Raw genomic sequence first — 257,546 nt, 5'->3', positions numbered from 1 at the left:
CTGCCCATGAGCTCTGAAGACGAATGAGGAATGCTGTCATTAAAATGCTATAGAGTCATAGAGGCCTACTGCACCAAAAAAGGCCCATTGGCCCATCGAGTCTGTGCTGGTCAAACATAAGCACCCAACTATTCTAATCTCATTTTCCAGCACTTGGCACATAGCCTTATATTCCATGGCATTTCAAGGGCACACCTAAACATTTATTAAATGCTATGACAGCTTCTGCCTCTACCATCCTTCCAGGCAAGGAGCTCCAGATACACACCAACATTTGGGTGAAAAAGATTTTCCTCTTTAGTCTCAATTTATTTTGTTATTCCACACATGCAGGTACAGGCAAACAAGTTTCAGCTTATATCCAGTGAAGGGCAGCCCTTGTTCATCCAATTAGATCACGTTCCTTGGTACTTTTTCTGGGAAAGTATTGAATCAAAAGACTATTGAGGGAAAAAAAATCAAAGAAACAACTTGTGTGTAAAAGGCATATTTCATGGCATCAAGGATGTTCCAAAAATACACCACAGCCTATTAAACGTTTCTGAAGTGGAGGAAATGCAACAGAGGATTTGCACACAGCAAGCTCCCATAAAAACCAATATCCTGCCAAAGGATTTGTTGGTGAGGTATGAGTATCTGACAAACGAATTTAAGGGAGTAGATGCTGTTTACCTTGGTTAAAAAGCCAGGACCTAGAGAGTTTAGTCTCAGGATCTGGTGTCAGCCACTTTGGATTGAAAGTGGTTCTGATTCTTTGGATTTCTCTACATCAGGCAATGGGAACTGTTGGGTAAATTCGAGACTGGCATTGATAGTTTTTGGACACTGAAGGAATTGAGGGACATGGTGGGAGAGCGGAGTTGGTGTGAAAAAGTGTCAGCCATGATCCCATTAAGTGGCAGAACATCAAACGGCTGATTCCAGGTCTTGTTTCTTAAAGAAAGATCAACACTGTCTTAGTTAAAAGCTCTGATCTTTTTTTTCTAACCAAGAAGATCACATTCAGAATAAGCAATGTAGTGTCAGCTGTGGCTCAGATGGTAATACTTTTACTCCTGAGAAAGAAGGTTAGAGCTTCAAGTCCCACTCTACCGACATGAACGTTTCCAAATTGTCAAACTGGATTAAGAGCAAGTTATAACTTTGCTTAGTAACTGCTGAGTCAAAAGGTTATGAGTTCACTCAATACTCCAAGCACCAGCGTGCAATATCCAGGCTGCAGTCACAGTGTGGTGCTGAGGAAATGAAATGGTCTGCTAGTGTGTAAAGTAGGGAAAAAAAGAACTTTCAAGCTCCAAAGACATCCTAGAAGCCTATACACCTCTACCCTTTTCCCTCTATCCCAGAAAAACATACTGGGCAATCTGAGGAGGGGGGCCACCTGACTGAAAACGCTAACTCTTGGTTAACAACTCGTTAAACTTGGATGTGCTAACCTTGAAATGGTTTGTGTGTTTCCACAGGTTTCCATTTGTGGGGAATTCTGTTTTTAAGACATGCACCTGTCAAAAATATTGGAAGCCTGAACTGTGAAATGGCCTGGATGTAAAGAAATGTTACTGAATAGTCACATTTATCTAGCACTTTTACTGTAGCAAAACAACTTCATGACATCAGCCTCAGTTTTGATGGGAGCATGAAATAAACAGAATTTGATCCCATATGCCACAGAAAGAGGTATTAGAAGGAGCTTGCTTAATGATGTCCTGATCAGACCAGACAATCAGCCATTGATGCAGTGAAAGTTTATTTTCTACAGGGCATTGGTACCTAATGAAGCAATAGCTCTATTAGCTTCTGTAACATAAGAACTAAGTGTGAAGTAATAAAAATGTAAACTTGCCAGGATCCCACACAGTCTTTAGAAATAGGGATGATTGGTGCTGGTTTGCCTGAGGATCAGCATTGCCACAGGTGAGGGGTGATGTTGAGAAGGTGTAACCTTTAACATAATCATAGTCAGTTTGGAATTGAGTCCGTGCTGTTGGCATCACTTTGCATTGCAACCCAGCCATCTCAGCGAACCAACACCCTCTGGTGTTCACCCTTTCCCCTCAGCTGGAACATGGTCTCCTTTAGGTTAATCAGCAATCAGTTGTCTCTTTCTAATGAGGAAAAGCAGCCCCCTGACCCCAGTAAAATAGTACTGAAGGATTCTAAAGATATTTGTTCCAGTTTCTGTTATCTACGTACATTACAATCCCAGGCTGTGCTTGATTATAAAGTGTAGCTTGCTTGCTTCAGCATGTCATTCTCCAAGTGGCTCTGGTAAGATGGAGACTGAGATCTTGATACCATCAGGACTCACACATAGTGATGATATCATAAGCGTGTCACTTAAATGTGTACGATATACATAACACAATAAATGACGTTGCTTTTAAGTACAAGGAAGGAATAAGAAATAACAAAGAACAATGCAAAGGGCCCTTCAGCCCCTCCAAACCTGTGCTGACACATTTTGCCCTTCCATACTAAAACTGGCTTCACTTACAGGATCTTTGTCCCTCTATTCCTTTCCTGTTCATGTATTCATCCAGGTGTTTCTTTAATGTTGCTATTGGGTCTGCTTCCACCACCTCCCACTGGCAGTGCATTCCAGGCACTCACCACCCTTTGTGTGAAAAACCTGCCTCACACATCTCTTTTAAACATCCCCCCCCTTGCACCTTGAACCTGTGTCCCCTAGTAATTGACTCCTCCACCCAGGGGAAACAAAGCTTCCACTCTATCCATGCCATTGACAATCTTACAAACTTCTATCAGGTCACTCCTCAACTTCCTGTGTTTCAGTGAAAACAAGCCCAATCTATCCAAAACAAAAGCAGAAATTGCTGGAAAATCTCAGTAGGTCTGGAGCAAAGTTAATGTTTTTGGTCCAGTGACTCTGCCTCAGTCCACCCAACCTTTCTTCATAACTAAAATTCCCCTTACCAGGCAACGTCCTGGTAAACCTTTTCTGTACCCGCTCCAAAACGTCCACATCTACATGAAGTAGTACTTTGAAGGAGGGAAGAGAAGCAGAGAGATTTCGACAGCGATTTCAAGAGATTACAATCCTTGCGGCTGAAGGCACTGACTGTGGAATGATTAAAAATCAGAATTGAGCTGGAGGCCAGAATGAGATGAGCGCAGAGGTTTCATAAGTTTAGTTGTGACGGATGAAGTTATAGAGATAGGGAAGGGGTGAGGCTATGGAGGGACTTGAATGCAAGGGGGAGAATTTCAAAATCAAGTTGTTGTCAGACAAGGATCCAGTGCAGGTCAGTGAGCAGTGAGCAGTCCACGGGGAGATTGGAACTTTGTATCAGAGATAATGGGAACTGCAGATGCTGGAGAATCCAAGATAACAAAGTGTGGAGCTAAATGAACACAGCAGGCCAAGCAGCATCTTAGGAGCACAAAAGCTGTTGTTTCGGGCCTAGACCCTTCATCAGAAAATCATCATCTCCTAAGATGCTGCTTGGCCTGCTGTGTTCATCCAACTCCACACTTTGTTATCCTGGAACTTTGTATGAATCGCATGGTATGCAACATTCCCTCTAAACTGCAGAGTTGTTTGGTGACATAGCTATTTAGGTTCTATGCATGCTGACACATCTACTTCTGCTTCAAAAGCATCTGCTGCAAATGGAGCTTGGAAGTCTGCAGAGTGGATAATTGGAGGAAATATTGGATACAGGCAGCAGAGCTTTGGAAGAGCTTGTGTTTACAGAAAGGGGATGACAAGAGGTAACTGCGAGGTAAGGAACACAGGAGGAGTGATTGCCACTTTCTTAAAAGTCTGAATCTCCATTACATGAAATATAAATTTAACCCACCTAACAAGATTTCATTTAAAAAAAACTGCAGATGCTGGAAATCAGAAACAAAAACTGAACTTGCTGAAGAAACTCAGCAGGTTTGGCAGTACCTGTAGAGAGAAAGCAGAGTTAATGTTTCAGGTCCAGTGACCTTTATTGGATCTGAAGTGTTAACTCTGCTTTTTCTCCACCAATGTTGCTAGAGCCTCTGAGTTTTCCCAACAATTTCTGTTTTTGTATCAAGATTTCATGTTCATTTTTCATGTTAATGAAAGAATTCAAATAATTCAGTGGCTGGAATTCTTTTGTGAATAGGATTTTTAAAAAAAACTCTCGGAGTAAATTGTATCAAGACCAAGGGATCCAGTCTTCTAATCACAGAGCAACATGAAATTCAATTACCATTAGACCATAGGTAAAGGAGCGAAGGTAGGCCATTCAGCCCATTGAGTCTTCCCTGCCATTCAATGAGATCGCAATGATAACCCTAAACTCCACTTTCCTGCCTTTTTCACGTGACTCTTTAATCCTTTACAGATGAAAGATTTCAATCTTGAATATTCTTAATGACCCAACCTTGTCAGCCCTATGGTAAACAATACCACAAATTCACTATGATCTGACAGAAGAAATTCCTCTTCACCTCTATCTTAAATGTGTGAAACTCCAATTGGTGTTTACACGGTGTACATATGCCACATGTGGTCCTGGGTGGCTTTTATTAGCGGATCCTGCTTTGTAAGGCACTGGGTCTGAGTTTAGTTCAGTACTCAAATCTGGAAATTAGTGCCAAATATCATGTCTAGTTTCAGCTGCCCTGATTTTGGGAATGTGGTTTGGGAAAGCTTCCTGAAATGAGATCAGGCAGGAGAGGCACCTCTTATTGAGAAGGAAAATAAGTGATTTTCTTTACATTGGGGCAGAAGAGATTGCAGATGACTAAGTCTTAATAGCAGTTGAGTTCAAAGAAGAGTCATACTGGACTCAACATTAACTCTTTCTTTCTCTCCATAGGTGCTATCAGACCTGCAGTGTTTCTCTTGCCTTCTCTGTGTTTGTTTCAGATTTCCAGCATCTGTTGCATTTTGCCTTTATTACAGCAGTTGTTGGAGATTGTGCATCTGCTGAGGCTGTAAGAGCTGGTCAGAGGCTTGGAGTTTCGCAGTGAGTAACTCACATCTTGGTTCCATACATCTGTCCACCATCTATAAGCGCAAATCAGGAGAGTGATGGGAAAGTCTCACTTACCAGATGACTGAAGTTCCAATAACGTCGGGGGCATTGGCCTACCCAGCAACACCAACAGTTCAAAAAAAAATCACAGTCTGAAGTGGTGCCCATCCTACTGGAATAGCTTATGGACATCCCATTACTCTAGCCTTGATAATTTGTTCTTCCCATGAAATATTTGAGTGCATTTTTGTTCAGTGACAGACACCAATAAATCCAGATATAGTACTGATAGTATTCTTTATTGAATATATTACTGATATACAATCCTGCATAGCATGCATAGATAATTTAAAATGCATGTAAATTCACTTGCAAGTATTAGGGTGGCTTTATTCTGAATATTATTATTTATTCTGAATATTCATGTATTCCTATGGTGTTCCAATCAAGAAGGAAACTACTAAATGCCAATGAGTGATATTCCCAACGTATCTGTGAGTTGCATTAGCCTCACTTTTTTTTTAACATTTTTGGTTTGTTCTCACAGCTTAATTTATTTCAATAGCTTTTGCTTTTAATTCAATCTTTAATTAATATGAATACTTCCAACTCTTGGGAAGGTTTGATCACTCTCCTGCTTTCATCTGCTGTTTCTCAAGGGTCAGGGACCATACCGCTGAGGTCACTCTCCTGTTCAGAAGGCCCCACGAGTGAACACTAGCTGTCTCAAAGTTCATCACCGGTTCCTAGAGATGGGCAATAAATTCTGGCTTCACCAGCAACGCGCAAATTCCACAGGAAGCAAACTTGTCATTTTGAACCTGATTTCCTTGACCCCTGTCCCTTGTTCATCTTCATCAGATGAGAGCTGATAAAAGAAAATGTATTTATGCTATAGTTGTATAAAGCTCTGGTTAGGTCTATCTCAATTAATGTGTGCAGGCTAGAAACTGCATCTCTGGAAAGAAATATTGGCCTAAGGGGGTGTACAGCAAAGATACATTAGAGCGACAACCAGAGTTAAATTCTGAGGTTGCATAGACTAGGCTTGTATTCCCTTGAGTTTGGAAGTTTAGGGCAGATCTGAGTGAGATATTTAAGATGATTAAAGGATTTGACAAGGTGGATAGAGAGAAACTATTTCCTACGTTTTATGTTGCAGCACACAGTGCTCAAACTGTGGAATTAGAGTCAGGCCATTCAATGCAAGCATTTCTTCACAGGAAGCCAATTGAAATTTCAAAACTGACATTGACAGATTTCAGGCAGGAGGGTGAAGTGACACAAATGTATAGAATGAACGTGCAGATCAGCTATGATCTAAAACAATGGTGGAACATCTCAAAGGGCTGAATGACCTCTTACTGTTCCCATGTGACTCACCAAGTAATGTGTTAAGAGGAAAGCTCCACAGACTTCAAAGACAAAGGGTAAGAATCCTGAAGATCCAACTGTGTCCTGTACTACACTGTCTCCCTTCAGGTCAGCATCGTAACACAAGCCATGCTGTTCAACAAAGAGTACTTGATGTTTGAAGTTTAAGTGCTTCATATCAGGTGTGGCTGTGTTGTTTTATGTACCTGTTCCCGAAGACTGTTTGTTTAGTTCTGCTCCACCAACCCTGAATGTAACAAATGTATCCTGTTATTTCAGTGCATTGCTGACCGAGCTCTACACTGTCAGAGGGGTAAGTTTTGTGTGGGGCTTCAAACTATGGCCATGTCTGGCCTCCTGTAGCGCTACTCAAACAAGAGCAGGTGATGTCTGCTTGGTGCCTGGGCCAATGGGGAGGTGATGGCCTAATGGTATTATTGTTGGACTGTTAATCCAGAGACCCAGGTAACGTTCTGAGGGCCTGTGTCCAGAACCTGCCATGGCCAAATTCAATTGTTAAAACTGAATTCAATTAAAATCTCGAATTAAGAGTCTAATGGTGACCATGAATCCATTGTCAATTGTCAATAAAAATAACAACTTAGTTCACTAATGTCCTTTACGGAAGGAAACTGCCATCCTTACCTGGTCTGGACTACAGCCAAAGTGGTTGACTCTTAGCCCTCTGGGCAATCAGGGATACGCAATAAATGCTGATCTAGCCAGTGACACCCTCCTCCCATGAATAAATAAAAAGAAAATCCTTTAAGCAACATCACTGGGAGTGATGATATACAATCATTCTCCTGTTGCTGTCTGTGGGAGCCGCTGTGAGCAAATTGATTGCCACTTATTCTATATTGCGACAGTGTCTACATGTCAAAAAGTGGTAACTTGTGGTTACAAGAAGGTGCTGAAGAAATCCAAATCTTTACTGTATTCTTGAAAATGTTTTGGGTTTTTTTTTCAATATGGTGTAAACTGATAATGTAGGCAGCAAATGTTGGCCTTGCCAGCAACTCTCACTTCCCCAGGAAAGAATAAGGAAAAGTGACACATTCCTAAAGCATTGGGTGGAAAATCGTTGCTCTGACCAGTGTTACCGACAAGAGCTCTGGGGTCGGGCATGGTACAGTCACGTCCTCAGGTAAATGTTCCCTAATTGTCAACCACAACAGTAGGAGTAGGATTTCTCCAATTGCTACGTAAGGTTTAATGGCTCTTTCATCAGAAAACTTTCTGGGTTTCTGTCCACATCCAAGACCAAAAGGAAATCTTCACCTCAGCTCCAACCTTACCAGAATGTTTAGGGGCACGTCCTAAGTGACACTTATTAATTGGAGTCACACAGAGACAGTTTTGTTCTGTTTGTCCAGGCACCACCAGAGCCCAAAGGACAATGCCCCCAGACTCATTTCCTCGAAACTAACAACTATCAATAATCTGATAAAGACGCAATTGTTCCCTGTAGCATTGTCCTTATTGGCTCCATTTCCAACATCTATGTGTGTATGTGTTTCTGTGCTTGTGTATGGCGTGGTCAGGATTGGGGAGGGATCTCTCCAATGAGGCAAGACAGTTGAAAGGAGATTTGATAGAAGCATTCAAAATCGTGAGGAGCCCAGACTGAGTGGGTAGGGAGAAACTGTTCCCACTAATGGAAGGATCAAGAAGCAAGACGACACCAACTGAAGCTGATGGACAAAACAAATGATAGGGACACAAAGTACCTTTTATATGCCAACAGAACCTACAATCTAGAATGGGCTGCCTAAGAGGGCATCAGAGGCAAATTCAATTGCGATTTCAAAAGAAATTAGACAAACACCTGAAGAGGAAAACAAACCTTGCCAGGAAAAGGTTAAGGGAATGGGACCAGTTAAATGCTCTTGCAGAGAACTAGCATAGACTCAAAGGACAGAATGGCTTCCTTCTGCACTGTAACCATTCTATGATGCTATCTCCTATACATATAAATATGCATATTGGTATATTGGAGGAATTAAATAGCCAGTAACTTGGATTACATTCACATATATTAATGGCTAAATATAATAACATTGTTATATTGTAGTACATTGTTTTCAAGAAGGGAGTATATATGGTACTCTTGGCAAAAGAGATCATGGGAGATGGGGGGAGGGTAGGATTAGGGTGTTGAGCTCAGTGATCAGCCATGATCATATTGAATAGCCAAACAGACCTGAAAGGTTGAATTCTATCTTTTATGTCATTTTATTTTGGAATGCCACAATCCAAAGGGAGGTCTTGAGCACAGTCTGTTGGTGATCCTGTCTTTAAATCAGAGACTCCAGGATGTAATGGTCACAGAAGGTTGATAATTAGCTAATTGTCATCCTAGAAATCCATCCAACACACACCAAAGGCAGCCAGTAATATCAGTAAAGCCGTGTCATGGAGAGAAAATTGGTGACTCTACCATCACTGTCCATGTGACAATGTACATTCCTCAGGAACTCAGCTTAACCTAGGGGATAGGGCGGGTCTGTTGGCTGGGAGGCTACCGAGAGTATGGGGTGCAATGCCCATTCCAGCTGGGGTGCATTCAGGATCAGCCTCCTTGTCTCCAGGGTGGAGATCGTGATGGTTTGGATAGGACTATCAGTCAGACAGAGAACAGGAGAGGATGACAGACCAATACATTTTGATGCACTCAGTCAGTTCAGTAATGAAGTGCATTCTCTGACAAAAATAACGTGGATATTGGGGAGGGATAGAATCAACTGTGTCATATCAATAGCCATCAGCAACTTTAAACTCATTATTATTTCAAGACTTACAGCTATTCTACTCACGATGGTTTTAAATCATTTCCATTGATCTGACAGTTTGCAATAACTTTTACAAAGGAAAGAGAAACACCAAAAGTCATTGTGGTAATTGGATGACTTTATATCTTATGACACTGAAAGCTGGCTACTTGCAAGTTTGGCATCGAATCAGAAAATTGGATTTTTCTCTGGTATTGATAACTTGATGGAAAGGTTTAATTTTTCACACCAGATGGCTAAGCGTGTCTTGCTGAGAGAGAAGGTTTCGCATATGCATATCGCATTCATGTACTGGCTGCCAAAATATGAATCATAGAGCAATATAGAACACAACAGAGCCATTTGGCCCATCGAGTCTGTAACAACATGTTGAAAGAGCTAACCACTTAGCCTTTATTGAAAATATGTCACCATTCCTTCGATGTTACTAGGTCAAAATCCTGGAACTCCCACCCTGACAGCATAGTGGGTATCCCTTCAATCAAGTCAACAATGGTTCAAAAAAGCAGCTCACTATCGCCCTCCCCAGGGCAACTCAGGATAGGGACAATATTAGCCCGAAATGTTAGACAATAGACAATAGCTGCTGGAGTAGGCCATTCTGATGAATAAATTTTAAAAATTCCTGATCTTTCTGTTCAAACTTTGTCCATCTCCCAGATCCACAAGCTTCTGAGATCCCTGAGCTGCGATGTGATTAGGGTTAGAGTTTCTCCAATCCTGGCTTTTAATACATCATGCTGCCATTGGCTGCCAGTCATGGAGCTGCCAACATCCACAAGCATCCGCTCCCTCCACCTCTGACACTCATAGCAGCAGTGGGTAGAAATTCACCAAGGATCCTCAGACCTCTCAAATCAATAAACACATCCATCTAGAAGGACAAGGGCAGCAGAACTGAAGACAGTTAAGGTTAGTAACTGAAAATGATCTGCAATCTGACTAACAGTCTGGCTGGTGTGATGGTAATGTGTTACACTTCGCTCAGTGAATCCCAGTGGAAGTGATAACATGCAATTGTGTGTTCTATTCTGGAGCTGTTGGCAGCAGCTCAGTCTTCACTCAGTCTTCTTAGACAGTACCTTCCAAATCCACGACCGCTTCCATCCAGAAGGATAAGGGTAGAACACACATGGGAACTCTACCATCTGCAAGCTCCCCTCTAAGTTGCTCACCACCCTGATTTGGGAATATATCACCATTCCTTCAGTGTCACTGTGTCAAAATCCTGGAATTGCCTCCCTAATGGCATTGTGGGTCAACACACAGCACATGGACTGGAGATGTTCAAGAAGGCAGCTCACCGCCAACCTCTCAGGGGCACCTAGGGACAGGCAATAGATGACTCCAATATCCCACAAATGAATAAAGAAAAATCCCAAGTTCTCAAATCACTCCATCACTCCACCCTGCTCCTCATTTAAGATCCTCCTTAAAATGTAGACTCACGAGAAAACAATGTCCTCATCTCCCAGTTTATGTGGCTCAGTGTAAATTCACAGAACCACAGAAGTATTCAGGGCAGAATGAGGCCACTTGGCCCATCTTACCTGTAGTGGCCTCATTAAAAACAACCTCAAGTGCCCTACATAGTTTAACTAGGTTAAAAGCACCATTTAAAGACAAATTTCTGTTGCTATTATTGGGGGGGGGGGGGGGGGGTGGCATTTAGATTTTAGACTGTAAGCGACAATCAAGTTCTCCAAACTAACTGCAACTTGGGGGCTATTGTCAGCAGAACTTCTGTAACCTTCTGTATAAACAGAAGTCAATGTTAATGAAGATATTCCAGGCGGATATTGAGGAAGAGATAGTGTAAGATAGACGCTGGTTAAGAAGGAGGCAGCAACAATGAGGGTGAGATTGATTAATCACACTTTGATTGGGTAAAGCACATGTTAACCTGTGACACCAAAAGGGCATTTGTTTTATTTGTTGTGTCTGAAAGAAGATTGGAATGTGGATAATGAGATGCTAACTTGATAAAGACAAACAATTTTTATGAATGTTCCAGAGCATTGCTTCAGTCGAGTAACCCAGGCGGCTCTCTCCTTGTGTCACTTGAATCAAATGACCATGAGCTCAGTCCCCAGCAGTTAATCACTGAAAATTCAAGATGACACAAATTGTGTAGGATCAGTCAGCTCCGAATCCAAGTAATTGAAATGAGGATTTCCAGATAGCCTCGTGACTACTCACTCAGACCGCCCTGTTGAAAACTATTGTGGAGGGGCTGCAGTTTATATGTTGCAACGTGCAGTTGGTCATGGACAATAAATATCTCACCGCTACATTTGATATTGTGACTGTGTTCAGGGTAAGGGTTTAGCATCTTGGCGTCGGGTTGACCCAAGGTAATGCCGAACAGCAAGAATCAGATGGTTGTTTCATTTATTGCACTAGGCCCTCTAGAGTGTCGCTGACTTGGTGTCACATATACAGTTTCCTCTGGATAGTTTGAGGGCTGTTGTTGAGGCGAGCGTGTATATAATAGTTATAAGAATTTCTTTTTTGACAACAGTCCTTATTCATTCAGAATCCTCCTTAGTAAAGCCCTGCAATCTAATATAGATTCTATAAAACTTTTACCCTGTCCTTTGGACAGTCTTACTTTGTAGTTGGTGTTTCATTCTCCAGTCTGTCGGAATCTCATGATCCCTGCTTGTGTGCCCGATCCTGATCCCCCTCCACCTCCGACAGATTCCCCTCTCCCCCTCCATCGTCCTCCGACTCATTTCCCTTCAGGCGGCTGCTCCTCACTGCCTCCTCTAGCGCCTTCTGCTGTCGGTAGAAGTGGGAGAATTTGTTGAAGATGATGGTGATGGGCAGTGCCACCACTAAGATGCCCCCGAGGATACAGCCTGAGGCAGCCAGCTTGCCCGCCACGGTGATGGGCACCACATCCCCGTAGCCCACTGTAGTCATACTAACTGTACCCCACCACCAGCAGGCTGGAATAGTGTCCAGTCCAACATCCTCGTCCTTTTCAGCTGTATATGCCATCCCAGAGAAGACACAGACTCCTACGCCCAGGTACAGCAGGAGGATCCCTACCTCTCGGTAGCTGTGCTTTAAAGGAGAAACAATGAACAATCAGTACCATAGAATCATCATAACAAGCTAGAAATCCTGCCTGCTGTTGGGTGTGGGGCTAGGGTAAGGTGGTATGAAGGATGTTACATACAAGGTTTAAATACAGCTTTTAAATTCTCATCTTTGTGTTCAAATGCCTCCAGCACCTCTTCTACCCCTACCTCTGTCACCTTATAGAACCCTTCAAGATCTCTCTGTTCCTCTACTTCTGGTAATCCCTGAGTTTAATTGCTCCAGCATTGGCAGCCATGCCTTCAGCACCAAGCCTCCTTAGTATCTGAGTGCACTCCCACTCTAAAATTTCTGGATATTCGCTTCTCTCTCCTCCTTTAGAACCTACATCTCGGGCTAGCCCTTCTCAGTGCCTCCTGGCCTGGATTCATGTCATACTTTGATAACACTCCTGTGAAGGGCCTTGCAATGGTTTACTGTCTTGAAGGCGCTACATGAATGCAAGCGGTTGTTAATGCTTTTAGAAAAGTTCTGACTTGCAAAGAGGGGTGTGTAGGGCAAAGTTCATCATCAGACCAGTCATAAATCCAGGCTGATAATCCAGTATGGGATTTGGAAGCGATTGTAATGAGTGATGTGGTATACTGTACATAGCTACTTGGTGACAGTACATGATGTTACTTGCATCTGCAGATTGTCCTGTGTGACTGCACAAGCCCAGTGGTGTCTCATTATGTATCACTTGGTGTATATCATTACACAATGTATTGCTGCACTCCTGAGGGGAACAGCAGTGGGCCATTCGGCCCCTCAGATTTATATTTTGTAAGATTATGGCTAATCTTACTGTAGTCTCAACACTACTTTCCTGACGGCTACCTATAAGTTTTGACACCCTTGTTAGTCAAGAATCTATCAACTTCTGCCAATAACAATGATGGTGCCTCCACCACACTCCAATGAAGCAAAGTCCACAGACTAATGGTGGAGTCATAGAGTCGTAGAGCATGGAAACAGACCCTTCAGCCCAGCTCATCCACACCGACCATGTTCCCAAACTAAACTAGTCCCACCGGCCTGTATATGGTCTATATCCCTCCCAACCTTTCCTATTCATGTACTTACCCAATTGTCTTTTACATGTTGTTACTGTATCTACATCCACCACTTTCTCTGGAAGTTCATTCCACACACGAACCACTCTCTGTTTAAAAACATTTCCCTTCGAGTCTTTTTTGAATCTTTTTCCTCTCATCTTGAAAATATTCCCCCCAGTCCTGAAATCCCCCAGCCTAGGGAAAAGACACCTGCCGTTCAACTCGTCTATACTCTTCATGATTTTATGAACCTCTATAACGTCACCCCTTCTGCTCCAGTGAGAAAAGTCCCAGCCTATCCAGCCTCTCCTTATAACGTAGATCCTCCATTTCCGGCAGTATCCTGGTAAATCTCTTCTGAACCTCTGCAGCTTAATAATATCCTTCCTATAATCGGATGACCAGAACTGGACACTATATTCCAGAAGAGGCCTCACCAAAGTCCTTACAACCTCAACACTATACTCCTAACTCCTTTACTCAAATGAAATGCAATGAAAGCAAATGTGCTAAATGCCTCCTTCACCACCCTGTCCATAGGTGATGCAAACTTCAAAGAATTATGCATTTGAACCCCTAGGTCTTTTTGTTCTACAACACTGCTCAATGCCCTACTTTTAAACATTTAAGTCTGCTTTTGTTTGTTTTGCCAAAATGCAATTCCTCACATGTATTCAAATTAAATATGGTCTCCCACTCCTCAGCCCATTGATCAAGATTTCTTTGTAATCTTGGAAACCTTCTTCATGTCCTTTATACCACAAATTTTGTTATCATCCACCAACTTATTAATCATTGATCCTATATTTTCAACCAAATTATTTACATAAATAATAAACAAAAGTGGAGGCAACACCGAACCCTGTGGAACTCAGTGGGTCACGGGCCTCCAGTCTGACAAACAACCCTATACCACCACACTCTGTCTCCTGCCGTTAAACCAATATTGTATTTTTTTTTAAATGAATGCAAAATATTTCTCCCTATCTCCATGTGAAATGTGAAATCTCTTGATTTTAAACTGTGCCCCACAGTTCTGGTCTCTCGCACAAGAGGAATGTCCTCTCAGCATTCATTCTGTTAAGTTCCCCTCAATGTTTTATATGTTTAAATAACACATAAAACTCCAGCAGATAAAGGACCGGCTTGTCCAACCATTCCTCATAAGATAACCCGTTCACCCCAGGAATCAGTCAATGCATCTTCCCTGAACTGCTTGTAATGTAATTATGTCCTTAGTTAAGTATAGAGACTAAAATTATACAGAATGCTCCAGGTGTGGTTTCACTAAAGCCCTATACAACTGTAATTCCCTACAATTGTCTTCTTTTCTCCTTGTAATGAATGCCAACATTCAGTTTGCCTTCCTAGTCACTAGCTGTACCTATCTGCTTGCCTTTCTTAATTCACACAGCAGGAATCTCAAATCCCACTGCTTTCAGAATTCTGCAATATCTTTCGGTTTAAGTAATACACTGCTTTTCCATTCTTCTTGCCAAAGGTTAGCATTTTTCTACATGGTACTCCAGCCACCATTTTATTTTCCCATTCACTTAAACTCACAATGTCTCTTTGTATCAGATATAATGGGAACTGCAAATGCAGGAGAATCCGAGATAACAAGGTATGGAGCTGGATGAACACAGCAGGCCAAGCGGCATCTTAGGAGCACAAAAGCTGACGTTTAGTAGCCTCCTCATAACCTCTTCACAATTTGCTTTCCTAACTATCTTTGTGTCATCAGCAAATTTAGAACCGCAGATTTGGTCTCATCATCCAAGTCATTGTTATAAATTGTAAATGGTTGATGTCGCAGCTTTGATCCCTATGGCTCCCTGCTCGTCACACCTTGCCAACCCAAAAATGACCTGCTTTTGCCTACTCTAAGTTATTAATTAACTAATACGAGATATGAGATCGGCCACGTAGGACTGACATCAGGAGAAATATTTTCACCTTGAGAGTGATGAGCCTGTGCAATTTGCTGCCACAGAAAGCAGCTGATGCCAAAACATTGAATGTTTTCAGGAGGGAGTTATTTATAACACTGAGGGCTAAAGGGATCAAAGAATATGAGGAGAAAGTGGGAACAGAGTACTAAGTTGGATGGATATTATTAAGCTGGAGAAGTTCAGAAGAGATTCACCAGGATGTTGCCAGGAATGGAGATTTTAAGTTATACAGACAGATTGGATAGGGCTGGGAATTTTTTTCACTGGAGTGTAAGAGGTTGAGAGGTACCCTAATAGAGGCTTATAAAATAATGAAGGGTATAGATGAGATGAATGGCAGGGGATTTCAAGATTAGGGGAAATATTTTCAAGGTGAGAGGAGAAAGACTTAAAAAAAAGATATGGGGGCAATTGTTTTACACAGGGAGCGGCTCTTGTCTGGAATGAGTTTCCAGAGAAAGTGGTGGGTGCAGGTACAGTTACATTGTTTAAAAGACATTTGGGTAAGTACATGAATGAGAAGGGTTTGGATGGATATGGGCCAAATGCAGCCGGGTGGGACTAGTTTAGTTTGGGATTATGGCTGGCATGAATTAGTCGGACCGAAGGGTCTGTTTCCGTGCTGTATGACTTTATGACTGTGAGATAACAAAGTGTGGAGCTGGATGAACACAGCAGGCCAAGCAGCATCTTAGGAGCACAAAAGCTGACATTTTGGGCCTAGACCCTTCATCAGAAAAGGCTTTTCTGAAGAAGGGTCTAGGCCTAAAACGTCGGCCGCCCTGCTCCTCTGATACAGCTTGGCCTGCTGTGTTCATCCAGCTCCAGACCTTGTTATCTCGGATTCTCCAGCTTTTACAGTTCCCATTATCTCTGACTTTATGACTGTATCAGCTATGATCATACTGAGTGGTGGAGCAGGCTCAAAGAGCTGAATGGCCTAGACTTGCTCGCATTTTATGTTTCAATGACAGGAGGAGGACAAGTTTACCTTTGTCACAGTCATCAGTGACTTTGATAAAAGCTATCGTGTTAAAGTGAGTAGGGCAGAAATCTGATTGGAGACATTTAAGCATGGAGTTTCAGAAAAGGTGGAGTAGCATTTAAAATGTAAAACTTTAATATTATCGATAATGACTGTTGTCAAGCATTTTCTCTCCAAACAACTTTATCTGTTTGGTTATATTCCAGCAAGTAATGGACTCCTGAGTATATTAATCAGGATTGTATGCATCAATCCTCAATTAAGTTTCTGAAATTCATTCTCATTATCCTGCAGTGAGGAGTCTTACAAGCTCAATGTAATTGGTGCTATTTTGCTAGAATGCCTTTAGCCACAGTAACAAAGTTAAATTGGGTTGATGATACTAATGCAAATATCTTCAAATGGAAAATACACAAATTAATAACTTTGTGATTTCTAACGTGATGTCTTTATCCTGAGTATATCTATGTTTACATCAGGGCTTTCCAAAGAGGGGTTGAAAGCTGCTATTTTGCTGTTGCGAGTTCTGAGGCAGCAATGGGCTTCATGGAGATCTGACTGAACTCTGATAGCTCAGCACTGACTCTAACTAATCCCATTCTCTCACAGATTACCCCCTCCTCTACAGGCCCCTATTCTCACTCAGGGGTTGCAACAATTTTCAACCCTCGAGTTGGGATCACTGAAGAAAAGAGTTTGATGAATGTTATTTGGATTCCCATCATTTCTTGATGGTGTTACATGGTTCAATAAAACAGTCTCCATACAAACAAGCAGAGATAATAGAGCAGAAATATAGGGCAGCTGGTGGCTCAGAGGTTAGCACTGCTGCCTCACAGCACCAGGAGCCTGGGTTCAATCCCACCCTTGGGCAACAGTCTCTGTGTAGTTTGCATATTCTCCCCTGGTCTGTATGGATCCCCTCCGGGTGCTCTTGTTTCCTCCCACAATCCAAAGATGTTCAGGCCAGGTGGTTTGGCCGTGCTAAATTGCCTGTAGTGATGTGTGGGTTAGAGGGGAATGGGTCTAGGTGGGATTCTCTAAGGGTCAGTGTGAACTTGTTGGGCTGAAGGGCCTGTTTCTAGACTGTACAGATTCTATGGGATGGGAGATGTGTATTTTTTTGAATTCATTCATGTGTGAATCTTTGGCTAAGGCAGCATTTATGGTCCATCCCTAATTGCCTGGAGGCAGTATGTCATGGAAACAAACCCTTCAGTCCAACTTGCCCATTGCTAACCAGATATCCTAAATAAATCTAGTCCCATTTTCCAGCAGTTGGCCAGTATCCCTCTAATCCCTTCCTATTCATATACCCATCCAGATGCTTTTCCTTATATAGTATGGCCCACATTGATGCCAGACCCACAACAATGTAGTTGACTCTTAACTGACCTCTGGGCAATTAGGGATGGCCAGTAAATGCCTGCCTACGCCACTACCACCCCACCCCCAAAATTCTGCATATGAAGGAAAAAAATGTTAAATCAACCACATTCCTGTGGGTCTGGAGTCACATGTAAGGATGGCAGATTTCCTTTGCTAAGGTCCAAGTGAACAAGTTGGGTTCTTACAACAATCAACAGCATTAGATTAGCTTTTTATTCCAGACTTTTCTGGAATTCAAACTTCACTATCTGCCATGGTGGGATTCAAATCGAGTCCTCAGGACATTCCCCTGGGATTCGGGATTACTAGCCCAGTAATGTTACCACTACACCAAAATCTGCCCTGAACATAATTGACCAGAGGGGAGAATTCAACAAGGAAAACCAACTTTGCAGTCAGCAGTGAAAATTATTTTAAAATGTCAAACAATTAGGAAACAGAAAAATAAATTGCTGGAGAAACACAGCAAGTCTGGAAGCATCTGTGGAGTGCATAATAGGGATAGGCGGTGGCTCAGTGGTTAGCACTGCTGCCTTGTGCATCAGGGACCCAGGTTTGAGTCCACCCTTGGGTGGCTGTCTGTGTGGAGTTTGCACATTCCCCCTGTGTCTACGTGGGTTTCGTCTGTGTGCTCTGGTTTCCTCCCACAGTCCAAAGATGTGCAGGTCAGGTGGAATGGCCTTGATAAATATAGGGTGGGGCTCTGGGTAGGCTGCTCTTTGCGAGAGCTGAATGGTCACTTTCTCTATGAAACAGAGTCTTCGGGTCCTGGGCTTGAAACATTAACTCTGCTTCTCCCGCCACAGATGCTGCCAGACCTGTTGAGATTCTCCAGCTGTTTCTGTTTGAGATTTCTAGCACCTGCAGTGCTTTGTTTTGTTAATGACGAGGAGAGCTCCAATCTAACCTTTAAGGTTGCTCCCAGAGATCGGAGTCCTGTCGAGTGGCGTGCTAGCTTGAGCACCCTAAAGATCCTCATCAACCTCAGGACTTGGACCACCTTCCCCAGATTTTCCAGATCTGTCGTATGTCCGAAGATCAGGTGAACCAGCAGGGTGAAGTAAAACGGTAAGATGGAAATTATGTCGATAATATTGAGTGGGTGGCAACAAAATTTCTTAATGTTGGGGCTCAGGAGCAGGCGGGAACAGACCTCCATGGTGAACCAGGCAATGCAGAACTGCTCCACAATCTGTAACCTGGGATCATCCATCTCGTTGTTGTATTGGTCTAGAATCTGATACTCGGGCATGCTGTGAATGCACATGGTGGCAATGGAGCCCAGAACCACACTGATGGAGAGGAAGCTAAAAAGTCTACTTGGGATAGAGTAGCCTGGGTTCTCCAGGGTCAGCCAGAGCTGCTTCCTGCAGTTCCCATACTTCAAGCCACGGAATAATAGCAAGTCTCGGTTGAAGTCCAAGATCTCATCCGGAGAGGTCTCGATACTGCTCACATCACTGTCGTCGTCCCAGTTTCTGCGCCTGCTCTCGGTTTTGCGCTCGTGGTAGCGGTACCTGCAGCAGGAATCGAGGAAGAATTCATTGATGCCCCAGTATTCAATCTCCTGCGAAAAGGAGAAAACGCAAAGCTCATCCATCATGTGCAGCTTCCCGGTCTGGTAAAAGTTCAACACATATGGGAAAAGCCCAGGGTGTCTGTCAAAATAGAATTCCTTCTTCGACACATCGTAATCATCACATATCCGGAGAATGGACTCTTCTGAGTCACAGGTCAACAGCTGCCCAAGTCTGGTGTTGGGGAATCGGGAGAGGGTGCTGGATCTGAGTTTTCTCTTTAGGCCTCCAACGTTCACATTAATTGCCTGATCCTCAAACTTAGGATCCCAGGAGCAGAATGTCTCATTAACCATGGTAACCACTTGGGCGGATCTGTATTGCAATGGGAATGAGGGGGATAAAAAGATACTGTGTTATTTTAAACAGTACAGTGGTTTGGAAAGGCCATATAATGGCTCAGAATTAACAGCACAGAATGAGGCCTTTTGGCCCCGTGAATTCCTACTGGTATTCCTACTATTCATTTGTGGGGTGTGGGCATATCTGCTGGACCAGCATTTATTGCCTATCTCTGGTTGCCCTTAGGAAGGTGGTGGTGAGCTGCCTTCTTGAACCTCTGTATAATCTTCTTCCCATGCCTTTACATCACACAGCATTAGTATTTATCTGTTGATTCATGATGTACATTGCAAAGTAGATTGGCTTTTATATTAAAGCTTGCAATTAAAGTGCATCAGTTTACGGACAGGCAATGAATGCTGGCCAGCCAGTGACGGCCACTTCCCACAAATGAATAATTAAAAAGTTTAATTGTTCCAAGGAAATACTTCATAGCTGCACCTGTTTAACAGAACCAGTGGAAGTTGCTGAAGTGTGGACAGTCATTCCTGGGCCATTCAGCCTGAGTTCAAATCCTACTTGCTCTAGACCTTTGTCATAAAACATCTGAACAGATTTGTTGTCTTTTTTTAAAGTGTCAAAACCAGGCTGGGGAAATCTGAACAGGGGCTGAGGGTGCTTTTCTTTTCAATTTCCTACTAATGTTGAGCAGCATCTCATCGCTTGACACTTGAATGATATTCATTCAAAACTAACAGAACATGTATCGAGAGATAAAAAGGTGTGGAGCTGGATGAACACAGCAGACCAGGCATCTGTAGTTCCTACTATCCCCAGAAAATGTATCAATGTACCTCTTCAGTTCTATGTTATCTATTGCTTCTTAAACACATGAATGCTACTCATCTAGTCCACACCCTATAATCGTGAGTTCCACATTCTCACAACACTCTGAGTATAGAAGTTTCCTTGAATTCCCTTCAGAGATAATGGGAACTGCAGATGCTGGAGAATCAAGATAACAAAGTGTGGAGCTGGATGATCACAGCAGGCCAAGTAGCATCTCAGGAGCACAAAAGCTCCTAAGATGCAGCTTGGCCTGGTGTGTTCATCCAGCTCCACACTTTGTTATCCTTGAATTCCCTAATAGGTTAATTACTGACTGTTTTGTATTTATAGCCCCTAGTTAGGTGGTACAGTGACTCAGTGAGTGGCACTGCTGCCAAATGGCACCAGGGACCGGGGTTTGATCCTGCCCTCAGGTGACTGTCTGTGTGGAGTTTGCACACTCTCCCCATTTCTGTTGGGTTTCCCCCCCAACGTCTAAAGAGGTACAGGTTAGGGTGGATCGGCCGTACTAAATTGCCCCATAATGTCCAGGGACTTGCAGGCCAGCTGGGTTAGCCATGGCGAATGCAAGGTGATAGGATAGGGGGTCTGAGTCTGGGTGGGATGCTCATTGTGGTGGTGGTTGGCGTGGACTTGATGGGCCAAATGACCTGATTCTGGTCTCCCTGCACAATTGGAAGCAACTTACCTGTGTCCACACCAGAGAATAATCCGTGGAAAGGATCTGCAATACCTGAGATTTTAGTGGACAAGTACTAATAATGCTAACATACTGAATTGTTGCTGAGGTGAAACATTATTGTTTGGTATGCAATGTAGAAATGATTTACCTCACTTTTGCAACTTCCCAATCAGTGCTCTGCTGGTTGATAGCACCTCGCGCGTTCAAACGTTAGAAAACAGAGGGATGAATGAAAAAGGGTGTGAATGAGAAATGTGAAGAGACATTTATTTTCAGTCTATCTTTGAGAGGCAGGAGCAAAATCTTTCCTCAAAAGATTTGACAGATGGGGGTCGAGTTAGCTCATAAATCCTTCTTTTGGGCATCGTTAGCTCCGTTGGCTGGATGGCTGGTTTGTGATGTAGAGGGACGCCAACAATGTGGGCCCAATTCCCCTTTTGGTTGAAGTCACCATGAAGGCTCTGCCTTCTCAACTTCACCCTTTGCCTGAGGTGTGGTGGCTCCCAGTTACACTCATTTTAATGAGAGTGCGTCCAGTGGGATTGTTCTTCACTCATGGGGTGTGGGCAATGCACTCGTTGCCCTTCTGAGAAGGTAGTAAGACCCATAAGAAATGCAAACAGGAGTAGGCTGTTCAGCTCCTCAAGTATGCTCTGCCAGTCATTAGGACCATGGCTGATCCAACATTCTCGTGCTCGCTTTCCTGCCCTTTCCCCGTAACCCTTGATTCTTATATTGAACGAGAATCTATCTATCTCAGCCTTAAATCTACACAACAGCCCCTACAACTCTCAGTGTTAAGGCGTTCCAAAGACTCTCAAACCCCTGAGAGAAGAAATTCCTCCTCACCTCTGTCTTAAATTGGCACATCTTTAGTCTGAGATGATGCCCTATGGTTCCAGGCTCTCCTATGAGGGTAAACATCTTCTCAGCATTTACCCTGTCAGCCCCCTTAAGAATCCTATATGTTTCAATGAGATCACCTCTCATTCTTCTAAACTCCAGTGAGCAGAGTCCAACACTGTTTAACCTTTGCATATAAGATAATCCGTCCACACCAGTGATCATACTAGTGAGCTTTCTCTGAACTGCCTCCAACAAAAGATCTTTTCTTAAAGTAAGGGAACCAAAACTGCTCACAATACTGTGGTCTCACGAGCACCTTGTACAGCTCCAGTGAGAATTGCCTACTGTTATACCCCAAATTCCTTGAAATAAGGGCCAACATTCAATTTGCATTCCTGATTAGCAGCTGCCTGTGTGTGCTGGCTTTCTATACATGCACAAGTATCTCCAAGTCCCTTTGTGTTGCAGCTTTCTGCAGTTTTCTCCTTTTAAATAATATTCTGTTCTTTTGTTCTCCCTTCCAAAATGAACAACTTCACATTTTCTCATCTGAAACACCAAACACCAGCACTTTTCCCCACTACTTTATTGATCGACATCTCTCTGTAAACTGTTTGCATCCCTCTCACAACTTGCCTTTCCACCTATTTTTGTGTTGTCTGCAAATTTGGCTGCAGTGCGTTCGCTTCCTTCTTCCGAGTCATTAATATATGGTGATGTTCTGCCTTCTTGAACTGCTGCAATGAATTCTGTGTAGGTGGATGCACAGTGCTGTTAGGGATGGAGTTCCAGGCTTTGACCCAGCGACAGTGAAAGAACAGTGATATATTTTATTAGTGACTTTAACTTTCTCTTTTGATTAGCAAGGGAGAGTGCAAAGTTATCAGGACCTTGGGGTAGCAGTACAGTAGAGAATGTGGAGCAGTCAGGTCACTCATGATCTTACTGCTTGGTGGATAGGTTCGAGGGGCCTAGTAGCCTTCTTCTACACTTAATTTGTGTGTTCATATTAATCGGAGATAACATTAATGCCAATCTTCAGAAACTAAAGGCTTGAGAACCTGAGTGAATCCCTACTGTCTGTTTCCTGATGAATTTTTGACTTTTGTCGGGTGGGGATGAAGCATGGTGGAACAGTTTCTTAGCTGCTGGAAGAGAACAACTGGGAGACCCTTTGAAATCAGATTTCCCGAATATGGTGACCCCAGCAATAAAAAATAACGCAGGGGAGACACAGGCCAGAGGACTGCAGATCAAGGAAAAAACTTTATATGCAATAAAATTGAACTGCATGCTTACTGCTGAGCAAGATTGTGGGTTTTTCAGGGATTAGGGATGTCTTTACACTCTGATTCAACAGAAGACTTACACTCTGCACACTTTCTGTAAGTAAAGTAAAGATTTGCATTTACAAAGCACCTTCCATGATCACAGAGCATTCCAAAACACTTCACAGCCAATTAAAGCATAATGTAAAGCATGGCCCTTATTGTAATGTAGGAAGCATGGCAGCCATTTTGTGAAGATCAAGGTTCCACTAACAGCAATGTTGTAATGGAGAGCTGAGAGACAGACATTAGCTAAGAGAAGTAGGTGGTGGGTATTAATTGTCAGGACTCACACCAAACCAGGTTATAGTCCAACAGGTTCATTTGAAATCACACGAGCTTTCAGAGCACCGCTCCCTTTGTCAGATAAGGAGCACTGCTCCGAAAGCTTGTGATTTCACATATAATCTGATGATGTGTAATTCCAGATCTGGTCCACCCCAGTCCAACACCGTTACCTCCACACCATGATGCTAATTGCCTTTGAACATATGCTGTGATGCTGTGTTGGTGAATTGAAAGCTGTGAGGCTGAAGAAATCAATAAACTCTCTCCACACAAAAAGGCTGTCTGTCTTAGTTTCTAACCCACCAGCAACTTTCAATTCTGTTAATGTGTTAATGTTTCTAACAGTGCCTCACGCCCTCAGCACTGCTGTTCAGTGACTTAGTCACTTAGTGAACTAAGCCAGTCTATCACCGTGGTGGCCAGTTCATAAGGACGGTAGAGTACATGTTTCCTAGAAGCTCAAGGGATGCAGTATGTTTGAACTCAGCACTAATGTATTGTTTTAATTCAACTATCAATGATCTGGATGAAACAATTATTGCACCGAATTAACCTGACTCAAAACACTCCTCCTTTTATGCTGAAGTATTTACCTTCTGCTCTTTATTTTAAATGCAAACAACACAAAAACACAATTTAAATATCCTGACATCCCACCATAGTATTGCGCTGCAGTTGTGTTTTATGAAGAAGTGCAAGGTGTGGAATCCTGGGGAGAAACTCCCGCTCTACCTGCTCCTAACTCACCATTTCCAGAGCCAATACTTCAGCATGCTTAAGACAGGCTTCCCTGCAGAACCCCACCTACCCCAGGGATTTCAATTTAGAAAAAATATGTGTTGCAAGAATGCACAAGGCTTTCTCTTAAAAGAAAATATTACTCACTGATGGCATCGTTGGAAAATGGGATTTATATTTTATAACCTTCTTCTGGCATGTGACTGCACTGAAGGGCAAAAATCATAGAGCCATAGAGATCTACAACATAGAAAAAGACCCTTTGGCCCATTTGGCCCCTAAAGCCTATTCGACCATTTGATAAAATCAGAGCTGATCTGCTTTGTTTCAATCACTCTACTCCATCCATTAAAACCCAAATCCGCAACCGGATATATTTACGTGCTGCAGTCAACAGTTTTGGGAAATTGGACATGGGGTGAAAATTAAGATTACAAATTGAGCTTCGATGGTCCACGTTGTCGGGGGGAATGTGTTACAAAGAGATGAGTTGCTTCCCACATGAGATTGAAATCAAATTGATGAGACGCAGCCTGCATTTCTCAATCACTTAAACTGTGGCTTGTGGTTTCATTGTTAGCTCTTTTGCTTCTGGGCCAGGGAGGTTATGGATTCAAGTCTCATCCACAGACTTGAGTGTGATATCAAGGCTGCTCTGCACAGTGGCTCAGTGGTTAGCACTGCTGCCTCACAGGACCAGAGACCTGGGTTTGATTCCGGCCTCGGGTGACTGTCTGTGCGGAGTTTGCACATTCTCCCCGTGTCTGTGTGAGTTTCCTCTGGGTGCTCTGGTTTCCTCCCACAGTTCAGAGATGTGCAGGTTAGGTGGATCGGCCATGCTAAATTTCCCATTGTGACTAGGGCTTGTAGACTAGGTGGATTAGCCATCAGAAATGCAGGGTTACAGTGATAGGAGGTGGTGAAACTGGGTGGGATATTTATTGGAGATAACGAAGTGTGGAGCTGCATGAACACAGCAGGCCAAGCAGCATCTAAGATTCATCCAGCTCACACTTTGTTATCTTGGATTCTCCAGCATCTGGAGGGATATTATCTTTGGGATATTTATTGGAGGTTTGTTATGGACTCAATGGGCCAAATGGCCTGCTTCCACACTGTACGGATTCTATGATTCACTTACAGAAAATACAATGGGATTGAAAGAGCTGTTGCCTCCTGAATGAAAAGTAAAGCTGAGGCTGCATCAGGTCGGTACAAAGGTTCTCCAAGTTTATAGGAAGGGATGGGGATGTTCCTGTCTGGTGCCTAGGACAATATTTATCTCTCTGCCAAATTTGTGCTGATAAATTTGGTCACCATCTCACTTCCTATTAAGAGATCTTCCTGAGAGTAGATTGGCTGCTAAACTTCCCACATTATAAGGGCAATAAAACTACAAAAGATTCTGATCTCAGATATAGCTCCTCCCACCTCATTGACCAATCCTCACCACTGCCTACCTGCGCTCACCTATCACCATCCCACTTACCTTCCCCAGCCCCAACCGTCCTCTCTCTACTTATTTCAGAGCCCCCTTCTCCCTCCCCCATTTCTGAAGAAGGGTCCTGACCCGAAATGTCAGCTTTCCTGCTCCTCTCATGCTGCCCGGCCTGCTGTGTTCCTCTAGCTTCACACTGCGTTATCAAAGATTCTGATCTACTTCATTGGCTGTAAGGTGCTCCCGAGTTTGTGAAATATGCTTTTCTTAACAGTGGGACAGATTAGAAGATGGACATTCAGCTCATTATGCCCATACTGGTTCCTGAAAAGAAATGCCCAGTTTGTCCACATTCTTGCTTGATAACATGAAAAGTTAGTCCGTGAAGAATGTGCACATTTACCCATTGAGTTAAAGCTACTAAAAAATGTACTTTGACTACACTTTCAGGCAATGTGTGCTGGTCACTGCAACTGAGGCAATGTCCTAGTGGTATTCGTGCTGGTCCATTAATCCAAAGACCCAAGTAATGGAACCTGGGTTCAAGTCCTACCATGGCAGATGTTGGAATCTGAATTCAATGACGATCTGGAAATAAGACTCAAATGGTGACTACAAAACCATTGCCGATTGTCAGGGGAAAACCCCATCTGGTTCACTAATGTTCTTTAGCGAAGGAAATCTGCCATCCTCACCTGGTCTGGCCCACATGTGACTCCTGACCCACAGCAATTTGGTTGACTCTTGACAGCCCCCTGAACAATTAGGGATTGGCAATAAATGTTGGCCCAAACAGTGAAGCCCTTATTCCATGCATGAATTAAAATAAGTGTGCAAAACAGTTCCTCTTATTGCTTCTACTTCTCTTGGCAATCACCTTAACTCTGTGTCTGCTGGTCACTGATCCTCCTGCTCTGGAAGCGCACTCTCCTTATTGACTCTTTTTTCAGCATTCATAATTTTTGAACATTTCCATAAGTTGAGCTTTCTCTGGTCTAGGGAGAATTATCCAATACAAATAAATACAAGACTATTTTTATTATTGTAGGTAGCACCTTTGCAATTGGCACAAAAGGATGGTCAACAAGAGGGATGTCAGTTCATGTTTCTTGTCACTTGCTCGGGCAATACAAAACAGCAGATCCAGGAAACCACTTCAAGTGGAATGTATGTCAGTAGGCATTCAGGCCTGAATGTGTTCTGCCCGTCAAAGAGGTTCAGACCAGTGCTAAAGCTACAATGCTAACATAGGTGCGTCAGTGAGCAGGGAACAGGAATATGGGCCCCTTTCCCCCACCCTATACTTCACCCCCACCTGAGCACAGAGAGGTTACTTTGGATTACATAGAATTTTAAACAAATTGACCATAACAAAACAGGCCATTCAACCCATCTATTTCTTGCCCTTCAGCTCCTTATGTTCCTGACTCCCTTATGTACAAATTGAGCTTTCCTGTACAAATTTTCACCTCAACCATTTAATGTGGCATTTTCACCACTTTCTGTGCAAAGACATTTTTCCAGAATTCCTCCTTGGATCAGTTAGTGACTAACCTTCTTTTATAACCTTCTGTTTTCAGCCCAAAAAGTGAAAACTGTTTCTCTACATCCACTCATAGAATTACAAAAGCATACAGTACAGAAGAGGCCCTTTCGCCCACTGAGTCTGCAACAGCTAAAAGCTACTCTAGCCTTAAATCTACATCCATCCTGCTTTCCAACATTTGACCCACAGCTTGAATGTTATGACATTTCAAGTCCATCAAAGCCTTTCACGATTAACAGGCTAGGGCTATTTTCCCTGGAGCGTCGGAGGCTGAGCAGTGACCGTATAGAGGTTTATAAAATCATGAGGGTAAGAGAGTCTCAAACTAGAGGGCACAGGTGTAAGGCCAGAGGAGAAAGATATAAAAGGGACCTCAGGAGCAACTTTTTCACAGAAGATAGTGCATTATGGAATGAGCTGTCAGAGGAAGTGGAGGAGGCTGGTACAATTACAACATTTAAAAGGCATTTGGGTAGTTACATGACTAGGAAGGGTTTAGAGACATATGCACCAAATGCTGGCAAATGGGACTAGATCAGGTCAGGATATCTGGTCAGCATGGATGAGGTGGACCGAAGGGTCTGTTTCCATGTACCAATTAGTCATCTCTTTTCCCGAGAAATCCTTCCTAATAATTCTAAACCTCTGAGCTTTGTTATCATCCCCATTAATCTATGCACAATAACAGAAGATAATTACAGAATACGAAGGTTATTTAATGCATTTTAGCGCGGCAACTGGAACTGCTCTGAAAATAACTTAATGAAGATACTTTATTCCTCTTACCCCCTTGGTTCTGATTACAGACAAGATATCCTTAGAGCATTACGATTAGGAGGATTGAGATGTTCAAAATCATGGAGGGTTTTGCTAAGAGTAAACAAGGAGCGAGTGCTTCAGTTGTCAGAATCTCAGCCACATGAGGATGCAGATTTAGGCTGATTGGAAAAAGAAGCAGAGACAACTTAGGGAAACAGCTTTTTTTTCTAACACAGTGGTTATGATCTGGAACATGCTGCTTGAAAAAGTGCAGGCTTCAGATTCAATAGTTAACTTTCAAAACAAAGTAGGTATCTGGTTTAGTTTCAGAATGTGTTCGGTGTGGACTGGTTGGACTGAAGAGTCCATTTCCATGCTGTACGAATCTATGACTCTATCTGGGCACGAGGAGCTAACATTTGCGGTATAGGAGGAAAGCACAGGGATATGGGACTTTTGGATGGTTTTGTCAAAGAGATGACACAGGTATGATGGGCTGAATGGCTTCCTTCTGTTCTGTGTTATTCCATTAGCAATCATCCATTTGCCAACAGTCCAACAGATGACCTTTCCTAATTCACAATATTGCAACAGCTCGCATTATTGTCTGTTTCTGATCAAACAAAACATAGGCACTAACATTCATGATGGCCTTTCAGTCTTATTGAGATACCTGGCAAGACCTCACCTCGTAAGACATTACCAAATTGAAGGTACATACGGAAAATTATGCAACTCAAAAGGAGGTCAATTTGACTGATCACAGCTGCACTGGTTCCATGAAGCAGCCAGCAATTGATATCACTTATTCTTAATCAAACAACATTATTCCTGTTCAAGAATTTATCCAATTTCCTTTAGAAAGTTACTGTTGAATCTGCTTTTACCATCTTTTTGGCAGTGCTTTCCAAATCACAACAACTTACTGTGTTAATAACTTCTCTCCATCTCTCCTCTTGCCAATTATTTTAAATTTACATCCTCTGTTTAGTCGCCACCCTACCATTGGAAGCAACATCTTCCCAGTTAGCCCATAACAATTGGTTAAATCAATTAGGTTGCTTCAAAGCTTATTGAATGCCAATATCAGTGTTTTACTTCATTTGTAGGCTACAATATTGTGACTTGTTATAAATCACAGAAGCACAGAAGTATTACAAAACAGAAGGAGGCCATTTGGCCCATCATGTCTACACTGGGTCTCCAAATAAGTGTCTCTTTTAGTGGATTAGCCATGGGAAATGCAGGGTTACAGGGATGGGGTACAGGGTGGTGTGAGCGGGATGCTCAGGTTGGTGTGGACGTGATGGGCTGAATGGCCTGCTTCCACAATATAGGAATTTTATGATTCTACATGGTGCCATTTTCCTGTTTTCACCCCATGATCCTGCACTTTCTTGTTTTTCAAGTAACTGTCTAACTCTTTTCTTAAAGTCTTGATTGCACCTACCTCAATCATAACTCTTTGGCAATACTTCTTAAACACAGCCGCTTGCCCTATGAAAATGTTATTCCTTGTGTTACTTTTGCAAAATCTTTTATCAATTACCTTAAATCTATGCCCTATCATGCTACCTATTTTTCATGAGTAGGAACATTTTTTCAAGATCTACTTTGCTGATGTACCTCATGATTTGGTATACCCCCATCGGATCACCCCTCAGCCTTCTCTTCTCCAGGAAAACTCTCCAATCTTACTTCATAACTCATCCCTGCCATAGCTCCATTGCAAGGGGTGGCAATGGTCTAGTGATTTTATCACTAGAGCATTAATCCAGAGACCCAGGTAACACTCTAGGGACCCCCAAATCTGGTTCGATTCCCACCAGGCAGAAGTCAACACAAAATCTGGAATTCAGAGCCTAATGATGACCTTGGAACCATTACGATTGGCCAGAAAACACCATCTGGTTCACTGATACCCTTTGGGAAAATAACCTTACCTGGTTGGTCCCCATATGAATCCAGACCCACGGCAATATAATTGTTCCTTAATTGCCCCTTGGGCAAGAAATGCTGGCTAACCAGTGACACCCATGCTCACATCCCATGGATGAATTAAAAAAAAATTCTCATCAACCCATTCTGACTTCGGTCCAATGAATTCATAACCTTCTTCAGGTGTCATGCCCAGAGCACTACACACTACTCCAGCTGAGGCTGAACAGAATATGAATATGTTGCCTTATTAAAAGTTTCAGCATAATCCCTTTACTGTTGTACTCTATGCATTATTAGTTAAAACTAGGATATTCTATGATTTATTAACTGCTCCCTCAACTTGTTCCATTGGCTTTAATGACTATTTTTAGATTCACTCAGGAGACATGGTCATTGCCGAGCCAGCATTAATTGCCCAGGCCATAAGACCACAAGATATAGGAGCAGATTTAGGCCATTCAGCCCATCAATTCTGCTCCACCATTCAATCATGGCTGGTATGTTTCTCAACCCCATTCTCCCGTCTTCTCCCAGTAATCTTCAAACGCCTTATCAATAAGAACCTATGTATCTCTGACTTAAATACACTCAATGACTTAGTCTCCACAGCCTTCTGTAACAATGAGGTTTACAGATTCACTACCTCTAACTGAAGAAATTTCTATTCATCTCAGTTCGAGAGGATTCTCCCTTCATTCTGAGGCTGTACCCTTGGGTTCTAGTCTCTCCTACTCGTGGAACCGTCTTCTCCAATGTCCACTCTATCCAGGCTTCTTAGTATTTTGTACGTTTCAATCAGACCCTGCCTCATCTTCTAAACTCCAGACTCTTCGCCCACTCCTCATTCAACAAGCACTTTATCCCCAGGATTGTAAACCTCCTCTGGACACCCTCCTATGCCAGCATATCCTTCCTTGGACATGGGACCCAAAACTACTCACAATATCTCCAATGCAGTCTGACCAGAGCCTTACACAACCTCAGCAGAACATCTCTGCTCTTGTATTCCAGCTGTCTTGAAATTAACATTAACATTGCATTTGCCTTCCTGGCTGTTAACTGAACCTGAATGTTAAGCTTAAGAGAATCCTGAACTTGGGCTCTCAAATCCCTTTGTGCTTCAGATTTCTCCACTTAGAAAGAAGTCTATGCCTCCATTTCTTCTTTAAAAAGTGCATAATCTCTTCCCAGATAACAAAGTGTGGAGCTGGATGAACACAGCAGGCCAAGCAGCATCTTAGGAGCACAAAAGCTGACGTTTCGGGCCTAGACCCCTCATCAGAAAATGCTGCTTGGCCTGCTGTGTTCATCCAGCTCCACACTTTGTTATCTCGGATTCTCCAGCATCTGCAGTTCCCAGTATCTCTGATCATAACCTCTTCCCACGTTGCTTTCCATCCCTTGTGCCCATATGCATCAAATCCCTCTCTCCCTCCATATCCTTTGGAGTTGTAGCCTTTATTTCAGATTGTCTCTCCATATTCTTACAACTAAAATGAATTACCCCACATTTCTTGGCACTGAATATCATCCTATCCACCCACTCCACCATCTTGTCCATGTCCCTTCTGAAGTCCTACGCTACTCACCTCACAGTTGACAATATTTCCAAGTTTTGTGTCATCCCTAAATGTTGACATTGTGTCCTGTACACCTAGGCTTACATCATTAATATACATTCGGAAAGCAATACTGACCCCTGAGGAATTCCAGTATGAACCTTCCTCCAGCTTGAAGATCATTGATTAACCATGACATTTTGTTTCCTAATACTCAGGCAATGTCATACTCATGGTGATTTTGCCCCTTTTATTGATGTCCTCTAACTTTACTATCAAGTCTGTTCTGCGGTATGAGATCAAATGCCTTCTGAAAATCCATCTACACATCAACAATATTTTCCTCATCATCCTTTTGTATTGATAACATTGGGCTGCAGGGTTCCCAAGCGGAATATGAGTTGCTGTTCCTGCAACCTTCGGGTGGCATCATTGTGGCACTGTAGGAGGCCCACGATGGACATGTCATCTAAAGAATGGGAGGGGGAGTGGAAATGGTTCGCGACTAGGAGGTGCAGTTGTTTATTGCGAACCGAGCGGAGGTGTTCCGCAAAGCGGTCCCCAAGCCTCCGCTTGGTTTCCCCAATGTAGAGGAAGCCACACCGGGTACAGTGGATGCAGTATACCACATTGGCAGATGTGCAGGTGAACCTCTGCTTAATGTGGAATGTCATCTTGGGGCCTGGGATAGGGGTGAGGGAGGAGGTGTGGGCCCAATGGTATCAATGTGGACTTCACCAGCTTCAAAATCTCCCCTTCCCCCACCGCATCCCAAAGCCAGCCCAGTTCGTCCCCTCCCCCCACTGCACCACACAACCAACCCAGCTCTTCCCCTACCCCCACTGCATCCTAAAACCAGCCCAGCCTGTCTCTGCCTCCCTAAACTGTTCTTCCTCTCACCCATCCCTTCCTCCCACCCCAAGCTGCACGTCCATTTCCTTCCTACTAACCTCATCCCACCTCCTTGACCTGTCCGTCTTCCCTGGACTGACCTATCCCCTCCCTACCTCCCCACCTATACTCTCCTCTCCACCTATCTTCTTTTCTCTCCATCTTCGGTCCGCATCCCCCTCTCTCCCTATTTATTCCGGAACCCTCACCCCATCCCCCTCTCTGATGAAGGGTCTAGGCCCGAAACATCAGCTTTTCTGCTCCTGAGATGCTGCTTGGCCTGCTGTGTTCATCCAGCTTCACACTTTATTATCTTGGATACTCCAGCATCTGCAGTTCCCATTATCACAGGCCAAGCAGTATCTTAGGAGCACAAAAGCTGACGTTTCGGGCCTAGATCCTTTATTAGAAAAGGAGAGTGGAGGGTGGACCCTGATGAAGGGCCTAGGCCTGAAACGTCAGCTTGTGTGCTCCTAAGATGCTGCTTGGCCTGCTGTGTTCATCCAGCTCCACACTTTGTTACCTATAACCCTTCTAGTGTCTCAGTTTCCTCCTCTTCCACTGTGACCAAAGCAGAAATTTAGCAAAGAAGTAAATATTATAAAACTGAAGAGGATTCAGAAGAGATTTAGCAGAATGTTGCTGGGAATGGATAGTTTGAGTTATAAAGAAAGGCTGGATAGGCTGGGACTTTTAACACTGGAGCATAGGAGGCTCAGAGGTACTCTTATAGAAATTTATAAAATCGAAATGGTTGTAAACAGGGTTAATGGTAGATGTAGAGAGATAATAGGAACTGCAGATGCTGGAGAATCCAAGATAACAAGGTGTAGAGCTGGTTGAACACAGCAGGCCAAGCAGCATCACAGGAGCAGGAAAGCTGACAGTTTGGGCCTAGACCGTTCATCAGAAATGGGGGAGGGGAAGGGGGTTCTGAAATAAATGGGAAGAGGGGAATGGGGATCGAAGATGGATAGAGGAGAGGGTAGGTGGAGAGGAGACAGGTAAGCCAAAGAGGTGGGGATGGATCCAGTAAAGGTGAGTGTAGGTGGGAAGGTAGGGAGGAGGTCAGTCCAGGGAGGACGGACAGGTCAAGGAGGCGGGATGAGGTTAGTAGGTAGGAAATGGGGTGCGGCTTGAGGTGGGAGGAGGGAATAGGCAAGAGGAAGAACAGGTTGGAGAGGCAGGGACGAGTTGGGCTGGTTTTGGGATGCAGTAGGGGGAGGGGAGATTTTGAAGATTTCTTCAAGCAGATGTTCACCTGCACATCTGCTAATGTGGTATTCTGCATCTGCTGTACCCGTTGCGGCCTCCTCTACATCGGGGAAACCAAGCGGAGGCTTGGGGATGCTTTGCAGAACACCTAAGCTTGGTTCGCAATAAACAACTGCACCTCCCAGTCGTGAACCATTTCAACGCCCCCTCCCAGTCCTCAGACGACATGTCCATCCTGGGCCTCCTGCAGTACCATAATGATGCCACCCAAAGGTTGCAGGAACAGCAACTCATATTCTGCTTGGGACGCCTGCAGCCCAGTGGTATCAATATGGATTTCACAAACTTCAAAATCTTCTCTCCCCCTATAGCATCCCAAAACCAGTTCAGCTCGTCCCTACCTCCCTAACCTGTTCTTCCTCTCATGTATCCTCTCCTCCCACCTCAAGTTGCACCCCCCATTTCCTACCTACTAACCTCATCCCACCCTCTTGACCTGTCCGTCCTCTCTGGACTGACCTATCCCCTCCCTACCTCCTCATCTACAACCACCTTTACTGGATCCACCCCCACCCCTCTGACTTGTCTGTGTCCTCTCCACCTATCTTCTCCTCGATCCATCTTCGATCCGCCTTACCCTCTCTCCCTATTTATTTCAGAACCCCCTTTCTCTCCCCCATTTCTGATGAAGGGTCTAGGCCCGAAATGAAAGCTTTCCTGCTCCTATAATGCTGCATGGTCTGCTGTGTTCATCCAGCTCTACACCTTGTTATCTCTATTAATGGTAGATCCTTTTTCCTAGGATGGAGGAATTTCAAGACTGGGGGATACATTTTTAAGGTGAGAGGAGAGACATTTAAAAAAGACATGAGGGACAATTTTTTTTTACACAGAGGGTGGTGTGCATGTGGAATGAACTTCCTGAGGAAGTGGTGGATGTGGGCACAATTGCAATGTTTAAAAGACATTTGGGTAAGTACATCAACAGGAAAGATTTGGAGGGGTATGGACCAGAAGTAGGTGAGACTAGTTTAGTTTGGGATCATGTTTGGCATGGACAGGTTGATTGAAAGGTCTGTTTCTGTGCTATATGACGGCATGACTATTAATTTAGTACCTTAGCTATGCCCCCTCTTCCAAGCGCAGTTTCCCTTTTTGGTCATGAATCAGCCATACTCTTCCTTTTACAACCATTTTATTATTTATACCATAATAGATTTTGGGATTCCCTTTAACGTTAGCTGCCAGTCTTTTCTCATAATCCCTCCACACTTCTTTTATTTGCTTTCTCTCCTCCATGGGGCCATGCATTAATGAAGGTTTATGCTGTACTGCTGCAAATCAGATGAATATACTCAACAGGAGACCATTCAGCCCATCATGTCTGTGAATGACTTCAGAAGAGCAATCCTTGCCCCCCTGCTCTTTCCTCATAGCCCTGTAAGTTTTATCGTTTCATTGCTGTTACCTCAATTCATTTTGAATGTTAACTATTGAATCGGCTGCCTCCACCTTCCACAGCGCATTCAGATTGTAACAACTCAATGTTTAAAGCAAAATCACAGGAGAGGGCATTGGAGCCAGAAAGATATTTCATGGTTTTCTTGTTTTGGAATCAAGTAAGCAAAACATAGCCACAAATGGTCAGACTATGGTAGAGACATCAGTTGGATCTGTTATGTTCTCATCCAATGTTCAGACATGAATCCAGCAAGACCTGATCATGAACGGTAATTCTAGCTGATGCTTTTTTTCACCCACAGCATGCAAAGAGTCTGGATTCACAAACATGAAGCATGGAGAATCACTGCGGTTCACTCTTTATTGACAACCATCAGAGGGACTGAGTCATTACCTATATATCACTTTAAAAGCTTAAATGAGAAATGGCAGCTTGTCATAATTCCAACCAATAGAACTTTGCTGTTAATTATTGGTGGCCAATTATGTTGTTTATGGGATTGATGGGAAGAAATTTTTGGGACAATAGCATGACTGAACTGATTTAGCACCAGAGCTGATATGATTAGTTGGTTGAATTATTTATTCATTGTTTTCAATTGTGTAAATCTTAGCTCACCCCTTTGGCGCAGTTGTTTTTGTTTAGCAAAATAAATGCCCGAAGCCATTCTCGACATTCAAACAGTAGTAGCCAGAAAAATAAGGAGCTTCAATCAATTGCCATTATTTTGGCTGCTGTCTCCCGTTCCTATTGCTTCCCTCACAATCACCCACAATGCTCCACCCAGCCCCTCCCAGTTTGCCAAAGTCAAACTCAAAACATCAAGTGATTGACTGAAGGGGGTAAGAGGTGGAAAGGGGAATGAGGACAGGAGATGGAAGGAGAGTGGGGAGAGTGGAGAAGGGGCTAAAGAGGGGAGGGGAAGAGAAGGTGGGGAACGAGAGAATGAAGGAAGGAGGAAGAAGGGAAAGGGAGGAGGCTAAAAGGGAGGAGGAAGACAGGAAAGGAATGGAGGAGGAAAGGAGAAAGGAAAGAGAGGGGGAAGAGGGACAGGTGGGACAAGAGGGGTAGGGACGAGGGGGAGACAGAGGGCAGTGCGATAGGGAAAGATGTGGTAAATGGTTGGTGAAGGAGGGTGGGGAAAAGAACATGAGAGGAAGGGTGGGGGAATGATGGAAAGGGTGAGGGAGAAATGAAGAGGAAGAAAGTAAAGGGGGCAAGAGAGAAAGGGGAAGAGGAGTGCAAGGAGAGGCCTCTCCCCTCAGATTATTCAATCAGATCTGGTGAATGAATTCAGCTGTGCCTGGAAGTGCAGAATGTAGTCCTCGCAGTCTGGAAGCAATCTTCACCGCATTGAGATCCCACAAAGACAGGGACTGAGATCCCACAAAGTTAGTGAAATAATTTCACAGTATGCTAATGCCAAACCACTCTTTAGTTACACCTGGAGAGTCCTTGGCACTGACCCAGCTTCTTCAAAATGAGGTCCCAAAGTGACCAGAACCTCTGACATTCCTGCTTATATCTGTCAGTCAAGGCTCCTTGATTGGACCAGATTAACAGCCCCAGTCAGGGAACTCATATTCTGTGAAGTCCACCTGGCTGACTTTGTTGGACTCAGCGCAGATAGAGACTGAGGTGTCCTCCATTAGTTTACGTCAAAGCTAATCTGAAATCTTTCCCCAATTTACACCTCTAACCTGTCAGCTCAGAAACTTCCAATTCTTTTTCTCCACTTACTACCCATCGAGGCCGCCAAACAGTGAACTTTCTAAATTAAACGGAGAGAATGTAGGAATTGTGCAGGTTGGGTAGGACAGGGGAGTAAGTGCGGTGGGGAGTAGTTTATGTTGACACCCACATGCTATTATCTCAATACTCAGCTCCCCCCACCCCTTCCCCTCATCCCTGATCCCGCCCCAGTCTAGGTCACAGCACAGTGTAATTCTCATAGAAACGAAGGACGCCTGCCAATGGAAACTGTCAGTTCGGACCCGAGTTTAAGTGAGACACGCTCAAGTCACTCACTCCCAGTTTATATAAATCCTACTAACTCCTTACCGTGGGAGCATTCTCCCTTAACTTTGGCACTACCTCGCCCACCCACTCTCTCTTTTTCTCCCCTCGACCTTTCCCACATTCCCGTTTGTTTCAAGATCCTCCTCCGACCCTGTTCCGTTTGTTCTGTTTTGGTGCGTGGGTGGCAAAAGACAGTGAAAAGTCTCGCACTCGCCGTTTGCAATAGGGGAAACAAAGTGTTTCGGAAACGAAAGGCGACGAAATGGAAGCAAAGTTAAGATTAAACCGTTTCCAAGAAAACAAAGTTATTTTTTAAGCAATAAAAGGATGGTAAAATTTCCCCTTGTGACTAGCAATCACTAGCAACGCATATAAAAATGAACAAAGTCAAAATGTGTAAGACATTGTCAATTCTAATGCAAGGGGAAAGTTTATATTTCCTTACCATTAACAGACGCTGATTATCAGTCTCGCTTTCTTTATCTCCAAATTAGCTGAATATCCTGCTCAACATTTGCAAAGAATGTGAAGGTCTTTCTCTCCCTTGGGCTTTCTGGTACCGTGCAATCTTCCCTGTGTCCCTCAGGAATGTTTAATCCTGGTTTGGTCTCCTTTATCCCACACCGGACCCGCGCGCTCCCGGCTGCATTGTAACAATCCAATTGCAATAAGTTTCTCGTTGGTCGTAGGGAGCAGCGAATGTTGGTCTTCACACGCTGGAAATCTCTGTTCTGTTTATTTCCCCCTATCTGTCAGCAGGTTGAGGATTTCCCTTTTATGTTATGTTTAGTCCTGGTTTGAGGAATTTTCTTGCCGAGGTTAGACTCTTCCCAGTCCGGATTTCCAGCCTCTAGGCTGGGCTTGTGTATGTGTGTAATTCCTGAGTCTCAGGTCCTGCTCACAGCTCCAGCTGCCGCAGCTGCTGAATGTAGGATCTCACTTGTGGCTGGGGAACTGGGAATCTTCACTCCCAGGAGTTGGACATCTGGGAATTTCCCATAAGTCATCGCGATCACAGGACCACACAATCAGAGATATCTAAAACAAAAGGCCCGGATCAAAATATAGAAACCTCAAATTCAGCTCTAATCTTTATTGCTCACGTTTACACACGAGTATACAATAACTTATAAGTTGCACCTTAAATATCATACCCAGATATTGTCCAAAATAGATAAAGCATGAACCCATACACACATAAATTTAAATCTGTATATAATGAAACCATGTATATTCAAAAACATATCGAATGAATGTTTTCAAATCCACGTGTAATGAGTTCACATATATTGAAAACAACATATATTTAAACCATATGTACTTGAAACCAAATGAAATGGAATTACTTACCTCAAATCTATATAATGTATGTACAGTTAAATGTATTCAAATCTTTATATATTTATCATACATTTTCAAAACGATTTATATTCAAATCCACGCATTAAATGATTTATATATATATATTTAAATCCATACATATTAAATTGATTTATATTCAAATCCGTATTTATTGAACCCATAAGTAATGATCCATATATATTCAAACCTATGCACATTCAAATCATTCATACTGAATCCATGTATAATTTAAATCTATATATGTAGACTACATATGTATTTAAATCCAATTCTACAACATATCCATACATATTCAAGTCCACATATATAACCAAAACTACATATTTAAATTTATGTTTACAGATGAATGTATGTTATTATAGTAATTACCTGGTTTATTATTATGTCTATATTGAATACATCTACAGACCATTGAAACAACTGCCGGTTGGGTCAAACCGATTTGGAGTGGAGTGTAGAACCGAGCTATGTGAATGCAGTAGATTTCTGATTGAGCTCTAATCCCAGGGCAGTCCTTGCAGTGACAATAGACTTTTACCTGGGGCACAGGCAGAGGTGGAGAGATGTCTGGTCCTAGAACGGGAATAGCACCAATTGATCCTTTGGGGAGGGGAAGGAGAGAGCGGCTCCCTTTGGACAGAGAGCCCGGGAGAAGGGCTTCTGTGGCGCAGTGGTGGTGCCCCTACTTCTGAGCCGGGAGGTCTGAGTTCAAATCCCGCCTGTTGCAGAGATGTGTAATAACACCTCTGAACAGGTTGGTTAGGAAACATCAGAAGCTTAGATAAAGCCAGCAACAGAGCGGAAGCTCTCCTCCCTACTCTGCGCTGCATTTAGATAAAATAATCCGCCGTAGTTTAGATGGAACGAGCGAGATCCCAGAAACTTGTAAAGATTGCGAGGAATTCAAGTGAATTCATCTCTCTCTCTCTCTCTCACACACACACACACACACACACACAACGGTGACACTCTGGGGGGGGGGGGGCGTCAGAGAGAGGGCGGGGTGGAATCAGAGAGAAAGAAGTGGAAATTCTCACCTCATCCCAGGAAATTCGGGTTGCTTATGGGTCCGGGTTGGATGGGAAAGCGAGTGGCGTGCGGTCAAAGTTTATTCAACCAACAGCCAGGGGCACGGGTCGCTAACTAACAGCTCGTTTAACAATCTGCTTCAGATGCCAACGGGATCAGGAGCAAACTGATGGAAGGCGAGAGGGAATCTCCCAGAGTCGCGCTCAGCTGTTTAAATAGCGCTGCAGAAAAGATCAGGAGGAACCGTGACTGTCGGATTGAGGCTACATACGGTTACTTCACTGAGCTCCTGGGTCGGGTCACTGAGCGGGGCAAGGGTTTGAAGGGGGCTACATTGTGCAGGATAATCTCATTCCCTCCCCCCAAAAAAACGGAACTCCTGAAATCTGCCTTGATTCCAGATAGCACCCGCAACTAAGTAGCTACCTCGCCATCCTCATCAGTTCAATGACAGTGTTGAAAAGCAAGTCTCGCTCAATTGTTTCGATTCGTATCTCGGGTTTTATTTTAATTGTGTTTTCTTATATATCAACCACTTAACAGAATTGGAGAGAGAGAGAAAGGCAGACGTAAAGAGAAACAGACCATGATGCAGGTACATACAGGCAGGGGAAAAAAACAGAGACAGAAAGACAAAGAAATAGGGAGAGGGGCAGAGCGGTAGAGATACATAGAGACTGCGAGAAATATACACAAACAGAAATAGAGAAGGCAAAGAGAATTAAACACACAGAGAGGCAGAGGTGCACAGAGACTGACAGAAATACACACACACAAATAGACAGACAGATTTAGAGATTGAGGCAAAGTACATAGAAACGGAGACAAATATAGAAATAAAGAGAGAGAGAAATAGAGACAGGAACATATACAAAGACAGAAATAAAGACAGAAATAGAGGCAGAAACGCATAGAAACAGAGAAACAATTTAGAGGAGTAGAGACAGAGACAATGGGACAGAAATAGGGAGAGAAAGGGACGGGGGAGAGAGAGACGGGAGCAGAGCAGGTAAAAAGAGACAGAAATGCGGAAAGACAGAGGGAAAGGGGCACAAGGGCACACAGGCAGCGTAAGATAGCTGGAGGGTGAAAGAGTCATGGCGAGGAATAGAGGGAGACCCGCAAACAGAGACACACAGCTACAGACAGATGGTGCATTAACTGCAGGAGTGAGCTACAGAAAAATCCATTTAAAGGGATCATCAACAAAATCACTTCTGCTAATGAAAGACAGAACAGAATAAGATGTTTGTCATCCATCACCCTGTATTTCTCCTGCGAAGCTGTGTGAAGGTGAGGGCGTTTTCCTTCTCTCCTTCTCCCCATTCCCTTTATCTTTGTTCTCGCTTTTTTTTTGTTCTGTTCTTTGGGGCTTGGGAAATCTCTCCTGACGTCACATGGAATCTTGCGCTGGTCACGTGACGGCGGGGAATCCCCGGCAGGGAAACCACCCCCCCAACCCCCTCCCCACCCCCCCACACCCTCTTCCCTCTCTGTGTGTATCCAGGCTGCAACTACTACGCCCTCAACTCGCTTTGTCTCTGCGATGGAGCATCAACTCAAGGCATCATTTCCCAGCTGATAGGCTCAATTCAATGTCAGTATGCCAAGCGCGCTTCTAAAACAAAATGAAAATGTGGCAGGACCTACTGATCAGTAAAGTCATTTTTGCAGAATTATATTTTATTCATCAATATCTCTAAAAAGGTATCGAAGGTCCAAAACAGTTCCGTACAGATTTTGCTGAAAAGACAGTGGCACCTCGACATTCCCCATAAGAGCTTCAATCCAGTTGCAACAAAAAGGCATTTTCTGATCATGAAAAGAAATCATTTACACCCCCATCCAGGACACCTGGGAACTTAATAAATCCTTGTCACATTTGGCAGAAGGACCTCAGACTGCGGCCTTTTCTCACCAGTAATGGTGCTCTTCACACATCCATACTGACACCCAGCGGGTCCGTATGTGTTTGTGTGTGCCGGAAGTCACGATTTCTCATTCGTTTTAAAGATGCGTTAAAGCATTCCCACACACAGTGAACCAGAGAGGACAGGCAGCTCAGTCAGAGGGCTGTGAGTAACAGAGACTCAGCACGTAGAAACAGGGTAGGCCATTCAGCCCTTCCAGCCTGTTCCACCATTCCATGAGAAACTGGGTGATCTGTGTCCTCACTCCATATATACGCCTTTGGCCCATATTCTTTAATACTTTGGCTTCTCAAGAATATATCTATCTCAGATTTACAACTAACATCCACTGCCATTTGTGGATTAGAGTTTCAAAGTCTCTTTGCGTGTCAAAGTGTTTCCCAACAACGCTCCTGAATGTTCTGGGTCTAATTCTCAAACTATGCTCCCTAGTTCTGCCATAGTCAACCAGTGGAAATAGTCTGTCTTTATTTACCCTGTTAATATCATGAACACTTTGATCAGGCCATCCCTTAACCTTAAAAGCTTCTAAATTTGAGTGATGCAATCAAGGATTCCAGTCTGATATTCCAGAGCCAGGTTTGGGAAGGTGCTGAGCAAATCATGGAATGAAGAAAGGGAACCCTTTATGCGTCAATGAACTTTCAAACAATGTGTTAATGTTAATCTTGTTGTTCTGTACACAGATGTTGTTGGGTTTGCTGAGCATTGCCAAAATTTTAAATCCCCAGCCTTAGCGACATGTTGCTGTGGCACTAAGTGGGTGCTGTGAGGGGGAGTTTAAACCCCTTCCCTTTTGTGTGAGGGTGGAGTTGGTACTTTATTCAAAGGAACAGGGGCATTACCCCGGATGCCCTGACCAATACTTATCCTCAAATCACAGAATGAGGGACATTTTCACAGAGCCATTTGCACAATGAGCATCATGATGTATAGCCATTCTCTCTGCACATTGTTACTGTTTGAGTAATTACCTGACACTCTACTGAATATTTCAATTGAACCTGCCTCCACCAGGCTTCCATTGAAGCCCCAAACCATTCGTTATGTGAAAAGGTTTTCTCTCAGTACTGTACTGGAGTGCCAACCTTGATTATTCTGCTTATATGTTGCAGTGAATCCATTTTACCAGAAGGTGACAGTGCTACCAGCCGAATAGGTCATGGCTTGGTTTATTGAGTTTTACATAAAATGCAGAAAATTACATAATTATATTTATATAGTGCCAGATGATTCCAAGAGTTTAGCAATCAATGGGGACACAGTAGCATGGTGTTATCTACCTGTCCAGATATGCTATGAACAATTCTGAGGAAAGTAAACTTCAACTCAGGATCTTCTGGCTCAGAGGTAGAGGCATGACAACTGTGCCAGAAGAACCCTATTGCCCTTTCTATGCTGAGTCTATTATCAGTGGTAGAGGATTGGCCACTCCTAGATCTTGACAAGTAAAGGGACTTGTTTTACATTACAATGTGTAATTTATTGCACCCTTGATGATTGGTACAATTAACTCTAACTCGTGATAATAGAGTTAGTGACTTAGAGTTGTGAGCGCATGGAATAGTTTACCAGTGGTAGTCGTGGAAGCAGAGTCATTTGTGACATTTAAGCGACTGCTGGACATGCACATGGACAGCAGTGAATTCAGGGGAATGTAGGTTAGGTTATTTTATTTTTGGATTAGGATTATTCCACGGCACAACATCGTGGGCCGAAGGGCCTGTACTGTGCTGTACTTTTCTATTATAATATCACTGGCTTGTTGATCTTGAGACCCAGGCTAATGCTCTGTGAATCTGAACATCTGGTGGAATTGGAATTAAACTAATAAATCCAGAATAAACAATGAAGGTGGCCATGAAACTATCATTGGTTGTTACAAAAGTCCATTCAGTTCACTAATGTCTTTTTGGGAAGGGAATCTGGCATCCTAACCTGGTCCAACGTACATGTGACTCAGCCCAACCTTAATGTGGCTGACTCTTAACTGCTCTCTGAAGTGGTGAAGGCATGGGCAACACAGCCTGGCCTTGCTAGCTAAGCCCACAACCCACGAAAGAATGAGAAAATAGGTTGCATCTGATTCTCATTATATAGATAGACACAGCAACTCAGAAACATCAAAGAGTGACTAGCAAATTGTTTTTTGTTGCTGGGTTTTGAGTGAACACCGGAAAGGGCACGATGGAGTCCCTTCTGCTCATATGAGCTCTGTTTATAGTCACAACCAAAAAATAACATCTCCAACAGAGCTGCATTCCCGCAATGCGACACTAACGCATTAGCTTTGCTTATGTTTATGGGTATTGTAATTTAACACAAAATCTTAGTGAAAGGAATTACCAATGGAAGTTTGTGCAATGGACCCAAAGGGCTGGATACTTTGGAATTATGAAGGGTGAAAATGGACATGAAAGGGCTTCGTACATTGGAATGCTCTACAATGGAGTGAATGGATAAATCATTTTTCTGGGCTGTGGATATCAATGGCAAGGCCAGCATTTGTTGCCTATTTATTATTGCTCTTAAACTGTTGGTTTGCTTGGCCAGTTTAGATTTCTTTTCCCTCTCATTTTCCCTACTGCTATGCAAACCCGTGAGATCTTCTGGAACCCAAAGTCAATGTGTTCACGTGGCAATCAGCATGTATGAACCTTCAAGCTTAAAGGGAACATTGGTTAAGAGACAACCACATTGTGTGGGTCTGGAGTCACATGACCAGGTAAAGGTGATGAATTTTCTACCTTAAATGTGGTGAATGAGACTTTTTTTAGAGCAGTTGATGGTAACTGACGTAACTGTTATCACTGAGACAAACTTCTAATTCCAGATACATTAATTCCACCAAATGCCAGGGTGAGTTTGAACCCCCCTGAGCTTCTGGATTGCTATTTCAGTGGCACTGCTTTGGCCCACTATCTCTCACGGCACATGGGAATGCCAGGTCATGGGACGGAACCAGGTGCATCAGGATTGTGTGGAGTCAAAGTAGCTGGAAAGCCATTTTCTGCATTAGAATTCTATGCACAAATGGGAACAAATGTAATGAAATTTGTACTCTACTGCAATTCTGTCTTTTTGGGGCACCTGCATTTTTGTGGAGTTAAATGGTTAAAAGCTGCAGGCTGATGGGAAATAGATATACTAGAATGGATCATTTCATTTCAATTTCCTTTGAATGTGCATCAGTGGCACACAAATGATTCTATTTCATCTCAGTTCCAATTGATCTATTTTAGTATTAATAGCTCATTGTTATCGTCCATATATAATCACTTGCAATTTCTCTGTGCCTGCAGTTATCTGGACAACATACAATGGAAAGAACATTCATACAGCCATAAAATTTTTATAGCATGGAAAGAAGCCCTTTGGCCCCTGGTGCCTGCACCAAACTTACATCTATTCTAATCCCGTTTCTACCACTTGGCCCATAGGCTCGCATGCTATGACATTTCATCTAAATAATCTTGAAATGAAAACCAAAGTGGACAATATAGGTAATGATCCCACAACATGTTGCTTTAGGAAGGAAGATTTCTTTAGTAATAGTGGAATTTTAACATCTCTGAAACGATCCTCAGATACATGCAGGAGCAAATTACTAAAGGTGCCGGAGTCTGTACTGAAAACAAAAAAATGCTGGAAAAAACAACAGGTCAGGCAGCATCTGTGGAGAGAGAGCAAGATAACGTTTTGAGTCTAAATGACTTTTCACCAGAGCCTTCCTGAGATACATGTATGTCCTTGTGTAAGGAATTGGTGTCAAGGATTTTTTCAAGTTTGATGTGAATTATATCATTTACTTTGAAAGACAAGAGATTATGTTAAAAACAATCTTATTCCACACTTCATAAAACAAGATAATGGATGTACATAAGGAAGACACTTATTCCTTTTAGTCTGGGCTGTGCAGAAAGTACAGGGTGTCCCCTCAGTGCAGTTTGGTGAGATTGCAATGAGTCAAATTTCAAGGGATCTGTGCATAGATTTGTATTAAGTGGAGCTTCCAGCTAGCCAATGAGTCCCTTATGTACCTGCTCGTTCTATGAATGCCAAAAGAATCCCAAATGAGAACACAATAAAGCAGAAAATACATGAAAAACGTTGTTCTCAATCTGTTCACAAATTTCAATGGCCTGCCTTGTCCATAACAGACAGAAAACAATGCTGGAAGTTAGCTCTGGAAAAGTTCAGTAATCCTTTCTCTGCTTGGTGTGATTGAATTTAAATATCACCAGCTTCCATGGAGAGAGTTGAACCCTTGGCCTCAGAGCATAGCCTAGGCCTCCAGATCACAGCAACCAATGACACTACCGCTTGCCCCATTAAGGATGGGGCAAAGAATAGTGACCAGCCATTGATGCTTGCATCCCAAGAAATAATATTGTAAAAAGAAAGGCAGCAAATAAAAGGACTCAGGACAGAGAAGAACTGCAAGAGTGACAGCCGAAGATTGTGTTTAATTTTTAATGTTTTATATTTTGATCACTTCCACAAAGAGGCACTTTATGTTACTTTTCTCAGTTCTAACAAAGCATCTTAACTCAAAAAGTGAATCCATCATTCTTCTATTTATACCTTGGCCTCACATATTCTATTAAGTGATGGTGCGGTTGCGAAGTTGCTATGAAAAATGTATTAAAAAATGGTGCTTCTAGTGCATTCCCAAAGAGACTGCAGTCAGTTCAGATCAGCATAATGCAAGTTCTTGCAATTCCTCTGGAGGCTGCCCAGCTACAGTTCATGTGGTTGCTAGCATTCAATTAAGAGCATTGTTGCACTGGAGTATTTCACTGTCCTGTAGATGTTGCTATCACCTGGTACAATGCTCCCAATCTTCTATAAAGATGATTCCCATATCAGAAGAAAAGATTTGTACTTATTTAGAACTTTTCACAATATCTACAGTGCTTTACAACCAATCAGGCACTTTTGTTATGTTATAACTATTGAAATTTAGGAAACAGCTGTCAATTTGCGCACAGTAAATTTCCACAAACATCATGTCAATGATCTGTTTTTTGTGATGGTGATTGTTGGATACATAGAACATAGAACATCACAGCACAGTACAGGCCCTTCGGCCCTCGATGTTGTGCCGACCTGTCACACCGATCTCAAGCCCATCTAACCTACACTATTCCATGTACGTCCATATGCTTATCCAATGACGACTTAAATGTACCTAAAGTTGGTGAATCTACTACCTTTGCAGGCAAAGTGTTCCATTCCCTTACTACTCTCTGAATAAAGAAACTACCTCTGACATCTGTCCTATATCTTTCACCCCTCAATTTAAAGCTATGCCGCCTCATGCTCGCCGTCACCATCCTATGAAAAAGGCTCTCCCTATCCAACCTATCTAACCCTCTGATTATTTTATATGTTTCAATTAAGTCACCTCTCAACGTTCTTCTCTCTAACGAAAACAGCCTCAAGTCCCTCAGCCTTTCCTCGTAAGACCTTCCCTCCATACCAGGCAACATCCTAGTAAATCTCCTCTGCACCCTTTCCAAAGCTTCCATATCCTTCTTATAATACAGTGACCAGAACTGTACACAATACTCCAAGTGCGGCCGCACCAGAGTTTTGTACAGCTTCACCATAACCTCTTGGTTCCGGAACTCGATCCCTCTATTAATACATATTGGCTTAGGTGCCATTTATTGCTCCCCTGCTTTTCTTTGAATAGTCCAATGGAATCTTTTACAATGCACTCGACCGAAGCTCAATTTGACATCTCATCTGAAAGACCTCACTTTCAACAATGCAGTATGGCACTCAAGTGTCAGCCTGCATTTCTCTGGGGTTGCATTTTCATTCTGGGGATGGGATCCTGATGTGCACAGTAGCTTTGAGGTTTAATTTCACATGGCATTTCCAGACATACATGTGAACATATGAATTAAGAACAGAAGTTGGCCATTTGGCCCTTTGCGCCAGCTCTGCCATTTAATAAGACTATGGCTGAGCTGATCATTCCACATTCCTGCCTACAGTTAGCAGTGATCGCAATGAGGGCAGCCAGGTGGACCTCAGAATACAAGTTCCCTGACTAGGGCTGTTAATCTGGTAAACAGATATAAACAGGAGGGTTCTTATCCTGTTCACTCTAAGATACCTGGATCAGTGTTAAAGACTCTCCACATGTAAATAAAGGATGACCTGGTAATGGGATACTGGTCTCTGTAAGCTATTTCAGTAGATTTGAGAGTGAGGTTAATGATGTGATGATGCAAAATGCCTACTATCTGAAGCCCAACTGGACTTCAAACAAGCACCACAACTGGCTTTATTGTTGGCAAGAGGAGAATATGAGTTGCAGGTTAAGCCGATGGAAGTGGACATTCTCACCAGTCCGGCTGAGCTTGGGGAGCACCACTTGAGGGAAGGCAATTGAATAGCCTCACTCAGGACATGTCCTGAACACAGGAACTCTGGGTCAGCCCACAGCAAAACCCCAAAACAAAGCCAAGCCAATTTTCTTCAGGATCTGAGCCGTCAAGCCATTGTAGTTGCTGCCAGCATGCGGACTCGAGACACCAGAAGAGTCCCACTGGACCTAAACAGAGTAAGAGAGCTCATAGGCTGGCATCCAGAACAGTGTACGTCCTGGAAAGTCCACCCACATCTGGTTTGGAACGTTACATCACTTAGCAACATCCAAATTCGAACCAATCAAATTAAATGCAACCGCAGGAAGAGCGACACTTGCCCCAACACCTCCTCCCTCACCCCCATCCCAGGCCCCAAGATGACTTTCCATATTAAGCAGATGTTCACCTGCACTTCTGCTAATGTGGTATACTGTATCCATTGTACCCGGTGTGGCTTCCTCTACATTGGGGAAGCCAAGTGGAGGCTTGGGGACCGCTTTGCAGAATACCTCTGCTCGGTTCGCAATAAACAACTGCACCTCTAGTCACGAACCATTTTAACTCCCCCTCCCATTCTTTAGATGACATGTCCATCATGGGCCTCCTGCAGTGCCACAATGATGCCACCTGAAGGTTGCAGGAACAGCAACTCATATTCTGCTTGGGAACCCTGCAGCCCAGTGGTATCAATGTAGACTTCACAAGCTTCAAAATCTCCCCTCCCCCCACTGCATCCCAAAACCAGCCCAGTTCTTCCCCTCCCCCCACTGCATCACAAAACCAGCCCAGCTCGTCCCCTCCCCCCACTGCATCCCAAAGCTAGCCCGGCCTGTCTCCGCTTTCCTAACCTGTTCTTCCTCTCACCCATCCCTTCCTCCCACCTCAAGCCGCATCTCCATTTCCTACCTACTACCTCATCCCACCTCCTTGACCTGTCCGTCTTCCCTGGGCTGACCTATCCCCTCCCTACCTCCCCGCCTATATTCTCCTCTCCACCTATTTTCTTTTCTCTCCATCTTCGGTCTGCCTCCCCCTCTCTCCCTATTTATTCCAGAACTCTCTCCCCATCCCCCTCTCTGATGAAGGGTCTAGGCCCGAAACATCAGCTTAGCTTTTGTGCTCCTGAGATACTGCTTGGCCTGCTGTGTTCATCCAGCTTCACACTTTATTATCTTGGATTCTCCAGCATCTGCAGTGCCCATTGTCACAACTTAAATGGTCACCTGGTTCTAATGGAGGGCAATACTGACACAGCCATTTCAGTGATCGCAGGTCCAGTCTTTTAACAAAATTCACTCAGGACTCCAGTCCTCAAGTTTGTGCAAGATCTTGGCTAGACTGAGAACCTACACTGGGGAATCTTTACAGATGAACGGTACAACTTCAGTTCTGGTTTCCAATGAGAAGCAGCTAGTTCATTTCGAACTGACTGTAGTGAAAGGTTTGGGCCCAAACTTGATGGGACAAAATTTGATTGAGAGAAATTCACCTCAACTGGCTCAACAGAGAAGACTAATAAAGAACACTTAAATAACTTGGACATGGTCCTTAGATGTTTCTCCCAGTTGGACGTATGCTGTAGAAGGGACAAAGTATGTTCCAGGCACCCCAAGTGATCTACTTGGCTGACAGAATTGACAAGAATGGGTTATACGCATTGGAAAATCAAGTGAGGGTGATCCAAAGCTTCTCTAGCTCCCTTGTCAATACTGGAGCTTAGGTCTTTCCTTGGGCTGAAGCACTATAATGGAAAGTTCATATCTAACCTGGTCTCCATCCTGGCACCTTTGCATCAACTCTTAAAAAAGGGTCAGCCTTTGAAATGTTCACATAGCCAAGCCATTGCTTTCAGGGGAGTGAAGAAACAGCTATCATCCTCTAAGGTGTCAGCACACTATGGTCCCAAGCAAGACGTCCCTTGACATGCAATGCCGCACCATATGGTGTGGGGGTAGTATTCACCCATAGGCGGCCCAATGGAGAGGAACGCCCATTAATGTATGCATCCAGGTCTTTGACTAACATATGGTATGAACAGTCCCAGATAGAGAAGGAAGGTTTGACGATCATATTTGGAGTCAGGAAGTCCCACCAACATCTTTACTGATGTAAATTTGTAATACTAACGGAGCTTAAGCCCCTGCTGGATCTACTTAAAGAGGGCAAGGCAGTGCCACCCCATTGCTTTAGGCCAAATTCAGTAGTGGGCCCTAATATTAAGTGATTATAATTACAAGTTGGAACACCGTCCAAAAGGTCAAGTAGCAAATGTGGATAGCAAATACACCACCAGTGATACCACCACTGGAAGAGTCCATGATGGTTTTAAATTTTCAGGAAACCCCTCCAGTCACAGCTGACAATATCTGACTTTGGGTGTAGAAAGATCCGGTCCTAGCAAAACTGAAACAGCTGGTGGTGATAGGGGATACCAAAGGGCCATCATAACAAGAACTGAAACCTTTTTGGGACCTGCAGAGGCTGGGTCACCTAGAGAATGGCATATTATTATGGGGAGCAAGAGTGACTGTTCCGAGCAGAGGGAACATCTGAAACTCCACCAGGGTCATCCAGGGGTTTCCGAAATGAAGATGTTGGTGAGAAGTTATGTCCGTAGCCAGGATTGGAAGCAGACATAGCTGTGTTGGTGGGGCAGCACCCAAGATGCCAATAAGGACAAAAATTACCGCCAGCAGCTCTCCCACTTTTGTGACAAATTTTTTTTTCTTTATTCGCTCAGGGGATGAGGGCGTTACCGGCTAGGCCAGCATTTATTGCCCATCCCTAATTACCCAGAAGGCAGTTATGTGTCAACCACATCGCTGTGGGTCTGGAGTCACATGTAAGCCAGACCAGGTAAAGATGGTAGTTTCCTTCCCCTAAAGGAAATGGCCTGATAAGCCCTGGACTCGGTTACATGTCATCTGTGCAGGTCATTTCATGGGCTCAATGGTCTTAGTCATTGTGGACGGCCGCTCAAAGTGACTGGACATGCATAGAGTTCATTTGTCAAACGTGGGGAGATGACAGAAAAGTCTGCCTGCATCTTTTGTAGGCACTTGGACTGCCGGAACTGTTGGTCACAGATAATGGGCCATCATTTACTAGCAGGGAATTCGAGTATTTCCTAAAGTTAAAGGGTATTGATCATATAAGGACAGCTCCATACCATCCTTCATCCAATGGTCTGGCAGAAACAGCAGTCCAAACTTTGAAGGCAGGCTTTAAGAGACAACCAACAGTTTCACTCGATACCAAACTGACCCAGTTCCTATTTGATTATAGGCCCACACCTCACGCAACTACAGGGATAGCTCCAGCACCGATGCTAATGGGGAGAGGACGCCACACCAGGTTAAACCTGACTTTCTCATGATCTGGCAGGAGGAAGGTGAGATGGTATCAGGAGCATCATTGCTGGATGGCAGAATCATTACGAGACAGAGACAGTTTACTTCAGGGGACAAAGTTTGGTATAGGAACTACGGGAATGGCCCTGCATGGGTAAGAGGCATGGTTGAAGTGAGGTCAGGTCCAGATACATTTGGGTAGGTGCAATGGTCCTAAACAATGGGACATGGACCATGTGAAAGCTGCAAACTTGCAAATGGTGCAGGAGCAAAAGTTGACCAGCTCCTGGACTGGCTTTCCAACAGTCCTGAAACCTGTAGATTCTCCCTCTGGAATCTGAGACGGACGTGGCAGATACTGCTGCCTTGATGCCTTGGCTGCCTGAAGAGGAGAATGCATTTTTTCTGAGACGCCTCCAGGAGCATGAGCTGAGCTACTCTGCATTACACACCCCCTGTATCAGAGGCAGAGTTGGAGGAACGTGACCCTGTGCTAAAACGCCCCAGGAGGAGCTACAAAAAAAAAGAACAGGCCTATGTCCTTGGGCTCAGAAGGGGAGGGATGCACTGATTTTAACAAGGTCGGCGAGGTGGGTTTAATAGACTATGAGCTTCCTGATTGGGTCTGTTAAACTGGTCTAATCAGGGAACCCAGACTGACAGATAAGCGGAGTATCAGACATCCAGATCACTCTGAGGGAGCTGGGTTAGTGTCAAGATCTCTCCACATGCAAATGAAAGGGTGACTTGGTGATAGGATTCCAGCCTCTGTGGAGTTATTTCACGGTTGATAACCTTTCACCACCTCGCTCCCCCCACCCCGCCCACCCCCCATATTTATCACCACTATCTCCACGTCCACCTTAAAAATATACAAGGTCTCGGCTTTCGAGGAAGAGATTTTCAAAAACTCATGACTCTCTGAGAAAGAGCTTGTCCTCATCTTTGTCCTAAATAGACAACACCTTATTTTCAAACAGTGAAGCAATCTCAGAATGTGAGGACTAAGAGAAGGAAGGATTTCCTCACTCAGTGGGTGGTGAACCTTTAGAACTCTCTGCTCCAGAGGGCTGTGGAAATGCAATCATTGACTGTATTCAAGACAGCCCTCTTGGGCATTTCTCACTGTCAATGACATCAAGGGAAATGAGGATAGCATGGGAAAATGGGGCAGATGTAGATGATCAGCATGAAGCATACTGTTACCAGTATAAATAAAAGGCTGTGGAGAAGGCCAAGCATTAGTTAGGGGTAGGTGCAAAGCTGGAGAGCCAGTGGAATGTTCTCAAACACTCTCAGATCGACCAAGGAGGGAGCTACTGACCTGAAGATGGTCAGAGAGAGCTAGAGGGATGTGACTTGGGTCACTGTTGCCTAGCTCTGATCCCGGAAGGTATCACAATGAAGATGACCAGCGGCCACAGCTGTGGCCTGGTGATGACTACAGCTGTTGGAGAGTCCTGTACATGCGCCTCCCCGTCTGGACTTGGGATAGTCATGTTGACATGGACCCAATCCAGACTGATGTGGGCTGTCCGTACACCATGAGGAAATCACAGTTCATTTGGGATCTATGATCACTAACCCTAGAAGGATAAGGGAAGCAGATAGGCTGGGGTATCACCACTTCCAAGTTCAACTCAAAGAGACACACCAACTCCCTCCCTACCAGCTCTATGGGTGTAAGTGCACCCGTACGGACTGCAGCGGCTCTAGAGTGGAGCTGAATACCACCATCTCAAGGGCAGTTGGGGATAGGTATTAGATGGCGGCCCACCCGGTGAAGTCCCATATACATTAAGTTGGTGTAAATTTTCTCAATGTCAGTGCAGAACCCAGGCTCTTGGGGAACGGCTCAGGATGGGGATAGTGGTGTGCCATTGACCCGACAGATGTTGGTACAAAATTGCCAAATCCAGACCTTGACTTTCTTTAATGATTTAACCTTCTGTCTTCAGAGTTGAACTTGAACCCATCAGGTTCTGACTTTGAGGCAAAACAGCTACTAACTGAGCCAGTGCTGACACTGAGGATGTTGGCGATTTGATGTATTTTAACATACAAGGGGCACCCAAATTATAAATATCTGATTTACAAACAGCCCAGTTACAAACATCTGACTTACAGACTCTCATACTTATGAATGTAATCTCATACAGGGGTGTAATTTTAAATATCCATATGAACATTTCCTGTACTTACAAACAACTCATTTACATGATCCTGCTTTGTGTTTCGACTTGCGATATAATTCACTTGTGAAGAGCCTCCAGAATGGAAGCCATTCACAACCTGAGAATTGCTAGGTCTTAACTGAGGGCAGAATGGCCTTTAGTTTGCCATCCCATCTGAAAGATGGCACTCCTGACAATGCCGCAGTCCTGCAACATTGCACTGAAAAGGTTAGCTCAGATTGCACGCTCAAAACTCTGAAGTGGGCATTCCACCTTCCGTCTGAGATGAGAGTGCCACTCGCTGAGCCAGGGCTGGTAAAAGCTGCCTAACCTTTCCTCATTTGAAGAAGCACCGAAGAGCAAACTAGTGATCTCTTGCTATAGGCGGGGGCTATTTCTCTCTGTCTCCAAGCCTTGGCAGGTGTTTGAAGCCCTGCTATAAATGAGCTTCATAACTCACAGCAGAAAGATCATCACTCACTGCTGCTGTGAGAGTCCTTAGATTAACTGCGACAATTTAATGGTTTTGATACAGAGCCAAAGTAAGGAGGATGCCTCCTTCACACCTGCCTATCAGCATAACTTTAGGAAGAATGACAACTGAAACTGATGGCAAAGCTTTGAAACCCCATGATAGATGTAAGTTGTCAAAGAAATTTGAGCTGGGATTTAAATATTCAGGATCTTTTTCTTGAGGATATATGTTGAATGTATTTTGGTTTTCACCTGAGGCTAGCAACTCCTCTTCAATCCACTCTCCTACTCAAATAATAAGGAAGATTAAGTACTTGTTCCCAGGAAGCTGCCCACACTGTTCCTGTAATCTGTAGAAGGGTGTTTGAATGTGGGTCCTGAGTACTGTTTCCCATTCAGCCAGTGTCATGTTCTACACATCATTACAATGCTGCTTTAAGAATGCCTTGGAGAGTTGCCCCCTGCCTGGCAGTTGGATTAGAGCTTTGATTAATTACACAAGCAGAGAGTGGGCTCAAATCAATTTCAGTGAAGGTAAATGATCTGCATTCCTTGTGTGGTTCAAAACCCTCTATATCCTAGATGTTCTGTACCTCTGTGACCTTGTTTAATGAGATAAGCTTCTAGAAACTGGTCATTGCACTGTCTCTTAGCGCTTTTTTTTTACTGAGTACCACTCTCACGTTTAAGTCAGAACATTCTGAGGTTAAGTCTAAGGGGCGAGGCTTGAGCAAACACCCTGACTGTCGCAAAAAAAAACAGAAGAACTACAGATGCTGTAAATCAGAAACACAAACAGAAGTTGCTGGAAAAGCTCAGCAGGTCTGACAGCATCTGTGCAGAGAAAGCACAGTTAATGTTTCGGGTCTAGTGACCCTTCCTCAGAACTGTCACTATTTTCTAATCATTACACATCTCCGAAGCAAGTGTGACAATGAACCCAGGCCTCCTGGCTCAGAGGTAGGAATACTATCACCTCACCACAAGAGCTCGCCTGATTGTCATTCTATCATCTCAAGGGTGCAGTCATGAGTGTGTTATTAGCTGGGGCATGGTTAGTTTGATAATAAAATGTGAGGCTGGATGAACACAGCAGGCCCAGCAGCATCTTAGGAGCACAAAAGCTGACGTTTCGGGCCTAGACCCTTAGTTTGATGGCTGGTTTGAATGGCTGCAGTTCAGCATATGCAAACAGCATGGGTTCAATTCCTGAACCAGCTGAAGTTAACCTGAAGGACTGTCCTTCTCAACCTCTCCCGTTGCCTGAAGTGTGGTGACCCTCAGGTTAAATGAACACTTGTTTTCTCTCTCTCCTGTTGTAATAGGACAACCACCCCGTGGTCTATTAGAGCTCCGGCAATTTTACCGATCCTTTATTAGCTGGTGAGAATGGATAGACGCTGTAATAAACAGGATGTGACGGTGACATCTTAGAAAAGTCTCAACTGTTCAGCATATTTCAATTTAAAGGTTTACATATTTAACAATCAAATTGCCAAATTGAGGCAAACTTTGCTACCATCCGTTCCAAACTAAATACAAGAACACCAAAAGTAGCAGTTTAAAGTCTTTCCATTCACAAGGTTCAATGTCTCACATTGTAACAATTATTAGAATTTCTCCATTGTGTAGCTGATATATGGCATTGGACTATTTTTAAATCTTGTCATTTTATGTCTTAAGTTTTGCTTTCTTTATTCGTAATGGGATTAGGGCGCGCAGACTAGGCATCATTTATTGCCCATCCCTAATTGCCCAGAGAGCAGTTCCGAGTCAACCATATTGCTGTGGGTCTGGAGTCACATGTAGGCCAGACCAGGTAAGGATGGCAGTTCCCTCCCCTAAAGGACATTAGTCAATTAGTTCCTGTGAATTGTGTATATGGGAGACACGTTGTGACCAGTGTACTGGTAGTGAGTAAAGTCTGGAGACAGGAAGCACTTTCACAAACAAAACAATACAGTTGAATTAACAAAGTGTGGAGCTCGATGAACACAGCAGGCCAAGCAGCATCTGAGGAGCACAAAAGCTGACGTTTTGGGCCTAGACCCTTCATACTAACCTTGACTATTCTGCTTATATGTTATAGTGAATCCACGTTACCAGAAGGTGACAGTGCTAGCAGCTGAATAGGTCATGGCTTGGTTTTCTGATGAAGGGTCTAGGCCCGAAACGTCAGCTTTTGTGCTCCTGAGATGCTGCTGGCCTGCTGTGTTCATCCAGCTCCACATTTTGTTATCTCGGATTCTCCAGCATCTGCAGTTCCCATTATCTCTGATACAGTTGAATTTATTTGTTCTTCAGTGCCTCCAGTGTAATTGTGTAAGATGTCTGAGTGACCAGAGTAACTAAGGGCAAAAATGACTTTGCAAGCCCTTTCATATCATCTACAATGGCTGCTTTTTGATTCCTCTTGACATACCAGTGTCCTGTATTGCAAAGTAGGGAGAATAAAAGATGTAAAAATGCTTATGAGATCATGTTTGAGAGGGAATGCTGTTTCAGCTCCAGCAGCAAGTACAGACAGCTGTTAGCTCACCTAACAATACATCTGTCATATATATCCCAATTTAGACTTGAATGCACAAAGATACCCAGCAGCTTTGATGGAGTTACAAGAGAATAATAAATTCTAGTCAGTTGGTAATAGGACTTGAAAAATATTGCTGACAAAAGGCACATTTTGTTCAAGCTTTGCATCTAATACTCGTCAGGATAATTAGCAAGAATACCAATGTAGCGGGAAACAACATTTATACTTCATATATTTACTTTTTATTTGTTTATATACCATATATTATATTTTAGGAGAGAGTGTTAATTGCTTGGCAAGTGGACTCCAAATGCTAGTGGTGTTGCCCTGGAGAACGGTGTTCTTGCAAATATCCTGATAGGAAATTATGATGTTGGATTGCAACATCATTCAGTAGAGATCTAGATGATAGGACAAAAAGCTAATGTACAAGATTATATAATGGCAATCACCAATCACTCACTAATGAGAGTATGATTGTCTACCTAGGAAATTCCCTGTCACTGTTCATGGGTTCTGTGGGTGGTTGCATGCCTGATTGGGCTGATCCCAGAACCACATCTCTGAACACATTTGTTTCTGGGAGGTGAAAGCAGTTCTCGGCATTCTTTGCCGACAACGATACAGTGACGAAAGGAAAGATGTACATTTATATGATCCCTTTCACAGTCTTAGGGTCTCCTAAATCACTTTTACAGCCAACGAGGTACTTTCGAAATGTAGCCACTGCAATTAAATAGGCACTTGCTAATGTTCATTGAGTTTACTAAGAGTAACTCTTAAAGCCTTCTTTGGAATAGTGCCATCTCACCATTTCCATTGACCTGAGAGGTCAGGTGGGACTTTAGTATTTCAACGCCTCATCCAAAAAATCACCTTTCTGACAGTGCAGCCCTTTTTCATTGCCAGTGTAATAGGGAACAAAAGCCTACGGATATGTGGAATTAGGTCACAGATCAGCAATTATTGTGTTGAATAGTGGGGAAAGACTTGTTGGGTTCAATGGTCCACTCATGTTCCCATGTTCCTACAAGAAGACAATGAAAAGGAGGTGTAAGGTGGCACAATGCTTAAGTGGTGCACCATATGCAGTCATGCAGTCAAATACAATCCATGAGTGCTTGACCTGCTGTGTCCATCCAGCTACACACTTTGTTATCCATGAGTGAAGGTATAAGATGATGAAAATGATCAGTTGTGTCATTGGGTGTTATAATCCATCACTCATGAGTGGTGATAATAAATAGTACATCCTGAATCTGGTGATGTGAAGATATGGGAACAATGTCTTCAACAGTATTTTTAAACTGATTGTTCATGGGATATGGGCATCATAGGTTAAACCCACATTTATTGCCCATCTTTAATTGCTCTGGAGAAGGTGGTGGTGAGCTGCCTCCTTGAACCATTGTAATCCCTTCAGGGCATAGGGACTCCACAGAGCTGTTAGGAAGAGAGTTGCAGGATTGTGACACCGTGACTGAGTGAAAGATGGTGTGTAGCTCAGAGATGAACTTGCAGGTGGCGTTCCCATGCATCTGTTGCCCTTCTGGGTGGTGAGGTCATGGGTTTAGGTGGCACTTTCAGAGGAGCCCATTGTGAAAGATGAGATTTCTGAATACTTGGAAGTGCATGGTAAAATAGGACAAAGTCAGTATGGCTTCATCAAGGGAGGGTCATGCCTGTCATATCTGTTAGAATTCTTTGAGGCAATAACAAGCAGGTTAGACAAAGGAGAGCCAATGGGTGTTAGCAAGTTGCAATTCCAGAGGGCATTCGAGAAGGTGCCGCACAGGAGGCTGCTGAGTAAGATAAGGGCTCATGGTGTTAGAGGCAAGGTACTATGGAAGATTGGCTCTCTGGCTGAAAGCAGAGAGTGGGGATAAAAGGGTCTTTCTCAGGATGGTGACAAGGGGTGTTCCGCAAGTGTTAGTGTTGGGACCACAACTTTTTACTTCATATATTAATGATCTAGATGAAGGAACTGAGGGCGTACTGGCTAGGTTTGCAGGTGATACAAAGATAGGTGGAGGGACAGGTTGTATTGAGGAGGCGAGGAGGCTGCAGAAGGATTCAGGCCAGGAGAGTGGGAAAAGAAGTGGCAGATGGAGTACAACGTGGGAAAGTGTGAGGTCATGCGCTTTGGTAGGGAGAATAGAGGTATGGACTATTTTCTAAATGGGAAGAAAGTTCAGAAATCTGAAGTGCAAAGAGACTTGGGAGTCCAAGACCAGGATTCTCTTAAGGTAAACTTGCAGGTTGTGTCCTTAGTTAAGAAGGAAAATACAATGTTGGCATTTATTTTGAGAACTAGAATATAAAAGCAGGATGTACATCTGAGGCTTTATAAGACTCTAGTCAGACCATATTTAGAATACTATGAGCAATTTTGGGTCCCATATCACAGGAAGGATGTACTGGCCCTGCAGTGCGTTCAAAGGAGGTTCATGAGAATGATTCCAGGAATGAAAGTCTTAACATATGAGGAAGATTTGAGGACCATGGATCTATACTCAAAAGAGTTTAGAAGGATGAGGCGTCTAATTGAAACTTACAGAATACTGAAAGGCCTGGACAAAGAGGACATTGGGAAGATAGTTCCATCAGCAAGAGATACTAGGACCCAAGGGCATAGCCTTAAAGAGAAGACATTTTAGAACAGGGATAAGGGAAACTTCTTCAGCCAGAAAGTGGTGAATCTATGGAATTTACTGCCACAGAAGGCTGTGGAGGCCAGGTCATTGAGTACATTTAAGATAGCAATTGATAGGCTCTTGATTGTTAAAGGGATCAAAGGTTAAGGGGAGAAACAGGAGAATGGGGTTGAGAAACTTATCAGTCATGATTGAATGACAGCGCAGCCCATTAGGGTTGAATGGCCTAATTTTTGTTCCTATGTTTTATTGTTTTATGATCTTATGGAGTCTTGCTGAATTTCTGCAATGTTTCTTATAAATGGTACACACTGCTGCTACTGTGCCTTGGTTGTGAATGGAGTTGGTGGATGGGACATCAATCAAGTGGGCTGTTTTGCCCTGGTTTCAAGCTTCTTGAGTGTTGTTAGAGCTGCACCATTCCAGGCAAGGGGGGGGTATTCCATCACACTCCTGACTTGTGCTTTGTAGATGGTGGGACAGGCTTTGAGAAGACAAAAGTTGAGCTACTCGCTGCTGTATTCTTATTCTCTGACCTGCTCTTGAAGCCTCAGCATTTATATAACTGATGCAGTTCAGTTTCTGGACAACAATAACCCCCAGGAAATTGATAATGGAGTTTTCAAAGATTGTAATGTCATTCAAGGACAATGGGTGTTAGTTAGATTCTCTCTTGTTAAAAATGGTGATTGCCTGGGATTTGTGTGGTGTGAATGTTATTTGCCAAAGCCTTGATATTGTCTAGCTATTGCTACATTTGGACAAAGGTTACTGCAGGATCATGAATTGTGATGGACATTATGAAATCGTCAGTGATTATCCTCACTGCTGAAGCCAGAATCCGATCAGCTTACTGAATGTCTCAAAGGATGTCTCAAAGTGCTTTCCAGCCAGTCATGTCCCTTTGAACCATGGCAATATAGGGGAATTCAAGGGAGCGCAGCAATATCCCACCTTCAACCATGTAACAGCGACTCGATAATCTGCTTTGGTGGCATTAATTGAAGGAAAAATATTGGCCAGCAGTCCCCAACCCTCCCCAATGAAATAGTGTCATGGGATCCTTTACCTTCACCTGAGAGGGTGACGGGGCTTTGGTTTAATGCCTTATTGGAAAGACAGCACCTACAACATTGAAGCAATCCCTCAGTACTGTGCCATGACTGTCAGCCGAGGCTAGTGATTAAACCATGGTGCTAAGTCAAAGCTCCTGCTGCTACTGAGGTATTTGTGAGAGGTCCCACATACATTTCAACTGAGAACAAGGGAGGCTGTAGCAGTGTGGGCAGTATCCCAGTCAAAATTAATTCCTCAGCCAACATGAAGACAGGCATACACACACACACACACACACACACACACACACACACATATAAACACACGTGCGTGCACAAACACACATATACATATATAAACACACATGAGTGCGCATGCGGACACACATACACAGACACATACATATGAACACAGACACACACACACACGCTCACATACAAAGACACACAGATGCAGATACACACACAGACACACAAACATGCATCCAAACACGCAGGCAGACACACAAACACACATACAAAGACACACAGGCACAAACACACAGTAACAGATATACACAGACACACAAACACACACACACAGATACAAAGACACACAGACGCAGATACACACACAGACAAACACATACACATACAAACATGGGCAGACATACACAGACTCACAGACACAGACAGTAACAGATCTACAGACACACACACACACACATAGACACACACACACAAACACACACACATACAGACACACACACACATACAGACACACACACACACACACACAAACACACACACATACAGACACACACACACACACACACAGACACAGACACATAAACATAGACGAAGTGAGAGCAGGAGAAGGCTATTTAGTCCCTCAAGCCTCCCCTGCCATTCAATAAGCCAACAGCTGATCCGATTCTGGCTCAGCTGCACTCTCCTGCCTGCCCTTGATAATCTTCAACTCTCTTGTTCATCAAGATTTGACCTATCTCAGCCTTAAAATTATTCAATGACCCAGCCTCCACTCTGCTCTGGGTAAGAGAGCTCCACACATGCGTTATTCTCTGATTCAAAAGGTTTCTCCTGATCTCTGGCTTAAATGGCAGCCAGTTTATTTTTAAATGCTGTCTCTTAGTTTTAGTCTCATAAGGGGAAAGATCCTCTCTGCATCCCCCTGGCAAGTTCACTCAGGATCTTATTATGATCACCACCTATTCTCTTAAACTCTGCTGGATATGGGCCTAACCTACACCCAGCCCTTCCTCGTGAGATAACGCTTTCATCCAGAATGAGTGAAGCCTAGAGCAAGAGGTCATAGGGCATCGTTTGAGGTTGAGGGGCAGCAGACTTAAGATGGAGATGAGGAGGGATTGCTTCTGGCAATCTGTGGAAATCATTACCCCAGAGTTGAGTAGACAATGGGGCCACTAAAAAAATTTGAGGAAATAGATTTGTAATTAGTGATGGGTTGAGGGCCTGTGGAGAGTAGACAGGAAAGTGGAGTTGAAACCAAGATGAGATCAGCCATGATGGTATTACATGGTGAAGCAGGCTCGAGGGGCTGAATGGCCTACTCCTAGTTCTTATGTTTTTCATTCTTATGAAGTTTCTAATGAAACATCTCTAAATTGTTTCTACTATAGTTATGTCCTTTCTTAAAGACGGAGACCAAAATTGTACTCAATACTCCAAACTGTGGTCTCACCAAAGCCATACAACCATAGCAAGCGTCCCAAGGCGTATCTATTTCAATCTCCTTGCAACAAACAACAACAATCCATTCGCCTTGCTAAACACTTGCCACTCGAATCTGGTTGCATGGTCATGACCACATTGCTGTTTGTGGGATCTTGCCATGCACAAACCGCCTGCTTTGTTTCCCACATCACAATTGACTGCATTTCGTCATCGGCTGCGAGTGCTTTGTGGGCGCGGGGGGGGGGGAGGTGCCCCGAGGCAAGAGAAAGGCACTATATAAATGCAAGTGGCGAGACATCACTGCAATGCTCCACTAGGAGATGCTCTCCTGTGCTTTGAGGCAGGGCAAGTGAAGCTTTATCCTGGATGCATCGGTGTCACCGCTGACCCGGACTCGCTGTCTGGAATGGAAATGGTTCATAAACTCAATGCTAACCACACCCGCCTCATCCATCACAAAATCAACAAGAAATTAAAAAGCGAAAGAAAGAGTGAGAAAGAGAAAGAGAGAGAGAATCCTCGAGTACTTACTGATTGAGACAACCACAGACGCGGTGGATCGAGGTCTTGCTAATTACTGATTTCGATTCTGCTGTTGGGATCTGAATGGGGCATAAATTTTGAACAGGAAAGGGAGAATGTTAAAGCAACGTAGAATTAGTAAGAAAGCAGCCTGTGTTCTTTGCAGAGGCAGCTTCAATGCGCTCGCTCAGTACTGGGCTAGTTTGACTTTCTAAATATACACAGATATCAGCTTGAATTACAGGCTGCATCTCAGCTAATCTACAGGGAAGAGGGTTACGGGAAGCGGACCTAGTTATGCTTGAGAGGGGAAGGCAAATGGTGTCAGGCTTCTGAGCAGAGGCAACAGCAGCAGGAATATTGTGCAAAACTCGAAATACTGCGGGCTGTTGTCCCATCGACAACTTTCATTTCTCCAGCTCCTTTGTTGGGTTTTTTTGTTCTGCAAGGAACAGGTACGGGTGCACGAGGCAAAATCTGACAGCGTACTGCACAGAACGATATTAAGAAATGTGATCAAAAACTTAGCCAAACAGGTAGGTTCGAAGGACAGCATCATATGAGGCGTAAGGCAGGGGGATTCCGGAGTTTAGGACGCTGGAAATCTGAACTAAGGATAGAAAATGCTGGAAGCGTCTGTAAAACGCGAGAAGAAAGTGGGACTTAGCAACTTGTGAGCAGGTCCTGAACCAGGGAACAGGTTACAGGGTGGGGAGGACGGGGCTATTGTTGAAGAAAACAGTAGATACCTGACAAGGTTAGTAGCCATCAAGAGATAAAGCCCTGAGATAAAATCAGGATGCAAGGGACTGATAGGGGCACTCTCTTAGCACAGTGGTAATGTCCCAACCCCGAGGCGGGAGACCCAGGTTCAGGTCACACCTGGTCCAAATGTGTGTGTAGTTGATCAGAAAATTGCCACATAGTTTGCTTCTGGGAGGAGCTAACCAGTGCTAAGCTGTAAGAACTAGCAGTTTGGTAGCTAAACAGTAATGTGTACTCACTCCTAACTCAGCCTGGCATCTGACTGGAGACTCTTCGAACTCAGATGTAGTCTTACTAGCCATTAAGTATTATGTAATAAACTGAACTGTTCATCTGGACTGAGCCTTTCTTCTAACTAAGACTTCATGTGGGCAGCATTTGGTGTCAGTAATTTACACTGACAGCATGAGGAGGGCTTGGATGAAGTGACTCGATCCAAAGCAAGGTACCAGTGTGTACAACCACATCATGACCAGGGGAGGAGGGCAGATTTCTGGGGAGAGATTAGTGTGGGGGACAGGAGCAGTCAAACATCAAAAAGGATAGCCATTCATATTATGTGATCAAGGTGACCTTGCACCTAGTTCTGTTCAATTAATGCCCCAATGAAACGCAGAATCTTCTTGTAGGACTTGACAGGGTGGAGATAGGAGGGATGTGTCCCCTGAGTATGGGGGTGGGCTAGAAACCAGGGGCATGGTCTCAGAAACAAGGGTTGACCATTTAGGACTGGGGTAAGAAAACATTTCTTTATTCTACGGTTGGACCTCCTGTGGAATCTGCCTCCACAGAAAGTTGTGGAAGCTGGGCATTGAGTATATTTAAAAAGGAGATTGATTTCTTTTTTAGATATTGAAGGGATCAAGGAATTTTGTGCAAAAGTAGGAATATGGCGCTGAGGATAGAGGATCAGGCATGATCATAGTGGCAGAGAAGGTCTGATGGGCTGAATGGCCTAGTCCTGCTCTTGGTTTCTAAGTTTATGTGTTACCTCAGAGCAGGGAACAGTGTCTTGATTAAAGTCAGTCAGTTTCTGAGTAAGGGAATGGACATTGTGGAGAAGGGGTTAGTCTTTACTTGAGAGCCACCCCCCCCCCACCATCCTGGACCCCTCTCCCCCAACCTGAGAGATAACACCCCTTCCCCCACAACAGTCAAGAAAGCACACCAATGCCTCTACATCAGGAGGCTAAGGAAATTCAGCACGTCTGCAATCACTTTTTACTAATGTATATAAATGCACCAGAGAAAGCAACCTGTCTGGATGTATCACAGCATGTTATGACAAATGCTCTTCCCCAAACTACAAGAAATTAGAGAGAGTTGTGAATACAGTCCAGTACATCACACAAACAGCCTTCATTAACTCCATCTATACTTCCCACTGCCTCGGGAAAGCGGCCAACGTAATCAAAGGCCCCTCCCATCCTATTCTCTTCCACCTTCTTCCGTTGGGAGGAGACACAAAAATTTGAAAACATGTACCAACAGATTCAAGAACAGCTTCTTCCCTGCTGTTATCATAATGGGCGGCACGGTGGCTCAGTGGTTAGCATGGCAGCCTCACAGCGCCAGGGACCCGGGTTCGATTCCCACCTCAGGCGACTGTCTGTGGGGAGTTTGCACATCCTCCCCGTGTCTGCATGGGTTTCCTCCAGGTGCTCCGGTTTCCTCCCACAGTCCAAAGATGTGCAGGCTAGGTGGATCAGCCATTCTAAATTGCCCGTAGTGTTCAGGGGTGTGTGGGTTATAGGGGGATGGGTCTGGGTGGGATGCTTCAAGGGGCGGTGTGGACATGTTGGGCCAACGGGCCTATTTCCACACTGTAGGAAATCTAATCTAATCTAAAAACCCTCTCTCATATTGGAGCTGATCTTTCTCTGTACCTGTAAGACTACATTCTGCATTCTGTTCTATTACCCTGATGCACTTATGTAAGGTACGATTTGTTTGGTTGGCATGCAAAAGGATACTTTTCATTGTATCACGGGTCATGTGACAATAATAACGGGTTAGCACTGCTGCCTCACAGCGCCAGGGAGCCGGGTGCTATTCCACCCTTGGGTGACCGACTGTGTGGAGTTTGCACATTCTCCCTGTGTCTGTGCGGGTTTCCTCCAGGTATCCTGCCACAGTCCAAAGATGTGCCGGTTAGGATGGATTGGCCATGCTAAATTGCTTGAACTGTTCAGGGATGTGTAGATTAGGTGGGTTAATAGAGGTATGGGGTCTGAGGGTCAGTGAGGTCTTGTTGGGCCAAAGGGCTTGTTTCCACACTATATGGATTCTATGATTCAAATCAAAAACACTCTGGGATCTGTCATTATTCCCAACTGCCCTGGCCTCCTCTGGGTGCTGCTGGCCACTGATTGGTTGGGAACTCCAGCCCCCCTTTCCACTCCCCCTACTTCCCCACACCTTGGGTGGTTCAGTGTCCCTTTCCTGGAAAGGGCAGTGAGGGTCTCCCACCAGCTCACAAGCCAACAGGCAAGTCCCCTGTCATCACAACAAAATTCCCCTGGATTTCTCTTCTGCAGGCTTTGGGTTCTGGTGGAAAGGTCCCTTGACCCATCCCAATAACAAATAAAAAATGCTTGCCTTTACCTATCATATAAGTTACTTTCTAAGCCTCAAAAGCACTGAACTATACATTACCCTTGTTTACTTTAGGAAGTATAAGCCTAGTTTTCATCTGTGGCCGCGGGATTTGAACTCATGACCTTGGAGTATTACATTGGATCTCTGGATTATTCCTACAGTGACACTCCCAGCCAAGCTCCAATCTCCACTCTCCACATGCATGAGGAACTGTCATACCCTTGGTCTATGCTGGGTGGCACTCACCAGCTGGTTTCTGAATCACAGTGGCAGTCTGATAAGAGTTGCCAATCCTGATTGGATGCATTCCTGGAGGTTTTAACATGTGTTCGCTTGCATCCAGCAGCCCCACTCTCTTCTTGATCAGCCCCTTGGGATCCAAGTTTGATTTTCCTCAACTCAGGATGGTTGATCTAGACTGTGAATGAGGCTGGACAAAATAGATCAGCAGAAACTGTTCCTTGTTGTGAAAGCAAAGTTGAATTCTGAAGAAGGGTCCCAACCTGAAATGTTAGCTTTTCTGCTCCTCTGATGCTGCCTGGCCTGCTGCGTTCCTTCAGCTCCACACTGTGTCATCTCTAACTCCAGCATCTGCAGTTCTCACTGTATCTAAGAATGAGAGACAATGAGTCCTCTCAACTGAGAGCAAAATAAACTAGGTAAGATGATGAAATGTGGCGGCCTGTTAATCTTGGGACCCAGTTAATGTTCTGGGGACCTGGCTTCAAATCCTGCCATGCCAAACGGTGAAATTCAGTGCGAGAAATGTCAACTCTAATTTCTCTCCACAGATGCTGCCAGACCTGCTGAGCTTTTCCAGCAATTTCTGTTTGTGTTTCTGATTCCGCAGCTTTTGAAGTTTTTATTGCCATTAAATGATGACCATGAATCTGTTGTTGACTGTCAGAAAATCCCATCTGGACTGCTAATATCCTTTCGGGAAGGAAACTACCCTCTCTGATGAAGGGTCTAGGCCCGAAACGTCAGCTTTTGTGCTCCTGAGATGCTGCTTGGCCTGCTGTGTTCATCCAGCCTCACATTTCATCATCTTGGAATTCTCCAGCATCTGCAGTTCCCATTATCTCTGAAACTGCTATCCCTACCTGGTCTGGACTACATGTGACTCCAGACCCACAGCAATGTGGTTGACTCTTAACTGGCTTCTGGGAAATTAGGGATGGACAATAAAAGCTAGTCCAGCTAGTGATGCCCTCATCCTAAGAATGAATTAAAAAATGACACAGCTGTGAGGGTGGTATGTATGGAAAGTTGAGGACAGCCATCATAGTCTGAAGTTGTGGCATTCAATATTGAGTCTTTGAGGCTGTGCAGTGGGAAAACAGAGAATGAAGTTGCTCCTTGTGATGTGCCCAGCTGAGGCATTGCAGCAAGCCCACCAAAATTATTACAGAGTACTTCATTGGCTGGAACATATATATGAACTTACCTGAGGATGGGGACAGTGCTATACAAATGTAGGTGTATTCTCCCCTGCCCCAGAGTTTAATGTCAAGAGTTTAAACTTTGGGCATGTGGTCTGAATCTCTGCATTGATCCTCAGGGTAAGAATGCGGGATCGGAGAAAGGGGGCAGAAACAGGTGAATTCTTAATGTGGCAACTGATTGCCAGTAGCTGTGAAGGCTTTGGAATACAACAACAACTTGCTAGCGCCTTCAATGCGGCAAAAGGCTCCAAGGAGCGCCGCAACAATGTTGCCAGGCAGATTAGACCACAAACTGCATGAATAGGGTATACAAGGGGGTAAAGGAGAAGGAACCATTCCCCCTAGTGGAGGGATGAATGACTGGGGGCATAATTTTAAGGGATGCAGCTGGAGGTTTAGGAGTGATGTGAGGAAAAACCTTTTCACTCAGAAAGTGGTAGGAATCAGGAACTCACTGCCTATTAGGGTGGCAGAGGCAAAAATCCTCACAATATTCAAGTATTAGTTAGATATGCAGTTGCAATGCCAAGGCATATGAGGCAATGGGCAAAGTGTTAGAAATGGGATTAGAAAAGTTAGGTGGTTATTTTTTGACTGGCAGGGACTGAATGGGCCAAAGGGCCTTTATCTGTGCTGTAAACTTCTATGTTGCTGAGAGATATTCAAGGAGGAGATTGCAGGTTTTAAGCAGAGTATTAAAAGAGCGTGAAGTATAGGAACAGGAAGAGAATCCCACAGAATAATGGTAAAGTCGCTAATGTTTTACCAGACCATGGGGCTGTTCTCATTGCAGAGAGAAGACTGGTGGTTGCCTACCCTGAACGTCAGCACATCTCAGGAGAGTGAAGAAGTTGGAAAGGAGGGTCCTTGCCTTCAGACCTGAAGGAAATCCAACGCACTGTTATCTTTGTGTATTCAGCAGCATAAATCTTAAAGCAGTAACCTCAACTTCCACTGTTTCATTCTGGAAATTAGAAAGATCAGTGGACATTGCCCTCTGCTGGAGCCAGGCGGTATGGCAGGAGTCGATTCCTTTTAGAGTTAGTGTCAACGACAAGTAAACATGAGACGAGAGAAGTATAGAAGGGTGATGATAACATGTTGGAAACGTCATTGGACCAGCAATCCAGCTTCCCAAGCAATTGCTGTAGAGGGAGGGGTTCAAATCTCACCACAGCAGTTAAATTCAATTAATTAATAAATGTCAAATTGAAAGCTATTCTGAGTTAATGGTGCCATGAATCAATCCATCAATTGTTGTAAAAACCCATCTAATTAACTGAAATTGTTTAGGGAAGGAAATCTGCTGGTCTGGCCTACATATGACTCCAGATCCACAGCAATGTGGTTGACTTTTAAATGGCCTAGATAACCACGCAGTTCAAAGGCAATTAGGGCTGGCCAACAAATGCTGGTCTTCCCACATCCCATAAAATAATAAAGGTCAAATGATTGTGGGTTCATGCCCCTTTAGAAGATGAGAGGCATAACCTAGATTGAAACGCATTGCTGACAGAATGCTGCACTATCCTTCAGTGAATGGAAATGATACCATTAATCTATCATCAATAGCGTTGTGAAACTGTCGTGGTGCCTCAATTAATGATTGTCCTCAACGATATCAAAAACACAGATTATCCAAATCAGCACATTCAAGTGTGTGGGATTTGTCTTAAAACTGTATTCAGCTGCGGAACCGCAAAATCATTTCAGGATCAACACAGAAACACAGAAAGTAGGAGCAGGAGTAGGCCATTCAGCCCTTCGAGCCTGCTCCACCATTATGTATGATCATGGCTGATCATCCTGTTCAATATCCTATAGCTGCTTTCTCCTCATACTCTTTGATCCCTTTTAGGCCTAATAACTGTACGTAGTTCCTTCTTGAAAACATTTGATGAATTGGCCTAAATCGCTTTATGTGGCAGAGAATTCCACAGGCTTTGCAGTCATCAGGAACATCCTTTCTGTGTTTACAAAAGAACAAAAGAGAAGTACAGCACAGGAACAGGCCCTTTGGCCCTCCAAGCCTGTACCAATCACCATGCCCTGACTAAACTAACAAACAAACCTTCTGCTCCTATTCAGCCTGTATCCCTCTATTCTCTTCCTATTCATATGACCATCCAGGTACTTCTTAAATGTCACCAATGCACCTGCTTCAACCACCTCCTCTGGCAGTGCATTCCAGGCTTCTACCACTCTCTGCGCCGAAAACTTTCCTCTGCATGAAAAACTTTCCTCGCACATCTACCTTAAATATTCGCCCTCTCGCCTTGAGCCAATGCATAAATTTTGAACAGGAAAGGGAGAATGAACCAATGCCCACTTTTAATTGAAACTTCATCCCTGGGAAAAAGCTTCCGACTATCCACTCCATCTGTGCCTCTCATAATTTGGTAGACCTCTATCGTAGCTCCTTTCAGCTGCTGTCTTTGCAGTGAAAACAATCCCAATCTTTTTAACCTTTCCTCATAGCCAATGCCCTGGAGACCAGGCTGCATCTTGGTGAACCTTCTCTGCATTCTCTCCAAAGTTTCCACATCCTTCTGGTAATGTGGTGACCAAAACCGCATACAATACTCCAAATGTAGCCGAACAAGGGGTTAATAGCTGCAACATGTTTTGGCAATGCTTCTACTCCAAGGCCCGGCTGATGAAGGCAAGCATGCCATATTCCTTCTTAATCACTTAGGCCACTTGTGTTGTCACTTTTAGGGAATTGTGGACCTGCACGCCCAGATCTGTCTATATGTAAATGTTCCTAAGGGTTCTGCCATTTACGATATAATTCACACCTAAATTTAATCCTCCAAAATGCATCACTTCGCATTTGTATGGATTAAACTCCAGCTGCCATTTCTGTGCCCAAGTTGCCAATCTATCTATATCCTATCGTACCCTTTCACATTTGTAAACATTATTAGCACGGCCAGTCCACCCAACCTCCAATCTTTAGTCTGTGGGAGGAATCCGGAGCACCCGGAGGAGTAACACAGACAGACACTGGGAGAGTGGGCAAACTCCACACAGACAGTCTCCCAAGTGTGGGATGGAACCTGGGTCCCTGGCGCTGTGAGACAGCAGGGCTAATCGCTGAGCTGCTGAGCCATCCCAAAGCCACTGTGCTGCCCCAGCTCGATCGTGCTGGTTCGATCCTGGCCTCAACACTCCCTGGTCCTCACTCCCTTATCGCTCAACAATCTTATCTCCACCCTGAATATTTTCACTGCTTACTTTCTTTGGTGCCTCTATATCATTTTTCAGTAACAGGATGGGCAGAACCAATAGACATTACTCCAAGAATGGCCCAACCAAGGCTGTATGTATGCTGTGAAAAAAATATATGAAGGGAAGCCTAAAGATCCTGGTTTCTAATTCCTGTTAATACACGGTCTACTTACTGTTGACATGTTGTTGCTTGATACTTGTCAATTCTGGGTAATAACTCCTCTTCACCTGAGTAAACACCACTGTTAGAATATTTCAAACAGCCTGCATAGGCCCTTTGGATTCAATATTTGCAATGGGAATGTGTGTGGGGGAATGATTTCAGTCTTCATTCACTTGGAAGTTCGAAACAGGATGGGCCTCATTTATTTACAGCAATGAATACTTCACTTCTGAGGTTGGGTTTGCGAGAAAGAGAGGACTAATTCTCATCTTTCCCTGACTGTAGTCAATAAGAGCCTGGCCAAGACACACAGAAAAAAAACCTCTGAGTTATTTCAATAAAGTTTGACAGAGTTTGCTGAGGTTTTACCAAGAGGCAGAGTTTTTTTTGGACCTTTGAGATGTTGGCAGCTTTAACTGTTTTCAGTCAGTCCTTCAGACACCCTTGCTCTTTCCAACCCTCAGGAACAATCTGCAGATCATTTCCAAGGATACTGCAGTGAGCAATGCCTAGGGACAATAACTGAACGGTAGAATAAACTTGTGGGAAGGGCTGTTGCGGTGCTGTGGTAATGTCCTTACCTCTGGGCCAAGAGATCTAGATGTAAGTCCCACCAGCTCCAGAGGTGTGATATAAAATGAGGTTGTTGACTTGCTTGCCAGTCACTATTTAAATGGGCCAGGACACACTGCAACACCCCAGGACTATGCAGGAAAGAGGAGGAGCACCAATATAAAATTCTCGCTCTAAATGGATAACCCCACAACTTCATCCGCGGATACCTACTAAACAGACAACAACTGCAGGACACAGTACACCCTAACACACTGGCCACACTGCCCCATACTTCATGAACATATCGGAACTGACAACAAGATTCCTAATCCCACTAGGAATCATGGGACCCACGAGCCCACAGCCACTCTCAGACAAACACTCACAAGGATTAAAGACCCCATTCCCACAACATGCAGGACCAACGTGGTTTACAAAATACCAAGCAATGACTGCCACAAACATTACATCAGACAGACGGGCAGGAAACTAGCCATCAGAACACATGAACATCAACCAGCAACAAAATGGCACTGCGATCTCTCCTTAATATCAGGGCATTCAGACAATGAAGGCCATCAGTTCAGCTGGGACAAGGTAACCATAGCAGCCCAAGCCAAACATAGACACGCGTGGGAATTCTGAGAGGTGTGGTTCTCCACCTGTAATGCAATCAACAAACACATGGAATTGGACCCCATATACAAACCCATACAGATCAAAACTGGAAATGACACTACTCATCATAATGGACCAAAGAGTATAAATTCCAAGCAGAGCAGAACAACGTCATTAGATGTTCCACTGATGATGTCACCTAGCACGGTGATGAAGCATCTGAATAAGAACAGGCCAGCTCGGTGAGCAAGTTGACAACCTCACCCACAACCCGAGGAACAGATCTTTGCCAAAACTTTGTGAGTCATAACATCTCTGAACAGGTTGATCAGAAACTATAAACTCAAATGGGTAAATGTTATCTTCTTTCCTGGTGAATCACTGATCCACATGCTTCTTTCAATTTATTAAAAATAATGGTATAAGTTGATAAGAATGCAGTCTGCCCCTACACTGGGAGGATCAAATGTAGATTGCGCAACCACTTTATAGGAAACCTCTATTCAGCCCACCAGCCTGACACTGCATATCCCATGGTTTGCCATTTTATTTCTCTATCTTGCTTTCCCACTTATATCTCCATCGTTGACCTGTGGCAGTATTCCAAAGAAGCTCAGTGCAGACTTGGGCACATTACAACCTTCTGAACTTAACAGCTTCAGACCAGAATCTCTAGCCTCTTCATGGGCTATTGCCAGCACTGACTCGGTCAATATTTATTGCCCATCCCAAATTTCCAAGAAGTTGGTTAAGAGTCAGACACATTGCCGTGGGTCTGGTGTTACAGGCGAGACCGATAAAGACAGCAGGTGATACAAAAATAGGTGGAGGGACAGGTAGTATTGAGGAGGAGGGGAGGCCGCAGAAGGATTTTTACAGGTTCGGAGAGTGGGCGAAGAAGTGGCAGATGGAGTACGATGTGGGAAAGTGTGAGGCCATGTACTTTGGTAAGAAGAATAAAGCATGGACTATTTTCCAAGGGGAGCAAAATTCAGAAGTCTGAAGTGCAAACAGGCTTGGGAATTCTAGTCCAGGGTTCTCTCAAGGTAAACTTGCAGGTTGAGTCAGTAGTCAGGAAGGCAAATGCAACTTTGGCATTTATTTTGAGAGGACTTGAATATAAAAGCGGGAATTTACTACTGAGGATTTATAAGGCCCTGTTCAGGCCACATTTGGAGTACTGTGTGCAGCTTTGGGCCCCATATCTCAGGAAGGTTATACTGGCCCTGGAGCGGGTTCAGATGAGGTTCACAAGAATGGCCCCAGGAATGGAAAGGCTTAACATATGAGTCATGTTTGAGGACTCTGGGACTGTATTCGTTGGAGTTTAGAAGGATGAGGGAGGGGATCTAATTGAAACATACAGAATACTGAATGGCCTGGACAGAGTAGATGTTGGGAAGATGCTTCCATTGGTAGGAGTGTCTAGGGCCCTAGGGTGCAGCCTTAGAGTAAAGAGAAGACCTTTTAGAATAGAGATAATGAGAAACTTCTTCAGCCAGAGAGTCGTGAATCGATGGAATTCATTGCCACAGAAGGCTGTGGAGGCCAGGCCATTGAGCACATTTAAGACTGAGATAGATAGATTCTTGATTGTCAAGGGGATCAAGGGCTACGGGGAGAAAGCAGGGGAATGGGGTTGAGGAACTTATCAGCCATGATTGAATGACAGAGCAGGCTTCATGTGCTGAATGGCCTAATAGCTGCTCCTGTGTCTTATTTTCTTCCCTGAAGGGGAAGATAGATATTTACCACAGTCAACAGTTCCTTCATTGCTATTAGACTATTTTAATTTTCCAGATTTTATTCAATTAAAATTCCAGCATCTGCCATTGCAGGATATGAACCCATCTTCCCCAAACATTAGCCCAAGGTTTTAGACTAATAGCCCACTGACATTACCATTTCACCATCACCTCCCTGCTTAAATTGGTAAATGAGGCCTTGGTTAAACGTTACATATGAAAACCAGTCAAGTGCAGAGTTCCCACTGTGACATTAGTCCAGGTTTTGGTGCTCAGCTCTCAGGACTGGGACTTGGACACATGAACACAGGCCACTTAACCAGTCAAGCCAACTCTGCTAATTTATGAGATCATGGCAGATCAGCGACTAAACTCCCAGTTGCTAGGGGATGTTCGAAATGCCTTCCTCTGATGAGGTGTTTCATAATTGTACTCCTGAGGGGCCTAATTTGTAGACAATACCTCCCAGTCCTAGACTGGACAATTTCCAAAACTAATTTATTCTTTACTTTTAGGGCTTTCAGACCCTGGAGCAAATATGCAGCAATGTCACAAAGCTACTCCCCACTGGATTTAAATGGCATAGGGGTGGTGGTAAGTTAGAGTGAAAAGACACATACATGTAGAGAATGGTCTTTCATTATTGTAACAGTAAGAATAGAGCATGGAGTGAATAACTCAGATCATTACGTATCGTAAAGGTTCATGTTAATATGTAATAAATGGGATTCTAAAGAAGATTGAAGACAGTTCTTGACATTGTCTTATTCCAGACCCATTCTGTCCTGAACCCAAATTCTAAGACAAGGGTCTTAACATCTTGAAAGGTTTAATTGAATTGTTCCTTAATCTTATAAATTGCAGGAACAACAATGTTAATTTGTGTGATTTAACCTTTGGAGTTCAGCTACCAGTCTGGTAAAATAGTCTGCGCTCCCTGTGAAACCAATAACTCCTTCTGAAAGTGTGATGTTTACATTATGTCTTCTGTTCTTCCTATCAAAATATATCACCTCATAGTTCTCCTCCTTGAACTTCATCTGCCACTGATTTGCCTGCTCCAGAAATTAGCCAATGCCGTGTTGACGTTCTCAAATGTCCAGCTTACAACATACACCACTTCTAAGTTTCATATCTTAAACAAGTTGTGACAATAACACAAGGGAACTTTTTTTTTCATGTGGCAAGAAATTTGGACCTGGAAAGCACAGCCTTAGAAGGTGAGAGAGCCAAATTCCACTGTGGTTTTCAGAAAGGGATTGGATTGACAAAAGGCAAAGGGCAGGGAATTACTCTGTCAGAGACCAGGCACAGACATTGGGACAAATTACCTTCTTTTGTGCTGTAACCATCCTTTGATTCCATTCCATTTCTGTGATCTGGGCAACTATATTAACATCAACACTCATTTCCTATCTATAATTGCCCTTAAAAAGTTGATGGTGAGGTGCTTTCTTGAATACAATTAATTAGCTTGTTACGCCATTTCTTAGGGCAGGTGAGAGTCAACCACAAGGTTGTTGGTTCTGGAGTTGTGTTTAGATCTTTCTGACAGCAAAACACATTAAAATGGACAGTAAGAACTTATTTAAATCTGTTAAAATAAAGCGAGGCCAAAGTGAACATTGGCCCCTTGGAGAATTAGGCAGCGAAATAATTATGAAGTGCCAGCAAATGGCAAAGGAGTCAAATAAATACTTTGCATTAATCTTCACTGCAGGGGAGTCGCAAGATTTCACTGAATAGTTATTGGGAGAAAGTAGGGCAGGAGAGAAGGAAATAAATGCAATAGTTATCAGAGAAGAGAAAGTGCTAATGAAAATAAAGGACATCAGGTCTGCTGATCTGATAGGATTAGATTCCCTACAGTGTAGAAACAGGCCCTTCAGCCCAACAAGTCCACACTGACCCTTGGAGCATCCCACCCAGACCCATCCCCCTATAACGCACACACCCCTGAACACTACTGGCAATTTAGCATGCCCAATCCGCCTAGCCTGCACATCTTCGGACTGTGGGAGGAAACTGGAGCAAACCCACGCAGACACAGGGAGAATGTGCAAACTCCACACAGACGGTCACCCAAGGCTGGAATCAAACCTGGGTCCCTGGTGCTGTGAGGCTGCAGTGCTAACCATTGAGCCACCGTGCCGCCATGCAGCTTAGGAATATTAAAGAAAGTTGTTATGGAGATAATGAATGCACTGGTAACAACCTTTAAAGAATTCTTAGATTCTGGAGAAGTCAGATGTTTGGAAAATTGCCAGTGTAACATTTATCCAAAAAGGGAGGGAGGCAAAATGCAGCTAAGTATAGGCCACTTTGCTTAATCTCATTGGGGATATATTAAGACTCTGTTGCAAAGGATGCAGAACGTCTAGAAATACATAAGAGACAGTAAGAACTGATGATGCTGGAGTCAGAGATAACACAGTGTGGAGCTGGAGGGTCACATGAGGCCAGGCATCCTCAGAGGAGCAGGAAAGCTGACATTTCAGGTCAGGACACTTCTGTCAGGCAGATTTAGCTTTACTTCGTGAAGGGGGAGTCATGCCTGACAACTTTGTTAGAATATCTTGAGGAGGTCAGAAATCACACAATGCCAGGTTATACTCCAACAGGTTTACTCGCAATCACAAGCTTTCGGAGAGGACTTCACCTGACAAAGGGTCGCGCTCCAAAAGCTTGTGATTTCAAATAAACCTGTTGGACCATAACCTGTTGTCATGTGACTTCTGACCTTGTCCACCCCAGTCCAACACCAGCGCCTCCACTTCTTTGAGGAATTAACAAGCAGAGTAGATAAAGGAGAAGCAATAATATTTACTTGGATTTTGAAAAAGCTGTTCAATATGCTAGCGTGCATAAGGCTACTTAGTTAGTAAGATTGGCTAACTAATCAAAGAAAAAGAATGAGGATAAGGGGTCATTTTCAGGATGGCAACCTGTAACTAGTAGAGTGCTGCAGGGACCAGTGCTGTGGCTGCAGTTATTTACAATATATATTATGACCTGAATGAGGGAAGTGAATGTACTATCGCCAAGTTTGCGGATGACACAAAAATAGGTGGGAAGGCAAGTGGAGAGGATGACACAAGGAGTCTACAGAAGGATATAGATAAATGAAGTGAGTGGGCAAAAACTTGGCAGATAGCATGTAATGTGGGAAACTGTGAGATCATGCAGTTTGGCAGGAGGAATAGCAGAACTGAATGCTATTGAAGTGAAGAAAGGCTACAGTAAGCTGCAGCACAGAGGGACCTGGGAGCCCTCGTGAATAAATCACAAAAGGCTAGCCTACAAATTCAACAGGTATAGGAAAGGCAAATGGAATGTTGGCCTTTATTTCAAAGGGAATGGAGTGGGGAGGTTTCGCATAAACTATACAAAGCGTTCGTCAGACCACAGCTGGAATGCTGTGAACAGTTTTGGGCCCCTTATCTAAGGAAGGATATATTGGTATTGGAGGCAGTCCAGTCTGTTAGTGGATATGAAGGGATTTTCATATGAAGGATAGGTTAAGTAGATTGGGCCTGTATATGTGTTTCTAAGAATGAGAAGCGACCTTATTGAAACACTTAAGATTCTTAGGAGACTTGATGTGGTAGATGCAGAAAGGTTACAGAGTCATAGAAGTATACAGTATGGAAACAGATCCTTCGGTCCAACTTGTCCATGCAGACCAGCTATCCTAAATGAATCTAGTCCCATTTACCAGCATTTGGCCCATATCCCTCTAAAGCCTTTCTATTCATGTCTCCATCCAGATGCCTTTTTAAATGTAGCAATTGTACCAGTCTCCACCACTTCCTCTGGCAATACATTCCATACACACGGCCCCCTCTGTGTGAAAATGTTGCCCCTTAGGTCCCTTTTAGATCTTTTCCCTCTCACCTGAAACCTATACCATTTAGTTTTGGATTCCCCTACCCTGGGGAAAAGACTTTGGCTATTCAACCTACCCATGCCCCTCATGATTTTATAAACCTCTATAAAAGTCACCCCGCAGCCTCCAAAGCTCCAGAGAAAATAGCCCCAGCCTATTCAATCTTACCCTATAGCTCAAACCCTCCGGCCTTGGCAATGTCCCTGTAAATCTTTTCTGAACTCTTTCAAGTTTCATAACATCCTTCCTACAGTAGGGAGACCAGAACTGCATGCAGTATTCCAACAGTGGTCTAGCCAATATCCTGTACAGCCAGAACATGGCCTGCCAACTCCTGCACTCAATGCTCTGACCAAGGTTGTTTTTCCTTGTGGCAGAGTTTAATTACCAAGAGTCACAACCTCCAAATAAGGGCTTGCACGATTAAGAAAGAGATGTGGAGGAATTTCTTCTCTCAGAGGTTTATGTGTCTATGGAATTCTTCACCACAAAGAGGTGTCAAGGCTGGGTCATTCAGTATAATCAAAGCTGAGATACACAGATATTTAACTGGTAAGGGAATCAAGAATTATGGGGAAAAGGTAGGAAAGTGGAGCTGAGGATTATCAGATCAGCAGAGCAAACTCGACAGGCTGAATGATCTGCTACTGCAACTATGTCTTATCTTGTTATGATCAGAAGCTGCAACGCAGGACTACTTGCTCAGTAGCAGCAGTGTGTACTAATCTACAAGCTGCATGGCAGAAATTCGCTAAAGATCCTCAGACAGCACCTTCCAAGCCTTCCATCTAGAAGGATCAGGGCAGCAAATACATGGGAACACTACCACCTGTAAGTTCCACTCCAAGCTTCTCACCATCCTGAGTTGGACATATATTACAGTTCCTCCACAGTTGCTGGGTCTAAATTCTGGAATTCCCTCCCTAATGGGCACATGGACTGAAGCAGTCCAAGAAAGCAACTCACTGCCACCTACTCAAAGGCAACTAGGGATGAGCAGTAAATGCTGGCCAGCCAGCGATGCCCATATCTCACAAGAGAGTATCAAACAGCAGAAGCAGCTTACATTAAACAATGTTTAGGACCATTCGTGACTCCTCAGATATTGAAGCAAACTGCATATGCAGCAAAAACTGGACAATATTCAGGCTTGGCCTGAGAAGGGGCAAATAACAATTGCTATACATAACTGCCAGGTAATAACAATCTCCAACAAAAGAGAATCTAACCATGTTCTCCCGACATTCAAAGACATTACCATCATGGAATTCCTACTGTCAACACTGTGGGAGTTACCAATGATCAGAAACTGAACAAAGCGGCCATTTAAATGCAGTGGCTGTAAAAGGACATCATAATCATACAAATCCGCAGTGAGTAACTCACTTCCTGACTCCCCAGAGCCTTTCCACCACCTAAAACACACAGGGCAGGAGTGTGATGGAGTAGATTCCACTTCCTTGGAGAGGCAGCTCAAAATGTTGAACAGGATGCAAGAACAAGCAATCCACCAGATCGGTACCCCATCCATCACCTTCAACATTCACTCCTATCATCATTAATGCACAGAGGCAGCGGTGTTTTGCAGAAGATACACTGCAGCAACCCACCCATCTCCTTCAAGTGTTCCTGCATCTGTTGGATTGTAACGGTTTAAGAGAGTGGCTCAACACTACCAATACAAGATGAGATGACCCAGCGAGGGACACCCACATCAATGAAAAATAAACATAAAATTTAAAACTGACTATTGTATTGCGTAGTTAAGGTCAAAGCATAGTTACATTTTGCGAGAAGTTGATGGACCAGTGGTATTGCTGCTAGGCTATTAATCCAGAGACCCAGGTGATGCGTCTGTAACTTTGATTCAAATCCTGCAGATGTTGGAATTTGAATCGAATAAAAATTTGGAATTGAGTTTCTAATGGTGACCATGAAATTATTGCTGATTGTCAAGGGGAAATCCCATCTGGTTCACTAATGTCCTTTAGGGAAGGAAATCTGCCGTTCTTACCTGACCTGGGCACCCAGATCCACAGCAACGTGGTTGATTCTTAACTCCTGTTTAGACAATAAGGGCTGGGCAAGAAACGTTAGCCCAACAAATGACAGCCACATCCTTTGAATTAATTTAAAACAAACTTTAAGAAGAAGCAAGATTAAAAATGAAGGGTAAAACTCTGTACAAAACTCTGGTGCGGCTGCACTTGGAGTATTGTGTTCAGTTCTGGTCACCGCATGATAAGAAGGATGTGGAAGCTTTGGAAAGGGTGCAGAGGAGAATTACTAGGATGTTGCCTGGTATGGAAGGTCTAATGAGGAAAAGCTGAGGGACTTGAAGCTGTTTTCGATAGAGAGAAGAAGGTTGAGAGGTAACTTAATTGAGACATATAAGATAATCAGAAGGTTAGATAGGGTGGATAGGGAGAGCCTTTTTCCTAGGATGGTGACAATGAGCATGAGGGGGCATAGCTTTAAATCGAGGGGTGAAAGATATAGGACAGATGTCAGAGGTAGTTTCTTTACTCAGAGAGTAGTAAGGGAATGGAACGCTTTGCCTGCAATGGTAGTAGATTCGCCAACTTTAGGTACATTTAAGTCGTCATTGGACAAGCATATGGACGTACATGGAATAGTGCAGGTTAGATGGGCTTGAGATCGGTATGACAGGTCGGCACAACATCGAGGGCCGAAGGGCCTGTACTGTGCAGTAATGCTCTATGTTCTATGTTCTATGGTTAAAGGAATAACTGGAGTTAGATGAAATGGACTAGGATAAGGCTTGTATTAGAATTGAATATTTTGGTCAAATGGTCCGTATTTTACTTTTACTGCTGTCAGCTACATTTTTACAATTGACTCGGACGTGAGTTCATGGACATAGAGATAAAATCATTCCTGCCCACCATGGCTCTCCATAGAAATAAACTTTATTTTAAATATTTCCCCTTTGTCTGGTGTCTTCCAATGGCCATTTGCAGGATCCTCATCCCATAGATTCAGCTGTGGGAATCCAGTATTCCTAAATTCAGCAAGGCCTAATGCCTGCTCAGGACAAATCAATTTCTGACATAGACCCTGCAATGAGCGAATAGTTTCTTATTGATCAATTGCCAGCCTGCTGTGAGCTGGAATGTGAACTGAAAGACAGGTCCTATAAATTTAGTGCGTGTGTGGAATGCAGTACCAGAATCATAGAGACATACAGTACAGAAACAGACCCTTCAGCCAACCAGTCCAGGCTGACCCCAATCACAAACTCAACTCGTCCCACCAGCATGCACTTGGCCCATTTGTATTTATTCAAATGTATTTTAAACATTGTAACTGTAATCACATCAACCACTTCTTCTGGGAGTGAGGCAATGTCCTCCTGGTATTATCACTGGACCGTTAATCCAGAGACCCAGATGACATTCTGGGGACCCAGGTTCAAATCCCACCATGGCAGATGATGAAATTAAGAATATAATGATGACCATGAATCAATTGTCAGGAAAAGCCCATCTGTTCCATTAACACCCTTTAGGGAAGGAGACTGCCATCCTTACCTGGTCTGGCCTACATGAGACTGCAGGCCCACAGCAACATGGTTGACTCTGGGCAATTAGGGATGGACAATAAATGCTGCCTAGCGAGCAACACCCTCATCCCATTCATGAACAAAGGGAAAAAAAAGCTCATTCCATACACAAAACACCATTTAAAAAAAAACTCCCCTCATGTCTTTTATTGAAATCTGTCTCCTCTCATCTTAACAATATGCCCCTTAGTTTGAACTCCCCCACCCCAGGGAAATGTTATCCAGCAATCACCTTATCTATACCCCTCATGATTTTATAAACCCCTTTAAGGCCGTCCCTCAACTTCCTATGCTTCAGTGAAAAACACCCTCACCTATTCAGCCTCTCCTCATAACTCAAACCCTCCATTTCCAGCAACACCTTGGTAAGTGTTTGCTGAATCTTCTCTTGCTTAATATCCTTCCTATAACAGAGCGACCAGAGAAAGTGTTAGAGTTGGGTACAATTACACCATTTAAAAGATAGTTAGCCAGGTATATGGGTAATGCAGGCAAATGGATCTAGCTGAGTTTAGGAATCTTGGTGCATAGGCTGGTTGGGCTGAAGGGTATGTTTCCATGCTGTATGACTCTATGACTCTAAACTGGACTGTTGTTTGCACCTATTTTGTTTCTGGAAAGCCCTTGTTTGATTTTACTCCTCTAACCTTGTGGCAGCATGACCATTTATGACCAATGATAGTAGGATATTTTCTGAAGAAGGGTCGAGGCCGAAATGTCAGCTTTCCTGCTGCTCTGATGCTGCTTGGCCTGCTGTGTTCATCCAGCTCTACACCTTGTTATCTTACCATTTCAATGAGACTGGATTTCTGGTGCTTAGTAAAACTGAGCCCTGTGAATCCACAAAAGCAATTGTTTTATTACAACGTATAAAACACTCACTTCAACTTACACCAGAAAAATAATTTCCTGCTGGAACTTCTTGCCAAGCCATCAAGGAATGTGAAAACTTTGTGAAACTTTGGCAACTTGACATGGCAGAGGAGGGAGCGTTTTACAAGCCAGAACATGAAATGGAGATAAATTATGCTGTGGAAAGGTCCACCTGACTGTTCAGATTCATTGGCGAAGAGTCACTCACAACAAGGACTTTCACTGTTCTCCAGCCTTGGCATTTTTCAGGCTGGCAAGCGAGAGGGAATGCCTGGGAGGAAGGGTTGCCAACATTGCTTGTACATTCCTAGAGGTTGCATCCTCCCATTGCAAGATTCTTGACAGTCTACTTGGCAGCAAATGTTTTCATGAGCGGGAAACAAAAGTGCTTTAAGAAAATTTGCTGAAAATACACAGTGGGGAATTCATATTGAGATAGTCAGAACTGCAGATACTGGAGTCTGGGATAACGCAGTGTGGAGCTGGAGGAACGCAGCAGGCCAGGCAACATCAGAGGAACAGAAAAGTTGATGTTTTGAGTCAGGACCCTTCTTGAACTGGAAGAAGAGTCCCAACCTGAAACGTCAACTTTCCTGTTCCTCTAATGCTGCCCGGCCTGCTGTGTTCCTCCAACTCCACACTGTATTATCAGACAATTTATATTGGTAACTTCGTTGGAGGTGGTGCTCAGCAATTGATGTGCACTTGTATCTGACATGGATAGTGTGTTGTATCATCTTGTCAAGAACGGTGCTCTCTGCAAGAGCCAGATGTAGCTGAATGCCACAAAGACCAGCTGGATGGCCAGCCAGGGGAGGCTGTTTGCAGGCAAGGGGGCGTCTGGTAAGTGGGAGGCTTTCAAAAGTGAGTTAATGAGGATTCAGTGTCCACATATTCCTGTTAGAGTGAAGGGTAAGCTGGCAGGAATAGGAAACCTTAGAAAATGAGCATTATTGAGGCCCTGGCCAGGGGAAAGAAGGAGGCCTATGACATATAAAGGCAACTGGGATCAAATAAATTCCTTGAGGAGTTCAGAAGGTGTCAGAATACATTTAAGAGAGAAATCAGGAGGGCTAAAAGGGGACACGAGATGGCTTTGAAATAGGGGGAAGGAGAATCCAAAAGGATTCTGTAAGTACATGAAGGGCTAAAGAGTAACTAGGGAAAGAATAGAGACTCTTAAATATCAACAAGGTCATCTATGTGCAGAATCAGAAGAGGTGGGTGAGATCCTGAATGATAATTTCTGTCAATGCTTACTGTTGAGAAAGGCATGGAAACTAAGGAATTTGGGGAAATTAATAGTCATGCCTTGAAGAGAGTCCACTGTAGAGAATGGAAGGTGCTGGAAGTTTTAAAATGCGTTAAGGTAGATAAATCCCTGGGACCTGATGGAGGGTGTCCCAGACTTCGTGGAAAGCTAGGGAGGAAATTACAGGGCCCATAGCAGAGATATTTGTATCATTGACACCCATAGGTGAAGTGCCTGATGATTGGATGGTGGGTAGTGTTGTCCCACTGTTTAAGAAAGGCTGCAGGGAAATGCCTGGGAACTACAGACCCGTGACCCGAATGTCTGTGGTGGGCAAGTTGATGGAGGAGATTCTGACAGACAGGATCTACAGGCATTTGGAAAGGCAACGGCTCAACTGTGATAGTCAGCATGGCTTTCTGCGTTGGAAATCATGTCCTTCAGATTTAAGTTTTTTGAAAGGGTGACCACGAATGTAGATGAAGAAATCATCTGCATGGACTTTAGCAAGGCCTTTGACAAGGTACTGCATGCTGGGTTGTTGAGTAAGGTTAAATCTCATAGGACCCAGGGAGAGCTGGCCAACTGGAGACACAATTGGCCTGAAGATAGAAGACTGAGGGTGGTGGTATAGGGTTGTGTTTTAAGCTTGAGGCCTGTGACTAGTGGTGTATCAAAGGGATCAGAGTTGTGTCGGCTGCTATTTGTCAATTATATAAATGATTTGGATTAGAATTTAGGAGGTTTGATTAGTAAGTTTTCAGATGACACCAACTTTGGCGGTTTAGTGGACAGTGAAGAAGGTTATCGAGGAATACCGTGATATCTTGATCAACTGGGCCAGTGGACTGAGGAATAGCACATGGAACTTAAATTGGATAAATGCAAGGTGTTGCATTTTGGTAGGTCATACCAGGGCAAAACTCACATACTCAGCAATAGGGAACTCGGGAGATCCAGGGGTACAGGTGTATAGCTCCTTGAAAATTGAGTCACAGATAGACAGTGGTGATGAAGAAGGCTTTTGCTACACTTGCTTCCATCAGTCAGAGCATTGAGTATAGGAGATGGGACATCTTGTTGAATCTGTACAAGACATTGGCATAAGCCATGATAACATAGTGTGGAGCTGGATGAACACAGCAGGCCAAGCAGCATCTCAGGAGCACAAAAGCTGATGTTTCGGGCCTAGGCCCTTCATCAGAGAGGGGGATGGGGAAGGGTTCTGGAATAAATAGGGAGAGAAGGGGAGGCGGACCGAAGATGGAGAGAAAACAAGATAGGTAGAGACGAGAGTATAGGTGATGAGGTAGAGAGGGGATAGGTCGGTCCAGGGAAGATGGACAGGTCAAGGAGGCGGGATGAGGTGGTAGGTGGGAAATGGAGGTGCGGCCTGAGGTGGGAGGAAGGGATGGGTGAGAGGAAGAACAGGTTAGGGAAGCAGAGACAGGCTGGGCTGGTTTTGGGATGCAGTGTGGGGAGGGGATGAGCTGGGCTGGTTTTGGGATGCAGTGGGGGAAGGGGAAATTTTGAAGCTGGTGAAGTCCACATTGATGCCATTGGGCTGGAGGGTTCCCAAACGGAATATGAGTTGCTGTTCCTGCAACCTTCGGGTGGCATCATTGTGGCACTGCAGGAGGCCCATGATGGACATGTTGTCTGAGGAATGGGAGCGGGAGTTGAAATGGTTTGCTACTGGGAGATGCAGTTGTTTGTTGCGAACCGAGCGGAGGTGTTCTGCAAAGCGGTCCCCAAGCCTCCGCTTAGTTTTCCCAATGTAGAGCAAGCCATACCAGGTGCAATGGATACAATATACCACATTGGCAGATGTGCAGGTGAACATCTGCTTGACGTGGAAGGTCATCTTGGGGCCTGGGATGGGGATGAGGGAGGAGGTGTGGGGGCAAGTGTAGCACTTCCTGCGGTTGAAGGGGAAGGTGCCGGGTGTGGTGGGGTTGGAGGGAAGTGTGGAGCGGACAAGGAAGTCGCGGAGGGAGTGGTCTCTCTGGAAGGCAGACAAGGGTGGGGATGGAAAAATAGCTTGGGTGGTGGGGTCGGATTGTAGATGGCGGAAGTGTCGGAGGGTGATACGTTGTATCCGGAGGTAGGTGGGGTGGTATGGGAGAACGAGGGGGATCCTCTGGGGGCAGTTGTGGCGGGGGCCGGGTGTGAGGCATGTGTTGCGGGAAATGCGGGAGACGTGGTCAAGGCGTTCTCGACCACTGCGGGGGGAAAGTTGCGGTCCTTGAAGAACGTGGACAGCTGGGATGTGCGGGAGTGGAATGCCTCATCGTGGGAGCAGATGCGGCGGAGGCGGAGGAATTGGGAATAGGGGATGGAATTTTTGCAGGAGGATGGGTTGAAGGAGGTGTATTCTAGGTAGCTGTGGGAATCAGTGGGCTTGAAATGGACATCAGTTTCTAGCTGGTTACCTAGGATGGAGACTGAGAGGTCCAGGAAGGTGAGGGATGTGTTGGCAATGGCCCAGGTGAACTTGAGGTTGGGCTGGAAAGTGTTGGTAAAGTGGATGAACTGTTCGAGCTCCTCTGGGGAGCAAGAGGCGGCGCCGATACAGTCATCAATGTAACGGAGGGGTTTGGGGCCTGTGTAGGTGCAGAAGAGGGACTGTTCCACAAAGAGGCAGGCATAGCTTGGGCCCATGCGAGTACCCATGGCCACCCCCTTTGTCTGTAGGAAGTGGGAGTCTAGGCCTGAAATGTCAGCTTTTGTGCTCCTGAGATGCTGCTGGGCCTGCTGTGTTCATCCAGCTCCACACTTTGTTATCTTGGATTCTCCAGCATCTGCAGTTCCCATTATCATTGGTACAAGCCATGCTTGGAGTACTGCATGCAGTTCTGGTCACCCTACTGTAAGAAGGATATTATTAAAATAGAAAGAGTATAGAAAAGCTTTTCTAGGATGCTAACTGGACCTGAAGGTTTGAGTTATAGGGAGAAGCTGGATAAGCTGCGGCTTTTCCCCCCGGAGCATAGGAGACCGAGGGTTACCTTATAGAGGTCTATAAGATCATGAGAGGCATAAATACATAGATAGCTGAGATAATGGGAACTGCAGATGCTGGAGAATCCAAGGTAACAAAGTGTGAAGCTGGATGAACACAGCAGGCCAAGCAGCATCTCAGGAGCACAAAAGCTGATGTTTCAGGCCTAGACCCTTCATCAGATGAAGGGTCGAGGCCCGAAACATCAGCTTTTGTGCTCCTGAGATGCTGCTTGGCCTGCTGTGTTCATCCAGCTTCACACTTTGTTAACATAGATAGCCAACAGCTTTCCCCCACGGTAGGGGAGTTTAAAACCAGACAGAATAAGTTTTTGGTGAGAGGGTCGAGGTACAAAAGGGTCAAGAGGGGCAACTTTTTTTAACACAGTGGATGGTGATTGTCTGGAATGGGCTGCCAGAACTAGTGGTGGAGGTGACTATACTTTTGTTGTTTAAGAAGCATTTAGACAGGTACATGGATAGAATAGATATAGAGGGATATGGACCGAACGCAGGCAAATGAGACTAGATATATTGTGAAAACGGGGCAGCATGGACAAGTTGGGCTAAAGGGCCTGTTTCCATGCCGTAACCATCTTTGACTTTAAGACACAACTCCCATTTTCCAAGTTTGGTCCAAATAGGTCTAATTTCAAGTCGCTCTCAAACATTGATCATGCAACTAGTATTAGCCAAAGGGCCAGGATCCCAACACTCAAGGAAAGCAACTTTGAAATATTTCTGCTACTAATAAGTGTCTAAAGATGTGTTTTTGTAAGCACTGTGGTGCAAGTTAGCGAGCGAGTGTTGCTGTATCATCTCAGATTGGGCAGAGGAGGTGCTGATCTGTTCACCTACAACCTGCAGTAGCTATTGGCATGGTGATAGTATTGCTGGGCTAGTGATATGAAGCCTGAGGCTAATATTCGAAGAATATGGGTTCAATTCCCATGACAGTACATGTTGAAATTTGAATGGAATTCAGTGGTTGGGGAAAAAACAAGCCTATCAAGGATCCTTATTTTTATACTAAAAGCAATCTGGTTCTTTAATGCTGTCTCGCAAGGAAATCAGTCATCCTCAATTAGTCGGACCTACATCTGAAACAAAACCTCTGGCCAATGCTCATCTTGCAGGTGATTTCCACATTTTATGAATGAATTAAGGAGACAAAGAAGAGGCAAACTCTGCAGCATAGGCTCTGCCAATCTGAAGCGAGGCTCCTCCCTGTTCCTGATAATCTCCTCCCTGTTCCTGATAATCTCCTCCCTGTTCCTTCTCAGTGACCCGAGGCTGCCAGGCAGCCCAGTGTGCATTCTCACCTCCACCCCACTTTCTTCTCTAGACTGCCCCAAAGACGTTTTTTATTCTTTAATGAGGCGTAAACTTCACAAACATGTCCAGCACTTGTCATCCATCCCCAGATGCTGTTGCAAGCAGTTCAGAGTCAGCTACGCAGAAATGCCCTTGGAGCTACAAGTCAGACCAGACAAGGATGGTTGATTTCCTTCCCACAAGGCTTATTAGTGAACCAATTTGATTTTTAATGATGTTTTGTTGATTGACCTTAATTACTGAGAAGAGGCTGCATTTCAGATTCTTTTGGTTAGTCACCAGTATTAATTTGATTTGAATTCCACCAGCTAATGAGGTTAGATTTGAAGTCATATCTGCAGAGCATTAACCTGGACCTCTGAATCACCAGCTCAATGATATGACCACTATGCCACCATCATTCCCCAAAACCGCTTCAGCTGGGACTCTATAGCATGTGTGTCCTCACCCTCCAGTCAATGGACACATAAATCATTTTTTAACCTCTGGAATGTCTGCAATTCTGTCTTATCCAGCACATGCTGATTCCAACTCTAACCTAGACTCCTGCACAGGCAGTGGCAATATCTGAGTGTGTGGGGTTGGCGGGGGGGTGGGGTGGGTGCTGTGTCTGGTTGGTCAAAAGACAGGGCATCGTTATCAGTCTGCCTTGTTGCTCTCTCCGTCTCTCTCTCTCTTGCACTGTTTCCCCTTTGGCTCCTTGGTTGGAGGCGGGAATGTAAGCATGAGAGAAGTGTGGGTGAAGTGAAAAGCAGGAGATCCATGCTCACACCATCTACACTTGCTGATCATTCCGGATAAAAGGACAAGATTGAACTGGACAGTGAGAGGGAGGGTGTGGAAATCAGACAGTGAATTAACAACATGTGAATATTCTCAGTGGGGGAGGGCAGATGCCATGGGCTCTATTGCAGTTGACCCCTAATACATAATAGGTAGAGTTTTACTGTTCACCAACAATTGTTGCACTTGCTATAATTATACAGGGCTTTTGTATGACCATGTATGGAATACAGAGCACAGTTTCTATCCTTGTTTTTAAGGAAAGGTATACTTGCAATTGGAGAAGGAGGCTGTCCTGTGATGAGAGACTGAGCAAATTGGGCAATATTCTCTGGGATTAATGAGAGGCAATTTCCTTGAGGGATTCCAGGTTCACAAGGGGCTAAAGGCTTAGATTCTGAGAGATTATTTCCATTGGATGGGGAATCTAAAACATGGAAGCACAGTCCAAGGATAAGAGGAGTTTAGGATTATTTAGGACTGAGATGCAAGAAGAATTACTTTGCTTAAAGGGTTATGAAATGCTGGTATTGGTGGGTATGTTGCTCCGTCTTTGACTATATTCAAGGTTAGGACAAACAAATCTTTGGACTTTCAGGGACAAAAGGGACATGGGGAGGAAGCAGGAAAGGGGACTTGAAGTTGAGATCAGCCATGATTGTATTGAAATGGCAGAAGGTGGTTGATGGGGCCACCCAGTTGGGGATTCTAGAATCAGGGAGTACATTTTAAAAATCAGGGGCATGCCACTTAGGTTTGAGATTTCCTCAGCAGGTTATAAACCCTTGGGATGATCTACCACAGAGGGCTGTGCAGGCTTAGAGATTAGGTAGAAGTTGAGGTTGATAGATTTCTGATTACCAGTGGTGTACACTGTTACGGGAATGGGGTGGGTAAAAAGCATTGAAGTGTTCGATCAGCCTCAATCATTTTGAACAACAGGACAGGCTTGATGGACTGAATGGTCAACGCTTGTTCCTGAGTCCCTAAATCTGTTCCTATTTTATCTGTGCTAACTGCACTAGAATTGGCCAAGATCTCTTGACCAGTGGCTTGCAGAGAATTTAACAATTTCAGACTCATGACTGGTCATTTACTTCTCCTCTCTCCCTCCACCCCAAGCTTCAGCATATATTCCAATCATTTCCTGGCTTCAATCAATTCATAAGTTGAGTCACTAAAGTAGGTAAAACATTAACTCTGCTTTCTGTCCACAGATATTGCCAGGCCTGCTGAGTTTATCCAGTAATTTCTGTTTCTGTTTTTGTTATTGATTTCCAGCATCCACAGCTCTTTGGGGTTTTTTTATTGTGGAAGAACATTCTTCTTGTTCCAACTTTTCGGAATTTCAACTAGATTTGATGCCAAGGTGCACTCTTTGCAATCTATTTTATTTTGAAGTCACTTTACCCAATTGTATGATAATTAAATTCTGTATTTTGCAAAATATCACTTAGAATTATTAGGATTTATCTGTCTGCAAACTAAAAGACAAAAATTGTGCTTCTATAAAATATATTCTAGTTTGTTATAGATGTATTGATATATCATCTTTGTGTCTGACAGTTCTAGAACCATATTCATCTGTTGGTGTGATTTGATTTGACCAGGAACACACAGGTATTGAACATATGGTCCGGTTACCAAGGGAGTGACCAAGGATCAATCAGGATATTCAATGATTTGTGATTGCATGTGAGACATGCCAAACGTATCAACCCCAACACAGTAAGAAGCCTCTAATCCACGACATGTTCCATCTGCTTCCTGGATAAAAGTAGAAATGGTCCTACTCACAGTGAATGGGGCAGACCACAACCTAAATTTCCCACTGTTTGACGATTAAGCAACACAACGAACGTGGCTATCACTGACAGGATGAGTGTTACTTAGAGTTTATTCGGTATCCCAGAATGGGCAATGTCAGACAACTGACAACAGCAAACATTTTAAAGAAGTTTATTCAGTGGAGAGTGACCCATTACACATTGTCACCCCACATCCACGCTCAAACAATTGAGCAGAACCTGTGATCAATGATAAATTACTGATCATTAAGTGATCGGGCAACAAAGCAAGAATTTTGCATTGCTTTTCTGTGTGCTTGTGCAATCCAATGGGGAAAGGATTATCCTCTCCAGTATTGCTCAGGGGCTCAGTATCAATGACCATGTCTAGCAACTAATTGTCTAACAATCCAAGACCTTGGAGCATAAGACAGAGGAGAATGAAAGACAAATGTGACAAATGAGCTGCTGGAGAGCTCCGAAAACTCTACACTAGGCAGAATGCGAGTCCAAAATCCAAATCCAAATACTTGGATATAAGCAAAGACTTCTAAATTATGCACCCAGTCCAGATCATATGAAATCATTACTGATCGTGTGACTATATTGCAAAGGAACAAATGCACTCAACGTAGAACACAAAGCATGTGAGGAAGATTACTCTGAAATTGATGGTTGTGTGGTGATGTGAGTGAAAGCAACCAGCAACAAGACAACCAAAATCATTAATTAAACTCAATACAGAACAACACATACCTCTCAAGACAGGCATATAATCACTGGATCAGGGTGAATTGTCAAATCGCTAAAGTGCTACTTGAAGTTTGAAATGTAAATTAGTCATGTTGCAGCTGTACAAAACTCTGGTACGGCCGCACTTGGAGTATTGCGTACAGTTCTGGTTGCCGCATTATAAGAAGGATGTGGAAGCATTGGAAAGGGTGCAGAGGAGATTTACTAGGATGTTGCCTGGTATGGAGGGAAGGTCTTGTGAGGAAACGCTGAGGGACTTGAAACTGTTTTCGTTAGAGTGATGAAGGTTAAGAGATGACCTAATAGAGACATACAAGTTGAACAGAGTATTAGATAGAATGGACAGTGAGAGCCTTTTTCCTCGGATGGTGATGGCTAGCACGAGGGGACATAGGTTTAAATTGAGGGGTGATAGATATAGGACAGATGTCAGAGTAGATTCTTTACTCAGAGAGTAGTAAGGGTGTGGAATGCCCTGCCTGCAACAGTAGTGGACTCGCCAACTTCAAGAGCATTTAAATGGTTGTTGGATAAACATATGGATGATAATGGAATAGTGTAGATTAGATGGGCTTCAGATTGATTTCACAGGTCAGTGCAACATTGAGAGCCGAAGGGCCTGTACTGCGCTGTAATGTTCTATGTTCTATTCATCAATTTCACCTGTTTGCATAATATTCAAATTGATAACATGTGGTTATGTACTACATGTATATCTGTTTGGGATAAACTTCTACCTTTGAAAATGGGGAGATCTTGTGTTATGACTCATGGTAAGTATGTCAGTGTACATTTAAGAGACACACTCATGGTATCTTCATTGCCTCATAGCACATGACATAAAGGTATAAAGATCTCATGCTCCCTCTTCTGTAGGGTCATTAGTCGCATGGCATCCTCTGAGATGCAAGCCCCTCTGTTGTAAACTAATGGCTTATTATTAGCTTTAGCACTCAGGGCCACTGAAGAATATGAGGTCAATCAAAAATAGCTAGTTGTAAAAAAAATCAGTCAGATCCTTCAATAGCACAATAGCTATGCCAATTTCTGATGTTACAGAAGGTAATATAAATATTGCCACATTAAGATAAACTCACACCAATTGAACAGAAAGCAGAGTTGGCGAGCACCAGGAAACAGCACTTGGTGTAAGTTAAGATAAAGCAGAGTTTTGGGTAACCTCGAGTTTACGGAGGTCAGACCGTGGCAGACCAGGACTGTGTTAAATAAATTGAGATTCGAGATGATGAAAGTGTGAATGAAGTTTCAGCAGATCATTGAGATACACGAAATTGGTTGATATTCTGGAAGATAAAATAGTTGGTAGTGGCATGTGCATGATGTCAGATGCTCAGCCCTGGATCAGTCAAACAGACTGGCTTATTCTCAACGTGTTGCCTGGGAGAGGGATAGAGTTGACAGCTGGGGAACAGCGTTTGAGTGGGGACTGACAACAATGGTTTCAAACTTCCCAAGAATTAATGGGTGACCATTTCAGCTGATCCAGTATTGGCTGTGGTCTGACAGGTCAGTTAATTCAGTAAGAGTGGAGGAGTTGAGTAAATTAGTGGCTAGGTAGCACTTAGTGTCACCAGAGGAAATATTGAAAGCTGACACTGATTTCAGTCAGGGTCACTAAGAGGCAGCACATAGTTGAGGAATGGGGCAGATGATCAGGTGACGTAACACCAGAGGCGCGCGCACACACAGACACACACACACATACACAGAAACATATGCACACAAACTCTGGTCGACATTTTCTGCTTTGGTACTTTACACCCAATGGAATCACTGAAAACCTCTGAAAATTATGCTCTCCATGGGGAAAAGAACACAAACTCCTGCAAATAATTTCTGACAAATAACTAAACCCAAACCTGAGCTGGTAACTGATGCGATTGTCAATGGGAGAAAACATTTGTTTTGCTTATTGCACTTTTTTTATTTAATGAAATAGGTTGACTTTATTATTCATAAAAGTTATAATAAGTCCTATCATAGATTTCTGTGATTTTTGTTTGTTCCTGTTACAGGAACCCTCTGTACATTTTATATTGCATTTGATAGGGGTAATTTTAACATTGGCTGATGGAATAGATAGTTTTAATCAACCTGTTCAGAGTTGATGATGAAGCATTTCTGGAGCAGGGATGGGACACTCCCTCTGCACCACAAGATCCCTCAGAAATTTGTCTCAATTCGACAGTTCACACCAGAGCAATAAACCATCTTGACCAATGGTGTAAAATGACCAAAATCCAATTATCCAATTGTTCCATCTGAGGTTGCCAATGGGAATATAAATCTGGTGTGGCACATGATGGGTGGGCAATTTGATATATATTTTGACACTTCACACATCTCCAATGTTAAAAGAACTCAAATCCCCTATGTGTCCATCAGACTAACCACATACACATGTCATTAACTGGTGGCCAATCATGCATCTGAAAACAGTGGCAAAAACAGAAAATGCACAATGAACCTGTCAGCTATCCTGAGGAAAGGAAACAGGAATATCTGGTGTTTCAGAGATAAACCCTTCATCTGTTTACAACTTCTCTACCCACATCTCTCTACCACGGAAGGATATACTGGACTTGCATCAGAGGATGTGCAATGAAATGCCACTTGACTCATTCCTTATTGCCCTGTGAGAAAGCAATTTAGTAGAAGTGGAGGGACTGAGATAGGTGATTGTGAGGTAGAGCCGGATGTTACCGGCATATATGTGAAAACTGACTGGGCCTATAATACCAAAACTGTAGAAGAATGAGACGTAACTGCATTGAAGCACATAAAGATCTTAAGGGGAAAGTCAATGTGGGTGCTGAGAAGATGTTTCTATTAGCTGAGAAGTTTAGTACGGGATCACAGTTTCATATTAAGGAGGTTGATACTTCTGGACTGAGATGTGGAGAATTTTATCAAAAGATTTGTGAATCATTGGTGTTCTTCACCCCTCAGAAGGCAGTAGATGCTCAGTCATTTTAAAGACTGAGACCAGTAGATGTTTGGATAGTAAGGTAATTAATTGTGGACAGTGTGGGAAAGTTGAGTAAATATAATTCTGCTTTGAGGCAGAACAAGCTTGAGGGACTGAATAACTTAACTCATGCTCCTATTTTTGCTATTATCATGTTGAGTTTTTAACCAACCTTAAAGGAATTATAGAAGTGCACATTGTTGGTGCTGAGCAAAACTTTGAGAGAGAGCTGGGGCAGAGATCATATGATGTAGAAGGTGAGTGCTGTTCTAGGTAACACTGGGTCTATGGCTGTCATTCTCTAAAGCAGACTGGAGAGGAATTTTAGCAGAATTTGTTCCTGTTTATTCGCTGTGAGTTTTCACTGTGTTTCATGTTTAGCCTAATCTAGAAGGTGGTGAGGTTGGGATAGGGCTGATGGATGAGACTTGTTTGGGTCCTAGGCACTGTTATGGGGCAGGGTTATTTGTTCTTTCACTGTCACTCAGTTTGATTAACCTATCACCAGTTGTTCCCAATGAGAATCTGTTCATGTCTCCTGTGCATTTTCAGTTTTGTTTCCCACCAGTCCTTCCTTTCCCTCTTCAGCGGCCTTAAAACAAGTTTGCGGACAAAACTCTGAGTATTTCCATTACCCTCCGTCAACGGTTCAGGGTTGCCCACACTGACACGCTGAAGTTTATTCATTCCTTTTAAATAACGTGCAGCTTTAGACACCTATGTTTTTAAACAAAATATTGGGAGTTCTTACTCCATGCACAAGTTTAATATAAAAAGTGGAAAGATATACATCTTGTAAAATGATCTTATAAAACTGGTCTTTCGCTGTTAGGTCGCTCAAAGCAGTGGAAATTTGCATCCTAAATGAATATCTTCTCTTATTAAAAAAAAACGCCCAGAAAATAAGACAATTACACAAAAAGCTAAAATAACTTTAGCGACGCAGTAACACCTCGGATGGTGCAATGATGGTGGTGAGTTTTCCGTTCACATTTTATTTCACTGCTTTTGGCAACCTGTTTTCCAAATCGTCCAGCTTTTCTGTCATCTGGGCCAGTGTCCAAGGTCAAGGAAGATTCAATGTTGTGGTCCAGAGGAAAACTGCAGTGGTAGCTGCAGACAATAATGTCACAGGATGCACAGCACAGGGTCAGGCCATTCACCTGTCTAGTTCATTCATTTCATAGGACATGGGATTCACTGGCAAGGTGAACGTTTGTTGCCCATGTGTAATTGCCCCAGAGTTGGGTTGGTTACCTGGCCCTTTCAGAGGGCAATTAACAGTCAGAGTTATGCCAGCCCAGGTGAGGACAAATTTTCTTCCCTAAAAGGGTTTGATGATAGTTTCATAGTTGTAATCCAGGCTAATGGGATCATTTTCCCAGCCACATAACCACTATGCTATTGCCCCCACTGTTAAAATTATTGCTCTGTTAAGTTGTTACAAGGTATCCTGTTATTCTAACTTATAATCATGGTCTTCTAGTGGATGAGAAACATTCACCGTCTAACCTCCTAAGTACAAACTTTTTAGGTTTTTACATGGTGTGCAAGTGGCTACTGTACTTGGAATTTTAGTTTAGGTTTGTGTTAATCTTCATTATCTAACATAGTCTTCTTCTCTGTATCCACACTGCATTAAAACCAAGACTCCTCACTTTATCTCATACCCTAGTTCCTTCATGCCTGGATTACTCCCCATCTTTTAGAAAGTCTACAGTTCTGTGATTGGACAACACTTGATAAATAGTCTTAAGTGTGTTACTACATACACAAACAATTAAAAAGTGAAGATAAACAATTATGCTTATTGTTGATAAGCACAGAATAATGAGATGCAACAAAAGTTCCTTTCCAGGGCCTCGGTCTCTACAAACAAAAGCAATAAATTCAAGCTTTGTATCTTTTTTGAATTACCCAAAAGCTTGGGGAGTCTGGGGTGCTCCATTACAACACCATGTCTATTCAAAGTTAACTTGCCAATCAATTAATCAGCACTCTCTACTGCTGTGGTTTAAATTTTGGTCATTTGAAATGTGGCATTGTTGCATTTGTCCTGATTACGGTGGAATTAAATGCTTTCATAGCATGGACAGAATTTTATTTTCTCCCGCTGACTGGTTTAGTGGTGGAGGTGGAGGGGTTGAGTGGGTAGGTACGTGTTGAGGGTAGCATGGGAACTGGAAAATTCTTCAGATGCCTTCCCTCCCATCCATCTTAGCATCTCCTCAATTTTAAAGTGAGACAGGTGAGATCCTAGCCATCCCATGTACATCTTGAAGCCCTTAAATAAGCATGCAAGGCTGGGTGGGTAGGAAATGGCCTTAATTATCAGGCTGGCAGGAGGAGATCAGGGACTGGAGAGGAGAATACTGGGACAGGGGTGGTGAATGCGGAAAGACCACAAAGTGACCCTTCTTTACCCCCTTGAACTCTCCTTCAAAGCCATTATGGGTTCATCAACCCTGCCCACACTTACCTAAGAGTCATAGAGCATGGAAATAGACCCTTTGGCCCAACATGTCCATAGCAACCAAGTTTCCGAAACTAAACTAGCCCCACTTGCCTGCATTTACCCTATATCCCTCTAAACCTCCTATTCATGTACCTGTCCAAATGTCTTCTAAATGTTGTAACTGTACCTGCAACCACCACTTCCTCTGACAGTTCATTCCACATATAAACAAACCTGTTTGAAAAAGTTGCCCCTCAGAGCCCTTTAAATCTTTTCTTCTCTAACCTTAAAAATATGGCCTACAGCTTTGAACTCTCCCACCCTTGGGAAAAGACCCTTGCAATTCACCTTATCTATGCCCCTCATGATTTTAGAAACCTCAACCTCCTATGCTCCAGTGAAAAACATCCCAGCTTATCCAGCCTCTCCTTATAACTCAAACACTCCAATCCCAGCAACATCCTTGTTAATCTCTTCTGAACCCTGTCCAATTTAGTTATATCCTTCCTATAGCGAGGCGACCAGAATTGTACACAGTACTCAAAAGACTGGCCTCGCCAATATGCCACACAACCACAACATGATGTCCCAACTCTTTTCCTCAATGGTCTGAGCGATGACGGCAAGTATGCTAAACACCTTCTTCCCAGAGGAACTCCGCCGATCACAGGCCTCCAGTCTGAAAAACAGCCTTCCATCACCACCCTGTGACTCCTACTATCAAGCCAATTTTGTATCCAATTAGCAAGGTTTCCCTGAATCCCACGTGATCTAACTTTACTAACCAGTCTACCGTGTAGAACCTTGCCAAGGGCTTTACTGAAGTCCGTGTAAACAAAACCTACCACTCTGCCTACATCCATCTTGAGTTTTTTTGACGACGTGATCAATCAAGTTTGTGAGACGTAACTTCCCATGTACAAAGCCATGCTAACTATCTCTAATCAGTCCTTGCCTTTTCAAATGCATGTAAATCCTATCCCGCCAACAACTTACCCACCACTGATGTCAGACTCACACGTCTTATTATTCCCAGGCTTCTCCTTGCCTTTCTTAAATAAAGACACAACATTAGCCACCCTACAGTCCTCTAGCGCCTCACCCATGGCTGTTGATGATACATATAACTTTGATAGGGGCTCCATAATTTTTTTTCTGGCTTCCCACAGCATCCTGGAATACACTTGGCCTGGAAATTTATCCACATGAATTTTTAAGATGTCTGGGACCTCCTCTTCTGTAATGTGGATTGTTTTCAAGACCTCAATAATTATTCTCCAACTTCCTTAGCCTCCCTGTCTTTCTCCATAGTAAATATTGATGTAAAATATTCGTTTAGAATCTCTCCCATCTCCTGTGGTTCCACTAAGCTTGAGCTCCTAGGACAAAGACTCTCTGATGGACTGCTTGCTGTTTCGAACTGTTCACTGTAGCCTCAGGTACTAGTGGGAATAGGGATATGGAGCTCTCTGAGGTGCTCCTGAGTGAGGGAGATGGTGAGGAACCAGTCAATCATTCTAAAATGTGGAAGACTATCATCCCTCAAACTCCTGGCCCATGTCCTTCTTTTCAACAATATTCAACTCCTAATCTGAAGTTTGTCACTCCTTTCAGGCATTTCAAACCTACATGAGCTATTGCTTAAATCACCTCTTCTTGAACTAGTTTATTCCTTCTCCAGCATTTTTGCTGTTGGTTACATCCTGCAGGTTGGATTCTTCACCTTGCTGTCTTATTAATAAACACAAAAGTAGCACATTCCATTTGAGCATGACTGATCTTTGTCTCAACTAATTAACTGTCTTGGATCTTAACACTAACTTTACTGCATTGCCAGTTGCCCAGATATCGAGAATGCCATGTGTGATGGCAGCAGTAGGAATTACACAGCAGCGTTCACTCCACGGAGAAAAGGATATGTTTTTGAGAGAATTCTTCTAACAACGATAGTGTGTCTTGTTGGAATGCTACAAGGGTTTCACAAGCACAAGGATCTTTAATCGTCTCCTGCCCAGTCACTTCCTCTGAAAGAAAGAGAAAGAGTTGCCTTTATATAGCATCTTTACCACAACTTCACTATGTTCCTTTAGCAGTTGGAGCTGACTTGGTTGTGAAGTTGCACACAGCAAGATCCCACAACAAGCTCAGCTCTGTAATGCATTTGTGTGCTGCTGGTCAAGGGATTGATATTTGTCCACTATAGCTCTTCAGGCAGGATCTCCCATGTACACCAGAGACAACAGGCATTCTAAAAATGTTTAAAAGGATAAGTGAAAACAAGTCGCTTCTGCTAAATTGGTAAACTTTTATCATTTTTGGGGCTTGAGTTGGCTTGATTAAATATGATCAACATCAGGAGCTGAGCTCCACTTGAAAGTATAATTCAGCAAGTTAAGTGTGTGATCTTATTGGACCCAAAGTTGTGACTTGTTGAGGGCACAATGGGTAAAATTGCCCTCTTCCTGTGAAATTCTAGGGTATAAATCTTCCCAGTTATTGAATGAAGTTCCTCATTTATCAGTTTGGACTATATTTGCTGGAATTTAGAAGGATAAGGGACGATCTCATAGAAACCTATAAAATTCTAAGAGGACTGGACAGGGCAAATGCAGGAAGGATTTTTCCTATGACTAGGGAATCCAGAACCAGGGGGACACAGTCTAAGGATACAGTGTAGGCCATTTAGTAATGACAGGAGGAAAAATGTCTTCACCCAGAGAGTGGTGAGACTGTGAAATCCATTGCTACAGAAAGTAGTTGAGGCCAAAACATTGAATGTTTTCAGGAAGGAGTTAGATATAGTTCTGAGGGCTAGAGGGATCAAAGGCTATGAGGAGAAAGCGGAACCAGGTCACTGAGTTGGATGATCAGCCCATGGTCGTATTCAATGGTGGAGCAGACTTGCAGGGCTGAATGGCCTACTCTTGCTTCTTATTTCTAGGTGGGAATTTCCTCACTGCAGATACTGCAGCTCGGATGCTGTAACTTTACTACTTGTGTGATATAAATCCCATCCTTGCTGTATTTCTGTTAGGAGTTATGGTGACAAGTAGAAACAGCTTGGTTAAAGTTGCTGGTCTTGGTTTCTGTGTAACAGTGAAGGGGTCGGGAGAAAAGCAAATCGAAGGCAATAGATAGGATGATTGAGGGAACACCATGCTAATTGTTTAGCAACATTTCTGTAAAGATTCAGGAATTAACAAAGTTGAAAAAACAGGAATACTCAAGTATTTTCCTCCATTCCACTTTAACCAGCAGTCCTAATTTACGTAAAAACAGAAAGTGCTGGAGAAACGGATGGAGAAACAGGGTGAGCATTTTGAGTTTGCTACGACTGTTCAAAGTCACATGGAATTTGTAATGCTAACTTAGTTTCTCTCTCCACAGATGCTACCAGTCCTGCTGAGTTTCTCTAGCACTTTCTATTCTCATGTCAGATTTCCAGCACCCACAGTTTTTGATTTGTTTCTGATGTACTGAAAGATGTGATGGTCAGGAAGAAATTAATTGGTTAATTAAGCCGTCAGAGCATAAAGATTTAAAGCTTCACTTGTTTAGTTACTGAAACCAATGAAATGCCACAGCGACGTACCCTCACAAATGTTCACTTTTAGATTCTCAGCGATTTGATCGATGATGCTAAAATCTGAAGCATAGAAGAAGTGTTGATCCACTGGTTCTGAGGCAATTTCTCGCAGTTCATCCTCCACTGCCTTACCGACACCAACAGCATACATGGTGATCCCTGCAAGAGTGAGGAGCAACAGGGAATATGTCTATTCATTAAACATTGGCTTAGAGACTGAGGCAACAAAGCTCATTGGATGTCTAATAAGAGCAAGTCTATATGTTTGCAGGTGTCTCTTTCTGGCATTTATTGTCCACCCCTAAGTAGCCCATACTGAGATCAAATTGAAGTCACAAGAATATAGATAATATGAGTAGGAGTATGCCATTCAATAAGATCATGGTTGTTCTTCTCATGGACTTAGCTCTACTTTAACCACTCAGTCACCATAACCCTTAATTCCTTTGCTGTTCAAAAATCTATCCATCTTTGCCGTAAAAACATCCAACAAGGTAGCCTCAACTACTTCACTGGGAAGGGAAATCCACAGATTAATAACCCATCGGGTGAAGAAGTTCCTCCTCAACTCTGTCATAAATCTGCTCCCCCAGGGATATGTCCCCTAGTTCTAGTTTCACCCAGCAGCAGAAACATCCTCCCTGTTTCTTTCTTGTCTAGTTTCTTCATAATTCTAAATGTTTCTGTAAGATCCCCCCCTCATTCTTCTAAATTCCAATGGGTATAGTCCCAGTCTACCTTCAGTCTAAGCCAACCCTCTCAACTCTGCAATCAACCTAGTGAACCTCCTCTGCACCCTCTCCAGTGTTAGTGCATCCTTTCCCAAGTAAGGAGACCAAAACTGCACACAGTACTCCAGGTGTGGCCTCACCAGCACCCTATACAGCTGCAGCATCACCTCCCTGTTTTAACTCTATCCCTCTAACAATGAAGAACAATATTTCATTTGCCTTCTTAATTACCTGTTGCACCTGCAAACCAATTTTTTGTGATTCATGCACAAGGTGTCCATATGCTGCAATTTTTCACCATTTAAATAATAGTCCTCTTTGCAGTAATTCCTACCAAACTGGATGACCTCATGTTAACCAATGTTGTACGCCATCTGCCAGATCCTTCCCCACTCACTTAACCTATCTATATCCCTCTGCAGGCTTTCAGTCTTCTCTGCACATTTCGGTCTAACACTCAAATTAGTGTCATGCGTGAGCTTTGACAAACTACACTGGGACTAAACTCTACATTATCTATGTTAATCGTAAACAATTGCGGTCCCAACACCAATCCCCAAGGCACACCACTAGCCACTGATTGCCAACCAGAAAAACACTCATTTGTCCCCACTTTGTGTTTTCTGTTAGTTCACCAATCTTCTATCCATGCTAATACATAACCAGTAATGCAGTGTGCCTTTATCTTATGCAACAATTCCCCAAATCCCCAAAAAGCAACCAACAACTATCTCACTCGCCACTTCTTTAATGACCCTGAGGATGAAGTCCATCAGGAACCGAGCACTTGTCAGCCCACAGCTCCAACAATTTATTCAGTCCTACTTCTCTAGTGACTGCAATTTTCCTGAGTTTGTTCCTTGACTTCAGATTAATCACTGCTGACGGAATGTTACTCGTATGATTTATTGTGAAAACCGAAGCAAAATCCCTGTTCAGTTCATCTGCCAATTCCACATTTCTCAATAATAATTCCTTAGACTCACATTCTATAGAAGCATCGTGAATTTTGACAAACTCTTCTCCTTTTTGTGTACATAGTATATCTTACCATCAGTTGGCATATTTCCAGCTAGCTTTTTCTCATGCCCTAACTTTTCTTTCTTTGTTAACTTTTTATTCGATCTTTGCTTTAATTATATATTCTGTCCAATCTTTAGTTTTTCCACCCATCTTTCCTCAATCTTATACTTTATCTTTAAGTTTATACTATTGTTAACTTTTTTGTTAGCCACAGCTGGTAGGTCCACCCTTGGATTTTTTATCCCCTTTCTGTTGTTGGAATGTAGTTATTCCGTATTTCTCAAATATCTTCTTAAATTTCAGGCACTGCATATCTACTAACCCATCCATAATCTAATTTCTTAGTTTACATTAACTTGCTCTACCCTCATTGTTACCTTAACTTCCATTAAAATACTAGTCTTGCACCTACTACTCTGACCTGCTGTATTGGATGTTATACTGTCATTAGTCACACCAGTCATATGCCTGGCTGTGATGGAACTTATCCACTCAAGGGTTAAAAAAATTTTAAGTTCCTGCCCATCACCCATCGACTGTGCTGGGATTGGACTGAATCATCACAAAAGGGAATAGGATTTCTCTGGAGCTTGTCACGGAGTACGATGTAACCATTTCCATGGCAAGCTCTCCCATTTTCCAATGTAGCCTGTCTGCCCCATGTGTTGTGAAATCTCACAGTATAAAAGTTGAGTGTTTCCTTTTAGAAAGGAGCAGTAAATTAACACAATTTATGCATGAACTGAAGGTACTGGCTCTTGGTGAACTTCTCTGTTTTATTCTAAAGTGAGCCCTTGTTTTAAAGATAGCCTCTAACCTGACATGACATTCCTGAAACCCTCACCCAACATGTACATGCTCCAATGTCGTCTTATTTTATTGGTTCTCATCTATGAAATAGGTTTGGTGGTTGTAATATCGTATGAGGGATCTCAGAATTGAGGAACATTGGCCAATTTCTGCTCCTTTTAACCCATCAAGACATTCAGGAGCCAAATGCTATACTTTCATGCTATCCCCACGTCTCTCGATATTGTCAGTAACTAGAAAATGATCATGCTCTGTCTTGTGGTGGGAAGTTCAATTTTAACCCTTTGACAAGTTGAAGATACCTCACTTTTTCCATTTGCAAAAAGATGTTTCTCTGTCTGTGGGATTTACAGCCGGGGACAGAGTCTCAGAATAAAAAGCAATGACTAAGATAAGGAAGAATTTTTTCACTAGCAAGTGCTGGATCTCTATAACTCTCTACCCAAAGGGCAATGGAAGCTCAATCATAAAGTAAATTCAAAATGGGATGGGGTAGTCTGATCTTTTTCGATTGGCATGGACACAATAGGCAGTACAGCTGACTTCACCACTCTATATGAATCTGTGTGTCATGGGTTCAAACCTGGTCTAGAGACATGAGGGTCTCAAAATTGTGGTTGACGTTCCCAGTATATTCCCAAGGGGGTGCTGCACTGCCACAGGTCCCGTCATTCAGACGGATAATGGAGCCACGGCTCACCTACCCTCTCAGGTGAGTGAAAAAGATCCCATACATCATCTTGGCTAGGGAGCCAATAAATCTGCAGGCTCTGGGGCAAAGAACCAACTGGATTTGGTTTCAGCGATATCCAGAAGATTTTTGGGGAGAGGATAAGCTGAAAAAATTTGTCACAAACGCCTCATTTGTAACGGGATACTTTTCCAGATGGACAAGACTGGGCTGCATCTTACCAGCATCTTTGGCCCTTTTGGCCCACTCGGTGATGCTGTCTTGAGAACGGCCATCAGTGAATACAACGCCTACCCTAGGCAGGCCCTGAGACCCAGGCCTGGCACCTCCTGCTTCAATGAAGACGTTCTCCATCATGTGTTTGAGAGCAAGTCCAGTCATGGTGCCCTTCTCCATGTACACCACATTGTTCACTGCCTTCTTCAAAGCCACAGCGGATGTGTGCGCACCCAGCGGAATCTCGGTGCGCACACGGCTGGAATACTGCACCAAGCCAACACGGGTCCCCTGGCTGGAGATATCCAAGGCATCTACAATGTTGTTCACAAACTTCTTCACCAGTTCAAAGTTCTCGGGTCGCACACTTTTGGAACCATCAATGACAAAGACCAGGTCAATGTTTTCCTTACTGCATCCTATTTAATAAAAAAGCAATTGCATTAATATCAAGAAATGGTGAGGAAGTGGGGAAGGGATCACCTGAAAGACACAATAGTTAGAGCACCACCTGGTGTAGTCAGAGGGCCAAGTTGGCACTTGGTTAGTAGGTCTCCTCTAAACAAAGGTATGAACTTTTAGATTAATGAAATGGGAATTTGGCTTCAGCTCCTGAACTTTGGACTATTCTGGAAAATACAATTTGATACAGAATGGGGATGAATGCTTGTGTTAGTGGCCAGGGTGCAATGTCAGAGGATATTAACATTCTTCACAGACATGACTAACAAACACTCAGTTGTTGTACCATCTGTAGTGCTCTCTCCTCAGTTCCGTAAGGTTGTAGGTTCAAATTCTGTTTAAGGGACCTGAGCACAAAATCAATGCTGACACCTCAATGCAGTGAGATTCTGACCACTTTCAGATGAGACATTAACCAAAGCTGTGTTACATGGCACTATTTTTAGTTAATTTGTTCAGATATGTCAATACACAACTCGGGGGCAAGTTGGACCTGAACCCAGGCCATTATGCTCAAAGGTAGGGACTCTACCACTGTGCCACAAGAATCTTGGGCACCAGCACAAACCAGAAAAATTGTGCTGGCCAATGGTCATCCCTTAATTGCCATCACTAAAAACAAATTATCTGCCTCTCAACAGGTTACTCTTTCTAGGGCCTTGCTGTGCATCAATTAGCTGCCATGCTTCCTGCATTACATTAGTGACCACATTTTTAAGGGGAAATTTTAAAAAAAAAGAGATGGGGCAATTTTTTTTACTCACAGGTGGTTCGCATGTGGAATGAACTTTTTGAAGAAGTGGTGGATGTGGGTACAATTGCAATGTTTAAAAGACAAGTGGATGGATATATGAATAGAAACAATTTGGAGGGATATGGGCCAGGAGCAGGCAGGTGGGACTAGCTTAGTTTAGGATTATGTTTGGCATGGACTGGTTGGACTGGTTGGACTGAAGGGTCTGTTTCCGTGCTGTATGACTGACTCTACGACTCTATTTCAAAGGTAGTACTTTTCCTGTAAAGCACTTTGGTACATGACGGAAGGCATTAATGAAAGTCCTTTCTTTCTTCAAAAGGAACCGAGTGATGACAAAGTCATCAGTGAATGTGTGATCAGGGTTAGAGATGAGCATTTACCTACACTGAGTCTTGTTGGGATCCTTCCACCTTCAGGCTGTCTGTTGACAATTGCCCTTATCAATGGAATCAGAATGGGCACATGGGCATGTACTCTTAGTGAATGGAGGAGAATATTGGGATATCATTTAGAATCAAACTGGCTTAAGCTCTTCTACAGATTCATTGATGATCAATGAATAATCGGAGAGGGACATTATCAGTAAAAATCTTCAGTGATTGTCTAGTTGAGTGCCTACCTCTGGGTCAGAGGCTCTGGGATCAAGTCCATGCTTGGACATGTTAACCTTGAAAGGTGTGATCGGGGATTATAAAACCACGAGGGGCATGAATAGGGTCAACAGCCAAGGTCTTTTCCTAGAATGGGGGAGTCCAAAACTTAGACGGCATAGGTTTAAGGTGAGGGGCTAAAGATTTAAAAGGGACCTAAAAGGGGCAACTTTTGCATGCAGAGGGTGGTGCGTGTGTAGAATGAGCTGCCAGAGGAAGTGGAGGAGGCTGGTATAATTATAACATTTAAAAGGCATCTGGATGGGTACATCAATAGGAAGGTTTGAGAGGGACATGGGCCAAATGCTGGCAAATGGGACTAGGTCAGATTTGGATGTCTGGTCATTGAACATAGAACATAGAACAGTACATCACAGTGCAGGCCCTTGGCCCATGATGTTGTGCCAAACTTTTACCCTAAACCTAAGGTCTATCTAGCCTCCACCCCTACCTTATAACATCATCCATAATCCTATTTAATAGCCGCTTAAATGCCCCTAACGAGGCCAACTCCACTGCCTGCTCTGGGAATGTATTCCACTGGTCAGCACGGACAAGTTGGGTCGAAGGTTCTGTTTCTGTGCCGTATGACTCTGAATGCTCATGAAGTGGATCAATGTGTTAACTAACCCGCAAGTCGGCCAGCTGTTCCAGCGTTCCCCAAAAGGAAAAATGTGTGTGAAAACACAGAAAACTGGTAGTAGAAGGTACAAGATGGAATGAAGATTAAAATAATTGGCCAAAGATGTAATGGAGACCTTTTCATGCAGCAAGTGTTTAGGATCTGGAGCGTGCTGCCTGAGATGAGTTGGAGATCAGTTTCAAGGCTTTCGAGTGAGCGTTGGATTATTATCTGATAAGGAAGAAACTACAGGATTACAGGGAGAGGTTGTGGGAACAGCTTTCCCTCTAATTTTCTCACTGGTGTGTGGTCTTCTGAAGTAGGTGTGCAGCAGTGGCTTCCAGTACGGGGTGGCATAGTGGCTAGCACTACTGCCTCACAGTGCCAGGGGTCCAGGTTCGATCCCACTCTTGGGTGTGACTGTTTGTGTGGCGTTTGCATTATCTGTGTCTGTATGGGTTTCCTCCCACAGTCTAAAGGTGTGCAGGCTAGGTGGTTTGGCCATGCTAAATTGCCCACAGTGTGCAGGCTAGGTGGATTAGTCACGGGGATACGGTGGGGGGGGGGGGGGGGGGGGGAGTTCAGTGTGGACTTGTTGGGCTAAGCGGCCTGCTTCCACACTGTAGGGATTCTATTCTATGAAATTCTACTTATTCTAAATCAATGCTGTGAGCTGATCACCACATGGAGAACTTTGGAGCAGCTTCGTCCAGGCACTGCTATTAGCTACATTGGCCTTTTATGTGCTACCTTCTTGTATTGCGATCAGGGAGAAAGGGTTTTGGTAACAGACCACTTTTCAGAGACTCGAGAAGCTGATAGGCTACAGATATAAAGCATTAGCTCTGATTCTCTTGCGTCACAGTCACTGCCTGACCTGAGCATTTGCAGCATTTTCTGTACGTTTTAAATCATTAGATAAATTGAAAATGTTAACGGAGAGTTTTAATAGAGCTGTACAAAATTTTGAGAAGTTTGGACAGGATAGATAAGGGAGAAAGTGTTTCCATTAGCAAGGGGTTTGGTAATTGGGAACACAGATTTAATGTGCTGGGGTGAGATGATGAAAAGCTTCATACATGCAGTGATAATAGGGAGCAGAGCTGGATGAACACAGCAGACCAAGCAGCATCAGAGGAGCAGGAAAGTTGATGTTTCGGGTCTGGATGCTTCTTCAGAAAAAATAGATGCAGTGAGTTGTGATTTCGGATTTGATGGGAGCAGACTCAATATTAATTTCTAAAAGGGAACTGGGTTTATGTCTTTAAAGCAAAATTGTTCAGTGCTTTGGGAAAAGAATAGATAGAATGTGTTTAATTGAATTGTTCTTTCAGATAACCAGCATAGGCAAGATGAAATGAACAGCTTCCTGCTGGGCTATGTTCACAGTCCAGCAGACCATGCACTGAAAACAGATGCTAGTGAAGTCAGGAATAGAACTCACTGTTACAGGTCTTCCCATCCTCATTGAGTTGCCTCCCTGCAGGGCAGATGCAGAAGTATGACCCAGGGGTGCTGACACACTCAAACTCACACCCATGTTCCACCGTGTTACACATGTCAACAGCTGCAATACAAGAGAATGCTCACTTTAAGAAACGACCTAATTGACATACCACCATTTTGCCAGGAGTCTGAATGGGGTTATACCATTCCACTGGCCCAGGGGCACTCATGACATTTGGGAGCTGTTTTTATTTAAACATGACCCTTGCCTGATCTGTTGCTCCAAGTAACCTCTTTACTCATGGGATGTGAACATCACTAACGTGGCCAGTATCTATTGCCCTCCTTCAATCACCATTGAGGAAATGGTGGTGGGCTGCCTTCTTGGCCTGCTGCTATACAAATGGTGTCCCCCAGCAGTGTTTGCTGTCACTCTCACACTCTGTAACAGTTTAATCTATCTGAGTCGCTTGGAAGGCCATTTCAGATGACAGTTAAGAGTCAACAACTTTGCAATGTCATGTATAGGCCAACAGGATTGCTCCCCAAGGGCATTCGCGAACCAGATGGGTACTTACAATGATCCAATAGCTTCATGAATGTTATTACTTAATTTGCAACATATTCTCTTTCTTTTTAAAAGTTTACGTTCGGTTTCTCAATGCCTGCATGGGGATTTGAACTCTGGAACAATAGCCCAGTCTTCTAAATTACCATCCCAGTGACATTGCCATCATCACCCTAAATTACAACAGTGTCCCAAAACACTTCAATAGTATTTCATTGACTGTGATGTGCTGTGAGACATCTTACAGGCCACGAGATAAATCAGAGCTCCTTTACATCTTCCTTCAAGCTGTACAAGTAACATCTGCAACTGGACAATGTCGAGGATTACAAAACAGAAATTGCTGGAAAAGGTCAGCAGGTCTGGCAGCATCTGTGAAGGTAAACAGAGTTAACATTCCGGGTCTGGCGACCCTTCCTCAGAACTGGACCCAAAACCTTAACTCTGTTTGTTCCTTCACAGATGCTGCCAGACCTGCTGAGCTTTCCCAGCAATTTCTGCTTTGTTTCCTAATTTACAGCATCTGCAGTTCTTTCTTTTTTTTTACTTAATATCCAGGCTTGGGTTGACAAATGGCAAGTCACATTCATGCCACAAAAATTTCGGAGAATGATCAGCTCCAATAACAGGCAAACTAACCACTGCCCCTTGACATTTAATGGTGTTACCGTCACTGACTCCCCCATTATCAACATCCTGGGGATACCATTGAACGGAAACTCAACTGGACCCACCATATAACTACAGTATTTACAAGAACAGGTTAGAAGGTAGGAATACTCCAGTGAGTAAGTGACCTCCTGACTCCCCAAAGCCTGTCTACCATCTACATGTAGAAAGACAGGAGTATGCTGGAATACTCCCCACTTGCCTGGATGAGTGCAGCTCCAACAACACTCAAGAAGCTTGACACCTTCCAGGACAAAACAGCTCGCTTGATTGGCACTACATCCACAAACGTCAACTCCTTCCATCACCAATACCCAGCAGCAGCATTCAATACTATCTCCAAAATGCACTACAGAAATGTACCAAAGGTCCTTAGCCCACACCCATGATCAATTCCATCTAGAAAGACAAGGTCATTAGATATATGGGGACACCACTACCTGCAAGTTCCCCTCCAAGACCCTCGCCATCCTGACTTGGACTTATATTCCATTCCTTCACTATTGCTGGGCCAAAATCCTGGAATTTCCTACCTAAGGGCATTGTAGGCCAACCTACAGCACACAGACTGCAGCAGTTCAAAAAGGCAACTTACCACCATCCTCTCAAGGGCAACTAGGGATGGGCAATAAATGCTGGCCCTGCCAACAATGCTTACATCCCTCAAGAGAACTAAAAAAAAAACACTGTATATTGAGTCATAAGGGAATTAAATAAATACTTGAAGGGTAGAGCTTACAGGACTGTGCGGAAAGAATGATTAGCATTTATTTAATTGGATAGTACAATCTAAGAACCAGCACAGGCAAAGTGGCCTCCAACAGTCTTGGATTATCCTAGAATTTATTTCATTCTCTTTTGAAGAGTGCGCTTGAATCTTCTTCAATTGACTGAAATAGTTCAGGACAGATGGGCAGGTACAAAAAAAGATGATTCAAGGAAAACCAGAGACGTGTTTTGAATTTTGGAATGACTTGTGTTATCATTAGAGCTATGGGTTCATCCTGTTGCTTATGTTTACCTTTACATGTTTTCCCATCATCCTGCAGTTCAAATCCATCCTGGCATGTGCAGTAGTATCCATTCAGAATGCTGACACATTCATGTTGGCAGCTGTGGTTCCCAAATGAACAATAGTTCACCACTGTAGAGAAAGGTTCCACACATTGTAACTTTAATACCATTATCAGTCTATAGATGTGCTCCCATTGGTGACCAGCAGATTCAAGGGGCTGAATGACCTGTTCCTATCATTCTAAGTAGGATTGAAGTGATCCCAGTCCACTAAATCTATATGCACTGTTAAAAGAAAGAAATTGGACGTAAGGATGTTCAAAGTCAATGCCAGGCATTATTCAGTAACAGTGAAGAAATGCTTTTCTAAGTTGGAGAACCTGAGTCAATGAATTTAATCACTTCAGTTAAGTGCCTTGGGGGAGTTTAATGGTATTGTCAATGCACATTGTTATTGTTGTTGAGACCCTTGGGGGACTAGACTTTGTGCCTCACACCAGGAATAATATAATTGGGATTTAAATGATGGATTAGAATGAGAGGTTATCTGTCACATTAAGTTTGGCTTCTTCAGCTCCTCACTAAAGGTAATGGATCAACAAGTTTATCCTGGGACTCATCTCTAGAGGAGAAGGGTAGAACCTTACCATTGAATGCCAATAATTGCCCAAGAAAGTTTGACATGCATTGAACTTGCCTTCTGCTTCAAGCATCAGAATAAGTCATAGCAAAAGATCCCGCTTATTACAGAGAAGTGAAGGTTCACTACTCACTGGTACAGGTCTTCTTGTCCTGGTTGAGGGTGTATCCTGGTCGGCAACGGCACTTATATGACCCAGGGGTGCTCACGCAGATGTGCTCACAGCCATGATCTCCCAGTGAGCAGAAGTTGATGGCTAGAGAGGGATGAAGATTGTAATTTGCTCAGGTGTTATCACAAAACGGGCACAGAGGTTTGGAAGGGAGTCTTGTTAATGAGACAGCAGTGTGGAGCTGGAGGAGCACAGTGGGCCAGGCAGCATCAAAGGAGCAGAAAAGTTGACATTTCAGGTTGGGACCCTTCTTCAGAAAGCTGTCTGTTTAAGCTCCAATTCAGAAAATCTAGGCTGATGGTCCCACTGCAGTACTGAGGGAATGCTGCACAGATGGAGGTCCTGTCTCTCTGGTGAGACATTCTTCTGCTTGTTGCTTTCACATGGATGAAAACTGTCCCCTGACAATAATTTGAAGGTGAGAAGGGCTCACCATGATATCCTGGCTAATATTTATCTCTCACTCAACATCACAAAAACAGGTAATCTGGTCCTTGGTGATAATGCAAACTGCAGATGCTGGAGAATCCGAAATAACAAAGTGTGGGGCTGGATGAACACAGCAGGCCAAGCAGAAGCTTAGGAGCACAAAAGGTGATGTTTCGGGTCTAGACCCTTCATCAGAAAAGGGGGAGGGGGAGAGGGTTCTGAAATAAATAGGGAGGGGGGGAGGTGGATCGAAGATGGATAGAGGAGATAGGTGGAGAGGAGACCTCCCTCAACCCCAACCCCAACCCAGACCCCAAGAAGACTTTTACACATCAAGCAGATGTTCACCTGCACATCTGCCAACGTGGTATACTGCATCCGCTGTACCTGTTGTGGCTTTCTCTACATTGGGGAAACCAAGCGGTGGCTTGGGGACTGCATTGCAGAACACCTCCGCTCTGTTTGCAATAAGCAACTGCACCTCCCAGTCGCGAACCATTTTAACTCCCCCCCCCTCCCCCCCCGCCATTCCTTTGACGACATGGCCATCCTGGGCCTCCTGCAGGGCCGCAACGATGCCACCCGAAGGTTGCAGGAACAGCAACTCATATTCCGCTTGGGAACGCTGCAGCCCAATGGTATCAATGTGGATTTCACAAGCTTCAAAATCTTCTCTCCCCCCACTGTATCCCAAAACCAGCCCAGCTCGACCTGCCTCCCTAACCTGTTCTTCCTCTCACCTATCCCCTCCTCCCACCTCAAGCTGCACCCCTATTTCCTAACTACTAACCTCACCCCACCCCCTTGACCTGTCTGTCCTCCCCGGACTGACCTATCCCCTCCCCACCTATACTCACCTTTACTGGCTCCATCCTTGCCTCTTTAACATGTTTCTCTCCTCTCCACCTATTATCTATAATCTGGTCATTGATGTTATGGGGCCTTACTGGGTGCTATTGGCTGCTGTGTTTGGCTGCTGCATTTTCTGAATTACAATACATACTACCTCAAAAGTACTTAATTGACTATAAAGCATTTTTGGAGCTTTTGTAAAGTCACATGTCTTTCTTTTTCAAAGTAGCTCCTAAAAATCTCTATTTTTGTCCGAGTGTTTGGCCACCTGTTCTCAATCTCCAGTGAAGTCTTGTGAGGATTACTAAATTTAAAGCACTGTGTCAATGCAAGCTGTCAATGCTGTACGCTGTTGAATTTAAGACTGAAGATTGTAGGTCCGAATCCACTCCAAGACAAAAGTCTGAGCTGACCCTCTGCTACAAGTCAGGAAGCAGTGCTGGTATGTCGGAGGTCACCTTTCAGCTGAGATGTTAGGACGTTGATTCAACCTCCTAGGTTAACATCATCATTACTGGATAGGCAAAAAAGATTTGTGTAACTTCGAATGATTTTAAAATTTGTATGTGCAGAGATTGGCATTAAAAACCAATTGAATGACTTAAAAGCCTCAAACCAATGACAAGAATGGAGGGTTTGAGTTATAAGGAGAGGCTGGATAGGCTGAGACTTTTTTCACTGGAGTAAAGGAGATTGAGAGGTTTATAAAGTCATGGAAGATGTAGATGAAATGAATGGCAGGTGTCTTTTTCCTATTTCAGGACAAATGTATATATTTTTAAGGTGAGAGGAGAAAGATATTAAAAAAAAAGACATGGGGCCAATTGTTTTCTTTTTACACAGAGCATGGTTTGTGTGTGTAATGAACTTCCAGAGGAAGTGGTGGATGTGGTTACAGTTGCAACGTATAAAAGACATTTGGGTAAGGACATGAATAGGAAAGGGTTGGTTGGATATGGGCCAAATGTAGGCAGGTGGGACTAGTTCAATTTGGGATTATGGTCAGCATGGACTGGTTATACCAAAGACTCTGTTTCCATGTTATATGATGCTACGAAGGGAAAATTGTCATTGGCCAATGAAGCCTGTTGATACCTAATATACCTGTGATAACCAGTTCTGAGGAAGGGCCACTGGACCTGAAAATGTTAACTCTGTTTTTTACCTTCACAGATGCTGCCAGACCTGTTGAGTTTCTCCAGCAACTTTGCTTTTGTTACCTGTAATAACTGCAGGAGAGTTGCACCCAAAGATGAGATGGGTACAGTGGCAGCAGGAAGTGCCTGCCAACTGGTAGAAACAGACTGTAGGATTTGGGGCACCTCTAGCCCCTGCAGTATTGAGTAATTTTCAGTCTACAACTTTGGGTGAGAATATTACAAAGCAATGAATACTAACCAGAGCAAGTCTTCTTGTCCTGATTAAGAGTGTACCCAGGTCGACAGCGGCAGTGGTAGGATCCAGGCGTACTTACACAGATATGTTCACAACCATGATCTCCCAGGGCACAGTGGTTGACAGCTACAGGACAAAAGGACCAATAGTTTAGAATATGTGCTGACATCAAGGATAGGTAGCACCTACTTGCTTTGTGTAGCTTCTCATTTCATTGATTTCCTTAAAGGACTTCAGAAAAAAATTTGATGGATACCGGATGGAAACAAACTTGTCTGGTGTTGAGTGGGGGAGTGACAGTTCTGTTGTAAAAACTGCCAGTATTGACTCAATGGGCTGAATGGCTTCCTTCTGTTCTGTAATGACTCTATTGATTTTTGCAGAAATCTCCAGAGCTTTCAAAAGCTTCAGGCAATATCCAAATGCAGCATTCTCACTTCCTACAGATCCAGTCTTAGGGAATGGAGAGTGTGGGGGTTGGGGGAGGGGGAAGAGGAGCAAGGCATGATTCGAGAATAAGTGGGCTCCAGATTGAACAGGACCATTGGAACTCTGGGCTGACTTCAAACAAACCTTATTTTAAGGTTGCTATAGCCTGACAGAGTAGATGGAAATGCTCTTGAAGTGTGAATAAGGTCTGACTAACTGTTATGATATGAAGTTATTTAAAACTTCACTCCTTTATTGTCTTTAGAACAGAATGTTCAAAGCTTTAAGTTGTGAAGAATCCAGAGTTCAGTCCAGACAACAGCTTAGTTTCTTCCAGCAGAGGAACTAAGTTTTCCTGGTTCCGTTCAGGGGAATCAGTAACTTTGGCAGAAGTTTTTCTACTCTGTGAACCTTCCAAGCCAGGAGAAGTTTGCCTCAAAATCTTCAAGTTGTTAAAGTACATTTAGGACATTAGAAATGTAAAAGGATTATACCATTGGAATGGAATCATAAATTGTCTCCACTGTTCAAGAGAAATAATTTGAACAGCTTCTGTGAAGTAAAGCTGAAATAGGAGCGCTATTTGTCTGGCATTTAGTAATGGAATGGTGTTGGGAATCAGGTTGAAACTTTGTTTTAATGTATGTGTTGAGATCTTTCTAACTATTATATATACTTCAGTTTATTTGTATTTTGTAAATAAACTCACCATTCTGTTGTTCTGTGAACATTTGCAATATTATGTGAAAATGCCTCCGTGTCTATGCACTGCATGAACCAACTTTAAAAAATGAAACATATTATTTATCAAGTTATATTTCATTCTGGGATCTCACTTGTCAAACAGTACCTTCAGCTGGGATCGAAACAGGATGCACAGTATTAAAAACAGATAGGATTAAAATACTTACCACTGCAAGTCTTCTTGTCTGGGTTCAGCGTGAAGCCCTCACGACAACTACACTTGTATGAACCTGGAGAGCTGACGCATATCTGCTCACAGTCATGGTCTCCATAGGAGCAGAGGTCAATAGCTATGGAGGAATACACATTCACAGGTTAAAACAATCTAGAAATTTCTACCACTATGCTCTTTTCTCACTCCCACCGTTACAATTCTTAATTCAATCACTACTTTTTCCGAGCCTGACCAGTAAACAGCTCAGGGCACTACACACAACTGAGCTTTGGGCTAGTTGTTGGCTCAGGATTTCTTGCCCTTGTGTGTTGTATCTGCCTCAGATACGTGGAGAAGGAGGGCTGTATGTTTTTGTTATTTGGTCACACGATCATGGGTAAGATTCTCCCAGTGCTCAGGATCAATGTCAAAATGTCTAGTTGAACCCTTCAGAGTGCTGTTGTAGTGCTGCCTTTGAATGTGACGCGAGTGCGCCACAGACTCAAGTTCCTCATTGAAAAGGAGGCCGACAGGGTGGTGAACGTGGCAGGCAGACAGCGTGGTGAACGTGGCAGGCAGACAGCGTGGTGAACGTGGCAGGCAGACAGGGTGGTGAACGTGGCAGGCAGACAGGGTGGTGAACGTGGCAGGCAGACAGCGTGGTGAACGTGGCATTTGGCATGGCTGCCTTCACTGGTCAGTGTGTTGAGTATAGGAGTTGGGATGTCATGTTGCAGCTGTACAGGACATAGGTGAGGCCACTTTTCGAATACTGCGTACAATTCTGGTCTCCCTGCTACAGGAAGGATGTTGTTAAACTTGAAAGGATTCTGAAAAGATTTAAAAGGACGTTGCCAGGGTTGGAGGTTTTGGGCTACACAGAGAGGCTGAATAGGCTGGGGCTATTTTCCCTGGAGCATCGGAGGCTGAGGGGTGACCTTACAGAGGCTTATAAAATCACGAGGGACTTGGATAGGGTGAATAGCCAAGGTCTTTTCCCTGGGGTAGGGGTGTCCAAAACTGGGGCGGGGGGGGGGGACACAGAGGTTTAAGGTGAGAGAGGAAAGAGTTAAAAAGGAACAGAGGGGCAACTTTCTCACACAGAGGGTGATGCGTGTATAGAATGAGCTGCCAGAGGAAGAAGTGGAGGTGAGTACAATTGCAACATTTAAAAGGCGTCTGGACAGATATATGAATAGGAAAGGTTTAGAAGATTATGGGTCAAACACAGGCAAATGGGACTAGATTAGTTTAGGATACCAGGTCGGCACGGACCAGTTGGATCAAAGGGTCTGTTTCCATGCTGTACAACTCTATGACTCTATTTGCTTTGCGAAATGAGTGCAGCATTCTGGCTACAAGAAGTTCACCACTCAGTTGCGGCAGTATCAATTCAACGTGGATGCTCGGATTCCATGCCTTTCATTTCTGTAACTTGCAACCGGCTCATTAACAGCTAAAGAAGCATTTTATTATCAGTTTATAACCTCCCGAAATAAAGTATCACCCAAGTGTACCTGTGCACGTCTTCTTGTCTGGGTTCAGCACATAGCCCTCACGGCATGCACAGCGGAAGGATCCAGGTGTGCTGGTACAGATTTGTTCACAGCCATGATTTGCATTAGCACACAGGTCTTGAGCTGGAAGGAAAAGGGCTCAAGTCAAAATTGAACTTGGGTTACTAGCAAAATGAGTGAATAAGAAGTGTTGAAGGTTCAAGAGTTTTGTGTGAGGTAACACATAACTATGGGTCTCAAGAAGATCAGTGTGCATTATACACAAATGAACAATGTTCCCCTAATTTATTTCAATCCTGCACAGAATGCTTGTGAATTCTAAATACTGTATGTTTAAAAGGAAGTGGCAATCTTACTTTGGAGCATGGCCGAGTGTGTGCAGGGTATCCCAGTGACTGCATCAGGCACAACTTACAGGGAACGTTATTGGTGAACAAAGGACTTGAATTCTTATAGACTGGGAAAGGTAAATGTAATGTTGGCATTTATTTTGAGAGGACTTGAATATAAAAGCAGGGATGTACTACTGAGGCTTTATAAGGCTCTGGTTAAGCCACATTTGGAGTACTGTGTGCAGTTGTCTCAGGAAGGATGTACTGGCCCTGGAGCCGGTTCAGAGGAGGTTCATGAGAATGGTCCCAGGAATGAAAAGCTTAACATATGAGGAATGTTTGAGGACTCTGGTTCTGTACTCATTGGAGTTTAGAAGGATGAGGGCATCTAATTGAAACTTTCAGAATACTGAGTGGCCTGGTCAAAGTGGATGTTGGGAAGATGCTTCCATTGATAGAAGAGTCTAGGACCCGAGGGCACAGCCTTAGAGTAAAGAGAAGACCTTTTAGAACAGAGATAATGAGAAACTTCTTCAGCCAGAGAGTGGTGAATCTATGGAATTCACTGCCACAGAAGGCTGTGGAGGCCAGGCCATTGAGTACATTTAAGACTGAGATAGATAGGTTTTTGATTGTTAAGGGGTCCAAGGGTTATGGAGAAAAAGTAGGAGAATGGAGTTGAGGAGCTTAGCAGCCATGATTGAATGGGGGAGCAGACTTGATGGGCTGAATGGCCTAATTTCTGCTCCTATGTGTTATGGTCTTACGGTTAATACACAGCTTGGGGTATTAGTCAGGCACAATTGCTCGTCATTATGTAGCAAAATGTTTCCTGCAAGGGTAGCAGTTACATGGGAACACCACCACCTCCAAGTTCCCCTCCAAGCCACTCACCACCTGACTTGAAAATATACCACCGTACCTTCAGTGTTGCTGGGTCAAAATCCTGGAACTCCCTCCCTAATGGCATTGTGGCTATATCTGCACCACATGGACGACAGCAGTTCAGGAAGGCAGGTCACGACCACTTTCTCAAGGGCAACTACAGGCAGGTGATAAATGCTGGCCCGGCCAGCCACACCCACATTTCAGAAGTGAATTTTCAAAAAAATACTAAATAGAGTGTCAAATACAGGTTGATATTACAGCTAGGGTTTTGCTGAAACAAGACAGATTTTGTCAAAGTTTGAGAGCATTCTCCATGGCAACTTCTACTTACCAACCAATTAATGCTCCACTATCACACAGCTTAGATATTAGTTTCCCTTCACATTGGAGATCTTGCAAATTGTCCTGACGCGTACAAAACATAAAGCTTTGACAAGATGAATCTCTTTTCAGCAGTACTCGAGTTCTGGACAACCAGACAACTATTAATGCAGCTTAGGATCAACCAGAGGTCAGTGACTTAAGATAAAAGGCACAAGAAGCATTGGCAACATGAGGGGAAACATTTTTATGATCTTGATTGCTTAGGAACTGGAATGCTGTGCCTGGTGGAAGCAGGTACATAGATGGTAAGGGAATCAATTTGCAAGGAATAGAGACTCACTGAGGTGCTCTTTCAGGGAGGGAACACACAACAAAAGCTGCTAACTTTTCTACTGCAAAGAGACATACAATGGTCTGGCCTCCCTCACTGTGGCAAAGAGCTCGCGAGATGAGGTATTTTTATCACTTACAACATAGCTTGTCCTTGAAGGTCTTCGCAAATTGATTAATCAGGTCAAAGGTCTCAACCAGGAAGACGTGTTCCTCATGTGGCAAAGAGGCCATGGCTCTGAGGGAGGACATCTCTGCTCTCTGCACCCCGACGGCATAGATCTCAATACCAGACGCCCGAGCCTCTGCTGCTACCTCGGTGACCCGGTCCTGGGGCCTCCCATCTGTTATAATGATGGCAACTCTTGGGATTTTCTGCACCAGGGGACGCGCACCCTCTTTCTCAGTGAAAGCGATGCTCATGGCGTACTTGATGGCTAAGCCGGTCATTGTGCCCTGGGCCAATGGGATCACCTCCTTGATACTCTTGATCATGTCAGCTTTCTTCTGGAAGGTCTTGAAGGAGAAGATATTCTGGATCTGGCTGGAGTACTGGATCATAGCAATCCTGGCAGCATCAGGTCCCACATTCAGGAAATTGATCATGTCAATCACAAAGTTCCTCATCAGCTCGAACTCAAAAGGGCGGACACTCCTGGAACTGTCAATAATAAACAGCAGATCCATGGGACCTGTCGTACACTTTCTATCTGAAATGAAAGGTAAGGTTTGTTGGAGCGAACTGAGATAACAGTAATTAAAGCGCAGTACTGATTATTTCATTATTTATTCAAGATCTGAAATCTATTGATTTGGAACTCTATGTTCTGGCATGCTTCAGTTTAAGATTATATATCTGACTTTTACGGTCTGTTTATTCAAGTTTTCCCTTCTTTAATTCAATGTAAACACCTAACCCTGAAAAATGATAGCCATTTCAACATACTCCTCAGGGCTCTTGTGGTACAGTGGTAGACTCCCTACCTCCTGGGCCAGGACACCCGGGGTCAAGTCCCACCTGCTCTAGCGGTGTGAAATATTTATTGGAAAATATGTAACCTACTCCTGTCAAAAGCAGGCTAGGCCCTGGATAGGCTTAGTTAGACAGAGATGCCCCTAACCTAGAACGTCAACTCTTGACCTTTGACAAGCGTGAGGGTTCAGGCAGAGGTCCCTTCATGTGCCGGCCATTGCTGGGGGTACAATCTGGGGAAGCGAACCCATCAACAAGGAGGTGAATCCAGAGCAGAGATCTAGTAAAGGATGGGGAATGTGGTGTGTATTGGAAAGGACACACACAATTCTGAATCGTCTTCTCCCTAGAACAAAAGTAGGGTCACCTGCATTCCCCACCCTCGTGGTAGGCGCTACAACTGTAAACATTGGAAGTAATGAGTTTTCTAGTTTGCCAGCTTCTGGAGCATGGATCTTGAGATGTCTCTCATGTGGTGGTGGATTAGACCTTACCCCACAAGACACATCTGCAATGACCTTGTCTCAAGTCCCAGTGAAGGCTCTGCATTTTCCTCAGTTCCCCCCTCGTTATGTATGTGGCGATGTTTTGGCTACACATAGGCCTCTAAGATGAAGAGGCCATTCTTGACTCTTCTGAACTAAGTCTATCCAGGGCATCGCCTGCTTTTGACAGGAGTAGGTTACATATTTTCCAATAAATATTTCACACCACTAGAGCAGGTGGGACTTGACCCCGGGTGTCCTAGCCCAGGAGGTAGGGAGTCTACCACTGTACCACAAGAGCCCTAAGGAGTATGTTGAAATGGCTATCACTTTTCAGGGCTAGGTGTTAAAAGTCAGATCTGTAACCTTAAAAGGCTGCACCATCAGGTGAAGGGGGTAGGCGGGAAGAAAATTAGAAATGGTCAAATAACCTTATTTCAAGTTTTAGTATTTTTTAAACAAAATACTTATTTAGTTTCCCTACTGATTTTCTCTAACTTCAGACCTTCATACCTCACTTGACAGCCAATTAATAAATCTCATCCATCCTAAATTGGCCAATATGCATCCACTGAAAAAACTAACAGTCAGGTGATTGTGAAAGACTCCAAAACAACTGTTTAAAGAGCTCTCCTTCTGTCCTGCCTTAAATTTATCCTTTCATTACTAAAAACTGATGATCTAATTATCCTGTTGTCGGCGGGAGCTTCCTGCGTGCAAATTGACTGTTATGTACCCCTGCATTATAAAGGAGTAAGTCACTGATTGCAGTGTATTTGGGAGGCCCTGAAGTCAATGAGACTGTACGATACAGAAGCAGAATTAGTCGATTCAGGCCATAGAGTCTGCTCCGCCATTCAATCACAGCTGATACTTTTCTCAACTCCATTCTTCTGGCTTATCCCCATAATCTTTGATCCTCCTTACCACTCAAGAACTTATCTATCTATCTCTGTCCTAAATACACTCAATGACTTTGATCTTTAGTTTCCAGCCCTGATCGCGTTGCAGTCACATCTCTGTGATACTTCCAACGTTGTATCTGTTAATTTCAATCTTTGCCAGAAGCTCATTTAGCTTGTTTCATATAGTACATGTAGAATAGTCTTAAGTGACAATAAATGCTATTCTACATGCATTTAAATATAATTAAATATAACAGTCTCATCCTGTGTTGACTGCCCCCCTTTTCATAGTTGTCCCCTTATCTGCTGTGCCTGAAGTTAGATTCCTGACTTTACTGTGCTCTCTGCCCTATTACTTGGTTTGAAAACTTTAATAACCTCTGCTGAGCCCTCCCCCGAGTCACAAAAGGTTCTTTGTAAAAAAGTTTCCTGTATAAATAGGATGTGTTGAGGGATAAAATACAAATAATCAAATCATTTCTGATGCTCTGATTAGTTCCTGCAAAGAGCTATTGTCACCGACTAGTTCATGTTGCACAAATTACCGGGGCATTATCGATGAGCCTTTTCCTGCTATCCAGTGCCACAGAATGAGTAGAAATAAGAATTTCAACCATTTGTCTCCCCTCCTGCAAGCTTTACAACATTGTAGCTTGGGAATGTTTCCTATTATAAATGTGGGCTAATATGTAATTTTGGAAAATTTTACCTGACAAAGTCATAAGTTTTATGTTATAGCCCAAATCTTTATGTCATTATGAATAATATAAATTAGGGAAGTAACATAAATTCCTAAATATGATCTTACTTACAATACTTTGGTTTTCTGACACACAAATCACAAATTTAGTTACGGCAAATAATTAGGAAGGCAGTTTGAAGCTTGTCAGTTATTCAAAGCAAGTGGGATATAAAAATAACTAATTGTTATGACAGTAGTATTTGGCATTAGTGAGATTTCATCTTTTGGTCTGATAACTTAAGGAAGTAAATAATTGCATTAGAAGCAGTTCAGGGAAGGTTCACTTGAATTTTTCCAAGGTTGAAGGGCTTAACTTAAAGGAAAGATTGGATAACTTGGATGTATAGCCATTATACTGTAGAAGAATGAGAAATGGTCTTATTGAAACATGTAAGTCCTAAGGGAACTTAATAAAATGGATGCTGAACAGATGTTTCCTGTTGTGGGAGAGACGAGAACTAAGAGATGGTTTAAAATTAAAGGGTCTCACATTTAAGGTAGCGACGAGGAGAAATCTTTTCTCCAAGGGTTATGGCTTTGGAACTGTCTTCCCCAAAACACAGTGGACGCAGATTTCATTACAGGCTTTTAAGACTATATTAGGCTCTTGATTGACCAGGGAGTGTAAAGGTATGGGGGTGGTAAAACTCCTCCAGCCATCAGAGGTAACAGCTGCATTGTCAGCAGCAACAAGAATGCAGCTCCTTCTGGTAACTGATGTGAGAATCGCAGGCTGACCAAGGCTTCAGCCCCTGGCTAGGCCCGGGTGCCTGCATTGGTGGCTTCATATATCTTTAAGGAGATAAGACGTAGTCTTTAATATCTGCACGTTTTTCTTATAATTTGGTTTTCTTTTATTTCAGCTTTTTTTTAATATTCTGGTTTTTGTAACCAAGGTGACATCAGAGAATGGCAAATTTGTACACTTCTCCCTATACTCGTATTCCTATACTTAGGCAAGCGAAAAATAAAATCTAATTCTAACTTGAACCACATTGGATCAATCCATGATGGCTCAGCCAGATTGAGGGCTGAATGACCAACTCCTGTTCCTAATATCATGCGTGCGCAAGTCTGTTAACTAGTATTACTTGCAACATTCAGTATAAAAACAAAACAAGGGACCATTTTGAATATTGCTTCACAAAACTATTCATACTTCAACATGGGGAAATCTCTTTTTTGTTGGGGCTATGAAAATCCTACCTTTTTCTCTCTAATCCGCAGCTGTTTCCCAAACAGTGAGAAACGAGGAAGGTAGACAGCTCTCAGGAGTACTCCAATTAAACTCAGAATCATAGCAACAATGAAGTGCCACAGAATTAATCTGCAGATGTGTCCACATTTCCTTGCTTCCTTGCTGTCCCTCTCATTCCAGCCAAAAGCAGCTAAGTGAGACGAATTATCCGTGGATTCCTCTACTCCTGATGTGATCCATTGACATGTAACATTAACAAGTTGTAGCAACTGCGTAGCCTCGATTAAAGACAGGATTCTTAAAATAACGCACTGTTTACAAGTGAATCGGTTCAGGCCTTCACCATTTTAGGCAGAATATCAGGCTTCCATACTGTGTTTCTTATCTCTCAGTGGTTCTCCTTACCTGCAATCATTCTGTCCCTTAGCTTCATTTGTCTTCTTTTGGCTGCATGAATCCCATCCATCAAGAGAACTTCCATTATCAGGACTAAACCAATTGCCAGAGGGAGCTTCATCTTTCAAACTGAGCCGTGAGACTGACTGAGAAATGGAGACAAGGTATCTGAAGAGAGAGGAGGAATAACATTTAGCAACACCAACTTTTGGACAGCATCCATCATTTCTGGTGCCTGCCACTGCTCCTTAATGTCTTCAGTACTTGATGATATGAAGACAGAAAAAGGCACACAAAGAAGAGTGCAGATAGAGGATGATGAGGGAAAATGGACAGGTTTAATAATAAGGGCTCACTTAGCCCAGTTTTGTTTTTGTTAAGTATTGGGATATGGCCAGCATGGGCAAGGTCTGTCCCTTAGTTACCTCCCCAGGAAGTGTTTTCGTGTTTTCTCTTAGAATCATTAAGGAGTTCATGGATCAAGTAATTCTTTGGAGTGATTTTCTAAAAACTGCTGGCAAGGCCATCTCAGATGCTAATTAAGAGTCAATTACATTCATGTGGGATTCAACTCACGTGTACAGGCAATAGGCTTCCTTAAACAGACATGGAAAATTGCTGGAGAAACTCATCAAGTCCAGCAGCATCTGTTGGGAAAAAAACAGTTAATACTTCGAAGATAACACAGTGTGGAGCTGGAGGAACACAGCAGACCAGGCAGCATCAGAGGAGCAGGAAAGTTGACGTTTTGGGCGGGCACCCTTTTTCAGAAAACTTTCCTGCTCCTCGGACTCCAGAATCTGCAGTTCTTGCTATCTCTGAGGTAATGGTGTCAGGTCTGGTACGGCTCTTTTGTTCTGAGGAGGAGTCATATCGGACTCAAAATGTTAACTCCGTTTCTCTCTCCACAGATGCTGCCAGACCTGATGAGTTTCTCCAGCAGTTTTCTGTGTTTGTTTCAGGTTTCCAGCATTCATAGTACTTGTTTTTATTCCAGTCGATTTCCTTCTCTATGACACCAGCAAACCAATTATTTAACCAATTAAGCACCTTCTTGGTCACCTAACATAGCAGGTTTTTTTAAAAAGAAATTACTGATATTTTATAACATGATTTCAAATTCTCAAATGCCTTGGTAAGATTTGAGCTCACATTCTCTGAATTGTGTGCCCAGATCTCTGGATTCCAACTGTGTAATAAAATGTGTGTGCAAATGACAAAGTATTGGGCGGACAGGTGAGTTGATTCTCATGTAGCACAGGAGTTGGGCCTTCAGCCTAATATGATGACTCCTTGGAAGGTCTTGGAGGATTACAAGTCTGGAGGAGAATGCAGAGCTAGGCAGAGGAAAGGATTTGAAAATAAGGATAAGAATTCTAAAACTGACTTGTTGTTGAACTGGATGCCTGTACAATGGGTATTTGAGCAGAGGGTGAGTTAGGAAACAGTATTTTACTTGAGCTCAATTTTACAGAGTTGGGAGGCTGCTAGGAGAACAATCTGGTACCAATATTTGCTGCATGTTACACACCTTTAATGCTGTGGTTTTGTGTCCATCAGTTATTGCATTGACCATGCTGATTTGCTTTAACATTTAGTATTGGATTAGACTCCATATTAATAATCTAGATCTTGGTAGACAGAGGACAATTTCAAAGTATATAGTTAGGATAACTTGGAAGATTTAAAACTGTGAGGGTGGGGTAGAACTCCAAAAGGATGTTAACAAGCTGGGTGGAGTGGGCAGAAAGGCAGCAGATGAAGTTCAGTGCAGACAAGTGTGAGATGATGCATTTTGATAGGAATGTCATGGACAGACAATATAAAATTGGGGTATTATTTGAAAGCATATGAAGGTACAGTGGGACCTGGCTGTGTATGTGCATAGATCATTGACAAACGCAAGGCAGACAGACCAGTAAATAAGGCATGGAGAATCCTGGGCTCACGACCAAAGGCATGATGTGGAGGTGCTGATGCTGGACTGGGGTGGACGAGGTGAGAAATCACACAAGGCCATGTTACAGTCCAACAGGTTTATTTGGAATCACTTCACCTATTCTCTTGCCTTTTCCCATATCTCTGCACATTATTTGAACAGAAACAGTGTGCAGGGATATGGGAAAGCCAGGAGAATAGGTATTGGTCATAATGCTCATTTGGTGACTTAGTACGGACATGATGGGCCAAATAGTTCAGTAACAGATTGAGATGAGCAAATTAAGACAAAATTCTGCCTGCATATCCAAACAATACTGAATCTGAGAAATAACTTCAAGAGGTAAACCTTCTGTGTGGAATTCCTTTCCTCACACAGCTTTATCTTGTTGTTTTACCAATCAGGGCTGCCCCCAATCAGTGCTGACTAATTCTAAGATCAAGAGGAGATTCGTATGGAGGTTGAATCCATACATTTTGCATTAGATTAATGCTGTCCAGACTTTGTTTCCCATCTAAAGATATAGCAACCGGGCCAAGGTATGTTGGTGAAAACATTCTGTTTTTCTCCTTTGCATGTGAAGTGCAGATAAAACAGAGTGAGGTGAAACATTGAGAAATTTAGAAAACTGCCTGTGGTGTGGGACTCCAATCAGTTGCTAACTGTGGGTCATGTTCTTGTTCACATTGAGGACACCCTTGATCGTGTCACCAATGCAATCACTGTGCGAAATGAAACAGAGAAGCAGATCAGACCCAGCACTTCAAAACTGTGCATTAACAAAGTGTGTGGGCCATCAGCAGCAGTTATTTCAAACACAGTCTGTGATTTTCTGATCCAACAGATTCATCCCCCACCACTGACGCTACCAGAATCATAAAGCTAAGCCAATGATCAACCTTAGTTCAATGAAGAGTGCAGGGCAGCAGGCTAGCAACAGCTCCAATCATACAGCACAAGACACAGCATGCAAAGGAATATATGACAGGCAGAGCTAAGCATTCACACAACCAATGATCAGCTCCAACCTATGCAAACCTGTTACATCCAGTCATGAATGATGGTGGACAATTGAACAACTAACCAGAGGAGATGACTGATCTTTATCAATCTTCACTCTGCACTCAATTCTTCACTCAAATCCTGATCTTTATCCCAATTATCAATGGCATGAGAACCCAGAACATCAATGTAAAGGACAAGCATCTTCGGCCCGACCTGCTGAGTGGATGATCTATCTCATCCTCCTTACAGAGGCCAGTGTTCAGCCAATTCGATTCACTCCATGTAATGTCAAGAAAAGGCACTGATTAGCACAAAGGCTACTGGTTCGGATGCTATGCTGCATGCCTCCAACTTCTTGCTCTTCACAGTTCAATACAAACACAAGTCTGCTCTCTCCTTCCTGACACACGCTCCTTACTAGAGAAAAAAAACAGCAAATGCTGCAAAGAGCTACAGCAGCTCTTTATTATTCCTGATGCATGTTCTGGTCATTCTTAAAAGGACCTTCATTTTCGAGCTTGTCACCTGCCAACTTTCTGCATCACTGAAACCAGGTGCTCCACAACTTGTTGCACCCCATCCACTTGTTCCAGTACAAGTACAGCATTGGCAGTGACTTGACAAAGTGGGGAAGTTTCCTGGGATAAACCACAAAAAGTAAATCTGATTCAACTAGCACCCGGTTAGGTTGAGCTAGACCATTAGCAAAGTAATAAATAGTATCATTTACAGCGCTATCAAGCAGCACCTACTGAGCAATAATCTGCTCATTGATGTTCACCTTGTTTCGGCCACATCACTTAGGTCCTGGCCTCACGACGGTCTTGGACGGAAAACATAGATGGAAAAGCTGAGCTCCACAGGGGAGGTGAGTGTGATTGGTCTTCACATCAAGGCAACCAGTGATTGTGGCTTCAAGGCCAGTGAGAAAAACCGAACTCCAATTTTCCATGAACTGGTCTGATATCGGGAAAAACACCGCCCCCCACGCCCAACCCCGCCGACAGTATCATATTGCTGGGTCTTTGTCTGTAGTGGGTGAAAACTGATGAGCAGTGGACATGAACGTTTCTGATGGACAGTCCAGTCTGCTCACAATTCGCTGGTGGTGCTTATTCTCATAAAGTTTCATCCTGTGTTACCCTGGGATAGCACATGGATCTTATACATTGACAGGCACCAGACCCATGGGGTTTAAAATTGCAATGAGGCTTTTAAGTATCATTCCTTGTAAGTCTCTCACTGCCGTAGGATATATCAAAGTGCTTTACAGCCAGTGAAGTACTTTGTGAAATGTAGTCACTGTTGGCAGGTGGTAAGCATGGTTGTCAATGGATGCACAACAAGATTCCACATGCAGCAAGGTGATTAATAACCAGATAATCCAACTTCAGTGACACTGGATGAGGGTTAGATACTGGCCAGGATAACTCAAAAATTGCCCAGCTCTTCTAGAATATAGAGATCATGGGATCTTTCACATCCAGAAAATGGTTGGGGCTTCAGATTAATGGTATCTCTGACAATGCAGCAATCCCTCAGTGCATTGGAGTATCTGTTGTTCAAATATCTGGAGTGGGACTTCTACTGACAATTTTCTGGTTCAGACTATCCACTGAGTGTCAGGTAGAAAATGATATCTCTTAGAGCGAACCCATCATCTTTTGCTGTTTTGTGCTTTTACTGGGAACCAATTCCCTTCCCTCCCACTCTGTCAGCTAGCTTAGAACTAATCAGTCCTGTATACAAACTGAGCTTATTTCACTTTGTTACAATGTTTGACACATTTCTTTGACACAATTTTTCATCTATTCACTTATTTGTTTGTCGGTTTTTTGAAGTTGTCACAGGAAGAGTAATTTTCATTAAATTTTGCCATCTGCACCGAGCACACACAATAAATGACTGATCAATTCTCCTACTGTCTCGGTTACAAAAGTTAATCTGTTAATTGAAATATAAATCTCAATATTAAATGATTTTAACTTCTTTTACATTATTGGTGGAAGCTTGCATGAGCTTTTTTTTCTTCTTGGTTGATGTCTGTCAAGATCCCAGCAAACTAGAAATGATTTTATACAAAATTCCACTCACAAAGAGGCTATACCAAAGTGCTTGATGAAAGGAGAATAAGAGGCTTGGTTTAGACATGTGCTATCTTCACCTGGAAGCTGAAACCAGTCTGGATTTCAGTGATGTCTTGGCAAGGCTGAATGCAAGTCAGATTTGTTAACGGGATCTGATAGCAATAGTTATCAGGCTCAGTTCAATCTCACCATTCTCTCACAATGCCTTTTCTCCATTGGCCAGCTCAGTGGGATTGCCTTCACTTGGTTCTGTTCTACCCATACCAACTGTAGCCCTGCAATCTCTTGCAATGGGTTCTCTTCCCATTTCTGCACCGTTATCTCTGAGTGTCCCCCAATAATTTATCTTTGCCCCCACCCCCTGCCCCATCCACTGTTGCCCCTTGGCAAATTCATCCAGAAACATGTGTCAGATTCCACTTGTGCGCTGATGGCACATAGTTCTATCTTATCACTGTCTCCTGTGACCATTTCTCTTGTTTCCTGGCATCCACTATTGGGTGAAGAACATTTCTCTCCAGTTAACCAAGAAGATCAAGCTTCTTACCTCACTGCAGGCGTGCTTCTAATCCTATCTGTCTCTCTCACCACTAGCTCAAGGTGAATTTGTTTATCTATTCCATGCCTGAAGTGACTTTGAGTTGTAAAGCACTTTAATGTTGAACCACATGGCTCTATCACAATTCCAACTGCTGTCTCTCCAGTGATGTCATTCATCTCCAAAACTGACTCTGGTACTGACGCCCGGATCTACGGTTTTATCACCTCCATATCTACCCATTCCAATGACTTTCTGGTCAACCTCCTATCCCCCATCTTATTGTAAACTGCATAGAAGCTAAAACCCTGCTGCCTACAGCCTACACTGCACCAAGTCCTCCAGAAGGTACCAGGGCAGGAAGAATGAATGAGATGGTCAAGACTCATACTCGCCTTTATTACCCACAGCATAGAATAGAAGAGTAGGGAGATTACCTTGAAACTGTGTAAAATACTGCTTAGGCCATCTGCAGAGGAGATTTACTGAGATGTTGTCTAGGCTGGAGAATTTTAGTTATGAGGGAGATTGGATCGATGAGGGTTATTTTGTTTGGAACAGAGGAGGCTGAGGAGATGCCTAATTGGAATGTATAAACTGATAAGAACTCTAGATAGGGCCTCCCTAACCATTCTATTCCCCTTTCCCTTGGCTGGGAGGTTCATGACCAGGGGGTAATAATTTAGGGTCAGAGGTAAATGAGTAAAAGGGGGTTCAAAGGGATTTTTTTTTCACCAGGAGACAGTGAGGATCTGGAATTCAATACCTGAAACAGGAGGACATGAAGAAACCCTCACCACATTTTAAAAAAGGATATTGACTCAAACCTACAAAGGTATGCCCCTGAGGAGATGGTAAGTGGGATTAGATCATTGGTATCTCATTGGCCAAACATGGATGTGCTGGGGCGAATAGCCAACTTTGTGCTGTAAATTTTTATGATTCAAATCCCAGTCAGCCATTATAACTCACAAATCCCGTATATTCAGTGATCCAGCAAGCCAGCAGTGACATAAATACAAGCTGTCTCATGTTCCCTTCATTTAGGGTGGTAGTGACATACACACTTACTGCGGTACTCTAAGTGAGGTGATGCTGCCCCTTTTACAGCAGACCTGACAGTGTTTTCAGACAGCGCAGATAGTATTTCAAAGCTCCCTCTACAATGTAAACAGGACAAATTCTTTGCTCCCAGGAGCCCCAGTACACCGTAGGGTCAGTCAAAGTCGATGTGCTAGTAAAAGTTACCAACTGCAGTTCAGAGAAAAGCATGTTAAGTCATGGGTGCAACTCCCACTCCAGAGACTGAGAACAAAATTCACACTGACATCCTGGTAATAGACTGAGAGAGTGCTGTACTGTCAGAGATGCTGTCTTTCAGATGAGACATTAATCCAAGGAAATACAATGTTGAAGGAGAAGAAAGTGCTTCATGATATACTGGCCCACATTTATCCATCAACCACAAATCACCTAAAACAAAACACAGAAAGTGATGAAAATGTTCAGTTATGAAAACACAGAAAGTGATGAAAATGTTATGTCCCACTTTAACACCAGTGCTTCGTCGGAGGCTCACTGATGATGTTACCTAGAATGGTGACGAAACGTCTGAAAACGAACCTTCCAGCTCAGCGAGCAAACTCACATCCAGAACCTCAACCTGAGCTACAAATCTTTTCAAAATGTTCAATACTTTTGGCTGCACCTGTGGTGGGAAAATATGATGTTTTCTTCAAAGAATAGACATATACAACTAAGAACTAATTAACTATTTCTATCCCTGCAGATGCTGCCAGTCATGCTGAGCACTCCCACTACCTCATTTCAGATTCAGCATTGGTAGTATTCTTCTTTCATGCAAGAGAAAGATAATTATGACAGTGCAGCTTTTAAATTTACTCTTGCATTTCCTGCAACAATGATGACACTTCAAAACTATTTTAACAGTAGCAAAGTACTTTGGGGTACTCTGAAATACTGTAAAAAAATTTGTTACACATTCAGGCTAATTAATGCTTTCTTTGGTTGGCCAATTATTTCAGTGGGCACCAAAAATATTTTTTAATCTTGATCTTGTTAATTTTGAACTCAAATCCCTGGCTCAGTGCTCGCTATTACAGGTACATCTACATGATCTGTTCTGAAGAACAGGCATATCAGGCTTAAAGCATTAACTCTGTACATAGTGCCAGATCTGGCAGCATCTTTCTAGCTTTATTTCAGATTTCCAGCATCTGCAGTATTTTACTTCTATCTGCATTACCCTGTCTCTGGCAGCAATTATTATCTCAATAGTTTGATTTGGAAAGGAAAGATGCAGGATAAAATACCCACTATGCCATAAGACCAGAATATACATTAGCACAATGGTGCCTTGGATCTCATGCCTTTAGTTTTCCTGTTAATGGATTTTATTTGTGCAGGCAGCTTGTTTTTAGCTGAATAGGTAATGCAGGAGTAGGGAGCTACAACCTTAAGTAACACTGTCCCTTTAACCAGAGAACAGTGGGCCATGTTTCATTGTAAGGCTGTTATCTTGTTCTGCTCCCAGATGGTGATCAGAAACCATTCAATGAAATTTTCACCTTGTAAAATGTCTCCAAGCAAACCTGCTGCCTTTCCTGGTTACTTATTAACCAATTTATAACGTGTTTGGAGAAGTCAGTCATATACAAGTATTATATGGTAATGCTGGATTTCCCATCTTGCGTGTTTAGAGGATGTCGGGGGTCCAGTTGGTGTAGGAGAACAGACAACTGTCTCAGCTCTGCCATGCATCTGACCCCACCTATCTGTGTGGTGCTGGCTTTAAGACAGGGGGCCTTTTGCTGGACGTCAGGCTAATCCTGCTGCAGCTACAGGAGGGAGATGGTAACAGGCTGGGGCGGGGGGTGACTTGGGGGGTGTGTACTGACAGAAGCCTCTCCCTGCATTACCTTGAAGAAATGTTTCGCTAAAGAAAGATCCTCCTCCCTCCACTGCATCACTTCCCCTCCTCTCCCCACTGCATCACATCCCAAAACCAGCCCAATTCTTCCCCTCCCCCCACTGCATCCCAAAACCAGCCCAGTTCGTCCCCTCCCCCCACTGCATCCCAAAACCAGCCCAGCCTGTTGCTTCCCTAACCTGTTCTTCCTCTCACCCATCCCTTCCTCCCACCTCAAGCCGCACCTCCATTTCCTACCTACCACCTCATACCGCCTCCTTGACCTGTCCATCTTCCCTGGACTGACCTATCCCCTCCCTACCTCCCCCCCGTATACTCTCCTCTCTATCTATTTTGTTTTCTCTCCATCTTCGGTCCGCCTCCCCCTCTCTCCCTATTTATTCCACTTCCCTCTGCCCATCCCCCTCTCTGATGAAGGGTCTAGGCCTGAAACATCAGCTTTTGTGCTCCTGAGATGCTGCTTGGCCTGCTGTGTTCATCCAGCTCCACACTTTGTTATCTTGGATTCTCCAGCATCTGCAGTTCCCATTATCCCTCTCAACAAGGGTTAACTCACTGCCTGGAGAGTTTCCACACATTGCCTGTCTGTCTGCCTGCCTGCCAGCACCCCCCACCTCTCTCTCTCTGTCTCTGTCCGTGACTGCACTTCCTTCCCTGCTGATTGCAATGTCACACCCCATCCTCTGTCCTAACCTGTGACAAGTGCATATCATTGATGTCTAAGGTCATCCCTGGAAGACGGGATAGAAATCTTGCATCAGAGATAATGGGAACTACAGGTGCTGGAGAATCCGAGATAACAAAGTGTGGAGTTGGATGAACACAGCCGGCCAAGCAGCAACTTAGGAGCACAAAAGCTGACGTTTCAGGCCTAGACCCTTCATCAGAAGGGTCTAGGCCCGAAATATCAACTTTTGTGCTCTTAAGATGCTGCTTGGCCTGCTGTGTTCATCCAGCTCCACACTTTGTTATCTAGGGCAGAAATCTTGCCTTTAATTCAGTTGGCTGTGGATAAAACATATTCCAGAGACTTAAATACTAAATCTAGGAATTCACTTTTTCAAAACTATCTAAAACCCCAGTTAGGCCTCAAGAGATCGTTATATCCAATTATGGGCACCATAAAGGCATTAGATATTAATTGTGCAAATTAAGGTTAAGTATATATAAGTGCAGCACAATTATTGGACAACTACTTGAGCACATATTACAGGACATTAAAAGCTTGTCATTAATCACAATTGAAATACAGAGGGAGTGCAGTACTTTCAGAAGTGAGTATTTCTTTTAAGATAAAACTGAAGTACTGTCATTCCTCTTAAGTGGACAAGAAGGATCCTATTGAAGAGCAGGGGGACTTTCTTGCTGTTCTTACTGGAATTTATCCATCAATCAACAGCTGAATCAGATTATCTGGCCACGACCAAATATTCACAGAAATTTAAAAGGCTTTTGGAAAGATACATGAATACGAAAGGTTTAGAGACATATGGGCCAAATGGGACTAGTTTAGTTTGGGAAGTTTGGTTGGCATGGACTAGTAGGATGGAAGGGTCTGTTTCCATGCTGTATGACTCTATAATCACAGTGGTTACAGTACAGGAGCAGACCATTCAGCCTAACCCATCTGGACTGGTAAATCCAACGATGCCACTTGTGGAATCTTGCTCCAAGCAAGTTATTGACCACTTATCCCACATTTCAACAGTGATTACTTTCAAAAAGTGCTCTACTGGCTGTAAAGTGGTTTGGGAACTTCCTGAAAGTGTGCAGGGTGTTATAAAAATATAAATTCTAACATTCTCCTGTGCAGAAGACTGAAGATTTCATTGAAGAAACCTATTGTTCAGTGTCTTAACATTTCAGGTTCAGCAATTCCCTGGCAGTAAAAACTACTGAAGAACTTTTGTACAGCTCTTCAGAGATGCTTGAAATAATCTAACCCTTGCGTCAGGCTTTCTCCACAGTCTCTGAAACTCGAGTCAGAGACTTGCCATACAAAGGGAGCTCTTGTTATCCACCCTCTGCTCACAATCAGTTTGCTTTCTCCACTCTGAACTCGAACAGATTCATCTCAAATGTCATCAGGGGCAGATTACACTACAGTGAGTTGAATTAAACCTTGAGCCAAACTGTCATGGAATTGAAAACTCATAATGGAAAAGCCCGATAAACCATTCCCTGTGAGGACAATCTAGATCCTGTATTTATACAATTAATTCCATTGAATAGTCACAATTAAAATGTATACATTGATTATTTAGTTTGTCCGACTTGGGTATAGGAGAGTTAGGGATGACTGAGATGTTATTATTGATTAAAGGAGATAATACCGAGGACAGAATTTCTGCTAAACCTTTTAAAAAATCTCTAATTAGTCAGGGTTTTTGTGACACACTGATAATATTCCGGCCTTGAGAAGATGTGGGTTCAAGCCCCACTTGCCCAGAGGCGTGCCAACATTTCCAAACAGGTTGGTTAAAAATATCTAAAACTCTAGTCAGGCCTTGACAGATCATTATATCCAATTCTGGGCTCCATAAAGGCATTGGATACTAATTGTGTAAAATAAAGTTAAGTATATATAAGTGGGGAACAATTATTGGACAACTACTTGAGTGTACATTATGGGACATTAAAAGCTTATCACTAATCACTCTTGTTTAATTAGTTAACTAAATTATTCATTCCTGATTGGTTAATTTTAATAGTATACTGGCACAACTTACAGGAGCTGAAACACATCATTGCCCCCAGCGATAACACTTTGTTTCAGCAACTTTCTTTTCAAGTTTTGTTTTTCTTATAATATCCCTTTAAAGAGGCTGGTTATTTATTAACTTGCTGATTAGTTTGTATTCAATATTCAATAGAAGACATTCCTCAGAGACCAGTGAACACCATGGAGACTGAAACACCTCCTCAGTCCCCAAACACAACTGAATTCTCATCAGTTTCCTTTAAATGTTTGTTTTTGTTGCATTTTCTCTTATGGGGATTTTTTAAAATACATTTGAAATGGCAGCATGGGTGAAGAGGGAGCTCTATGATCTAGTATTGTTTGAAGTTTCTGTGGTAGGCAGCCAAGGAGGAAAAAAAGTGCATCATTTCCCTCCCACTCCCCACAAAAATTTTCATTTAATGAATTTCCTTCAAAGCTTTGTTAGCATTCCTTTAAGGGGGAAAATCTTTTGTAAACCTAATTAGTTTACTTGATTTACTTATAGTGGTTAGCACTATAGCCTCACAGCGCCAGGGACCCGGGTTCGATTCCACCCTCGGATAACTGTCTGTGTGGAGTTTGTACGCTCTCCCCGTGTCTGTGTGGGCTCTCTCTGGGTGCTCCAGTGTCCTCCCACAGTACAAAGATGTGCAGGCTTGTTGGATTGGCCATGCTAACTTGCCCATAGTGTTCAGGGATGGGTAAGGGTGGGATGCTCTGAGGGTTGGTGTGGATATGTTGGGTTGAAGGGCCTGTTTCTGTACTGTAGGAATTCTATGAACTGAGAGGTGTTTTAAATCATACTGAGTTCAGTTAGAGTGAATAAACTATCTTTCTTCCCCCAATCAGAGATGTCTGATTCAAAAGTGATTGGACAATATTATCATATCAAGGTGACATGAGGTGTCACCAGGGAGAACTAATAAGATTGTGTTTTAATGACAAGGAGTTTATTGATACCTTTCAGGAAGAGGTTTGTGTCATCTTTACCTAGTTTGGTCTACATGCGAGTTCCAGTCACCATAATGGCACGGAGTTATAGGCAGAACCTTAACTGTCTTGCTAAGCTAGTCCCCAAGGTGGAGCCAGGAATAAGTTAGGACAGGGCATCTAGTGGGTGGGCTCATGAGATACCTGCTCTATTGTTCCTTTGATCAAGGGTTAATGAGGGTGAGGCAGGCAAGTAAGTGGAATTGAGGCCACGATCTAATTGAATGCCAGAACAGACTCAAGGGGCTGAATGGCCTACTTCTGCTGATGGTCTTACATTTTCTGGCTGACCTTGCCAAGGATGGAGGTGGGAACAAAAACCCCACCTGGTAGTCGTGAGCAGACAATTTGCATTTACTTAATTGAAACATATAAAATAATCAGAGGGTTAGATAGGGTGGATAGGGAAAGCCTTTTTCCCTCGGATGGTGACAGCGAGCACAGCTTTAAATTGAGGGGCGAAAGATATAGGACAGATGTCAGAGGTAGTTTCTTTATTCAGAGAGTAGGAAGGGAATGGAACGCTTTGCCTGCAACGGTAGTAGATTCGCCAACTTTAGGTACATTTAAGTCGTCATTGGACAAACATATGGATGTACGTGGAATAGTGTAGCTTAGATGGGCTTGAGATAGGTATGACAGGTCGGCACAACATCGAGGGCCGAAGGGCCTGTACTGTGCTGTTATGTTCTATATATAAATATCTGCCTGGCAGTAATTGGAAGATGCTGCTGAGGGCAACACCTAGCACTTACTTGATGGTGTATGTTCAGAAACTCAGCAGGCCCTATGATTACCCCCAATGGTGCAGCAGGATCCTTTAATTACCCTCGTGAGGCAGCAGGCTACATCCACAGCCAATGAGATAACAAGGTGTGGAGCTGGATGAACACAGCAGGCCAAGCAGCATCAAAGGATCAGGAAAGCTGACGCTTTGGGCCTAGACCCTCCTTCAGAAATGGGTCCATCATTTCTGAAGAAGAGTCCAGACCCAAAACATCAGCCTGCCTGCTCCTACGATGCTGCTTGGCCTGCTGTGTTCATCCAGCTTCACACCTTGTTATCTCAGATTCTCCAGCATCTACAGTTCCTACTATCTCCTCAGCCAATGACCTCTGTTCTAGGTATGTAACAACTCTGACCGCACTCTATACCAATCAACCAGAGGCCGTCAAAGAACACCGAAAGCAGGGAGACATTTCTACAGCTCACCTACTACATCTGTAGGCTCCATCTTTACTGCAGAGGGCACAACAAATACAGTTCAGATGTTCGGCTTTGGAATCACCACAACACCTCTTTACTGGGTTTTGCCCTGTTCTCTCTTTCCCTAGCCTCTTATGTTCCCTCTCTCATGGTTTTCTCTTTACCAAGTTCCCCATCTCTGCCTTCTCCCCAAACTCACACACTCTCTTTGCCAATTTCCCTATCTGTCTCCCTTTGGCAAGCTCCTTCTCTCACTTTCTCGGCGCTAAATTCCCTCCGTCTCTCTCTTTTATTAATTTCCCTGTCTTTGTTAAAACTGCCTCCTCATTTCCTTGTTGACAGATTATGGGCGAGGGCGTGAGAACCAGCCGCGTGTTGAGCAGATTAGACGAAAGGGAAAACATAAGGAGAAGGTGCCGGGTCCTTGGGGAGAGGAGCAAAAGCGAGCCTGCACAGCCGCGTACCGAGCCTCAGCACAATGTCCAGGGACTCTCACAGCCGGACCCATTGCAGTAAGTAGCCGGTGTTATAGCCATGGACAGTGGGCTGGAGACCTCGTCCCAGCCGCTACCCTGTAAACCAAGCCCCGGGGGCGTGGGGTTAAGCTCAGAAAGGCACTGAGTCCAATTTACGCTTCAATTCATGAACATTCCACTATAGCAATTTCGTCTGAAACTGATCATTCCAACTTTCCATTGATACCTACAATCTGTAACCGGCTGGGTTTGCAGTTGTATAACTGCAGGCTGCGCCAGTGCTTGTTTGATTGGCCACTGTTTCAAAAAGAATTTAATTGACTATGAAACGCTCTAGGGTGTGTAAAAACACACAGACTTTAGGACACCGTACAATATGGAAGCAGGCCATTCGGTCCATCGAGTCCACACTTACCCTCCAAATTACACTAACCCCCTCCCCAGACTGGCCCTGCAGCTCACACGAGTTCGTTCTCACTCTCACACCCACCCCAGGGGATCCCTGATGCTGTGAGGCAGCAGTGCTAACCACGGAGCCACCCTGCTTCCCTAATTTATTGGCCAACTCAATCAAAGAGTTGTCCTCAGCTGGGTGTTGCAAACAGGCACATTCCAAGCTTCAGGTCTAGGTGTTGCGGGAACCACTAAAACAGTGGCAATGCTGCCCCCAGTACACAGTGGGTAAATGTCACTATCTCAGGCCTTTCTTCCTTGATGATATTCACAAAGGTCTGTTAACATATAGAATCCTGGTAGCTGAGATTGTAAAGAGTTCCAGGTTATATTGGTAAATATTTCAGATTTCCATTTGGATGGGCGTACCCATGAGTGCAATGCTCAAATGAAATTTTTGTGTTTCCATAATGTTGGGCTAGAACTGCTTTGTAATGTACTAATAGTCAGGTATAATTACCCCTTGAGAGATACAAAAATAAGACTTAAGCCTTATTTTTGATAAAACAAGTTAATTTACAAAACAATATTAACAAGTTATATACAAACCAAAAGAACTGTGGATGTTGTAAATCAAAACCAAAGCCAGGAATTGCTAGCAAAGCTCAGCAGGTCTGGCAGCATCTGTGAAGGGAAATCAGAGTTAACATTCCTCAGGACTGAGGAAGGGTCACTTGACGCAAAACATTAACTGATTCCTCTCCACAGATGCCACCAAACCTGCTGAGCTTTTCCAGCAATTCTATGTTTGTTATTGACAAGCTTTAACTGTCTCCTTTACGTACAAAGTCTTGTGCACCAAGTGAATCACAATGAGAATGGGATAGAAGTTGATATAGAGATTAGACATGATGAGACTGAATGGAGGTGCAAACTCAATGGGTCAAATGATCTACCATCACTCCAATTTTTATTTTGTTCTTATGCAGTCCAAACTTGTTGATTAGAGATCAAATGTTCCCCTTGCAGACATTCCCTCCCGCCCTGGTTGTCAAAGGCACTAAATAACTGTAGCTTCATCCTTAAAATACAGGAGCTGAAATAGAGATTGAAGTAATGGATTACTCAGTGGAGACCAGGATTGTTTTAACCAGTGTGGCTTTAAGCTCTGGTACTCCCTGCCTTTAATTAAAATCTACTCCCTTTGGACCTTGTATTTGGTAGCTTGTCCTGATATTTCCTACTGTAGCTGATTGAGAAAATGCTTATTGAAAATGCTCATTTTTGAGTTCTTTCAAACTATGAGAAATGCTATTCCAGCATGTTGTTATACCATAGGTGATATGAAAGACTTAAAAACATTGGGGATGAGAAAAATCACCAAAGTTGGTGAGGAAGACTAGATAATTGAGGGGGTAGGGATTAGTCCCATAGAGATAATCATCTCTATTCCACCACCTCAGTAATTACTGAGAAAGTCCCTGGGTGACCTGTTACCAGTGAAGGCTTTAAATGGTCAATTAATGTCCACTGATGGTCCTTCACACAACACTGACCTGATGAGACAGCAAGAACTGCAGACACTGGAGTCAGAGACAACACAGTACGGAACTGGAGGAACACAGCAGGCCAAGCAGCATCAGAAGAGCAGGAAAGTTGATGTTTTGGATCGGGACCCTCCTTCAGAAATGGGGAGGGGGAAATGGAGCTGGGAAATAGAGGGGTGGCCTACCTTGCCCCAGCCCCACCCCTCCTCTCTATTTCCCAACTCTCTTCCCATCTCCACCCACCCCCACCCCAACTCCCCCACCCCACCCCCCTCACCCCACCCCACTCACCCCACCCCACCCCTTCCCATTTCTGAAGGAAGGCCCTGACCCAAAACGTCAACTTGCCTGTTCCTTTAATGCTGACTGACCTGATGAGCTGCCTTCCTGGCAGATAAGAACATAGAACGTTACAGCGCAGTACATGGACTGGGAGCAATTGTTTCATGGTAAAGGCACTATAGACATGTGGAGACTGTTTAAGGAACAGTTGTTGCAAGTGATGAATAACTATGTCCCTCTGAGACAGGCAAGAAGGGGTAAGATAAAGGAACCTTGGATGACGAGAGCAGTGGAGCTTCTCGTCAAAATGAAGAACGTAGCTTACATATGGTGGAGGAAGCTAGGGTCAAGCTCAGCTCTAGAGGATTACAGGCAGGTGAGGAAAGAGCTCAAAAATGGTCTGAGGAGAGCCAGGAGGGGGCATGAGAAAGGCTTGGCAGAACGGATTAGGGAGAACACACAGGCATTTTACACTTATGTGAGGAATAAGAATATGGTCAAAGAAAGAGTAGGGCCAATCAGGGATAGCATAGGGAACTTGTGTGTGCAGTCTGAGGAGGTAGGGGAAGCCCTAAATGAGTTTTTTCCTTCTGTCTTTACGAAAGAAACAAACTTTGTAGTGAATGAAACCTTTGAAGAGCAGGTGTGCATGCTGGAATGGATAGAGATAGAGGAAGCTGATGTGCTGAAAATCTTGTCAAACATTAAGATTGACAAGTTGCCAGGCCTGGACCAGATTTGTCCTCGGCTGCTTTGGGAAACGAGAAATGCAATTGCTTTGCCACTTGTGAAGATCTTTGCATCCTCGCTGTCCACTGGAGTCGTAACTGAGGACTGGAGAGAGGCAAATGTAATTCCTCTCTTCAAGAAAGGAAATAGGGAAATCCCCGGCAATTACAGACCAGTAAGTCTCACGTCTGTCGTCTGCAAGGTGTTAGAAAGGATTCTGAGGGATAGGATTTATGGAAGAGCATGGCTTGATTAAATGCAGTCAACACGGCTTTGTGAGGGGCAGGTCATGCCTCACAAACCTTATCAAGTTCTTTGAGGATGTGACTAGAGAAGTTGATGAGGGTCGAGCTGTGGATGTGGTGTACATGGACTTCAGCAAGGCATTTGATAAGATTCCCCATGGTAGGCTCATTCAGAAGGTCAGGAGGAATGGGATACAGGGGAACTTAGCTGTCTGGATACAGAATTGGCTGGCCAACAGAAGACAGCGAGTGGTAGTAGAAGGAAAATATTCTGCCTGGAAGTCAGTGGTGAGTGGGGTTCCACAGGGCTCTGTCCTTGGGCCTCTACTGTTTGTAATTTTTATTAATGACTTGGATGAGGGGATTGAAGGATGGGTCAGCAAGTTTGCAGACGACACAAAGGTTGGAGGTGTCGTTGACAGTATAGAGGGCTGTTGTAGGCTGCAGCAGGACATTGACAGGATGCAGAGATGGGCTGAGAGGTGGCAGATGGAGTTCAACCTGGATAAATGAGAGGTGATGCATTTTGGAAGGTCGAATTTGAAAGCTGAGTACAGGATTAAGGATAGGATTCTTGGCAGTGTGGAGGAACAGAGGGATCTTGGTGTGCAGAGACATAGATCCCTTAAAATGGCCACCCAAGTGGACAGGGTTGTTAAGAAAGCATATGGTGTTTTGGCTTTCATTAACGGGGGATTGAGTTTAAGAGTCATGAGATCTTGTTGCAGCTCTGTAAAACTTTGGTTAGACTGCACTTGGAATACTGCGTCCAGTTCTGGTCGCCCTATTATAGGAAAGATGTGGATGCTTTGGAGAGGGTTCAGAGGAGGTTTACCAGGATGCTGCCTGGGCTGGAGGGCTTATCTTATGAAGAGAGGTTGACTGAGCTCGGACTCTTTTCATTGGGGAAAAGGAGGAGGAGATGGGACCTAATTGAGGTATACAAGATAACGAGAGGCATAGAGTTGATAGCCAGAGACTATTTCCCAGGGCAGAAAAGGCTAATACGAGGGGTCATAGTTTTAAGCTGGTTGGAGGAAAGTATAGAGGGGATGTCAGAGGCGGGTTCTTTACACAGAGTTGTGAGAGCATGGAATGCGTTGCCAGCAGCAGTTGTGGAAGCAAGGTCATTGGGGACATTTAGGAGACTGCTGGACATGCATATGGTCACAGAAATTTGAGGGTGCATACATGAGGATCAATGGTCGGCACAACCTCGTGGGCTGAAGGGCCTGTTCTGTGCTGTACAGTTCTATGTTCTACAGGCCCTTCGGCCCTCGATGTTGAAACCAATCTGAAGCACATCTAACCTACACTATTCCATTATCATTCATATGTTTATCCAATGACCATTCAAATGCCCTTAAAGTTGGTGAGTCTACTACTGTTGCAGGCAGGGCATTCCACACCCTTCCTACTCTCTGAAGAAAGAATCTACCTCTGACATCTGTCCTATATCTATCACCCCTCAATTTAAGCTATGCCCCCTTGTGCTAGCCATCTCCATCCGAGGGAAAAAGGCTCTCACTGTCCACCCTATCTAATCCTCTGATCATCTTGTATGTCTCTATTAAGTCACCTCTTAACCTTCTTCTTCTCTCACAAAAACAGTCTTGAGTCCCTCAGCCTTTCCTCATAAGGCCTTCCCTCCATACCAGGCAACATCCTGATAAATCTCCTCTGCATCCTTTCCAATGCTTCCAAATCCTTCCTATAATGCAGCAACCAGAACTGTACGCAATTCTCCAAGAGCGGCCGCACCAGAGTTTTGTACAGCTGCAACAAGAAAAATGGCTTTCTCTCTGAAATGGTAACCACGTCAACCTGTCTGCTGCATATTTTCCCAAGCTTGGGGGGCAACTGGGGTAGGAGGTGGGCACTGAAAGCCATTAGCCTATCCTTGCCCCGAACTTATGAACTCCCCAGATCCCACACCCCCACCACTAAACCAAATCTCTTCATTGGTGCAGCTCTTAATCGCCACACTCCCTGAGCATCCAGAAATGCTCTTTATTGGCTTGTAGCCACAGAAGAGGTGGAACGTCAGCGGGGATGCTCCTGTTTGGATGTAAAGCTCACTGCTCACCACATTAAGTACCTAATTGTTGCTTGATCCAGTAATCTTTCTCACTAGGAAGTTAATTGCCCCTGAAATCACCTGTGTCTACCCAGAACATTAAATCTCAGCTGGGTTATTGTCCTGTGGAGCAACACAATGTTTGAATTGTTTGGAAAATGTCACAGAAATACTGAGCTCTGTTGATTGATGGATGAATGGGTAACAAGGCATTGTCAGAATTAAAACCAAAACCATAAAGCACAAATTTATTGGCATTGTTTGCACCATTTAATTAGCTAATGACTGGTGTGTGTCTCATTTCCATTTTTCCAGCTTTGCTCCATGTAACCCTTTCAGCTCTAATTGTAGTGTTTTGAGGATAGGAATTCAGATTTCTGTCAGACTTTTTGTGACAAACCCCAAAGGCTGACAACACAAAACTAGATGAGATTGTGAGGAAGATGAATGGAAGCTTCAAGGTAATTCAAACAATTTCAATATGTGGGCAAACACCTAGCAGATGCAGTATAATGTTAATAAATATGAAGTTATGCATTTCGTTGTAAAATTCAGAAAAGCAGAGTACTATGTAAATTACGATCTGTTGTACAATGTGGATGCACGATGTAAGAATTGCGGACGCTGGAGATAGGAAACACACAAAACAGAAATTGCTGGAGAAACTCAGCAGGTCTGGCTGCATCTGTGGAGACAGAAACAGTTAATGTTTCAAGTCCCATGACCCTTCTACAGAACCCTCTCCTGTTCTGAATGAAGGTCACAAGATTCAATGTCAATTCTGTTTTCTCTGCACAGATGCTGCCCAGATCTGCTGAGTTTCTCTGGCAATTTTTGTGTGTTTCATATCTTCAGCATCCATATTTCTTTATTTTATTTTGATGTACAGAAGGATCTGGGCATCTTTTATAAGGCAGTCAATGAAAGTTACTATGGAGATGCAGTAAGCTATTAGAAATACCCAATATACCATTTGTATCATTGCAAGTGGATTTGAGTTCAGAAGTAGGGATTCCATACTGTAGTTACGCAGGGCCTTGGTGAGACCACACCTGGAGCATTGTGTGTGGTTTTGAACTCTCTACCTAAGAAAGGACAAACTTGCCACAGAGGGAGTGTTTTGGAGGTTTGGGATGGTAGCACTGTCCTTGAAGACAGATTGGTTCGACCAGGCCTGTATTCACTGGAGTTTGGAAGAATGAGAGGGGATCTGATTGAAACGTATAAAATTGTAACAGGGCTGGACAGAACTAGATGCAGAGAAAATGTTTTCCCTGGTTGGCAAGTCAAAAGACAGGAATCATGGTCTCAGGATATAGGGTAGGCCATTTAGAACTGAAGAGGGAGTGATTACAGGAGACTGCAAAAGCTAGATTACTGAATATATTCAAGGAAGAGATCAATATGTTTTAGATCTTAAAACTGCAAAGGGTATTCAACGAAGGCGGGAATATGACATTGAGATAGAGGTTCGCCCATGATCATATTGAATGGTAGAGGAAACTGGGAGGGACAAATAGCCTTCTCCTGTTTCTATTTTCTATGAATGGCATAATGTCAAATGCTGGAAAATGAGATTAGTGTAGGTTGGTCAGTGCAGGCTTGATGGGCCAAATGGCCTCTTCTGTGTTGCATGATTCAATGACTCTCAAAGCATTGAAAGCAAGGCTTCTCAAACACTCATACTTGAAGTTAAAATAGGTCAATCTTACTTAACAATAAATAGAAATTGAAATTGAGCTGAGTTATGAGGGCTTCATGAGATTGCATTGTCAAGGCTTGGGACCTCATGTAGTTTTAGCCTATTAAGTCCTCTCACCCTAGAGTAGAACAGAGGGCTTCAGATGTCCATTGGTCTATTTTCTGTTCTTCAGTTATTCACAGGATAAGGGCATCACTTTTAGGCAGCATTTATTGCCCATCTCTACTTGCCCAGACAGCAGTTGAGAGTCACCCACACTGGTGTGGGTTTGGAGTCACATGTAGGCCAGACCAGGTAAGGATGGCCGTTTCCTTCCCTGAAGGTCACCAGTGAACCAGATGGGTTTTTCCAACATTCAGCAACAGATTCATGGTTATCACTCGATTCTCAATTCCAGAAATTTTTTTATTGCATCCAAATTCCACCAACTGCCTGAGTGGGGGGAATTTAAATCTAGAACATTAACACTCCAACAATGGTACCACTAGACCATTGCTTCTCCTCATTATGTAACAATTGCTTCTAGTTGAGTAGTTAATGGTTGGGTGGAGGAGTGAGGATTGGGTGCCATGACAGAATCTACATTTGATCTTTGGCAAAGTAGAGAACAATGTACATTCCATGTCTGAATGTTGCTGGGGCTAGAGAGTTTCAATTATGATGAGAAATTGGACAGATTTAGGTTGTTTTCCATCCAGCAGAGGAGATCGAGAGGGGACACGATTGAGATGTATGCAATCATGAGGGGCATAGATAGAGTAGACAGGAAGGAAATTTTTTTTTTGAAGGAGGAAACAATGACCGTGAGACACAGATTTGAGGTAAGGGGCAGAAGACTTAGAGGAGATGTGAGGAAAAGCTAATTTACCCGGGGAGTTCTGGAACTCCATGCCTGGGAAGGTGGTTGAGGCAAAAAATTTTGTAGCTTTTAAGAAGTATTGAGACATGCCCTTCTGATGCCAAAATACACAAGGCAATGGGCCAAGTGCTAGCAAGTGGGGTTGGTGTATTTAGGTGGTTTGTTTTTGACCGGTGCAGATGGTATGGGCTGAAGGGCCTTTTTCTGTACTATCAATCTCTGTAACACTATGACTCCAATATTGACCGGGAGATTGAAGGTGACTTTCCTGCTCTTCTTCGAAAGAGTGCTGAGGGATCTTTTACATCCACTTGAGCAGGTATTAGACCTTCTCTGTTGTTTAACATCTTCACCAAAAGCTGGTGCCTCTGACAGCACAGTGCTTTTTCAATTCTACACTAAAGTGTAAGCTTTGACTTGAACCCATCAGCCATTCGCTTCACACATTTCTTTTTATGGTCATCAGTTCCATGTTCTCACCACTCTTTGGGTAAAGAAACTTCTCTCCAATTCTTTATCGTACTTAGTTGTCACTGTGATTGCATGAGTGACTGTCATCACTGATTGCCCTTAGTTTAGGACTTCCTCACAAGTGGAAACATCTTTCATGCTATCCTATTAGTAATTTAAAAACCTCAATCAGATTGGTCCTTCATCTACATCCCAGAGAAAAGAACCCCAGCTAGTTCAGCCATTCCTGATGTGGCTCACCTTTCATTTATGGTAGGATCTTTTTAAGTCTCTTTTTATTTTGCACACAACCGTTTCAAACACTTTTGGTTTAATAATGGTTAATCTCTTCTTGGCATGGTTGAATTATTAGCTTTACCTTTATAACTAGGTGTTATAACCTTAGGGCTCCGGGACATAGTCTTGATCTAACTTATATTTATACAATGCACTGGTGTTGATTAGAATCAGTACCGAGCGTACTACTGTTCAGTGCTAGCAAAATTCTCTTGTAAAATCTGCAGGAATGATATGAATTAAAATCATTCCTGCAATAGGGCAGGATGGAGCACCAAAATTCTACTCGGATTCAAAAACAGAAATTGCTGGGAAAACTCAGCAGGTCTGGCAGCATCTGTGGACAGAAGGCAGAGTTAAGTTTTGGGTCCAGTGACCCTTCTTCAGAACATTTCTGAAGAAATGGCCCCCATTAGAAGTTACTGATTCTCCCAGGCTAATTCCATCCCCTATTCCCAATTCCTCCGCCTCCGCCGCATCTGCTCCGACGATAAGACATTCCACTCCCGCACATCCCAGATATCCAAGTTCTTTAAGGGCCGCAACTTTCCCCCCACAGTGATCGAGAACGCCCTTGACCGCGTCTCCCGTATTTCCCGCAACACATCCCTCACACCCCGCCCCCGCCACAACCGCCCTAAGAGGATCCCTCTCGTTCTCACACACCACCCTACCAACCTCCGGATACAACGCATCATCCTCCGACACTTCCGCCATTTACAATCCGACCCCACCACCCAAGACATTTTTCCATCCCCACCTCTGTCTGCTTTCCGGAGAGACTACTCTCTCCGTGACTCCCTTGTTCGCTCCACACTGCCCTCCAACCCCACCACACCCGGCACCTTCCCCTGCAACCGCAGGAAATGCTACACTTGCCCCCACACCTCCTCCCTCACCCCTATCCCAGGCCCCAAGATGACATTCCACATTAAGCAGAAGTTCACCTGCACATCTGCCAATGTGGTATACTGCATCCATTGTACCCGGTGCGGCTTCCTCTACACTGGGGAAACCAAGCGGAGGCTTGGAGACCGCTTTGCAGAACACCTCCGTTCAGTTCGCAACAAACAACTGCACCTCCCAGTCGCAAACCATTTCCACTCCCCCTCCCATTCTCTAGATGACATGTCCATCATGGGCCTCCTGCACTGCCACAATGATGCCACCCGAAGGCTGCAGGAACAGCAACTCATATTCCGCCTGGGAACCCTGCAGCCTAATGGTATCAATGTGGACTTCACCAGTTTCAAAATCTCCCCTTCCCCTACTGCATCCCTAAACCAGCCCAGTTTGTCCCCTCCCCCCACTGCACCACACAACCAGCCCAGTTCTTCCCCTCCACCCACTGCATCCCAAAACCAGTCCAACCTGTCTCTGCCTCCCTAACCGGTTCTTCCTCTCACCCATCCCTTCCTCCCACCCCAAGCCGCACCCCCATCTACCTACTAACCTCATCCCACCTACTTGACCTGTCCGTCTTCCCTGGACTGACCTATCCCCTCCCTACCTCCCCACCTATACTCTCTCCACCTATCTTCTTTTCTCTCCATCTTCGGTCCGCCTCCCCCTCTCTCCCTATTTATTCCAGTTCCCTCTCCCCATCCCCCTCTCTGATGAAGGGTCTAGGCCCGAAACGTCAGCTTTTGTGCTCCTGAGATGCTGCTTGGCCTGCTGTGTTCATCCAGCCTCACATTTTATTATCTTGGAATTCTCCAGCATCTTCAGTTCCCATTATCTCTAACCTTTACTCATTGCTTTGTTTGCTTGATTGCTGTTCTCTGTCTGTCTGTCTGTCTCTCTCTCTCTCTCTCTCTGCGCTCCCTCTCCACCAATAGTTTATTTTTTTCCCCTCCCCGAACCCCATCTTCAGCATATAAACCAACTTCTTTCCAGCTACAATCGGTTCTGAAAAACGGTCACTGGACCTGAAATGTCAACTCCACCTTCTCTTCTCAGATGCTGCCAGAGGTTTTCAGCAATTGCTGTTTTGTTTCCGATTTCCAGGAACTGCAGTTCTTTGTTTTTTCTGTTTTAATGCCCCACTCAGGCGTGCCTTTTATATGTTGCGCTAAATTTCTTGTTGTAACCAATCATCCTGGTTTAAAGATAAAATAGCAAAAATAAAATGATTCTTACATCAAACCATACAAGGTACGAAGTGTATGAGATTATTATGTTTACTCTGGGCACTCAATGTAGATAAGTGGATACTTAATGGTGTAGCATTTGCAATGTTGACAAGGGAGATTATGAATTACGCATTACCAAATGGAAAACTGGTGTGCAATATGCTTTTGTAATCAAAATGTATAAATACAACTAAATAACTTCAATAAAATAACACAATTTCCTCAATAATTAATTTGCCATTATAGATTTTTTTGTAAGTTTAGATAATATCCCACCAGAAAGATGTTCAGAAATGGGTTTTGCTGCTCTCTCGGTTCCTGTGAAATAATTTCACCTGTATACTGATGACACAAAGTCCCACTTCAATGCTGCAATGTTTCCTTAATGTGTCCTGTTTCTTGCCTGGCATCTGGGGATGAGCAGAAATCTGCTCCAGTGAAATATTGGGAAAACTGAGGTCATGGGCCTGGATTTCTGCCCAGAACTTCTTTAAACTTTTCTATAGTTCTGGTAGTTTTCACTGGTGCTGGGCAAGCACTAGCCTACACATATCACTTACCCCATCCTTACCGGCTTCATGATAGGGGCAAGTGGGCAATTTAAAGCGATCCCTCAAGGAACAGGTCTCCTTTCCCATTTTGCCTACCTCGCAATCTGAGTTGCGAGTTGCTTGTCAGATCCTCTTGTTTTCAATTTCAAGTTGCCTAACATCATCATTTTCTTTCAGTCTCTTGGACTACACCTTCTAATCTGCATTCAGTCACTTCCTTCACCATGTTCTTAAGCCAGCTCAATTTTGATTTTGTTTTTGATCATACTTACTGATGGACTTTCCTTCTTTACCATTCTGAAACCCTTGTCATTTGCTCTTTTATTCTCTCCAACTAGAAACACAGAAAGCAGGAGTAGGCCGTTCAGCCCCTCAAACCTTCAAAATGATCACGGCTAATCATCCAACTCAGTTCCCTGTTTCTGCTTTCTCCCTATACCCTTTGATCCCTGCGGCCCCAAGAACTATATCCTACATCAACGAATGATGCTTCTAGCAAAACAAACATGCTTTTAATAGTTTGGTGCAAGTTATCATAGACTCCCTACAGTGTGGAAGCAACCATTCGGTCCATACCAACTCTCTGATGAGCATCCCATCCAGACCCAATCCCCCTACTCCATCCCTATAACTTTGCACTTTCTATGGCTAACCTACACATCTTTGGACTTTGGGAGGAAACCAGAGCATCCAGCGGTGGCCCACACAGACAAGGGGAGAATGTGCAAGCTCCACAGAGGCAGCTGTCTGACACTGTAATCGAACCAGAGACCTTGATGCTGTGAGGCAAAAGCACTAACCAATGAGCCACTGTGCCATCCCATGTCTGGAACTTTACAAAAGGACCTGGAATATGGGCCTGGACCTGGTGAGGTAGCATGGTTCATTCAACCTGTTTGTGATTCACTTTCAGCAGATTAATATTTCCATGTAAATAGTAAATCATGAAATATAATGGACTACTTCTACCTATATCAGAAACAGACTTATGAAACATTAAAATGGAACTCATTATGCATTTGAAAGAAACCATTTTGCCTTTGGCAGTCTCTAAATATTTCCTTTACTGAAACAAATCTCGAAGAAATAAAGAGGAAATGTTTTGGATTTTGGAAACTGAGTCTGTAGCTTTCTAAATAGTGCATCCATCAGCCTCATTTTGATCAGTGCACCGATGAGTGGTTCCTCAGTTAAAGAAACATTGGAATAAGGAGCAGCCTTATGGTATTTTTCAGTTTGCAATATTTTATTGGAGAAAATGAAACAGAATTTAAATAATTTTCATTTTGTTTTTGACACCTGAAATAGAACAACAGCATTTATAAGATAAAATTAAGTTATTGCGGATGTTGGTGATCTGAAATAAAAGCAGAAAGTGTGGGGAACGCTCTGTATGTTTGGCAATAACTATGAAGAGAGAAATATAGTTAGGTTTCAAGCGAGATATGTCTCAACTTGGGTGTTCTAAAGTAGAGCAGTCCTGAAGAAGATTAGTATTGAACTTGAAATATTAAATCTATTTTTCTTTCTACAGATGCTGCTGACTCTACAATTTTTAAAGGTAGTTCAGTTCAGAGGTATCAACTGAATAATGTGCACACATAATCATTGGAGTGATCATCCTTTTAACACAGAATGCTCCTTTTGCTATTATATACCCAGATCACTTCTTGCAAAACTTGATAAAAGTTGGAACAAAGTACCACATTGCTAGTGCAACAGTCATTGAGCTGTACAACATGGAAACAGACATTTTGATCCAACGTGTCCATGCCGGCCAGATGTCCTAAATTAATCTAGTCCCATTAGCCAGCATTTGGCCCATATCCACCTAAATCCTTCCTATTCATATACTCAACCAGAGCCTTTGAAATGTTGTAATTCTACCAAACTCCACTAGTTCCTCTGGCAGTCAACTCCATAAACACACCATGCTCTGTGTGAAGATGTCGTTACTTAGGGTCGTTTTAGATCTTTCAACCCTCACCTTAAACCTGTGCCCTCTCTTTTGTACTCCCCTACCCTAGGATAAAAGGCCTTGGCTATTTATTCCATTCATGGCCCTCGTGATTTTATAAACCTCTATAAAAGGTTATCCCTCAGTATCTGATGCTCCAGGGAAAATAGCCTCAGTCTATTCAGCCTCTCCCTGTAGCTCAAAACCTCCAATCCTGACAACATCCTCAAATCTTTTCTGCATCCTTTCAAGTTTAATATCTCTCCTATAACAGGGAGGGCAGAATTGAACTTGGTATTCCAAAAATGGCCTAACCAATGTCCTGTAAAGCTGCGACGTGACATCCCAACTGGCCAATAAAGACTCGTGTACCAAACACCATCTTCACTACACTGTCTACCTGCAACGCCACCTTCAAGGAATTATGAATCTGCACCCCAAAATCTCTTCGTTTGGCAAGACTCCTCAGGACCCTACTATTAAGTAGATAAATCCATGCCCTGATTTGTCCTATGAAAATGCAACATCTCACATTTATTTAATATAAACTCCATCTGCCAAGCCCATCTGATCAAAATCCTATTGTACTCTGAGGTAACCTTCTTCACTATCCACTTCCCCTTCCATTTTGGTGTCATCTGCAAACATACTACCCATTCCTCCTATGACCACATCCAACTCATTTACATAAATGACAAAAAGCAGTGGACCCAGCACCGATCCTTGCAGGACCCCACTGGTCACAGGCCTCCAGCCTGAAAAACAACCCTCCATCACCACCCTCTGTCACCTACCTTCAAGCCAATTTTGCATTGAAATGGCTAGCTCTCCCTGGATTCCATGTGATCTAACCTTGCTAACTAGTCTATTGTGTGGAACCTTGTGAATACCTTACTGAAGTCCATATGGACAATGTCCACACTCTGCCTTTATCAATCTTCTTTGTCACTTATTCAAAAAACTCAATCAAGTTAGTGAGATGCAATTTCCCATGCACAAAACCATGTTGATTATCCCTAATCAATCCTCTTCTTTCCAAATACATCCTGTCCCTCAGAATCCCCTCCAACAACCTACCCATTACTGATGTCAGGCTCACTGGTCTAAAGTTTGCTGCCTTTTTCTTATCACATTTCTTAAATAATGGCGCTACATTAACTAACCTCCGGTCTTCAAGCACCTCACCTGTGGCTATTGATGATACAAATATCTCAGCAAGGGGCCCAGCAATCACTTCCCTAGCTTCTCTCAAAGTTCTGGGATATACCTGATCAGGCTCTGGGGATTTATCCACCTTTAAGACATCCAGCACCTGCTCCTTTGTAAGTTGGATACTTTGCAAGCTATCACTTTATTTCTCCCAGTTCACTATGTTCTGTATCCTTCTCCACAGTAAACAAATATTTTGTGTCAGTATTTACTATCTCTACCATCTCTCCTATGGTTCCACTTGCAGACAACCTTGTTGATCTTTAAGGGGCCCTATTCTCTCCCTTGTTACTCTTTTCTTAATTTTGCCCTTAATGGATTCTCCTTTATCCTATTTGTCGAAGCTATCTCATGTTCCCTTTTTGCCTGCCTGATTTCCCTTAATGTATTCCTACTGCTCTTATACTCCGAGGGATTCACTTGATCCCAGCTGTTTATACTCACCATAGGCTCCAGCTTTTTCTTGACCACAGCCTCAATTTTTCTAGTCATCCAGCATTCCCTATGCCTACCAACTTTGCCCTTCACCCTAACAGGATCATATTGTCTCTGAACTCTCATTATCTCATTCATAAAGCCCTCCCACTTCCCAACCATCTCTTTACCTGTGAATAGCCTCCCCCAATCAATTTCTGAAAGTTCTTGCCTAATACTGTCAAAATTAGTTCCAATTTGGAACTCTAACTTTTAGATCAGGTCTATCCTTTTCCATAATTATTTTCAAACAAATAGAATTATGACCACTTACTACCCCACTGACACCTCAGTCACTGGCCATACCTTATTCCCCAAGAGAAGTAAAGTTTTGCTCCTTCTCTAGTAGGCACATCCACATACTGAATAAAAAAAAACCTTCTCGTACACACTTAACAAATTCCACTCCATCCAAGTCCTTAGCACTATGGCAGTTCTAGTCTATGTTTGGAAAGTTAAAATCCCTGACCATAACAACCCTATCATTCTTACAGAAATCTGAGATCGTAGTGCCGTTAACATGTAATGCCAAATATTGGTTTAATGTGGCATGCATAGGACTGTCACTGTCCAAATAGCACTTTAGCTTCCAAAACTCTAACACTATTTGGTTTAACTCATGTAGAGAAACACTTCAAGTGACTGCTCCATATGATCATATTGCAAAGACATCTGGATCACATCTTTCTCTTAAAAGTCTTACTGTTACAGCTCTGTGCTACATAAATTGAGTCAACTTTCTTTTGTTCAATAACAGCATGCATTTATCACTCCTCTGCAATGTAAAACATCCCAAAGAGCTACAATATGGGCATTATTGGACAAAATTTGACACTCAGCCACATAAGGAGATATTAGGACAGATGAAGGAATTAGGTTTTATAGAATAGATACAGACTTGCAGAGAAGTTTATGAAAGGAATTCTAGAGCTCAGCAGTTGAAGGTGCAGTCACCAGTCGAGGGTTGGACGATGTCTGAGATGGCTGAAAGGTCAGACACTGGGGAAATGCAGGGATCTTGGAAGATTGTCAGATTGGAAGAGGCTTTGAGTGGAGGTGGTGGCGGTGGTGTTACTGGATTGATGATCAGGAACTCCAGGCTAATGTTCTGGGGAAATGGGTTCGAATCTTGCCAAGGTGAAATTTGAATTCAGTGATTATGGCAACCATGGAACCAGTGTTGATTGTTATAGAGTCAAACAGTATGGAAACAGAGCCTTCGGTCTGTTGACATGATATGCCAATCTGACCTGGTCCCAATGGCAAATATTCCTCAAAACCCTTCCCATTCAAATACCCATCCAGATACCTTTTAAATATTGTCATTGTACCCGCCTCTACCACTTCCTCTGGCAGCTCTTTCTATGTGTGCATCCCCCTTTGTATAGAAAAAGCTATGTCTCAGGTCCTTTATAAACCTTTTCCCCCATCACCTTAAATCTATATGCTCTAGTTTTGAACTCTTTCTCACCCCCCACCCCCCGCAAACCCCAACACCCTGGGAAAAAGACCTTGGCTGTTCACCCTCTCCATGTCCCTTGTGACTTTATAAGCCTCCTTAAGGTCTCCGTTCAGTTTTTAACGCTCAAGGGAAAACTGCCCCAGCCTATTTAGCCTCTCCTTACAACTCAAGCCCTCGGCAACATCCTTGTAAATCTTTTATGCACCATCTCAGGTTTAACAATACTTTTCTTATAGCTGTTAAACACCCACCTAGTTCACTGATGTGAAATCTGCTACCCTTACCTAGTCTGGCTTACATGTGACTCCAGACCCACAGCAATGTGGTTGACTTCTAAATGCCCACTGGGAGATTAAGGTTAGATAATAAATGCTGACCCAGTCAGCAATGCCCACATCCCAGGAAGAAACTTTAAAAGATGGGTAGAGAGTAGATGAGAAATTTAAAACCAAGGCATTTCAGAACTGGGTGCCAAAGTCAGACAGCCGCATTCTAACTACCAAGACTCAGCTGAAAACAAAATGAGATTGTGACTGTGCTTAGAACATAGAACATAGAAAAGTACAGCACAGTACAGGCCCTTCGGCCCACGATGTTGTGCGGTGGAATAATCCTAATCCAAAACTAAAATAACCTAACCTACATTCCCCTCAATTCACTGCTGTCCATGTGCATGTCCAGCAGTCGCTTAAATGTCACTAATGACTCCGCTTCCATGACTACCACTGGTAAACTATTCCATGCGCTCACAACTCTCTGGGTGAAGAACCTCCCTCTGATGTCTCCTCTATACCTTCCTCCTAACACCTTAAAACTATGACCCCCTCGTGGCAGCCAATCCTACCCTGGGGAAAAGTCTCTGGCTATCGACTCTATCCATGCCTCTCATTACCTTGTACACCTCGATCAGGTCACCTCTCTTCCTCTCTCTCTCTCCAGAGAGAAACGTCCGAGCTCAGTCAACCTTTCCTCATAAGACAAGCCCTCCAGTCCAGGCAGCATCCTGGTAAACCTCCTTTGCACCCTCTCCAAAGCCTCCACATCTTTCCTATAATAGGGCAACCAGAACTGGACACAATATTCCCAGTGTGGTCTCACCAGGGTTTTGTAGAGCTGCAGCATAACCTCGTGGCTCTTAAACTTGATCCCCCTGTTAATGAAAGCCAAAACACCATATGCTTTCTTAACAACCTTATACACTTGGGTGGCAACTTTGAGGGAGCTATGCACTTGAACACCAAGATCCCACTGTTCCTCCATACTGCCGAGAATCCTGCCTTTAATCCCATATTCAGCATTTAAGTTTGACCTTCCAAAATGCATCACCTCGCATTTATCCAGGTTGATCTCCATCTGCCATTTCTCAGCCCAGCTCTGCATTCTGTCAATGTCTCGCTGAAGCCTGCAATAGCCCTCGGTACTATCAACGGCACCTCCAACCTTTGTGTCATCAGCAAACATACTAACCCACCCCTCAACCTCCTCATCCAAGTCATTTATAAAAACTACAAAGAGCAGAGGCCCAAGAACAGACCCCTGTGGGACACCACTCAGCACTGACCTCCAGGCAGAATACTTACCATCTACAACCACTCTCTGCCTCCTGTCAGCCAACCAATTCTGAATACAGACAGCCAAATCACCCTGTATCCCATACCTCCTGACTTTATGAATGAGCCTGCCATGGGGAACCTTATCAAATGCCTTGCTGAAGTCCACGTACACCACATCCACTGCTCGACACTTGTCAACCTGTCTCGTGACTTCTTCAAAGAACTCAATATGATTTGTGAGGCATGACCTGCCCCTCTCAAAGCCATGCTGACTCCCTTTAATCATGCTATGGTTTTCCAAATAGTCATAAATCCAATCCCTCAGAATTCTTTCCAAAACCTTGCTGACCACAGATGTAAGACTGACTGGTCTGTAATTTCCAGGGATTTCCCTATTCCCTTTCTTGAAAAGAGGAACAACATTTACCTCCCTCCAATTTTCTGGTACGACTCCCGTGGAGAGTGAGGAAGCAAAGATCTTCGCCAGTGGCTTAGCAACCTCCTTTCTCACTTCCTGGAGCAACCTAGGATAAATCTGGTCTGGCCCTGGGGCCTTATCAATCTTAATGTTTGCCAAAATTTCCAGCACATCAACTTCCTCAATCTCGATCTGTTCAAGCCTGTTTTCCTGCTCCTTAAGTTCGCATTCACAACAAGGTCCCCTTCCTTAGTGAAAACCGAAGCAAAAAACACATTTAGGGCTTCCCCTATCTGCTCAGACTCCACGCACAAGTTCCCTACGCTATCCCTGATCGGCCCTACCTTCTCCCTGATCATTCTCTTATTCCTCACGTATGAGTAAAATGCCTTCGGCTTCTCCCTAATCCTTCGTGCCAAGCCTTTTTCATGCGCCCTCCTGGCCCTCCTCAGTCCACTTTTGAGCTCCTTCCGAGCAAGCCTGTAATCCTCTAAAGCTGTGCTAGACCCTTGCTTCCTCCACCTTACGTACGCTGCCTTTTTCTTTTTGACAAGAAGTACCTCTGTACCTGTCATCCAAGGCTCCTTAATCTTACCCCTTCTTACCTGTCTCAGAAGAACAAATTTATACATCACTCGCAACAACTGCTCCTTAAACGGCCTCCACATTTCAGCTGTGCCATTTCTGTGGAACAATTGCTCCCAATCTGTACTTCCCTGTATTGTGCTTCTCAAACCCCAGAGTAGATAATTCTTTGCATTCTGGTATGACACGATACTCTACAAAACTCTTGATCCAAATCTAAAATCATCAAGCAAGCAAGGAGACAATTTGACATAGTTCACTTGTGAAAGCCAGTGCAGCTTCCTGAAATACTCAACATGACCAAGATGTACCCACCCCCTTACATCCTTCCTGTGTTTATATATCATATGAAACATATTAATTCATTAAACCTGTTTGAAAGATGATCTGTGCCTTCTGCATGTTGCCTGCTCCCTCTGTGCCCATTAAATCACTGGAAATTGAACTCCAAATTGACGTATCACTTGAATACTTAACAAAAAAAATCCTAGCCCACCAGCCCTCAAAACAAAGGGTCAAACACTCCTTCCTCAACTCCTCAGCTGGGGTTTGGGATGCCAAGGTGGTGTATCATTTCTCAGGTACCAATTTCGGATATTTAGTATGTTCTACTGAGTTCACATGATAGGATATGACGCCCACAAGAGTTCAAGCTTCCAACACCATTCTAAGAGACTCAGTAAAGTAACAGATGAACAACGAAAGCTTCGAGCATTGGTGAAATTCTCTCTAAGCAGCATGGCTGACCATCCTGATATTTGGATTTGGCAAATTAGAACTCTTGGATTCTATAAAGCATACATTATACGTAACAAAATATGTACAAATTCATCAAGACTTCTAATGTAACTGATGATGTTATACATTGGGGTAAAGAGAGGGAAGTTAATGAAAGACTTGGAATGGTTCACAACAACAATTCATCTCCGTGTTTTGTTGCAAGCTGAGCGCTTTTGAAAAGTTGTAATCTAGGAATCACAGCAGTTAATTTCCGGACAGCAAGCCCACACAGACAGCAACATACTACGTAATTAATTTTCACTATTTTTACATTAATCCAGGATTTAATAGTGGCCAGAATATCAGATGGTGTGGGCATTTGATTGTCAGTGTTGAATTTTGTGGTCAAGCTCTGGATTGGGATCTTCTGGCACTTACGCAAGTCCATTACCAATGGAGCCATGATTGTCATCTCATCATTATGAATATCGGCCATGCATAACTAATAGAAGTAAGACCTGGATGCACTGAGCTATCTATCTAGGATACCTTCAACAACAGACACAATGCATTCAATAACAGTGATAACCCAAGGCTTTTTAATGAATCGGTGTAGATAGTGAACATACTAATTCGGATGTCAGACTCTCTCTACGAATCCAAATATTGACATGAAGTGATCTTTCTTTTTTTTTGCTTTGCTGTCTCTTTTATTGTTTTAAAAACAAAATAATTTATTATATTTCACACCAATTTGTAGGAACAGGCTTTCTTTCCTGCCTCTTGAGTCACTGTCTGGGCTGATATTCCCAGTGTGAGTACTGAGGGAGTGCTACAAGGTCAGAGGCATTGCTTTGTAGATTCAATGTTAAATTGAAGTCCATCTGTCCATTTTACTATAAATCGTCCCATGCTGCTGTTTTGAAGAGTGGAAGGAGAGACCATCCCGGTATTCTGCCCAACAAGATCTCTTAATCAACATACCTAAAACAGATTATCTGCTCATAAGCCCATTGCTTTTTATGAGATCTTGCTGTGCATAAATTGGCAACTGAATTCCTATTTTAAACAACAGACAGCGATCTTCAATGAGGCATGATGTGGAGGCGCTGGTGTTGGACTGGGGTAGACAAAGTTAGAAATCACATGACACCAGGTTATGATGCAACAGATTTATTTGAAAACGCAAGTTTTTGGAGCCTCGTCACCTGAAGAAGGACTGAGGCTCTGAAAGCTTGGGTCTTCAAATAAACCTGTTGGACTATAACCTGGTGTCATGTGATTTCTGACTTCAATAAGGTAGACACTGAATGTAAAATAAGTAGGGTCATCCTGAGTTTGTAAGAGGCACTTTGTAATCAGAAATCTCTCTTTCGATGTTTTCACTGGCAGTAAGGTTCAAATAAATATTGCTCTGTGTGCAATTCTCAGTTTGCAGGTACAGAGTTGACCTGTAGCCCATTCCCATCCCACATATTACAGGAGTGTGCAGGAGAACAGAGAACCCCTGGCTCTGATGTGACAGGAGGAGGATGGTAGGAATCCTGTCTTCAAATACACAACCTAATACAATCAGCTACCTTGGGGAGATGGTGGTGCAGTGATAATGATACTGGAATAGGAAGTCAGAGGCCCAGGCTGATGCCTTTGAGGCACTAGTTTATGTCCCATCATAGCTGCTGATGAAATTTCAATGTAATTAATCTAGAATTAAAAGCCATTCTTGGAAATGGTATCCATGAAATGAGTACTGATTGTTGTAAAAACCCATCTAACTCACCAACACTATTGTCCTTAAGTGATGGAAATCTACTATCCTGACCCGGTCTGGCCTATGTGTCACTCCAGACTCACAGCAATGTGGTCGGCTATTAACAGCCCTCTGAAATGGCTTTAGCAAAGAGTCTTAGTTCAAGAAAATGGTTTTCTCAATGGGTACCAAATACTGGTCAAGCCATGAAAGAATAAAAATAATGACAAACACCACTATTGGTGGAAAAAAAACCTTGTTTCAGGGTTCACATTCTTTGCAGTTAATCGCTGGAAACCAGATTTCTGGATAACCTATTCTGTTATTAATAGAGGACTAGAGTACAAAAGAAAGGAAGCTATGCTCAACTTCCACAAATCACGAATTAGATTTCAGCTGAAGTACTGAGTTCATTGTACAGCAGGAGAAAATATTAGAAAGGGTAAATGGAGATTTAACAGAACAGTTCCAGGAATAGGGTGTTTACTTAAATTAAGTGACTAGAGTAACTGGTGTGAGTTTTCTCCAGGGCACAGAAAATTAGAACAAGATTTAACAGATATGTTCAAAATAAAACAGATCGAACTAATAAGGAGAACCGTTTTATCATAGTATGGGATTTGTTAACCAGAGGACACAGATCAAAGGTAACTGGTGAAAGAACCTGAGACCAAAAATTATATATTTTTAAATGCAGTGAATTGTTGTAAAGTGAAACATGCTGCCTGAGAGGGCAGTGAAAGCCAGTTGAATAAGAACTTCCACAGAAGATTGTATAAAAATACTTGAAAGGGACAAGAATGTGAGGCCATGGAGAATAAGGAAATGGCACTAACCTTTTAAAAATCATCAAATGAGTTCGGAGAGTTGCCAGGCAAGTATTTGTTGCCCTTCCCTAATTTCTCCTAAGAATGTGGTCATGAGCCACCTTTCTGAACTACTGCAGCCCATTTGGAATAGGTACACCCACGGCAATGTTAGGGAGGGATTTCTGGGATTTTGACTTAGAGACCAAGAAGGAATGGCAATATAGTTCCAAGTCAATTGGGATAGCACTTTTTCACAGGACTGGACAGGCACAGTGGAACAGATGATTTGCACCATACCATGATGTGATCTGGCAACTTTGTCATTTAATATTATTGTACAGAGTACAGAGTGGCCTTGGAAGAGTAACAGTTACACAGTAGTTGCCAAGGAACAGTTATTAAGTGGACAAAACACAGCTTAGATACTGAATTGACCAAAAATTTAAACCAGGTAGTCTCCCTTTAAACAGGTGTGTGAATTCTGAAGTTTGAATGCAGTGTGCCGTTTGAAAATGATTTGAGATGAATGGCAGCTTTGTAATTACATCTAAAGTAGTTAGCACAAACAAAGTCTGGAACAAATTTAAAATTTATGGCAAAGGTTCTTCCACATGAATGCTGTAACTTGAAGGTTTCCTGCTTTATTTATAATCTTGATCTAAAGTTGGAAGCACTGAGGACAAAGGCACAAGCAAAACAAGTATCCCCCGGCATACCCGAACTGAGGTGCTTTTAAAATTAATTGTGATAGAAGTTGGTGGGGCCCATCAGTTTACAGCTTCACATAGAATTGAATATGCAGCACTGGAGGCTATTCAGCCCATCAATTTTCAATAGCTTAACATTGCTTTGAAGGTTACATTTGTGTTGCAGACTAGCCCCTTCTTCCCTCTCCAGGAAATAATTTCTCTCCAAACACCCTGTCAAATCCTTTAATTGTTCACATAGTTTTTGTGCTCAAAGAAATTGGTCAAACCGTATTTGGAGTTGTGTGTTCAGTTCTGGGCACTTTATTTAAGAAAAAAAATAGGGCAGCAGCATGGCTCAGCGGTTAGCACTGCTGCCTCACAGCACCAGGGACCTGGGTTCGATTCCAGCCCCAGGTGACTGTTTGTGGAGTTTCCACATTCTTCCCCTGTCTGCATGGGTTCCTTCCAGGTGTTCTGGTTGCCTCCCACAGTAGGTAGATTAGCCATGGAAAATGCAAGGTTACAAGGATACAGTGTGTGGGTGGGATGTTCTTAAGAAGGTTAGTGTGGACTCAATGGGTTGAATGATCTGCTTCCAGGCTGTCTGGATTCTATAATCCAATGAAAGATGTTATAGCTCTGAAGAAAATGAACAGGAGATTTATAAGAATGATACAAGGAATGAGGGAATTTAGATACAAGGAAAGATTAGGCAAATTGGGCTTATTCTCTTTAGAGCAGAGAAGTTTAAAAGATGAACATATTGAGGTGTTCAAAATTATGAACAATTTCGACAGGGTAAAGAAAGATATTCTGTTTCCACATGTTGGTACGATAGTAACTAGGGGGTCACAATTTCAAGTTGTCAGCGAGCGCTGGGAGCAAGAGGAGGAGAAACTTCTTGACTCAGAGTGTTGTTAGAATTTGGGATGTGCTGTATGGGAGAGTGGAGGAGGAGGATTCCATAGGAGGTTTCAAAACACAGCTGGAAACATATTCGACAGTGATGAATATAGAGGGCTATGGAGAGAGGACTGGAGAGTGGGACTAGCTGGGTAGCTCTTTCAGGTGCTCATACACACATAATGGGTTGAATAACCTCCTGTACTATAAACTTCTGACACTATGAATTCAGAATTCATCCAGACAATCAAACCCTTTATAAAAATGCTGTAACATTCCAGGAATATTGCAGTTCCTGTGCATTCGCTCATCCAACATCTAGAATATGTATTCAGGTACATCTAAGAGGTGCCCAGAAAGCAGTATGCACATTAATAAGCAACCCAGTGCAAGGCTGCAAGCAAGTCCATTAATTTATAAATTCCTACAAAGCAAACCCTAATTGTAAACAACTGAGACTTTTTTAAACAAAGCAAATACTTAAAAAGAAAAGTGGCCATCAAGCTCCTTTGTCTTTCAAACACAGAGACCTTAGGGAAGAAGGCAGAGTTTTGGACATATCTCTCTCTCCCTCTCTGAATTTATTCACAATTATTTTGAATGCTGTTTGAGACCAAATTGCATTATCCTGAACTGCACCACTCTAAACAGGCTGCTGCTCCAACAGAGTTCCCAGAGCTGGGGCGTATTCGAGAATTTAATCTGTGTTCATCACTTCCCTTTAAGCCAAATAGATTCGATTCATACTCAAGGCATCTTCATTTGTAATAAGTGGCATTTTTCTTTCTCGCGCTGTAAATTAAGTTTCTGTGTTCAGATCCACGAACAATCACTTCGGATAAGAATGAAGTACTGTTTTGTTTTTCAAAAATCAACTCTCTCTCCCTCTCCATACCCTTTCTCATCAGCCCAGGTCCTGGATGCTTCAGTTCCTAACCCAGCGGGAGCACACACTCACCTGATCCGGGCAGGGAACGCTGAAAGGCGGCACACGATCCCAATCGAACCGCTGGGAGAGACGGAGGGCGATAGAAACTTCTTCCGGGCAGACTTATGGCAAAGGTAAGATAACAATTTAAAAATAAACTATATATATATATTTTAAAAATAACAGACCACGAGTGCTTTCGTCAATTAAAATAAAACACAGACACACAATCCCAGAGATATCCTCCAGTTAGTGACCTCTGGGATTCCAATGAATGAATGGGCATGAAATGCAAAATTTAAGGAAGAGTACAAGTGATAAAACTCCCTTCTTTCTGCCTGAACCACTGAAGTAAATCTGCAGGAGGGGTTCTTGTCCCAGAGTAGAAGGGTAGGAATGTTGGGCAGATTTTTAATACATTGCCTCAGCCAGGGGTAAGTAAGCCCCTCCTTCCGGAATGCTCTAAAGGGTCAGGGTTCAGGGGAGTTTGGATGAATGTCCCATTGAAAAACTCACTCGGCGAAAGTTAGACACTGTCTAGGATTTCTCGCAGAGAATCAGTGACACAGAAAGCTGGCTGCAGAGCTGAAAATTTATTGGCAGGAATTATTTTGGAACTGTAAAACTGATGCTGAAACAAAATAGATAGATTTTCTGTAACACATTATTGGTCAAGGGAATTCCTCAGAGAATTGTGGTTCTGTCAATGGGGTCCATTTATTGCCGATTTGGGAAAAACTAACAACTATTTTTTTGTTGCCCACTTAAATTTAAAACTCGACTTTTCAGAGCAGAATTAACCGTTTAAGCTCCACTCCACATCTGTATATGTTATAGAAGTTTGGAAGGAGTATGGATAATTGGATACTGTAAAAGCCAAAGACCCAGGCAACAATTCAGCCTTAGTTACGAAGACTTGTCTTCCAGAACTCACCCTGCCCGTAGGCAAGCTGTTCCAGTACAACTACAACATGGGTTTGGTCAGTTCAGTTAGCGGGTCTTGTGACACAGTGAGGTAGCTTCACTTCTAGGGCTGCCTGAGGTTACAATGAAGAACACTCCTTTTAACTTCTCCCCTCACCTGAGGTATGGGGACCCGGCTGTCTGTGTGGAGTTTGCACATTCTCCCCGTGCCTGCGTGGGTTTCCTCCGGGTGCTCTGGTTTCTTCCCACAGTCTAAAGATGTACACGCTAGGTGGATTGTCCGTGCTAAATTGCCCATACTGTTCAGGGATGTGTAGATTGAGTGGGTTATAGAGACATGGGTCAGATGGGATGCTCTGAGGGTTGGTGTGGACTTGTTGGGCTGAAGGGCCTGTATCCACACTGTAGGGATTCTATGATGACTTACAGATATGTTCTGTTCACAAAAAAAGGCAGGATGAAACTAACCTGGCCAATTACTGCTCTCTCAGCTTACTCTCAATGGTCAGTGATGGAAGGTCTTGCTGAGATTGGGATGAAGTGACATTTACACAGCAATAATCTGCTCACAGACAAAAACAGAAATTGCACAGGTGTTGGTCAAAATGTCTGCTTACTTCCCACAGATGCTGCCAGACCTGATGAGTTTTTCCAGCAATTTCTGTTTTAGATCTGCAGTTCTGTAATAATTTGCACTGTTTGGGTTCTGCCAGGATTATTTGTCCTCAGGCCACCTCACGGTCTTAACTAAAAAACGTGCAAAAGAGCTGACGTGAGTTGAGAGTGACTGCCATCAACATCAAGGTAGCTGTTAACAGAGTGTGGCTTCAGGGGGTGCTTGCAAAGTGAAAGCCAATAGAAATCAGGGGGAAAGCTTTCTGTTGGTTGTACTGCTACCTGGCACAAAGGAAGATGCTTGTGGTTGTTGGAGGTCAATCGTCTCAGTACCAGGACATCACTGCAAGTGTTCCAGGACCCTGTGAATTAATTTTTAAAGAATTTATGGAATACTTTTCTGCTTTTAGAAAATTTATATCAAAAACATTTGAAGATTTATTATTCTTTGCCCAATCTTGGTGTTAACAAAGTAAAAGTTATTTTGCAGTTGCTTAATATTTCTTTCGTTATGAAGGAATCAAATTAACACTTGTGAAAAGTAAGCTCAGAAACACACACACAGTGGGGAAACTCCCCAGTGCTATGTGTGAGAGCAGTACTGTGAGTAAGATAGGAAGACTGTTATAGCTGTTTATGAATATGTTAGGATGTTCCCTCACTGTTTACAAAATTATGAGCAGATAGTGAGCACAGAACCAAAGCCTTGTTCGGGGTCCTGGGAGCACAACTAGCTGGGAACACTAGTCCAGAACTCTGAACACGCTAACACCTCACCCTCCCACCCATATAGACTTCCTGTCACTCATGGCTATCTTCCCCAACCCCTCCATCTGCAACCATTACCTTCAACTTGGAGAATCACTCTTAGCTGGAATCCTGTCTCTGGGGATAGTGAATATTTGGCGTAAAAGAAAGATAGCTCAGTCTTTTAGATGATTTTCTCCTGTTGAAGTGAAAGTTTGTCTTTCAGATGCTAAGTGGCCTGTGTTCTTTTCCGTTTTTGATCTGCTTTAATTGTGAGTGTGAGCACAAGACACCAGAAGTTGACTGGTAGAGGACTGGTGTTAACGTAGGAGACTGACAAATACCCTTCCACCATGGCCTGCAGTGATGTTCCATTCTATCATTGCTGGCTTGGTACCAGTAAATGATGATGAAAAGCTGCCACTTTGTTCTCAGAACCCATCCATTCATTATTGGGAAAGAGACAGGCTGCTTCATACTTAATTAGATTATGTGGGATTCTAGGCCCTTGCTGTATAGTTTACCCTTAATACTCTGAGGATAACGAGGGATGTGCTTTCTTAAATGCTGTTTTATTTGAAGTTATCCAAATTCTAAGAATTAATTATTTTTGTTTTATTTATTCATAAAATTTGGGCATTGTTGGCTGGTTTAGCACTTATTGTTCAACATGATTTGTCCTTGAGAAGATGGTGGTGAACTTCCTTTTTGAACTGCTGTTGGTGTAGGTGGACTCAGAATGCCACCAGGGCAGGAGTTGCAGGATTTTGTCCCAGTGACTGCCGTGAAAGAACAGCGATATCTTTCCAAGTCAGGATGCTGAGTGGCTCGGAGGGGAACTTGCAAGGGGTGGTGTTCCCATGTATCAGCTGCCCTTGTCCTTTGGGATGGTAGTGGTTGTGAGTTTGGAAGGTGCTGCCTAAGGGCTTTGGTGAATTTCTGTTGTACATCTTGAAGCTGGCATACAGGGCTGCAACTGAGCGTCAATGGTAGAGGAAGTGAATGCTTACAGATGTGCCAGTTAAGCGGGCTGCTTTGTCCTGGATGATGCCAAACCTCTTGAGTGTTGTTGGAGCTGCACTCATCCAGGCGAGTGGGGAGTATTCCATCACACTCCTGACTTTTATTTGTGTAGTGCAATTATTGGTCTTTGATGTTCAAGACAGATCTCCCCAATGTGTTGCTTGAAATTGTTCAATGGGGATATGAATTTGGAAGGATTGGTTGGACAATGTGATGTCTGAACTGTCACCATGATTTGGATCCTACTATGCAGATCAGGAAACTGAAAGGATGGATTTTCCATTTGAGCTTGCTAGTCTCTGACTTTCCACCCGCTCTCTTTACTCATTATGAAAATATGCATTGGCAAGTGCAGAGGCAAAAGTCAATCATGACCATGAAATATGAATTGATGGTTTGTAAAATGCCTGAAGGTATATATCTTTATCCATTTAAATTACTTTTTAAGGTTGCTCAACAGATTAAATCTGCATTAATTCACTTGAGGTAATGAGCTGTCCCTGACATTTATTAAATATACAAAGCACTTTGAAACAGCTTCTAATGTAAATCTAAGTTGGAATTCAAATGAAGGTTTTTTTTAATATAGCCTCACATGTACTTAGATCGTTATAATATGTCAATAAAAAGGGTGATAAAAGATATTTGGTTGTTGTATGTGAAACACAGAATGGTTGAGGAATTGCTGGTCTCTGATAAATCATGAGCATAAATTGAATAAATATCATTTTACTGATATTACTGTCTGCGATAAGAACGCCAATCTGTTAATCTGAATACTAAACTACCTTAATGCAAAAAAGAGACCATTCAGCCGACTGCATTTTTGCTGGCCCTTTTGAAAGAGCTACCTGATTAGTTTCATTTCCCTTGGTCTTTCCCCACAAGAGTACATTTTTGTCATATTTAAGTATTTATCCAATTGCCTGTTCAAAGTTACTATTGAATTTTCTTCCATTAAATATAATAACTCACTGTATGAGGAAGAATTCTTAATTTCAACTCTGGCTTTGTGTTGTCAATTTGTCCATGCCCTTCAATCTCTGGCTATCTAGCTAGTAGAAACAATATTTATTCTATTGTTTGTAATGCTCCATAGATTCTTGGGGCAGCTGAAAGTAACCAGCATCAACTTGAACGAAAACAAAGTTGCTGGAAAAGCACAGCAGGTCTGGCAACATCTGTGGAGGAGAAAACAGTTAAGGTTTTGGGTCTGGTGACCCTTCCTCAGAACAGAGGATGAGTCACTGGACCTGAAACGTTAATTCTGTTTTCTCCTCCACAGATGCTGCCAAACCTGCTGAGCTTTTCCAGCAACTTTGTTTTTGTCCCTGATTTACAGTATCCACAGTTCTTTTGGTTTTTATAAGGAGTGTCAGGTCTGCCATCCTTGAGTTAGTTTTTTAAAAATTTGTTCATGTAGCCATTGTATAATTTATTGTCCATCCCGAATTGTCTAAAGAAAGATGAAAAGTCAATCATATTTCTGTGGTCTGGAATTATATGTAGTCCAGACAATGTAAGGACAGCAGATTTCCTTCCGTAAAAGACATCAGTGAACCAATTTTTTTTATTGAAACAGTTACATGGTCACCATTAGATCTCGCTTTTCATTCTATATTTTTGTTGAATTCATTTCAAATATCACTATCTGCTGTGGCGGGATTTGAACCTGTGTCCCATGAACCTGGGGTTCTGGATTGTTACGCTGCTACTTTTAATTGAGAAGGTGATTGGTGGAGATGTAGAAAGATAAAGTGGGGAGGTATTGTGGTACGGTTTGAAGTTCAACTCCATGTTCAATAAGGGTTTGTGTTTGGGACTGAAACAACTGCTTCGCCCTTCTCTGAGCTCATGTTGGGTAAAAGCCATCTCTGATGACAAGGCAATAATTGCAGCCTAGGCAGGATCACACGCATTAAACAAGTAACAAAACTGAAAATGGACCAGAAGATAACAGTGAGGTGTTTTGCATTTTTTGTGTTTGTGGATTGGGTGGTGGGGTTGAGGGAGACAGGGCCGTTCATCAGAACCTGGGAAAATCTGTGGTGCATCAAATCCGTTTATTCATAGGGTGCTCTGATAAAAAGTGCAGACTATTAACAAAGTTGAATGGAAATAGCATTAGATGGTGGCAGTACGTGTGCAATTTTTAAGAACCTGTGGGCTGATGGAAGGATGATGAGATAATGAGGCTTATTGCATAACTGATTAGTAACTCTGGCCTGCACCGTTCTGCGTAATTCTGTGTTCCTAATTAAAGAACTTTGCCCTTTTGGGATCTTTAAGATCGTGAGATATTACACACTGGGGAATGGAGGTGGGAGACAATTGGGTTTGCACAGTGCAGCCTGGAGATAAACAGGAGCAATAAAGTTCTGATATAGAGGAGGGGGCACGAGAAAGGCTTGGCAGAAGGAATCCGGGAAAACACAAAGGCATTTTACACTTATGTGAGGAATAAGAGAATGGTCAAAGAATGAGTAGGGCCGATCAGGGATAGCATAGGGAACTTGTGTGTGGAGCCTGAGGAGGTAGGGGAAGCCCTAAATGAGTTTTTTGCTTCTGTCTTTACGAAAGAAACCAACTTTGTAGTGAATGAAACCTTTGAAGAGCAGGTGTGCATGCTGGAATGGATAGAGATAGACGAAGCTGATGTGCTGAAAATTTTGTCAAACATTAAGATTGACAAGTCGCCAGGCCCGGATCAGATTTGTCCTCGGCTGCTTTGGGAAGCGAGAAATGCAATTGCTTCGCCACTTGCGAAGATCTTTGCATCCTCGCTCTCCACTGGAGTCGTACCTGAGGACTGGAGAGAGGCAAATGTAATTCCTCTCTTCAAGAAAGGAAACAGGGAAATCCCCGGCAATTATAGACCGGTAAGTCTCACGTCTGTCGTCTGCAAGGTGTTAGAAAGGATTCTGAGGGATAAGATTTATGACCATCTGGAAGAGCATGGCTTGATCAAATACAGTCAACACGGCTTTGTGAGGGGTAGGTCATGCCTTACAAACCTTATCGAGTTTTTTGAGGATGTGACTAGAAACGTTGATGAGGGTCGAGCTGTGGATGTGGTGTATATGGACTTCAGTAAGGCATTTGATAAGGTTCCCCATGGTAGGCTCATTCAGAAGGTCAGGAGGAATGGGATACAGGGGAACTTAGCTGCTTGGATACAGAATTGGCTGGCCAACAGAAGACAGCGAGTGGTAGTAGAAGGAAAATATTCTGCCTGGAAGTCAGTGGTGAGTGGAGTTCCACAGGGCTCTGTCCTTGGGCCTCTACTGTTTGTAATTTTTATTAACGACTTGGACGAGGGAATTGAAGGATGGGTCAGCAAGTTTGCAGACGACACAAAGGTCGGAGGTGTCGTTGACAGTGTAGAGGGCTGTTGTAGGCTGCAGCAGGACATTGACAGGATGCAGAGATGGGCTGAGCGGTGGCAGATGGAGTTCAACCTGGATAAATGCGAGGTGATGCATTTTGGAAGGTCGAATTTGAAAGCTGAGTACAGGATTAAGGATAGGATTCTTGGCAGCGTGGAGGAACAGAGGGATCTTGGTGTGCAGATACATAGATCCCTTAAAATGGCCACCCAAGTGGACAGGGTTGTTAAGAAAGCATATGGTGTTTTGGCTTTCATTAACAGGGGGATTGAGTTTAAGAGTCGTGAGATCTTGTTGCAGCTCTATAAAACTTTGGTTAGACCGCACTTGGAATACTGCGTCCAGTTCTGGGTGCCCTATTATAGGAAAGATGTGGATGCTTTGGAGAGGGTTCAGAGGAGGTTTACCAGGATGCTGCCTGGACTGGACTCTCTTATGAAGAGAGGTTGACTGAGCTCAGTCTCTTTTCATTGGAGAAAAGGAGGAGGAGAGGGGACCTAATTGAGGTATACAAGATAATGAGAGGCATAGATAGAGTTGATAGCCAGAGACTATTTCCCAGGGCAGAAATGGCTAACACGAGGGGTCATAGTTTTAAGCTGGTTGGTGGAAAGTATAGAGGGGATGTCAGAGGCAGGTTCTTTACGCAGAGAGTTGTGAGAGCATGGAATGCGTTGCCAGCAGCAGTTGTGGAAGCAAGGTCATTGGAGTCATTTAAGAGACTGCTGGACATGCATATGGTCACAGAAATTTGAGGGTGCATACATGAGGATCAATGGTCGGCACAACATTGTGGGCTGAAGGGCCTGTTCTGTGCTGTACTGTTCTATGTTCTATAAACAACACTGCCTTCATAGAACATCTTTTATCGTAGAACATGTCCCAAGGGATTTCACATGATTCAAAAATGTCATTTTTGAACCACAGAAGGAAATCTTAAAGGAGACTGACTTAAAGCTTAGTATTAGTGACAAAAGTTTAATGCAGGATCCTAAAGGAGGAGAGCGAGGCCCAGGGCATAGAGCTGACCGTGCAGGTGTAACTGGAGCAATGAAGGGAACTGGGGACTGCTTGAAAAGTCAGTATTGAATGAACACAGTGTTCTTGGAGAGTTGTAAGCCCATCATACTATCAACAAAACAGAGACAAGAGACATTGGCACAGACAGCGAGTTGTACATTCCCACATATGCTGTCAACATTCAGCTGCTATACTTGAGACTATCTTATGATCAGTGCTTCAGACCCCAATGCTGAAGTAGAGAGTCACCTCCTCTGATTGAGATCATATAACAAACTAAATCATCTGAAACCCCAAATACAGCTTATTTCAGGAATGACTCATAGTGATAACACTGCTACGCTTTTGAAATCTGGGACGATGTATAAATAATTCTTAAGCAGTTTCAAATAATCTGGCGCCCACTGTACAGACATAAAACCCACATTTACTGGGTTTCTGTCCTTTGGTATTGAGGCAGTCAACATGAACCCTGTCTAAGCTATTAATTCCAGCCTATATGTTAACATCATATTTATAAAGAGACAGTCTTTGTATTAATTTAGTGACTCACCACTGAATGCCTGCATCTATCCCTTCCATGTGTTTTCATTAATCACAGAGTCCCTACAGCATGAAATCAGGCCTTTTGGCCCATTGAATCCACAGCAGGCCTCCAAAGAGCATCCCACCACCTACCTTATGCTGTAAGCCTACATTCCACATGGCTAACCCACACATCCTTGGACACTATGGACATTTTAACATGGCCAATCCACCTAAACTTCGGACTGTAGGAGGAAACCCACACAGGCACAAGGGAATATGCAAACTCCACATGGAGAGTCACCCAAGGATGGAATTGAACACAAGTCCCTGGCTACGTAAGGCAGCAGTGCTAATTACTGAGCCACCGTGCTGTCCCATATTGCTGACTTACAGATGATAGCATTTCAGTTGCTGAAGGTCAGTCAGGTTCCTATGGTTGGAATCAGCTCTGCTTCCATCCTTGTATGGAATAAGAAACCCATGCTGATTACTGTTTCTTCCCAGTCCAATTCCACACCATTCTTTCCCTCTGCCCATTCTGTAAAGACAACATCTGTTTTTCTCATTTCGTATTCCCCAAAAATATAAATAGGGAAAAAATGAAAATTTGGACTCTGCTGTGTTTCAAAGAATGTATCAGTTATGTTGGTGTTTTTCACAACTGGGAGGTTTTGTAATTCTTGGAGAAGCTGGATGTGAATCTTCCTGGCTCCAAGTACCTTTGGCTTAAAAAGCTGCTGGGCAAAACTTTGGATTGGTTTTAAGTTGCAGTCTATCACAGATCTGAGAAGGTAGCTGCACTCTGACCTCCAAAAGCGAGAAGCCAAGGCAGGTCCCTATCTCCCTCCCTCTGTGAGTGGAAGAAAATCTGCCCTCAATGTGTCTGAAGTGAAAGATATCCAATTCAAGCAAAGACCTAGGTCCAACTGACTGGTTACTGAATTGAGAATGTTCTGTGGTTGCTAACAAAGTTATATAATCATCAAAACAAACTGAGAAAGTCACCTCATGCCACATCTGTGATTCGGTCTCTTGATTCACAGAATTTGGTCCTTTTGCCTTATGTTTTCTACCCATGAGGAACTGTCTACCTCATCTAAGAGATAATGGGAACTGCAGATGCTGGAGATTCCAAGATAATAAAATGTGAGGCTGGATGAACACAGCAGGCCAAGCAGCATCTCAGGAGCACAAAAGCTGACGTTTCGGGCCTAGACCCTTCATCAGAGAGGGGGATGGGGTGAGGGAACTGGAATAAATAGGGAGAGAGGGGGAGGCGGACCGAAGATGGAGAGTAAAGAAGATAGGTGGAGAGGGTGTAGGTGGGGAGGTAGGGAGGGGATAGGTCAGTCCAGGGAAGACGGACAGGTCAAGGAGGTGGGATGAGGTTAGTAGGTAGCTGGGGGTGCGGCTTGGGGTGGGAGGAAGGGATGGGTGAGAGGAAGAACCGGTTCGGGAGGCAGAGACAGGTTGGACTGGTTTTGGGATGCAGTGGGTGGGGGGGAAGAGCTGGGCTGGTTGTGTGGTGCAGTGGGGGGAGGGGATGAACTGGGCTGGTTGAGGGATGCAGTGGGGGAAGGGGAGATTTTGAAACTGGTGAAGTCCACATTGATACCATATGGCTGCAGGGTTCCCAGGCGGAATATGAGTTGCTGTTCCTGCAACCTTCGGGTGGCATCATTGTGGCAGTGCAGGAGGCCCATGATGGACATGTCATCAAGAGAATGGGAGGGGGAGTGGAAATGGTTTGCGACTGGGAGGTGCAGTTGTTTGTTGCGAACTGAGCGGAGGTGTTCTGCAAAGCGGTCCCCAAGCCTCCGCTTGGTTTCCCCAATGTAGAGAAAGCCGCACCGGGTACAGTGGATGCAGTATACCACATTGGCAGATGTGCAGGTGAACCTCTGCTTAATGTGGAATGTCATCTTGGGGCCTGGGATGGGGGTGAGGGAGGAGGTGTGGGGACAAGTGTAGCATTTCCTGCGGTTGCAGGGGAAGGTGCCGGGTGTGGTGGGGTTGGAGGGCAGTGTGGAGCGAACAAGGGAGTCACGGAGAGAGTGGTCTCTCCGGAAAGCAGACAGGGGTGGGGATGGAAAAATGTCTTGGGTGGTGGGGTCGGATTGTAAATGGCGGAAGTGTCGGAGGATAATGCGTTGTATCCGGAGGTTGGTAGGGTGGTGTGTGAGAATGAGGGGGATCCTCTTGGGGCGGTTGTGGCGGGGGCGGGGTGTGAGGGATGTGTCGCGGGAAATGCGGGAGACGCGGTCAAGGGCGTTCTCAATCACCGTGGGGGGGAAGTTGCGGTCCTTAAAGAACTTGGACATCTGGGATGTGCGGGAGTGGAATGTCTTATCGTGGGAGCAGATGCGGCGGAGGCGGAGGAATTGGGAATAGGGGATGGAATTTTTGCAGGAGGGTGGGTGGGAGGAGGTGTATTCTAGGTAGCTGTGGGAGTCGGTGGGCTTGTAATGGACATCAGTTACAAGCTGATTGCCTGAGATGGAGACTGAGAGGTCCAGGAAGGTGAGGGATGTGCTGGAGATGGCCCAGGTGAACTGAAGGTTGGGGTGGAAGGTGTTGGTGAAGTGGATGAACTGTTCGAGCTCCTCTGGGGAGCAAGAGGCGGCGCCGATACAGTCATCAATGTACCGGAGGAAGAGGTGGGGTTTGGGGCCTGTGTAGGTGCGGAAGATGGACTGTTCCACGTAACCTACAAAGAGGCAGGCATAGCTGGGGCCCATGCGGGTGCCCATGGCCACCCCCTTAGTCTGTAGGAAGTTGCAGGAACAGCAACTCATATTCCGCCTGGGTTGCAGGAACAGCAACTCATATTCCGCCTGGGAACCCTGCAGCCATATGGTATCAATGTGGACTTCACCAGTTTCAAAATCTCCCCTTCCCCCACTGCATCCCTCAACCAGCCCAGTTCATCCCCTCCCCCCACTGCACCACACAACCAGCCCAGCTCTTCCCCCCCACCCACTGCATCCCAAAACCAGTCCAACCTGTCTCTGCCTCCCGAACCGGTTCTTCCTCTCACCCATCCCTTCCTCCCACCCCAAGCCGCACCCCCAGCTACCTACTAACCTCATCCCACCTCCTTGACCTGTCCGTCTTCCCTGGACTGACCTATCCCCTCCCTACCTCCCCACCTACACCCTCTCCACCTATCTTCTTTACTCTCCATCTTCGGTCCGCCTCCCCCTCTCTCCCTATTTATTCCAGTTCCCTCCCCCCATCCCCCTCTCTGATGAAGGGTCTAGGCCCGAAACGTCAGCTTTTGTGCTCCTGAGATGCTGCTTGGCCTGCTGTGTTCATCCAGCCTCACATTTTATTATCCTGTCTACCTCATCTATCCTGTTTGTAATGAATATATGTGTGTTTGGATTTAAAGGGGATATAGTTTAAATTTTCATAGTTGTACTTAATAATTCATGACAAAGGATAAGTTTGTTTATAACACTTATCTGTGTTGATGAAAACGTTGTGTCTGGTCAACATTAGGCAAATTAACCATCTTAGTGATTTAAATGATCACTTATGCATTTGTGACAGGCTGTTGAATAGTGAGGCCTGATTACCAATGAACTCCTCCCATCAGGATCAATGATAAATCCTAATCACAATTTACTGCCACCCCTCAACTCGATCCTGATCCAATCATTATTCTATTCCTGCTGGAATTCCCAACTCTGTTGCCGCCCAGTCTCAATCCCAGTGAGCACTAATGATATTTTCAGCAGTTGGTTACACTTTTGGCTCTTCCAGAAGGTTTCAGGTTCAGATTGCACTTCAGTGACTCAGGTATAAAAATCCACTGCAGAACCGGGCCAGTGTTGAACTGCCAAAGCTGTCATCCTCCACATCAGGTATTAAACAGGGGCTCTGACTGTCCTTTCAGCTGAACATTGATGAGCTCATGCCATTATTTTCAGAGATTAATTTACAATTTAGCAGAATGAAAGGTGTCTTTACTGAAACATATAGGATTCTTATAGAATTTAAACAGTTTGTTTCCCCTGGGGGAAAGTATAGGATCAGACAGCACAATCTCAGAGTAGCGGGGTGCATGTTTTAGATGAAGGTGCAGAGGAATTTTTTTCTGAGAGTAGTGAATCTGTGGAATTCTTTACCGCAGAGAACTGTAAAGGTTGGGTCATTAAATATATTCAAGGCCAAGATGGACAGATTTTTAACTAGTAAGTGAATCAAGAGTTATGGGAATAAAACAGGAAAGCCGAATTGAGGATTATCAGGTCAGCTATGATCTTACTGAATGGCCGAGCAGACACAATGGGCTGAATGGCCTGCTTCTGTTCCTGTGTCTTATGATCTTACAAGCAGGCAAATTCTCCCTGGACTCCCTCAATCAATAGCGTAAAAACTTCTCACTAACATATTTCTGTGCACAAATTGGCTGATCATTTCTTACATTACAATTGTGAAGCATGTCATTTACCATGAAATGCATTGGGACATAGAAGGCAATATAAAAATGCAAGTCTTTTTCAAAGTTTATTAGGAGTAAGTTGCACCTTAAGCAGCAATGACAATGAACACAGCTTTCCCCAAAGTTGTCCACATCTAAGGAATAAATAAGAGGATAGTACATCACTATCTATTCCTGCTGCTGGTTTTCCTAGTTATTCCTAATCATCCTCAATTCTCATTGTCTGTCACAATCTCCGGTAAGTGAAAGAGCTGTGTGTGAATCAGGATCAGACTCCAGGCTAAAATGGAATCTTTGTCCCATTGTTGAAGAATCCATTAACACTGACTCAATTAATAAGCTTAGCAGCTTACAGCATTTATGAACGATGGTGAGTTACAGACAGCCTTGGAACCACTGTGTATGAAATAAATGGCATACTGTAAGTTAAGCAAAACAAACAGTTTTCCAAATCCAATGATCCATAAATCTCTCAACTGCCTGTTCGTAAGACCTTCATTTTAATTCTGCAGTGTACAGGCCTCGCAATCACAGTCCATATACAGTGAGTTCTTATAATCTGATCTGTGCTGTTGGAAACAGTTCCAATTGTAACTTCTAAACTTCTGAATACTTAAAAAGGAAAAACACATTTGCATGGATAAGGGGAAAGAGTAAGCGAGTGAAACTAATTGGACAGTTCTTTGGTTGAGCTGGCCCTGTCATAATGTGTTGTACTGTATCATGTATGGTATCATTCTATGATGATATGATAGTATTTTAACAAAATAATCAGTTTAGAATGGTTCAAGCTCGTAATTAGGAGGAAATAACTATATGGTCTTGTCCATTGATAGTACACTTGTTGAATTAATGTCAAGAATGGCGTCATACTCACGTTATCAAATGGATTGCTGTTACCAGGCTTGATCTTGCTTTCATCAAACTGACAGCCAGCGACACCCAACTGAGAACAGACAGATGGAGCTAGTCTCTTGGTACTGAAACACTTCTTTATTCTGAAAGATTTTCTTTACGAGAGCTCAGATGCATCTCTTGCCCTTTATTTCACAGCAATTCAAATAGCCCCAAGAGCAGTGAACGTTGCTGTCTCATGGGTAATTATTCTAATCCCTGGTTATATCAAAACAAACCACACATGACGGTTTAACCCTGGCTTTACATTGAGGTTACTCACAAAACTTTAAAAGAAATGGGTATGCACAAAAAAGTCAGGGCTGCCTTCTCTGACTATTTTCTAACTGCAAGGGTGAAGAAAGGTGGGGCGTGGGCAGTTACAATGAGACTCTGTTCCTTTTGCAGTGCGGGATTTTACAGTGCTGGCGGAGTTGGAGCACGCATCATAGTTAACTTTACAAAGATGACTGCATTGGAACTGCCGCCAATGACTGCCTCCTGGGCCCATTCTGCTCTGTGTCTGTACTCCATTTAACCCTGCTGTTTGATCCTTTTGGGACTTTGTTGGATGATTGCACTGTACAGTTGTTCATTTCCTCCTCTTGTTGTTAGAGAAAATGTTGGAACTAACCTTCAGAGAATGGTAGTGTTAACCCACAGTGGGTGAAAGAAAGGCTCTTCAAACGGTCTGGGGCTGCTGGGTGAATAGATCTCCTTCCTCCTTTCCTGCTTGATGTCTGATCTGCATTCAGCCAGCTTGTTGCAACATCCCCAAGGCTGGGGCTCCAGCAAAACAATGATTAGATATCACTGCCATTTGCAAATAGTGAGCACAGAGTTCTGTGGCATCAAACACCATCTTTAAAACATCACTCCGTCCCTCTGTAGGTCTGGCTCTGACCAGCCTGCTGTGACTCGTGACACTTTCCGCCAATATCTCCGACAACGCCCTGACCAGACGGTGCTGATCCTGCATGCGAAGGTTGCTCAGAAATCATATGGGAATGAAAAGAGGTAAGACAGCATGGCCTTAGACCTAAAACCATAGCCAATTATATGTGTATTATTTTAACTTTCTAGGGAAGCATTTCGTTTATGCTCTTACATCGCAGCTCCCTGAGACGCGCACTTTCTGTGTCTTCAATTCCACAGGTGAAGCCATCACTGCAATGGCTTACAGAATAATTTGTGAATGCCTAGTGGGATGAAATGATTGCTTGGGAAAGATCGAACAGGGTGGAGTTTAGAAGAATGAGGCGTAAACTTATTGAAACATTGAGGATTTTGCTGGGGAGAAGGGCAGGGCTTCATGGGGTTGACGCTGAAGCGATGTGCCCCTCTTGGGGTAATCTAGAATAAGGGACCGCAGATTAAAGATAATGAATCTCCCTCATTTGATATAGATGAGGAGGAATGTTTTTCTATTGCGAAAGGCTGTTGGTGTCTAAAATTCTCTATCCATAGAGAGCAGTGGAGGCTGAGTAATGCTAACGCCACTGGAGTAGTAAACCGGAACTCTGGGCTAATGTCCTGAGGACCCGGGCTCAAATCTCACCCTGATAGATGGTGAAAGTTGAATTTAACAGAAGCCTGGAATTAAAAAGCTAATCTGATGGTGACCAGTTGATTGTAAAATCACATCTGGTTCACAAACATCCTTCAGGAAAAGAATCCTGCCTGGATCATATGTGACTCTAGACCCACAACTATGTGTTTCAATATTCACTGCTCTCTGGGCAATTAGCGGTAGGTGGGTCGTAATTACTGATCCACCTCCTGTGAATGAATACTAAATTAGAAAAAAAATTATATGACAAAGAAGTCAAGTGTATGTTGGGCACAAAGAAACAGGTGGTGCAAAGTTGCTTTGCACTGTCCATGATCTGGTGGGGCAGGCTGGAAGGGTAAATTGGTTTAATCTTTCTCCTATCGCTTTTGGTTTGATGGGGATTTCCCTTAATCGCATATTAAAGAGAGACGTTCTTAGAGCTAATGTTGACAGGAAACAGAGCCTTCCTGTGGGAACTAGTGTGTGTGTGTGTGTGTGTGGGAGAAAAGTTTATGCAACTGATACCAGCAACCAACATCAATCCATTCATGTGACTAACAAAAGATTTTTCTTTGAAATCCCATTTAGGTTTTTCTGTCCACCACCATCTGTCTATCTAACTGGTCCAGGATGGAGACTCAAACATGAGCAACTGCAATGTAAGGCAGTCTTAACATTAGCTAGAGATTTACCTAGTAACTACTGTGTTTGGATAGGATCTGCTTCTCAATGTCTGCATGCAATGCTAGACTGACAGTCATGGAGCTACAGTAGCAAAGTGGTTATGTTACTGGACGCTATTGCAGTGGCCTGGATGCATGAACCAGAGACCTATTGCTAACATGGTAATAAAGCCTGGATTTATTGCCCAAACCTAACTGCACAGAAGGTGGCTAAGAGTCAGTCACATTGCAGATTTCCTCCCCTAAAGGACTGTAGTCAACCAAATGGGTTTTTAGTGGCAACCAATAAGGGTGCGGAGGCCAGCAGGCATGCTTTTGGGTTGGGAAGCCTCAGAGCCAAGGTCAACCTGTGTAATCATTAAGCTAGATTTTTTAATTCCAGATTTTCATTTAATTCCTTTTGTCAGGATGGGATTTGAAACCATGTCCCTAGAACATTACCTTGGGTCAGGATTACTCATCCAGTGAAACTACGAGAATGCCACCACCTTGGCCAAGGTACTCGGTCCTGTTGATGAATACACTGACCTTTCACTTTCAGATTGACAGGACATAAGTTTCTCAGTTGTTTGGCTGCAGTGGTTAGATGGGAGATGGGTTGGGACCAGCCTTAATCCTGTTGCAGGACAGCAAGGTCTCACTGTATAATGGTGTCCAAAATGTAGCACAACATTGGGTACTTCAAAACTGGATGTAAAGTGTGTCGAAATAGAACTGCTGCCTTGGTGCACTCTCCATTTGTACCCTGTTGCCAAGTCGGACTGCCTGGTTTGTCTCATTGCAGTTGGGTAACTTGGTCTTGGTTTGTTTGATGTCAACGCCTGCAGTGAGGTAAACATTTATAGAATTCCCAGTACCGTGATGGGCCATTCAGCCCAACAAGTCTGAGCTGATGTTTATGCATCATGTGAGTCTCCTCTGACTCTCTCTCAGTTAACTCTCTTTCACATGATCCTGTATTCCATTCTCCCGTGAGCAATAACCTACCTTCTCTCAGTGATATTCCCCTCAACTGTATCAATGTGATTGTCTGGGTAAAGAATTTTTTCCTGAATCCCTATCAATATTGGTGAACCACAAAAACAATTCACCCTCTTATCAATAGAGTAGAAACACAGCAGGCCACATTCTCTCTGAAACATTACATTTCCATATAGGGTAAATGGAAAGTCGCCATATTCCCAGCAGAGCATAGGGCTGCTTTCTCATTAGGAAGAGGGATGACTGATGGTGAGTTTAATCTGAGGGTTGCTGTGCCACAGGTGAGCGACAAGATTGAGAAGGTAGTACCTTCATGATGATGTCATGCAGTGTTGGAATCGAATCCACGCTGTTCGAGCCTCTCTGCATCGCTGACCAACCAACTAAGCTAGCCAACCCCTTTTGATGTAGGAACCTCTGTAGAAATATTATTGTGTTTAAACTTTTGTAAACAGCTATACTGAAAAGATCACCAGCTAAACATCTAGCACAGAATTTGAGCTTTCTGATCGTGCGGTAGAATAAGCTACCCTGACCTGTTTTCGACAATCCTGCTTTCTTTCCTTTCTGTCCGTACCATTGCGCCTCAGCCTGGAAACATGCGAATCAGCTCTGGCCAACTTATCGGTGATATCAGCAAAACTGGGATCTGATCCATGTATTCCTCTGCCCTCTGATCACTTTCCTGTTTATTGCTAATGTACAGAATTGCCAACCGAAGCATGAAATGCTCCTGAGTTATCAACTTGCAGCAAAGCTGTGTCCACATGATATTGTAAACCACCAGCGAAGCTCAACGTGCAGGCAACGGGATGGTTTAGAATGCTAATGGATTATGTTAGTCATAGAGATATGGTCATCAGCACAGAAGAGGCCCTTCGGCCCACTGACTATGCTCTTACCTATTTACACTTCCAATTTCCTGCTCTTGGCCCAAAGCCTTGAATGACATTTCCAGTGTTCATCCAATTACTTTTTAAAGGTTGTAAGGTTACCTACCTCACTGACCCTCCCAGGCAGAGCATTCAAGACCCCCACTACTCTTTGGGTGGAAAACATTTCCTCAAATCCTCTAAAGCTCCTGCTCTTCACCTTGAACTTGTTGATTTGGACTGTTCCTCTGTATGAATTGCTAGGTGTTCTATTTACCAAGGTTTTAAGCTAAGAATGAGATAAATCCTGATTTCAAATGGCCCTGTTTCAAACATAACAGTTGTTAGCTAACAGCAAGATAGCTAATCTTGCAATCAGAACTGGGTCCTGTGAGGATCTGTACCCAGAGACATCAAAGGGAGGGAAAGAATTTGGGACACCAGTATTCCCTTCATTGATGAGCAGTTTTAATCCTTTACTTTTGCTCATACTTACACTTTCTGGCCATTAATTTATCAGAGGCAGAATTAGGTCAAATATTAAATTAAAATGCTACAAACAAAACCCCAAAGAATTAAATTAATATCTTGCTTTGTAATCTCAAAAACATATGTCCCACATAGTGTTTGTTTGTATGCTAGTGTTACGTGAGTGATGGTGTGCTTAATCCCTGGACTGCTGAACGCGGAGATTTGTGTAGTTTCTGATGTGTGCCTTGGGATCCTTAAGGTCTATGCAGGCAACTGGACAGCTCTCTGTAAGAATATTGCTGTGGGGAATCCTAACTTTTGCAAAAATCATTAGAGTGAATTTTCTTTTTGACATGGAAAGGAATTTGATATTTCAGTGACAACCCTTAGTTATTGCTGTGTAGTGTTAGTTAGGTGATAGTGACATGCCCCTTTGTATTTCTCTCGCGGTATACTATAACCCAAAACTCACTCGATGTTGACATTTTAATCTCTCAAGCCAACACTCTCTGAGTGAAAACTGCGGTTCGTACAACCTTGTTTAATTTATTTATTTGCTATGGATTCATGCTGAGTTGGCTAGGATAGACATAGAATCCAAAATGAATCCAAAAGAAGGACCATCATCGGAAAAGGAGAGGGAGGAACGGCTGATGGGTAGTTGAAAATTATATGGGATCTGAATAACAGTCTGGGTGGTGTGATGGTAATCTGTGAGATTTCACTCAAGAAGTCCAAGTGGCTCTGGGATCATGCAATTGTGTGTTCTGTCCTGGACCTCTAGATAGCAGTTGCACCTCAGAAATTCACCTTCCAAACTAATGACCACTTCTATCTAGAAGGATAAGGGCAGCAGATACATGGGAACACCGCCATCAAGTTCCCCTTCAAGACACTCACTGTCCTGGCTAGGAAATATATTGCTGTCCCCTCATTGCCACCAAGTTAAAATCTTGGAACTCACTTCCCTAATGGCACTGTGGGTCTACCTACAGCATATGGACTGCAGAGGTTCAAGAAGGCAGCCCACCACCACCTTCTGAAGGGCAGCTAGGGACAGGCAATAAATGCTGGCCCATCCAGTGATGCCCTCCTACCACAAATGAATAAAACAAAATACTGACGGTAGAGGCTTCAATTTCTTTTCAATCGATGGTTGACCAGGGATTTTTCCCACTTTTACCACCTGCTACTCGCATGTGTTGGAAGGATATGCAACTTGATAGTCAACCTGTTTGACCACATTACACATCTACCTTCCTTAGCGAGTGAGTCCTGGTGTAGGTCTCAAATTCTTAGCTCAGAGGCAGGTGCACCAGCTGCTGCACCATCAGATTCCCTTCAACATTGTAGGTTCCCTCTTTAAATATTCATTCAAAAGGCTTCTCCCTGTTTCAGCCACTGCCCATTGCGATGTTCATTCAAAAATCCTTCAGGAGTGAAAATAGGAAACAATTTATTACCAAAGGTTAATGGAAGCCTGGAACTTTCTCAGAATATTTCCATGCAAAAGGCTGTAGATACTAAGGATCACTAAAACTGCTTTCAATAAGTTTAGAGAGATTTTTGATGGCTTAGGGCTATCAAGAAATGTGGATTTCAAGGCAGGGAACTGGAGCTGAGAAACAGATCAACTATGATGAGGTAAACAGAGGGAATGGTCTTGAGCGGTTGAATGGCCTCATCTTATTTACGGGACTAAAAACTGACAAGCAACCTGTCAACTCCATTGAAATATCAGAAATGCAAGTGGTGTCTTTTAGAGTTATCTTAAGTTCCAAAAAGTGTAAAAGCCAGACTAAATAATGTACAAGCTAGCAGTTAAACTCAAAGTTTTAAGAGGGTGGTGATAACTGTTGTTACAGTGAAGTTGGTTTTGGATAGTTAAGCTATAGCAATAAACATTTTTCCAATGTGACATCTATACTGGTGCAAGTGTCATCTGTTTTAAGAACTTGATTTTAGCTCCAACTTGTTTCAGCGTGTGTTCGGATATTGATGAATGTATTAGAAGCGTTCACAAAACTTTCTGGATAAAATCAAGAAAGTTGATATCCTGCTAGATTCTGTCTAGAGTCAGGCTCTCCTTTATGATGTCAGGTTATTTTCTGGTGAAGAGTAACTGCATTTTACTCAACAATTGTTGAGTGTCATTCACAGTCTTGCTGTTTAATTTACACAAGGGTGGGTGTGAAGAGAGTAACACTTGCCATGTTTACAATCTCACCTTGAAAATATGGAAATAAAAAATAAATTAGTCCCCATGGTCTAGTGTATTTGATATTGAGTGATCATAGTGATGAAAAATGGTTGAAACAGACAGGAGCCTTGTGAAGAAATATTTAATGAAGGATTCTATGCTGTTGTGGCACAGTGGGTAGTGTCCCAGCCTCTGGCCTGAAAGTTCTGGGTTCAAGATCCACCCCAGAACCTGATGCTTGAGGAAGGTAGCTAGACAAGTTGAATACCAACTTGTAAATCCTTCTAGCAGAAACCAACGGTAGGTGGTAGGTGTGGGAAAGATTCTTGGTCAGCCATGGGATGGAAAGAACATTAGAACTATTTGTGGCTTCAGACTACAACATGTAAATGAGTGTTTCAGCATCAAGCTGGACTACCCTGAATGAGCTCTAACACACCATCACTGTCACCTAGATTGTTAGTTAGACCCAAATCAACAGTTTCACCCTCAAACAGTGCTGCTCAACCCGGAGTAAAAACCTCGGTCTCCCCTGATGGCTAAAATGTTACTTGCTCAGCAATGTGTCCCATTGGATTCCCCACTTTCTCTATCTTCACCCCCACAGCCCACTTTTGTAACTTAACAATTGAAAGCGGCTGTGGAAGTGATTTTCAAACCAACTTTTGGCAACTTCCCAAGTAAATTGAAGTGAAGGTGGACCCTGAAGATTGAGCATCCTTTGACCAGTGGCTATTTGTCAAATCTGCTGGTTCTTTGGTCAGCATCCTCAACTTGTGGTCCCTTGTGCTGCCAAGGTGCCTTGCCATGACCTTGCCATAATTGTGGATGAAGTTAATGGTTGACCACCTGGATTATCGCCTCAAACCAAGTTGCGTTGGGAAGATGGCAGATGTTCTAGAAATCTCTGGGGCCAACAGCACCACATTTGGTGCGTCACAGTTGCTTCAGTGCGTGTGTGTGCATTGGGGGGTGTGGTGGGTAAGGTTTTGTCTGGACTATCACGTCCTGGCTGAGGTGGCCACAACAATTTACCAAAATCAATATTTGTTTCAGTGTGTGGTCTCAATGAATCCAGCTGTAGACCCTGTGGGTACATGGGGTTGGATGGCATTACCAACAGTCAAGAAGCTGCACTGAAGATAAACTTTGAAGAACAACCGGATTCCAAGGTACGAATGGAATTTTTAGCGGTTGCATTTTAAAATCATCAGCCTTCAATCCCGTTAGGATGTGCTTTTTCCCCGTAGATTGTAGTGCACGGAAAAAGGCTTACAGTATGGGAACAGACCATTCAGCCCATCAAGTCCACATCAGCCCTCCAAAGAGCACCCCACCCAGACCCAGCATCTATCCTATCCCTATAACCCTGCAATTCTTATAGCTAATCCACCTAGCCAGCACATCCCTGGATACCACAGGCCATTTAGCATGGCCAATCCACCTAACCTGCACATCTTTGGACATTGGGAAGAAACCAGAGCAAACCCATGCAGACACGTGGAGAACATGCAAACTCCACACACAGCCTGAGGGTGGAATTGAGCCCGGTTCCCTGGCACTGTGAGGCAGCAGTGCTAACCACTGAGCCACCATGCTGACTTCAGGGTGTACTGCAGTTTGTGCTCCTCTCCAGCCTCCTGCCATCTCTCTTCACCTAAATCTATAATTGTATCCTCCATTCCTTTCTTCTTCCTCGTATACTTCCAAACAACAAATGGCATTCTATGTAGCATCGTTACCACAGTGAAATGCCCCAAGATGCTTCAGAGGCATGTTACTCTGACGCACATGAAGAAATATTTGTGCAGATGACCAAAAGAAGGGCCAAGGACATAGGCTTTAAAGGAAAAGAAAGAGATGTGGAGAAGTTTACCCAGGGCTGTACAGGGAAAGAGATGTTGGAGCAGTTCCATAGTTTGGTAGCCCAGCTATCTGATAGCACACCCATGGAGAGATGGGGAATTCCAGAGATAGATAAGGAACTGGGTTAGAGGAGTGTAGGGATTCCAGATATTGTGGGGCTGGAAGAGATACAGAGATAAGGAGGGAGCACAACCCAGGAACAACTGAAAACCAAGATGAGCAAGTTTACTGTAGATTTTTCCAATGAAAACGCAGCAGTGCTAAAGATAAATATATTTAATCCGGATCCTACACTACAAGCCATTAGCGAGTTTTGAGAAGATTTGTAGCTCAGGTTGAGGTTCTGGATGTGAGTTTGCTCGCTGAGCTGGAAGGTTAGTTTTCAGACGTTGCGTCACTTTTTATTTGAAAAAATATACTTTATTCATAAGATGTACAAAAAATAAAACATATTTATACACCTACCTAGTCATGCAAGCCGCTCCAGGTTACCCAGCGGGTACATACACCAACTAAAGGCAAAAACAAAACAAAGAAGAAAAAAAAACAAAGCAAAGAAAATACCCCGGCAGTCGTCACCCCGCACAGTCCCCGTTGGCCCCCAGTTACTAGATAGGGCCCTTTTTTCTATTGTGGATGGGGGGGTTTCATACCATGGTCTTTCCCCACCGCGCCTTGGCGGCGGCTGCCCCAAGCTTTAGCGCGTCCCTCAGCACGTAGTCCTGGACCTTGGTGTGCGCCAGTCTGCAACACTCGGTCGGGGTCAGTTCTTTCAACTGGCAGATCAGCAAGTTGCGGGCAGACCAAAGAGCATCTTTCACCACATTGATGGTCCTCCAGGCGCAGTTGATGTTGGTCTCGGTGTGTGTCCCGGGAAACAGCCCGTAGAGCACGGAGTCCCGGGTCACGGAGCTGCTCGGGACGAACCTCGACAAGTACCACTGCATCCCCCTCCAGACCTCCTGCGCATAGGCACACTCCAGAAGGAGGTGATCGACAGTCTCATCCCCCCCGCAGCCACCTCGAGGGCAGCGTGCAGTGGCGCAGAGATTCCGGGCATGCATAAAGGATCTCACTGGCAGAGCCCCTCTCACTGCCAGCCAAGCAATGTCCTTGTGCTTGTTTGAAAGTTCTGGCGATGAGGCATTCTGCCAAACGACTTTGGCAGTCTGCGTGGGGAACCACACGACGGGATCCACCCTCTTCTTTTCCCGAAGGGTCCCGAGGATACTACGTGCTGACCACTGCCTGACGGCCTTGTGGTCAAAGGTGTTTCCTTTCAAAAATTTCTCCACGAAGGACAGGTGGTACGGAACGGTCCAACTACTCGGAGCGTTCTGCGGCAACGAGGCCAGGCCCATCCTTCGCAACACCGGGGACAGGTAGAACCTCAGTAAGTAGTGACACTTGGTGTTTGCGTACTGAGGATCTACGCACAGCTTGATGCAGCCGCACACAAAGGTAGCCGTCAGGGCGAGGGTGGCGTTCGGTACTCCCTTTCCCCCATTTTCCAGGTCTTTGTACATGGTGTCTCTGCGGACCCGGTCCATCCTCGACCCCCAAATGAAGTGGAAGATGGCCCGGGTGACCTCAGCGGCGCAGGTCCGGGGAATAGGCCAGGCCTGCGCCACATACAACAGTACCGAAAGCCCCTCGCACCTGACAACCAGGTTCTTACCCGCGATGGAGAGGGACCGGAGCGTCCACCTGCCCAGCTTCTGCTTAAATTTGGCGATACGCTCCTCCCAAGTCTTAGTGCATGCCCCAGCTCCACCAAACCAAACACCCAGCACCTTCAGGTAGTCTGTCTTGACGGTGAAAGGGATGAAGGAGCGGTCGTCCCAGTTCCCGAAGAACATGACCTCGCTCTTACCCCTATTGACTTTGGCACCCGAGGCCAGTTCAAACTGGCCGCAGATGTCCAATAGTCTACTCACTGACCGACGATCGGTGCAGAAGACGGCGACATCGCCCATGTACAGGGAGGTCTTGCCCTGAAGGCCTCCGCTGCCTGGGATAGTCACGCCCTTCAGGCTCACGTCCTTCCTGATGGAGGCGGCGAAGGGCTCCAAACAGCACATGAACAAGGCAGGAGAGAGTGGGCAGCCCTGCCTGACTCCAGATCTGACGGGAAAACTGTCTGATTCTCACCCGTTGATCGAGACTGAGCTAACGATGTTGGCGTAGAGCAGCCGGATCCAATTGCGGATGCCCTCCCAGAACCCCAATTTGGAGAGGACGTCCCTCATGTAAGCATGAGAGACCCTGTCGAAGGCCTTCTCCTGGTCCAGGCTGACGAGGCAGGTGTCCACCCGCCTGTCCTGTATGTAGGCGATCGTATCCCTGATGAGCGCGAGGCTCTCAGCGATCTTCCTGCCCGGCACAGCACAGGTTTGGTCAGGGTGAATCACTGACTCCAGGACAGACCTGACCTGGTTGGCTATGACCTTGGCCAGGATTTTGTAGTCCACGTTCAAAAGTGAAATGGGATGCCAATTCTTAAATTTCTTCCCTCTCCCCCTTCCTCTTGTAAATGAGGGTGATGATGCCCTTCCTCATGGACTTGCACATTTCCCCTGCCCGAAGCGCACTATCGTACACCTCCAGCAGGTCCTGGCCGACCAGGCCCCACAGAGCAGAATACAGCTCGACCGGTAAGCCGTCGCTTCCGGGAGTCCTATTCCTCTGCAAGGACTTGAGGGCTCTGGCCAGCTCGTCCAGGGATATCGGCCGGTCCAGCCACTTCCTCGTGCCGTCGTCTAAGACCTCCGTGATAGATGACGGGAACGACTCGGAGGCCGTGCTGTCCGTGGGCTTCGTGTCGTACAGTCCGGCATAGAAGGATCTGCTGATCCTCATAATGTCGGGCCGCGACGACGTCACCGAGCCGTCGTCCTCCTTCAGCCGGCTAAGCACAGAGCTCTCTTTGTGCACCTTCTGAAAGAAGAAACGCGAGCACGTCTCGTCCTGCTCCACGGAGTGGACCCTGGACTGGAAGATTATCCTGGAGGCCTCCGCGGCGAAGAGCGAGGCTTGCTGGCCCCTCACCTCGCGGAGGTCCTCCGTGACATCGACCCCCATCAACTGCAGAAGGAGCTGGTTCTGCACCCTTTTCTGGAGTCGCGACAGCTTTCCCCGCCTCTCTCTTGCCTTCTGAACACCCTTGAGGACAAAGAACCTCTTGATGTTCTCCTTCACCGTCTCCTACCAGTCGCCTGGAGACTCGAAGAGGGGTTTCACGGTTCTCCAACCGGCGTACTCCCTCTTAAGCTCCTCGACGTTCTCTGGGGTCAACAGAGTCGTGTTGAGCTTCCACGTCCCCTTGCCGGCCGGCTGGTCGTTCTGTAAGTGACAGTCGGCCAACAGGAGGCAGTGGTCAGAGAAGAACACCGGCTCGACACCGGTGGACCTGACCGAGAACGTCCGTGACACAAACAGGAAGTCTATCCTTGAGCGGATAGACCCGTCTGGCCGCGACCAGGTGTACCTCTGCTGCGCTCCGTCTGCAGGGGTGCTGAAGACGTCGAGCAGCTTGGCGTCCTTCACCGTGCCCGTCAGGAATCTGGGCGTGACGTCCAGTTGAATCCCCTCCACCCACTGTCCCCACGCTGGATCTTCCATCTGCATCAATGATGCAGTTGAAGTCTCCGCCTAGGATGACCGGCCTGGACGTAGCCAGCAGGGGTGGAAGCCGCTGCAGGACGGCCAACTGCTCACTCCGTACCGCTGGGGCGTACACGTTGATCAGCCTCAGGGGAGCGTTCCTGTAGGTGATGTCAGCCACTAGGAGGCGACCCCCCCCCCCACCTCCTGAACTTGAGAGATGGTGAAGTTGCGCCCCCGCAGCAGAATAGCCAGGCCCGAGGAGCGACAGTCGTTACCCCCCGACCAGATCGAAGGCCCACAGGTCCAGGCGCCTGACCATTTCCCGTACCTGACGGGGTGCAGTATCCCGCACTCCTGCAGAAACAGGAGGTCCGCCTTGATGGTGGTCAGGTAGGCCAACGTGGACACACATCTCGCGCTTGACTTGACACTGCGCACATTAATGTTCGCAATTCGTACCCCCATTGTGGGCAGTGACCGCAGTACCCTCCCCAAGTCCAAGGTCCAGCCCCTCCATCTGTCCCTTCATGCCCATTGCCCGGGCTAACTGCTGGACGCTCTCCGGGCTCAGGAAACCGTCCGTGCTGCCTTCCGGGTGGCATCCCCCCGTCAGGGGTATGGAGGCAGGAGGGTCCGGCCCCGGGTCAGGCTGGGGACGCGCTGTTTCCTCCTTCCCGCCTGGAAGTCCCGGGGGGCCCTCCAGTGCTCCAGCGGCACTTGACTGGGTGTCGGAGTGAGCCTCAGGACGCCTCCCGTCACCTGGAAGCGGGGTGCTGCTTTCCTTCCCCCTCGAGACCTTTAACTTCTGCTTCGGGTGGGCCCTCTCCGAATCCTCCTCGTCAGAGGAGCTCTTATAGCCCCCCTGTAGCTGCCTCTTCCCGCCTGATGGTTGCGGTTCCTGGGCCCATCGACGCACCTTCCTCCTGGCTTTCCGGACTGTTGTCCACTCCCCTAGGTCGCCTGTCGCCGCCTCCATTGGCTCCGGGTTGTCGGGGGGGAGCGGAGCCTGCAGGGGTGCTTTGCTGGCTTCGGGCCCATCCTGCAGGGCTGGGCCCTCCTGCACGGCCTGGCCCTCCTGCACATTAGTGGGGTCCTTGCTGGGCCCTGGTGCCTTCCTCTCCTCCGGGGGGGGGCTGGCCCCGCATTTCCCCTGCCGGCGACCTGGGCGTAGGTGGTACCCCGCCGCAGGCATGCCCTATAGAAGTGGCCCGCTTCCCCGCAAAGGTTGCAGCTTCTCTCTCGTGGGCAATCCTTTGCAAGGTGTCCCTCCTCCCTGCAGATGGTGGCTTTGCAGTCGGCCGCCACGTGACCTGACCTACCACAGGCATAGCAGACTTTAGGTTGCCCTGCATAGGTCAGGTAGTCCCTGCTCCCGCCGATCGCGAAGCTGGACGGTGGGTGTGTGACATTCCCGTCTGCGCCCATCCTCAGCGTCACCTTGACCTGCCTCTTACTCGTCCAGATGCCAAAGGGGTCCACGATGTCAGTTAGGTCCCCTTCCACCTTCACGTACCTTCCAAGGAAGGTCAGGACATCAACTGCTGGCACATGCGGGTTGTACATGTGTACAGTCACCATACGGCTCCTCTGTGCTGGCATCACAAACAGTGGGACAGCGGTCAATACAGAGAGGGGGACCTCACCTCCTTTCTCCTTGAAAACCTCCAGGAAGCGCTCGCAAAGCTTGGCACTCCGGAAGGTCACGTCGTAAAAACCTCCTCCAGGGAAATCCTGCAGGCAGTAAACGTCCGCAGCAGCAAACCCACAACAGTCCAACAGGACCCTCTTCATGAAGAAGGTGCGGTCCACAGGTGCACCTTCATCCACCTTCTTTACAGAAACACGGATGGTGTTCAGGACCCCCTGACCTGGGGCACGAGCACTTGCCGCAGCCATCGTTGCAGGTTGGCGGCTCCCCTGAACCAGCGTTAGGCCGAAGCCAGCATTAAGATCCACTGGTTGCAAGGGTGCACAGCCAACCCGACATCCTCCTTTCACCTCCAAGACAGCACTCCCCTCCTCTCGGTCCACAAGAGAGTGGGTCTTTATTGTGTTCGAGATGTAAGCTGGTTCACTGAGCTGTAAGGTTTGTTCCCAGATGTTTTGTCACCATTCTAGGTAACATCATCAGTGAGCCTCCAACAAAGCCCTGGTGTTATGTCCCACTTTCTATTTATCTGGTTAGGTTTCCTTGGGTTTGTGATGTCATTTCCTGTGTTGGTGCTGTCATTTCCTGTTCTTTTTCTCAGGGGATGGTAGATTGAATTGGAGCCAATGTGTTTGTTGATGGAGTTCCACTACAAGCCCTTCTTTAAAGAAAAAAAAATTAAGTACCATATTAAAGAGTCAAACTGTTCATATAGTATAAAAGTGACGTGAATGTGTTAATCGGCCTTTTATAAATACACACATCATTAACAACTACCACTTGGTGATTTGAAGCAGATCACTTTTTAGAAATGTGAGACAAACACAAAAAGGGAAGGAAGTGCTCAGCCAGTCTGGCAACGGTGGTGGAGATGGATCAGGCTGATGAAGTTTCATAGAACATAGAACAGTACAGCACAGAACAGGCCCTTCAGCCCACAATGTTGTGCCGACCATTGATCCTCATGTATGCACCCTCAAATTTCTGTGACCATATACATGTCCAGCAGTCTCTTAAATGTCTCCAATGACCTTGCTTCCACAACTGCTGCTGGCAACGCATTCCATGCTCTCACAACTCTCTGCGTAAAGAACCTGCCTCTGACATCCCCTCTATACTTTCCACCAACCAGCTTAAAACTATGACCCCTCGTGCTAGCCATTTCTGCCCTGGGAAATAGTCTCTGGCTATCAACTCTATCTATGCCTCTCATTATCTTGTATACCTCAATTAGGTCCCCTCTCCTCCTCCTTTTCTCCAATGAAAAAAGTCCGAGCTCAGTCAACCTCTCTTCTTAAGATAAGCCCTCCAGTCCAGGCAGCATCCTGGTAAACTTCCTCTGAACCCTCTCCAAAGCATCCACATCTTTCCTATAATAGGGCGCCCAGAACTGGACGCAGTATTCCAAGTGCAGTCTAACCAAAGTTTTATAGAGTTGCAACAAGATCTCACGACTCTTAAACTCCTTCCCCCTGTTAATGAAAGCCAAAACACCATATGCTTTCTTAACAACCCTGTCCACTTGGGTGGCCATTTTAAGGGATCTATGTATCTGCACACCAAGGTCCCTCTGTTCCTCCACACTGCCAAGAATCCTATCCTTAATCCTGTACTCAGCTTTCAAATTCGACCTTCCAAAATGCATCACCTCTCATTTATCCAGGTTGAACTCCATCTGCCACCTCTCAGCCCATCTCTGCATCCTGTCAATGTCCTGCTGCAGCCTACAACAGCCCTCTATACTGTCAACGACACCTCCAACCTTTGTGTCGTCTGCAAACTTGCTGACCCATCCTTCAATCCCCTCGTCCAAGTCATTAATAAAAATTACAAACAGTAGAGGCCCAAGGACAGAGCCCTGTGGAACACCACTCACCACTGACTTCCAGGCAGAATATTTTCCTTCTACTACCACTCGCTGTCTTCTGTTGGCCAGCCAATTCTGTATCCAGACAGCTAAGTTCCCTTGTATCCCATTCCTCCTGACCTTCTGAATGAGCCTACCATGGGGAACCTTATCAAGTGCCTTGCTGAAGTCCATATACACCACATCCACAGCTCGACCCTCATCAACTTTTCTAGTCACATCCTCAAAGAACTTGATAAGGTTTGTGAGGCATGACCTCCTTCGTTCTTGTTTTGGGTTTTCAGCATCCACAATATTTTGCTTTGTTTTGTATCAGTTGTCAGTGTGGAGATGCCAGGAGCTCAGTGGTGAATGTTTCATTGTTGGGTTTTGATCATTCAAGACACAAGACGGTGGTGGGAATTAAGTGGGTATTGTAACTCCTTGGGTACTCTCAGCCTGGCCACCAGATGGCATCCTACTGGAGAGGCCAAACACCTAACCTCCAAAAGGAATCCATGATTCCCTTGAGTCGCAGCACGCTTTTGGTGTTACTGTCACAAGGGAGATAGATCACCGAGGCACTGGTCAATCTGAATAAAAGTGGCATCAGAGAGTCCACAATGGAGGCATAAAGTGGGGAAGAAATGGAGACTCAAAACAACAATTCCAACCAATACCATGAAGGTTCCTAGTGATTATTTTCTGCATTGAATTTACTTCCTATATCACAAAATGATGCAGCACCGAAGGCCCACTGTGTTTAAATGAGCTGTGCAATTCGTCTCTTTACCCTCACAGCCCTGTCATTGTTTCTCCCCTGCCGTTTCACATTCCCTTTTCAGTATCAGGCTGCTTCCCCCATGCCCCCAACCCTTTCACACAGCCCATTCCAGATGACAATAACTTCTTTTTTCATTCAATTATTTCCGAACCGGCCTCTCTAGGTGTATTGTGATACACTTCTGGAACAAAGAGGACCAGGCTCAGAGGTAGTGAAACTACCAGCACACCACAAGAGCCCCAGATCACATCAATCACTGACAAAAATAAAGTCCCCTCCCTTGCCGACTGGCTCCTTGGCCAATCAGACTGAACTTGTGTTGCCTGTGGATACGATTCCTCCGTATTTCCCTTCATTATTATAAATGTCTTTATCAAGTCTTCTCTAAACCATACTGTTGTAAGATGAGTATTCGGAGATTCCCTCCTCATTCCTGATACCATCCTGGTCAATCTACTCTGCAACTTCTCAACAGGTTATGATCCTACCGAAATTCTAATACCCAGAATCAGACACGGCTCTTAAAATTGTGGCTTAACATTGCTCATCATACTGTTCTCTCTGTTGTATTCTAATCCTTAATCAATAAAGCAGTCTATTCATGATGGCACATGGACTACATGGTTCAAAAAGACACTCACCACCACTGTCTCAAGGGCAACCAGGGATGGCCTGGCTATCAATACCTACATCCCGCCAGTGAATGAAAAAACTCCTCAAAGAATTCTGAACTGAAAATTATGACTGAACCAGAGCATTCCACGTCACAACAACTCATTGCAATAGAAAAATCTTCACCTCTCCTTTCTGCTGTCTGGTTACCAATTTTCTTGCCATTAAAAACAATTCCTCCTTCATTACTGTGTCAAATTCCTTCACATTTCTGAATGCCTCACTGAACTCCCATCTCAACCTTCTCCGCTCAAGCTACTTTTCGTTCTCTCTATATAATTGAAGCTCCTCATGCCTTGTACAATTCTGGCAAATCCTCTCTGCACCCTTTCCAAGAGTTTCCTAGATTTGCCTGCGGTACACCAGCTGAGACCCAATAGATATTTACTGTTTTAAGGATTTAGTGGTGCCTCCTCACTTTCTACAATTCTGTTCCTGCTATTTGTTTTTTAAACTGTTTATAAACCTGTCCTGTCTCCTTCAAAGATTGTTGTCTCCAGATTGTTTTGTTTTTTAATCCTGTACACTTCCCGCTGCCTCGGGAAAGCGGCCAACATAATCAAAGACCCCTCCCAACCGAGTTATACTTTCTTCCACCCCTTTCCATCGGGTAGTAGATACAGAAATTTGAAAACATGTACCAATAGATTCGAGACAGCTTCTTCCCTGCCATTATCAGACTTAGAGTCATCGAGTTATACAGCATAGAAACAGACCTTTTGGTCCAACTCAACCGTTTCGACCAGACATCCCAAATTAATCTAGCCCCGTTTGCCAGCATTCGGCCCACAACCTTTCAAACCCTTCCTATTCATGTACCCATCCAGGTGCCTTCTAAATGTTGTAATTGTATCAGCCTCCACCACTTCTGGCAGCTCATTCGCCTATATGCACCATCCTCTGTGTGAAAATGTTGTCCCTTTGGCCACTTTTATATCTTTCCCCTCTCACTTTAAACCTATACCCTACCCTGGGAATAAAAGACTTTGCCTGTTGAACCTATCCTTGCCCCTCATGATTTTATAAACCTTTATAAGGTCACCCCTCAGCCTCTAATGCTCCAGTGAAAGTTGCCCCAGCCTATTCAGCCTCTCCATACAGCTCAGATCCTCCAAACCCAGCTACATCCTTGTAAATCTTCTCTACACCCTTTCGGGGTTATGGACGGATCGCTCACATATTCGAGTTGACCTTAGAGATAGTAAGAACTGCTGATGCTGGAGTCTGAGATAACACAGCGTGGAGCTGGAGAAACACAGGATGCCAGGCAGCATCAGAGGTGCAGGAAAGTTCATGTTTCGGGTCAGGACCCTTCTTCAGAAATGTTCTTGTTTGCACCTCCTCTGTAGCTGTAATATATTATGCACTCTCTTCTATTTTCCTGATGTATTTCTGTAAGGTATGATTTTGTCTGGTTAGCACACAAAACAATACTTTTCACTGTATCTCAGTACATGTGGCATTAATAAATCAAATCAAATCAAATCAAATCTTTAAAATTGTATGTTTCATTTTGTGGATTTTGATTTCCTACAGAAATTCGGCTGTGCTAAAGCACTGTACATATCTGATGCTGACAAACGCAAACACTTTCGGATTGTTTTAAGTCTCTTCCTCGGGACTGGCCAAGAGGTTGGCACCTTCTACAGTAAATTCATTAAAGTTATTTCAAAGCCATCCCAGAAGAAGCACTCCATTAAGAATGCAGACTGTAAGTATCACTGGGTGGGTGGCCAGTTAGAAAGTGAAATTAAAACAGAAAAGTACTGGAGAAACTCAGAATTTTAAATGGCATTTGGATAAGTAAATGAATGGCAAATTTCCTTTGGGAACGTGGTCAACATGGACTAATTGGACCGAAGGTTCCATGCTGTACGAGTCTGTGATTCTGAGATTTGGCAGCACCCGTGGAGAGAGAAACAGAGTTAATGTTTTGAGTCCAGTGTGACTGTGTTCTTCAGAGCAGCAGGGTGGGAATTGGAAAGTTCTCTCATGCAGATTGGACTGGGTGAGCAGCTGAATCAGAAGGTCACAGGTTGCTATGCCACTCCGGGATCTTGAGAACAAAATCAACATTCACAATTGTAATGGGACACTGAAGGACTGGTGCACTGTTGGGGTTCAGGCTGTTGGACAAGCTGTTCAATCTGTCTGCAGCAAGTCCCTACATCAGTCTGCCTTTCTAGATACGTGTAAAAGGACCCACATTATTAGATGTTAGATATTAGATTCCCTACAGTGTGGAAACGGGCCCTTCGGCCCAACAAGTCCACACTGTCCCTTGAAGCATTCCATCCAGACACATCCCCATCCCCCTATAACCCACACACCCCTGAACACTATGGACAATTTAGCATGGCCGATCCACCTAACCTGCGCATCGTTGGACTGTGGGAGGAAACCGGAGCACCTGGAGGAAACCTACGCAGACGCAGGGAGAATGTGCAAACTCCACGCAGACTGTCGCCCGAGGTGGGAATTGAACCCGGGTCCCTGGCGCTGTGAGGCTGCAGTGCTAACCACTGAGCCACCCAGAACAAATGGAAAGTTCTCCTCATACTTCCGGGCCAATATTTATCACTCAGTCGCAACCACCTTAAAAAAAAATTCTTCATTACTGGTTTTGTGAGCTTACTGGGCACAAACTGACGCCTGTGTTCACATATGAGAGTGACCATGTGAAGGAAAGTGCTAGAGAAATCCCAGTTTCTTGTTTGTATATATTTGTAATTAACCTGTTCAGAAACAGTAGGATATGCCTCTGGGGTAGGTGGAACTTGAACCTAGGCCTCCTGATTCTAAGGTAGGGATACTAGGCATTTGATAAGGTTCCCCATGGCAGGCTAATGGAGAAAGTGAAGTCACGTGGGGTCCAGAGTGTGCTAGCTAGATGGATAAAAACTGGCTAGGCAACAGGAGACAGAGAGTACTAATAGAAGGGAGTTTCTCAAATTGGAGACCTGTGACCTGTGGTGTTCCACAGGGATCTGTTCTGGGACCACTGTTGTTTGTGATATATGTAAATGATTTGGAGGAAGGTGTAGGTGGTCTGATCAGCAAGTTTGCAGATGACACTAAGATTGGTGGAGTAGCAGATCGTGAAGGGGACTGTCAGAGATTACAGCAGAATATAGATAGACTGGAGAGTTGGGCAGATAAATGGCAGATGGAGTTCAATCCGGGCAAATGCGAGGTGATTCATTTTGGACGATCAAATTCAAGGGCAAGCTATACAGTAAATGGAAAAGTCCTAGGAAAAATTGATGAACAGAGAGATCTGGGTATTCAGGTCCATTGTTCCCTGAAGGTGACAACGCAGGTCCAGAGGGTGGTCAAGAAGGCATATGGCATGCTTTCCTTCATTGGACGGGGTATTGAGTACAAGAGTTGGCAGGTCATGTTGCAGTTGTATAGGACTTTGGGTCAGCCAAATTTGGAGTACTGTGTACAGTCCTGGTCGCCGCATTACCAAAAGGATGTGGATGCTTTGGAGGGGGTGCAGAGGAGGTTCACCAGGATGTTGCCTGGTATGGAGGGTGCTAGCTATGAAGAGAGGTTGAGTAGATTAGGATTATTTTCATTAGAAAGACGGAGATTGAGGGGGGACCTGATTGAGGTCTACAAAATCATGAGGAGTATGGACAGGGTGGATAGCAAGAAGCTTTTTCCCAGAGTGGGGGACTGCATTACTAGGGGTCGTGAGTTCAAAGTGAGAGGAGGAAAGTTTCGGGGAGATATGCGTGGAGAGTTCTTTACACAGAGGTTGGTGGGTGCCTGGAACGCATTGCCAGCAGAGGTGGTAGACGCAGACACGTTAGCATCTTTTAAGATATATTTGGACAGGTACATGGATGGGCAGGAAGCAAATGGACACAGACCGTTAGAAAATAGATGACAGGCTCGACAGAGGATCTTGATCGGCGCAGGCTTAGAGGGCCGAAGGGCCTGTTCCTGTGCTGTAATTTTCTTTGTTCTACCACTGTGCCATGTGAGTCTGCTAATTTTTTTTGTGTGTCACAGATAATTAAACTGTCTCCAAATGGTTGTACTCCAATTTGTTCAAAAAGGCTGCACTCCCAGAATTTAGTTAATTTTAGTCAATTCCGAATGCTCAACAGTTAGCTGCTAAATTTATTTTCAGGTTGAGAAACTGTTCTTTTCAAAGTACAGAATTGATGTGCTGAGTGTTTCCTGTATTGTATCATTCTCTTTCACACAGAAGGCATATCACCTTGGAGTCTAGCCAGTGGTGAGATGAGAAATATGGTTTTGAAATATCTAATTGGCATTTTAGAAAGGGGTTACTCCCTCAGTATCCCATTGGAGTGTCAGCTCAGATAACATTTTCAAACCTTGACAGTGGGACTCAAAATTGTCGTGTTGAAGTCTTCAGTGCTTGATTAAGATAGTCTGGTTACTATTGATGTCTCCCCTCCCCCGACTGCATCCCAAAACCAGCCCAGCTCGTCCCCGCCTCCCTAACCTGTTCTTCCTTTCACCCATCCCCTCGTCCCACCTCAAGCCGCACCTCCATTTCCCACCTACTAACCTCATCCCGCCCCCTTGACCTGTCCGTCCTCCCCGGACTGGCCTTTACCCTCCCCACCTCCCCACCCATACTCACCTTTCCACCTATCTTCTCCTCTATCCATCTTCGGTCCGCCTCCCCCTCTCTCCCTATTTATCTCAGAATCCTCTCCACATCCCCCTCTCTGATGAAGGGTCGAGGCCCGAAATGTCCGCTTTTGTGCTCCTGAGATGCTGCTTGGCCTGCTGTGTTCATCCAGCTCCACACTTTGTTATCTCACTACACTTGAATGGCTAAGCCTGAGGGTGGACTCTGGGAAAAGTGAACAAAGTGGGAAAAGAGCCAGAAGCTCCAGTTAAAAGCAGGAGTAGACATTTCGAAGTATCCTGAAGGAAACTGTGTTTTATACACACACACTCTCTCACACACAGCCTCACTCACACACAGCCTCACACACACACTCTCTCACGCACAGCCTTACACACGCACACCGTCTGACGCACAGCCTCACACACACACCCTCTCACGCACAGCCTCACACACACACACCCTCTCACGCACAGCGTCACACACCGTCTGACGCACAGCCTCACACACACACACCCTCTCACGCACAGCGTCACACACTCACACCCTCTCATGCACAGCCTCACACATACACACACACACACACACACATATACACATACACACACACACACACATATACATACACACACACACATACACACACACACATATACACAAACACACACACACATACACACACACATACACACACACACACATACACACACATACACAAACACACACACACATACACACACACACACATATACATGCACAAGTGACTGTCATCTTGGTACAGCTCTGAGATAGAAAATGTACAAAAGAACCCATTCAAATGTGAGTGTGCTGCTTCTGCTTTCTGGGGAGCGCTGTATACTCAAAGGTACCTTTCAGTTGTTCAGAGTGTGTTAGTGGGGCCCAGTTTCTTCCAGTCACAAGGTACTCACTGTTTAATCATCTGTGCCCAGTATGTATCTCCTCAGGCTCCAAGGTGGCTTTGTTCAATCGTCTGCGATCTCAAACAGTCAGTACACGGTACCTGTGTGTAGAGGGAGAGGAGTTCATTGCTAGTGCCAGGCACTGGGCAGCTTTCACTTTGCATCTGGGTAAGAGTTCAATGATTCATTTCAGTCTTTACAAGGGGAAACATCTGATAGAAAACAATAGTCAAGTTCACTGCATATCACTGTAACTTTACAAACTGTTATGGCAAGCTTTCATTAAATCTCTGGTTCGGTTTCTGCTCCATTCTGGGGCACCATGGTTTAGAAAGCATGTGAAGCCTTTGGAGAGGTCACAAGGTATCTCACAACTTCTGGTGTCTCTGCAACACTCCGGTACTCAGGCCCTGTTGTAGTTGTCCATAGCTGCACATGACAAAATGGGTATAAGGGATTTTTTTCAAGCTGATATAGACAATCAAAAGAAAGTTCAGATGATGTAGTATTTCATATAGCTCGAAACATGGCCTTCACAGATAGACAGCAAATGCCTCTGAGTCTTACTGAGGAAAGTCTAGAATACAGACAGTAAGTCTCTGATCAGGCAGTTCAGATGGAAACCAGAGATAGTAGGAACTGCTGATGCTGGAGAATCTGAGACAACGAGGTGTGGAGCTGGATGAACACAGCAGGCCAGGCAGCATCAGAGGAGCAGGAAAGCTGACATTTCTGGTCTGGACCCTTCTTCAGAAATGGATCCAGACCCAAAATGTCAGTCTTCCTGCTCCTCTGATGCTGTCTGGCCGGCTGTGTTCGTCCAGCTCCACACCTTGTTATCTCAGATGGAGACCATCTGTTTTCGGATTTAAAGTTTTTATTTAAATAGAAAGGGAAATCTTGACCTATATGAGATGAGGCTTTTTAAATTATTAGAATTACATATTAGAGGAGACACATTCGTACAGTAATAGAAATTTAAATTTATTAGATATTGGGAAATTAAATTTCCAAAGGCAGTTCACCAGAGAGGCAGAGACAGCCTTAAAGAAACTGCTTACTCCATCAGCAAGAAGATTAGAAAAACAAAAAGGTATAAACAAGGTAACCTCGCAAGATATTCAGAGACAAATAGTGTGGCAAAGGAGGCGCAGAAACAATTTTGAAACAGGGTCACCACAGCCGAGAGAATAAACAACGGCTGCTTCACAGCTTGGATAAGAGCGAAGCTGCTCCCAAAATTGTTAGCCTGGCCTTCGATCGTCTGGGGGCCCCTTCGATATTAGATCAAGGTCCTAACCTGCTGAGCCACTGGGCCTCATAGTAGCAATGACCACCCCACGTTGCAAACAAAGGAGATCCTGCCCGACTACCTGGTCAAGATGAAATTTGGGACTTAGAACATCATGCCATCACATTGCCCTGTGTGCTGCAAAGTCTGTAGATTTTGCATTGGATTTGAGTCAACTCACAACCACTTGTCTCCAAGTGAAAATGAGTCACCCTCCGGCCTAAGGGACTGCCTCAGAGAAGAAAAGGGTCAAAAGTCTTCACTTCCACAGAGACACTGGAAGCTAATATTGTTTATTGGTTTAACTGTGTATAACTTTATATTTGAGTTTCTTTTACAAAACAACTGGTAGAAAATAACATCCTTTTTAATTATCTGTACTAAGATCAACAAGAATAATGAATTGCATGATCGAATTTAAAAAGTCATTATTAATAAGCAACTGTACAATGCAGCTGGCAAAGTTCTGGGAAGGGACATTTCGATTGGTGTTAGCATATGGTCAATAATAGTTAGAGCCCAAGGACAGGTGATAGGCCCAACATCATGAGGTGATGGGAGGACCTAAAATGGAATATGAAGTTGTCCACCGTTGTGTAATTGCAGGATTGGCTGTGTCGGTCAGATGAGATATGGCGAACACTAACCATTGTAATGCGGAATGTATCAATATCCTGTCCTTTATTGGGAAAGGTAGAGTGTCACTGACCTCTCCTCCGATCTGAGCTGTGATTAAGAGGGCAGCTGAGCCCCATGTGAAAGCCAGATTTGGAGAGGTCTCCAGCCTCTCCCACATGTGTGGTAAAGGAGCTCGAAATAAATTTTGATTTGTGCTACTGAACTCAGTAACATCCCTCAGCAACCTGGCTGTTTAACAACACTTGCGGTATCAGAGCTGACCCCCTGGGGCTTGTGATCCCTTCCCATTCATCTGCCGTTCTGCTCTGAACCACTGCAAAAGGGCACTGTTGGGAAGATGCTCCGGTTGATCTCTAATGTCCTGTTAATGTCTTGGGGCTGAGCACTTCTCTTTTGTGCAGTTGTCCGAGAAGGATGAAGCTGGTAACCTCCAAATTTGACCTGTGCTGCGTTGATGGGATGGGGGGCTTACAACCCATGGTTTGGAACCATTGGTCTCCAGCTCCTGCCTGTGCACAGGTCACAATGATGTCTCAGAGCAGAGCCTGGCCTCCGATCATCTTGGGGACCCCTTTGATATTAGATCAAGGTCCTAGCCTGCCGAGACACTGGGCCTCACAGCAGCAATGACCACCCCACATTGCAAACAAAAGAGCTCCTGCCCAACTACCTGGTCAAGATGAAATTTGGAACTTAAGACATCAGGCCATCACATTGCCTTGTGTGCTGCAAAGTCTGTAGATCATGCATTGGATTCGAGTCAACTCACAACCTCTTGTCTCCGAGTGAAAATGAGTCACCCTCTGGCCTAAGGGACTGCCTCTGAGAAGAAAAGAGTCAAAAGACTTCACTTCCACAGAGACACTGGAAGCTAATATTGTTCTCCTTAGAGAGACAAGTGCTAGGGAGATTTATTAGGGATTCAAACTTTATGAAAGGTTCCAATAGACTAAGTATAGGTGCGTTTTCAGGGTCAGGAAAGTGAGTTGCTTGAGGCTACAGGTTTAAAATGGTTGACAATGAACCAGAGGATAGGTGAGAAGATTGAGATTTAAACAGTGAGTTGCCGCAATCTGGAATGCATTGCCTGATAGAAGCAGACTCAGACATAATTTCCAAGTTGAAGAGAGGAAACAAAATGGTGGGAGAAAGATGGAGGAGGTTGTTGGTGGGACAAAGTAGATACCTGTTTAAAGAGCTGGCACAGATACAGTAGGCTGAATGGCCTGCCTCCTCACTGGAGCATTCCCTGAAATCATTGCTGGGTAATGGTGGGGCTTCTTGCTGTGCCACCTTCATGCCTATCCCTAACACTCTTGTTTCCTCAGCAGAGAATGACCATTGTCCAAGGAGTGATTTCTGTCCTGGGGATGGATACATCCGATATGGATCAGCTGTCAAATTAGTGTGCACTACGTCAGGAATCTCCTTACCGAGCATGGTATGACCCACTTCTGGTGGCCTATGTCTAGACTGAAGTCCAGTCATCCTCACTGTGCCTGCTTTTTCTGCCCCCTTCGGGTTTAACATATCACCTCAAATGAGTGTGTCTGATAAACTATTACATTCTTCACCAACTTGATAAAAATACATTTCGTAGGACAAGATTATTCAAGCTCAAAGAGGCTGATCCCTAATTGGCCAGAAGGCAGTTAAAAGTCAACCATATTGCTTTCGTGTACAGAGTTACATATAGGCCAGACCAGTTAAAGATGGTAGTTTCCTTCCCCAAAGGACATGAGTGAACCAGTGGATTTTCCCGATAACTGGTAATAGTTACATGGTCATCGTTATACTCTTAATTTTTTAAATGAATTCAAATTCCACGATTGGCCATGGTGGGATTTGAACCCAGGTCTCCAGAACAATATTTGGTCTTTGGATGAGATATTTACCATCCCTTTTGTCGCTTCATCCTTTCTATAAATAGCCATAATTTGAAGCCCCAGCACTGTCATTAATCTTGCTAACTAATAAATGACGCAGTTATTTATTTATTTATTTGAGATAATGGGAACTGCAGTTGCTGGAGAATCCAAGATAACAAAGTGTGAAGCTGGATGAACACAGCAGGACAAGCAGCATCTCAGGAGCACAAAAGCTGATGTTTCGGGCCTATACCCTTCATCAGAGAGGGTCAAGGCCCAAAACGTCAGCTTTTGTGTTCCTGAGATGCTGCTTGGCCTGCTGTGTTCATCCAGCTTCACACTTTGTTATCTTTATTTATTTATTCCCAGTTTCCTGCTAGCCAGCCAATCTTCCACCTGTGTCAGTATATCACACCTTATAATATAAGTTTTTATTTGCCATACTAAGCTTTGATGTGGCGCATTATCAAAGGCCTTCTGAAAATCTAAGTGCAGCACATCTATTTGTTTCCCTTTATCCACAACGCTTGTGATTTACTCAAGGAACTCATTAAACACGATTTTTGTAGAATCATAGAATCCCTACAGTGTGGGAGTAGGCCATTCAGTCTATCGAGACCACACCGACCCTCCAAAGAGCATCCCTCCCAGACCCATTCCCCTACTTTAGCATTACCATGGCTAAGCCACCTAACCAGCACATCCCTGCTGAGCTGATGGGTTGCCATGGGCAAAGCAACAGGGAAGCATGGGCTCCCCAAACTCCTTTTTGTCCACAGTGAAATTTGTTGTGATTGTTAGAAATTTGGCATTCTTGTGTTTGTCCTGATGAATGAATGTCAAAAAGCTTTGGCAACATGGCTCTCTGTTCACCAGTATTTATGAAAGTGGTAGATAGTGATATATTTTTTGAGCTAATAATTAGTGTATGTTTGCCATACCTGAGCAGTAATTTGTTTCTCACTGTGTTAATTGCATGGACAGATCATTCGAAAGGTGAATAAGCAGTATGCCGTGCTGGACGTGGATGAACCTGTCTCTCAACTTCACAAGTGTGCCTTTCACATCAAGGACACCAACAGGATGTATCTGTGTCTCTCCAATGAGAACATCATACAGTTCCAGGTAATGTCACCAGGGCTTGCTACTCCTGAATTATGAATTGGACTACCTGAGGATTGACTGGTCAGCTTCTTTTTGATTCTGTGGTAGGATGTGGGTGTTGCTAGCAAGGTCAGCATTTGTTGCCCCATCCCAATTACGTTGCTGTGGATCTGGAGCCACATGTCGGCCAGGCCAGATAGGGATGGCAGATTTTTTCCCAAAAGGACTTTATTGAACCAGATAGGTTGCTACAACAATTGATGATGGTTTCAGTGTTGCCATCACTGAAACCAACTTTAGAGATTCATTGATAATAGATAACAAGGTGTAGAGCTGGATGAACACAGCAGGCCAAGCAGCATCAGAGGAGCAGGAAAGCTGACATTTCGGATCTGGACCCTTCTTCAGAACTCTTTTCTGAAGAAGGATCCAGACCCGAAACGTCAGCTTTCCTGCTCCTCTGATGCTGCTTGGCTCTCTGTGTGCATCCATCTCTACATTGTGTTATCTCAGATTCTCAAGCTTCAGCAGTCCCTACTATCTCTTTATAGATTCATTATTTGATTTTAATTTCCACCAGCTGCTAGAGTGGGATTTGAACCCATTCTCTCAGATATCCTGGTTGCCCAGATATCCAGCCTCAGAATGTCTTGTCCTTCTACACCAAATGGAAGACATTCCTTTTTGATTGGATGAATCTTTGACTCACACAGTCTTTAACGTGACATCTCCACATTTTTTTACGATTATCCATCGAGAGTGTTTGAAGAAATAGGTTTAAAAATGTGTGGCATTTCTCCTGAGTTGTACCAGGTGGAAGGCTAACCTTCAACACGGAGATTAAATTAATCATTGTAACAGAGAGTTGTAGTGGAAGGGAGTTTCTCAAAATGGAGGACTGTGACCAGTGGTGTTCCACAGGGATCCATGTTGGGACCACTGATATACAGAAATGATTTGGAAGAAGGTGTAGATGGACTGATTAGCAAGTTTGCAGATGACACTAAGATTGGTGGAGTAGCAGATAGTGAGGGGGACTGTCGGAGAATGCAGCAGAATATAGATTGGAGCGTTGGGTGGAGAAATGGCAGATGGAGTTCAATCCAGCCAAATGCAAGGTGATGCATTTTGGAAAATCCAATTCAAGAGCAAACTATACAGTAAATGGAAAAGCCCTGGAGAAAATTGATGCTTAGAGAGATCTGGGTGTTCAGGTCCATTGTTCCCTAAAGGTGGCAACACAGGTCGATAGAGTGGTCGAGAAGGCATATGGCATGCTTTCCTTCATTGAATGGGGTATTGAGTACAAGAGTTGGCACTCTTGTTGCAGTTGTATAGGATTTTGGTTTGGCCACATTTGGAATACTGCGTACAGTTCTGGTCGCCACATTACCAAAAGGATGTGGATGCTTTGGAAAGAGTGCAGAGAAGATTCACCAGGATGTTGCCTGGTATGGAGGGCACCAGCTATGAAAAGAGGTTGAGTAGATAGGGATAATTTACATTCGAAAGTCGGAGGTTGGGGGGATACCTGATTGAGGTCTACAAAATCATGAGAAGTGAAGGCAGGATGGATAGCAAGAAGCTTTTTCCCAGAGTGGGGGACTCACTTACTAGGGGGTCACGATTTTAAGGTGAGAAGGGAAAAGTTTAAGGGAGATATGCGTAGAAAGTTCTTTACGTAGAGGGTGGTGGGTGCCTGGAACACGTTGCCAGCAGAGGTGGTAGAGGTGGGCACAGTAGCGTCATTTAAGATGTATCTAGACAGATATATGAATGGCCAGGGAGCAGAGGGATACAGATCCTTGGCAAATAGGCAGCAGGGTTAGATAGAGGATCTGGATCAGTGCAGGCTTGGAGGGCTGAAGGGCCTGTTCCTGTGCTGTAATTTTCTTTGTTCTTTGTATTTGTTCTTTGTGTGGGATAGTAATGGATTGGTGGTTGGTCAGGCTCTACAAAATTGAATAAATAAGTAATGACAAATAATTTAATGCATCTCCAAGAAATTGATTTGAAAATTACTGAGAAAGAGACAAATTTCTGAAGTTTTCTGTCTTGCATTTATCAGGACAAATGCAAGAATGCTAAATTTCAAACGACTATACAATTTATGTGACAGGAGAAAAGGACACTAATTGGTTAACACATTGACTTTGACTGGCTGGAACATTATCGTGGAGAAAATGATGGTGACTAGTAGACTCCTCACGCTGTATATATTTCAAACATGGCACAATGTTTGATCTATTCCTTTGGTTTTCAGATAATAGACCACTCAGTAGGAATGTATGTCACTTCTAGCAAGCATTAATGATCTATACTGAGCTCAAGTGCTTACCTTAAACTGATTTTTTGTATAGCTGTTAGAATACTTAGGATTGTTCAGCAAGTGTTGTCCAATTGTGGAATCACAACTAACAGGAGACATTTTGCTCAGGAGCTCAAATTTGTGCTTTCGTGTGATCTCTCAAAGGCCACCCCTTGCTCCAAGGATGTCAACAGGGAAGTATTGAATGATGGCGCTTGCTGGACAATTATTGGCACTGAGACTGTAGAATACACATTTAGTGAGAGCCTGGCGCAGCTTCACATTCCTGTCACTCCTATTCCCATCATCAATAGCCTGGAGGTAAGACATTTGTTGTGATGTCACAGGATGCCTGATGGTATTTAACAGTTTGTCCTGCCCCATCATTTAGCTTTTCAAACCGAGAAACTAGTTCAAGGGTCCACGACAATGTTGCAGAAATGAAAAACAGAGATTTGGAAAAACACTGCAGTTCTAGTACCAAGATAATACAGTGTGGAGCTGGATAAACACAGCAGGCCAGGCAGCATCAGAGGAGCAGGAAAGCTGACGTTTCGGTTGGGACACTTCTTTAGAAGAGTCTGTCTTTTCTCGATCAGACCATCCTATAACCTTCTAGATTCTAGAGAAAAGCAGCCTAATTTATATTATCTCTCCTCATAATTCAACCTTTGAAGCTCAGGCGTCATTCTCGTAAACTTGTGTTGTATTCCCTCCAAGGCCAATAAACCCTTCCCAAGGTGTGGTGTCCAGATCTGCTGACAGTGCTCCAAATGGGATCTAATCAGGGTTTTGTATTACTGCAGCATAACTTCTGCATTCTTGTACTCCATATAAAGATCAGCATTCCATTAGCTGTCTTGATTATTTTCTTCACCTGTTTGTGATATTTTAAAGCTCTTTGCAGCTGAACCACCCACCCCCACCTCAGTTTCTTTGGACATTCACTGTGTTTAACTTCATATCATCTTGAAAGTCCCCTAATCTATCCTTCTTTGGCCATAACAGATAACTTCACACTTGCTTACATCTGCTACATTTTGCCCATTCACTTAGTCCATCAATATCCCTTTGTAATTTTATGCTGTCATTTACATTGTCTACAGTGCTGCCGAACTTTATCTCATCAGCAAAATTGAATGTGTAATTTTCTGTGCCTTTTTCCAAATAATTAATAAATAATATGAATAATTGGGGCCCTGACACAAATCCTTGATCCACTGGTCACATCTTGCCAATTTGAGTACCTACCCATTATAGCTGCTTTCTGCTGCCTGCCACTCAACCCGTTTCCCAGCCATATAGGTAATTGGCCCTCCATTCCATGAGCTTCTACCTTTAGTTAACTGCATACTTACGTGGGACTTTATCAAATGACTTTTGGAAGTCCAAATAAACAACATCCAAAGACATTCCGAAACAAAAACAGAAATGATTGGAGAAACTCACATGTCTGGCAGCATCTGTGGAGAGAAAGCAGAGTTAACTTTACAGGCTAACAGGTTCTGTTTTTGTTTCTGATTTTCGGCATCTGCAGTACTTTAGTTTTTTTAGTTTAATGATTAACTCACTACCACATCTCTTACAGGTATGCCTACCTTGAAGATATTCTACTCCTGTATCTGACAGGATTTCCTTTCTAATCAGTTTTCTTGTTCCCTGTCTTTGCTTTCATTGTTGCTCCTGGGGTTTGAAAAAGTATTTGCCAAAACTCGTTTCCGCAGCCATATCACCTTCCTCGGTGACAGCCTCTGGCTCAGACTCACCCCAAGTGCATTCCAATTCAAGTTTTGTCCTTCATGTTTTGAATCCACCCAGGATCGCAAGTATCTTCATGATGTACAACATTCCTCAGAGTGCTGGCCTTGTCACATCACATCACCTATGCAATGTCATATGCACACTCTCGACCTTTCTCTCCATCAGCACCGCCTCGTGCTGGCTCAGAGCTGCCCTGCAACGTTCCCCCCCCATCCCACCCACCCCCCGCGCCCTGAGTTCTTTATCCGTCAGCTTGTTCTAACAATAAACATCTTCTTTTCAGGCATTGAAGGAACGTTAGGTGCAACAACTCAGAGATAACACACCCCTCTAGAACGTTCCTCCTCTCCCCTATGACTCTATCTCCTAACCCCACCTCCTATTCCCTTCTGACCTTCCACTCTCTGAAACTGAACATTCTGTACTCAGCAAAGGTCTCAGTTTTATTCCTTCGCACCCCAATCTCAATGAATTTTGGGCATGACGTGACATATTAAGGGTCACTGGACTCAAAGCATTAGCTCTGTTGTTGTTTCCGCAGATGCTGACAGACCTGCTGAGTTTCTCCAGCTATTTCTGTTTTTGTTTCAGATTTCTAGCACCCGCGGTTTTTTATTAATATATATGTGGATACTCCCCTGTCCACTATCCTAGTCACCTTTTCAAACAGTTCACTGAGGTTTGTCAGGCATGATTTACCTGTCATGAATCCATGCTGGCTCTACCTGATTAACTAGAAAATTTTAAGGTGTTCATGTATTACACCCTTGATTACAGCCTGAAGCAAATTCCCCACCACAGATGTTAGGATAACTGCTATGTAATTCTTTTGTCTTCCTCTTTTGCCCTTTTTAAAAACAGGGGAACATATGCAATTTTTCAGTGCAGAGGGATGACTCCTATATCTTTAAGGTCAATAAAGTACTTCACAAAATATGGTCACTATGGACATGTTGGAAATGCACAGGCTATCTTCACACACAGGTCCCACAAGCAGCAAAAAGATAGCTATCAAGATCATCCATTTTCAGTGATGTTGGCTACATGTCAAGCATGTACCAGGATTCTATAGAATAGTTCCTCTGGTTATATTACTGCCGTGGCATCTTTTATACTCCTCCACAAAGGCTGACAGGACCTCAGTTTGAAATTTCCCTTGAAAACTGGCCTCTTATAGATCTCACTTACATTTGTTAAAGGTCAAACATTTTCAGCTTGTCTTGAGCATGGTGTCATCTCCATAATTTTCTTCACTTTGACCTCGGTATCCTTTGTAAAGACTCAATTAATGAAGAGCAACAATGGGAAAAGGTGATGTTTGGAGCAAGGAGCTTTCTAATTTATTTGAGATGGTACTTTGGCTGCTTGGTCACATGGCTGAAAGAGAATACACACACTGCCAGATCCTGATGTTTGTGCCTGACCCCTAATAACTTTGTAGACCGTGTTTCAATTCCAATTACAGTTTCTTCTGTCTTTTCCCAAGCTGAATGGAGGAGGTGATATAGCAATGTTAGAAGTACAAGGGGAATGCTTCAGCCCAAATTTGAAAGTGTGGTTTGGTGATGTGGAGGCAGAAACTATGTACAGGTAAGACCATTATTAGAGACTAATACCTACCTACATCTTAAGTTGACTGTGCTGAGCCATGTGCTTTTAGAACCTAAGTTCTTTTATGGTCATACAGTTGTGCAATACCATTCAGTCCATCATGCTAGTGCTTGTTTTTTTCCTTCAGAAAAGATAAAATCACATTAGAATTAGCTCAGAAAAAGTTCTCAACTTAATCTTGAGTTGACGGTGTCAGTTAGAAGAATGAGAGGTGATATTATTGAAACATGAGATAGGGATGCTGAAAGGATATTTCCATTTATGCAAGGATCTATAATGAGGGGATGCAAATTAGGGGTCTCCTGTTGAAGACAGAAATGAGGAGATCTTCTTTTTCTCTCAGAGGATCCCTGGCCTGTGGAATTTTGTTCCCAGAGAACAGTTGGAAGCAGCGTCATCAAATACCTCTCAGGCTGATTTCAGTGGATTCTTGTTTGACATATAGAGGTAGATAGGAAAATGGAGTTACAATCAGATCATCCGTGATCTTATCAAACAGTACAGCCAGGTCAAGCAGAAAGTGGTCCACCCTCGCTCCCAATTCATTTGTTCTGCTCTGAAAGAGCTTTCTCTTTACACTTTTGCCCTCTTTGTCTGCATAATGGTCTATTCCTGTCTCCCTGTTGAGTTTCTATAGCTTCTTCTTGAATGCATCTGTTTGATTCAGTTCCCTGAATTCCCCTTTCTGTCCACTCCATTGGTAAAGCTGTTACACCTGAACTCCCTATTGTGTTTTTGGCTTCTTAAAAACCAAAACACCTGTTTTTCTAATCAACCTGTTCTGAGATGTTACTACACACATCTGGACCAGATGGGACTTGACCCCAGGACTCACGGTCCAGGGATAGGGAGACTACCTCTGAACCACAAGAAGCCCTGGACTGTACTTATGGACTCTCTGACATGTGAAAACAACTTGGTTTGAAATGGGCTTGTAGCAAATTAGGACCCAATTTTTGGCTGCATCCAATCTTCTTTCCATTGCAGATAATAGAACAAAGCTCAAATTATTGTTGAGATTAGTTTCTTGGGCTGTGTTGTATATGTTCGATATGCAATGCATCATAAGGGCAGTGTAATACATAACAACATTATATAGAACTGAAGAGTTTTGTATGTGTTTCAGTCGGAAATACTTCACAGTCACACTTAAGAAGCACATAATGTGTAGCTGAACCAATAGGCATCCACATGGTACAGCCTGAATTGAGCGTCTTAAAGCCAAGCAGCCTCTCAGAATAGAGTTCTCACTTCAAGCTTGAAGTATGATTAAACGCACAACATAATATCAGTATTGCTCGTGATTTACTTGATTGGAAAGTAAAAGCATTGGTAATTATTTCCAAACTCATCGAAAGTACAGTCGGTGATAAATCAGCTGACTCGCTCAGGGCCTGTTTGGTACTGCTGGCCTCAAGCCCTTTCATAACTTTAAATCATTGCCTCAATATCTAACATGTAAAGATATGTGTGTACAATATTTGTACATTCAGTATCATAAAATCCCTACAGTGTAGAAGCAGGCCAATCAACCCATTAAGTCTATACTGACCCTTTGAAGAGCATCCCACCCCTCCCCTATCCTTGTAACCCCACATTTTCCATACATAGTTAATCTATCTAGCCTGCACATCTTTGGACTGTGGGAAGAAACCAGAGCACCCGGAGGAAACCTATGTGGACACTAGGAGAATGTGAAACCTCCACACAGACAGTTGCCTGAGGGTAGAATCAAGCCCGGGTTTCCGGTACTGTGAGGCAGCAGTGCTAACCACTGAGCCACCGTGACAGGGGAGGCGATAGCCAGGTGTTTTATCTCTGGACTGTTAATGCAGAGACCCAGATAATGTTTTGGGGACCTGGGTTTAAATCCCGCCAGGGCAAATGGCAGAATTTGAATTCCATAAATTTCTAATGATGACCATGAATCCATTGTCGATTGTCAGGGAAAACCCATCTGGTTCACTAATCTCCTTTAGGAAGGAAACTGTCAGCCTTACCTGGTCTGGTCTACATGTGCCTCAAGACCCACAGCAATGTGGGCAATTAGGGATGGGCAATAAATGCTGCCTAGCCAGCGATGAATAAAGAAAAACACCCACTTGAAGAAACGGAGTTATTGGGGGGGGGATATGTAGAATATTGCTTATTGCTTCATGTGGTGTGGGTATTGCTAGTGTGATCAGCATTCGTTGCTCATCCTAATTGCTCTTCAAAACAATCATCAACATTGTGGTAGGTTTAGAGTCATATGTAGGCCAGAATAGAAAAAGATGACAGATTTCCTTTGCTAGATGAGACCAGTGACCCAGATGGGTTTTTATGTTAATGGCAGATGGTCGCCATTAGCGAGACATTCAATTTCAATTCTTTGAAGGATTTAATTTAAATTCCACTGGGTGCCATCTCACCAGTGAATTAGTCTGGTTCTTTTGATCACAGTTTGATGACACTATCACGATGCCACCATCTTCTGTAAAAATGAATGATCTATAAAGTTACTAACATCTGAAGTAATAATCTGAGGCCCTGGGAAGAAGTTTAATTGAAGAAATTTAACAAGGTACTGTGATTTCTGAGTCAGTGAGGGATAAGGGCCACAGCTAGCCAGAAATGAGAATTGGAAGATCTGAATTCTCACCTGTCCAATGTCTTCCCTTGACAGGAATCCCAAATCAGTGATCTGTGTGGTGCCCGATATCTGTGCATACAGCAGTGAGTGGCGTTGGCTTCGACAGCCCATCACAGTTCCCCTCTCTCTGATGAGAAGTGATGGAATTATCTTCTCCAGCACCTTCACCTTCACCTACACCCCGGAACAAGGCTGCCTCCCCAGGCAGACGGTGGTCCGAGAGATCCCAGAGGAGTCTGACAACTTCCTGAACACCATCCATCAGGAGTTCACACGCACCAACTTCCACCTCTTCATGCAGAACTAAGAGCCAACAAAATACCAGTCCAGAGATAGTAGGAACTGCTGATGCTGGAGAACCTGAGATAACAAGGTGTAGAGCTGGATGAACACAGCAGGCCAAGCAGCATCAAGGGAGCAGGAAAGCTGACATTTTGGGTCTGGACTCTTCTTCAGACTCGAAATGTCTGCCTTCCTGCTCCTCTGATTGTTCATCCAGTTCTACACCTTGTTCTCTCAGAAACACCAATCCTCTTGCTGCCTACATGCTAATATCTATCAACATCTGTTCACCTCTGTGCATGCTGATTTACAAAGGCTCATGCTTCAGCTATCCTAGATTTTAACATTCTCATCATTGTTTTTTATTAATGTGGCTTCTTGTGACTCCATCCTCTCTTCACTCCACTTTACTCTACCAGCTTACAGTGGAAATAACCAGCTTACAGTGGGGAATGCTCAAGGGACTTAATTAAATCAAATTAATGTATTCTTATGAAACAAATGTAATTACTGAAATTTATAATTGATATGTACATTAATGTGTGAAATAAAGTCTGATTTTATTACCTGCTCAATCAGGGCCAATTGGATTCAACTGCTGGCTCATTGAGGCTAGCTGTCACTCAGATGGACAGGAGCATCACAGTGAGACACCTCCCTCCCCCTTCTCACAGCCATGCAGTCTCCTGGGCATAGAATTCCCTTCACCCTAAATTTATTGCTGGAGGTTTCATCGTTTGACCCTGTGTCTCTACCCTCCCTGCACTCTCCTTGATCACTAAAATAGGCATATCTAAATTACTGGAAAATCTCAGCAGGTCTGGCAGCATCTGTGGACAGAAGTCAGAGAAATCAGAGTTCTGAGGAACAGTCACTGCACCTGCTGAGCTTTTCCAGAAATTTCTGCTTTTGTTTCTGATTTACAGCAGTTCTTTCAGTTTTTATTAATAAATTTGTCCCTGGTCAATGGCATGTTGGCCTACATAACAAGAGGATTCAAGTGCAGGAGCAGGGATGTTATGCTGCAATTGTACAAGGCCTTGATGAGATCACATCTGGAATATTTTGTGCTGTTTTGGTCTCCCTTTCTGAGGATGAATGTTCTGGTTATGGACAGAGTGCAATGAAGATTTATCAGACTGATTCCAGGGGGCTGATAAAATGAAGAGTCACTGGATTATTTAGGACTATATTGGCTAGAGTTTAGAAGAATGCGGGGGCGGGAGGTGGGGGTGGATGGGAGGATCTACATGAAACCTGTAAAATGTTCATAGGATGGCACAGCAGCTCAGTGGTTAGCACTGCTGCCTCACAGCCCCAGGAACATGGGTTCAATTCCACCCTTGTGTGGAGTTTGCACATTCTCCCCGTGTCTGCCTGGGTTTCCTCCGGGTGCTCCAGCTTCCTCCCACAGTCCAATGATGTGCGGATTAGGTGGATTGGACATGCCAAATTACTCATAGCGTTCAGAGATGTGTAGGTTAGATGCGTAGCTGTTGGAAATACAGGATAGGGTAGGGGGGTTCGTCTGGGTGGGATGCTCTTCAGAGGGTCAGTGTGGACTTGTTGGGCCAAATGACCCGTTTCAGCACTCGAGGGATCCTATGGAGGACCTGACATAGTAAATGCAGTATGTATGTTCCCAATAATCAGGCAGTCTGTAACTAGGAGTCCTATTCTAAGAGTAAACCATTTAGGATTGAGACGAGGAGAAATATCTTTATGTAGAGAGGGCGAGCCTGTGGAATTCACTGCCACTGAAAGCAGTTGAGGCATTGTACTTTCAGGAAGGAGCATGATTCCTGAGGCTGAAGGGGTCAAAGGCTAAGGGGAGAAAGCAGGAACGGGGGATGAGTTGGATAATCAGCCTTGATCATATTTGAATAGTGGAATAGGCTCGCAGGGCCGAATGGCCTACTCCTGCTCCTATTTTTCCTGTCTCTATGATCCAAGTGTCTTTGACAAGAGCAGCATCTTATTTCCCATTATTACTTGTTCTTGAGAAAGTACAACTGAGTATCTTGCTATTTCGGAGGACAGTTAAGAGTCAACCATGTTGCTGTGGGTCTAAAGTCATAAATAAATAAGGGATAGATTTACATTTATATAGCACTTTTCACAACTGCTGGTCATCTTAAAGTTCTTTAGCCAATAAAATATTTTTGAAGTATTATCATTGTTATAACATAGGAAGCGTAGAGGATGCGCAGCAAGCTTTCACCCATAGAAATGTGACAATTCTGTTCTGCCCCACAAAATTTTCTTTTTAACATATTTATCTAATACTCAATTGAAAGTTGCTGTTCAATTTACTTTCACATCTGTATCAGGCAGCATGCTGCAGATCACAACTGGCTGCAGATCACAACTGGCTGCATCGTCTTCAGTTGGGTTTTGGTTTAGAGCACAGCCACATGGTTCCAGGGATCAGCTTGAGTCATTTAAACTGTAAAGGGGAGATTATGACCCTGCAGCCACAGTAATGTCCAGAAACATTGGCCGTTTGTGTCCTGTGGGCTGCGATTTCACGCGGCTATTCTGTACAGGTGAGGGGCCCCTTCTGTGACATCGTTCTATAAATGTGTGAACTGGCCTCCAGGAACATCCTGAACATCTAACAACACCTCAATAATGGAACCATATCAGACAAGCAGTTGTAGTTTTCAGGCTTGGGCCAGACAACTTGCGGGAAGAACAGTTAAAAGCAACTGAACACTTCATATGTAGAAACACTTTTTTAAACTTCTGGTGAAAGCGGAAAGAACTGAGGATGCTGTAAATCAGGAATAAAAACAAAGTTGCTGGAAAAGCTCAGCAGGGCTGGCAGCATCTGTGAAGGGAAAAACAGAGTCAATGTTTTGGGTTCATTGAGAAAGGGTCACCGGACCTGAAATGTTAACTTTTTTCCCTTTACGGATGCTGCCAGACCTCTTTAAACTTCTGGTGTCAGGATGAGAGAGGATTGTGTTCTGGGCCCAGCAAGAAAAGCTTCGGCTTGTGACCTACCCAGGACCTCACCCACCACCTCTCTGTTCACCCCATTCCCAGCCAACCAATCACTAAACCCATTTTATAAACCTCGGCTCCCTAATCTCACTTTATTGAGCACAGTCCAGTTTGGTGTCTACAGTTTTACTGGGGCCTACATTAACAGGCTAAGACCTACCATCAGCTTTATTTCACTCTTAGCCATACCACTGTCATCCGACAATGATAGGGCCAGAATCTGGATTCTATGCTCTTTCTGTCCCTGAATGTTCAGTTAGAGAAAACACTCAAAATGTGTTAATGAGAAACAGGCCCATCTCAACATACACTTTTAAAGAAAAATTGTCCCGTGGGAAATGTTAGCAACAATTATTTGCATTTATATAGCATCTTTAAGGTAGAACAACCTGGCAAGATTTGCAGAAGTGATGTCCAAGCAAAAACTAATACTGAACCCCGTAAGGGTATGTGAGACAGATGACCGGAGAGTTGATCAAGCATTAGGTTTTTGAAGAGGAGTGCTATAGAGTAGGACAGTGGCAGTGCGTAGGGGTCAGGGGAGGCAGAGGGGCGAAGGGTGTAGAATTTTAGAGCCCGGGGCCCAGGCAGCTGATGGCATGGCCACCAATAGCGAAGTCATGAAAATTGGGGATGCGGAACAAACCGGAATTTGACAAACGTGGAGATTGTGGAGAGATTTTCATATATAGATGATCACATCTTGGAACATAAGTGCAGGATTTAGAGGATCCTCTCAGTAGGTGCAACCTCTCTACGATTGACCTCACAATGACGCCCCAGCACATCTCTACTCCGACATGGCTTTCAGCTTACTGAGTACACTGTGCAGACCAGTTGGCTCATTCTGCTATAAGTTATGAGTCTTTCACTGCATCCAGGGAAAATATTCACTGCATGTTATTTTGTTTGGTAACAGAATGTTCTAGTTAAACAGTCAGTGGGCCTTATGCACCGCAGGGAAGCATGGGCTTTTCTCACTAGCTGCTTGTGGCCACACCACAATGCTGTGAATAAATGTACTAGCATCAGCAGTAACATCTCCAGAGATCGTAAGCTCATAAGAAATAGGACTGGGGTAGACCATTCAGCCCCTTGAGCCTGCTCTATCATTTATAAGATTGTGGATTACCTGGCATGGCCTTTATAGCACTGTCCCATAACCTGTCACCACAACTCTGGCTTCTTTGTGTCAATCAAAACTCTGTCTAACCTGGCCTTGAATATATTCAATGGCTCAGCCAGCATTGCGCTCTGTGGAAGAGGCTTCCAAAAACTGACCACCCTTTGAAAGAAGAAACTCTCCCTCATCTCTGTTTTAAAAGGGAGATCTCTTATCTATAAACTGTGTACCATGGTCTGGATTCTCCCATGACATATTCCCAGCATTGGCCATGACAAGCTGCTTTAGAATCTTTCATGTTATAGTAAGTTCAGAGCCTCACATGCAGCCAAGTATCAGACATTGGTCTCATATTGTGGACCCTGGGCTATGGGTGTACTGACCACGGAGGGGAGGGACAGGCTGAAACCATGGCTAAAAGGGTTAGTTTGTGAAGATTGGTGGAATCAATATGAATTGTATTTCCTGAAGTACTGGAGGATTGAGCTGCTGAAAATGATTTAAGGATTTTATAGCGTAGTTACAGTGAAATTATATACTTCCATCAGAGGTACAATAAAGAACAGGAAGCTAGATTTTAAAAGTAGAAGTGGGCTGTTCAGGATTGAAATCAGGAAGACAAAAGCAACGCACAGAAACTTGGAGCAGGAATAGGCCGTTCAGCCCTTCAAGCATGCTCCTCCTTTCAATATGGTCATTGCCGACTCTCTAAGTCAGTGCCAAGTTCCTGATTTCTCACCGTATTCCTTATGCCTTTTAAGTATAAATGAAATCTCTTTCTTGAATGTATTGAGATTCAACCTCCATAACCTTTGTGGTAGGAATTTCCACAGGCTGACCACCATCTGAGTAAAGAAATTTTTCCTTCATTTCTGTCTACCCCGTTTCCTGAGACTGTGACTCCTGGTTCTATGCTCCCCAACCAGGGGAAATCGAGAAATCTCCTCTCCGCATCCAGTCTCACTAACCCTGTTAGAATTTCATATGCTTCAATCAGATTCCCCCTCATCCTTGTAAAAGTTCAACACATTAAAGTAGGATAAGCCGAGGGTTGACCCAAATAGTGTTCCATATCTGTGTTTGCATAAGCTGTTGGGACAGAGGTGTCTTCCTGGAACAGCTACAGCTGGCTGTATTCCCTGTGCTGAAGACAGTTGGGTAGTTTCCAAGAAAATCCTCTTCGGGAATTCTTTCCAAAAGGTGTGTTTTCAGCTCACGCACTTCGTTTAAAGGATTTGCAAAGAAGGGGAGAAAAGGCTGTTGTTCTTCAGTCAAGCCAAATTCTCCCACTGAGTTCAAAAATGCAATAGGCTTATACTACCCAAAAACTGGTCAATGTGACCTCCCTCTCTCCAGACTGTATGATACTATCATTTAGGTCTCTCATTGTTTTTGTTGAACCTTGTTCCTTTTTCTTAGCAGAGTGTTATTTGTTTAAAAGTCCAAGATATGTGGGTAACCCTATTAAAAGGTAATATTTAAATCCCTTTTTTAACATGTCTATGAGGCATGCAATACCTACTCGAGACATATTAAACAGTTGGACAAGTTCTACCAGAGATGCAATTGGAACATATTGAACTTAAATGGGAGGACAAGGTGTCCAATATTAAGTTACTTTAAAGAACAAAATACGTGGAATTTGAATCACTTATCGTTACAGCCCAGTACAGATGTACTGGACGTACAACATGTATGACAGTTGTTAGAATTCCATATTCTAACTTCAGCTTGATGTAACCTGTAAGACAGTCTAACACTGAGTCTGAGGTCTCCCAGGTGAAACATGAGGAATGGGGAATTAGATGGAACTACCTGGGGATTAATTAGTGGTGTTGTTTCATTTGAACAGTGCAAAGAACACGGAGATACATGTATGAAAAATAATTTAAAAGGACTGCCCAACACAATGATAAAATTCCTCCTTGAATGAAGTGTGCGCAGCCATGCAAGACTGCAGTCTCATAATTTCTCAGTGCAACTTTTAAGAGGCTGTTTCAATGTCTACAGCCCTGTCTACTTTCTCAGGCAAAACACAAAAGCACCAAATTCCAATGAGGAGCCAGAGTTCTCTTCTGGTGCAGTGGCATTGCCCCTACCTCTGAGCTGGAAGGCCTGGGGTTAAGTCCACCTTGCATTTGGTGTGTGTCATGACATGCCAGAGAAGAGCAGAAGGGTTGTCCCTCAGTCTTCTAAATAATATTTACTCCTCATCACCAACAATAATAAACGCTGTGATCGCTACTGTAGTTTGGAGCTTGCTGTGCATGAGTTGGCAACTGAGTTAATGCAGACAACAGGAACTGCACTTTCAATAGTAAGTGAAGTTCTTTGTGATATCCTGAGGTTGTGACGAATGTTTTGATTTTAAGGTTTTCAAGAGATTGCTGCCCCTTTCCAACTCTGTCACTGGTTCTGACATTTCAAATCTCTCAAAGTGTTGGTTGTTGAATGTCAGGCTGTCAATGTTTCCTGTGCTGTCAGAAATTGCTGAGCTTTTATTTACTGAAGCTGCCCTTTTTATTACGGGTCTGTCTAATTATTTTTTTTTAACAGAAGCCCTTATGGTGTTTTGTTTTTCCTGGAACTTAAACTGGAGGTATTTGAGGAGAAAATACTTTCTGCAAGATTCGCACAGACTCCACTACATACTAGACTTAGTGTACTGTAAGAACTTAAATCATACAGGCAAGTCATGTTTCATCGTGGGATCACAATGAACTATTCAAAATAGTTTTGCACTCTCTGAGTTAATGTAATAACTGCTTGTACAGTAACAAGGTGCGTTAGTGGTTCTCAGTAAAATACCAGGATTGCAATGTTTCATTTTGATCAGGAAAAAAAAACTTTATGTAGATGGTGAGGTACCAGTTGATCAATCACCATTGAATAGAAGGTGAAGTCAAGGAAAATATCAAAATGTTGGCTCTGAGCCTTCTCGCAATGTTATTCTTACTCACCCTATCCCATTATTAACTCTGAGCTTCGCTAAATGCTCTATACATCAATGTAAGACATCAATATATAAATAGAGGCACTGCAAATGCTGCAATTCTGAAACAAAAAAGAAATTGCTGGAGAAAGTCAACAGGTCCTTCTGAGGAAATGTCACTCAACCTGAAACTTTAACATTGATTTCTCTCCATAGATGCTGTCAGACCTGCCAAGCTTTTCCAGCAATTTCTGTTTTTGGTTCTGATTTACAGCATCCGTAGTTCTTTCAGTATTTAGTTGATGTTTTGCATCCAGTGATCCTGTTTCAGAACTTTCTAAAGAAGATTCTGAAGAAGCGTTCCTGGACTCGAAAGTTAACTCTGTTTCCTCTCCACAGATGATGCCGCAGATCAGACATGACTCATTGAATGGTGGAACAAGCTCAATGGACTGAATGGTCTACTCTTAGAACATAGAACATAGAACAGTACAGCACAGAACAGGCCCTTCAGCCCACAATGTTGTGCCGACCATTGATCCTCATGTATGCACCCTCAAATTTCTGTGACCATATACATGTCCAGCAGTCTCTTAAATGACCCCAATGACCTTGCTTCCACAACTGCTGCTGGCAACGCATTCCATGCTCTCACAACTCTCTGCTTAAAGAACCTGCCTCTGACATCCCCTCGATACTTTCCACCAACCAGCTTAAAACTATGACCCCTCGTGCTAGCCATTTCTGCCCTGTTCCTATGTTTCTCTATTCCTATAAAATGTCTTTCAGCTCACATCCGTCCTTCCAACTGCCCATGTAAAATTTGATCCCAGTCACATTGTGCTAATAGTTTAATCATTAGAGTAGGGTTGGATTTTCATGTACTCAACTGGGTGGAAATTAGCTCTCAAAATGCTTTTTTTTACGCAGGGGAAACAAATTCCTGGTCTTCCCCACCTCCACAGCATTTCTGTGTGGCTCTTTCTTGGGTCAGGGTGTAAAATGCACACATGTCCCTCTGAGATCTGTGTCCCCATGTTGAGGAGCACAGAAAAAATGCATTTCCCCCCAGACACTAAATTTTTATCTTTATGCTTATTTTAGAATCTCTTAAATAAATGTACCTCCTTGGAGAGTTCACTGAGTAAAGTCTGTTAAACAGTTGGGAGCATTCTGACTGGTAGTTATAAAATGTTTTGACACTTTCAAATAACACTGTTAGTAGTATGGATACATTTATAAAGCGATTATTCATCATGGGACTCAGTTCTGCAATGTAATTTGACCTGTGTATTGGCCAGGATTGTATAGATATTAACATACGTTATAGTACTCTTATCTTCAAAGAATGAGCCATCATACTTTCAAAGATGTGTTGGTGAAACCACATGTTATGTTTACTTCTGTAATTTTAACATACAGACAACTCTGACTTTAAAAAATTTTGCTGAATATTTTAAAAATATACTAAGCAACTTCTCCCTTCCACTGAATGTCAGGTAATATGCTTTAAAATGGAAATGTAACGCCATCTGTTCTTTTAACTTCAGGGTCTCCAAGCTGTAATCGTTTGTTTGATAGCTGTGGCTATTATGAATGCTTGGCAGAGTTCAAAAATCTATACATAAACTAAACTCAGCAGTTGGAATACTGATACACTTATTTGGAAATAGTTGGCAGCTTACTGAAAATGTCATAACATATACTTCTTTTGTGGTTCCTGTATATGTATAGTTGTATGCTTACGTAATCAATGATTGCCGAAAAAATATTTTTCTATAGGAGTACAATTTTTGCGTCTGCATCACCAATGTGATTTCTGAACAAAATTATCACAGAGTTTTTGCTACTGCCTTTGGAAGAATTCCCATTTTTATTGCATAGCTCGCAAGGCTGATACATTACCGGGTCACTCGGTGTCTGTGGATCAACCACAGGTTGCATGGATGGGACGTGCGATCTGATGGGGCTTGGAAGGGCCATGAAGTAACTAAGGATGTAGAAGTTCCTGAATAGAGTGAAGGGTGCACGTGGGGCGTGAAATGGCATGGGAACATGAAGGGTCATGCAGCGTCATGGGGTGTGAGGCATAGGGGTGAGATTTAGCTGTCCTATATATTGGGAGCTGGGCCAGTATCTCTGAGGACTGGGACTTAGTTTAGTTTGAGAGGCCTGGTCAGCTTGGATGAGTTGGACTAAAGGTTCTGTTTCTGTGCTGTTTGACTCTATAATTCTATAACTGAGGCCTGTGTTCTAACCACCATGCCTCCACATTGATACTCCTCTTATACTTCATTATGGTTCATAAATTGCACCACAAACACTGTGTGGAAACATGAAAATCCCAGGCAGTATCAGTGTATATTGGGTATGCAGTTTGGGATTCAGGAAAGGGCCTGTCTCATTTCTCATGTATAAAACCTGAAAATTCACTTTTAAGTGCCAGACAATAGCCACCTCCACAGAAGAGAATCCAACCATTGCCCCTTGAGATTACCATCCCCAGTTCCTGCACTATTGCATCCTGGGGGTTACCAATGTCCAGAAACTGAACTGGACTAAAAATCTCAATACTGTGGCCTTGAGTACAGATCAGAGATTGGAATTTCTGCCAAGTGTTAGTCACCTCCTGACTCCCTAAAACCTGCCCACCATCTACGAAGATAATAAAATGTGAGGCTGGATGAACACAGCAGGCCAAGCAGCATCTCAGGAGCACAAAAGCTGACGTTTCGGGCCTAGACCCTTCATCAGAGAGGGGGATGGGATGAGGGTTCTGGAATAAATAGGGAGAGAGGGGGAGGCGGACCGAAGATGGAGAGAAAAGAAGATAGGTGGAGAGAGTATAGGTGGGGAGGTAGGGAGGGGATAGGTCAGTCCAGGGAAGACGGACAGGTCAAGGAGGTGGGATGAGGTTAGTAGGTAGCTGGGGGTGCGGCTTGGGGTGGGAGGAAGGGATGGGTGAGAGGAAGAACAGGTTAGGGAGGCAGAGACAGGTTGGACTGGTTTTGGGATGCAGTGGGTGGAGGGGAAGAGCTGGGCTGGTTGTGTGGTGCAGTGGGGGGAGGGGACGAACTGGGCTGTTTTAGGGATGCGGTGGGGGAAGGGGAGATTTTGAAGCTGGTGGAGTCCACATTGATACCATTAGGCTGCAGGATTCCCAGGCGGAGTATGAGTTGCTGTTCCTGCAACCTTTAGGTGGCATCATTGTGGCACTGCAGGAGGCCCATGATGAACATGTCATCTAAAGAATGGGAGCGGGAGTGGAAATGGTTTGTGACTGGGAGGTGCAGTTGTTTGTTGTGAACTGAGCGGAGGTGTTCTGCAAAGCGGTCCCCAAGCCTCTGCTTGGTTTCCCCAATGTAGAGGAAGCCACACCGGGTACAGTGGATGCAGTATACCACATTGGCAGATGTGCAGGTGAACCTCTGCTTAATGTGGAATGTCATCTTGGGGCCTGGGATAGGGGTGAGGGAGGAGGTGTGGGGGCAAGTGTAGCATTTCCTGCGGTTGCAGGGGAAGGTGCCGGGTGTGGTGGGGTTGGAGGGCAGTGTGGAGCGAACAAGGGAGTCACGGAGAGAGTGGTCTCTCCGGAAAGCAGACAGGGGTGGGGATGGAAAAATGTCTTGGGTGGTGGGGTCGGATTGTAGATGGCAGAAGTGTCGGAGGATGATGTGTTGTATCCGGAGGTTGGTGGGGTGGTGTGTGAGAACGAGGGGGATCCTCTTTGGGCGGTTGTGGCGGGGGCGGGGTGTGAGGGATGTGTTGCGGGAAATGTGGGAGACGCGGTCAAGGGCATTCTCGATCACTGTGGGGGGAAAGTTGCGGTCCTTGAAGAACTTGGACATCTGGGATGTGCGGGAGTGGAATGTCTTATCGTGGGAGCAGATGCGGCGGAGGCAGAGGAATTGGGAATAGGGGATGGAATTTTTGCAGGAGGGTGGGTGGGAGGAGGTGTATTCTAGGTAGCTGTGGGAATCGGTGGGCTTGAAATGGACATCAGTTACAAGCTGGTTGCCTGAGATGGAGACTGAGAGGTCCAGGAAGGTGAGGGATGTGCTGGAGATGGCCCGGGTGAACTGAAGGTTGGGGTGGAAGGTGTTGGTGAAGTGGATGAACTGTTCGAGCTCCTCTGGGGAGCAAGAGGCGGCGCCGATACAGTCATCAATGTACTGGAGGAAGAGGTGGGGTTTGGGGCCTGTGTCGGTGCAGATGAGGGACTGTTCCATCTACGAAGCACAAGTCAGGAATGTGATGAATACACTTCCTCAATGCCTGGATGAGTGCAGTGTGAAAAACACTCAAAAAGCGTAACACTATCCTGGACAAAACAGCTTGTTGATTGGCACCTCATCTAACCCCTTTAACATTCCCTGTCTCTACTACTGATGCTCGATAACAGCAGTGAGTAAGATCTATAAGATGCACTGCAGCAACTCACCACGGCTGTTTAGAAAGCACCCTCCAAACCCATGACTTTAATCAACTAGAAGGGCAAGGGCAGCAGATACATGTGAACATTGCCACCTGCTAGTTCCCCTCCAAGTCACTCACCATCCTGACTTAGAAATATATTACCGTTCCTTCAGTGTCAGTGGGTCAAAATCCTGGGACTCCCTCCCTGACAGTACTGTGGGTGTATCTACACCAAATGACTGTAGTGATTCACAACACCAGCTCACCATCACCTTCTCCAGTGCTAGAAGGGATGGGTTATAAATGCTGGCCTACCCAACAATACCCACATCCTCCATGAATGAATTTAAAAAGATGTTATTCTGCAAAGCTTGGCCTTAAACATTTAATTTAATGTTAGTGACTCACCATGAAAACCTTCAGATCACCAACTTTACAAAACTCTTGATATCGATCGCATGATCCAATACCGATATTTGGATAAAGCAATCAAGATGGTTAATGGAATATTGATCTTTACATCAAGGCATCTCTAAGACAAGGTGTCAACTGAACAGGGACTTGATCAAACCTCATTCTTGTAGTCACGATGTGGAGGTGTTGGTGTTGGGCTGGGGTGAACAATGTCAGAAATCACATGACACCAGGTCATAGTCCAGCAGGTTTATTTGAAAACACACGCTTTTGGAGTCTTACTCCTTCTTCAGGTGTTAATGAGAGAACTGGCATCAGACACAGAATTTATAGGATAAAAATCACAGGGTCTCACCACTAATGAAGATGTACTAAACAAACACAAGATGCTGTTAAATCTTTAATCAGTTAGAAGGTTTTAAAGGATTAATATTAATTCTTTTGAAGTCACTGTTCCGAGAAAACAAACTCACACAAACACACACACACACACGTGAATCTATGGGGTGAATTTCTATATGCAGATACATTCTATTCTGTTCAGAAAGCGCACAATTTATAGACAGTCAAAGTGGCATTTTATAAATTCCTACTTTAGAAATGACTCCAAATCAGAACACAAACATATTCTAAACAAGGTCTCACACCTAACACGCATTGCCTAACCTAAAATGCCACCTCTTCTTTGCACTGATGAAACCTTTAGTTTTCTCAGGACAGTAATGTCAAAGGAATTCGAGGACTTACACATACATATTAATCTATCATTCTTGTATGCAGTGTTCAACGTAATTTCTTTGGATGAATATATTAAGTTTATGGATGGTACCAGAATGATAATGGGATTAGGGAGTTCAGATATTCGGACAACGTAAAAATTATTAAAATAAAAATGAGATTAAATTTAAAGCGGGCTGTAAAATTCACTGCACCCAAATTACATTGCAAACATTACAAACTTAAAGCAATCCTCCACATTTCTCTCTGACTTTACCTTTCAATCTCACATTCTCATTAATGTTACTCTATATCTCCCTTACTGTCTACTGTTCTCATTCATTTCCTTGGTCATTCTCTCACTCCCACACTCTCCTTCGCTCATTCTTGGTTACTATTTGCTTTTCAATTGACATCACACAAAACAGAAGATCTTGTCACTATCACTTTGTTGTTTGTGGAGGTGTCCTGTCTATAAATTGGTTGTTGCATTTTCCATGTTACAACAATGTCTACACTTTAAAATTCTTTCATTTGTGTAATTGGGATGCAGCGTACTTATGAAACTGGCTATATAGATGTTTTTCTTTTTCTTTTCACTTACTGTTGATCATTTTCTTATTTATATAGAACATAGAACAATACAGCGCAGAACAGGTCCTTCGGCCCTCGATGTTGCGCCAACCTGTGAACTAATCTGAGCCCATCCCACTACACTATCCCATCATCATCCATATGCTTATCCAAGGACTGTTTAAATGCCCCTCATGTGGCTGAGTTAACTACATTGGCAGGCAGGGCGTTCCACGCCCTTACCACTCTGAGTAAAGAACCTGCCTCTGACATCTGTCTTAAATCTATCACCCGTCAATTTGTAGTATGCCGCCTTGTATAAGCTGACATCATCATCCTCGGAAAAAGGCTCTCACTGTCCACCCTATCTAATCCTCTGATCATCTTGTATGTCTCTATTAAATCCCCTCTTAGCCTTCTTCTCTCCAATGAGAACAGACCCAAGTCCCTCACCCTTTCCTCATAAGGCCTTCGCTCTAGACCAGGCAACATCCTGGTAAATCTCCTCTGCACCTTTTCCAATGCTTCCATATCTTTCCTGTAATGGGGCAACCAGAACTGCACGCAATATTCCAAATGAGGCCGCACTAGCGTTTTGTACAGTTGCAGCATGACATCACGGCAGCGGAACTCAATCCCTCTACCAATAAAACCCAGCACACCGTATGCCTTCTTAACAGCACTACCAATCTGGGTGGCAACTTTCAGGGATCTATGTACATGGACACCAAGATCCCTCTGCACATCCTCCCTACCAAGAATCTTTCTATTTACTCTCCCTTTCAGTCTCATGCACTTTCATTATTCAATTGCTCCCTGCCTCTTCTTTCAATTTCTTTTTCTGCGCTCCAATCTTTCTCTCTCTTTTTTGGTCACTGAGGATGCTGTTCGCATTGCTGCCTTGGTGATTACTGGATGCGTTTAATTACCTGCTTATTTTAGAACCACTGTGATTCTCTTTCTGAGGATTATCAACCCAGCAGTACACATAAAAATCATCCCTTCCTCATTCCTATTTATCAGTTGCACTTTCTCACTCACATTCACTTGTTCTTCAACGGTGTATAATGCAAGGCTTTAAACAGCCACCTAAATCTAGCAGACGGCTGTTGAAGTTTTTGGAGATTCACAGTGAGAATTTCAGTAATGAATGGGTGAGGGAAAAACATACCAAAGCATTATGTTTCAGTCCAGCCTCGCATTTACAATCGGAGACTGTCTTGAAGCAGGCGAGCCTCCAAATGTTCATGTTAATGTATTCACCAATTGAACTGCTAAAGACATTGTGGCGTATGGCCATAGCGGTGTGGTTGGGAGGAAGCTCTAAGTCCTCCATGTTTGAGACCCCTGAGGGCGTAGGTTGCTCCTGTCCCAGTAGATCTGAATGTAAGCTCCCCAAAGAAAGCCAGCTCTGTGAGCTCTGGCTTCAACCATCAAAAACACATTGTACTCAGCCTCACATCAAGTAGAAATATGACCCTTTTTAACTATAAAGAAACAAGGGAACCTTATACTTGCTGCTGAAAAAAAAAGTTAAAGAAGGCACACAGATATTGAGGTAACTGTTCCAGCTCCTCAATTGTGTGTGAACTTGATTATAATTATGAACTCACGCATGTGGAAAGGTGCTAGCTATGTGGAATGTCAAACTAACTCCTGTGCTAGAGTTAGAACCAAACTGGAATCTGTTGAGCAATTGGCCACCGCCACAGTTGGAGCCCCCAGGTTCGGTAAAGTAAGTTTATTGCCTTTTACTTAAGAGCTGTACAGAGGAAGCACTGTACCCTCGGTCGTGGTGTGTTTAGAATAAGATATTAAGTTGAGGCACCATTGCCATCTCAGGTGGGTTTAAAGGATCCTCAGGACCCATCTGAAGAGGATCAGTAGCGTGATTCTTTGTGTACTGGTCAATATTTTCCCCTCAAACCATCACAGATGTTTTATTGTTAAATTACAAATTCAAAAGAATCACAGCATGCAGGTTGATTTGCCTTCCTTCTCCACTATGGTAAAATGGTTTCGCTCTCTCTTTCCAGTTCTTTTTAACTCTTGGTGCAAATGAAGAAGGTTATCCGAGATTACAATGGGCCAAGGAGTGGCAGATGGAGTTTGCTCTGGATAAGTTGCATCTTAGTAAATTGAATAATGGCAGGACTAGCACAATTCAAGGCAGGGCCCTGGGTAGTGTTGTTGAACAGAGGGACCTAGGGATGCAGGTTCAGAGTTCCATGAAAATGCATCACGGGTAAACAGGTTGGTGAAGAAAATGTTTAGCACTTGCCTTCATTGGTCAGACTATTGAATGTAGGAGTTGGGATGTCATGTGGTGTTTATACAGAATGTTGATGAGGCCACTTTTGGAGAACTGTGTACAGTTCTGGTTGCCCTGCTATAAGAAGCAAATTATTAAATTGGAGAGGGTGCAGAAGAGATTTACAGTTTTTTATACAGAGGGTGGTTTGTATGTGGAATGAACTGCCAGAGGAAGTGGTAGATGCAGGTACAGTTACAGCATTTAGACAATAGACAATAGGTGCTGGAGTAGGCCATTCGGCCCTTCAAGCCAGCACCACCATTCATTATGATCATGGCTGATCATCCACAATCAGTATCCTGTTCCTGCCTTATCCCCACAACCCTTGATTCCACAAAAATTTAAGAAACTTTGACAGGTACATGAATAGGAAAGATTTAGAGGGAAATCGGCCAAAATGCGAGTAAATGGGATTAGTTTAGATTGGGAAACTGGTCAACATGGATGAGTTGGACTGAAGGATCTGTTTTCGTGTTGCATGACTCTATAACTGAACCTCAAGAAGCAGATATTAAACATTTTATTCTAGTTGGGCTTTAATCTCTGTCTGCATTTTTCTGACTCCTATCCTCTTTCTTCATCTCTGTAGCTAACGATTCCAGCAACTTTACAACCAGCAAATGTCTACAGTACAGGCCCAGTGATCCACTCTCATTCCCAGCACATTTCAATCAAGTTGACACCAGTTCTGAAATGCAATGCTTTATTTCCACTTATAGCACAGATGGAAGCCAATCAGCCCATCATGTCCTCACCAAACGACACTCATCCCAATATGCAGTTTTTGGCCCATAGCCCTGGTGACCATGGTGATGCAGGTTCATGCCTCACTGATCTATACCTTGAATCCTCTCAAAAAACCATGCCTTGCGAATGAAACATGTTAGCACTCCCAATTTCTTATTCTCCTTCCCACCCCTTCATACTCCCTGACAAAATCATGATAACTGATTTAATAATAAAATAATAGATAGCAAGCCTGTGATGCCAGTTTAACAGATATGGGAGGAGCAGGAAGATCTGTGTGAGTCGGAATGGACTAGCTTGTCTCTCTACTTTCAAGAGCTGGTATGTGACAGAGGCAGACATCATGAAGAATTGTTTTTATAGGTAACACTGTGATCTCCTGGATTGCGTTCAACTATGTGAGAGGATCAATGAGGAATCTTCCTGCCTAGTTCTGCCCTTATTGGTCCTGAATTTTCTATCTTTCTCTGTCTTTTGCAGGAGATGGCATGGTTGCTGGGAGAGTGGAAAAGAAGGAGGATAGAAAGTTGCTAGTATCAGAGATAATGGGAACTGCAGATGCTGGAGAATTCCAAGATAATAAAATGTGAGGCTGGATGAACACAGCAGGCCAAGCAGCATCTCAGGAGCACTGTGCTCCTGAGATGCTGCTTGGCCTGCTGTGTTCATCCAGCCTCACATTTTATTATCATAGAAAGTTGCTAGTTGGGATTGTAGTCATAGAATCCCTACAATGTGGAAACAGGCCCTTCAGCCCAACAGGTCCACACCAACTCTCAGAGCATCCCACCCAGACCCATTACCCTATAAACCACTTAAGCTACATCTCCCTGAACACTACGGGCAATTACCGATGGCCAGTCCACGTAGCCTGCACATCTTTGGACTGTGAGAGGAAACTGGAGCACCTGGAGGAAACCCACACGGATACAAGGAGAATGTGCAAATTCCACACAGACAGTCGCCCGAGGGTGGAGTTGAATCCAGGTCTCTGGTGCTGTGAGGCAGCTGTGCTAACCGCTGAGCCACTGTACCAAGCCCAGCTGATCTTTCCAAATCAAGGTGCTTTGTCTGTTTTCAGATTGGATGGAAGATGTAGAAAAGTTTTTGCCACCTTAAAAGCCCTATTTTAGCCTTTAAATACATCAACAACAATTTCACATGGACTCAAAGCCTTCACCTTATTCGTTTTCCAGAACACAATCTCCTCTTTTGGTAGAACTTCCTCTTGCTACTCAACTGTTCTTCATGTGAATGTGTTGGTTGCTTCTCTTGAATATTAATACCCAAAATAAAGAAAATATTCACTAGTTTTCTTTCATGAACTCCAAATAATCCCTTCATTATGTAGCTTATTCATGCATCATGCCAAATTCTGACTACCAGCAAAACTATGATTCAGAATTAAAACTATTTTTCTTTAATTCCACACAAACACGCACACTACATAAAAAGTCTTTGCAGATGATGGTTTTTAAACAGGCAAAAGGGAAATAAAACAACACCTAGGTTCAGGGTCTGCATGCCAAAGGTTAGAATGTGATGATTTTTCACACTCCCGTTTTCTTGCTGATGATGTTGTATTGCTAACAGCCACAGGTTGATGACAGATGTCCACTTCTGTTTCCAAACAACTGGGATTTGAGTCTTTAGAATATGGACGCAATCCAGCTTTTCAAGATTTAACAGGTAGGCAGGAATACTGGCATTTGGAAACTATTAGATTCACAAGGGTTTCTACTGAACTTAAAATTTCAGAGAGAGTCCAGCAGCTTCTGGAGTGCTTTATTTTCACTAATGCCTCAGTCTGTAGAATAGAACTCTGTCCTGAAAACACTAGTAGGTAGCCATTAATGTAGAGGCTTCCTCATCTTCTCAAAGCCAGGCTTTCTTCCAGCCCATCAAGTCCACACTGCCCCTCTCAAGAGCATAACCACTTGACCCCTGCTCTATAACCTTGCATTTCCCATGGCTCGTCCACCTAGCCTGCATATCCCCAGATACTGCAGACAGTTTAGCACAGCCAATCCATCTAACCTGCAAATCTTTTGACTGTGGGAGGAAACCAGAGCACCCGGAGGAAACCCACGCAGACACGGGGAGAATGTGCAAGCTCCACACAGATGGTTGCCCGAGGCAGGGATCAAACCTGGGGTCCCCGGTGCTGTGAGGCAGCAGTGCTAACCGCTGAGCCACCGTGCCATTGTGTCTTCTACCCCCAACTAGTGGGGTAGGATCTTTCTTGTACATCTCGGGCAGCAAAAGTAGTTTCGCTGCAAAATCTCATAGAAAGGACAAAATTCTTGCAGTACATAGTAAGAACTGCTGATGCTGGAGTCAGAGATAACACAGTGTGGAGGTGAAGGAACGCAGCAGGCCAGGCAGCCTGAGAGGAGCAGGAAAGTTGAGGTTTCAGGTCGGGATTTCTGAAGAAGTTTCCCGACCCGAAACGTCAGCTTTCCTGTTCCTCTGATGCCACCTGTCCTGCTGTGTTCCTCCAGCTCCACACTGTGTTATGCCTGCAGTACATAACTGTTTTGATCCTATGGTGCACTGGAAATTTGAATTATGATCTCCATACTCCAGCGTACTGACAGAAATTACATTACCTTGTCCAGGATTTAAAAAATCTGGCAACTGAGCCATTAATATAAACATCCGCAGTGGGTGGTGTCAGAGGTTGGGCCATTTTAAGCTTCAGATGGATCAAAGTCCTTGAAATCACTTCATAACTGCACCTTGGGACCTCCTATACCCCAAGGATTGCAGCAGTACATGATGCCACTCACCACTACCTTCTCAATGGAAATGAGGGATTGGCAAGAAATCTTGGCTGGACACCATTGGTTAGGCCACTTCTGGATTTCTACGTACAATTCTAGCCCCCCTGCTCTAAGAAGGATGTTATTAAATTGGAAAGGTTGTAAAAAGATTTACAAGTATATTACTGAGAGTGGAATGTTTAAGTTATAACAAGAGGCTGGATTGCCTGGGGCCCGTTTCCCTGGGGAGGCGCGCAGGGGAGGGGGTGGCAGTATTTCAGGGTTGATTAAGGAACACATTACTGCTGTAACTGGAGAAGATGTTTCCGAAAAATTGTCCCTTGAATATATATTGGTAGAAATTGGAATTAAAAAAGGAAACATCACCCTGATAGGGTTGTACTCTAGGTCCCCCAATTGTATGAGTGGAAATTGAGAAACAAATTTGTAGAGACATCTCAGATAAACGTTAGCATAATAAGGTTGTAATAGTGGAGGATTTTAATTTTCCAAAAATTGACTGGAGCTACCGTAGTGTTGAAGGTTTGGATAGTGAAGAACTTGTCAAATGTGTTCAAGAAAATTGTCTTTATCAATACATGGATGCTCCTACCAGAAAATGAGCAAAACCAGGCCTTCTTTTGTGCAATAGCGCAGGGCAGGTAAAAGTGGGAGAAACTTTCGGTCTAGCAATCATAATTCTGTTAGTTTTAAAACGATTATGGAAAAGGATAAGCCTTCCATAATCATTTAAAGTTTTTTACCTGGAGTAGGGTAAATTTTAAAGGTGTGAGATAAGAACTTTCAAAGTCGTTTTGAATAGACACTTCACAAGGAAAAGGACATCTAACAATTGGGAGGTGTTGAGGAATGTGATGACAAGAGTTCAGAGGCATTATGTTCCTATTAGAGTGAAGACTACAGCTGGTAAGATTAAGAAACAAAGGATGAATAAAGGTATTGAGGTTCTAGTCAAGAATAAAAGAGAATCTTATTTTAGATATAGACACCTTGGTTCAATTGAATCTCTTAATCAATATAAAGAGTGTAGGGGCATTCTGTAGAAAGGCAAAGAGGGGATACGAGATAGCATTGGCAGATAAGGTTAAGGATAATCCAAAGAGATCCTACAAATAAATCTCTGGGGTCTGATCTAATCTATTCCAGAATGCTACAGGAAGTAAGGAGGGAATTGAGAGACCCTTTGCAGAAATATTTGCATCATGTGGAATTATGTGTGAGATGCCTGATGAATGGAGGGTGACTCATGTTGTATGTTTATTTAAGAAAGGACATAAGGAGAAACTAGGGAATACAAACCTGTAAATCTGACTTCAATTGTGGATAAATTGCTGGCGGTGATTATAAGACTTAAGACTTATGGACATTTAGAGAGGCAAAAATTGATTAGGGATAGTCAGCACAGCTTTGTGTGAAGAAAATGCTGTCCCACAATCTTCGTTGAATTTTTTGAGGAAGTTAATAAAAAGATTGATGAGGGCAGAGCAGTAGATGTTGTTTATTTGGATTTTAGTAAAGCCTTTGGCAAGATTCCACATGATAGGCTAATTAGTAAAATTAGGTCACATGGGATTCAGAGTGAGCTTGCCAATTGGACACATAATTAGCTCAATGTAAGGCAACAGAGAGAGTTGTTGGAGGTTTGCCTTTTGGACTGGAGGTCTGTCACAATTGTTGTTCCACAGAGATCGGTTCTGGCTCCTCTTTTGTTTGCCATTTATCTAAATGATTTTGATGAGGATGTGCACGATATGGTGAGTAAGCTTGCCAATGATACAAAAATTAGTGGCATAGTAGACAGTGAAAATAGTTTTCTAAGATTACGAAGGGATTTTGATCAAATGGGTCAGTGGACTGAAAAATGGCAGATGGAATTCAATCCGCATAAATGCGAGATATTGCATTTTGGTACAAACAACAAGAATAAGGCCTGTACAATTAATGGTAGGGCCTTGGGTAGTGTTATACAACAGAAGAACCTGGGGTGCAAGAACACAGTTCTTTGAAGTTCGTATCACTAGGGTGGTTAAAGAGGCATTTGGCAAGCTTGACTTCATTGCTCAGTCCTTTTGAGTATAGGAGTTGGGACTTTATTTTGAGGTTTTACAAGACATTGGTGAGGCTTCTTCTGGAATATCTTGTCCAGTTCTGGTTGCCCAGTCAAAGGAAGGATATTATCAAGCTGGAGAGGGTTCAGAAGAGATTTATCAGAATGTTCCCCGAAACGTCAGCTTTCCTGCTCCTCTGATGTTGCTTGGCCTGCTGTATTCATCCAGCTCTAAAATTTGTTATCTCAGATTCTCCAGCACCTGCAGTTCCTACTACCCCTTATCAGGATGTTGCTGGGTATAAACAGTTTGGGTTATAAAGAAAGGCTGGATAGGGTGATAATGGGAACTGCTGGAAAGGCTGGATAGGGTGATAATGGGAACTGCTGGAAAGGCTGGATAGGGTGAAACGTTTTTCACTGGAGTGTAGGAGGTTAAGAACTGACCTGATAGAAGTTCATGAAATAATGAGGCGATATATGTAGAATTAATCATAGTTGCCTTTTCCCTCGGATGAGGGATTTCAAGACTAGGGAGCACATTTAGTTCTCACATGAAATGAACTTCCTGAGGAAGTGGTGGATGTGGGTACAATTACATTGCTTGTAAGATATTTGGATAAGTACATGAACAGGAAAGATTTGGAGGGAAATAGACCAGGCAGGTGAGACTAGTTTAGTTTGGGATTATGTTCAGCATGGACTGGTTGGCCTGAAGGGCCTGTTTCTGTGTTGTGTGACTCGGTGACTCTCTGACTCTATTTAAAAAGGACCTGAGTGGCACGTTTTTCACACAGAGTGTGGTGCATATGTGGAATGAGCTGCCAGAGGAAGTGGTAGGGATTTCAAAATTTAAACATTTAAAGGAAGCAATTGAAAGGCATTTGGACAGAGACATGGATAAGAAAGATTTAGAGGGATATGGGTTGAATGCAGGCAAATGGGGATAGTTCAGTTTAGGAGATCTAGGAGACAAGTTGGGCCGAAGGGTCTGTTTTCTATAACTCTATGACATCCCATAAATAAATGTTAAAAAGCTCTCTCTTTCAAACAATGATACATCGGAATCAGAAAAGAAGGACATTAGAAAGCAGGAAGAAATGAAAGGCCACGTTGGCACTGTCAAGTCACAGTCCAGCTGCAATTCAACAACTTGGATGCTCTTCAAATTATAAACAGTAACTGTTGGAACCACGCAGAAGATTGCTAATGCACAAAACCCTTTTAGCCTTGCTGTAAAAAACCTCATTTCATCAAAATATTTCATCCTCTAGTCATCAACACATCCTACAGCTGTTCACAACAAGCTAAGCTCGGTCTGTATCCAAACAACCTGCTCGAATAACATTTGCTGGATAACCCTAAATTTAGGAATAATTATGCTGACCACCATAGGATTATCAGTCACGTTCACAGTGTGTAGAACTTGTGTGAACTGGAAGTTACATATATTACTCTGCAGACAAAGAGAACACATACACACAGACACATTATCCTGTTTAAGCTAAAAATAAATGGCTAACAGGCTTTAACTAGTTCATTTATCAGGACACAGGGTGGCACGGTGGCTCACAGCACCAGTGACTTTGGTTCAATTCCAGCCTCGGGTAACTGTCTGTGTGGAGTTTGTACATTCTCCCCGTGTCTGTGTGGGTTTCCTCTGGGTACTCCAGTTTCCTCCCACAGTCCAAAGATGTGCAGGCTAGATTGATTGACCGTGCTAAATTGTCCGTAGTGTCCAGAGATGTGCAGGCTACCTGGGTTAGCCATTGGAAATGCAGGGATTGGGTAGTGGTGTGGGTCTGTCTGGGATGCTATTTGGAGGATTGGTGCAGGCTCATAGGCTGAATGGCCTGCTTTCACATTGTAGGAATTGAATGACAATACCTAAGCCAATCAGAGTCAACCTGCCTTGCTAAAAATGTAAATAAAACCTAACAGTTAAATGCCAATTAACAGTAACTGTTATATTTTCCATGGCAACATCTCTCCCAATCATAGCTCACTTGCCAATCAATCAGCAATCTTCTTTCATGCATTATAAATAGTGGTTTTCCCATTAAATTAGTATTCTGAATGCAAGACAAGCAACTTTAACAAATGTATCTTTTTGTTAATAATATTCAAGATCTCTATAACCAAGTGATTATTGCATTTTTAAGCTCTGACACAAGTTTATAGCTGAGTCATGAATTTCCTGATTTTGTAAGTGAAATAACTCCACGCAGACCAATTTTTCAACCACCAAGTCACCCTGTATTTACACAAGGAGTATCTTTGACAGTGATTCAGCTCCCTCAGAGCCAGCTCTCAGTGAACAGAACCTTTGACACGCCTGTTCTTATCTGTCAGCCTGGGCTCCGTGATTGGGCCAGATTAACACCCCAGTTAGGGAACTGATATTCTGTAGGGACCACTACAATCACTGCAGTGAAATTTTGATCTTTGAATTTCCTGATTATGTTAGGTTTTGGCCTATTGCTTTTTTGGTCTACCAATATCTAGAGAAGATATTGGTAGCCCAAAATTAGGGTCCAAATCCTCTTCAATGCCAAGAAGGAATTCAGGAGACTCCTCTTTACAGAGGTAGTGAAATACTTTCTGAAGGAGTACTATTCTTTCCCCAATGTTAACCATGACATAATGTGCATTATTGTTGAACATTGCAGCATCAGATATTGTGAAGTCTTTGAATGTTAACTTTTATTTTTAAAAGACAGGAAAATTGAAGAAAAAACAAACAAAGATATTACACTTTGGTTTTGGGACAAAAAAAGGACCACTTGCCTTTGATATAGAGCTAATTTAAGGCCAATCAATTATTTCTTTGCCTGTCTCAAAACTATTGGAAGCAGATAGTAATTTAACTCTGTCAGGGTTGTTGTTTGTAATGCTGCACTGCTCTGAAGGTAATGTTCCTCCTTCTCAATGTCCTCACCTTCCATCTCAGGACACTGCTGACATTCTCCCTCCCTTTAGAGGCCATCATATCCCAACTTTGCCAGCTCCAGCTCTACGGACCATAACGAGGAGACTCAACGTCTACTCTCCAAGCACCCTGGTTGAAGAGTGGGCTGCATCATGTCTCTACTTTGTCTCAGTCAGGGCAGTTGTGTATTGTAGTCATCAGGTTGCATTGGTAGTCCTTGTGTTGTTAACAATCTTGTAAGGTGTGTGGCCCTTGAACTTCTCAGGAACCTGGGAGTTATTGAGGGTATAGACATCGTGGTAGCTGTCAGGAAATCTGATGCAAACTCCTCAGATGGGGCAACAATGATCTGAGATAAAAACCAAAAGAACTGCAGATATTGTAAGTCAGAAATGGAAACAGAAATTTCTGGAAAAACCCAGCAGGTTTGGCAGCAGTGATGAAGAAAAATCAAAGTTAACGAATTGTGTCAACTGACCCTTCCTCAGAACTGATCTTAGATGGCATGCACATTGATCCTTTCCTATTGATGAATTCAGCTGTGTCACGATATGGCACTCTCAACATGATGTAGCCTTGTTACGTGTTGATTTGACAATCGAGAGAACCCTCACATGAAAATGTAGCAGTGTTGTTGTAACCTTGACAGGCACTGGGATTAGATAACCAGCCACCTGTCTCACTGAGCTAAAAGCATGCTCTACTGACTGTTCTAGCTGATTTATTTAATAAGGTTGTTAGTAGACATTACATTGATTATGGGGTGGGGAAATGTCTTCCCCATTGCAATTCTAACATGAGGCCTAATGGCCTTATCCACCTGGACGATGCCAATGCATCAGACTCAGAGACCAATTATTTATCCACTAAGCTGTGGACAATGCTGCTGATTTCAAACTCTGCCAAGACACTGTGCTGTGCTACTGCATGTTGCCTTTGCTGCATTTGGTGAACTCGCTCAGACTTGGTTCATCTATCTTGGTACAGTAGGTACTTCACCTGCATGTCACAAGATCATGAAGATGCTGGGAGCCAACGCAGGTCAGCGGGCACAATGTTAATCTTAGGTTTTCATGTGGGACAAGTTGTGGGATCTTTCTGTGCATCGTTTGCTAGCCCTGCGTCATACTTATTGACTGTGACTGCACTTCTAAACAACTTCGCAGCCCACCAGAGATGCTGAAAGGTGCGGACTTTCATGCAGGGGTTTCTTTTAGATTCTTTTTCTGGGGTGGAAAATGATGGAGAGTCGCCTTGTCGAACAAGGAGCTCTCTCTCTGATGTACCCTGCTCAGGAGGGTGAGAAGCACTAGGACAACACTTGCTAACACTGGCTCTAACCAGGATGAGCATGCACACGTAGTTTCTGGCACTTGTTCAGCATTACTCACTGTAAAGACGGGAAGAGATTTCTGTTTGGCCCATTTACCAATGGTTTGTAAAGCAGATGGATCAGTGAGAAAGCAATGACATGTTTACGCTAGTGAGTCTCCACAATTGCATAAATCAATATGTTTTAAAGCTATTTCAGCTTGTATGACTTTCAAGGCGAATGATGAAAGCTGTTGGATAACAAATCAGGCCTTATCATGCTGCCTTCTTAATAGGATAGAAATATATTCATTCCAAAGGCCTTTAGCTGAACAGTGGAAGATTGAACTGATTCTAATGAAACTTTATGACAGCAATATCTTATATCCTGACATTACACATAATCCACATGGCCTCTTTCTGTGCTCATTTATTCAGGCATCTTGGTATATTTTGCTATGTGATTTGTTGTTGTTTTTGAATTTGTAATGTATTTATTATGAGCATAATAGACGATAAAGCTTTACAATTACATAGCATTTTGCATGATATCAGGGTGTTCCAAAGCACTTTACAATCAAATAAATTTATTCATTTCGATAATGTAGAAAAATGGAGCAGGTAGCTTGAATAAGCACCCACACACAGTAATGTGACAATTGTCAGACAATCTGTATGTATTTAGTCATTGTTAAAAAAATTATTCACTTGTGGGATATGGGCGTTGCTGGCTGGGCCAGTATTTATTGCCTGTCCCTAGTTGCCCCCTTGAGAAGGTTGTAGTGAACTGACTTCTTGAACCACTGCAGTCCATGTGCCGTAGATTGAACCGCAATGCTGTTAGGATGGGAATTTCAGGGCTTTGACCCAGTGACTGTGAAGGAATGGTGATTTATTTCCAAGTCAGGATTGTGAGTGGCTTAGAGAGAACTTGAAGATGGTGGTGTTCCCATGTATCTGCAGCCCTTGTCCTGCTGAATAGAAGTGGTCGTGGGTTTGGAAGACATTGTCTAAGGATCTTAGGTGATTTTCTGCAGTGTGAGTTTTAGATAGTACACACTGACACTACAGTGGTGTAGGGAGTGGATGTTTGTGGATGTGGTGGCAAACAAATCTGCTTTGCCCTGGATGGTGTCAACTTCTTGAGCGTTGTGAGAACTTCACTCATCCAGGCAAGTGGGGAGTAGCTTGTCACATTCCTGACATGCTTTGTAGATAGTGGACAGTTAACAGTAGGGCCCTGGGGAGTATTGCCAAACAGAGACCTAGGAGTGCAAGTGCACAGTGGCATCGCAGGTACACAAGGTAGTGAAGAAAGTAACAACGTGTAGAGCTGGATGAACACAGCAGGCCAAGCAGCGTCTTAGGAACCTAAGATGCTGCTTGGCCTGCTGTGTTCATCCAGCTTGACACTTTGTAGTGAGGAAGGTGTTTGGCACACTTGCCTTCATCAGTCAGAGCATTGAGTACAGGAGTTGGGATGTCATTTTATGATGACATTATAAAGTGCACATTTGGAGGCCTGTATACAATTCTGGTCACCCTGCTATAGGCAGGATGTTATTAAACTGGAAAATGTGCAAAAAAGATGTTCAAGGATGTTATTGATGCTGGAAGATTTGAGTTATAAGCAGAAGCTGGATAGGCTGGGACTGTTTTTCTGGGAGCGTAGGAGGCTGAGGGGAGACCTTATAGAGGTTTATAAAATCATGAAAGGGATAGATAAGGTGAATACACAAGGTATTTTCCCCAGGATAGGGGAATCCAAAACTATAGGGCATGGGTATAAGGTGAGAGGGGAAAGATTTCAAAGGGATCTGAGGGACAACTTTTTCATACAGAGGGTGGTGCGTGTATGGAACTAGTTGCCAGAGGAAGTGGTAGACTAGTATGATTCCAACATCTACAAAATCATGAGGGGTATAGACAGGGTGGATAGCAAAAAGCTTTTTCCCAGAGTGGGGGACTCAATTACTAGGGATCATGAGTTCAAAGTGCGAGGAGGAAAGTTTAAGGGAGATATGCGTGGAAAGTTCTTTACACAGAGGGTGGTGGGTGCCTGGAACGCGTTGCCGGCAGAGGTGGTAGACACAGACACGTTAGCGTCTTTTAAGATATATTTGGACAGGTACATGGATGGGCAGGGAGCAAATGGACACAGACCGTTAGAAAATAGATGACAGGTTAGACAGAGGATCTTGATCGGCGCAGACTTGGAGGGCCAAAGGGCCTGTTCCTGTGTTGTAGGTTTCTTTGTTCTTTGTATTTAAAAGACATTTAGACAGGAAGGATACAGAGGGATATGGGCCAAATGCAGGCAAATGGGACTGATAAGAGTTAAGGAGATTATTTGCGGTAGAGAAGCAAGGGAAATTTGCAGGGACAGCTTTGTTGCTTGTTACATTTGGCATTGACTGCCTGTTTGAAGATATCGCTTTCCTGTGATTAACTCCTTAAATTCTTCTGCAGGGCAATTAGCTATCCTTGTGGCATATTTAGCAGTTGTTAAAACAGTGTTGTTCATGTAGCCATGATGCCTTCTTTTCCCAGACATAGCTCATCGCTGTCAGTTGCTGTGTAAGTATGTCATTATCCTTTAATAGTTTATTCCAGAGTTCCTGCTGCTTCTTTCAATCTATGAACAATTACTACAACATTTAATAGACATTTGGACAAGTACATGGATAAGAATGGTTTAAACGGATATGGGCTATATGGGACTAGTTCAGTTTAGGAAACCTGGTCGGTATAGATGAGTTGGGTCAAAGGCCTATATCCATGCTGTATGACTCAATGACAGGCTTTGGGGATCAGGAAATGAGTTAGTTACCTGCCGCTGTATTCCTAGCCTCTGACCTGATGTTTAGCTACTGTGTTCATGTGTGTTCGGTTGAGATTCTCGTTAATAGTAATCCCCAGGACATTGATAGTGGGGAAATCAGTGATGATAACACCATTATATGTCAAGGAACGGTGGATAGATTACCGCTTATCTGAGATGGCCATTGTTGAGCATTTGTGTGGTGCAAATGTTACTTGCCACTTGTCAACCTAAGCCTAGATATTGTCCAGATCTTGTTGCTTTTGAGCTTGGACTGCTTCAGCATCTCAGCCACAAACGGTGCTGAACATTGTGCAATCATTGGCGAACATCTGCATTTCTGACCTTATGTGAGACTGGACATGTCCAGGAATGGTGGTGGTGGCATCTGGGACATTGTCTATAAAGTATGATTCCATGATTATGGGCAGTGTCAGGCTGTTGCTTGACTAGTAGGAGAGACAGATAAAGGTTAAGGGAGCAGGAAGGTGCAGAATGATGTGGACAGGCTAGAAGATTGGGCAAAGAAGTGGCAGATGGAATACAATATGGGAAAGTGTGAGATTACGCACTTGAGAGGAAGAATATTCTAGGGATGTTGGGTCACTGGACGTGAAATGTTAATTCTAATTTCTCTCTGCAGATGCTGCCAGACCGGCTGAGATTTTCTAGCAATTTCTGTTTTTGTTCCAACATAACTCCTGTTCTTCTATTACAAGCCTCGACTTATAAAGGGAGGCATCCTACCTTCTTAACTACCCTGTTAAACTGTTCAGCCACCTTCAGGGATCTGTAGTCAAGCATACTAATGTCCCTCTGCTCCTCTGTGCTTCCTGGTATCCTGCCATTTATTGAGTACCCACTTCTCTTGTTCTTTTGGCAAAGTGCATCATATTATGTTTATCAGGGGTAAATTGTATCTGGCACTAATCTGACCAATCTATTTACATCCTCTAGTAACTTAACAACTTTCTCTTCACTGTCAGCTACCCAGCCAATCTTTGTGTCATCCACAGAATTACTTGTGATTGATCCCACATTCTCATCTATATTACTTATGAATATCACAAACAATAAGGGACCTGACATTGAACCCTGTGATACGCCACTGCACATGGGGCTCCAGTCACACAAATAGCCTTTTACCACCATCCTCTGCCTCCTGCCACTAAGCCAATTTTAAATCCAACTTGCCACGTTACTCTGGTTACCAGGAATTTTGTCAGTATCCCATGTGGGACATTGTCAAAGATTTTACTGAAATCCATACAAACTGCATCAACTGCCTCTACCCTCATGTACACATTTGATCACCTCCTTGAAAAATTCCACCAGATTTGTAAAGCATGACCTCCTTCTGACAAAGCTATGCTGACTATCTCTGGTTAAATCTTGCCTCTCTAAATGAAGATTAATTTTCTCCTTCACTATTTTCTCCAACAGTTTCCCTACTGCTGATGTGAGACTCGCTGGTCTGTAGCTTCCTGCTCTAATTCTAGTACCTCTTTGGAGAAAAATAGTGGGCCAGTGGTTGGACCGCTGCCCCACAGCACCAGGGACCTTGGGTGTCTGTGTGGAGTTTGCACATTCTCCCCCTGTCTGCATGGGTTTCCTCCGGGTGCTCCAGTTTCCTCCCATAGTCCAAAGATGTGCAGGCTAGGTGTCTTGGTTGTCCTAAATTTCCGCATAGTGTCCAGGGTAGTGTCAGGTGGATTAGCCATGGGAAAGGCAGGGCCCTAGGGATAGGATAGAAATGATGGTGCTGGGCGAGATCCTCTTTGGACGGTTGGTGTGGACTCGATGGGCTGAATGGCCGTTTCCCACACTGTAGGAATTCTGTGATATTCTTCTTGTAATATGGAACCCTATTATCTGCTAGCACCTGCCCTGTGGTCAGAGACAATTTAAAAATTTGGTCAGGGCCCCTGTAATTTCTTCTGACATCTCTCACAGCAGCCCGGAAAAACAGCATCAAATTGTCCAATATCTCCTTGCTTCTTACATCTGCCTGGTCAAGAACTTCACAGTTCAAATTCTCTATTGTCTTGTTGGGCAAAGGCTGATGTGGAGTACTCTATCAGTGTACTCTGGCTTCACGCTCAGATTGCCTCCTTTGTCCCTAATAGGTCTTACTATTTCCCTGGTTATTCTCTTCTCCTTGGTATAGAATATCTTGGGATTCTCTTTAAATGTGTCCGCCAGTGTTTTGTCGTACCCGCTCCGTGCTCTCCTAGTTGCTTTTTAGCCTTCCCCACTACGTTTTTATACTCTAGAGCCTCCGTTGTTTAGCTCCCTTTGTAGCTGTTGTACTTCTCTCTATTCCTTTTCTTCCTCTGTTTGTTGCTCCTACATTTCACCCTGAAGGGAACATGTTGGGCCTGTTCCCTTCCCACAGGACCTTAATAACCCCATTCTTTGGCACTGTAGATTACCCTTAAGTAGCTGTTCCTAGTTTATTGTGGCCAGATCCAGCCTTATTTTAATAAATTCTGTCTTACCCCAATCCAAAACCAATCCAAAGAATGTTTATCTGCTGTTACCTGCCAATGTTGCTCACTATTAAGGTGGAAAACGAAGTGGCAACTTGGGGCTTGTTTGGGTCTGCTTTTTCCTGCAGCAACTGATTTTCCAATTTTCAGCATCATTCTCCCAACTGAAGCCCCTTCATTCAAAGTCTACTCACCCAAATCCCATCTGCTTAAGGGCCACCCACTCAACAATCCAAAGCCCACCTTCCCAAAGCCCCAATAGGAGATAAAATCATCAAGTCAAACCAGAAAAAGCAGCATAAACTCAATTAGTATAAAAAGATCCCAGAATATATGTTATAGCCCCTAGTGTCAGAGCAATACAATGCTGTTAGAGTAAAAAGATGTAATCACTGCCAGAAATATGGGAATGCATAAATTGCACAGTATTTTTCAGGAATAAAAACAGAAAGTGCTGGAGCACCTCAGCAGGTACGGCAGCATCTGCAGACAGATAGAGAGAGAGTTAATGTTTTCAGTCAGGTGTGATAATTCTTCAAAACTGTATTGTATTTCAGTCTGGATGTTTGTTTGTAAAAATCTTTAATTCAACTCCAGTGCCCAGTTCCTTGATAAAGGGCATCTTCCATCACCTTGTTGATATTGACATCACAACAGACCCAGTTCTATTGGCATAATATTGTTTAATACAGATTTTTTACATTTGAATTACTTCTCCAATTTATATAGAGGAGATGCTTGGCTATGGTAGTGTAATAATTACAGCACAGGGTTAGTAAAAGAACAGCTAAAACTAATAATATGCAGAGCGGTAGTGAGCTTGAAACTTTATACACAGATTAAAAGCTTGAATTCATACTTTTACAAGTAAAATTTCAAATTTGTTATCAGTAAAAGTGACTTTAAAAGTTTTGCCTTGTTGTAGGTCCACTGTTTCACTAATATCCTCTAACTGAATCCCTATAATGCAGAAAGTGGCCATTCAGCCCATGAAGGACACACCAACAACTCAAAGAGCATCCCATCAGACCCTTACCCAATCCCTATAACTCCCACCTTCCCCCTGACCAATTACCCATGGCCAATCCAGGTAACCTGCACGTCTTTGGACCGTAGGAGGAAACCGAAGCACTGAGAGGAAACCCACACAGACATGGGGAGAACGTGCAAACTCCACACAGACAGTCAGCCGAGGCTGGATTCAAACCCTGGTCCCTGGCGCTGTGAGGCTGCAGTGCTAACCACTGAGCCACCGTGCCTTCCTTCTTTCCTTTCTGAGTAGGAGATCTGCTCGCCCTTAGCCAGACAGGCCTAGAAATACCTCAAGCTTCACATCAATGTGGTTGACTTTGTGAATTTGTGGCACCTTCCTTTGGCAGCTGGGGATATCAATAAACACCAACGATACCCACATCCAGCGAAAGAATGCTTCGGAAAATACCAAATCAAAAAAACACACCCAAAATAAATAACAATTCTGTAATCTTTACCTGATGTTTCCAAAATAAGATTTTAAAACTAAGTCTTCACTTAACACTCCAAATTCTTTGAACCATTACTGACAAACTGGACATCGTTAACCTCTGGAGAGAGTCGCTTCAGGCCGTGCTGACAGCTAGAACCGTACTATCCCGCCCAGTTGCCACATTGGCTACACTCACCTGTCATATAAATGCTGCTGCCTGAATTTCTGGGCTGGTTGCCAGATTTCTGTCTTTCACCAAAACCATTGACTAGACCGGCAGTAACGAGAAAAGCACGCACAGTTTGTGGAATTGTTTGTGGGAGGGCAGGTGGAACCATTTTCCCAGCTAACCAGTTACTGTCTCCCTCTAGATAACAAGAGAGGCCTTCCCACGATGGAGACAGTCAATTTCTGGGTCTATCCGTGCTGAATGAGGGGTCGGGGGTGTGGGGTGCTGGTCTGCCAAATGGTGGAATAACTGAGAAAGGGGTTTGAAAGGATGGATACTTAGGAACCATTTCCCTTAGTGGGATAATCCAGTGAAAGAAGACACAATCTTACATTTGAGCTAGGGTAAAACCCAAACGCACTTCTTCAAGCGAACAGGCATAGAAATCTGGACCTCGAAATGTTGTGGACATCAAGGATCATAGAGTCGTAGAGTCATACAGCACGAAAACAGATCCATTGGTCCAACCAGACCCCACCAAATTGATATCCCAATCTGTCCTAGTCCCATTTGCCAGCATTTGGCCCATATCCCTCTAAACCCTTTCTACTCATATACCTGGGCAAATGTCTTTTAAATGTTGTGACTGTAATCGCTTCCACCACTTCCTCTGGCAGCTCTTTCCATACACACTCGACATGAAAAAGTTACCACACGTGTCCTTTTTAAATGTTTCCTCTATCACCTCGACCTATGCTGTCAAGTTTTGGATTTGCCCACTCTCTGAAAAAAACAGTGGCTATTCACCCTATCCATGCCCCTCATGGTCTTATAAATCTCTATAAGGTCGCCTGTCAGCCTCTGATGCTCCAGGGAATAAAGACCCAGTCTATTCAGCCTCTACCTTAATCACTCCAGTCCCGGCAACATCCTGGTAAATCTTTTCTGTACCCTCTCAAGTTTAACAACATCCTTCCTACCAGTTTTCAAAACAGAGGTGGATAGGTCTTTCTTCGGTAAGAGTGTTAAGGAATATGGAGCAATGGTAACCAAATTGAGTTGAGAAACTGAGTGACCATGGAACAGTAGATTCGTAGAGAAAAAAAGAGGGAATAACTCATCTTTGCATATTGCCTCTCAGAACCTCAGGATCTCCTTCAGCGCTCTTCAATCATGTGAGGGGGTTTTGATGTTGTAATGTGGGGAACAGAAGCTCAGTCAGGCCAAATGGTATATTCCTGTTCCTATGCCCAGGTGGAATAGTCATTTTATCAGTTTGTCTTATTTGTGACATGTGGAAATCAAATATGAAGAATGGCAAGGTGCCAATTGCAGTAGGTCACATAAAGAACTAATAGATTCATGCACAAATAGATATTTGTTACATTCATAAAATTGTTATTTTCCTTAGATGGTTTTGTAAATAAAACATATTGATTTTAAGATATACATTCATGTTAGTGAAAGCACTCTGTGGCACCTCAGGTCAAAATTGGGGCCAAAGAATGTTCTGTAAATGAGGGCCTTTGTTTGAATCTTTTAAGAAATATTCTATGCAGGACACTAATGGAGTCAGTAATGAAGGAAAAGGATATCTGAGCACGGTGCATGGCCCAGAATGTCGGTGCAACTGGGACTGGCATCATAGAGTGAAATGAATTGTGTTTACATCTGTGAGTGAGGGACTGTGAGCACTTGGTGTGGGAAGGTCTGGAAGCTCCACTTGGTAACTGTACAGAGGCAGACCCTTTTATTTCATTCTGAGGATGCACAAATCAATGCAAACACATTTAACATCTAAGATAACCAAGTGTGAAGCTGGATGAACACAGCAGGCCAAGCAGCATCTCAGAGCACATTTAACATCAATCCTGATTTGGCGAGGTGGGTCTTCTCCTTGAGCCACTGATGGTGTGGATTTCTTTCTATTCAACCAACAATTTATTTGTACATACTTTGTTGAAATTTGTGCAAAAGTTGACAGTGTGGTTAAGAAAGCATTTAGCACATTTGCCTTCATTGCTCAGAGCTTTGAATACAAGAGTTGGGATGTCACATTGAGGTTGTACAGGACATTGATAAGTTCTTCTAGAGTACTGTGTGCAGTTTTGGTTACCCTGCTATAGGGAGTATATTATTAAATTGGAGATGGTTTGGAAAACATTTACTGGGAAAGGTTTTGGTGTAAAATATCAAAATTATAAAAATAGATTGGAAAGGCTGAGGTTTTTTCCACTGCAGCTTAGGAGGTTGAGATGTGACCTTACAGAAGTTTATAAAACCAAGAGGGCCATAGTTAAGGTGGATAGCAAAGGTCTTTATTCTTGGGGTGGGGAATATCAGAACATGGGGGAATATTTTGAGGATGAGAGGAGAAAGATTTAAAACAGTCATGAGGGGCAACTTTTTTATGCAGAGAGTGGTTTGTGTGTGGAATGAACTGCCAGAGAAAGTGGTGGACTCAGGTACAGAAGCAATGTTTAAAATGCATTTGGATAAGTTCATGAACAGGAGAGGTATGGGGCAAGGGAGGGCAGGTGGAACTAGTTTAGTTTGGGAACATGGTCAGCCTGGACTGTTTGGACTGAGGGGTCTGTTTCTGGGCTGTATGACTCGATGAATATAAGTGGCTGGATTGACCACTTCAGAGGGCAGCCAATGTGGCATGGCACTGGAATCACATATGGGCCTGCGTAGGTAAGGAAGGCAAGTTCTCTTTCCTAAAGAAACTAGTTCGATTTTTCACTACTGTTCAAATGGCCACTTCTCTGCTCGTAAATGATAAAATTCAATTTTGAAATCTCTCCTTACTTTTTTCCAAGTTGATACACCTTATCAAAATATCCACACAGCATGTTCTGATAACATACCCTACAGCATGTGATATATTGGGCACTGGGAAACTACATGAATTAAAGTAAATTCAAAGCTGAACTGGGCATATTTTTAATCAGTAAGGAAGTCATGGGTTATGGGGAAAAGGTAGGAATTTGGAGTTGAGGATTATCTGATCAGCCACGATCTCATTGAATTTTGGAGCAGACTCGAGAGACTGAACAGGCTGCTCTGTTCCTGCATCATATAACACTTAGTGTGTTATTGATTAGGACACATACAGTTTATTTTGGTCCTCCATTCACTTAATGTGTTGTACTTGTAAAATAGACGAAATTGCGCTGAATTAACAACCCAGAGATCATGAGTTCAAAACTCACTGTGGCTGTTTAAAAGCTTTGAATTCAATTTTTGTTTGAAGAGCCTGGAACAAAAAGGTACAGGTATAAACTTTAGTGACTATGAAGCTTTAGGATAGTTCTAAAAGCCAACTGTTTTATTCAAATACCTTCAGAAAGGAAACCTTCTCTTGGCTTAACCAAAATATGATTGTAGTTCCATGTCAATGTTCTCCAGAGTTTAGAAGCATGAGAGTTTATCTTAATGAGATGTGTACATATCTGAAAGGGTTGGAAAGGGTAGGCGCTGAGAGAGAACTACCCACAGTTGCAAAAGTTAAATTGGGAGCCACTTAGATCGGAGATGCAGATTGACTCAAATACTAGTTGGAATTTTCTTCCTCTTGAGATCTGTGGATGCTTATTCACTAAGCATGTTCAAAATGGAGATAGATATTTGGTTTCTTCAAGCAATTCGAGGAATGTGGATATTTGGCATGAAAGGCAAGTTGTGGAAGATCATCTTTCATCTAATTGAATGAAACTGCAAGATCGAGGAGTCTCATGGCTTGCTCCAGCTACTATGGCTTATGGTTATGAGTTTGCTCACTGAGCTGGAAGTTTCATTTTCAGATGTTTCGTCACCATTCTAGGTAACATCATCAGCGAGCCTCTGGTGAAGCGCTGGTGTTATGTCGCGCTCTCTATTTATCTGTTTAGGTTTCCTGGGGTTGGTGATGTCATTTCCTGCGTTGGTGGTGTCATTTCCTGTTCTTTTTCTCAGAGGGTGGTAGATGGGCTCCAAATCAATGTGTTTGTTGATGGTGTTCCGGTTGGAACGCCATGCTTCTAGGAATTCTCGTGCGTGTCTCTGTTTGGCTTGTCCTAGGATGGATGTGTTGTCCTAATCAAAGTGGTATCCTTCCTCATCTGTATGTAAGGATACTAGTGATAGTGGGTCATGTTGTTTTCTGGCTAGTTGATGTTCATGTATCCTGGTGGCGAACGTCATCTAAAAAATACCTTGCAAGAACTGTGACAAACACTACATTGGACAAACAGGCAGAAAGCTAGCCACCAGGATACATGAACATCAACTAGCCACAAAACAATATGACCCACTATCACTAGTATCCTTACACACAGATGAGGAAGGACACCACTTTGATTGGGACAACACACCCATCCTAGGACAAGCCAATCAGAGACACGCACGAGAATTCCTAGAAGCATGACATTCCAACCGGAGCTCCATCAACAAACACATTGATTTGGAGCCCATCTACCACCCTCTGAGAAAAAGAACAGGAAATGACACCACCAACGCAGGAAATGACATCACCAACCCAAGGAAACCTAAACAGATAAATAGAAAGCGGGACATAACACCAGCGCTTCACCGGAGGCTCACTGATGATGTTACCGAGAGTGGTGACGAAACGTCAGAAAACGAACCTTCCAGCTCAGTGAGCAAACTCACATCCAGAACCTCAACCTGAGCTACAAATCTTCTCAAAAATCGCTACTATGACTTATGTCTACATGCACATGGCTAACTCGTAACTGTCCTCAGAATTACCATAAGCAAGCCAGTCATCTCAAGAAGACAGCCCACTACTATCTTCTCAGGGAAACTGGAGCTAATTAATAAATGCTGATCTTGCCAGCACTGTCCATATCAACAATGTTTATGATGTGATGAATCTCCTCTATTAAAAAGAAATTAAGGAAAGGATATTTTGGATATAAGCTGAACATTCATAGACTAATGTCAGAATTAACAATTCACAGCACAACACATAGACATCTAGCAGATGAGATGCTGTGGCACTAACAGTGTGACCCAATCCATCAGTTACCTCAGCGACTTTGAAGCCTGGGCATTGTGGTGACCAGAAGTTGGGTTGGTTCGAGGGTGGGTAAACAATGTTAGTCTAGGGTCACCAACTCAAGGTAAGACATGTAAAATAAATGGCAAAACACCAGTGGGATTATCAGGTGTAATTCACACAGAAGGTCACTAAGATCTGCCTTGTGCTACCATAAAGAATTGGAGAGAATCAGATGCCATTGAAACTTCCTACAGGCAATTGGAGAGAATGAACTTGCAGCGACATGGGCAAAAGGGCAATTTTTGAAAGAGCCAGCATTGACACCATGTCACAAATGGCTGTATGTTTCTCTGATTCTAATCAATGATTGCTTTTATTCTTTCACAGGAGGTGAGCATCACTGGCCAGACCAGTATTTACAATACATTCCTAACTGCTCAGACAGTTAAAAGTCAATAACATTGTTGCAGGTCTGAAGTCACATGTCAACTAGACCAGGGTAAGGATGGCAGATTTCCTTCCCTCAAGGACATTAGCGAACCAGATGAGTTTTTTTTTTAACAGCCATGATTACTTTTAAGATAATAAAATGTGAGGCTGGATGAACACAGCAGGCCAAGCAGCATCTCAGGAGCACAAAAGCTGACGTTTCGGGCCTAGACCCTTCATCAGAGAGCCATCTGCAATCCGACCTCACCACCATCTTTCCCTCCCCACCCCCGCCCGCCCCCCGGAGGGACCACTCCCTCCGACTCCCTTGTCCGCTCCACACTCCCCTCCAGCCCCACCACAGGCGGCACCCGACCCTGCAACAGGAGGAAGTGCCACACCCGCCCCCACACATCCCCCCCCAACCCCATCCCAGGCCCCAAGAAGACCCCCCACATCAAGCAGAGGCCCACCTGCACACCTGCCAATGCGGCACACCGCATCCGCTGCACCCGCCCTGGCCTCCTCTACATCGGGGAAGCCAAGCAGAGGCCCAGGGGACCACCCTGCAAAACAGCCACTCTCGGGTTCGCAACAAACAGCTGCACCTCCCAGTCGCAAACCACCCCAACCGCCCCTTCCATTCCCCAGACGACATGCACATCCTGGGCCTCCCGCAGTGCCACAACGATGCCACCGAAGGCTGCAGGAACATCAACTCAAACTCTGCCTGGGAACCCCGCAGCCCAACGGCACCAACGTGGACCTCACTTTTAAGTCAGCTCTTTATTCAGATACAATTGAATTCAAATTTCATCACCCGCAATGGTGGGATTTGAACATATGTCCCCAGAACATTGGCCCGGGGCTCAGGATTGCTGGCTCAGTGCTATTACCACTGCACTATGGCCTCCCAGACATGCTAGATGATTGAACCCAATATTATTTGGTACCTGGCCCTTGTATTGATGTGATCCCCATCCCTGGCTAGCAGATATGCAGTCCATGAAGGCGAACTCTATATCAGCGGTTTTTCCAGATGAGCCAAATGGCCTAATTCTGCTCCTGTAACTTATGGTCTTAGAAAGTCATTTATATGTGGCATAAAATCCTGCTGAACTGGACACATGTATACATTGGAGGAGAGAAGCAAGAATGATGTGCTCAAAGAGTTAAACTGTAAAATAGGTCTCATACGCAAAACTTACATTTAAAAGTTAAGGTGATATAAACTATTAAATGCGGATTTGGGTTTGAAATTTTGAAATGCTGGAGACTGTGCAATCTTCGTCGTTTTAATTATTGTGACCTTCTCCCATTCTGTTGGCCAGAGCAGTTGATCCCACTCATTCAATTAATACTGTAATAACACAGTTGAGACAGAAAATGCCCCTGTCCCTCCCTCTCACCTTCCTCAGAACACCTTCCTTCATTCTATATCCTTGGCAAAGAGTTATTCTCCTTCCAACTCCATTTTAATTTAGACCCCTCCCTATCTCTTCCTCACCTTTGATGGTAATGTATTGCCTTTGTTGGGATTTCTCATGTAAATTAATTAACTAGAAACATGGATGATAATGTTTATTTATTTAATATATTGTAACTTGTACCTAAGTAAAGTGAAAAGTGGATAACGTTGCCACATTCCAACATCATCTTGGATTACTGAATAAGTTGTATATATTGTAAAACACTGAATGAATTGATATTAAATTAAATTGCCTCAAACTGAAACAGCTTCAAAGCTTCATCTTTCCCTTTCTGTAGACTTCACACTCTCTGCTCCTCCTGTTGTCACTGTCCAACATTGCCCCTGGGGCCTTAGTAATGTGCTCCCTTTCTGCCACCACTCGCACCTTTGCTTTCGTGTCCACTGCCTCTGAGCTGGAGATGGCCACGCTGCTCTGGCCCCACACCTCCTCCAACACTGGGCATTGATGAGAGGCAGAGAAACTGCAGATTCTGGAATCCAAGATAGACAATCAGGAAGCTTCAAGAGCACAGCAAGCCAGGCAGTGTCTGGAGGAAAGGAGCAGTCAAGATTTTGGGTATTACCCTTCTTCAGTCCTGACTGCCCAGTCAGTCCTGACAAAGAATTATACCAGATACGTTGACCGCTCATTTCCTCTGGATGCTGCCAGGCTTGCAGTTCTCTTCCAGTCTCCAGTTTGTCTACACTGGGCATTGACTGATGGACCCTGGCTCCAAGTTGGCCAATGTTGCTGCCACGCGAGAGGGAGCAAGGATGGAGATACACAGGACCCTGGCATCCCAGAAGGGGGCATCAACAAAAAAAGTACACTACCAAGCTGGAAAGACAAACCATGTGGATGCGGCAAGAGCCATGAGCAGCCGAGGCCCACACTCAGGAACCAAACACTACCCAGCCCTGTCACTGCAATCTTGGAAGCCATGATGTCATGATTCGGTGATGGTGATTAATAAATGAAAAATACCATGGATGATTTGATGGTGGGTGAGAAAGGTAAATTGTATGTCAGAACACTTCTGGATATTAAGAAAGAAAAATACAAGCTGTCAGCCTACCGACTGGGATCTGTACCTGCAGCTGCCCTCTGTGGTGGGCAAAGTATTCAGGGACTGCCAGGAGTCAGATGTTTGAAAGGTAAATGAAGAAAAAACACTCAATTCCACGTTAGATTTCTGACTCATTACTATTTCTCCAAACCAAATATAAGCATGAAAATTTTTAAAAAGGCTACTCTTCTTATCATTTTACTTTATCTTCCACTTTTTGATCTTCTCTTTTACGACCTCACGTTGCCATAATTCATTAGAAAGGATGGGCATCGCTGACTCAATCAAGTTCCCAAGACATTTGTGATGGTGACTGATGAGCCATCTGATTACAGGGCCAACAGCGCCGAATCAGGCCATTCAGTTGAATGTGCTTCTGTTCCACACATGCCTCCTCCCATCTGTTTCATCTGACTCCATTCTATTCCAATGGGAGGTGGCCAGTTAGTTTGGAGTGCTGGTTAATGATGCAAAGTGACACCAATAGCATAGACTCAATTCCTGATCTGGCTGAGGTTACCACGAAGAACTCTCCTTTACAATCTATTCCTTATCTTGAGGCATGCTGACCCTCAGGTTAAGCTACCCCACAGTTGTCTCTCTCTCACGAGAAAGCAGCCCAATGGTTTCGTAAGACTATGAAGACTTTATTCTAATCCATTCTACCTCATGCGTTTATCTAGCTTCCCCTTAAATGCAGCATGTTATTTCCCACAACCATTCCATGAACAAGCTCCTAATTATACCATTGTTTCGGTAACTAAGCATCAATTCCCTATTGGATTTAATAGTGATCACTTTATATATATATATGGTCCCCATTTCTGGGAGTCTTATATACAAGGGAAATGTCCTTTCTACATCTACCTTATGTATGAGTAAAGACATCTATCAAGCCACCCCTCATTCTTAGGAAACTCAAGGATTTTGACCTATTGACACTGAAGGAATGAAAATATATTTCCAAGTCAAGGTGATGAGTGGCTTGGAGGGGAACTTGCAGGTGGTCATGTTCACATGTATCTGCTGCCCTTGTCCTTCTAGACGGAAGTGGTCATAAGTTTAGAAAGTGCGGTCTGAGGAGACTTTGTGAATTTCTCCAATAGTGGTAGAACAACTGAATTGTCTATCAAACAAGCTGCCTTGTCCAGAATAGTATTGAACTTCTTGAGTGTTGTTGGAACTGCACTCACCCAGGCAAGTGGACAGTGTTCCATCTCACTCCTGATCGTCACTGGTTGACAAGCATTGGGAGTCAGAAGATGACTTACCTTCTGCAGAGTGCCCAATCTGTGACCTGCTCAGCATTTAATATATTTATTTTTCATTCTTCCTGTCAAAACAGACAATTTCACATTTTCCCTCCTTATATTCCATTTGACACAATTTTTCACACTTGCTTACCCCATTTATATCCTTTTGTCACCTCCTTATGTTCTTTTCACATCTTACTTTCTTAACTCTCTTTGCATTGCCCACATATTTAGCTACCATATTTTCTGCCCTTTCATCTAATTCATTTGCATAACTTGTAAATGGTTCAGATCTCAGTACCAATCCCTGCAGGACTCATTCATTACATCCTCCCAACTTGAAAAATATCTATTCATACCTACTCTTTTTTTTCCTGATAACCAGCCAAACTTCTGCCCACATCAATACATTATCCCTGCACCATGAGACGTACTTTTTCTGCAATAAATTTTGATGTTGCATTTTAGAAAATGCCTTCTGGAAGTTTAACTACAGTCCACCCACCAGTTCCCCTTTACCCACAGCATGTTACTTTCTCTTTTCAGTCTCTGTGTAGTTTAAAATTTCCCATGATTATCGTGTGGCTTTCTGACAATTTCCCATAATTTCTTCCTTTATAAGACCAGGAGATATTAGAAGACAATTAGGTCATTTGGCCCATCAAGTCTGCTGCACCCTCCCAAGTGATTTCTGCAATGGGGGCTTTTACATTACTCCTACATTTGACTTCTGGCCTAACTGCTTCCACATCTTGGTTTCTTGAATTTTGGCCCATAAGATCAGTCCAAAGATGTGCAGGTTAGGTTGATTGGCCATATTATATTGCCCTATAGGCCCTATAGTGTTCAGGGATGCATGGGAATGGCGGGTAGGCCTGGGCAGGATGCTCTTTAGAATGTCAATGCAGACTCGATGAGCCGAATGGCCTCTATCGCATTGTATAGATTCTATTATTTTATAAGAAATAAGAACAGGAATAGGCCTTTTGGAGCCTCAAGCCTGCTTTGCCATTCTATAGGATCATGGCTGATTCAATGTTCCTTACATCCACTTTCCTGCCCTTCTCTGTAACCCTTGACTCCCTGACTGATCAAGAATTTATCTACGTCAGTCTTAAATATATGCAAGGACACTGCCCCCACAGTGCTCTATGAGAAGTAGTTTCAAAGACTCACAACCTTCTGAGAGAAGAAATTCTTCCTCACCTTAGACTTTAATTGGTGCCCGCTAATTCTGAGACCATGTCCTCTGGTCCAAGATCTCTTTGTGTTTGAAGTCCTACATTTGCATCTATCCCTGAAAATCCTGGATACCTTTTGCCTAAAAGTAATCTATCTACCTCTACCTTAAAAATATTCAGTGACTTCCCATCTGTCATCTTCTGAGGCGCAGTTCCAAAGTTTCACAATCCTCTGAGAGAAAGAAAATTGCCCTAATCTCTGCTGTTCAATGTCAACCCCTAATTTTAAACCATTATCCCCTAATCTGGACTCACCCACAAGAGTAAACATCCTTTCCAGGTCTAGCTTTTCTTTAAGGATCTTTTGCACATCAATTCAATCACCCCTCACTCTTCTGAAGTCCAGCTGGTTCAAATTATGTTAATAAATCAACATGTTGATTCAATATTGTGGAGAAGCCAGCGTTAGGCTGGTTTAATGCCGACAGCAATACATCTTATATATTCTGCTGAATTCATTCAATAAGGAATCAATGGACCCTGTTTCCCTATTAAGGAGGAAAGTAATCAAACCTGCTTTGCACAAAGGTGGCTGGAACATCATGACTACAACAAAATTCTACAAGCATATAATCTTCTCGATGAGGCAATAAAGTCAGAAATCACATTAACACCAGTTATAGTCCAACAGGCTTGTTTGAAATCAAAAGCTTTCAGAGTGCTGCTCCTATATCAGGTGAAGTCTGGTACAAAGAATTCAGAAGACCTTCCCTCTTCCTGATGTAACACAATGTCTGTAGTTCGGCCTCCAGCTCATAAACTCGGAGGCAAAGCATTGGAATTCAGGTGTTCCTACATACCTTGGTTGTGACACATCACCTGTCCTTCCATCCTTAATGTGTTCCAAGTAATTACCTAATTATTTTATTCAATTATATATTTCTGTGTGTTTTTATGTATTTTAACAAATTTACCACCTTCTGCGGTACTATTTTACATCTTTGGAGCAGAATGATCCTTACTACTTGATTGTTACAGACCAAATAACCAGCTTCTTCTCCTGTAGCGGAGTAAGAGTGAATTTTAGTTGCTGAAAAAGTTAAGGAATGCAGAGACAAAAACAAAAGAGATTTCTTTTCCTTCCTCGCCCAATTTACTTAATCACCAATTCCCAGAACTCTGTTGTAAGTTGCATTCAAGTGCTTAGTCACACCAACTTGTCCAGTTTTATTTGTTCCTAACACAAAAAGCACAGCTTCCCCGACTACAGAGAATCTGGTTTCAGCTGCTTCTTTAACTAATTGAGCTCAACTTTTCTTTCAGTGGAGATCTTGTTAAAACACTAGTTAAGATGGACAGTTTTAGAATTTAAACTGCAAACTTTACTTAAAAGTTAACACAAACAAAATTGAAACTTGGATAAAAAGATCTAGACTTCCTAACCAGCCAAACCCCATTTAGTCCAAAATGCTCACATAATACCATGAACAGAATGTAACAGCAGTTTTATGTCATGCTGTCGACAGTCTGTGGATTGCAGCCTCGTATTATCCTCAATTATATCCATCACAGATTGAATTTACTAAAGCCTGTACATTTTCTGTCAGATTGTTTATGTAGTTTTCATTTGGGACAGGGCCCAGCCTATAGTTCTGTTTCCTTTTGCCCATAAGAAAGAATAAATCATTTTAATGCATTTTCCTGGTGTTCTCAAGCATGTTCATGCAGTACAAAATTGTGGCTAATCTGGTTTAATGCCGACAGCAATACATCTTATATATTCTGCTGAATTCATTCAATAAGGAATCAATGGACCCTGTTTCCCTATTAAGGAGGAAAGTAATCAAACCTGCTTTGCACAAAGGTGGCTGGAACATCATGACTACAACAAAATTCTACAAGCATATAATCTTCTCGATGAGGCAATAAAACAGTTTATTTCTTTACTCATTCCCATACTTACTTGTAGTTGAAGTTTAATGTTGCATTATTTCCCTCTGCAGAAGACCAGAAAAATTCCATTAAAGAAGTTGTTAAACTTGAAAGGATTCAGGAAAAATTCACAAAGATGTTTCTGGGGTTGGAGGGTTTAAGCAACAGGGAGAAGCTGTATAGGCTGGGGCTATTTTCTCTGGAGTGTTGGAGGCTGAGTGGTGACCTTTATAGATGTTTATAAAATCAAGAGGGGTGGGGATAGGGTGAATAGCCAAGGTCTCTTCCCCAGGGTATGAGAGTCCCAAACTAGAGGGCATAGGTCTAAGTAAAAGGGAAAAGATTTAAAAGGGACCGAAGGGACAAGTTTTTCGCGCAGTGGCGCGTGTATGGAATGAGCTGCCAGAGGAGTCTGGTACAATTGCAACATTTAAGAGGAATCTAGATGGATACATGAATAGAAAGGGTTTAGAAGGATATGAGCCAAATGCTGGCCTAGTGATTAGATTAATTTAGGATATCTGATCAGTGTAGACAAGCTAGACCAAAGGGTCTGCTTCCTTGCTGTACATCTTTATGACTCTGAGTCATTGGTAAAACCATTGGCTCGACTAATCTGAAAATGACCCTCTGTTCACTTCCTAAACTGGCCACAAATATTACAGAAAAACTTTCTGTTCCTTTCCAGATAGACACTCTGTAAATAGTCTAAAATGGGGAAGCCTAGAAAACATTACATCTGTGTGGATCTGTTGTTGATGTATTTAAAAACTGAGGACGGGGCCTTTAAGATGACAAAGTCTCTACTATGCTTTTCATTGAATCAGGAAACAGATAAAATATGAATTCGGAAAGGCCAGCCGGACCATCCCAAACAGAAGAATTTTGTCCTTTCCCTTCTTTCTCTTAGCCACCAAGAGGCTGAGAATGGGAAAGAAAACTCATAACCAGTAAGAAAAATCTAATCCAAGCTCTTAAGTGATTAAACGCATTCCAGAAGATTGTATGGGCCAAGTTATTTATTAATGCACTTAATCTTCTAACTTGATGTACTGTCCGTCTCAGCCAAGAACTCATTCACCTCCATCATGAAGATGTTCATGGATGGGAGATGGCGAGTATGGTGCATTGACGAGAGTCCTGCTACCACCCACTTGGGAAAGTGTGCTGATTCTCAAGCCCCACAGGGTCCTGTTACCACCCACTTGGGAAAGTATGTGATTCTCAAGCTCCACTAATCATGGGGTTGCTACAAAAGCATGCCGAGTCCCCGATTTACGTGTCTGTTGAAATCAGAATGTAGAAAACGCTGACCAGGTTTCTGTGCTTAACGAATACTACTGTTTATTACATGTAAGTAAATTCTAATCATAAGTAAACAGCTATGAACTATCAAGATATGGCTACACAAGTTAAAGCCCTAACCCCATTTTAAAACCCTGACAAATATACAAACAGACATGGACAAACAAAAAAGGATGGTTTTATGAGTATGGTAAAAATGCTGGGAAACACAACTAAATAACACAGAGATAATTTACGTTGACAGGCCGACGAGGGGAGAGGCCATTCTAGACTTGGTGCTCGGAAACGAGCCGGGGCAGGTATCAGATCTTGTGGTGGGAGAGCATTTTGGTGATAGTGACCATAACACTCTCTCATTCTACATAGCTATGGAGAAGGAGAGGATTAGGCAGAATGGGAGGATATTTAATTGGGGAAGAGGAAACTATGATGCGATTAGACACGAGTTAGGAAGCATGGACTGGGAGCAGTTGTTCCATGGTAAGGGAACTATAGACATGTGGAGATGGTTTAAGGAACAGTTGTTGGGAGTGATGAGTAAATATGTCCCTCTGAGACAGGCAAGACGGGGTAAGATAAAGGAACCTTGGATGACGAGAGCGGTGGAGCTTCTAGTGAAAAGGAAGAAGGTAGCTTACATAAGGTGGAGGAAGCTAGGGTCAAGTTCAGCTAGAGAGGATTACATGCAGGCAAGGAAGGAGCTCAAAAATGGTCTGAGGAGAGCCAGGAGGGGGCACGAGAAAGGCTTGGCAGAAGGAATCCGGGAAAACACAAAGGCATTTTACACTTACGTGAGGAATAAGAGAATGGTCAAAGAAAGAGTAGGGCCGATCAGGGATAGCATAGGGAACTTGTGTGTGGAGCCTGAGGAGGTAGGGGAAGCCCTAAATGAGTTTTTTGCTTCTGTCTTTACGAAAGAAACGACCTGTGTAGTGAATGAAACCTTTGAAGAGCAGGTGTGCATGCTGGAATGGATAGAGATAGAGGAAGCTGATGTACTGAAAATTTTGTCAAACATTAAGATTGACAAGTCGCCAGGCCCGGATCAGATTTGTCCTC

General features: G+C 43.7%; 3 protein-coding genes across 6 annotated transcripts; 1 reads left to right on the top strand and 2 right to left on the bottom strand.

Moving 5' to 3' along the window:
• Nucleotides 1–11,199: 11,199 nt before the first annotated feature.
• si:dkey-43k4.5 (potassium voltage-gated channel subfamily S member 2) lies at nt 11,200–38,045 on the bottom strand. The gene is made up of 3 exons (XM_048550292.1): nt 37,476–38,045; nt 18,518–19,502; nt 11,200–12,211 (listed from the first exon to the last, which is right to left on the bottom strand). The coding sequence occupies exons 2-3, from the start codon at nt 19,481–19,483 to the stop codon at nt 11,792–11,794; spliced, it is 1,386 nt and encodes a 461-aa protein (XP_048406249.1). The 5' UTR covers nt 19,484–19,502; nt 37,476–38,045; the 3' UTR covers nt 11,200–11,791.
• Nucleotides 38,046–91,633: 53,588 nt separating this feature from the next.
• matn4 (matrilin 4) lies at nt 91,634–161,167 on the bottom strand. 2 transcript variants are annotated; one of them, XM_059652730.1, is made up of 14 exons: nt 160,823–161,167; nt 146,599–146,750; nt 122,168–122,326; nt 117,600–118,169; nt 115,586–115,708; nt 114,082–114,204; nt 112,745–112,867; nt 110,027–110,149; nt 109,261–109,383; nt 107,001–107,123; nt 103,071–103,484; nt 99,601–99,753; nt 97,930–98,032; nt 91,634–94,611 (listed from the first exon to the last, which is right to left on the bottom strand). In XM_059652730.1, exons 3-14 carry the CDS (start codon nt 122,277–122,279, stop codon nt 94,548–94,550), a joined length of 2,154 nt encoding a protein of 717 aa, XP_059508713.1. In that variant the 5' UTR covers nt 122,280–122,326; nt 146,599–146,750; nt 160,823–161,167; the 3' UTR covers nt 91,634–94,547. The 2 variants fall into 2 exon arrangements, with proteins under 2 accessions (XP_059508713.1, XP_059508711.1); XM_059652728.1 differs by lacking the exon at nt 146,599–146,750 and having other exon boundaries at nt 91,635–94,611.
• Nucleotides 135,991–211,076, top strand: rbpjl (recombination signal binding protein for immunoglobulin kappa J region-like). 3 transcript variants are annotated; one of them, XM_048550357.2, is made up of 12 exons: nt 135,991–136,107; nt 160,773–160,926; nt 175,268–175,393; nt 176,517–176,587; nt 182,192–182,307; nt 193,094–193,268; nt 197,123–197,260; nt 200,354–200,463; nt 201,875–202,015; nt 204,468–204,623; nt 207,550–207,653; nt 210,340–211,076. In XM_048550357.2, the coding sequence occupies exons 1-12, from the start codon at nt 136,074–136,076 to the stop codon at nt 210,611–210,613; spliced, it is 1,599 nt and encodes a 532-aa protein (XP_048406314.2). In that variant the 5' UTR covers nt 135,991–136,073; the 3' UTR covers nt 210,614–211,076. The 3 variants fall into 3 exon arrangements, with proteins under 3 accessions (XP_048406314.2, XP_048406313.2, XP_048406315.2); XM_048550356.2 differs by having other exon boundaries at nt 200,351–200,463; XM_048550358.2 differs by lacking the exon at nt 204,468–204,623 and having other exon boundaries at nt 200,351–200,463.
• Nucleotides 211,077–257,546: the final 46,470 nt, after the last annotated feature.

Source organism: Stegostoma tigrinum, chromosome 19 (genome assembly GCF_030684315.1).
Source record: "Stegostoma tigrinum isolate sSteTig4 chromosome 19, sSteTig4.hap1, whole genome shotgun sequence".
NCBI lineage: Eukaryota > Metazoa > Chordata > Chondrichthyes > Orectolobiformes > Stegostomatidae > Stegostoma > Stegostoma tigrinum.
The sequence above is the reverse complement of the archived record's forward strand: the minus strand, read 5'-3'. Positions and strand labels throughout refer to the sequence as shown.

Excerpts from the sequence above, each read along its gene's own strand:
- si:dkey-43k4.5 (XM_048550292.1), bottom strand. The coding sequence starts at position 19,483 with ATGGTTAATGAGACATTCTGCTCCTGGGATCCTAAGTTTGAGGATCAG. Across the intron at positions 12,212-18,517 it reads CTCTGGGAGCAACCTTAAAG|CACAGCTACCGAGAGGTAGG; the intron begins GTTAGATTGGAG and ends TCTCCTTTAAAG.
- matn4 (XM_059652730.1), bottom strand. The coding sequence starts at position 122,279 with ATGAAGCTCCCTCTGGCAATTGGTTTAGTCCTGATAATGGAAGTTCTC. Across the intron at positions 114,205-115,585 it reads AGACAAGAAGACGTGCACAG|CTATTGACCTCTGCTCCTAT; the intron begins GTACACTTGGGT and ends ATTCCTCCATAG. Across the intron at positions 112,868-114,081 it reads AGACAAGAAGACTTGCAGTG|CTGTCAACCACTGTGCCCTG; the intron begins GTAAGTATTTTA and ends TTTGTCCTGTAG.
- rbpjl (XM_048550356.2), top strand. The coding sequence starts at position 136,074 with ATGTCCAGGGACTCTCACAGCCGGACCCATTGCA. Across the intron at positions 160,927-175,267 it reads CGGGCAGACTTATGGCAAAG|GTCTGGCTCTGACCAGCCTG; the intron begins GTAAGATAACAA and ends GTCCCTCTGTAG. Across the intron at positions 207,654-210,339 it reads GAGGCAGAAACTATGTACAG|GAATCCCAAATCAGTGATCT; the intron begins GTAAGACCATTA and ends TTCCCTTGACAG.